Here is a 288,358-nt window from a genome sequence, read left to right on the forward strand (position 1 = left end):
TTGGCCAATTCTGGATTTGTCACCATCTTGTCTATCCTTGATGTAGAACACTAATAAGGTACAAACATCCAATCCACAAGCTCCAAGATAAGATCTGATACCACTTATGAAGTAAGTAAAGGGTGTAATACAATAGGATATCCAAATATCCCTCCTTAGGACCTACTCAAGACTAGGGTGGTGGTGATTGGTTTCCTCAACACACCAACTTCACCTCACAATGCCATCCATATCTTCCAAGCAGCCTCAAGCCTTCAAAAAAGGAAACCAAAACTTCCCCACACCTTACTCCCTTACACCCTCTAAGATTTCAAACTCCAAGACTCCTCTTCATACTCTTTTCCACCATTTCACCAAGTTTCATAAACCTCAAATAGGTTTTGGGCTTCCTTCTAAGCAAAAACTACAAGTTTCTCTAGGAGGCCTAATAGGGGCCCTTTCCTAGTAGCCCTTTCCAACAAAAACAATAAGAAAACTCCAAAAACTTCCAAAGAAATTACCCAACCAATTACATAATCTCTCATCATATATGAAGACCTAACTAATTCCATAAGATGGGTTCTCCGTCAAATCTCTTGACCCCTTAACTATCGAGCCCTAGATTAAGGCTAAATAGGCTTATTGCCATAGTTTGCATTAACGTACCTTCAAAACTAAAATCCACATCAGAACTACCCCTACGAATACTACCACCTACCAAATCTTAAGCACCCATGATCTCCCTTCTTCCTTTTGCAACATTACCCTTGACTATCAACACACTAAGCACATCAGATGCTTAGCTCAAATGTTGATAGAATCCTCCAAATAGGTGGGTAGTGGAAAAACAAGAGCTACAATAGACACCCCCATTCTAATACCCTTGTGTACACCAAGAACTAGGATTTTCCACCATGGGAATTAGGAGGGAGACTTCATTATAGTTAAAACCCTAACTAGGTTTAGGTTAACCAATAGGCACAAATAAAACCAAAAGAGATATAAGCCTATTCTACACGACCAAAAAAAACTAATGCATGCACAAGTAACACAAAACACAACTTTCCTCAATCAGAACATGTACTTACTATGACTCTGCAAGAAGATCTTAAGTTTGTACTCACTATCTATACATGGTTTTCCCACCAAAAAACTTGTTTTTTTATTCAAATCTTGTACAACACATTCCAACTGTTTCCTAGGTTGAAGAAATTTATTTTATAGGCTAAGCCTCTTAACCTTACACATTCATCCTTTCATGATCAATCCAAACAACAATCTCACTATTGACATTCCAATTTTGCAAGAAAAGTTGCATGACAACTTTTTTGACAAATTTTTTGCAACTTTTCCATATTTAAAAAAAAATGACTTCAAATTCCTACCAAACCTTAACAAATCATGCAAGAGTACTAAAAGATATGAAAATGAAGATTTTTTATCAGCTCACAATGTTGATCAATGTTGACTAACCTTTGACTTTCCTATATGGCTTATTACAACATGCAAAAAATTTGTCTAAATGCATTCTAGGGATGCTTGAGATTGCATAATTGTCTTATTTCATCTTGGACACTTAGTAACCTCCTACTCTATTAAACATTAGTGTTTGACCACCTTATTTAGGACCGTGGGTCTCTCTCTCTTTGTATCCCACCCTCTGCTATCCCCTACTCTCTCTCTTTGTATCCCACCCTCTCCCATCCCCCCATCTCTCTCTCTCCCCCCTCCTCTCTCTCTCTCTCCCTATCCCACCCTCTCTCTATTCCACCCTCTCCCATCCCCTAATCTCTCTCTCTCTCTCTCTCTCTCTCTCTCTCTCTCTCTCTCTCTCTCTCTCTCTCTCCCCCTCCTTCCCTCCCTCTCTCCCTCTCTCTCTCCCCCTCCCTATCCCACACTCTCTCTCTATCCCACCCTCTCCCATCCCCTACTCTCTCTCTCTCTCCTTTTCTCCTTTTCTCCCTCTATCTCTCTATCCCACCATCTCCCATCTCTCTCTCTCTCTCTCTCTCTCTCTCCCCCACCCTCTCCCATCCCCTAGTCTCTCTCTCTCTCTCTCTCTCTCTCTCTCTCTCTCTCTCTCTCTCTCCTTTTCTCCTTTTCTCCCTCTATCTCTCTATCCCACCATCACCCATATCTCTCTCTCTCTCTCTCTCTCTCTCTCCTTTTCTCATTTTCTCCCTCTATCTCTCTATCCCACCATCACCCATCTCTCTCTCTCTCTCTCTCTCTCTCTCTCTCTCTCTCTCTCTCTCTCTCTCTCTCTATCCCACCTTCTAGCATCTCTCTCTCTCCATTTCTCCCTCCCTCTCCCTATCCCACCCTCTCCAAGCTTATACTCTCTCCCCATCCTCTACTCTCTCTCTCACTCTCTACACTCTCTCCCTCTCTCCTTCCCTCTCTATTGAAATTTAGGCTTACAAAGTGTGTGTGTGTGTGTGTGTGTGTGTGTACTATAGCACATACTCACTATGTAAGCCTAAATTTAAAAATTCTTAAAATAGCACATGCACGTTATGGCACACACTCACTATTTAAAGTTTTAGATTCTACCAAGCCTAAGGCTTGGATTTTCCTTGGAGATCCAATCGAAAGGTTTGGAGTTTCTAAACTAGTCTGAGACATGTTTTGCAACAAGCATACAAAGAATGATTGATTTTTCTTGTGTGCCCTCCTTCAAGTTTCCTCGTGGTTGAGCATCGATAAAATTAGGTTACATGACATTGTAGATCTTTATGTTAGCTATATAACCATATAATTTATTTCAAATTTGAACTATTTCGAGCATTTCAACTATTTTTTTTTTTTAATGCATGTCCATTTTCTCTCAAAAACCAACATGTACTAATTGGGGTGTAGATTTTAGCTCATTCATAGAATTTCACAACTTAGTTTTTTAGAAACTAGACTCCATTCTACACACTTTGAAAAAAGAAGTTTTGATTTTAGATTAGTTTTCAATCATTTCTAAGGGGAGCACACAAATATTTCACATTTTTGGGATGTGTCCAATTACAAAATTCATAAAAAAAATACACATTATAAAATTACCCAAAAATCTAGGATAAACTAAATGGTGTTAGGTAAATTTTGACTAGAGCAATTAAAAATTTTCAAAAAAAAATGTTAAAATTTTAGGGGGGCACACTTTGCACTATGTTATATTTTTTTGAAAAAAATAGTACCTCTTTCTGTGGCCCCCTAGTTTGAGGACCTAAAACTAAACCATTTTGGAAAAGAATTACTAGTTCATAAACTAGATTCAAAGGACTACTACTTATTTTTTTGTCATATCTTAAATTTTGAGTGTAACTATCTTCAAATTCTTTTTGAAGTTTAAAATTTGTTTATTTCAGGAAAAAAAGTGACCACTTATACCCCCCTTTTGGCACCACAACTTGGTGCACTTACCCCATTATTGAGTTGGATTTTAACATGCTTTCTGTTGAGAAGGCAATGTGTGCTTTTGTACATCAATGGGGGAGAAGAGCTAGGAATAGTCAATATAGGGGCCCTTGATACATTATATAAGGATTAGTTCTCTATTAGATTTTTGAACCCTTCTCAAAAGGCCCATTTATTTTTTTCCTGGGAGTTGCTTGCCAAACTTAATATTATTTAATCAAGCTGACGTGCTTTCATTTATAGATAGGAATGCCTGCTAATTCTCAATCACGTCAAAATGCTTTTTTGGCCATATGTAATCACAAGCTAGTTTTAGTAGAGAAGAGGACATGATGCTTATTATTCATTCTAATATCTTTTCTATATCGCAAAAGAGTCTATATTATTATAATCGATTGACTAGTATATATAGTGAATAAATTTTCTACTGTGGCATAATTTGAGGCTTTATTTGCATCTGGTTCATAATTGCAGAGATGGCAATTTGAAAGTAATTGTCCTAGCATATGTCAATGATGGAAACTTCTGAATTGAATTACCAACTAAAATGCCTTGATTTTGTACACTAGTGGACTTTGACATGCTTTTAAGTTTATCCTTTATTACTTTCATCAATTCCAATATACTTGTTGAACTTTAGATAATTGTTATTGGAAATATCTACTATTAATTTTCCTTACTAAAAAATGATTTGAGACCATTATTGAAAAATTATTGTTGAGCTGGATTTTAACATCATTTTTGTTGAGAAGGCAATATTGTGTTTGCACATCATCGAGGGAAAAGAATTTGGAACAACCAATATAAGGGCCCTTGGTACATCATACAAGGATTAGTTCTCTATTAGACTTATGAGCCATTCCCTAAAGGTTCATTTTTTTTTCTCTAGGATTTCTTGCTGAACTTAATATGATTTAATCAAGCTAACATGCTTTCATTTACAAATAAGAATGCCTGGTAATGGACAATCAAGTGAAAATGCCATTTTGGCTATATGTAATCATAAGTTGGCTTCAGTATAGAAGAGGATAGGATGCTTATTATTCTTTCCAACTTTTCTACATTACAAAAGAGCCTATATTAGATTTATGATCAATTGACTAGTAAATATAGTGAATCGATATGGTAGAGGTTTCAGTAGTAATTTGATTCCCCAATACTTACTTTACCATTTTGCAATCTTTTTAAATATTTTTCAGCTCCCTCATCATTTTACAAACATCCAACATCCTTAAGTTTTGAAACTAGTTTTTCTACTTCCTTTCCTTTAAGATATACATGTATGTATCTTGGAGGAATTATAGGAATACCTTATTGTATTGAAGCCAAATTGTTATTGGAAATATCTACTATTGATTTTCCTTTTCCCTTCCAAGTTTTCTTGTGTAATCTCTACTAAAATTCACTTTATGTGGATGACCCTTCATTCTCTAGTTTTAATATATTTTTTCCTTCCACCCTTGATATATAGAAAAGTGATCATAGGATGAAGTTATAGATGTTTTCATTAATTAAAATATAGATTATTGACATGGTCATTTGGTTAGATAATAACTTTTGAATGGAAGTCATTCATGAAAAATGCCTAAGTATAGAGCAAGAACAAGTATATAGTTAGATAATTTTGGTTAGCAAGCACAAAATACTTTTTTAGAATTGGCTCAAATTTTTTATATATGTAATATTTATAGTGTGAATGATTCAAATATGTTTTTTTGTGTTAGTGTATTAACTAGCACATATTTTTTGTGAATAGAGTAAAAATGATAGACTATAGCAATTGTTTAGGATAATTTTGGAGAGCAGGCAAATTGGCCTATCTAGTTGAATTGTTTAATAAATTAAATTTCTTGGCATAGTAGGGATGATATAGTATATGTTAACCCTTGGGTAGCATTATTTTATATTTCAGTTTAGAGTTTGTGCTAAAAAAATTGTGAAGAGTTTTTGTTAGTCGACTATAAAGACTAGTTTTGTATGTGAGCATACATTATGATCCTATGATCAATGTTATTTTTTATATGTGTGAGCCTTGATGTTGGATTAGATTATATAAAAGCTTCATTTAGACTAATCATACATTGGCATGTTAGTATAGTCTTTTTGGCATCGGTATACTTTCATTGTAATTGGACAATGAGTTCTTTATCAAGCAAGTGCACTTTTATTTTTGTTAAACAATTTCTTAGAGGGTTGAGAACTCTAGCAAGGTTTAGTCTTGTAACAAGGAAACAAATATGAACTGGGTCATAAATCTTCATAATGAACTTTCAAATTAGTGCATAGTTGGATACCAACCCCACTGTAATTTTCACTTAGCTAAGGTTTCCTAGAAAATAAATCATTGTGTTATGAGTTCTTTACTTTTCTATCATTTATTTTTTTATATAATTTTATGTGGATATTTATGGTTAACTTAAAAAATTCTTGATTGGTTTGAAAGTGCTACAACACTTATTCACACCCCCTCATCCCCACCCCCAATGTTTCTTGATCCTAACCTAATCTTTCCAAAACCATCCATACCTTTACTTACATTTGTTGTAGCAACATATTTTGAGTGGAAACATACATAAATTTGAATAATTTTTGTTCAAAATCAATGACAATATTTATATTGTATAATTCATTTAATTTTTTTAGATACCATCCTTACTAAAGAGATAGTAATATTTAATTATTTAATTATTATCGATTATGTACAAGATACTACTAATGCTTGTATGTTTATATTTGATATAATTTTATACCTTGAATATTCTCTTGTGAAGAAAATCCATGTGTAACAATATGAACCCAGAACAAAATAAGGTGGCAATTGCTAGATTGTGGTCTCAGTTCAAAAGAAACTATGATGGAAAATGTTATTGTCCTTTCAAAAAATGAAAGGGCTTAAAGAATGAAAGAATTATAATCACAACAGCTCAAAGACATTGTAGGCAACGTGATCACATTGAGGGGGAAAGGATTTTCGTCCTTTGGTGAATGTGTATTTTGAACTAGTGGAACATGGAGGTGTGAATATTGAACAAGAAGGTAATGCTCCCATGGAAGAAGATAAACCTGAGGTGAAGAACACAATTGAAGATGTTGGTATTGGTGTAGTTGATAATGTGCCAGAGAACAAGATTGAAGAAGATGTTACTAGCGAAATTGATAAAGATGATGATATTCATGCATCTTGTGATGATGATGAAGAACTTGATATACTTGTAATTGAAAAGGCATACGAGCCCTTGTACCAAGGCTCCCAAACAACACTTATCTCTATTGTATTTTTGTTGGTAAACTTCAAGGTTATGAATGGTATATCCAATGTATAAATATCACGTATGCTAAGGTATAGTGTTATTTTTGTCATCTTCTATGTTAGTGTACCATTAATATTCTTTATATTAATAATATTTTTCCATAGGTTGATTAGTGAGTGTTTGTTACCACCATCAAACATTCTACCTCACTCTTACCGAGAATTACCAACCATTATAAAAGATATTGGAGTGTAGTATCAAAAAATACACAAATGTCCCAACGATCATTTTATATATCATTAAAAAAATGAATTTGCAACGCAATGGCTTAATTATCATATTAGTATATATCAATCATATCAAATAACTAAAAAGGTGGCTTGCAAGGTTCTTCAATACATTCCCATTATTCCACGTTTGCAATGACTATTCAAGTGTACTGGCTTGGCACAATTTATGGATTACCATGCACATAATAGAAGTCAAGATGACATTACGCAAATGCCTGTTGATGGTTCTATATTTAAGGATACAAAAGATAGGTGGCCAATATTTAGATAAGAACCTCATAATTTGAAGCTTTCATTGGCAGGAGACAATGTCAATCCATTTGGAGAGATGAGATCTGTTTACTCAGTCTAGCTTGTTTTTATTATTAAGAATAACATTCCTCCTTGGATGTCCATAAAGAGGGAGCATATAATGTTGGAAATGATTGTACCAGGTATTTTTCATTTAATATTCATCTAAATTAATTTATAAACATAGTATCAAAATGGTTGTAATAATTATGTTTTGTTTATGTTCATTCAACTAGGTAAGTACCACATGAAAGATATGAATGTATATATTGAGCACTTCATTAATGATTTGTTGAAGTTATGGAATGGGGTCACTATGTACAACATCTCTAAACTAACTTCAATTTTGTGCAATGTTTGTATGGACAATACATGATGCCCTTGGACTAACACATTTTTATGGTATGTAAAATTGTTAATGTATATTTTTGGTATGCAATAGTGCTAACACATTTGCATTGTATGTTTAAGTTATGTGTGATAATTATAAATATGAATCTTATAGTACACATGTCATCCAATTATACATGATCTTGTAGGTGTTTAGACAAAGGGAAAATTTGAATGTCCAATTTGTGGTCCAAAGATTAAATCTCATCATTGAAAATTTTTAGGAAAGCAGGTGTTCGAGAAGCATACACACTTTCTCCACAAAAAGCATAAGTCTTGAATTGCCAAAAAACATCTTTTTGATGGGAAAGAAGAGACAACATCAAAGCCACAAAGAATGACAATTCACATGTGGAAGTTGGAATACAATATAATGCATCATCAAAGCAATTTCATTCCATCTAATGCAGGTTTCCATATGAAATTTAAACTTGGATACTATCTTTTGTTTAGTGATAATATAATTGATGTTCGTGAAGTTTTTCTAGGTATCGATGAGAAACTTCCAAAAGGACATAAAAGATATTTTAGACAATTTAGTAGGTTATCATACTATGAGCACCTCTCAATCGTGCATTTGTTTGATGCTATGCATATTGGAAAGAATGTAATAGAGACACTATGAAAAATATTGAACAAAAGGCATGACAAAGAAAAATTGGTCAAAATTTATAATGACATTGATGAATCCAATCATGTATTGAAAATTTTCCTTGAATCAAATAGCAATGGAAATTAGATTAATACAACTGTCATTCCTTGGTTATTAACACAACAACAAACTAATGTCATATATAAAGCCATAAAAATAAAAACTAGAAATGTGATTTTGGGTCAGGGTTGAAAATGCATGATTGGCATACCCTCATCAAGATAAGTCATGTTCTTCTCTATTTACAATAAATTTGTAAAACATCATGTACTTTTGATTGTTTTATTTTATAATATATTGAAAAGATCATTTTATTATTATTGCAGTATGTTCTACCTCTATCTCTCCCACACAACTTCAACAACATGAGTGTCAAATACATTATATATGATCTTGGGAACTACATGAGGTTAGAAGTATTATTTGTTAGGTTTTTTGTATAGAAGTGTTATTAGTCTTGTTAATATGTTTTCACATGATGAATATCTTCTAGGTGGTTTTCATCTAAAGAAATTGATAAAAAAAACATAAAGTAATGTAAGAGAAAAATTTCTCAGCTTTTGTGTGAGATGCAAAAGTGTCTACCTTCAACTTTTTTCAATGCACAAGAACACTACCTCATACATCTAGTTGAGGAGATCAAATTGTGTGGACTTGTACCAACTAGGTCAATGTGGATGGTTGAGAGGCACTTGAAATTTTTTAAGGGGAGTACTTGATGGGGAAAAGTAAATTGAGGAAAGTTAGAGGTAATTATAAGATGTTATTGTAGGTACTTAATTCTTATCCATCATCAATATAAGTTGTTTCTAACTGGTCTATTTATTTTATACAATTGCACTTCATTTGTATATTGAAAAAAATCTTGATTGGATGATGGTGTAGATTGAATGATCTCAAAAAAATGGTCACTCATTGACATGGTAAGGTTTTGCTTCATTGGTTAAAGAAGCTCATCATAATGGAGATCCCAATGTTACACCAATGGTAATTGATCTAGTAAATGGTTTATGATGTGGAAAGGTATGCATAAGTTAATCTATCATGAAACATGTGTTTAATATCAACTCACATATGGATGCATAATTTTGACATGTTCGAAAAATAAAATTTTAAGCACCACAAAGCTATGTAATACAATGGCCATAAATTTTGCATAAAATAGGTGGATGGGACTAAGAGAACTTGTGATTCTAGAATAATTGTAGTCTTCAAGGTCACCAATATTTTGTCTAGAAATGACATGCATCCTCAACAATATGAAAATAGATACTATGGCATTTTAGATGATATAATTGAGTGAAACTTTAATTTGTTTAAACTAATTCTAATTGGTGTCAAATGATACAGGCTATGACTAAATCAAAATGATCTTGATAGAACTGTTATTGAATTTGATAATAGATTTAAAATGATTAACACAAAGTCATTTGAGCCAGTTGGAAATGAACCCTATGTTTTTCCAAGCCAATGTGAGAAAGAGTTTTACTTTGTCATTCAATATAAACTGGGTTGGTCATTTTTTGTTAGACATGATCCAATAGGAAGATAGGTAAAGTATAATGTGATTAAAGAAGAAGATACTAAAGAAGTGGAAGATGAAGTAGATGATGATGGTGAAGATGAAGAAGGAGATGATGATGATGATGATGGAGAAGATGTTCATGATGATGGTGATGGCATTGATGATGGTGGTGGTGGTGGTGGTGGCAAAGATGATGATGGTGGTGATGGTGATGGTGATGGTGATGGTGATGGTGATGGCAATGATGATGATGACAAAGATGATGGTCATAGTGATGATTATGATGTTGATGATGGTCATTCTGACAATTTGGATGATGATGGTGATAATGATGATGTTCATTATGATGAGATGGATGAAGAAGATGTTCAATGACATGATCAATGGAAATATATTAGGTGTTGATTAGGTTGAAATATTTGTTATGATGCTCAATTCTTGGTGTTGATTACTTATAATATCTTTTTTTGTATAGGTAACCAATTAAAAAATATCAATGTTTATTTTTTGTGATGTATGCATATTGTTCATGTTATGTTTTGTGTAATTTATAGTAGAAGTATCATGTAATGTGTAACTAACTTAAGACAAATGATTTACATATGCAGGAAACTATACCCCTTTAACTAGGATTGTACAAAGTGACATGGATTGGGAGGTATAATTTTTTTACATACTTTCTTTCTCTTTACCTTCAACATTAACTTTAGGAAAACTTCATCAATATTAGCCTCATTTTATAGAAAAATATCACTCCTTCAACTATATCTTTCATTTGATGGGCTACAGGTGCCACCATATAGGTATCTATTAGATTTGTCTTCCTCAAGTGAGGGAAATGAGGGAATAGAAAAGGATAGTGAGACATGTAGTCGGTCTATGAAAGAGAGACAAACTAAAGGTCAAAAGATTAGAAGAAAAATCAATAAATGCATGCAATTTTTCCTTTCTCAAGGGGGTTCATGTTCTTATGATGATGATACAAAGGGTGACAACAAAGTTTCCTTGAGGTACACACATCTTGAGAAAGAATGGTTACCCAAGGATTTGCCTCCAATTAACATTGATTTTTGGTTAACGAGAGGATATATCACATAGCTCCATCATCATTACATGGTTTGGTCCTACTTTCATGTATGTCAGAAAGGTCAGTTATAATTAAGTTGTTGAATTAATGGAGTATGTAGGACCTTGTTGCAATTACGATAAGTGGATGCAAATAGTTCAATAAAAAAAAAGTATGTGTAGGTATACACTATCAGAAAATTATCTACAATGGAAAGAAAATGATCAAAGTAAAAGACTTTTTGTGTATATTGATGGAAGGCCAAAAGAAACAGGGAACATTATAGGTGTTATAGATAGTATGCATCCTGGGTCAACTAATAAGCAACCCAATTCCATTTTCAAGGCATGTGAGGGAAATCATGTTTTTGTATGTATGATAAAATCAATAAGTTTAGGGGAAGAGTTGCTAATAGATTATAATTTGAATCACATAGATACAAAGAAAGTTACTAGTATGGGACTTGTAAGTACTATATATGTAATATTTAAACTAATTACTTCCAATTTGAACTCCAATATACAATATATCATTTTATTAATAACTTTTCTTGCTAAGTTGACTATTCCCCTTATTATGCTGATGTTTTGCATATATTCTTTGCCATAGGGGACATGGCTGATCCATCGGATGAAAGAGGTAGGGATGTTGCTCCAACCCCTTCTCCAGAGCAGGTAAACTTTCTGTATAAAATTTTATGCAATTTTAATTTGAAAAAAAATTATATTATTATGTTACTTTTGTTAAGGTTTTGGACTTGTTTTGATTGTTTTACTGATGTTTTTATCACAATTTGATTCTTAGGAAAAGGGTAAAGGACATATTACACAACAAAAAATACTTGTTGATATGGTCGCCATAGTATTATGCAATGATGACATTGCATATATAAGTGACCCTATAACCATGTGTAAAAAGACCCTCAAGACCATCAATCTACAAATTCTTGGGCTTGTAATGGATCCAAATCCAATAGAAAAAGAGGTCACAAGAAATGAATTGTGTCATGGAGCACACTAGCTGGAAGTAAGAAACAATGAATCTTTTGCTAGGACAATAGTTCAATAAAGCTTTATGTTTTATACTAATTTATGGATCATGAATCACAATATTTATGTTTTGTTATAGCAATTTTTGAGACCACACTGAGTTGTTCCACCTAACGAGGGTACCAATGTAGCTCTTAGAGGTATCTAATTTCAATTTTGAATCATCAGAAGGGACATTATTTTCTTCATAATAATATTGACAATTTTATATTACTATTGTCATGTTTTTGCAATCTATATTTTAAAAAGATAATACATTGTGTGTGTGTGTATGTGTGTGTGTGTGTGTGTGTGTGTGTGTGTGTGTGTGTGTGTGTTTGATTATTTTCCAGGTGTTGATGATGTGCATACACCTACTACTATGAGGTCGGCTAGCACTCTGAGATTATCGATTGCAAGATCGATAATAAGGAGCTTGCAAATATCCACGCCTGCTGCAACTAGAGTTGGTAAATCCTTTTTTTTCTATATTTTTTTGTGTTAAATATGATTTTATTTGTACTTTCTTATTTATTTGAGTATAGTGTGAAATTGACTAACTTTGTGCAGAGACAGGTACACCTTCTCATGATGATAGAAATGGTACCAATATTGGTGATAATTTACCAGCCTTTCATGAAACAGCCTATGTTGCTTCTACTGGACCATTGGAGGCATCATTTTTGATGGCCGAGAAAGATATGATTCCCTTAGAATTGCCTAAGCTTCTGGGTACTTAAAAATTGTAATTATTTAGAGTGTAAATGTAGTTTACTTATTCATAACTCAGTTTTTACTAACGATCCCATGATGATTTTACAGGAAATGATCTTTTTTATGAATTTTTTTATAATTTAACATTGAAGATATTTGGGCCCTCATTACATAAAAAGTACATAGCTTGATATAATTGGTTGCCATATCTTTCTGTTCATCCATTTGTTGTAATATATTGAAGGTACATAGCTTGATCTAAATTTTTTATCTAAAAATTTATTTTTTTGTTAAAAGGTGGAATGAGCAAGGCCCTAAATTAAAAGATCAGCTCATAAAAACTATGGATGAGCTCTTTGGTCAAAATATTTTGAACAGAGTCCAAATTCTAAAAAAAGCTTGCAAACATCTAAAGATTGTGAAAGACCAATATAGAAGGGCTTTAAAGCTCAACCCAAAGTACAAGCATCCTCCTATGGTTCCACAGTTAGAGTGGAATGAAATCATTGAAGATGCAAAAGAGATGAGACTAAGAGATAAAGGAATTAACCCACACCTAAAAAAAATAGGTATGTGGTAGTATTAATATAATTATGCACAAATTAGTGATCTCTAGTTATTCATTAAAATGCTTGACTTGATTACAATAATTGATGTAGTTTCTTAAAATAACTCAATATATAGATATTCTGAATAAATGTAATAGACTATCTTGGAGTGTTTGTAAAGCCTTGAGTCTTCTAAATCTTTCCCTCAGAATAGTAAATGCCACTGGGTGAAAAACTTACTTATTTTACAACAACTCCATACCAATTCCACTTCGTTCTAAATAAAAAAATGATAGGAAGAATGAAAATCCCCTTGATTGATCACATAAATTTGAATGTAGTCTACCTTGTACATTCTAGACAAAACCATGTCATCAAGTGTTGTTTAGTGTGGAGCCTAATCAGTCCCCAAGTGGGAGATTGTTAGATTATGGTGACTAATCAGGAAAGTACTGTACATACTTCATAAATAGTGGGGTTCGAGGCCGTGGCCAACATGGTAGCTGACATATTATGGCTGACATATGGCTAACATGTTGTAACCCTAAAATGAATAAAATACTTGTATAAAAGGGTTTAGGGTTAGGTATTTTCATTATGTTGTGATGCGAAATTGCTTCTTGCAGCGGTATTGAGCTATAAGGGATTATGGATTGTAATCAGTTGTAATCACTAGATTGTAATAAGATCAGACTTGTTGTTTGGTGGATGTAGCCCAGGGATTGGGTGAACCACGTAAAATCTTGGTGCCTTGTGTTCATTTCTGTGTGTTCTATTTTTTCTGTTATTGGTTATATTTGCATGTAGTTTTTATTTATGTCCGTGGTTTATCCTAACAAGTGGTATCAAAGTGAGGTTGTCTTTCAGTTATCCTCTACAGGAAAGTCTCGCAGTTAAGTGGGAGTCTCACAGTTGAGTGGGAGCAATGGCAGATGAGGGTAAGTTGAGGGTTGATAGGTTTAATGGGCAGAACTTCCAGTTACAGAAGATGCAAATGGAAGACTATCTATATCAAAAGGATTTATGGAAGCCGTTGGATGGCAAAGCCAAGAATTAGGGAACTATGTCAGAGGTTGAATGAGATCTTTTGGACAGAAAGGCACTCGAAAGCATTCAGTTATGTCTGGCACCATTGGTGGCATTCAATATTACAAAAGCAAAGACGATAGAAGATTTGATGAAAACCCTAGCGACACTGTATGAAAAGCCCTCCACTTCAAACAAGGTATTTCTCATGGAGCATTTATTTAATATGAAAATGGCAGAAGGTGGATCTGTTGCAGATCATTTAAATGAGTTTAATACTATTACTAGTCAGTTATCTTCTGTGGGTATCAATTTTGATGAAGAAATTAGGGCTCTGTTGATTTTGTGTTCTTTGCTTGAAAGCTGGAATGGCTTGGTAATGGTTGTGAGTAATTTTGTTCCTAGATCTAGTACCCTCAAATATGATGATGTGATCAGTTTTGTTTTAAGTGAGGAAACTCATAGAAAATCCTCAGGTGGATCTACATCAGGAAGTGCTTTGAATACACAAAGCAAGGGCAGAACAACTGAGAGAGGAAGTAACTTTGGAAATCATGGGAAATCAAGAGGAAATTCAAAGGGGAAGAGGTCTCAATCGAGAGGACCAAACAATTGTTGGTACTATGGGAAACAAGGTCATAAAAAGAAAGATTGTTGGAATCGAAAGAAAAATGAAGGAGATAAATCAGATGGAGACAAGGAGGAAAATGTGGTAAGTAACAAATCCTAAGAGGATGCTTTGCTTCTATCTTTAGAAAGTGTTGATGATTCATGGGTTTTAGATTATGGTGCTTCATTTCATGCTACACCTCATAGAGGTTATTTCATTGATTATGTCCAAGGGGATTTTGGGCTTGTTTATTTGGGGGATAATGAACCCTGTCAAATTTTTGGAAAGGGAAAAATTAAGATGAAGTTGTAGAATGAGAATCATTGGCTACTACATGAGGTAAGACATGTTCCAAGGCTGAGTAGGAATTTAATTTTAGTGGGGCAACTCGGTGATGAGGGTTGTGTAGTTACTTTTAATGATAAAAATTGGAAGGTTTCAAAAGTTTCCCTTGTAGTAACAAAAGGTATGAAAGTAGGAACCTTATATCTTTGTACAAGTCATATTGTTCCTTCTACTTTGATTGTTTCAGAGAAAAATGAATGTTCAGGAACAATTGCTGCAGTTGAGCAGGGAGAACAAATAGCTGTTGTAGATTCTGATACAGCGTTGTGGCACAAAAAACTTGGGCACATGAGTGAGAAAGGTATGAAATTACTTCATTCAAAGAAATTTTTACCAGGTCTGAAATGTGTGAATATGGATTTCTGTGAAAGTTGTGTATGGAAAATAAAAGAGAGTGAGTTTTGTAAAGACTGGGAAGGAAAACAAAAAGGAGAAATTAGAGATTGTGCATACAAATGTATGGGGACCAGCTCAAGTATATTCACTTGGTGGCTCTCATTATTATGTCACATTTATTGATGACGCAACTAGAAAAGTATGATTTTATTTCCTTAGACAGAAATCTAATGTATTTCAAACTTTTAAGAAATGGAAATGCTTGGTTGAAAATGAGACTGGTGAGAAATTAAAATGTCTCAGATCTGATAATGCTGGTGAGTATTGTAGTCATGAATTTGAATATTATTGCTCCACTAATGGTATTCGTAGACAAAAAATTGTTCCAAGGACTCCACAGGAAAATGGAGTGGTTGAACGCATGAACAGGACTATAATGGAGCACGCAAGGAGCATGAGGTTGCATGCTAGGTTGCCCTTACACATGTGGGTGGAGGCCGTCAATACTGCAATATATTTGATTAATAGAAGTCCCTCTACTCCTTTGGGCTGTGGTATTCCAGAGGAGGCATGGACTGGGAAGAAGGTGAGTTATTCTTTTCTCAAGACCTTCAGTTGTGAAGCTTTTTCTCATATAGACTCTGAAAATAGAACCAAGCTAGAAGCTAAGTCAAAGAAATGTGTCTTTGTTGGATATGGCATTAATGAATTTGGTTATAAGCTTTGGGATTTTGAAAATTATAAAATTATAAGAAGCCAAGATGTCATATTCAATGAGAAAGTGTTGTACAAAGATCTGTTGCAGCAACATGAGAAGAAAGAAGATGATTATGTAGTGTTGGATGATACTCCAAAAGCTAATGTTCCAACCATTCCTCATGATGTGTAACAACTGCAACAACAAATACCACACACACCAATGAATGTTAGACGATAAACAAGGAAAATTAGACCTCCACAAAGGTTTTCTCCCTCTTTGTATTCTATTTTACTTACTGATGTTGGTGAACCTGAAAGTTATGATGAAGTTGTGCAGGTGGATACTAAGATTCAATGGGAGTCTGCAATGAAAGATGAAATGGACTCTTTGCTGAAAAATAAGACATGGGATTTGTGCAAGTTGCCTGTAGGTAAAAAGGCTTTATAGAATAAGTGGGTTTATAGGTTGAAAGAAGAGGAAGGAGGTAAGAAGAAATTTAAGGCCAGGTTAGTTGTAAAAGGATTTGCACAGAAAAAGGGAATTGATTTTGATGAGATATTTTCTCCTATTGTTAAAATAACTTCTATTTGTACTATTTCAAGTCTTGTGGCTACTGAAGATATGCATTTAGAGTAGTTGGATGTTAAAACAACCTTTCTTCATAGTGATTTGGATGAAGAAATATATATGGCTCAGCCACAGGGTTTTGAGATCAAAGGTAAGGAGAACTTAGTGTAAAAATTGAAGAAAAGTTTATATGGCTTGAAGCAAGCACCTCAGCAATGGTATCTAAAATTTGACAGTTTTATGCATGAGCATGGATATAACAGGTGTCATTCAGATTACTATATTTATTTTAAGAGGTTGGATGATGATAGCTACATTATTTTATGTTTATATGTTGATGATATTCTTGTCGTTGGGTCTAACATGGATCATATTAAGGGGCTAAAATGCCAGTTAGCACATGCATTTGCTATGAAGGATTTGGGGGCAGCAAAAAAAATCCTTGGTATGAAGATTTGTAGAGATAGGAAGAATAGAACCTTGATGCTATCTCAGGTTGATTATGTTGAGAAGGTGTTGCAACGTTTCTCTATGGAGAATGCTAAAGTTGTCAGCACACCTTTACCTCATCATTTGAAATTGACTAAGGAGATGTGTCCCAAGACACAAGAAGAGGAGGATAAGATTTCCAAGGTACACTATGCTTCAGCTGTAGGAAGCTTGATGTATGCTATGGTATGCACTAGGCTAGATATTGCACATGCAGTGGGAATCGTTAGCAGGTATATGAGTCATCCAGGATTTGAGCATTGGAATGTTGTCAAGTGGATTCTCAGATATTTGAGAGGAACATCCAATAAGTGTTTACACTTTGGGGGCTCTAATACTGATTTACAGGGCTATGTTGACTCAGGTTTGGCTAGGGATATTGATACCTGACAGCGTACTACAGGTTATGTCTTTACTATTGGTGGGGCAGCTGTGAGATGGGTTTCTAGGTTACAGAAGATTAATGCTCTATCCACTATAGTGGCAGAGTATGTTGCTACTACAAAGGCAGCCAAGGAGATGATATGGCTTCAGTTCTTCTTGGAAGAATTGGGACATCCTCAGAAGGATAATTATTTGTTCACCGATAGTCAGAGTGTCATTTATCTTGCAAAGAATTCAGCTCTGGATTCTAAGACCAAACACATACAGTTGTAGTACCATTTCATTCGGTCAATTTTGGAGGATGGACAGTTAAAGCTGGAGAAGATACATACCAATGAAAATCCAGCAGTTATGTTGACAAAGGTTGTAACATGGGAGAACCTGAACTCCTCTTCAACTTCGATTGGTCTTTTAGACTAAACATGAATAAAAGAACAGTAGAGTCTAGGGTGGTTTGATCCAATGGGAGCCCCATGTGGTAGTGGTATTGGTATAGGATCAGTCTCCAAGTGGGAGATTTTTGTTTAGTGTAGAGCCTGATCAGTCCCCAAGTGGGAGATTGTTAGATTATGGTGACTGATCAGGAAAGTACTGTACATACTTCATAAATAGTGGGGTTCGGGGCCATGGCCAACATGGTAGTCGACATATTATGGCCGACATATAGCCAACATGTTGTAACCCTAAAATGAATAAAATACTTGTACAAAAGGGTTTAGGGTTAGGTATTTTCATTATGTTGTGATGCAAAATTGCTTCTTGCAGCGGTATTGAGTTGTAAGGGATTACAGATTGTAATTAGTTGTAATCACTAGATTGTAATAAGATTAGACTTTTTGTTTGGTGGATGAAGCCCAAGGATTGGGTGAACCACGTAAAATCTTGGTGCCTTGTGTTCATTTTTGTGTGTTCTATTTTTTTTCTAGTATTCGTTATATTTGCATGTAGTTTTTATTTCTGTCTGTGGTTTATCCTAACATCAAATATTCAGTTAGAGATACAAAACTAGCTAAGAATCTTGCAAACTAGATTTATCCATAAAAGAAATCTATACTTCTAACTATCATACTTTTCTTTTTCTTTTGTAATAATGATGCTGGTAATTTCACTTTTGGTGTATACATAAAGCTCACTTCTACAAGAGGGGATTGTCAATGGCAGACACAGTGATGACACACCATAATCTTAATTCTCCACATGTATAAGCATAAATAGTTTTCCTCTTCTCCTCAACATTATACAAATGCCTTGGTGTGCCCTTTCAGGCTTCAAAGGTGTGGATTTGTGTTAATCTAAATATTAGGTAGGAGGTAAAATGTAGATAGCCTATTTATATAGACAGTCCATTTATGTTTTTCGATCATGTTGGTCTGAAAAACATGATAACAACTACTACAGAGACTCTAGAAGCACTTTGGGGCATGGAAACTACATCTAAAACAAAAAACAATGTACTCATTAACAAACTCACCAAGTATTAGTCCCATAACCTCCATCAGAACTCCAACTCTACTTGATTTTGTAAAAGAAAGTTCATAACACCCCAACACCCAGTCATGAGCCAATAAAACCTTATAACATAACTTTAAGTAGGAAAAGGTATGTTTGTGTTTCTTCAAATCATTTTATTAATTATCATGTTTCATGACCTCACCATACTAGCTAATAATTACATATTTGTATAACATCTAAATTTCAAGATCTGAATATACATATTAGGGTATGACTAAAGTTGATCTACATACAACTACCATGTTTCCTTGTGGTCATCATGTTCCTATACAAGATTCAAATGCAAAACATGTGGATTATCTTCTTTAGGAATTTGAATCAGATTAAGAGATCACCTACAAGATTGTTTTTCATGCATTTCATATTGTTTGACATATTAGAGTGTCCATCATCAACACTAGTGTTATATTTGATCATCAAAGAAGGGGAAGGCCACACTTTTCCTATGTCTATGTCCTGATTTTGTGTCCAAGTAATGGCTAGAGTGCCTAGATTTAGTGCTAGAGCCCTAATTTGGTGACCATGAATTACAAATTGCCCTCTACTAGTATTGAGACAAATTGTAAATGAATTAAACTTCTATTAGATTGTATGTTTCTTTTACTTTTATTCACAATTTACTAATAAGTTTCCACTCTTATTTGTAGGTATAAGAGGAGATGTACCTTTACCAATGTTGAATAATATGTTCAATCTTTAATACCTCCAGTATGTGTGATTTGCCCTATATCGAAGAGTCCAATCTACAATATGTTAATCTTTGTGTCATGATTTGCAATATGTTAATCTCTATAGACTGTGAATGCAATACAAATAAGATATAATATCAAACAAAATACAAATGATAATGAATAATATGAAATATGTCGATCTGTTATTGAAGGTATTGAGCATTTATTAATTTTGATGTCAATACTACAACCATCGGTGCACATATATAATGACTCCAATGGACGCCTTCTAAGATAGGTCATGATCTTTCAATATCAAGAGTCATGATTTTCCACTATGATTAGTTAGTGTAGACACCTAAAATCCCTTAGAAAATAAAGTATTTTTATTTTCTAAAAAATCCCTGATGACATCATCATTTATTAATTAATTAATTATTTTATTTATTTATTTATTTTTATGGCATTAAATCCCTTTATCTTAATTAAAAATATTTAATTAAGGAATCCCTCCCAAAAATGTTTAAATCTTATTTAAACATTATTTTCCTTATTTATTAATTATTTAATTAATAAATTGACCAAAAATCCCAAAATAAATATTTAATTTATTTTTTTCCCAAAACTTGGCCAATTTCCTTAAGATCACTAATCTCTTCCAAAATCTTCTAATCCTTCTTTAATTTCGATTAAAGGCTAATCCCATCATTTCCTACCCCTAATCCCAACTCAAAATATTTAATTAAGGTTAAATATTAATCCTCATTTTTATTAAAAATGTTTTAATGAATATCTCCTCAACCCAAACCCATGAAATAAATAAAACTTTATTTATTTCTTAAAAAACCTTTATCCTCATCCTAGGAAATTCTAGACTCTTCTAGAAGGCATTCATCCTTTCCCTAAGCCTATCTCTAAACCTCCATTTTAGCCCAATCCACCCCATCCACCCATACTAACCAAGCTTAGCTACTAACTCACCCACCCTCATTGAATGCCATCCACTTGCATATCTCTAATATCCCTAATCTAAATCCTGAATCACCTCTAATCCCCCCCCTAACCTTGTCACATTCCCTAAGCAAGCTTAAGACTTTCCTAAGCCAAGCAAAGTCAAATCCCTACAAAATATCCCAACCACCCAACCATGAATGCTCTTACAAAGCCATAAAAGACTCTTACAAACCCATTCATTGCTCTTACAAGCCAATATGAGGGTCTTTAAGGCCTTGAGCCTCCTTTGTTGACTCATCTTTGCCCTTTCCTCCACCCACTCACCCTGTGACATGTGTCACTCCCAAATTGGTTGTAAGGAAGCACAATCCATGTGCTCTCCTCTCATGCAATCTGAGCCCTCCATAAGATTTTTTCCATCCTTGCATCTTAGCCCTCAAACCCTCAAGCCCTTTGCCTATTTAAAGAATCCTCTCCCAAGCCATTTTATCACAATCCTAAAGCTAAAGTTATAATGCTAGTTTGAGAAACAAAGCCATCAACCATACCCTTATAATGCCAAATTAAGAGCTCACAAGGCTACCAATTTGCCATTTTCCATCTCCACTATTGAAGCAATTTGAAGCTTTGAGCACACATCCTAAAAACTATCAAATAGACTCATCCCTAAAATAAGAAAGGCCTTATTGAGAGAACCTCTTGATGGTTCATATTCTCAATTAAGGGCTTGTCTTTGTCTCTCTTATATGTTATAGTAGTTTAATGTGTAATGCTTTCATTAAATTAGTGTTTTTAGCATATTAGATTAGTGTATACATTTTGGCTCGCCCGGTGGGACCCCACTATGAATCATTCATTCATCCATTTCAATCCATGTTTTGTTATTGTAAACTAACAATCTAACATTTTTTGTTGTTTGAGTGGGTTGTAGGGTGTTTCTCTTATTTTTACAGGTTGAAGGAAACATTTGGGAAGACAACATACCCTCTAAAATCCAAAAATAATAAAAAAAAAAAATTTTGGAAAAAACCGAGCCCATAAGTTTTGTTCACGCGCAGTGTCATCTCTGCAGATTGGTGTCTGTGCTTGGTGAACCGTCGTCTCCGCCAGATCAACTATCGTCTCTGCCTAAAAAATTGTCATCACTGAAGTTTGGCATCTCCACCTTGTCTTCTGTTGGCTATGCTGCCACCAAACTTTCATCTCTGCAACCTCAATTGTCATCTCCGCAGTTCAATGTCTCCACTTGCTTTCCAGTTGTCTAAGCCGCCAACCTCAACTATTGTCTTCGTAGTTCAGCGTCTCTGCTTTCTTTTTGGTTTTTTGCAGTGCCAAACTGAACTGTCATCTCCACCTCTTTCTCTATCATCTCTAAAGATTTGCGTCTCTGCAGTTCAGCGTCTCTACAATTTGGCATCTCTGCCTGGTGAACTGTTGTCTCCGCCTATTATTGTTGCCCATCTGCACCATCATCATTTCTATTTTGGCATTTTTATGATTTTTCTTAGAATGAACTTGCATGGTTAACCATCTTTTTTTTGAATGAATGTTGCTCAAACACAATCTTGAATGCCATGAATTAAAATCAATTTTTCTTGGAATGCATGCTTAAAACAAACAAACACAATCTTGAATGCAAAGGATCAACTAACCATTACAATATCTCACACTTCAATTTTTGGGGCATAAAAAGAATCCACATTTTAGAAACTTTCTAAGTTATAAAAATCAAATAAAGATGCTTTGAGTGAGTTTGTTGTTGGACTCGCCTCCTTTAATCACCCATCATTCTAACAATTGGTTGCAATCTCAGCGCCATATATGGGGATGGGTCTACCTAAGTGGGTGTTAAGTGCTCCACAAAAATTCAAACTCCACTTACTTGTGTTTTTATTAGTTTTTCTAAGTTAGAAAATTCTTTGAATGCACATTAGTCTCACTAACACTTTATTTGGGCATAAAAAAATTTGAACAAATCTTGACATGGAGGGCCTCTGGGCGCGTGCTTGAAATCAAATTTCACACATTTTTGTTTTGGGTTTAAAACAAACTCACACTCAATCTTGAATGCCTTAAAGAAAAATTAATTAATACTTGACGTGGAGGGCCTCCGGGCGCATGAGTTTACTTTTGTTGACCCTAAATCTTCTTGGTGTATTCATTCTTCAATCGATTTTACTTTTGTTAACGCTTCAAGTTGGAATTGAACATTTACATCTTAAACATGTGTGTTTGCAAGGTCTAGATCAGAAAACTTAAGCGTCAGTTGAAAAAAAATTATGTCTTTTAGCCCAAGATCATCCAAGTCTTCTCTCCCCTTGTTGTCTTTCAAGGTCATCTTGGGTGCATAAGATTAGGATCCAAAATCTTGTTTAAGTTTTAGGAGGCCTTCTTGGGGATTTCATCACCCCTTGGGACAACCTCAACTCCAATGTTCTGGTAGAGTATAAAGATCGGGAGGTGAATCCAAAGAAACCTCTCTTGGAATTAAGATTTTGTCACTCAGGCTAAGCCTCAAGGAACTTTATACCCTTGAGAAGTGAAAGAGGAGAAGTGGGTTACCGCTCCTCTTGGCTGTGTGACACTTTTTTGGTTTCATCTATGAATTTGGGCCTCACGTACCTTGGGTATATCGAGGACTCCCTAGCTAAACCATCTGTCAGCCTTGCAGACAACCATCTAGGGTGTTAATGTGTTTGAAGTGACTGATCAAAACATTTGTAAAAAATACACACTCCTTGGTGCAAGTATCACATTTTGAGAATCAAAAACTTCTATCTGGTTGTTCCTATTTATTGCTTGATTTTTTATTTGTTGAATGAATGTTGGCCAAACTTGGTCAATCCTAGCTTAGGGAACACTTAGCGTAGTCACTGGTTGTTTCAGAAGTTGAACAAGTCGAAGCAAAACAATTGAGATCTCTCAAAGCCAAATAGATTCAAGAATTTATGTCAGAACAACCCAAACCCAAAAAAAAGTTTCACAAAGCCAAACTCAAGCCCTCTCAGGCATACCAAGAAATTTCAGCCAAGAGAAAGGAAGTGACACCAAGCCCTCAAATTTCCAAACTCCACAAAGTAGAAGACAAAGCTGCCAACAAAGGCCTTCAAGATGCCTGGTTAGATCGCACTATCAAATTTAACAAACATCTAGGAGTTAACCCTGCTTATGCCTTACCAACTAGGCATGATTTCTATGATTAGATGCCCTTGTTTCTCCACATCTTCTTGCATAAGCTTCACTTTTTCATTAGAGTCATCTTTGTAGGAAAGCCAGCCATTCTAGGTTATCCCTTTAAATCATTTTAGCTCATCCATCTCATCTAGGTCTTTGCCTTAGAATCAAACCAATCCCCTCAAACCTAGCTAGCATCCCAAAAAGCCTAAAAATTCACATCCAAGCCTTCAAAATTGTTGTCACCTTGACAAAGGATTTCCATTCCTACCATCTTGCAAATCCACCAGCCTCACTGAGGTTATCCCTTTGATAAAGCTTTGTCTAGGGTAATCTAGTCTTGTCACTTGTCATCCCTCATCACCTTGAGCTAAAGGTTGGGATCCACAAGTGGTCAATCTCATGTTTTTTCTAAAGGATCATCAATCTATCCTTAAAGTTGACATAATCACCACCAAGCTTGCACATAGGAAAGTAGACCTTTCATGCTTTGGCAACATATCTTTGAAGTTAGAATCCCCAACTCAATCCTCCTTAGGTTTGTCATATAGCTTTGTCTCAACTTAGGAAATCATTTGCATAGAAAAGCCTTCCCCCTTTGCATCCATCAGCATTGTTGCATCTCATCCCTAGGAACATTTTCAGGCCACCCGTCACTCGTTTAGCTAAGAAGAAGAAAGAAACAATGGAACCATATCATTTGGATCAAACAGCATCACTCCCCTTGAGCACTCAACCATCCTTTAGCCTAGAAAAAACTATACCATCACCTACTAACATTGAAGCTTTCATGAACCAACCAAAAAATGCAGTATTGGTGAATGCCATTATAGACAAGAACAAAGAAACAATCATGGCTAACTTTCAAAGGGACAATATAGGAGCCTTCAACTTTGGAAGACCTCCTCCCTTATCAAATACATCTCACCCATTGTTTGGAAAACTCCCACCACCCATAGGCTCTTATGATTTGAATTATCCTCAATATGTGCTAAAAGAAGAGCCTCAAGCCAATCCTTATGATCCAATAGACCCAAACATACCAACCTCCACTCAAGTTGAAATCTCCCTTCCGCACGCCAATCTAGCCACCACCACTCCACCATTGGTTCATACCTCGCCACTCCAAACTATCTTTGCCCAAAATATCTCACCATTAACTCCCTTCACTATTGCTGCCACTGCTCTCCAACCCAACCTTCCAAATTTTCCCATCTCCCAAATCAGTGCTAGCATCTTTGGCCAACCTCAGCAATACACAATAGGGATGCTGCCCATGGGGTAGAGTAATCAACTTTTCATCACCCCCAACTTGTTTACCTCATCTCAAAGCACAATTCCATCATTTCCACTAGGTCCTTGGAGATCAATGCCATCAACCACAAATCCACAAGCTACTACCCTCACTCCACAAAGCTATCAAACCCTACAAGCTACTACCAATGTTCTATCAAGCTCTCAAGTGACCCAAGCTCCTACCACCACTCTACCAAGCTTTCAAATCCAGCCACTAAGCTATCAAACCCCATCAGTTCCATTTCCAAGCTTTCAATCCCCACCACCTCCACCACTAACTAATCCATTACCTGCTATTACTAACTATTTTTCTATGCCACTTCTAGGAGGAAATCCACCACCACCAACCACCAATTACTTGGCCTCTTTTTCCATGCAGATACCTTCCCAAATGGGAGCACAACCAACATATATTGGTCAAACTCCTCAAATCCAAAGTCAAGTTCCACAAGCTCCCCAATCCTTTCCCCAAGCTTCACAACCATCTTATACCTTACCTCCACAAAGCAATCCATTTATCCCACAGCCAGCTTATGTTCCTCAATCCCAACCTTGAATCCAATATCAGCAACAAGCCTCACAACACATGCAGCAATATGTGCCACCTCCACCTCACCAACCCATCATCCACCATTCAGTTGCCCAAGCCATGTACAATCCCTACTAGCCCATACCTCAAAGCCATCCATATTCCATTGCCCCATCTAGCACATACCTACCTCAGGGAATTCCTACATTGGGAACACCCTAGCCATCACCCATTGATTCAGAATGGGAAGCCATGAAGATAGCTTTGAAGAACATCCAGGAGGGAAATGATCCAAAAACCTTCAAGTTTGAGAATGTGTGTCCTTACCCATTTGACAGAGCCATTACCATGACACCATTTCCCAAACACTTTGAGATACCCAAATTTGACAAATTTAGAGGAAAAGGAGACCCTGTCACACATATCAAAGAATTCTATATGCACTGCCCCGATGACGTCTTCCTCTTGCGTCTCTTTCCAAAAAGCTTGGCTGGACCAGCTCTTGAATGGTTTTATAGAATACCATATGGCACAATTGAAAACTTTGCTAAATTGTCTAAGGCATTTGTAGCCCAATATGCCCATCTTGTTGAAACAGAGCTATCAGTAGTTGATCTTGTCCACACTAAGAAGAAAGGTGGAGAAAGCATTAACGAATATCTACAAAGATGGCAAACCCTTACCATCCGCATATCTTGTACCCTGCCAAAATGCAATTTGGTGAAAATGTTTATTGATAATGCCCATTCAAGCTTGGCTCACCACATGACCATGAACTGTTTACAGACCTACAAAGATATCAAAGAGAAAGGAATGATCCTTGAGCAAGGACTCATTAAAGATGGTGTGGTCAAGATTTACAAAGAGACCAACCAAAATCAATCACATTCCAATGACAAGTCTAGGTATTGGAACAAAAACAAGCACGTTGCAATAGATGGGGTCACTGACACGAGACATGTGAATATTGTTGGTCCTTCCCAAAATCAGTTGAACCCACCATATCAACCAAACAATCAACAAGCTATCAACTACCAACAGCAGAATAACCAAAGCTATCAAAACCACAATCCAAGACCCAACTTCCATGGATCTAGCAATCAAGCTAATGCCATCAATGTAGTTGCAAGGCAAAAGCCTAGATTCCAACCTGCACCTAGAAATTATACACCCCTTGGTGATCGATTGGATGTCATTTTTGAGAAATTGACTAAGGAAAACCTCATCAAATTTCCTCCTACCTAGCAAATTGACCTAGGTTAATCCAAAGCTACATGGTACAAAGATAATGAGTACTGCAAGCTTCATAGGGTAAAAGGTCACACCACCCTCAGATGCATGAAACTAAAGGATTATGTGCAAGACCTCATTGACCAAAAAGAAATCATTGTTGGTGCCAAAACCTCTCCCAATGCAGGCTTACAGATCTATCAAAATGCTTTTCCTCCTGACAACAACCAAAATCTTGGAAAAGAATCTATCCAAACCAACAACAACAACACCAACAACTGCCAGCCAAACCAACAGCATGGGAAGAACAATGACCACACTTCATCCTACATAGACTATGGTAGCCTCATTGGTTGTATATCTAAAAAGGAGCCTTCTATCAATGTTATCAATATCCAAGGCCCAAACAATGAGTGTGGAATCACCACCAGAAGAGTGTGATTGAACATCACAGCCCCATCAGCCCCATCAGCACTATCAACCCCAGTAGTATCATTAGCTTCGTCCAAAAGCCAATACAATATCTTGGAGCACCTTGGAAACATGCCAGCCCAAATTTCCATTTTAGACCTTCTCTGCACTAGTCCTGTGTATAAAAACATCCTTGATAGTGCTCTTATAGAATCTCATGTCCCTTTAGATATCAACGCTACTAACTTTCATAATCTCGTTGGACACCTATCCTCCTCATGTGCCCTATCATTCAAACCCACCGACATACCCATGGTCAAGCCAAATCACACCCTTCCACTTTAGATAGCCATCATGGTATCCAATTTTTCCATAAAAAGAGTAATGATAGATAATGGATCAGCCTTCAATATTTGTACCCTAAAAATCATAAAACAAGCTAGGTATACTGAGGTAGATATCATTAGTGAGGTTATCACCATCAAAGCTTATGACAACTTGGAAAGAACAACAAAAGGAACTATTTTGCTACCAATCAAGGTTGGGCCAATCATCTAAGAAACACTCTGCCATGTTATTGATCTAAACCTACCATTTAACATCCTCCTCGATCGCTCATGGATTAATGCCATGAAAGCCATTCCATCTACTTACCATCAGTGCGTCAAATTTTTGCATTAGGGCACTAAGGTAACCATCCATGCCAATTCATAACCCTTTGCTTACTGCAATGCAATTGAAGCTTCGTGTGCAAACCATTGTCCTGGAATTGATATCGACATAGCCATCGCCAGTTCATCCCACACCTGTAATGACCCACAAACCATCCTTGCCTCCACCCTATCTACTGTGAAGATCAATAACAAAGGCTATGGAGAGTATAGTCTGTCAGATGCATTTGCTGTCGAGGCACTCCCACTTGATCCACATGCCCATGGATGACCAACATATCACAAAGCTAAGGAGATTCCACCTCCTTGATACAAAAATTTTGGCCCAACAACCTTTGTATCCTCAAAAATCCCTCTTCATGAGGAGCTCACTCCAGATATCAACAATTGGTTACATAAGGATGCACCTTCAAGAAATCAAGCACGCCTTGATCATTTCAGCCAAAAGTATCCCCAAGAACATAAGTTCATCACTGACAAATGGAACTGTCAAAGTGGTCTAGGACTAGAAGAAAGAGGCATGTAGTGCCCCATCGAAGCACACAAGTGGGAAACAAAGTCAAGTCTTAGCTTTGGCATACCCACAACTAGGGGCACCAATGAGAACAGTCACGCTTTTTTGAAAATTCACTGCGACCTTGTCAAAATTGAAGACATTCCTAAGGAAGTTGAAAAGAGAGCCTACGACAATATCCCAGACCAAATCTTCCTCGGAGACTCTGTTCTCCAAGAACTATCCATCCATTTCATTGACCTAGCACTCACCCTTCCACAACTCATAGATTGGGACCAACCAAGTGGCATACACATTGATGAGTTCACATCAGAGGAAGCACTTCTGAGATTCATGGGAGCTGAAACTCCTCACAAGCAAACAAAGCCAGATTTTGCCTATATCTATAAGCTAGATCCCAAGGGGTATTTTGGAGAAAATCCCCAACCTAGTTCTGATACACCTAAAACTGGAACTAAGGTGAATTTGAGACTAGCTAAGGCAGCGAAGAGAACCCCTCAGCAAGAAAATCCAGAGCCACAAGCAGAATAAGAGGATTTAGCATTACCTCCTTAAGATAATCGACTAGAGGTGTCTTCTATTCTAATTGAGGATACTAGAGAAGTCAACATCGGTTCTTCAGAGATCCCCAGACTTGTTCACATTGTTGCATCCCTATCACAAGACCAAGCTGATCTCCTCTTTGAGGTCTTATGAGAGAACATTGGCCAATTTGCATGGTCATATTAGGACATGCCAGGACTTGATCCAAAGCTTGTAGTTCATCATCTTGCAGTCAATCCAAAGATCAAGCCCATTAGACAAAAGCTTAGAAAAATGCACCCCAAGGTGGCATTACTGCTCAAAGCTGAATTAGAAAGAATGTTAGCTGCTAAGATTATTTGACCTATTGACTAATAAAAGTGGATCTCCAACATGGTCCCCATCACTAAGCCTTCTGGTGACATCAAAATCTGCTCTGATTTCAGAGATCTTAACAAAGCTTGTCCAAAAGATGATTTTCTCTTGCCCAACATAGATATGATTGTAGATCTTACAGCTAGACATGAAATTTTGTCCCTCATGGATGGATTTTCTGGGTACAATAAAATCAAGATTGCAGAAGAGGATCAACATAAGATAGCATTCACTACCCCTTGGGGAACCTTTTGCTACAACATGATGCCTTTTGGCCTAAAGAATGCAGGAGCTACCTATCAAAGAGCTATGACAACCATTTTCCATGATCTTATCCATAGCATTTTGGAGGATTATGTGGATGATATCTTGGTCAAATCTCATACCTTCATGGATCATCTTGCTGACCTGGAGAAAGTCTTTGATAGGTTAGCCAAATATCATCTCATGCTAAATCCCAAGAAATGTGTCTTTGGGGTCACATCTGACAAGCTTCTAGGCTTTATAGTTTCTAAACGAGGTATAGAGATTGACCCCAAGAAGGTCAAGGCTATCTTAGAGATGCCTCCTCCCTAGACACTACGATAGCTTTGCACTCTTCAGGGAAAACTTCAATCTGTCTAGCGCTTCATCTCCCAGCTTGCAGATAAGTGTACGCCATTTGCACATTTACTGAAGAAGGATGAAAACTTCAAGTGGGATCCTTTATGTCAATGCAGCTTTGATCATCTCAAGCAGTATCTCATCAATCCCCCTATCTTGGTTCCACCAGTTCTTGGTCATCCCTTTTTCTTGTACATATCACCAACGCCTACTACTCTAGGGGCACTTCTAGCATAGTTCGATGACTACGACAGAGAAAGAGCCATCTACTACATCAATAGAACCCTAGTTGGTTATGAACTCAATTATACTCCTATGGAAATAGCTTGTTTGGCAGTTGTCTTCTCAACTCAAAAGCTTCGCCACTACATGCTAAGTCATACCATCCAACTAGTCTCCAAGATAGGCCCTCTCAAGTATATGCTCTCTAGAATAGCACTTACAAGCCATTTGGCCAAATGGGTTATGCTCCTTAGCAAATTTGACATCAAGTATGTGGACAGAAAGGCAATCAAAGGGAAAGCTATAGCAGATCACCTAGTTGATGCACCTCTAATAGATACATATCCTTTGATCACAGAATTTCCAAATGAGCATATATGTCTAATTGAAGAACAGCCCCCATTGAAACTTTATTTTGATGGCTCATATACATCTCATGGATCAGGGGCAAGAATATTGTTGGTCACACCTCAAGGAGATTACATTCCAAAAGCCTTCAAGCTACAATTCCCTAGCACCAACAATATAGCTGAATATGAGGCTCTCATAGTAGGATTAAAGATAGCTGCAAAATGGAACATCACTAAGTTACAAATCTTTGGTGGTTCTTAGCTCATCATCAAGCAAACCCTAAATGAATATCAAACCAAAGATGAAAAGCTCTTACCCTACAAAGAGCTAGTTGATCAGCTAACCCAGCATTTTACAAAGCTTCAATTTACACAAGTGCCTCAAATGCAGAACAAAGCAACGGATGCTATGGCTACTATCAGCTCGCTCTTGAAAATTCCCCAAGCGGCTACACAGTATGAGTTTTTAGTCGAGTAGCTCCTCACACCTGCCTATGCGAATGATGACTCAAACCGTGTTTGTATCTTGGTTGGTCCCCAATCCCCTTGGTACCATGAGATTCATGCTTACCTTAAAGATGGTATCATCTCCCCTCACCTCACATGTACCCAATGCCAAAACCTCATCCGAAAATCATCCCTCTATGTTATCATAGCCAATACCCTATATCATCGAGGTTATCACGATACTCTCTCTCAATGTTTAGATGAAAATGAGGCCGCAATGGTGTTAAAAAAAGTACACTCTGAACTTTGTAATGCCCACACGAGTGGTATTGTCCTAGCATGACAAATCCTTAGAGTAGGCTACTATTGGCCTACCATTGAAGAAGACTCTTGTGACTTTGTCAGAAAGTGTCTCCCCTGTCAGCAGAACACAAATCTTGTGCATGCTCTAGCACAGGATCTATAGCCTATTGCACCACCTTGGCCTTTTGCTTGTTGGGGCCTTGATCTAGTTGGAACTATCACACCTCTCTCATCTGATGGACATAAATGGATAATAACAGCTACAAACTATTTCACTAAGTGGGTGGAAGCAGTCCCCCTAGTCTCAGCTACAAGAGTTTAGGTCTCCAAGTTCATCTTGTACCACATTATTTTCCGCTTTGGCATCCCATCCACCATCTTCACCGACCACGGAGGTAAATTTGAAAATCTCAACATGGAAGCATTATGCACTTCCCTCCACATCCATCACTGCTTTTCTATCCCATATTTCCCACAAGGTAACGGCCAGGTAGAGGCAACTAACAAAACCCTCCTCAAAATCCTAAAGAAAGTTGTCAATGATTTCGGCCATGATTGGCACCTACAAATAAATTCAGCCCTATGGGCCTATCGAACTTCTTTCTGTACATCCACAGGAACAACTCCATACTCCTTATTCTATGGTGCCGAAGCGATACTACCCATAGAAGTTGAACTTCCCTCCTTGCGCATATCCTTGTGAGGGCAAATATCAGATGAAGAATATAGAGTTGCCAGACTCACCCAACTAGATTTCTTAGATGAGAAGCGATAGCAAGCATATGATCATCTCATAGTCTATCAAACTTGTCTCAAAAGGAATTTCAACAAGAAGGTGCTTCCACGACACTTTCAGCCGGGCGACATGGTCCTCAAAGAAAACATGAAAGTCCAAGCAGATCGAGAAAAGAAAGGCAAGTTTGAACCTACCTGGCTTGGTCCTTATGTTCTCACTACATCCTTTGGCTCTGAAGCCTATAAGCTATATACACCAGAAGGAGAACTCTTGAATGATCCTACTAACATCATTCATCTCAAGAAGTTCTATGCTTGAAGATCCTTGGTATACCCAGCTTTTGAAAAATACAAAAAAAATAGTAAAGAGAAATAAGTGTCTAATGGTGAAAACTTGGCAATTCAAGCACCTTCGATAGGTACCTTAGTGAAAACTTGATAATTCAGGAGCCTTGTGTACTAAGACTAATCCATTATCTATCACTATCCTATCCCTCATCCATTCACCCACCATCCCATAAAACACCTGCTTGTTCCGTTGGTGTTCCAACCAAATATCCAAAATCTAATGAAGCTTGTAAATACCTCCTGTACAGCTTGTAAATCTTATACCTCAGCTTGTAAATCTTGTATCCCAGCTTTTAAATCTTGTATCATCCCTTGTATCATAGCTCATATATCTAAATCTTGTCCAAATCTTGTACCATATTCCAACTTGTATTATATACAAGCTTGTATCCTAGTTTTTATCCTATCACATGCACACAAAGAACCCCATTTTCATTTAAGCTTTTCGCAAACCATCTACCTATCTGCCTATCAACTATTACAAACATCCCACCCTTCACAAAAATTTCCATCTCACAAAACCAAAACATGAAAAACCTTGTACATTTGTAACATATCTTGGTCTGTTAGCTTGTACATCCTCTTTAGCTTAGTACCATTGTATCTATATAGCTTTCATGTCAGTTCCTCCTTAATCAGCATGTTGCACACATCGCACAACCCTTGGTTAGCTATTCCAATGCATCCTTTAGCTAGATCTCCTATCACCAAAGTTTTACCCTTCTTAGTTCAGCTTGCTAGACGCATCACTCATCTAGATCCATCAGCTTAGGTGCTCTCCGATAGATCCTTGTAAGATATAGCTTTTCTCATGTCTGATCTTGGTCCGTTAGTACCTCGTCCTACCCATCTCGTTGGCAAACGATTCCCTTTTGGATTTTTGCTTACTTTTGATTTGGAATCTTCCCTTTTGGGTCTTGAAATATCTTTTCCAAGCAATCTTTTTGTTCCCTCCTCAAGGTTGCCACAATCTTCCATATCATGGTATACTATGAATGGGGCAATCTGAGCGTAAGGTCTTGATCAGGTCTTTTGTTTGTTTTTCTTTTCTACTTGTGGGTTACCCAGTGTCGGTTCCATGCTGCTTCCTTCGAGACTCATGTGTGATGCTAGGGCAATCCTTGTGTGTTTTTTTTGAGTCAGTTCGTCAGTCCTCTGGATAGTTAGTAAAAAGGCCTTGATGTTCTTGGTAACCTTGGCAATTAACCAGCAGTCCTATAGCAAATCTAGTGCTCAACTACATGGTGGTACTTCTCTTTGAAGTATCCCCTCGCTCAAAAAGCTTCAATGGAATCCCTTCATCTCCATTATCCCCCATCCATATCTAGCATCTATCTCTCCTACCCTAGCTTGTGTAATCGTATCTCTCAGAATCAATCTTCACTTTTAGCTTTAGGGATCCACAATCTTAGTCTTCGGAATCCACCAATCCAATCAATCCACCAAGCCTCATCTTTTGAGATCCACAATCCTAGTCCTAGGGATCTTTGAAACCCATCTACCACCAATCTGACTCTTTGAAATCCTGTTGCATCAGCTTTTATAATCCCCTCATCCTTCTCCCTATCTTGGATTTCTTTTTATAGCGCTCTACTCCTTCATCCTCCATTTCCCCTGAAGTCTTAAGCTTGCTTCCTCTTGTGCCTCTGACCTCCCTTTATCATTCTCCCATAGTGAGAGTTTGAGCTAATTCAGCCCCTTCTTGTTGCCAATCTAAGTCTCCTTGCTCATCCTAGATTCTTGATTTTTTCAAGAAGCCGTTGAGCCTCTCTTTCTCTTCCCACCACCTTCTTGCGAGGGCATCTCGCAGTCCATTCTCTCCTCTTCTGCTTTAGCCTTGGGCATCTTATTTTCTTATCTTTGATGCCATGCCACTTGCGACATCACATCAAAGAGGGGCAAAATGTAGACACCTAAAATCCCTTAGAAAATAAAGTATTTTTATTTTCTAAAAAATCTCTGATGACATCATCATTTATTAATTATTTATTTATTTTATTTATTTATTTATTTTTATGCCATTAAATCTCTTTATCTTAATTTAAAATATTTAATTAAGGAATCCCTCCCAAAAATGTTTAAATCTTATTTAAACATTATTTTCCTTATTTATTAATTATTTAATTAATAAATTGACCAAAAATCTCAAAATAAATATTTAATTTATTTTTTGCCCAAAACTTGGCCAATTTTCTTAAGATCACTAACCTCTTCCAAAATTTTCTAATCCTTCTTTAATTTCGATTAAAGGCTAATCCCATCATTTCCTACCCCTAATCCCAACCCAAAATATTTAATTAAGGTTAAATATTAATCCTCATTTTTATTAAAAATGTTTTAATGAATATCTCCTCAACCCAAACCCATGAAATAAATAAAACTTTATTTATTTCCTAAAAAACTTTTATCCTCATCCTAGAAAATTCTAGACTCTTCTAGAAGGTCTTCATCCTTACCCTGAGCCTATCTCTAAACCTCCATTTTAGCCTAATCCACCCTATCCACCCATACTAACCAAGCTTAGCTACTAACTCACCCACCCTCATTGAATGCCATCCACTTGCATATCTCTAACATCCCTAATCTAAATCTTAAATCACCTCTAATCCCCCCCAACCTTGTCACATTCCCTAAGCAAGCTTAAGACTTTCCTAAGCCAAGAAAATTCAACTCCCTCCAAAATATCTCAACCACGCAACCATGAATGCTCTTGCAAAGCCATAAAAGACTCTTACAAACCCATTCATTGCTCTTACAAGCCATTATGAGGGTCTTTAAGGCATTGAGCCTCCTTTGTTGACTCATCCTTGCCCTTTCCTCCACCCACTCACCCTGTGACATGTGTCACTCCCTGATTGGTTGTAAGGAAGCACAATCCATGTGCTTTCCTCTCATGAAATCTAAGCCCTCCATAAGATTTTCTCCATCCTTGCATCTTATCCCTCAAACCCTCAAGCCCTTTGCCTATTTAAGGAATTCTCTCCCAAGTCATTTTATCACAATCCTAAAGCTAAAGTTATAATGCTAGTTTGAGAAAAAAAGCCATCAACCATACCCTTATAATGCCAAATTGAGAGCTCACAAGGCTACCAATTTGCCATCTTCCATCTCCACCATTGAAGCAATTTGAAGCTTTGAGCACACATCCTAAAAACTATCAAATAGACTCATCCCTAAAACAAGAAATGCCTTATTGAGAGAACCTCTTGATGGTTCGTATTCTCAATTAAGGGCTTGTCTTTGTCTCTCTTATATGTTATAGTAGTTTAATGTCTAAATGCTTTCATTAAATTAGTGTTTTTAGCATATTAGATTAGTGTATACAGTTAGTATTAACTAATTAATCTAATCTTCTACATGATTAGATTAGTTAGTTAGTACTAACTAATTGTGACTAATATGTTATTCATATAAAGAGGCATATTGGATCAATCTATAAGACCATCATGTTTTGGTATCGAATGTATGTATATGTACAGATTTTTATGTTAGTTTGATATGAAGTGGTTGATCATATTTAAGATATAATATCAAATTGATTTATATATGTATGTGAGTGTATGTAAAATATACACACACATACATATACAATTTGCAGTCCTTAGCCGACGCTATTCAATAACACAAATGAATGCTCATGTGATTGTAAAATAAAAAATAATATTATTATTCATTTGGAATACAACAAATATGTCATAAATTGAATTGATTAATAAATGATGGAAACCACGAGATGTTAACAAAACTATTTGGAAGTACATCATTTGTTCAAACACTAAAACTTATGGTAGATTGCATGCCTAGAAAGTTCTATAATTCTATCAATCATCAAAAATCCTTATGAAAATAAAAACATGCTTGAATCATTAAGCACAAATTGGAAGATGCAATTTGCACCATATTTGTACCACCCTAAAATCAACATAGTATGGAAACAATGGTGTGTTTATTTGCATTGTGAATTTTGATAGATATGTTTAGAAGTGTGATTGTGGATTTATATAGTCTAACATATTTCTAAATTTACATATACAGGCTTCAAGACACATCAAAGGCTACACAAGTTAGGAAAGAGAAGGTTCGTCAACACCATCTTGGCTTTGGTGGATATATGAAAATTCACGCGTGCCTTGTAAGTAATAGTAAATGAAATGTTATATCAATTTTTTACATAAAGTTAAAAATAATAAATACATTCAATATTGATGATATTATGCAAAAAATGCACGGCATTGAATTTAGTCTAGCACCCACAGAGGAGGAAAAAAAAATTAGCTTCAAGCAAGGCTATAAAGCAGTGGTTTCCTACCACCACACAGATTCTAGTGGCCAAAGAGATGTAGAAGATTCTGGTGCATCGGTTCACACATAGGTAAATAGGCCTAATGAATAATAATAGAAATTGAGAACTTCATGAGAAATAATCTATTTGATGTTAATTTCAAACAATGATAACAATGTGTGCATAACAATTCATTGCAACCTACTACTCCCAACACAAATCTTACTCATGATGACAAAGTCACGGATCCTACACATGACGAAGGCCTCGATGAGCATCAAAATGATACAGGAACATATTCAATTTTTATTAAAAATTAATTATGTAATTATTAATAAAATTTATCATCTTAAATTGTAATTGGTGTAATGTTTATGTGATAATTTTTGAGTATGTTGAGCGTGATGTTAGTGTTGAGCATGTTGAGCTTGGGGCTGAACAAAATGTGAGAGTAGATGATGTGGCATTATTAGGTAAATAAAAATCCATCTTATGCTCTTTAGATTAATGAAATACTTATAACATTAACAAAAATGTTTAGAATTAAACCCATTTATTTCTTATTGTAGGGGCGCATCAGCCTTGTCCTTGAAAAAAGAAGAGGAAGCCTCATGTCATCAGGCTAAAACTAGAACCACAAGAGCTACATGAGAATTTCAATATAGTCATGATGTTCCTATTAGCCTTTATCTTCAAAAAAGAAAAAAGAAATGAAGAAATGAATGTTAAAGACCTTGTTTGATGATGAATGTGTTGATGAATTTTTATGAATGTTGCCTATTAATGAATTTTATGTCACATTATTGAATATTGTTATGCGTTTGTAATGATTGATGTGTTCATGAATTATTTATGAATTAATGAATTATATTTCGTGTTAATGAATGCTATGTGAATATAATGATCGATATGTTCACAAATTATTGATGGATGTTTATATGTATTAATTGATTATATAAAATGTTAATGAATGTTATGTGATTATAATGATTCAATGATATACTTCTAAAATGAATGAATGAAATATTTACTTAGTTTTTAATGGGAATTTAGAGTTATTATGGGGGGGTGGGGGGAAGAGGCCAAATGAGCTTCCACCTTTGCGTGGTTGTCCTTGTTAAGTACATAATATAAAAGGATTCTCGAAACTAAGGGAAGCTAAAACTAAACCTATCAAAACTAAAAAACAATATATGGTCCCATAAATTCTTCCCAAAAGCCTTACCAACTTGACACTCGAATAAACCTTCACTAATTCTCATCATAACACCTTCTAAATAGGTTCAGATGGATCAAACTCATTTTCTGATTACAAAGGCTTTATGAACAAAATCCCAATGGAAGCTTCACCATTTCCATCACAATCTGATTTGAATGTCATATTGTGACTATGGCATAATAGTGACACATGAAAGGATCCAAACCTTCCCAAGGCACACTTCAAACTAAATAAATAACCATATAGATCTTGAACCATACAGATCTTGAACCAACTCATTTTCAATTTATTCATCCTTTTTCTACTTCAACCCATCTTCCTCTCCATGGAATCAAGCATCATTATCTATCTCTTTCTTGGTAGTGTAGATCTACCTCCTTTCCTCACACAATTTTTTCCTCTTCTCATCTTTCTCTCTTTTCTTCTTTCCATTACTCAACGATCCCTTCAATGCATTGTTATATCAGTCAAAACATATAAATATGCTTTAAATGATGATGATAAGTGTAATTCTAATGGTAACATGCTAATCTTAGTATTCTTAAAGTTGTTGTTATAAATGCTAGTTGATCATGATTTCATTCTATTTGGTTGCAGGATACCAAGCAACAAAATTAAAAAACTTAAGTTGGAGTACCCAAGTTTGACAATGATACTTGACATTTGTTATTGCACTAACAATCCCTTTTATTAATTTATGATCTGGTTAAAATATTAGTAGTTTTAATTTCCCCATTAAAAGCATTTTAGTTATAACTTATTTTTGTATCATGTCATTATTGTCTCTCACATGCATTATTATCATTATTGTAGATGGGGATGCTCAAACTTTGAAGTCTCCAACATGGTACTTACATTTAGTGGGTAAACATAGCAGGTTCCAAGTGAACACCTTAAAATGGCCTTAACATAAGTACTATGAATTACTTATTAAGGTATTGATAACTTAGAAGTTTGAATTTGAAATTTTTGTTAGATTAAAAAATAGATTTAAAAAAAATGTATTTGTGAACAGTGAACTAACATAGTTGCATAAATGCCTTTTGGACTATTATTTTATACAAACAACATTCTTGTTTTGTTGACTACTAATACAAAAATTATAATTACACATATATTAGCCTCTCCTCTAATCTTGATCCCCCTCGCTCACTCTTTATCTTCCTTTATATCTTTCTATAGATCTCTTCCTCTTTATCTATTTATTTTTATTCTAGTCTATATACTTATCTCCCTTCATTTTTGTCTTTCAAAACTCTTTTTGTTTCTCTATGTATTTCTCTATATTTCTATTTATATCTATCTCTCTTTACATTCATATTTCTTCCTTCCTCTTTCACTCTTTCTTTTATTTCATTTTTCAATATTTCTTTATCTATATCTGATCCACAACTTTCTATCTTTATCTTTGCCCCTTTCACTCTATCCCAATCATAGATAAATGACATTTCTTAATTTGGTATATATGGTTTAGTATGGAAATTGAGCTTAGCTAGGTTAGTTAAGGATGATTGCAGTGCATGATGATCAATACCCAACATTGTCTAGAATGAATCATGATTAAAAATTGTCTATATGCAAAAGGTTATTAACTATGTGGAATTAGTTAGCAGTTATTTTATATACTTGATAAGGAAGGTGTTTTCTATCTTCTTCCTTGTCAACTTCTTTAGAGTGTTTGAGATTAGAAAACTATATCTTTGGAAGGAGCTCCTAAAAAATCTTATGGTTTATCATGGTTGACATGTGGAGTTGCAAGCCAACAGGGGAAGAAAAGTGTTGTTTAATGCATGGTGGTTGTACTAAAAATGTGGCTACCATTCATATTCAGAGTAGATTCACACACACACACACACACACACACACACATTCAAAGCCTTACTCCGCCATCTCACCCTGCCTACCATTCCATTGTTTCTCTTACTAGCTATTATGAAATTCATTAGTTGTCATCTAACAATCAAATTTTCAAAACATAATGGAACTAATTCTAGAATCCATGTACTTCCATGAATTCATTGGTTGTTGGTATTACTCTAATCTGCAAAAAATTACTTGCTATATATATCATGGTTTATTTCTGTTCTTAAAAACATATGATTTTCTCACTATGAGTGGAAGGGGCAATTTGTAATGATTTGGATTACACACAATGGGCTTAACCAATGGATTGTGTATCACACTTGTCCACCAAGGAGGAGGAAGTATTTGGTTATCAATATACATATATCATGAGCAACTAACTTCTTTGTGTCATTTGAGAATGAGTCTATTATGTCATGGGTTTACAATTTACAAGGCTTGGGAAGAGATGGGTATAATCAAGCATATTCAGACTTGTTCTTGCATTATCTTTTTGAAATTGCAAAATTTCTTTGATTGACATTATTACTTTTTGGCTGTGTGCAACAAGAGTTATGTAATCCTACATTGAAGTTATATAAGGGAGTTTGGACTGTACATGTTGAGAAGTAAGCCACATTCTATTTAGTATTTTATCTGAAGCTTGTGTGTTATCATGGTATGATATTGTTGTCATGGAGATAAATTGATAAGAATTATAATGGGTATTTTTCTTTACATATGCATTACTTCTTGTTTTTCTTAAGGTCTTATTTTAAGCATAAGACCTTTGTCATGCTTCTAGGAACATAAGTACTCCTTCTTTGCAAGGATGTGCATTTCAGATTTGCAAGTTTATGTGTGTTTAATTGATTACAATGATCAAATGTCATGTTTCTAAGTTTAATGCAAACTATAGTTCCCATGCCCAACAGAGATCCCATATTTTTCTAGAATACTTGGAAATAGCATCTATAGCTTTGGCATTTAAAATTAGAATGTTATTACATTCTGCAATATTCTTAGAAATGGTCCAAACACCTATTTTAATTAATCATACAAATTATATTAGAAAATTGGATCTTCAAATAAACTCCTTAGTTTCATATTTCTCTGTCTAACTCCCACAGATAACATAGTGATTTAAATTGTTGCTCATGAGGAAATGCATCCCTATTATGAACTCTATTACTCCTGAAATGAACTGTTTTCTTGTAGACATTGGAATTTCACTCTCAAATTTGAAAACCCCTCAGAGTCACGTCAAATTTTTCTTTTTGCACTCAGGTCTAGTGTCAAACTTTGAAGGCTTCTCATGTCAATAGGAAGAAGGTGTATCCCCAGCCTTGAAGGGTTTCTATAACAATCTTTCCATCATATATGAGTCTATTTTTACTCATCAATTTCATCAACCAATCTTGGATAACATTCATGGAAACATAATGTTGACACTTGGCATTAAACACTAGCCCCAACCATGCAATCATTTGAGAATTTCGTCCAACACCAATGCAAAGGGATTTGACCTAGATATAAGTCATACACAATTATAAAGTCATTCTTGTAAAAGGACTTGATCCAAATTTTTGACCCATCTAACAAGTCTTCAAACTTTTTGATGTAGTAAGGGTTCATGACTATTATTATCCTAATATACAGTGAAACTATTTCTTTTTTTTTAAATCTAGTTGTCGTCGATATTTTGATGGGGCCTATCATCGATGGTATAACAAACTCACCAAAATAACTCTGATTGTCATCAATATTTTGATGTGGCCTACCATTGCTGGTATGAAAAACCTCTCAAAACAACTCTGGCTATCATCGCTATTTCAACAGGGCCTATCATTGATGGTATAACATACTTGTCTAAACAACTCTGGTTGGCACACAATATTTTGACATTTCATACTAGTTGTCTAATGTCACCCTGTAACATAGATGAGGATGATTTTTGATGGAGTGATCCATTGATAAATTGATAGTTGTGGAGTGCATCAAAATTTCAACAAAATTATAATGACATCATTTTTTACCTTAAAGAGTCAAACTTTTGACCACCTCACATCAAAAATTAGGTCCAAATTTACTAGTGAGTTGTTCCCCTCTCAAGTTGAGAAGAGACACAAGAAAGAGGGAGGTAATGTCTATGGACATGTTGTATCTCTTCTCATTTCTTAGTAATTCATGGCCAAGGACCATGAACAAAGCATAGTGGAAAAAGGGCCTAATGGAGTTTTCCTTGCAAATTATAACAAGCACATCCTCTAATAGCATCCCCAAAAGGAATTTGCAGATCCATTGTATTGCATCTCAACATAATTGGTGTATCCATGACTCTAATCTTTGAACTAGAAATCAAATCTAAACCTAAGAACTTATGAAACTACCAGAACTAAGAACAAAAAATAGAATTGAGAGTTTGATAATGACAGAAGAATCGAAGGGACTCTTTAAATAGTAGTTGCATTTAATTATTTTTTATTTTTCATATCATTAGTTTTTGTTTTCCAATTAATTCAGAAGTGTGGGAAATGTACTTGCATTAATGTTAGAGTGTCTTCCAAGCTTATTGGAATGTACTAATTATATTGCTAATCCTACATTTATGATTTTAACCTTGATATGGCTTTCACTGTATTCCAGTTAATGGTTGTCATGCAAAAATTTCCACATGTCTCCATTTCAGAGAATTTTATGCAGCTCATGGTATTTTTAACTAATTGGCCCCAAAATACATCTTATGTTTTTGATCTTCAATTAATCAACAGTTGATAATAATAATGTATTAATGATACCAAAGTGACGACAAATAATTTGGTGACATTATTAATAGTGGACACTAATCACTATACTTGGAAACCATAAAGACTTAAAGGTTGCTAGCCACTCCACCTAGAAAATTCTCCTTCAAATTAAACAATTTTTTAGTTTACCACCAAAGATTAGCCATGATCATTATTATGTATTTCCCTACTAAATAATCAACTCACCTCTCACATTTCAAAATCATTTTCGGCTAACCCAAAAAATTACCACCATTTATTTATGTACCATAAAGCAGTTTTTTAATTCATTACACTTTTAATGATTTTTGTTAGGGAAAGAAAACATTTCCAACATATAATGTTTTATTTCCCTGCATGGAACTAAAAAATTGCCCTCAAGATGAAAATTTTCTAGCCCATATAATGTTGGATTCTCCATCATTTTACATATTTTTTCTAGGAGAGCTTTATTAAAGTTATCCATGTTCCTTTCACAAAATAGTTAATCATCCCCAATGGTGACTTCCTCATCTAAGTCTTATGCAAGGCTATCTAAGTGTTCTATGAATCCTACGATGAGATGCTCCACTGTCTATAACCCAAGTGTTTAGATTGGTGGATACTTGTCTTGAAAGGGCTAAATAGGACACAAGTCTTTTTAATTCCTTATCTGAGCTTACTCTATTAGCTTTGGTAATGGAAGCTTGAGGTTTCAACCTATTAGGGCATTTCATTGCAAGATGTCCAAATTTGTCACATCTAGAGCAACGTACTTTAGATAGGTCCATCTTTCTCTTAAAGGATCATTTTCCGCTTGTATCTTTTCCTTTCTTCCTCTTGAATTATTTTCTTTCATTTCTTGTGTGCACAAGAGTTTAGAACATTCTTATAATCATTTTGAGAGTTTAATGCAATTCCTCTAGTGATGTTTTTGGACTCCTCTTGTATGTAGTTAATTTTCAAATGATCAAACTTGGGGAGTTTAAATCGTGCACTTATTCTTTGAATGAAATGTTCTCAAGATCTATATCGGAGTCCATTCAAAGCCAACATCGTTAATTATTTGTTGTCAACTATATTACCGATGGTGGATAGTTGATCTCTTAACTTTTTTATCCTCATGAAGCACAATGTAATAATTTCCTCTATTATCATATTGATATGATATAGTTGTTGTTTCAAGGAAGTAGTTATATTAGTATTATTTATTTCATGCATATTCTCTAGAAATAAATCATATGAAGTATTTAATTTTGATATAACTGGAACTATATGATCTTTGACAGCATCTACTAATATTTTTATGGCTTTGTTATTATTTTTCATCCATTGATGATTTTCACTCTTTTTATTAGGAATGGAGGGTTCATTTTCCACAAAGGATTCTAACTCGTGTTCTTTTAGGGAAAATATTATTCTTTATTTTCAAGATACAAAGTTTGATTCTCCTTCAAGTCGATCTTCAAATCTAACACCCTTCACCATTTTGTATATTCGAGAAATTTGATAAATTCTAAATGTAGTTTTACAAGATATTTTAGTAAATCTATTATGGATCATCTTTAACGAGGCTTGCATACCTTGTTAAATTTATATCAAATTTAAGTAGTGGATATTTTTTAATTTATTTTAAGATATTATCTTGATTATAAAGTCTAATGTTTTTATCAATATTCTATTTACAGAACTAGAACAAATGATCAAAACAAATTTGACTAAGTATATTTTCTTTCGTAACATGTATAATATTATTACCAAGTACGTATTGTTTCCTTTGAAACTTATATTCACACTAATATATTTTGATGCTTTTCAAGATTTATATTTTTTAATATTTATATATTGTTCATAGTACATATCTCATGAAGAGGCTTGTCCCTACATGTGTTGTTATCTGATAGACTCAAAGGTTAACTTTTTCCCCACTTTATTTGGCATGAATGCCTCCAAGACAAGGTCAAGGGGCAGTGCCCCTTGCAAGGTCCTAGAGTGTTGGCTTCTATTTTTCTATTGGATGACTTATTCTAGCCCTAATTTTGTAAGCAGAGAAAATCTTATATAAAATGGCTTAGGGTTAGGATTTCATAATGTTATGATGAGATTGTAGCTTCTTGTAGTGGTATTGACTTGTAAGGGATTACATAATGTAATCAGGTTGTAATCACTAGATAATAAGAATATTGGACTCATTGATGGTGAATGTAGCCCAAGGATTGGGTGAACCACATTAAATCTTTGTGTCTTGTGTTTCTCTTTTGTGTGGTTTGTTATTTTCTAATATTGATTATATTTGCATATAATTTTTAATCTATGTCTCTTTAATCCTAACAACATGGATATATTCCATATAGGGACATGCCTCTCCATGATGCATGTTGTTGGCCTTTTTTGGACTGGCCGATAATCAAACCAATAGACTTAGTCGGCCATAAGTTGTCATTCTTGGAAACACTTATGAAGGAAACTAAACCAGTAGTAAGGCACAACCAGTAAGGCATTACAATGTACAATCCTCACTCACACAAGTTGTCTAAGTCTGAGAAGATATGGGACACAAGAAAGGTGAACAAAAAGGTAATCCACTTAGACAATGGATCCTAAGTGGCAAAAATAAATGAACAAATCGACAAGAATATCCATCTTGGACATCATCAAACAAGAAACTCATGACTACCTAATCATGAAGAGGGTAAGAGTGTAGTCTACGTTGCATTTAATGCTGATGGCAATAGAAATCAAGGAATAGCTGGAAGAATTCAACTTTGAATTCTTACAAACTAGAGAAAATCATCAAAGGTACATAGCACCCATGACCCTTGTATGAACACACCACATCTAAAAGGAGTGGTGCACTACTGTAACAGGAAATGAAGCTAAATTAGGGAAAAACTCAAATTTTGAATTCCTAACCTGAAGTTTTTGAATGAAGTTGATAAAGGAATATAAAATGAGCTGGAATGGAAAGAGATAGAGATTGCCAAAGTGATTAACCATAGAGCTAGAGAGATATGAGCTAAGAGGAATCTCAGAGAGGAGAAGAAGAGTGAGAAGGGAGGTCATCTTCAAAGAGTTTTTGTAAGGAAGAGTCTAGGAGAAGCCTCCAAGATATAACAGCATAAGGATGTTGGGTGTAAGAGACTGAAAGAGCCAAGCACACCAATGATCAAAGTTTGAGGATTATAGAGCTAAGAGAATGTAGAGTACAATTGTAGGCAAATCAAGAGAGCCAATCATAGTTCTACTCCAAGCTAAGTTAAGTAGCTAAATGGTTAGATCACCTTACTATTGTTTATCTACCTTTTCAATAGTAAAATCCCAACGAGGGTGGACACTTGCAGGTCCTTTGTATAAATTCCTTAACGGGGTGACATATTAACTTATGTTTGAAATTCCTCTAACCAATCTAATCCCAACAAGGGAAGATCCTAAAAGGTCTTATCTAAATCCCCTAATAGACTGGCACCTTATGGTGTTGTTGTAATTTTCTAACAAGAATAAGCTCTTGATCAGGTGCACCTCAAACAAGTGCAAAATTTGTGAGGATTGACTCGCACACCATGGCTTTTACCCTAGTTGGGTTTCCATGAGATAAATATTGTGGGTTTTTATATTTTTATGTGGTATGCTTTTTTATGTCCAATGAATGGTTGAACTATAACCTGCACTAACTCACTATGAAGTAAAGCATGATTCAAAAGAAAAAGCTATAACCAATAAGTATATTGATTCAATCCTCCTCCCCCTTAGTATACTGACATGTATTTGGGACCAACAATTAGTATTAGAGCCTCATTCCTTAGGAGAAGAGAGTTTAATAGCTTTTGTAAAAAGATCAAGATGTTCAAAAAAGAGGCACCAAATTTTTCTAAGAAAAATTATAACTCATGGTGTAAAAACATGTGTATGTATCTAAAATCTTGGAGATGCTTACTAGACACATGCAGAGGTCAAATATGTCAAACTACAAGGTCATCTCACTCCAAAAGAGCTAAAAGAAAAGGATATACACATGGTCACAATGGATTCCCTAGCAAGCACCCTATCGTAGTCTAAGTACAAAGATGTGGAGGAACTAGAAATAACTTTAAAAATGTGGGAGCAACTAATGGTCTAGAGGAGACAAGCATTTTATGAGGACTAGAGTTGAAAGCCTACAACGAAAATTTGATGACATGAGAATGCAAGAAGGTGAAGAGATTGAAGCCTATGGTAAAAGAGTAAAAGACACCATGCTATCCATCAAAGCATGTGGTGGGGTAATATCAAAAGATGAGTGTGTGAGCAAGATATTGAGAACCCTACTTCCCAAATATGTCATAAGAGTATCAGGCATTCAAGAGTTGAGAACAATAGACAAGATGGATGTATCATTAGATGCATTAATAGGAAAGTTCATTCCATTTGAAATTAGAAACTTCAACAACAACCAACCACCAAGGGTTAAGATAGTATTCAAAGCCTTAGTTGCTTCGTTTTCTATGTTGTGGGAGAAAGGAGAACTAAGCACATGTAGAAACAAGGAGTTTGAAAGTTATATGATAAAGAGACAAAGAAAGAAGCATTGGAGGCTTTGTTCACAAAGAGAATGGTAAGAGGAAAAGGGAAGTACAAAGGTAAGATTCCTTTAAAGTGCTTCACAAAAAGGTAGGACACTATGTTGTTAGAGCCGAGGGATAGTGGATTGAACTCCTTTTTATCCCCCTAAACCTGTCAAAAAAGAGACAAGTGAATGGAGAGAAAACAACAACTAGAAGGCCCCTAGAAACAAATGGTCAAAAAAAAGGAAAATAAATGATGCTACGTTGTTGAAGGAGTGACTAATGAAGAGTCAACCACTGACAAGGAAGTTGATGGGGATGAAGTATCTTTTGTAACCATCACAGAAGAAAGGGTAGGGAGATCTTTGATATCCAACACTAGTATCCACAAGATTTGGATAGTAGATAGTGGTTTCTCACATCACATGAGAGGTGACAGGAGAAATTTCCATAAAGTAAAATCCTATGGTGGAGGAATGGTGAAGTTCAATAATAATTTACCATGCACAGTGATAGGTAAGGACATTATTGCCTTAAATGAATCCACAGCCTGTGAAGATGTATATCTAGTGGAAGGACTAAAGTAAAACCTATTGAATGTAGCCCAAATATTGGAAAAAGGTTATAAGTTTGAGTTTAACAAATCATCATGAAGAATATTTGACAAGATATGCAAGCTACTAGCCATTGAAGAAAAAAGAAGAGGTAACCTCTTGTACCTCAATATTTCTAACAATACTTGCATGAACATAGCTAGGAATGATAATAGTTGGCTATGTAATAGAAGGTTATGTCATATAAATGTTGAAAGAATTGTTTAAGTAGGAAAGAAAAATTGTGTAAGGGGTTTACCCCCCATTATTAAGCCCGACAATGTGACGTGCAAGGATTATCAACTAGGTAAGCTAGAAAGCTCAAGTTTCTCTAGCAAGTCATTTACTTTTAAACATGTACTAGATATGGTCCATACTGACCTATTTGGTCTAATGAGGATGATGAGTGTATCTAGAGACAAATACTTCACATTATTTATTGATGATTTTTTAAAGTCTACAAAGAAAAAGTGGAAAGAGAGACTAGTAGAGCATTGAAGTGCTTAAGATCATATTAGGGAGGTGAGTTCACCTCACAAGAATTTGAAAACTATTGTGAGGAGCATGGAATTAAAGGAAAAATATCATCTCTTAGGACACCTCAACAGAATGGTGTTGCAAAAAGAAGAAACAAAACTATCATAGATTGTGCAAGAATGTTGATGATTCAAAACAATGTGCACAAGTCTACTGGACAAAATTTGTAAGCACAGTTGTGTACACCTTAAATAGTGTATATATAAATAAAGGAACAAACACTAGTAAATTTGGACCTATTTTTTATGACTGTTGGTCAATATTTCAATGGCCAATGGTCAAAAATTGGCATCACTATAATTTCATCTAAACTTCAATGTAATCTAGGGTTGTTGATATATCAATGGAAAACCTTGTCAAAAATGGTCCCAATCTCTATCATGAGGGAACGTCAAACCACTAGTAGGAAACATCAAAAGCTTGACAATTACAAAATTATTATCACTAATCTAGCCATGTCCTTGACGGTAGGCCTTGTCAAAATATTGATGATGAGGAGATTGTTATTGATGATTTTTTCTTGCAATCAATGATAGGCATCATTGAATTAGAGACTAGTAGTCATCAAAATTTTGATGACAGCCAGAGTTTTTTTTTAATCAATGACAAACTTTCAAAGTAGGACCTCTCCCAGTGCCTCTCTTTGAGGATATTCTTATCAAAGTCCACTACAAACCTTGATTTCTTGGGCCTTCATAACAAAGCATGCTCTGGGAGCTTCTTCCAACTCGGCCCTTGTTAAGACTCGTGTGACCATTCCCACAAGGAGAAGACCCTAGAAACTATTGGAGATGCCAACGCACCCCCAATAACTTGAAGGCTTCATTCCATGAAGAGAGATATATCTAATGTAATTCATGAAGTGGGATACTGCGCTAAAAGTTAAGGGGTTGAATCAAGATACAACACATTTGCCACATAAGCCAACCTGGGTTGATTTCCATGGTTCATGTCAGTGCGTAATTTTGTTTACTGAATGCAGTTCAATGTGTTATTTTTTAACTATACTTGATAAATTATACAAAATGGAACTTCAATGTTAGTAAGCGAGTATCTATTCACCTTGTGATTTTTTAAAAATCCTACAAATATTGAAAGCTAATTTATTTTACCAAAGAAAACTAAGATTGCTATGAAAGAGTAAGTGAAACAAATATTCTAAGAAGAAACACATCACTCAACACACATTCTTCAATATATTGATTAAATATAGAATTATGTGCAATGCTGGTGCTCTCAACATTTTTTATGGGAAGAGTGATTGATCCCTGTCATTTTACAAAAGCGATCCAACCATGTTGGAGACTTCAAAGTTAGAGCATCCCCATCTACAATAATGACAATAATGCTGGTGAGAGACAATAATGACATGATACAAAAATAAGTTATAGCTAAAATGCTTTTAATAGGGAAATTAAAACCACTAATGATTTAACTAGATCGTAAATTAAGAAAAGGGGTTGTTAGTGCAATAACAAACCTCAAGTATCAATATTGTCAAACTTGGGCACTCTGACTTAAGTTTATCAATTATGCTACTCAATACCCTGCAACTAAATACAACGAGATCATGATCAATTAGCATTATAATAACAACTTTAAGAAGACTAAGATCAACATGTTACCAATATGGTTGCAATTAGTAGAGATCAATTTTAGAGAATGAAGGCATGACACATTTCAACAAAGGGAAAAAAAATACTTTTAATAACATCAAAATGTAGAATGTAGCAATAGTCAAAAAAAGGATCTTGGCGATAGAATGTAAATAGTGAAGAATCATTGTGTGTAGCCACTTTAGCATCCATATATCTTTGGCTTCTCTCCCTCCCATCCAAAATAAGATGCAACCACTTTGAATTGAGAATGTACATGCTACAACATTCCATATGCATGGACAATAGGCAGAGCTGAAAAATGGAACATGTTTACATTAATGACCTGTATCAAAAATGCAAACATGTTGTATTTTTCAGCTCCACTTGATGTCCTATGCATATCAATTGAGATTGCATATTGAACTAGGGCCTTCTTCTGCATTTCTTGAAACCAAGAAAAATGAAACAAATTAATCCAAAATACATATTTATGGAACAAGTGATATGTAATGATTGCCCAAATTGTAAAACCATTGGCCTGAGTTGCATATATAATCCATCATGGTCAAATTGGTCAAGGGGGTAACGGTAGAATTTTTTGTCCTTAGGTGTTGGGAACATTTTCAAGTCATATTGCACCTATTGTATGAGGTCTAAAATGGTTTGGGTGTAATTCATTGAAAAATACAAAAAGTTTTTAATGTTTCTTGACAACATTGTCAACATCTAAATGCAATCTCCTTAAAAATGCAATTAGGTCTGAGAAGCAACACATGACTCACCACACATTCTTTGATATATTGATTGAAGATAGGATTACATCCAATGATGGTGCTTTCAACATTTTTATGGGGAGAGTGATTGATCCCTGTCATTTTAGAAAAGTGATTCAAAGTAACCATGGCTATTAGAGCCATTTCAGTGAAGTTTGAATAAGCCATTTCAATGAAGTTTGAATAAAAAAATGTATCAAAATGTTCAAGGCTACCAATATGGGCAAATAGGCCTAACAAGGGCTAATAGATGGGTTCAAGGATAGCTTTAGAGTTTAGTTGATGTTTGAGTCTAAAGGGGTAATAAGAGGCTATTTCATGTAATGGAATAAGAAATACATGTTAAAGTTGCAAAAATGGTGTAAGTTGTCAAATTCACAACATAAGGGATTAAGAAACAAAATCAGTCTATTATGTGTATATGGTAGTTACAAAGGTAGAGGTTGGTTTCAATAGATTGTATTTGTCTATAAAAGATGTCAAAGCTTAATGATAAATGTGATGATCAAATGAGTTTTGAGCATTAATTAAGGGTAACTTTCTCCATATTTATATGTTTTTGACTGGTATAACAACGCTTTAAAATGTTTCTTTCATGGTTGATCTATTAGTACCTAAATTATATTTTTTTGTGGATGAAAGCATGGTGAATGCCCCTAAATGATATTTTTTTATAGAGAAACACTTGTCAAGGGTTCTAGAGTCCTAGTTTGTGGAATTAGGACACATTTGAAGGATGAAGTTGTGATAAGAAGAAAGGGATGACAATCAATAAATTATTTTGTGATCAGTACTTAGGTGTGATCAAAGATTGATGGAAAACCAATATGTGGATCATGGTGATTGGACGAAGTTGTTTGTGATGGGCTCTAACCATTAATTGGTCTTAATAAAGTCATTAAATTATTGGTTGATTAGTTAAGGAACTTGGTGTTGGTTCAATCAGTTTAGTGGTTTAAGAGGATATGTTTGATGTGAGAAGTTGTATCTCACTGGAATAATTAAAGAATCTATCCTTGTATATGGGACAAATGTGTTGAACCACTATGCTTTTCATCATGGTGGTATCAGATCAAGGGTTAGATCCTTGCAAGTTGGTGAAGGTTAAGAGGAAGTCTAAGAAAGACAAAGATGGGTTTGATAAAATTAGAAAGAAATATGCTTGAAGCATACAAAGCATTGAAGGGATTGTTGAGTAATGGAAAGAAGAAAAGAGAGAAAGACAAGAAGAGGAAAAATTTGTGTGAAGAAAGGAGGCAAAGCTATACTACCAAGAAAGAGATAGATAATGAGGCTTGATGTCATGGAGAGGAAGATAGATTTGAAGCAAAAAAAGGACAAACAACTTGGTTCAAGATGTTTAAGTAGAGATGGATGGTGAAGAAGATGAAGAACCTAGTGTTGAAGAGGTTCAAGGTGTTGAAGCAGGTGTGGAAGAAAAAGGTGCTAGTGAGGACAAGGAAGCAAGTCCTACGAGGCTTGAGTATGATGAGTTAGTGGTTTTTGGGATAATGACAAGTCCTTTGAGTGAGGAGAAGGGTATGAAGGCTAATGATGTAACCTTCATGGTGAATGAACACTTACAATGCCAAAAGGAATGGCATGAGGTAAGTGACAATTTGGTAGAAGAAATGATCTCAGTGAAAAGGATGCAATGATGTTGGTGATGGGTCATGAGAAGATCATGGAGGTTGTTTATGCTCCAAGAACTTAGATTGGATATGTTGTTGTTACCAAGACAAAAGAGTTTCTTTAGGTGGCATGCTTGGTGAGTTTACAGATGTATACAGTTGGGATGATGAAAATGAATATATCTAACTAGATGAAGAGCAGTGAGTAGGATGAAGTGGTCACAATGCCAAGGAAGAATCTTCCCAAGCCATATTCTCCTTAAAATGCCTTTGCATGTGTATAATCTCATAATAGAATATTATCTTCAGGCAGTGAGATTGGAAATTTTTATAAAGTTGAAAAAAGTGTGTTAGGTGGAGTTTGGTGATGATCAAAGGAGTCAACTAGACATGTCTACATAAACATGGAAGAGATAAAAATCTCCTATTATTCTATTAAGTTTAATGAGATGAACCCTCACATTGGATGGCAATGGTTTTTAAGTTGTTTTGAGTCCTTGTGTAGAAAAGGCATTATCATATTGTCTTGACCATGACAGTCATAGTCATAGTAATATATTGATTCATTAAAGGTCAGATCTATATGGTTGGGAAAAAAACACTATGATTGACCTTGAAGTGCATTGAGGTTATTTATTTGGTTTGAAGTGTGTGTTGGGAAGGTTTGGATCCTTTCATGTGTCACTGTTATGCCATAGTCATAGTATGATATTGAAATCAAATTGTGATGGAAATGGTGAAGCTTCATTGGGAGTTTGTAACCCTTTGTAATCAGCAAATGAGTTTGATCCATCTGATCCTATTTAGAAGGTGTTATGATGATTTAGTGAATGTTTATTCAAGTTTTAAGTTGGTAAGGCATTTGAGAAGAATTGATGGGACCATATATTGTTGTTTAGTTTTGATAGGTTTAGTTTAAGCTTCACTTGGATTTGAGAATGATTGCGTATTCTCTACTTAACAAGGCCAACCACATACTCAAAAATTATCACATAAAGATTACACCAATTGCAATTTAAGATGTTAAATTTTATTAAAAATTACATAATTAATTTTTACTAGAAATTGAATATGTACCTATATCATTGTGATGCACATCAAGGCCTTCATCATGTGTAGGATTTGTGTCAAGAATAGAAGGTTGCAGTGAAATGTCATACACATCGTTATCATTGTTCAAAATTTAACATCAAATAGATTATTTCTCATGAAGTTATCAACTTCTGTAATTATTCATTAGGCTTATTTACCTATGTGTGACCTAGTGCACCAGAAACTTCTACATCTCTTTGGCCACTGGAATTTGTACGATGGCGGGAAACCACTGTTTTATAGCCTTGCTTCAAGCCAATTTTTTTGTCCTCTTCTATGGGTGCTAGATTAAATTCAAGGCTTTGCATTTTTTGCATAATATCATCAATATTGAATGTATTCCTTATTTGTAATTTAATATTTAAAAAAATATATGAAATTTCATTTACTACTACTTACAAGGCGTGAGTGAATTTTCATATATCCACTAGAGCCAAGATGGTGTTGACCAACCTTCTCTTTCCAAGCATGTGTAGCCTTTGATGTGTCCTATAGCCTGTATATGTAAAATTTGAAATATGTTGCACATAAGTTAGATTATATAAATATAAAGATCACCGATTTGTGCATAATTACATTAATACTACCACATACCTATTTTTAATGGGTGGTGGGTTAATTCCTTTATCTCTTAGTCTTATCTCTTTTGCATCATCAATTATTTCATTCCAATCCAACTTTGGAACCATAAGAGGACACTCGTACTTTGGGCTTAGGTTTAGAGCCCTTATATATTGGTCTCTCTCATAGTCTTTAGATGTTTGCATGATTTTTTAAGAATTTGGACTCTGTTCAAAATATTTTGACCAAAGAGTTCCTCCATAGTTTTTATGAGCTGGTCTTTTAATTGATGGCCTTGCTCATTCCACCTTTTAACAAAAAAAAAAATTGTTAGATAAAAAAATTAGTTCAAGCTATGTGCCTTGAATATATTACAACAAATGGATGAATGAAGAAATGTAGCAACCAATTATATTAAGCTACATACATTTTACATAACGTGAGCCCCAATATCTTCATTGTTAAATCATAAAAAGATGTTTCATAAAAAAAAGATTGTGTCCTACAAAATTATCATGGGATCATTAGTCGAAAATGAGTTATGAATAAGTAAACTACAATTACACTCTAAATAATTACAATTTTAAAGTACCTGAAAGCTTAGGCAATTTTAAGGGAATCATATCTTTCTTGGCTATCAATAATGATGCCTCTAACAATCTAGTAGAAGTAACACAGGACGCTCCAGGAAAGGTTGGTAAATTATCACTAGTACTAGTATTTGGTCTATCATCATGAGAAGGTGTACATGTCCCTAAAAAAAGTTAATCAATGTCATACTATGATCAAACAAACATGAAAGTACAAATCATATCATATTTAAGACAACAAAATGTAGCGAAACAAGGATTTACTAGCTCTAGTTGCAATAGGTGTGGATGTTTGCATGCTCCTTGTTGTCAATCCTGCATGTGGCAATCTCAATGTGTTGGCCGGCCTCGTGGAAGGAGGCATATGCACATCATCAACACGTGAAAAATAATCCTACATGTATACAATGTATTGTATTTTTATAATATAAATTGCAAAAACATGAAAATAGTAATCTAAAATTGTCAATAATAGTCATGAAGGAAATAATGTCCCTTATGGTGATTGAAAATTTGAAATCACGTACCTATAGGAGCTACATTGGTACCCTCGTCATGTGGAACAACTCAGTGAGTTCTCAAAAATTGTTGTAATGAAACATACATATTTTGGTTCATGATTCATAAATTAGTATAAAACATAAAGCTTTATTAAATTGTTGTCCTAGCAAAAGATTCATTGTTGCTTACTTCTAGATAGTGTGCTTTATGACACATTTCATTTCTTGTGGCCTCTTTCTCTTCTGTTGGATTTGGATCCATCACAAGCCCAAGAATTTGTAGATTGAGGCATTGTTGCTTACTTCCAGACAGTGTGCTCTACAACACAATTCATTTCTTGTGGCCTCTTTCTCTTCTGTTGGATTTGGATCCATCACAAGCCCAAGAATTTGTAGATTGAGGCTCTTGAGGCTCTTTTTACACATGCCTATAGGTTCACCGGTATATGTGATGTCAATGACATCGCATAATACTATGGCCTCCATATCAACAACTATTTTCTCTCGTGTAATATGTTCTTTTCTCTTTCCCTAACCATCATGTTGTGACAAAAACATCAGTAATACAATCAAAACAAGTCCAAAACCTTAATGAAAATAACATAATAATATGACATTTTTGTAAAATTACAATTGCACAATTTTTTATACCAAAGGTTTACTTGCACCAGAGAAGTTCATCTCACCCTATGACAAAGAATATATATAAAAAATCAGCATAATGAAAGGAATAGTCAACTTGGAAAAAAACTTATTAATAAAATGGTATATTGTAAATTGGAGTTCTAATTGGAAGTAATTAGTTTAAATATTACATATATAGTACTTACAAGTCCCATGATATTAACTTTCTTTATATCTATGTGACTCAAATTGTAATCTATTAGCAGCTCTTCCCTTGAACTTAGTGATTTTATCGCACATACAAAACCATAATTTCCCTCATGTCCCTCAAAAATGCAAGTGGGTCACTTATTAGTTGACCTAGGACGTGTACTATTTATAAAACTTGTAATGTTCTTGATTTCTTTTGGCCTTCCATCAATGTACACAGCAAGTCTTTTACTTTGATCATTTGCTTTCCATTGTAGAAAATTTGTTGACTGTGCATACCTATGCATACTTTTTTATATTGAACTATCTGCATCCCAGAATCACAAGTTATCTTATTGTCGTACACCTTTTTTATACAAAATTTATGACCATTGTAGTACATAGCTTTGTAGTGCTTGACCTATTATTTTTCAAACATGTCAAAATTATGCATCCATTCGTGAATTGATATTAAAAAAATGGGTCATGATAGATTAACTTGTACGTACCTTTCCACCTCTTAAACCATTTTCTAGATCAATTACCATTAGCATAACATTGGGATCTCCATTATGAAGAGCTTCTTTAACCAATGAAGCAACACCTTACCATGTTAATGAGCAACCATTTTGTTGAGATCGTTCAATCCATACCATCATTCAATCAAGATTGTTTGCAATATACAAATGAAATGCATCTCACTCATTAGAAATTGCATAAAAAAAATAGACCAATTAGAAACAACTTATATTGATGATGGATAAGAATTAATTAACTACAATAACATTTTATTATTACCTCTCACTTTCCTCAATCTAACTTTTCCCATTAAGTACTCCCTTTTGAATTTTTTAATGGACTTGGGATCCTAAATGTGATCTACATGGATCTTTGATGCAAACTTGGGAAGATAATCACTAATTTACACCATAGTCTGGTAGACCATATATCCCTCGACCATGGAACCCTTAGGACTTGCTCTTTGTCGAACCAAGCCCTTCAAAAATTTCAAGTGTCTCTCAACCATCCACATTTACCTAGTTGGTACAAGTCCACACAATCCAATCTCCTCAACTAGATGTATGAGGTAGTGTTCTTGATTGAAAAAATTTGAAGGTAGACACTTTTGCATCTCACGTAAAAGTTGAGAAATTTTTCTCTTCTAATGCTTTATGTCTTTTTTCTCAATTTCTTTAGATGACAACCACCTAGAAGATGTTCATCACACAAAAACATATTAACCAGACTCTACAAAAATTTATGCAATGAATTACAGAAAAAGAAGAGCAAGACGTAAAAATAACATTTATACAAAAATATAACAAATAACACTTCTAACCTCATGTGTTTCCCAAGATCATATATAATGTGTTTGACACTCATGCTATTGAAGTTGTGTGGGAGAGATAGAGGTAGAACGTACTCCAATAATAATAATATGATCTTTTCAATATATTATAAAATAAAACAATCAAAAGTACATTTATTTTTAAGGATGGTAGCTCACTTGGAGCGAGGATGGGAAAATATTTTCATACTAGTTTGGCACCTAATGCCAAGTTTTTGCACTCAAGTTTGTGAACTCCAACACCCCCAAATGCCTTAGGTGCACAAACTTTTTCCAAAGCTAAAAGACGAATCTTTTCTTAGGATTGTTTGATCCCATTTCAAAGAAAACTTTTCATTTTTGCTTGAATATATGCCAAAACACCCTAAGGAAGTGAAAGGGGAGACATAATATAGCTAGGAATGCTAGCCAAAACTGATTTTATCATAAGGATTATGCCTACAAGCAATAACCAATTATTTTTCCAAGATGATGCTCTGTTTTGAATTGATTTGAGGATGAAATACCAAAATGATCCATTATTTTTTTCCCATGAATAGCAGAATGCCTAGATATGTACTTGGGAGAGGTTCAATCATAAACCTTAAACACTATAAAATGTTTGATTCAATCAGTAAATGACATTTCATGAAGAAAATTCTAGATTTATCCACATTTATTTTATGTCCCAAACTAAGGAAGACACAATAGAAAGCCCATATATGTACTTGGGAGAGGTTCATTCTTAAACCCTCAACACTTTGAAATGTTTGATTCAATCATAAAAGGACAATTCATGGGGTCAACCCCTTCTTAGGTTGCTTTAATTATCAAAATAATTATTTAAGTGGAGATCATGTTAAAAGCAATGACTTGACTGAAGAATATGATCTAGGATTTGGAAGCTAACTTGATGGAATGTTGATTACTAATATGTTAGAGGACAAGTCAAATGAAACAAAGTCTAACTAATAATAAAAATAGTAATCAAGTTTTTCAGAGAAAATAAAGCCAATTATTATCTTTAAGGCCATCTTTAAAGATAACTAATTTGTATTGAAGATCAACAATTAGTTATTGGAAAGACATGTATTTTATTAGAAATGTCTATTCTAAACGTTGTATCCCTTTAATTGATATGAGGACATAAAAGGGAGATTAACATTGGAATTTAAAAGGAGATGCAAAGATTTATTTTTGTCCAAATTTAGATGGCTCTACATGAGCAGAAGACAGTAAGCCTAGAAGTACATAATCTCAAGATGTAAATCAAGAAAAGCTACTCATTTCTTGAAATTGTGTTGTACGCATCTTTTTTTGCACTGTATAAATACTCCATGTTGACCACCTGGAAAATGCCATTTGTCTTTTGAGATAGTTGTTGCATCCTTGATCTTCTAAAAATGACATTTTCAAGGTACAAATTTTAAAGAAAATGTCATTTGTTTGTTGAAATTAGTTGTTTCATCCTCCATTTTCTAAATATATTATTTTCAAGGTACAACTTTTAACAATTCAATGCAAGTATCTAAGGCAAAATCAAAGGCACACAATTATATTAAATTCTTGAAGACTAACTCAAAACATATTGTATAGCATCTATATTTTTATATCATGTATACAATTTAAGTCTTAATTTAGTTTCATTTAGATCTCAAGGTACTTCCTTCCTAATTTGAAGTACTGATTTTTCGTACCCTATCATGTCTTGTGTTGTCTTGTGAAAAACAAATTAAAACACTTGCTTTAGAAATCATGCAAACCTACCACCAACTAACAATATTAATTAGTAGGTCTTGGTAGTTGTTATAAGTCACATTAATCTACATTAACATGTCAATAAAACCCTCATGATACTCAAATAACAAAAATAAAAGCATTCTTATGAATGTGCAGTATTGCATTGTTTATTGTATGTTTGATTGTGTGCTCAAAATGAAAGAAGAAAATGCTTGTGACAAGAATGTGACAAGAATCAATTGTGATAGCTAAGGATATCCAAAGACAAAAAAAAAACACATAAAACTTCTTTTTTGACAAATTGATCTTACACCTAAAGTGCTCTTGCATCATCTTCCTACAACCACAATTTGAGAGCATTCTTAGCAAAGCTCTCATCAATAACTAGGATAAGATTTTTATCCAACTCAATGATGTTTGGAAGAGTGACAATTACCCTCTTAGCTGTCAAAGAATGCAACTAGTCCTTGATATGACTAGATTGGATGAAAAAGTTGTCCAAATTTATCAAGGGAAATATTCTTGATTTTGTGGGTGTCGCACAAAAAGTTGTGGAACCTAGAGGGCTCCATGCTACAGTGGGTAGCTTATCCAAGCTAATTGATTGTCTTGATTTTTTTTCCATTTTACACCACTCAACTTATAGGTTTGTAGCCTCTCATGTTCTATCTTCGTCAAAATTACCTTGAAGTGTTGTCTCAACAATTGGCAAGGCTCTTTTACTTTTCATAGAAATTGTTTATCAGTCATGCTTTTCTAGTTTCTTTTTAATAAATTGTTGGCAGGATTGTGGTTCCTTCTTCAACGATCATGTTGGGGGATGTATCTCATATTTTTGGTACCTAATTTCTATGACATCATGAAGAGGAGGAATCCCACTAGCTCACAGGACTGCTTAGGTAATCCAATTTTTTCTATTGATTCTTATTCCTATTTATCAAATTACTAATAACTTTACTGTTACCATTTTTGCCATCCCCCTAACCCCCTGGCCAAAATTTGAATTTAAATGCTTGCCCCACCCAATGGTCACCTTCCATTTTTAATATTATTTTAACGCCATGGAAATATCAAAAAAAAAATGATTAAAACCTTATGGTATTTCTTTATTCCCTAAATTTGTTTCCGCAGGTCTGCAACTTCCCACACCATTAGATCTTGCCTAGATCTACGGTGAGCGCTTTCCTCCATTCTCAAGATGCACTACTTTTACATAATGCGGGTAAGTGTCATTGTGACGCGTGGCAAGTGGATCTATTTTCTCTTGTGGGTCGTAGAGGGTAGACAAGGTGGCAGGTGAGCTGACAATTCTATTGGCACCCGCTTTCTCGCATTCTGAGCTTCGTTAGACTTTTTGACAATGTGGGCAAGCGGCCTGATCACACGCTTCCATATGATGTCACAAAGGATATTCATGCAAGTTTAGAGAGCACGTGTTATGAGCGTCGTCAGATCTCCCAGGATCAGTGGCTGGCGCATGCCCGCAATGTGAAGATGCGAGGAGATTAAAGATTGCGAGCAAGCCCCTTCATGACACATAGTTGATAATGACATCATACATCCATTCTTCCCAAAGCGAGATCCACCATCTGATCCAAGCTGATCAAGGGATGGCACTTACCCGCAATATGAAGTTGCAAGAAGATTAAGTAATGTGGGAAAGTGCCCTAGTGACACCTATCCCACGACGTCCCATGTTCCTAGTTGTACCTCCAACCGTCAGATCTTCAAGGATCGATGACTGGCGCATGCCCGTAATAAGGAGTTGTGAGGAAGTTAAACAATGCAGGTATGCGCCCTTACAATGTGTGGTACGGTGTGACATCATGGGCCCGCCTTTCTTAGAAGGTAATGATAGCTCATCTTTTGTGGCCGTTGTCAGGTGAGTCAGAGTACGAAGAGGGCATTTCATTGGTCCATCCAATTGACTAGGCATATAGTCACGTAAGATTTTTTATCGTCGTCAGATTCAAATAGATCGAGGGTTGGCGCTTTCCCGCAAGATGAAGATGCAGGGATGTTAAGAAATGCGGGCAAGCGCCCGGCTTCCGCGTGTCTCTATGGGACCAATTTCTTGTATGGGTCGCCAAGGTAGTGTCAGTTGTGTGCCAGGGTGGCGCTAGATGGGGCCAGGTCAAGCTGAGTTAGATGTTGAGTGTTCTGTGGGCCCAGAATCTTCAAGAGGCAAGCACAGTATTATAGAGATCTTTCGTGATCATTGATCTCGTGAAGATCAACGATCGGCGCTTTCTCACATTATGAAGATACGAGGACTTTAAGCAATGCAGGAAAGCACCTAAGGGACACGTGTCTCAACGGGCCCAGCCAAGGTATTAACAATTAGCATTGACAGTTGGGTTGGTACTTATGTGACTATCACGGTTAGGATTTTTGGGGAGATGGGACAGTTAGTAAAGAAGATGTTGGTCAACCACGTGGAAACCTTGCAGGGTGGCAAAATAAAATGAGACTATTAGCCCACGTGGCTCATCCTGGTGGCAAAGTTAGGTTGACCTGTTAATCTTGCTGATTCATGGGCTAGAAACAAGGGAAATCAAGTTTTCTTGTGCGATCTGATCCCTATGATGAATTCCAACCACCCTCGAATGAATGCTAATCCTCGGAGAACACTCCACGACCCCAGTTGATCTATCTACTTGGTCAAACAATTTAATGGTGTCGTTTCTGTCTTCTCAGGGCCCTGTTTCAACAAAGATAAGATATCATTGCATCTGGATCTATGCTTAGATCATATTTTCTTCAGATCTCCATGATTATTCTCTGTAGGGCTTAATGGTGGTGGTTGTGGAGTAACTTCAGTTAGAGAATATCTCAGTTATGCCTAAACTATAAAGGCAATTTTTGTAGATTTTGTAAAGGTCGACTTTTCTCTAACTTCTCTGATATTGCTCTGCAATTTCATGTGTAAATTCCCTTTGCCTCTGAATCGTATGGCATTCTACCTTATCTCCTTCAGCCATTGATGTAAAGTTTGAGAACTATTTGCCTCTCATTGGTGTATTGTAGAGATTTGCAATCTTGCATGAATGTATCTCTTTCGGCCTATGAATGGCATATAAGTGAATCCTCTCTTTCCTTGTGTCATTCATTTGGATTTTTTAATCTGCATGTGATTGTTAGATTAAAGCAAGTCTAAATGTGTATATATTTTGGTGTCATGATGGTTCAATAGCGCATGTATGGGCAGAGATTGGTTCGAACACTCTATTTTGGTGCATCACCTCCTTAGGTTAGAGTAAGTAGATTTTCTTTCATGCATTCCTTCTCCCTTTTCCTCTCCAAGAGTAGTTAGGTGCACCCTAATAGTAAAAGAAGTCAGCCTTCTCTGGAGACTCAACCTCACAGTTCAAGTCCCACAGCTTGGAGGTTGGTGTCATGTTTCACAAGGTTGTATTTAGGTAAAAACTTTGGACATGGGTGCAAACTTTTGTGACAACATTTACTTTGTTGTTAAATAATGTTGTCCACTCCATGATAGATTAGTTGTATAAATATTACATGGAAACAAAGAACTTAAGATATAAATTCAGTTTCATCATCTTGGTAAAAAATATAGCATTACAAGGATCAGGTGTACCTTCGTATTTTAAATACATTTACATAAGGATTTTAGGTTTCCCCAAGCATATTGTTTGCCACAAAGGTTCCATATTCTACGTAAAAAACTTGTTTTATTGATCTGTAACAACATGAATTTCTATAAATAAAAAATTGCACAATCATGCTTTTTGGTGTAGTTAATATCATGTTTGGATTCCACCCAAGTCCATTGAAGTTGGAGGTAATACTGGTGATCCAATGTTGTAATATTTGGTATCATGTCATTGCAATAATCATGTTATTGCAATAATAATCAAGAAATTTGGGTGATATTTAAGCCACACACCTGAAACATTGTGTATACAAAACCCTTCCTTTTCCTTTGGGTCTTCTTTCTTTTCTTGCATTCACGACAGAGACATGTGGCCAATAACACAAACAATCAGTACTGCATTAACACAAATAATCAATACCACATTAACACAAACAATCAGTACTGTGTTAACACAAACAATCAACATTTGATGACTTTTACTCACCTTCAACGACATTGAGTAGTGTTTTTCCCTTCAACCCTCCCACGTGCCCACACTTTGCCACATGAAAATAAAATGAAGTTTCACTTTTCCTTTTTTTCTTTATATCTCGACAACATTGAAATTTTGACAAAAGTACTTAAGTGTCATTGAAATTTTGAGAAGAAACTTAAGTTTCATCAAAATTTTGACAAGATACTTCAATGTCATTGAAATTTTGACACTTTCGGGATTATATTAAAAAAAATGAATTTGACAAATCAAATTGGCCAGGCATAAAAAATTTAGGTCAATAAAGGGACCCAAATGTACTAGTGAAAGAAGACTCCCTATGAACTATGGTTTCGTCACACGTCATTTGTTAGTTACTTCAAAGTATTTGGAAGCAAGTGCTACATCAAAAGGGTTGAATGCCAAGGGAAGTCTGAGCCCAAAAGTGATGAGTGTATCTTCTCTAGATACTCTAACAAGAGTAAAGCCTATCATTGTATAAATCTCTAGACAAAGAAGATTTTGGAATCTGCCAACATAAAGGTGGATAAATTATCATAAAAAAATGAGGAGGATAGTAAGAAAGAACCAAAATACTATAGACAGTTTGAGTACACTCCACTAAATAATATAGTGGAAGGAGTAATAGTAGAAGAGGAACTTGTACAAGAAGTTATATCAACTTAAGTAGAAGAAGTTCGACCAAAAGAGAATAGAGCTAAGGCACTTGGAGAAGAATTGGTGCTAGAAAAATATGCTAGAAGACATCACTCGTCCAACTAAATCATTGGTGACAAGGATTTGGGAGTGATAACTAGAAGAAAGGCTAGAAAGATAGTATATGTGCTCTCACTCGTAAAACCCAAAGCAGCATGCAAAGCCCAAAAAGACGAAGACTGGAGAAAGGTCATGGAGGAAGAAATAGATCAAATAGTGAAGAAAGATGCATCAACCTTGGTATCCTAACCTGGTGACAAAAATGTCATCATAACTAAATGGTTGTTCATGAATAAGATGAACAAAGAACGAGAGGTAGTAAGAAACAAGGCCAGACTTGTTTGCAAAGGATATGCACAAGAAGAGGGCATAGACTATGGAGAAACATTTGTACCAATAGCAAGACTGGAAGGATTCAAAATACTCCTAAAATTTGCAGCTCACAAGAACTTCAAGGTGTACCAAATGGATGTGAAGTCAGCATTTGTAAATGAAGTTCTGGAGGAAGAATTCTACATAGAACAACCTGAAGTATTTGAAAATGAACAAGGAAAGAATCAAATATGTAGGCTGAGAAAAGATTTCTATGGACTTAAATAGGCATCAAGAGCATGGTATGAGAGACTACACTCATACTTAATAAAGATGGAGTTCATAAGAATCAGTAACAACTGCAACTTGTATATGAAACAGGATAAATAAATAGTCTTGTTGATCGCTGAAATTTGCATGGATGACATCATCATTGGAGGGGATGATAAGTTAAGTGGAGAAATTATAGAAGCCATGAAGAAGGAATTTGAGATCTCTATGATCAGTGAGATAAAATTCTTCATTGGACTTCAAGTGTCTCAGTTGAAAGGATGGATCTTCATTGGATAGACTAAGTATGTGAAGGAGATACTTGAAACCTTTGGCATGGAAGAAGAAAAATGGGTAGGAACCCCAATGGTGACTGGTTGCAAATTGTCAAAGGAAGATGAAAATCCTGAAGTAAATCAGACACTTTTTTGGTCCATGATTGATAGACTATAACATGTGGTGCACAACAAACTAGACATTGCACAAGCGGTTGGAATAGTAGCTAGATTTGCAGCTAATCCAAAGGAAACACACATGGTATTTATGAAGTTAACCTTTTAGATATCTTAAGGGTACTCAAGAATAGGGACTATGGTATCCTCACAAAGGTACCTTTGCACTTAGTATTTTTACTAATGTCGATTGGGTAGTGTTAGAGTGGGGATATCGTTGCACCAAAAGATTGATTTGTTTATGCTCGATACAGCCACTCAACTAATAGTACATAGGAGGCGGTTAAACTCTTGTCACAATTCCCAAGGGGAGAGCTAAACATTTTTCCAACAATTTCCACCTTAGTGTTACGTGAGGGTTTGAGGGTTCGAACCTATGACCAATCTCTAATACCACTTGTTAGAGTGGGGTTATCATTGCACCAAAAGACTGGTCTATCAATGCCTTATACAACCACTCAATTCATATTACACAAGAGGTAGTTAAGCCATTGTTATGAATCCCAAGGAGAGCGCTAAACATTTTTCCAAAAGAAAAGGAATATAGATGATAGAAAGAGCACAATTGGTAGTGCATTCATTCTTGGAGGAAGACTGGTAGCTTGGACCAGCAAAAAGAAGAATTACATATTGCAGTCAACCATTGAAGTAGAATATGTTGTTGCAACAATGAATTCCACACAAGGTGTTTGGATCAAACAACTACTTAAAGAAATTCAAGAGAAAATGGAGGGACCGTAGTTGTCAACTGCGATAACATCAATGCAATCAATATATCCAAAAACCCGATTACGCACTCAAAGACCAAGTGCATATCCATCAACTATCATTTTCTAAGGGAATAGGTGCAAGAAAAAGAGGTCGGGTTGGAGTACAAACAACCAAGGAAAAACTAGAAGATTTCTTCACAAAGCCTTTTCAAAAGGATACATTTGAGTATATGAGAGGCAAGTTAGGGGTCTCACCCCTACCCAACCTAAACTAAGATTCTAATCAGGCGGGCATCTATCCCTATTCAAGAATTGAAGAAATCTAAAGGTGGATTGATGAGAACAAAGGACTACTCCACAAGGGAGCAATCCAATAAAAGGAAATAGTCACCTTTGGCATTGTTGTCAAAGGGGGAGAAGTTTTAGAAAGAAGAAACAAGGAAGAAAGGGAAGATTGAAGAAGTTAAGAAAAGTGGAAAAATTGCAAGTGATCAAATGCATAACAATGCACAACCTCATGGGGAGACAAAGAAAGCATGAAAGAACAACATAAGTATGTCCACTTGACTAAGTGTTTCCATCAATGCAAAGTGGGAGATTGTTGGCTTAAAGTGTTGTAGACTAACCAGTAATCAAACAAGTAGACTTAGTCAACAAGGTGTTGTCATTTTTGGCAACACTTATGAAGGAAGTTGAAATGGTAGTGAGGCACAACTAGTAAGGCATTACAATGTGAAATCCTCGCTCACACCAGTTCCCTGAGTCTAAGAAGATATGGGAGCCCAAGAAAGAAGATAAAGGTGATTCACTTAGATAGTGGATGTAACATGGAAAAAATAAATGAATAGACCGGAAAGAAGATCTAGCCTAAACATCATCAAGTAAGAAACGTGTGACTACCTAGTCATGAAGAGGGTAAGAGTGTAGTCTATGTCACATTTAATGATAATGGGAGTAGAAATTGAGGAACAACTAGAAGAATTCAATTTCAATTCTTAAAAAATCATTGAAAACCAATGAAGGCACATGGAACATGTGACTCATGTATGAACACACCACTTCTGACAAGAGTGGCAGACTACTACAACAAGAAGTGAAGCTAGCAATAGGGAGAAAACTCAAATTTTGAATTTGTAATCTGAAGTTTCTAAATGAAGCTGAAAAAGGACTATAAAAGGAGTTGGAATGAAAGGAGATATAGATTGCCAAAGTGATTAGCCATAGAGCTAGAGAGAGTTGAGCTAAGAGGAAACTCAAAGAGGAGGAGAAGAGTGATAAGGGAGGTCATCTTTAGAGAGTTGTTGTAAGGACTATGGAAGAAGCCTCCAAGATAGATTAGCACAAGGATGTCATGTGAAAGATATTGAACAAGCCAAGCACACCAGTGATCAAAGCCTGAGGATTGCAGAGCCAAGAGAAGGAAGAGCACAGTTGTAGATAGATCAAGAGAGCCAATCAGAGATCTACTCCAAGCTAAGTTAAGTAGCTAAAGTGTTAGATCACCTTCCTATTGTTTACTTACCTTTGCAACAGTACAATCCCGATAAGGGTGGATCCTTGCAAGTTCTTTGTATAAATCCCTAAATAGGGTGATACATAACTTGTGTTCTAAAGTTCTTTAATGAGGTTGCTCCTAATAGGGAAAGATCCTAATAGGTCTTATCTAAATCCCATAATAGGGTGGCACCTTACAGTGTCGTTATAATCTTCTAACAAGGATAAGATCTTGATCGGGCACACTTCAAAAAAGTGCAAAATTTGTGAGGATCGACTCACACACCATGGTTTTTACCCTAGCCAAGTTTCCACGAGATAAATATTGTGTTATGTGTTGATATTTTGATGTGGTGTGCTTTTGTACGTCCAATGATCAATTGAACTATAACTTCCACTAACTCACTAGTTGAAGTAAAGTGTGATTCAAAAGAAAAACCTATAACCAATAAGTATATTGATTCATCCCCCACCCCCTTTCAATATATTGACCTATAGTTGGGACCAACACATGCCTCACCCAGTCCATGGTGATGTTTTACAATATATTTGATTAATTAACAAATGACAATTTAATATGATTCAAATGATGCCATTTCATGGCGATTATTGTTTGTTAATAATGAAACATGAAAAGTATCAACTAAGATGGTCGATAACAAAATAATTAACATGGAAGATTTTATCAAAATGATATATATTATCAATTTGAGTTGATTAATAATTATTTAATAACAATATGTGTGTGTGTGTGTGTGTGTGTGTGTGTGTGTGTGTGCGCGCGCACACATATGCACACGCACACACGTGTGCGCATGCACATACACATAATTACTTGACAACAATACTTGTAATTTTGAGAAGAATGCATGTGGTGGACAATGTATTTCATCAAGGAAGAATTTGTCAAAATGACTAATCCAATTTTTTCAATTTGACTAATCCAATTGATGTTGCCAATCATCAATAGTAAGATGGAAAACATTTTTTAGCTTTAAATTCCTTAATTTGATAGGTAAATGGCATAAGAATAATCTACTATGAAATTTCATTTTATAATTATTTAAAATAATGACTTCCAAATGAATTAATGTGAAATATCTAACTTTCAAATTACTTCTACAACCAAATACGTTGTGTTTTCACAGTATTTACGTCTAATTGTGTGTGTTCATTTTTTGCATGTGAAGTTGCAAATATCATCAATGAACACCAGAAGCCTTGACTTTTATTAATATATTTCTTACCTTAGGGCTTTCACCATATTCAGTTGGTAGGAGTAATGCATTATTATAACTCAAGCAAGTTACCCCATAGAATATTAGGGCACTATGGGCCACATGTCCTTTTGATATGCCTAGCACTCTTTTAGGTGTTTTAGTTCCCTAGAGCTTCTTTCCATTTGTAATGTGCTATTGTATACATAAGAAGTACAATTGCCACATTCAATAAGGGCTTAGAAAGGTAATCCCTCTTGTACATCAAAATTTCTCAACTTGACCATTAAATAAGGGTACAACCTTAATGTCATTTCTACTAAAAAACTAGATTCTGAAATAGTCAGATGCCTCATTCTTTAGAGGACTTTGGAGGGCATGCTCTCCTTTACAATAACCAACACAATTTTAATGTCTTTCAATGAGTTATTTATATAACCTAGCTTTAGTGGCTTCTACCAATATTTTGACTATTCTATTAAAAATGATGTTGTAGCATAGCTCATAATAAATGTAGGTCCCAGAACCTGCATGTATGTTGAGTTGATATCCGTTATCCTACATTAGTGTTAGATTGCAAAGACAAGGTAAGACTCTTGAAGATTCTCAATCCAAAAAAAAGTTTCCAGTAACATTACATAGTGAAGATTGATCGAAGCATGGATAGTAATCATACATTGCTATTGTCTCTATTCTTAACCATAAATATGTGGATGCCAAAATGTAATTATCAAAACCCCTGAAATATGTCAATATTGAAAAAGACTATGTCAAAAACCTATACTTCACCATAACTTATGCAACAGAATAACCACATTAGAACAATAATGTAATAACTAGAATTAACCCTCCACAATTAATAAATTTTAGAACATACACCTTGGAAACTAATTAAAACCATTAATGTGAAGTGGCCTCGAGGACACTTTCCAAAGACAAAAAAGTCACTAATTGCTTAATATTTGAGCACATATGCTACTAATAGATGAGAGTCTCATCTAGCCATATATATTATAAGAATCAACGACAACATAAATTAAAGAAACATGTGAAATGCTTCACTAATTAAGAAGAATTAACATAGATCATGTTATGATTTCCATGATAAAGACTCAGTGCGCACTAATCTCTAATAAAGGCATTCGTACAGTCTCATAAAAAATTGCCCTAATCAGAGTATATTTTAGTGGGTTAAATCCCAAGGCTCGCATAAATAGATTCTAAGGATCAATCAGTAAACGCTCCAAGAGCTTAAACAAAAAATGAACATTAGCCCTGATGGCCAAGCAAGAGGTCACATCACAATATCCTTAATAACATAAAGGAATTCACATGAATAGCATATCAGTATATCAGCCTGAAACTAGAAAGAGGCAGCAGTAGGAAACCCATTATTAATTCCAATTAAAAGACCAAAAAATCTACAAGATTTGGTGAGGTTGAATACCATGATATAGTGAGTCAAACAAACATAACATCACTATTTTAAACTTTCATTTTGGGCAACCATTCTCTAATGGCCATACTACCATCGTAATACATATAACCAAAATGCTCCATATAAGGGAATAACTGAGAAAATTAATTATGATAAGAAGAAACCATCAACATATAACTAAAGGGGAAGAGATAGAAAATTGAAAATTACCATATGTAACACATAATAGAGAGAACACCTGTAAGACAACAATATAACGAAGAATATATTACACTATACCCACACACAAACAAACAAACACACACATACATAAGAGACAAGAAAAAATATAAAAATAAAGCTAGATTATCTATACAATTCAAAGATCTGATTGATGAGAAATAGAAACCAGAAAAGATGATGCCAAAACCAGACCATCATAACTAGAAAAGTCCATATAGATTAATAAAAAGTTCATAAAAAGTTCATAAACTATCAAAAGTTCCAAGAGAACAAAGTTGTGCCATATTTTTGCAAGTCTGTACTAAAATACTGCAGATTCATATGAAGTCCAGTAATGTTTTATTAAGCACGTAAAAAGCAAACAGGAGAACCAATTTAGACTTGATGGCTGAGAATAATGAGGTCTTCCTCTGTCGCTTGTTCCTCATCAAGTCCAACATTACCACCTACAATTTAGACTTTCTCCACTTAAAAAATGTTCGACAGAATGATATGGTAGTGTTCCATGCTTAGTTCTTTAACCTCCTCATGCACCGCATATCCCAATAATGAAACTGGGGACAATAAGAGCTGGAAGTTGCTCCCTGATTTCACTATCCCAATTACTGAAAGAGCCCTCTAAGTGATGAAGGTTCCTTGTTCTCTTAGTATCTAATTCTACAATACTACTCTCTATTTTAGCAATAATGTTTTCCACCTTGCTATTCTTGTCTTAAAAGATCTGTTTATTTCTTTCTTCCCATATTTCCCATGCTACAATGGATGAGGAAATCTCTCATAAAATACCATAAGTGATGTTGTATTTTAACTTAGGCCAAGATTTTAGATGATTAATAAAATTATCAACTAAAGCAGAATGGCAGCCTAATATCCCTTCTAACCATTACCAACACTTTTCAGCAAAGAGACAAGCAAAGAGACAATCCCAAAGGAGATGGGTTACATTTTCTTCATCCTTCATGCATAGTGGACATCTTCAAGGTCCTTCAAACCAGATTTTTTGAAACCAACTTGTTGTTACTATTATCTTGATGATGGATCATAGAGTGCCATGATCCAAAAGATTGATTAAAAAATTCTTTACACAATCAATACTAGAAAAACATTATTATAACCAACTTCTTGTTAAGATCATTTCCTGCATAGTTGCCCTAAGGAACATACCAACTACCGGAAGGCAGTTCTTATTCCAACTAAGATGGAAAGGTAGAACCTAGGATTGAGTTAGCCTGCTTCAATCAACACATTTATAACCTTCTTTGACCGTGTATTCTCTAGAGTTTGATTTTGCCCAAGTTAACCTACTATCTTGTTGATCTTTAGGGTTTACTCTCCCGAAAGTTATGATATCTAACTTTTTATTTTTCCAAGCTATTAATGGGGTATTATCTAAGTTTTTTCATTGTGTAGTTATTTTGTTGTTTTCCTGGTGGGTATGCATAGTCACTCACCTTTGAATCTCAAAGTTCTTTCAATACCTAAATAAACCTTTTGTTTGTGACATTTTTTTCTAAGCTAGCATAGCCCCCCATGAATCTTCCAAGAAGAGAGCATCCTCTCCTCTCTCTATATCCCATGTAAGATTTTCAAAACACACTCTTTGCATTTTATTATGAAATTCCATACTCTGGATCTCTTTGGTGGATTTTTATTTCTGAAGATGCTTGTTTGTCCTTTGGTTCTAGGTATTTATGAAATGAAATTTTTGCCCATTTGTTATTGTTATCCTTATATAGTTTCCAAACTAGTTTAGCTCCTAGAGCTAAGTTCTCACTTTGTAAGTCTAAAATGCATATACCTACCTAATTTAATGGTTCAAATGTTGTTCCATTTTATAAGATTTAGTTCTTTGTCCTCCAACCCTTGCCAAAAAAAATCTATAAAATAAATTCTATCAAAGATTTAGCCTTACTTGATAATGGGAGACATCACATCTGGTAAGAGGGAAGAGTAGAGATGACATATTTAATCATGGTTGTTCTATTTGCCTTTTTTATCCATTTGCCTTTCCAACTATCCATTTTTTTAATCTATTTTGCCTCGAACATGATTCAAAGCATTAGTGACTTTTGTACTTTTCTTTATTGGAATGCCCAAGTACTGACAAAGAAAAGTCCCAACCTTAAATCCCAAAACTTGGTTGATTCTATTAACAATGTCCTCTTGGGTATTTATAAAGATCTTTAAATTGTTTGCATTCACACTTTAACCCGAGGCACATTGATAATCAAGTAGAATATGTCGGTCATTTCTAGCTTCTCTACTATTGCACTTGCTAGGGAGGATTGTGTGTTATTTTGTCAACACCTCAGTAACCTTAATTCCCAAGATCTTACTTTCTGTGCTTGCAACTTTTATACTTCTTCCAAATGCATTTTTCATTATCACAAATAGGAAGGGGGATAGGGAGTCTCCTTGTCTCAAAAAACCTCCACGAGTGTCATTGATAAGAACATAAATCTTAGGGGTGGAAATGCATTTGAAGATGAAATTAATCCAACGTTTGGGAAAGCCAAAGGCCTCCAAACATTTGCAAAGAAACCTCCAATTGGCATTGCCATAGGCTTTTTGTATGTCCAACTTGATTAACATGTTGGGATCTCTTGTTCGTTGAACCAAGTGAATAAGTTCTTAAATAATAGTAATTCCATCAAAGATTGATCTGCCTAGAACAAACCTCATTTATTCTTCTGAGATGAGCTTACCTAGGAGAGGTTTAAGCCTATTTGCAATGGCTTTAGATAATACTTTGTAAATTGTATTGCATAGGGCTGTTGGTCTAAAGTCACTTGGGTCCTCTAGTTTGTTCTTTTTAGGTATTAAAGATAAATAAGTGTTGTTGATCTTAGTTAGGATATGACATTATCTCCTTGCATTCTCAATACCTTCCCATAGATCAAGTCCTAGAAAATGCCAACATCTTTGGAAAAATGTTGCTTGAAACCCATCAAGGCCTGGGGACTTATCCAGATGTGGAGTTCAAATAGAGATTTCTCGACTTCTTCTCGAGTTAAACCTTGATTCTACCTCATTTTCTAAATCAAGATGGGTTGAGGGATGTGCTTGAGCATTTTGTCTTGGGTAGCTAGATACGATCTATCTGCCTAGTTGTAAGCCTTTTTGAAAAAATCACCTTTTTCTTTTCCTTACTACCTTTGGATATTCTAATGTGGTATTGTTGCTCTCTTTGATTTGATTTATTATATTAATGCCTCTGCTAACTTTTGGTACTGTTGTAGATTTTTTTTTAATTTTTCGTCACATTTTGTAAGACATATTTCCCTTGATTTTTGCCTCCAATAGGCCTCTTCTTTTGACAACAATTTTTCATGTTTTTGGAACAGAAGTTTTTCTTTGGAGTGACTCTCATGGTTCATACCTTCCTTCATGATTTTTTCTTCCAATTTTGTTAAATCATTCTCAACGACTTCTTTTTCCAACAGTCTTTGTTTGATATGCTTAAGTTTTATACAAAAAAAAGAATAGTTTGGTTCCTTCAAAATTTCTTTCCTTCATCCACTCTTCGAGAAGAGAATAGATATTGTTATCTAGATGCCACATCTTTTTGAATTTGAAAGGTCGATAAAGAGGTCTAGATACTTCTATTATTTCTAACTCGGTTGGAAGATGATCTACACCGGTCATATTTAGAATTGAATGTTTGAATATGAAATTAAACTTGCTTATATCTCCTTTACATAAAAACCTATCCAATTTCTCTACTATAAATTTGTATCTTACCTTTTATTACTCCGTGTGTGGATGCCATTTTGGAACTAAATATCCATTATATTTCTAACCTACACCCATTGTATGAAATCCTTGAGAGAATGTGGTTCATGTCTGACTCCTACTTTCTTATTTTCATTTTGTAATCTAGCATGGAAATCATCCTTGATGATGAAAATACTATTTTGAATCTCTTAAAAAATGTTCCCTATTTCATGTCAGATTTCTTTTTTACCATTGGTTTGTATTGGACTATATATATTGATAAAGAAGATTCTCATATTGTAGTTTATATTTCTCAATGGGCCTCTCATCCAATTATTGTGTTTAATATTTATTTCAAAATTGACTTTCCTAGGATCCCATAATGTTAATAGCCTTCCCAAAGCACCTCTTGCTTGTATATCCTCACATTGCCATAAATTTATCCTTTTCTTAAATTTGCTAATTTCTTTTGTTGCTAGCATAGATTCTTGAATAATTATTACTTATGATTCCATAAGTTTCAAGTAACGCTTCAATAAATTTTGTTTGTTAAAGAGCATTAAGGCCCCTAACATTCCATGATTTTATCTTCATATTGTTGTGGGACGCCCCATCCCCTTCCCTTTTTCAACCAACCCATCTTTTATTCTTAGTTCTGTCAATGATTTCTTTCCCCTTTTTTTAAACATTTGTCACAGTTAAGAATATATTTTCCTTCATATATTTTGGCGATATTCATCATATTGTAGATTGCTTCTAGCTCCAATGGAATTTCCAAATTGTCCCCAATTTATGGACATTTTGAGCTACTTTCTTTTAAGACTTCCACTTCCTCCAATTGTGGCATCCCCTCATTCCTAAGAGAGTTAATTGGCAGATTTTGCTTAGTTTCCTCATTTCTTAGTGAGTGCTACTTGATAAGATCTTCTCTTAACTTCAATTACTTCTTTAAGTAGATTTGATAAAACTTTCACATTAGATTCTATCCTCTTTGTAAATTTATATTTTATGTTAATATTGTTTGTTTGGGGATCTCTTTGTTGTTATGTTATTCTGCCCAAATTGGATTCCATACTAATATTCTCTCCTACTTTGGTAGGAGTGATATTATCAATCATATCATTGGTATTATCCTGGTGTTGATTATTAACTATGTTATTTATCAGAGCGTTTGTTCAGCTAACCTTATATGTATTTGGGACGACAAAACTCCTAGAATCGAGGATAATAGCAAGAGTAACAAAAGCCTTTATGAACTTGACCCTTTCAAATTTAATTTCTCCCTAATCAATTTTAGGGTTAATTTCATAGTTCCACAAATTGGTAGTAAATTTTATCATTTTATAGTGACAGATTGGGTTTAGAGTAACTAAAATTTTAACCTCCCTTGTATCAAAACATGGATGTTCATAACCTAGGAAAGAACCTATATAATCAACTATATTTTTAAGGGTATTCCATGGGACTAGTTTCGATGGTAAATCACCCAAGTTTAACTAGTAGGGCGCCATGATAGGAGAAATGTGTTTTGCACTAAAATTAGGGAACCATTCAAAAAATGAAAAAGGATAACCTTTAAAAGTAGTTTAGATTTGTACAGAAGAGTTTCTCTTAAACTTGAAGTCTTACAATATAACACAAAAGGAGTGAGATATACTTTTACCTAGTCATGGAAAGAATCTTTCCACCATTTTTCTAACCCAACCATCTATGAATTTGGTCGGTCCCACCTCGCCATCAAACTCTTCTCTTTTAGATTTTGATAATGGAGATCGATATGCTACAAATATTCTCTAGAAAACCTAGCCTCTTTGTTTGTGTCTAATGTGATGTTGACAGAGCCAACAATTATTGATTTTAATCTCAACAACCTTGACTCTGTAATTGGATTTGGGGAATTCATTGAACACCTCGACATGTCTTTGACTTTAGACTTTGAATTCCTTATAATATTACCACTCCAGTAATTTGTTTTCTTTGATTCCGCTCTGAAATTTGCCTTTGCTTTTTGTGGTGCCTTTTGATTATTATGAAGAAATCTCTTTTAGGAATCATATAGAGATTTTTTGCCCTAATCAATGCTAGTCAAAGTTTTGAGAGTCACTTCAAGGAGGCCAAGTTCCATGCAGTTTGCCCCTGTTGCAAAACTAGGGATTGAAGTCGACAGTGGAATAATCCACATTCCACCCAATCGTTTGATTATTGGATACATAGACATCCTATCTTCTTAAATCGGTGGTATTGATTATTTTAAAGAGGAAGAAAGGGAATGTGCTTGCATAACGATTTCCTCTTCTTGGTCGATTCCAGATTTAAAGCTCTGAGAGCATTTTCCTATTCTCTCTTCCTCCATTGTCGTTTATTGAAAACCAAACTCCATCCTCCATCTGCTCGAGTTCAATGGTCAAGGGTGAGCACATTAGGATTTGAAGCAAAAAGCATAGTTCACATATTTCACATTTTTTTTATTCCATTCCATAGTGACAACATTTTATTTTAAATAAGTCTACTTAAAATAATATAATATAGAAATTGTATTTTAAATAGTTAATTGGTTTTTATTGCCCAACCTTCATTACAAATATAAACACAAAAACAAATTCTTTATTACTAATTCCAAGTATTTCAGTCCGAGTTTCAAATTAAGTTGACATAACATTGCTGACAGAATTCCTCTGATGATGAGAATTTGGGTATTCTGCAATTTATCCTTCTGCTGCTATTCAGATCACACATCTATTATGACGATTATTTATTTTCTGATCTACTTTGTTCCTGTTTTCATTTTGGTTATGCAAGGCTATAGTTCAATAATTAAGCTATTTTTCATAAATGTGGCTGCACTTTAGTTCTAAATGTGACTGCACTTCAAATTTTTACTTTTTTGCTATTTGATTTCTCAAGTTCATAAGTTTAGATTGGGTTACTCTCTTTATATGTTGGGGAAAACATTACTTGTCATCAGAATTCATTTTATGTTTGGATCTCTTTTTTGCATGTGATACTATCATTTTAGGTTGAGATGTAACAAACTGAGTTTTCTCAAACTGTCGAGATTGTCAACTTATGGATTGATACTATATTAAAATTTGAAGAGTTCTTTAAAGAAAGCCTATCAGTGTTTTGATTGCACGAAAGAAAACATGACTGCTAGTTTTATTATGTTCTGAATTCTATGGATAAGTATTACATACCTAGTAAACACACACAAGTAGACATTAGAAAACATGAACCAATTTCTTTACTCCCATAAAGTATTAAAATACTATACAAGTAATCAACAATTATTTGGAAGATTTCAGCACATAATCACAACTCAATCCTTTGAATTTTGTATCAAACATGCTTTCATATCACAGCTCTCAAAAGAACTTGATTGCAAAATTTGTAGGTATCTTAGCAACGACAAAATAAGTTTCAGTCATAGCATTCAGCAGACTTGACTTTTGTGGCATCCATTAACAATTCTGTGAAATTGGATTAAAATGTCTAGGTGATCTCACATGTACATATATGTTGTTCTTATCCTTTGTTCACCACAACTTATGAGCCTAAACATGAGATGCATGCTTGTCAATTCAATAATGCTCTCCTAAAATCAATGTATTTTAAAAATTAAATGTGACAATTGTTAGTTGGCATTTGGAACCCCATTTTTAAAACTTGGTAACTTGGTCCCTTGATAACTTTTTCATATTTTGCCCCTCAGTCCCACCTAATCCATGTCGAAAAATACCATATGAAATCTTGTTTCAAGAAAGCAATATTTAGACTGATTGTTATCACAGCAAGACAAGTGACACATGTGCCCAAACTTGAGATCAAGAAAACCAAGTTCAGATGGTACGAAGCATTTCTAAACCACTTCATACCTGTTGAGCTAGGTTTAGTGATTCAATGGTTCAAAGTTTGAGTTTGCAAAGCCCAAGTTCCAGCTTAATTTTCAAATGCACACGTTCAAGACATTCCGTTATAAATTTGGAACTAATTGAACAAGGTTCAAAGGGTACAAAGGTTAAAAAGGTTCAAATGGTTCAAAGGGTACGAAGGTTCAATATGCTTTTTAAATGGATTCATTGATTTGATATGGCTCAACAATTCGAACTTCAAATGCAGATCCAAGTCAGACTTTGATATACTAATTCAGATATTCTAGTTTGAAGTTCAACTTCAAATTCAAAGATCAGCTGAGAGCCATGATTATGGGTGTAATGTAGTGGCTCAAGAGGTTCAGCAGTTCAAAGATTCAGTTTTAGTAACTATAACAGATTTTCTAAAAACTGAAAATTGGATCTCAAAACGGAAGTCATAACTTTCAAACGCACCGTTGGATCGTGCTCAGCTTTGGATATGTGTGAGTAAACATAATTTTATAAATTCAAACAAGAGAAATTTCCAAAATGTGTCCTGATTTATGAAATACATATGGCTGTTCATAGCATTGTCAAATCAGCACCAACAGTCACAGAATAAAAATTACAGAATATCAGTCATATTTTGGGGGCTATATTTCTCAATCCGACCATTGGATCGGGCTGAATTTCAGCTGTCTTGCCAAACCTAATTCTCTAAATCTGATCCAAAGCTTTTTATCCGATTCACTACCGATCAAAAGTTACAGGTTTCTGAGTGCAGCACTGTTGAAATCAGCACTAATAGTCACAATATGCAAATCACAGAATCTCAGTCATACTTCGGGGGTCATAACTTTTATTCTAACCATTGGATTTGTCTGAATTTTGGATATGTTTTGACCGACCTAATTCTCTAAATCCTCCTCAAACGGTTTGGTCAAACCTATTACGGATCAAAAGTTATGATCATTTCTGTGAACTATCAAAACTGTCATGACAATTATGAAAAGATGACAACATTTCATCACCAATAAATACCAAATGTCAAAGTCTTCTAGTAAACATTATAAAATGATATCCATAAAGTCTTAATTATAATGTTTATAAAGACTTTATCTTATAGAAGGAAATGGATAAAGGAAAGCAACTGTGAACAATGATCAAAGGAAAGGAGATTTAATTTATGATAATTTCCAAGAATCAATTGCTCAAACTGAATTGAAACCGACAAGGGAAAAGATAAATATGCCATCTAAAGATAGAATTTGGGTTCTGACTTTCAGATCCTTTCTTTCCCAGACTTTGTGCTAGATAAGAGGAAGCCATTTTTTTTGTTTTTCTGATTTGTTGTGTTCCAGAGTTCCCCTGTTTGGGCACGTTGTGTGCTGCATATTTGGGGAAAATTTAGATTGTGCAAAAGGGGGCAGTTTTAGATTGTTTTCAGAACTATTCATTTTAGTTTCCTTCTTTAGTTTTCTAAAATTATTTGATCAGCAGTAGTATTCAGAAGTAGTATTGTTTTTGAGTTGGATGAGGATTTCATCATTTTGAAGACTGTGCACTTTAGATTGTTCTCACTCTTGGTTTATGTGTGAATCGAGATTGAATAATGGAATCGAGTTCTACTACTGTATTCACTTATTGCAGGGGCTATTTACTATTTGTTTAATCTTTCTTTTTTCTTTCCAAGTGCATATATGGATGAGAAGATTGTATGCTTCTATTGTTGTATGTTGAGTCTTTTATTTCTATTTCAGTTGTAATAATTTGCCCCCTATCCAAGAATAGTGTGGGTAGCCTTCACTTTCAGGTTTAAAGCTTTCTTAAATCTTATTCATTGTAAATCTAATCTAGGAGTTGTACCCGTAAAATTCAGAGGGTGCTTGCATAATTCAATGGCAAAGCGATCCAATTGTTGGTATCTTTTTGCGTCTTCATTTTTGGGTAAATAAGAGTTATTTTGATGGTTTATTGTGTGACAAAAAATCTGTTTACCAACAACAATGAAACAGCTATGTGCAACAACATTTAAAGACAAGACTACAAAATGATAACAACTACCGTAATAGCAAATGAGAGTGAGGGCTTTGGCATTTCTTTATGGATTTGCTCACATTAACTATTTTCCTCAAGATTTATTAAGCTCGACCCCACAATACAATGGAACTCTTTCAGAAGAATACAGATGCTCTTTTTGTTTACCAAACCATTATCATTTTGAGGATTCAGAAGAAGCACCAAACAATAATCATACATACTCCGCATAAATGAAAAACTATCGGTCAGGAGGCAATGGACAAGCCAGAAATATATAGCTATAAAAATTGGCATGTTTTCCTAAAATCACACCTTCATTCTCCTAAAGACCTTGAGGAAGCCTCCTCTAGTCACGCAAAGTTTACATTCCTTACACTTCAAGAGGTGCTTTTACTGTTATAGACAGTGCATGGAACCCACTGTGCAGTTCTGCATGCAAGAGTTCGTATACAATTCTATGACACTTCACCAGACTGAGGCCTTCAAATTTGGCTGAAACAATTTTGACGTTGACATGAGCCTCCTTGGCTTGATCCTACATTACCAACCTGCATGTTGATGTGAAACGTCCTCTATTCCCAACACCATTGGCTCCAATTCTGTTTCTAATTTTTGCCTATTTCTGTGCAATCTAGAAGTAACGATTGACCCAACAAAACCAATCTCGTTTTCCTCAATTCCAACAAGAGGCTCTTGTTTTTCCGCACAACAACATTAACTCCATTCCAAGTCTTTGGACTTAACGTTAACATCCTTTGAATTCCCTTCCCTTTCAGCCTCCAGATAAACCTGAAGTGTTTTCTCTTGCATTAATCTAAGCATATTCAAAAACCCATTGTTGTGAGAAGGTGTCACACTCTGTTTAAGACCCAACCTATCTACAAAATCAGGGATAACATGCAGAATTTGAGCAGGAGAAGACCCAAAAAGCCCCTCTACTAAAAGGGCAGCCAACCCCTTCGTCAAAACAGAATCTGAATCTGCCTCAAAATGAACTTTATTATCATGCAGGATTGCCCTAACCCACACCTGGGAAACACCTCTCAACTTTGTTTTTCTTGTTATGGAATTCTTTCACTAGGGGTTTTAATTTTTTCCCATAGTGCATGAGTTGTTCATATTTTAAACTAGATTCAGAGACCCCCTCAAAAAAATTTACAATGTCATGGAGCTTTGAGGGAAGTTGTTCGACAGCTTGAACACATGTAGTTAAGAGGGCAAGGGAAATTATAGGAACTAAGAATTTTGTACGAGTAGGTTTTCTAAAATATAGATTTGTTTTACGATTGGGGGTCATTGAGGGTAAAGCACACTTTCTAGTCTGTCAAAAGTTAAACATCATGAAAGATAGTGTCGCCCCCCAAAACATTACACATACGTTTTCACAATATTTTACGCAAACTTCTCACTAGAACATGTACAAGTATGAGACATCACATTTACCATCCAATGTCTCTCATATAATAGTCTATCGGCTAAATATACCTTAGAAGCTCGCACTAGGTGAGTATTACAATAATAGATAAGCATCTAATATTAGTTAATGGTAATCTATTGTAAATATTAGAATGTTTCTAATATTTAGTTAGTTGTAGTTATCTATTAGCTTTCTTTAGCTTTCTTCTAGCTAGAATAGAATATTTCTATTCTTTACGATCGTTTCCCAAGGAAACATTGTTTTATTCTTTTGTATATACAGACCTCTCAGGCTCTGTGAATAACAAGCATTTTACCAATTACTTTGTAATATGATATCAAAGCCAATACTTCAAAAAAAGTCGTAAAATTTATAATTTGTTTCGAAATTATTGTTCAAATTTTTCGAATTTAATAGCCCGTATAGAGATTCCATTTTTTGAGAAATTCTTCTATAAGAACCTGAGTTTCATCTAGGTTTATTTTTTCTGCAAAATTGCAATTGATTATGATGGCTCACATCTAGCAAATCTTCTACAAATGCGTGATCTCCTTAAATATGCAATTTCTCTAGTTGATTTTGTCTAAAAAATCATGACATCCATCAAAATCATGAGTTCCCAGAGTCCGTTTTGTCTTCTGCTCACGTTTGCAATTGTTGGGGACTCAATTTTTCTGCTAATTGCAAAGTCATCCAGCACCCGTGCATCCTCAACAAGTGACATTTTTGGGTGCTACAACCCTACAAATACAATGGCATCTCTTCAACCCCTGTGACATCTCAGCCAGCAACAAACTTCTCTGTGAAAAATCGGACGTTTACTACTTGATATCACCATTTTTCTGCAATTTTTTCCTCCATGGCTGTTGACCAAGGTTTTGCTCAAAAGCCTAAATTTTGAGCTCAAATTTTTTTTCTAATGACACATTCTTGATGAGTTTTTCAAGTGCTCAACTGGGTTGTCGTTCAATTTTTCTAGGTGCCTTAACTTTCGTGCCTCGATTTTCGAGCCAACGGATCTAGAAACTGACAATATACTCTTTCTTGGTTTTTCGAGCTCTCTTTTGGGTCATCCTTCAAATTTTTGGATTCTACTTTTTTTGCCTCGAAGTACATGTCTTCACAAATGTTCACACGTTTTCATTGAAAAATGTGCTATGGCATCTTTGACAATTATTTTGCTTGAGGGTACCTCAAAATTCAATGGTTGGCTCATTATAGCACATTGAAGCAGCGAATACTAGAAATCTTTGAATATCCAAATACCAATCAAATTGTTATGGATGTTACAAAGTGTCCGACTACAACTAGTACTAATTAGGATACATGGGATCTCAATAACCAAGATGCAGTAATGCTTCTCAAATTATCCGTCACTAATGATCAACTCCCTCAAATTCCATCCAACAAAATAGTTGCCGAGATATGGGAGCATTTGAAGAAACTTCATGAAAGATCAAACAAAAGCAAAGCCTTCTTTCTCAAGAACACTTTGTTTTCTATTATCATGGATGAGCAAACATCGCTCTAGGGTCACCTGAATAGGATTCAAGAAATCTGTGATCAGTTGCTTGCCATTGGTCGCAAGATGGAGGAAGAGGACATTGTGGTCATAACCCTCAAAAGTTTGCCCAAGTCCTATGAGCATTTTATCGAGACTCTCAACATCACTTCTATTAGTGTTGATCTGAAGTTCACGAATCTTTGCACACCTCTACTTCAACAAGATCAGTGGAAACAACAATTCGGTAGCAATTCCAACTCCACCTCCATAGAGAAAGCCTTTGTTGCTAAATCCTTTAAGAAGAATAAAGGCAAGTCTCAGCAGAAGTCCTCCACTCTAGCTTCAGAAGGCTCCCAGAAGAAGAACATTCAACGCAACTATTGCCACAAGTTTGGTCACATGAAGGTTGAATGTTGGAAATGCTTAGCTGCCCAATTTAAGCAATCAGGTTTACAGCCCAAAGTGAACAATGTAGAACACACTGAGCAGACAAAATTTGCCTTTTACGCCTTCATGGCTAAAAGACATGTAGATCACATGAAGTCATCTACCTGGTACATTAATTCAAGTGCCTCTTGTTACTTCACCCACCACAGAGACTGGTTCAATGACTACCAGCCTTACTCGGATTCTGTTATTTTAGATGGCAGAGAAGACTGCACCATTGTCAGTAAGGCAATATTCAGATTCAGTCTGTTGGGAGATATCTCATTTTCCTCGATGTTTACTATGTTCCAAGGATGGAACTAAATCTACTATCAGTTAGTCTGTTACTACAACATTTTCCACACTTATGTCACCTGCAATTCACATTAGTGTACCATTACTGAAAGGATGACCCAATCAATTGTTGCAGTAGGTCTTGAGGATCATGGTCTTTTTTGACTTACTAATTCTGATGATTCTTAGGACTTAGCTATGGCTGCTCGACAGTCTTCTATTAGCACACTTTGGCATTAGCGATATGGGCACTTAAATGTGCATTATCTCTCTCAACTTGCTTGGGAAGAGCTTGTACCCAATTTGCCAAAGATTCAGCCTCAACAGCTTGGAGTTTGTGATGCATGTCAGGGTGGGAAGCAACATTGCACGACTTTCACCAGTGGTGATTCATGGCAAGCTTCTCAAGTGCTTCAGCTTGTTCGTGTCAATATCTGCAGCCCTATGGCCACTCCTATTCTTGGGTCCAAGTATTTTCTATTGTTTGTTGATGTTTTCAGTAGAAAAATGTGAGCATATTTTCTTAAAAAGAAATTAGATGCATTTCCTATATTTCAGAAGTTTAAACCTTTAGTTGAAAAAGAGTCTACGAAATTTATTATTACTCTTAGGTTAGACAATGAGGGAGAATTTTGTTCTAATGACTTCTCTAGCTTCTTGGATACTCATAGCATCAAACAGCAGTCAACCACACCCCACACACCACAACAAAATAGTGTAGTTAAACGTCGAAACAGAACAATCATCGAGATGGCTCGATCCATGCTCAAACACAGAAATGTTCCGAAGAAGTACTGAGCAGAAGTAGTTAACATTGTAATTTATCTTTTGAACCGGTCACCCACAGTAGCGGTCAAAGGTAAGACTCTGGAAGAAGCTCGATCAGATCGCAAGCCCAGAATCAATCACCTAAAGGTTTTTGGTTCCCTTGTTTTTTGTTTGGATCCCTGATGCATCGTGCACCAAGTTCGATACCAAGAGTTAGAAATGCATGCTTGCTGGATACAATAATCTTCACAAAGCCTACCGCTTGATCGACACTAAGACATCTCATCTCCTATATAGTCGTGATGTAGTCTTTGATGAGTAGCGAGGACCATACATGCTTGTTTCTCTTGTTCCTGATCTAACAGACCAGCCTATGAATACTTGTGATTTGGGAGTTAGGCTTCCATTAGGTCCACCTAATGGGAGGACTTTAGTAGCTCTTGCAACTCCAATTATACATGTGATCCCTATACATACACCTCCAACTTCTCCTATAGGATCACCTCGCTTTGTAGATGCTTCACCAAAATTTGATCTGGATTCTTTTGATGAGGAACTTGATCACCAAGAATCTCTTGATGCTAATGTTGGTCATTCTCCTCTACGGCCTAAGTGGTGGGCTAAGACACTTGGTGATCTTCGTGATGATGAGCTCATTGACGAGAGAACTGCTCAGAAAAAGAGCAAACCTACAGAGTCTATTAACTTTGCTCTCATGGCCAACATTCACAGTGTGTTTGAACCTAAAACATATTCCGAGGCTAAAGGAATTGCAGTGGGAACAGGCCATGACATCTGAACACTAGAGTGTGTTGAATAATAACACCTGGGTCCTTTCAAATCTTTCACCAAGGAAGAAACCCATTGGCTACAAATGGGTTTACAAAATCAAATACAAATCTAATGGTACTTTGGATAAGTACAAAGCTCGTTTAGTTGCAAAGGGCTTTTCTCAACGTCATGGCATTGATTATGAGACCTTTGCTCCTACTTCAAAGATGAGCACCATCAGATTAGTCCTAGCCATGGCAACACAATTTGGTTGGAAGGTCCATCAAATGGACGTCGAGAGTGCTTTCCTGAATGGTGATCTCCACAAAGAGGTGTACATGACACAACCTCCTGGTTTCAAGGTTGTTGGTAAAGAACATCGGGTTATCAGATTAGTGAAAGCTCTCTATTGCTTGAAGCAAGCCCCTAGGGCATGGTACATAAAAATTGATAGGTAACTTGGTGATCAAGGCTTCAAGAGGACTTCTTCAGGCTCAAATTTGTACATCAAGACTACTGACAGTGACATCATCCTTCTGGTTATTTATGTGGATGATTTGATCATCACTGGTAGTTCGGCATCTTTGATTCAAGAAATCAAGCAGAATTTATGCCAGTCTTTTGATATGACTAACCTTGGGCTCATGCATTATTGCCTAGGTGTTGAAGTTTGGCAACAATCTTTTGGTATATTCATCTCTCAGCCCAAATATGTCAAGACTCTGTTAGACAAATTTTGTATGCAGAATTGCAAGCCTGCATCTACACCCATGGAGAAAGGTCTCAAGTTATCAGCCAAGTTTGATTCTCCTCCCGTTGATGATACTACATACAGGCAACTAGTAGGCAGCCTCATATATCTCTTTGCTACTAGGACTAATATCAGCTTTGCAGTCAGCTAAATCTCACACTTTATGATAGCTATCAAGGTTGATCATTGGATGGCAACAAAGCCTGTGCTTCATTATGTGAAGGGCACTTCAGATTATGGAATTCTTACTCTCGAAGTTCTAATCCTAGACTTAGTGGGTTCACAGATTCAAATTGGGTAGGCTCTATTGACGATAAAAAGTCAACTTCTAGATATGTGTTCAGTTTGGGATCAGGTGTCATCGCATGGACCAGTAAGAAGCAGCAAGCAGTTTCTCTCTGTACAAAGGCCGAATATAGAGGGGTAGTCAAGGCAGGTTGTGAAATTGTTTGGCTTCATTGGATGCTTGGGGATTTGCAGATGTCACTAGTAGGACTGACTACTTTGTTGATAACAAAAGCGTTATCAAGTTAGCATGAAATTTAGTCTTCCATGAGCTTACCAAGCATGTGGATGTTCATTGTCACCTTACCTATGATCGCTGGTTGAAGACGAGACAATAGATTTGCAGTATGTTCCTACCACAGATCAAACTGTAGACTTTCTCACCAAGCCTCTTGTTCTTGATAAGTTTGTCAGATTCAGAGAACAACTTGGTGTTGTGGATAGATTAACCATTAAGGGAGGCTATTACGATAATAGATAATCGTCTACTATTAGTTAATGGTAATCTATTTGTAATCTATTGCAAATATTAGAATGTTTCTAATATATAGTGCATTGTAGTTATTTGTTAGCTTTCTTTAGCTTTCTTTTAGCTAGAATAGAATCTTTATATTCTTTATGATCATTTCCTATGGAAACATCGTTTTATTCTTTTGTATATATAGACCTCGCGGTCTATGTTAGTAACAAGCAGGTACAAGCAAGTATTTTACCAATTACTTCATAATAGTGAGTGGAGTCCATGATAAAATTGCATCTAGTACAATCCATATTCATCCACATTGCCTTGTATTCGAAGTTATAAGTAAAGTAGAAATTAAGTCCAAGTTCAGTTGAAGAGCTGAAAACTCTAAAAACTACATTTCCATTGGACATTGTGAAGCCAAATCTTCATAAGCAAGTTAATAAATCCTATAAAACAATGCAAATCCCCTTAGGGATCCCAATAAATCACATCATTTCACTAATAAAGTATCCACAGTTGAAGGGAACCTTTAAGTCATTTCATTATCTTAATTTGCAAACTTAGCATGAGAAGTGATCTTGTCACGTTGAAGCATTGAACGTTCAACTTTGCATATTGTAGTGGAACAAATCTCACATCAATACAACCTCTGGTGGATGCCATGACACCTTGTCAGCTCACTACTTGTGTTGACAATTCACTCAGGGGATTTCCCGCCTTGCTCCCCATCATGATGGTGTTCCTAATGATAGTATTGCCTGAATTGTGGCTTGTCAATGGAACAAAGATCGTTTCTCCTCCTCGTCCCAAACTCTTCCCCAAGTTGTGAAATTGATGTGGGTTACTAGGTGTTCTGCAAGTGTGCTGTAAGTGATCTGGTCTAATGACCAATTGTAAGTGGCCTTTTTGGCATGTCTTGTATAGGGTCAACGCCCTTGTTTTGCTTCTTTTATGATTAAAAACATGCAAAATACAGTCAAACAGCATAATAATTTAATTATTGTATAGCTGAGAAAAAAATTTTAAATTGGTTCAAATTCATTGTTAAGAATATTTGAAAAAAAAAATTATTTTTATTTTTATTTTGTAAGCATGAGAGAGAGAGAGAGAGAGAGAGAGAGACTAAAATCCATTGATGATAAGAAATGGGCCAATGGGATTACAAAGATACAACAGTACAGAAATTTTGAGGAAACGCGGAACTTAAGAATAAGAATAATAGAGTGCATAAACACAAAATAAAGCCCTGTGACTAACAATCAGCAGCAAAGGGCAAACAGCAACCCAAACACAACATACCAGTGAAGACTGAAATGGTAGAAACAAGAGTCAAAATATAGCAATCTCATCAAGTATCTCTATCAGTCTAAAACGTCCATCATCGGGCCATTCTTGGCTACTGCAAAAAAATTGATAATGCTCATCAGTGAGTGTATTCCAAACAGAAAGAGGTCTTATTAGGAGATCCTAGGAAGAAGCAAAGCACTCGACAAAAACTCAGCAAGGAACTCACTGACCACTTTCAGCTAATACATGAGAAGAAAGCAGGATTTTTAAACTATGATTAAGAGACAAGTTGTCTCCAACAACTCTTAAGGAAGCAACAGTATCTATTATATTGAGTTGAGAACTGAAAAGGAAATTTATGGAACATTGCTACATCATGCTTTTATACGACATCAAGACATTCACCAAATTCGTTGAAGAAAGTTTTGAAATCTAAAAACACAAAAATACTTGTGGCCAAAGTTCAAGAAAAAGGTAGACATGGGCCCTCTTCACACAAATGATTGTGACCACTCCGTGTGAATCTGCATGATGAAAATCCCTGTGAGAGGAAACTATGATGTTTAAGCTTCTTCCTTTTTTTCCAGTCAGCAATAAGAAGCTTGTGATTGAAATTCAGAGCCTTGTAATGCAATAAGGCATGCTTATATTTGTAGACCTCTTGACGATCCTTAAGCATCTTCTCTAGTATATTTTGTTCTTGATGCAGGTGCTCCAAACAATGTTTTCAAATTTGTAATATCTTATAAATCTATGGTACTTAATGCAGATAATATTTATTATCTTCTATCTTCGGTATCAATTATTCAATCAATGTCCAACCTCTGGTTGATGTTGTCGGTAAAAACTATACTATAGCCGATGGAATTAGTCAGTGTCCGAAAGGTTGTGTGATGGTTGAGTCACCCCTTCGGGAGATATATGTACATCGTCCGAATGGAATTATGAAGCATCATTGAACTCGTGATTATATACTCTGCATATTTGAATAAAGTCCTATCTCGTTTTGTGTTACATTCTAGTCTCTTAATGCAATAACTATCCCTTTACCCTGTGCAGTAAACAGTTGAGAGTGTACTAATGTGGTGATTGCATCACTCCAGAATTAGCATTGGTCCCTTTCACTGGGAACCTTGAAATTTTATAGATCGTCACAGCTATCACCAACATACATTCTTCCATGGTTACTCGTATTGGAAAACCATATGGCTTAGTTGTTAAAACCAGCAGTAGAAAATGATGAGAGTCTAAATGTGAAAGATATTCCATATCTATCCTTAAATTATTTCAAGTACTCGCCACAACCATTGAATGCAAACCCCTTTGTGAGATATTGGATCACCTTCTTTTCTGCTACAACAGAAAACAACTAAGCGCAATAAACAGAGTCACTTTGTTTCAAACATGTGTCAATCAAGGTGATCATGCTAAAAGATGGTAATAATGATATATTTTTAACAGAATGCCGTGTGAATCCCCATTGCATAATGAAAGCATCTTTGTGAATAGGATGAAGATTCGAGGATTGAAATATGTATGAAGATATTGATGAGTCTTGGGATTGCAAAAAAAAAATGTCTTCAGGGAAATATGTCATGTCAAGCAATGTCCAAGAAGATAGTGTTGTTGGGGCCAACAAGGCTTAGGTGGTAAAACGACCTACCAAGGTGTGTTCAATTCCACATAGGTCAAGGAATGAGCAAGATCAGCCCCATTTAGGAGTGAGGACATGCTATAATACAAGAAAAGGAAGAATGATCTGCCATTTGCCCTTACTCAGTAACTAGGAGATTTTGAAACCCAATCCTTGTACTGAACTACAATCAACCATTTGGATATCATATTTGGCATATTTTCAATTCCTTCAGCCTCTCTTCACCATCTCTCTCCTTGTTGGCAATAATCACTCATCTAGGATACTACCATCTACAGATCCTGATTTCAAGCACACCGTGTATAATTTTATATGCTAAGCCACCCTCTAACTTGAATCTCCTTTGCCTTTATTAGAAAAAATCATGGATTTGTTGGACTGTGTTGCCCTCATGTGTCACAACAGTTCAAGTTCTCACCATCCATACTTCAATTTTTAATCAATTTATCTCCTCCACAAGTTATCTATCAATCACTTTGCATTGCATTCTCACTCCCCTATACCTTTGTCTTTTGCTACTTTTAAATATGCTCCATATTAATCACCACATTTAGACCCAGTTGCATTTACAACAGAAACAGTAGTCTCTCCAGTGTCTGGACACCTCCACATGATCTATCCTTACTGATCTTTTTTATTCAACAGGCTGTACCCCAAAGCATTTGATCCCACAAGTCCTTTCCTCTCTTCTGATGACCACCAAAGGAGATCCAACATCAGTTGGCCATCAAAACTCACATCATATTGGCAAGGGATTATATGATGAAATCTTTAACACTTTAGGAAGAAAATTAAAAACTCCTTAGCTATAAATATTGTATTGCCAATGATCCATATCACCATCTTGATAAACCTCTCCCCTTGCTCCTCTGCCCTGGACCGGGCTGAGTAATAGCATCAAGGGAATCAAGAGGCTGTTATGATCTTCCACACCATCCATCTCTTATTATTGTTGTGTCAACCATGAATCCTCACTCACTGAATGATATAGACCACTCTGCTCCTCTTCACCCAACACAGCCATCCTTTGTGATCGATATTACTATCCATTGATAATCAATCTGTGCAGGTATGCAACCCTCTGTCCCGCTTGCAGTAGAATCAAATCATCAATAATTAGATAACAAATCTCTTTTCTCCTACCAATCTCACTTAGTTCCAGTATTTTACTTTTCTTCAAGATATTTCATCTCTCTTGCCTAATGAATGCCAAGTTTCCACTCCGTGCTAGATAAAACTTGTGTTATCTTTCCAATTTTTAGACCCCATCTATTCCCTTGAAGAATTCTTGAACACACATCAAATAGTCTCACCCAGGTCACCAGAAAATATTAAGTTTCCAACCCCCAACATTTATAGCATTCCCGACAATCCCTCCAAACTATGCAAGAAGACTTGCCTATACTCCCAATCCCTCAAACAAACCCACAGCTTAAGATTATTCAATAAATAAGTGTTTAGTGGCCCAAAAGTTATACATATGTAATCATCTGGACATGTTTCTTAATAAAATCCAACCATATTATATTTGCAAAAGGAGAGATACAACTTGCATGACCCCTAGAAAGGATTAAATCAGAGATCTTGTATTTTCAATTCAGAAAGAGTAAAAACAATCCATTATATGCTCAAAAATCTCCTTCCACTGAAACAATAAAGCATTTTAAAATCATAACTCCCCTGAGATAATTAACCAGTCGTTAATGTGCAAAATTGTAAATCAGTCCAAGTAATAAACTATATTGAAAAGTACATAGTTTGCTATTTGTAAGGCAGGCTGGAAGATCATAAATGAGAAAAATTATACATGAAGGAATGCAGAAACTTTTAAACAATTGCAAATCATACCAGGCAAAGAGATTTTTAAATCTCTCTGCGATTGTTGCAACTTTTGCATGTCTTTCAGAATTTTACAACGCTTGTGAACCAATTGACAGGATATTATTTTCAATGTGGCAACCAATTATGATATCATTTCTGATGTTATGAATAAAAAGTTAAAAACCATTGTGAATGCATAAAAAAAATCCAACTCTTGATTGGAGCAAAGGAACAGAAATTGCCATCAGCATTCATAAAATTAAACAGTGAAATTAAAATTTCAGTCAATAGTGTACCACCATACATTAATACTGGAGAAAAAATTATGCATTTTTATAGACCTTCATGTTCCTCATCTGGTGCAGCTTCTTTAGATTGTAACATTTCTGAAGGCGTTACACAAGATTGTTCAGAATCCAGTGCAGGCATTACAACCCCAACGGTTACCTTCTCTGAGGCTCCAGAATCCAGTGCAGGCATTACATCCCCAACAACTACCTTCTCTGAGGCTTGATCTACTCCGGAACCATCTCCATTCAGATATGTATTGAGTAATTCCATTTCTATTGACCCCGTTGAGTTAGATGCAGCCAGTTCCCCATAAGTATTAGTCAATCTAGGAGAAAGAAGTGGACTGTCATGATGATCTGTTTCTGTACCCAATTGAAGACTTCCTTCATCAATGTTTTTCATTTCCTGTTTTAAATTATCTATTTGTGTTCCTTTATCAGCTTCATTTGTCCCAGACAAATTAGCAGATGACATGACTTGTTGGTTATTTTTCTCTTTGGAGATGTCTAGGTTTACTTCCCTTGATTCTGCATTGCCTTCATATAAACTAAGCATCTTATTTGACAGTGAGCTCTCTACTTCTTTTGAAAGTGAAACATATTTCAGAACGAGCTCTTTGTAAGCATTAAGCAATGGTTCAACTTCTTCAACCCTCAAGTCTCCAGCACGGGCATATAAGAATGGGTACTCTCGGTTGAGTTGACCCATATGTTCTGCCCGCAAAACATGAACAGCTCCTTTATTTTCGAGTTTTGATACAGTCAATGCACTTCCTTCCAAATTATCTTTTACATTTCCTTTGTTGCTTTTATCAGTATTTCCAGTGTGTGCAAGTCCCTTTGCCAATGTTCTCGTAACCAGACCGTCGCCCACTACAGTTACAGGCTCTTCAGTCTTATCTGTTTTCTGTAATTTAGGGGCTTGTGCCTTTGACACACTAGAATCCGATGTTACATTTCCTCCTTCTAGAGAGGAATAACTCACAGGATAGTCAACATTACTTGTAGTACCATTCAAAGTGAAACGGGCTATTGTCATGTTCCTTTCAAATTCACTTTCATCAATAGAAAGGGATTTGGCATCTATATTACTAATGAAGGATTCTGCTGATACTAAATTAGTGAAGAAATATGCTGCTTCTGAGACTAGACGAGATTGCCGCCTGTATCGCTGGATGTACAAAAGATTTGAATGTAACTGAGGAGGATTTGCCTGTAACATAAACAAATCAGTTGCAAAATTGGTTACAACTGACCAATATAATGATACTGCATTCTATGTGCCATGCTACTTATATGAGTTCAAAATACCCCCGCATGGTTTCCTTCAATATCATATCTAAATATGCCACATTTTTATGTAATGAAACAAAAGCACATTGTTTTAAACATTCATGCTATTGGCCAATTAAGGTCCGTGCATTCAGCTTTGCCAACTCTGGGATTCAGTTTTGTGCAATTTATCTGTCTCAGCATCTGCCGGTTTCTTCCAGATTCCTGTAAGCTCTCAATGACATTCATTTATTTCAGTATTTGTCAGTTTGTTCAAGATTCCTCTATGGCCATAATTATTTTCTGAATGCCTGTACAACCAAGGTTGAGAAACAATCTAAGGGAATTTGTTGTTATGAAAGAAAAAACTGTTCTTCATTTCTACTTATGTAACTGGTCACATTTTGTTTACATTATCCTGCTCTTCAACAATGGTTGGAATGTTTTTGGTGAAAAATATTTGGGCTCTTTTCTACATTGTTTGGATCCTCCTTGAGAATATTTTTGTGGAGTTCTTTCACATAGTTTCTGATTTCAGATTCCATGTGAATATGATTGGTGCATGATATTCTGATTTTATGGACAGTATTTTTCAAAGTTGCATTCGAATACAGATACAAATATAGTATTGGTATTGGTATTGGATACCAATACGGCTACTTTTTAAGACCCCTAATATGGACATGGTTGGATACAGCATTCATAAAAAACACATACATACATAACACAATTTTCTAGGTTATAAGAGAAGTTTCATTACTTTTAAAAGCAATATACAGATAATTGCTATGTACACAAGTATAGGTTAATTTAACAATTTACAATATGCGTTAAAAATGTAAAGTTACATTGGAAGATACCAAAAAACATGAGTTGCTGACATAGAAAAACATTTCATTTAGTGTAGGTTTTGTTTGCACTACCAAATAATATTGCATGATTGTAGTTATTTTAGACTAAGTATAGGACAAGTTAGGTCAAATTTAAAAGAAATCAAATGTCACAGCCACACAGTTGGAAAATCAGGTATTTTGGGGCACAAGTGTGTATGGTATCCATTGCAGTATCATATATGTATCAGGTACAGAAATGGGGATACGCGTCCCTGGGAGAGGCAGAGGAGTATGCAGCAACTGTGGACTATTTATTATACTTCTATAACAATTTTAATTTAGGAAACATTTCTGGAAGAAGCCTGTGTTGGGATCCCATAGCATTATCTATGCTTTCTGTGCTCGTTATCTCCAACAATACTTCACCCTCAAATGAATAAGAACCAACTCTTGTATTAGCTGTTGTTCCATGACCGGCAGTTCTGATGAAAGCTTATTTCCCTTCTTTTTAATTTGTACCTACACAAGCTGCACCTGAGCAAGCTAATTCAATGCACTCGCTGACTAGGATAATCTATTACATAAAAGTTAAAACTTAAAAACTATCTGTATTCCTCTTCATATAGAGTTTCAGATGATTAAACCCATGAATTTATACATCACATGGCCCTGTTTGTCATCGACTTCCTTCTAGTATCTGGTCACAATTAAGAAAATTTTACAATGAATTAAACAATACTTCATATCTAAACTGGAGCATTTTTCTGATTTTGAATCTTAGATTTACAGGTAAAAAAGCTAATAATCAAAGATTGCAGTACACTAACCCACACTTGAAATCATCTCTATTTTCTGATATTATTACTCTTTAACTTTTCTGCTATATGGCAGCTTCCCTTACTTTTATTCAACCAAGTAAATAACCCTTTATATCTATAAGAAGCATAGACACCGGTGTATCAGCTGAACCAAGGAGTTAGTCGTTTTGTGGTCGAATTCTCAACTCCCTCTCTTCTCCTTGAGTGTTTAGAAAACATTTACATGTCTCCCAATCAATATAACCTTGTGGGTGCTATTGCTCATAGCCCACACCACTGTCTGGTATATGAAGGCAACTCCATTATTTTTGTGAGGGAAAATGTATCCAATGACCAAGGAATAATATTCATAAAAATCACATAAGTAGTTGTAATAGTTTGGTTTGAATGGTGAACATAGTTGGGTGGTTATTAATTTATTTTTGACTTAGGTAGTGTTATTTAAGTTGACAGCTTTGAACAACTGGACCAATGTTTGTGTCTCAACTGGAAATTGTTGCTCCTATTAATAGGATGTCCAATGTCATGGTAATGATTTTACTTTGTGACAGGTATTCCATGTACTAGAAAAGCATTGTGCTCTGCATTATCTCTCTGTTGATCACTGTTTGCAACTGCAATCAGTAGCTTGGTGGTGCAGAATTAATAGAAAACATTTCTAGTAACCAAACCATTGCCAATTTGCTAGTTGCCTAGGATATCCATGTTTTGGTCTACTCAAGGAGAATGTTCTTGTAATTCTTCAAAAGTATCATGCCTACCTTCCTTGTTCCGACTGTATCTTAGAGAAAAAGGTTATTGTTAGGTATGCCAATACATTGAATATTCAATGAAGAGGATTCACATTGTTTTGACTCAGTGGAATCAGACGTCCCTATCTTGACTATGACTTCAATAATATCATGGTATTGTTCTAGTTGGTTTCAATTCATAAGCTAGCTCTACCATGTCAGTGGGGGATTTTCTTCTGTTTTGACAGCATTTGTAACATTGGGCTCCCAGATTTACCAGCATGATGTTTTTAGAGTGATCTTCTTGCCATTAATAGTTGACTTGAAAGTGCCAACCAGTAATGTAAGTTAATGGGCATTCGGCTTTCATTTCTTCTTTGTTATGCTTGAAAGCTTGAACAAATTTTATCTCTTTGTCCCCTTCAATTGCAGACTTAAAAAGTTTTAGTAAGCTGATTTAGTTAATTGATTTGAGAGAAGTTTTGTCCTTATCTTGGTTCTGCTTTTTGAATTCAATATCATTTTCTAAATCTTCAATTTTATGATTGCTTGTTTCAGGATTCTTCTGTTGTTTACTTAAGGCTCAGCATGAATAAACTGCTTACCTTCCTCCTAGGGCTGCTTTAATAATTTCGATCATTGTTCATAAAACCTTGACTTTGGTATCCTTGAGAAGAGCATATGCTTTCTGAGTACCAAGTTTGTGGTAGATCCAAAATTGAAACGGGATGTTTTCATAATCTCTTGGTGCCCCCATTCTATTCCAACCATTTCCAACAGTAGCCTATCAGGCAGGGACTTGCCAAAGGTTGTGTTAAACACGTGTCCGAATGTAGTTGAGGAACCCTTGGTTTCTGGTAGAATCCTAGGAAAAAAATGTATTTCCCAATTAAAATTTCTATTTTCCTCAGGGAGGATCTTACAAGTATGCATAAATATACCATGTTTTTTCATGAACAATACCCCTAGTTGAAAGGCCTGGACTTTTTTCTGTTTAGGAGAGAAAAGATTCAATAAACGATGTAGTAGCATCTAGTAATGATCTAAACAATTGTTCCTACACCCTTGGCTGAAACCACAGCTCCTCTAACCAATTTATAATCACACTCGTGTAGGTCAGTAATAAACAATTACTATACTTAAAGTTGTTAGCAGGGGAGTTGGGTAATTAGTTGTAGAAAAAGGGTGTGTCCATTGGTTTCCTGAACCAACAGGAATAATTTATAAGAACTGATCCAGACGAAGGAAAGGACGGATTTGTATGGACTACTTTGAATTAATAAAAGATATTATCCCCTTCTCATTGCACGGTATTACGGTATTGTATCGGTTGCATATTGCATTTGAATCTGACAATTGGTTATGGTAGATAGAAGTACTGGTTAAAGCTGTAATACACGTTCTGCATAGAACCATCATGGCAGCATAGGGACAATCTGCATTTTTGGTGCCATTGCCTGTCTTCGAACCTAGAGGTCTTGAGATCATAACTTCATGGCAATGGAGGCAAGGGAGTGATGAGTCCCCCACTCCAACAGCAAGTACTAGTCACAGACAGTGACGTTGAGGAGGACGAAGTAACAAAGGAGGATCACGTGACACAAGATCTAGTGCATGCATGGGAAGTTTTGGTCAATCAGTACGTGCAAAAGGAATCCCGAGAGAGAGTGGTTCCAAATAGCACGCTATGCGACAAACTACTGGTCTCATCAGAAGTGTACAATCTCCTTGGACAAATCCCTCAATTACTGGAAAGGAACCTAGCATAGTTGGAGGAACAACGTGTCGAAGTAAAAGAGAGCAACAGATGCAACCAGTGCTACAAGAATTTGTTGAAACGAACCAACAAGGAACACAAGAGTAAAATATCTCCCGGTGTAGAACACTCAGCCAACAAAACAATCAATTTTCCCAATGCCAAATAAAAACCAAGCAATTGGAAGAAGAGGAAATTGAGGGAAAAGTTGCATTGTGGTCGTCGTTATGCATCAGAGAACAGGAGGAGAGGCACCGCCATCTAAAGGAACTTAGTGATTCAGATAGGATTCAACCAAAAGAACCAACCTACTTTGAACTTGATTCAAACTACCATAAGAGGAATAGCAAACTTGGCTATTTTTGAAGAACCAGAAACGAGAGTTAAGTGCACAAACCCAGAAACACCAGCACAAAGAAAGTATTGGACAAGCAACAAAGAAAGCTCCAATTAGGCTGAAGAAGATGTACAAGGAAAATGAATAACTTTGCCTGCAGTAAACACAAAAGACAATAGTCAACACAATACAATGGCAGGAATAGCAGAGAAACAAAAACTTCCCAAATTCACAGGCGATGGGTCAAATGACCCAGCACGTTAATGCAAGATGTGTATAACCATATGGAAAGCAAATGGAGAGAATAACTAGGATGATTGGTTAAGAGCATTTCCGGCCACCCTAAGGGGGGTTGCCATCGACCAATATACAGAGTTGGACGCTACTAAGAAAACATCACGGAAAGATCTCAAAACAACCTTTGAAGAGGAGTTTAGACTATTACAAGATGATGATGATATAGTCACAAAACTATATAATACTAGACAAGGGAAGAATAAATCCACACGAACCTGCAATTAGAGACTAAAGAAACTCATAGGCAAATTGGAGAATAAACTAGCGAATGGATTAAAAAAATGGTTCATTGAAAGACTAATACCATCCCTACGAAGGAAGATGGAGATGGTACTGCCATCCTCGTACACAAACGTATGGACAAATGCCATGGACATTGAAAGTGAAAGCAAGACCTCAAAAGGAAGTAAGTGGGGGAGTGACAGTGATAGTTCAGAAGGAGATAGTGGAGAAGAATCCAAAGCAATACAAGCATTAAGAAGAGATATGATGCGAATGATGAATGAGATGGCCGCTAAGAAAGAGGGAACAAAAGAAGGCAAGGAACTCTAGTGTACTAACTGCTAGTTGGAGGGCCACACAAAAGCCAATTGTCCAAAGAAGGCATTCTATGACATATGCCAAGTACTAGGACACTCATTTAAAGAGTCCCCTTGTAACCTGAAGGCAAGAAATACTTTGGTATCTTTATCCAAGGTGAACAAGCCACACCACCAAGAAATACAAATACGAAGGCATCGCTAGGAGAGTACCGAAACAACTGATGAGGAACTAATAACAACAATACCAATACCCCCCAAAGCCGCATCCAATACGATGCTTGGGGAAGCCCCATGACTCAATGCAAGAGATGAAATGAAAGGGGTCATTTTACGCATGACTGCCAAAGTGGAGGACAAAGTGGGGGGATGTTGTATAAATGGTGTAGACCTAGTAATCACAAAGATGTAGATTGTCTCACATAGAAAAGTGTAAACATGATTGATATTTCAGAGCCTAGGAGAGAAATTTTGGCGATTACAATGTTACAAGCTAGAAAACTCACATATCCTGATGCAAATAGAGAAAGAGAAACTCAAGGAGACAAGAAAAGACATCTAGGAAGCCATGAAGAAAGAAGGGCAAAGTATTGAAAGCCCACTCTCTGTAAAATCAACATCAAAAGAAAACATTATTCAATAGATGTTGCAAGCCACCATATCGACAGGGTAGCCTGATTTACTAGAAACTCTGCCACAACTAAAGATTGGCATTACAAAAGGAGGAAGTAACTAGGGGGAGAATAAATCCAAGAAGGAAGAAAAGGAGGAACCAAGTGAAGAGAAAGAGATGAATACACTATTTACAATAGAAGTGGGGAGACATAGTAGAAATATTAATAATGGGCTGCAAATTAACAAACAATATCGTGGACGAAGGGTCTGGTGCAAACATTCTTCCTAAAGAAACTTGGAAAGCCTTGGGAAAAGGGAAACCATCCCTCTAGCCACCTATATTCCAACTTGTAGGAGCAGACCAGCATGGGATCAAGCCCATTGGAACAATGATGGGATAAAATGTGGTGACTAGGACACAACAAATTTTGTAGTCATTGCTTTAGAAAAGAAGGGCTATGATGCACTTTTGCGAAGAGGGTGGCTTATCACAACTAAAGCGAATCGCAATTGGAAGAAGAATACTCTCTCCAATGAAGCAAAAGGATGGAAATATGTAATTGACCTTCGAAGCCAGACACTGAATCAAGAGTTAGCCTCGGATTCTGAAGCAGATGGTAGGTATTAGGACAAGGATGAGGGAGTGGAACCAAATAAGGAAGGTGTATTAAGATTGAGAAAGTGCTCCAAAGATGAAACTTGCACCCTCAATAGGCTATTCCACTTGCAGATGGAAAATTAGAAAGTCTTCCACCCAAAATGCAATACTTTACAAATTCATTAGTGCAAATAATGTACAACAAAAATAGATGACACTTCACCTCATCAGTCTGAGAAGGACAAAGCAGTGAAGTACGAGGAACCTAATATAAAAAGAACAAACCTATGGGAGGAGGATGATCCCAAGGTAATCCTCGTAGAAGATGCCTGGGACCCTATATTAAAAGCAGCGACATTAAAATTATTTCTAGAATACAAGGACATATTTGCATGGATGTATAAAGACTTGAAGGAATACAACCTGAGAATACCCCTCATACCAGGAGCAAGGACAGTACGGAAAGATCATATCGGATGAATAGAAACTATGTAACCAATGTAAGAGAAGAGATTGCCAAGATTCTCGATGTCAGTATCATCTTTAAGGTGCAAACTAGTGAATGGGCCTCACCTATTCTCGTCTCATTGAAAAATGAAGGTAATTAGAATCGAATCTGTGTAGATTTTAGATGCCTAAATGTCGTAACTGATTAGGGTCCCTTTTTTATTACTTTTTCAGATAGTATTCTAGAAGAAGTCGTGAGTCATGAAATGTATTCTTTCATCAACAGATTCTCAAGTTATAGCCAGATCAGCATCCTAGAAGAGGACAAGTTTTATACAAAAAAAAAATTGGTGCAAGTACGGTGTATACGTGTACAACTAGATACCCTTTGGTCTCTGTAACACACCTGTCACCTTCTTAAGGATCATACTCCACATTTTTGATAAGATGTCGATTGGCAACTTTAAGGCCTTTTTGGATGACTAGTCGATCTATAGTGAGGAGTGTTATTTCAAGGCCCTCCGGGAGTGCATGGAGCGATGTCAACAAGCCAAGCAGGCACTAAATCCAAAAAAATATCGTTTTGTGGTACCACAAGGCAGACTATTGTGCCACATAGTATGCAAGGAAGGAATAAAAGTAGACCCAGATAAAAACAATGTCATCAGCCACATGGAGAGGCCTGCAGATGTAACAGATATCAAATCATTCCTAGGACGTGGGGTACTATCAAAGGTTCATAGAAGGGTTTACAAAGGTATCATTATCATTGGAAAAGCCAACAAGGAAAGGAGAACCATTCACATGGAATAAAGAACAAGAGGAAGCATTTCAAGAGCTAAAATCAAGGATGGTAGGAGCACCCATCTTGGTATATCCCTATTGGAACAAAGAATTCCATGTCCACGTAGATGCCTCCAACTACGAGATAGGGACCACATTGGCACAAGCTAGGGAAAAAGGACTAGATCATCCGATGTACTTCGCCTATTGATTATTATCAAAAGAAGAGCAGAATTACAACACGACTGAAAGAGAAGTACTAGGTATGGTATATGGTGTTCAAGAATTTAGACACTATCTACTAGCCACACCTTTCACATTCTTTGTTGACCACCAAGCCCTAATCTATCTAGTAAACAAATCTATCATAAAAGTTAGAGTGAGTAGATGGCTAATCCTCCTTTAGTTCACTTTTAGAATTACAGTACGTCTAGGGAAAAGTAGTGTAATTTCAAATCAATTGTCTCGAATACAGTTAGGAGAACCTGCAAAAGGAGGAGTAAAGGAAGACTTCTCGAACGTACACTTATTCCAAATTGCTGCACTAATCGCCTGGTACAAAGAAGTACGTGAGTATTTATGCACTCCAACCTTCCCCAAAGACATGCCAACCAGTGAAAGGAGAATAGCATTGAAGAGTAAAACATTCCAGTTCATCAATGGACTACTATACAAGATGGGCCTAGATGATATGTTGTGAAAATACGTAAAGGAAGAAGAGATTCCAGAGGTGCATAGAGAACCTCACAAAGGATTGGTAGGAGAACATATGAAACCAGATGCCATGGCATGAAAAGTCTTACAGGTCGAACTATGGTGGCCAACTATACATACCAATGCTTGGGAATGGGTACTAACCTGTGACAAAGAGCAGGGCATTGAAGAGGGATTTTATGCATCTTTTTCCATCATAGCCACAAGAATTATTCAAGAGGTGGGGACTAGATTTTGTGGGGTCCTTAAAGATGAGTAACATGCACAAATGTAGATATGTAAGAGTGGCCATTGAGTATCTTCCAAAATGGGCAAAAGCAAGGGCTCTTTCAAATAATACGGCATTGAGTATGGCAAGATTCTTATACAAACAGATAGTACCCGGTTTGGAATACCTCTTTAGATCACTAGTAATAGGGGAGTACATTTTGTAAACCAAGTCATCCAAATAATGACAACAATATTTAAGATCTTTCATACACACTCCAGTCCCTACTATCCACAGGCCAATAGCCAAATGGAAGCCACAAACAAAGTACTAGTATCTGTTATGCATAAGACATGTGGAGTAGAAAAAAGTGGCTAGGAAGAGAGGCTTTTGGTAGTATTGTGGGCTTACCGTACCACTTACAAATCCAGAACAAAGGCAAACTTCATTCTAATTAATGTACAAATAGGAGGCAGTAATGCCAGTGGAATACATAGTTTTAATGTACAAATAGGAGGCAGTAATGCCAGTGGAATACATAGTTCCAAGCCTAAGAATCACAATAGAACATAGACTAGGAGATAATGAAAGCCTAAAAGAGTGACTCAGTACATTACTGAAGCTAGATGAAAGGAGGATGACAACGCAATGGGCTATTGAAGTGGCCCAAAGAAAAAGAAATCTTTAGCATGATAAACACTTATGAAGATTGAAATTCCAACCAGAACAATTGGTACTCAAAAATAATGGTCACAATACTCTAACGAAGAAAGTTTAGAATCTATTGATTGGGGCCTTACAAAATAAGGGAGCTTGGAACTAATCGGGCAATCAAATTGTCTACACTAGATAATGATTCTTTAAAAGACCGTGTAATATCAAAGCTCAAAGTTTATAAAGAAAGAAATCAAATATTTCAAATTTATATGCTACAAGAAAAAACAAAACGTGGAGGCCCACCCTCAAACACACTGAGAGGACAAAAGCAACCAAGTCGAAGAAGTGACATTGAAGTAGATTTAAGGAAAATAAAGAGAGTGAGAAAAAAAAAAGAATACAGTAAAAAGTGAAGGTAATAAAAAAGAGCCTAATAAGGGAATTAGGAGGCCAAAATAAAACCTAACCATGAGAAAGTATTATAAAGCCGCATTTGAGGAAGAGACTACAACCACAAGTGACAGCCACATGAGGGAGTACAGCAACCAACCCAACAAAGCAAACATTGGTCGTACGGAGAACTTAGTATGCCACGAAGTGATAAAGCCCATAGAGAAGAACATGACACATATGGAGAGAAGAGAGATGGGACAAACAAAGGAGACAAGAGGAGGACATACAGAAGGAGCTGAGGGGGGGGGGGGGGGGGGGGGGGGCATATGCCAAGAAAAGGAGGCTAGCCCACGTATAGTAGAAGTTAACTAACTTTCGGCAAAAGAAGAGGGGGCTAGCCAACATACAATCGAAGTCACCTAATGTACGACAACAGAAGGGAACACAACTCATACGTTTCGTACAAGTGAAAACCAATGTGAATCAAGGAAAGGTAAGAGCCCAAAGAGGGACACGTGGCCAAGAATAATTGGATACAGAATAGCATAAGAGCAAAAAGGGCATTTAAAAGACCAATATGGTGAAAATCAACATAGGTAATATCAGCAAGGGCACAATTACAGATTCGCGAAAAGAAAAAGGGAGTAACAAGTTGTAGATGAAACACACAACTTCCACGAAGAAGAGAGGAAAAGTAAGGAGCAGTGAAGAAACAGCCACAACGACTAATATCACATTTGAAAGCAATTATGGCAGAGAGTGTCCTGCATGGTGGGAGAATGCAGAAGATAACCACGTGTTGAAAACTACACTGTGAAAAGCAAAGGTGGACAAGATTATTTTTATGCCTTTTATTTATTTTAAAAAATTTAAGTCTGTGATTAGAACAATAATTGTTGGGTATGATAAGAAAGAGCACAAGTCTATAATTCAATACTTCCAACGAAGTGTTACAGTTTCTTATTCCTCAAAAGAAGTGAACAAAGCATTTGGTGCCCCAAACAGAAGGCAAGACTCAACAAAATCTCCATCCAAAATCTCAACAGAAGAAAAGAAAAAATGTTTCCAACTAATTTGTAGAGATGACCTTACAAAGAAAGCATGAGAAAGAATTTGGAGTAAAAATAACAGTGGGGGTCTAAAAAAAAACCTTCCTAGCCAATGCAAAATGAAGATGCATCGTGGATTTGGTCAAAAGCAAACTCACAAGGGGAAGTCAAACCTCTGCTATAGCCATATGAATGCTACCCTTGGTAAATGGATTCAATATGGGGAGAATTTATAATTGTGCTCAACTCCTCTCAAAAAAATGAAAGAATTTTTGGAAGGCACAAGACCTTCTACATGCCCCACCATGACATAGACATGTTCTTAGAGGCCCTCCACACACAGGAAGCTCCAGAGCACTGGGGACATTTGTTCTGGCAAACATGGTGGAACCCTACCAACCTACAATGAGTTACTGCTTGTACCTTGACACATTTAGCACTGGGAGTGGAGAACCAAGGAAGAAAAGGGTAAGGCAGGAAGCTTCCACCAATAGACAAAGAACAAAGGAAGAAGGAAGCTCAGATGAAGAGGGGACAACAACACAAGTTACAGGTACGGAAAACACATCTTCAAGTTTTGAGGAGAATGAATTTCGAACACATGTTACAAGTGACACCATCAAAGGAACACGTAGAGATTTCACATTCCTCCAAATTGATGAAGGGCCAAGAATCGTGCTAGAATAGGCAATAAAACTTGATCGAGGAAAGGAAGTCCAAGACACGACAAAAACAACATTCACATCAATTAGCACTGAGGGAGGAGTATGGTGTATGGTTGAAGAAGGATGTGATCATATGACCAATAGTACAACATATGGTTGTACAAAGGTAGAGGAAGGGACCGTCTGTACGAAGGACGTCCATACAAAGCCAAATGAAGGAGACATCCCTATGATCCCAATAGGAGACACCCATAAGGAGCACATGACAGAACCATCCATACACTGCCAGTCAAGGAGGCCAATTGTACAATGTATGAAAGCCAATTCACCGTGTCATAGCTTTCATTTGTAGCACAATTAGTCCCCACAGAGCAAATATCACATGTGAAGGTGGTGGATATCAAATCACACAAAAAGGCAGCACATAGCATCAGAATCACCACTCAGCAAGGAATAGAAATGTCTCAACCAATTGCCCTAGTGGTCACACCTACACTTGCTGAAACTACTAGATGATGGCACAATAGGAGCAAATACAAACCAATCATCACAAGAATAGCCCTGGACAAGGAGGGGAAAAGGGTACCATGGATGAAGTGGACAAGCTAATGGAAAATTTTCAGATGGGAGTAAAAGAAGTAACCGCACCCTCACCTACTCTGATGAGGATGGGAGACTTTTTAGGAGCAACAAGGCCACAAACTGAGGGTTAAGATAGAATGGAAGTTGAAAAAAGAGGCAAAGGATAGAGGAGGGATGACAGAAAGTGGAGCACTATCAATTGGAGATACAACAAAGAGATTCCTAGCGGGATTAAATGTCATCAAACTAGCTACCCAGGAGATAATCAAAAGGGCGAAGGATCAGATATGGGAGTGGTAGTAAAAGCAACAAAGTTATTGCTGAAATTTATGCAAAGCAAATGTTATGAGGAATTTAGCACACTCCTTGGATGTGGAGTTGGAAGGGAGGAAGAGATGGGAAAATGGAGGGCATCCCAGGTAGTACAAACATATATGGAACAACCACCCCTTATACCTATATTAGCACAAATGGAGGAAACATTCAGAACCATGTTTACAGAGCTGCAATAGGTAAAAAGGGAGGCAACAAAGATCAAAGGATAATGGTCCCTTTTGGAAACAAAAATAGAAAATTTAGAAACAGAGTGGGAATTGGAGAAAGCTACACAAGCAGAGAAACAAGCCATGACAAAGAAAGATAGAATGGATGCACTAAGGCTACTACAAACACCATGAGCAAAGCAACTTGCCGCACAAAGGGACCTGAAACTTTTTGAAACAACAACAACGAGTCACCATTGTTAGAAATAGATAATTCTGAGAGGGGGAGGTGAATCAATATTCTACAAACTTTTGCGCACAACCAGATATTGTTAATTACTTTATTAATTTCATAAGAAAGTAAACCAACAATGTTGAACAATAAATAAAATCATACACATAAAGAACTCATAACACCATTATTTGTTAACTAGGGAAACCCTGGCCAAGGGAAAACCCCGATGGAGATGATACCCACAAGATGATCCACTAAACAAAAGAATCTTATTAAGCATATTAACCCTGTTAGGAGTCTATCAAGTACATATAGCATCTCGAGCTCTTGTTAGTAAACTAGGCCCTGTTAAAAGCCTCAACCATGTTAGGAGTTGGTAGAACAAATAGAAAGTATGCAAGAAAAGCTCACTGCACTAACATGCAATATACAAATAAGTTTCTTCACAAGTATAGATATAAATAAGATACTGTCTCACTACTACACTTTGTGAATCTTTTGATCATACACCAGATCTTGCATCATACAAAGCTCGCATATCATATAAACTTCCTTCACAATAGTTTGCATCACATATCGCTACCTCATTTGTTGCGTAAGATATGATCTTTACTTATACCTTGCAATTTAACAAAACTCTTGATCAGTCGGCCTTAAAGCTTCCACACGCTTGGCTAAATATAAAATAACTTCGGAGTTAGCATCTAGGATGTCAACTCATCATGGTTAAGCAATTATTTTCTTAACAAAATAATTCCTTAAGCCATACAATCAGTTTTACTGTCGTGCTCTATTTTGTTCTATTAATTACCTGTACTGGTAATTCTTTTGTAATTGTCGCCGTATTGTTCGTACAGATCTGCGCACTGACATACGTCATCATGACACTGTCATCTATCAGTCCTTAACTGCGCATGAGCTAACTCGAACTCTATCATCCATACTTACTGAATCTCTCTCTGTGTTATTGCAAACTGTCCAATACTAAGAAAATTTTCTAACACTGATTTCATAATGAAATACCAAATTATGTATGTTGCCATAAATGACAACACTTACACATCCACTTAGCCATATTACCAACAACCTCCCCACACTTACACATCCACTTAGCCATATTGCCAACAATCTCCCCTTTGACATTGATGGCAACATTTGAGAAAATTGGCTAAGTTCCAAAATGATGTCATACAAAACAACAATAAATACAAAAAAAAATAACTACTGAAAATTGCCTTCAAAACTTCAAAATTTTATTTAAGTTTTGATTGAGCATTAAGTTCCATATCACTCCTTTACAATGATTTCCTATATACATAGCAAAGCTCCCCCTTACATGTATATGCATCTTCTATACAATTTTCCTTTACATTCTTCTCCCCCTTTGACATCAATGACAAGGGTGTCAAAACAATAATACAAAACTGCATTACCTTCCTCTGATCAACTTGAAATTCTTGATATACAGTCTACAGAACCAAGTTTTAACTTTTCAAGATCCTTCTTCTAGTTCTCTTTAACTACATTAGATATACTGATAAGTGTGCAAGTGCATAAGATGCAACTTCAACTGTGCTCAACTCAGTATAGGAAAATCTGTCATAGGATGCCTTAGCTGCAAGACACTTCTCTAATTGCCTCTGCAAAATGATAATTTTAGGAGAAATATTTTCTAAGAATAGAGAATCTCTTTATTACCTTTTCCTTTTCAAATTCAATGCCTCTAATAGCATTGTGAACTAACTCCATTTCAGCTTCAATGCCTTCAATACTTGAGTCAAGTTGTAATATGATTGTGAGTGTTTGAAGCTCACTCGCCTTTGATTTGGATATAAAAATCTGACAAGTAATTGTATTTTTTTGACAATTTGCTTCTGGATTTGATTGTGTTTGCTATTTTTTGGCATCAACGTTTCGGATCACACTCTGTGGTCCATCATCAGGATGAGAGAATGCAAGAATGAAAAAATGTGTAACAATGCGCATTGTCCATACAATTTCTTCCCTTCATCTAAGCTCTTCCTCAGCTCCTTTGTGCAAACATTCAAGGTCTGCAAGTCATTCCTAACATTAGTGTGTACTAAATCAAACAATGATGCTTTATTCTTAGTCTGAGCTTGCACTAAGGCAATATCAGACAAAGTGGTGAATTCTACATCAAAAGATCTCATTATCTCTTTTGCCTTCCTCTAAATATCTGGTTTTGTGACAATGATCTGCATCGTCTTCTGCATTCTTCTAGAACTTTTGCTACTGTTCTCTCTAAAGTCTTCACAAACTTGTTCTTCTTCAGTGACTTTCTTAAAGAGGTCATCAAACCTTTCTGATCATCGTCCTCATCAGATGCTACAAGCAATATAATAACTGTTGTTGCTGCTACTGGGGTAGCTACTGGAATGGGTGTGACTGCTTATAGTTCAGTACTTTTCTTCTCTTCCTCTTGACTCTTCTCCTTCTCTTCTTCTTTCATTCTTTCTTCCCCAACTTTCTTTTTCTCCTCTTCTATTATTTTCTCTTCCTCTTTTCTTTTCTCATCTTCAACTTTCTTCCTTTCTTGCTCTTTCCTTCTTTCTTCTCCTTTTCGCTTGTCTTCCTTCTTTCTTTCCTCTTCCTCTATCTTCTTCTTTTCTATGCTTTCATCCTCTTCATCTAAGCTAGAATAGGCAATAATATTGCCAACAATGTTGGTCCCATAATCTGCAAAAGGATTCTCTTTAGCATCTATAGTTATGTGAGTATTGTCCACTTGCATGGATTCAGTACCAATAACTATATGTGGAGGTGAGTTAATTTGCTGAGATTCCTCAACCTCTTTTTTATCATCAATAGCTGTACTGGCCGCAACGTACATAGGACTTGCACTTTCTGGTTGTGCACTTTCTTTAGTGGCTTTTGGCATAGAAGTCATATAACTGACTATGGCTCCCTCGGTTTCCTTATTTACTTCTTCATAATTTCCTCCCTTAAGAAGAATTGCTCTTCTTTTATTCCTCAACAAAGGCTCAATACTTTTCAAAATCCTTTTTATATCCTCATCAGTGCTAACATCACACAATCTCTTAATCATATTTGTTCTAACTTCATATCTTCCTCTATAACTCTTCTTTTCCTATTAAGTAGTCTATTGTACAAGTCTTCTCGAATTTTATTTTGAATGCTAACAAACCTTTTATTCTTTAGAATCATATTCCTTATTATAGCATTTTCTAACTGCCTTCTATCCATGTTACTGTACAAACTATAATACTTATTTAACGAAACAAAATTATCATTCTCAATAATCTGCATATTCAAATTTTCAACCTTAGGTTTCCAGGCTTTCTTACCAGATGATGTTCTTCCTTCACCAACTACTTGTTCCACGGCTTTTTCTTCAATTTTTTCCTCAGATTCATCAGACTCACTAATCTACAATGTTTTCCTTCTCTTTCCTGTACCACTAGTGATTTGCTTGGTCCTCTTTCTAGGGGATGGTATAGGTTCTTGCTTTACCTTTACCAATCTCTCAGCTTTCCTCTGCGCAAATATTACCATTATCACATCTTCATCAAGTTTCCTCTTCTACTGCCGATGATGCTTCTTGATTGGTTGTACTTGCATAACTACTGCATAGGGTGCAGTAGGTATTTGTGAAGTAGATCTTGCTACTGTCACTTATTCTGAAGGTGTTGCAATGGCAATAGGAGTAGCTACCAATACCTTTGATTGCCCACTAGCCTTCATTTCCAAAGCTATGCCTTTGATCTCATCAAAATTCTTGTCTTGTCATACTTGATTCCTTGAGAATGGATTCTATCCTTTTCTCCACATTCTTCTTGATTTCTTTGCCATGAAGTTCAGAGTGAATTTCCTTCATCTATTCATCATATGTCCCCCATCTAGGACATTCAGTATCTCTCTTTGATTGCAATATTATCTTTGCATAACCTTCAATGAATTCTTCATTCATTTCATAGCCCATAGGTTCTATAAATTTCACTCTTGGTTCTACTGCCTCCATACAAGTTGTATATGTTTCCACCATAAAACATATTTCATCCTTGTACTTTTCTACCATAGGAGGGATTATGTATCTCTTCTTCATTTCCAATTGAAAACTCTTCATCATTCTATCAATGTCTCTATCTCTGACATCATCAAGTCTGATCCTAAAACACTAGATGACCATCTTCATAGTACATTCATTACTATCCCAATTTGTCATTCCGGGAAATTGCTTGGTTGCATAGAAAAACAAATGTTATCAATGATATCCAACAATTGCACTCTGACAATCACACATTTTTACTTTTGTCTTTTCAACAACTATCACATATGTTGCATGTAGAAATCATATTGCAACAAAATTTACCCTTGAACTGCGATTGAGCTTATACCCAATAATCTTTCTTAATGCTCTAACTCCAAAGTTCTCAATTAGGTCAACCTTCATATTTCTTCCATCAAACTTTGTCTTCAAGTTTGTCTCGACAATCTTCTTGACATTTTTGTCATTCATTGGATTACAGCCTTCAATGCTTAGTCTAGTAACATTATGAATTAGGTCATTATCAATTACAACAGGTATATCACTTATCCAAAACATTTCTTCATGTACTTTGCTCAAGATAATCCTACTCCACTCATGATTATCGAATTACGTATAAAACATATACTTGATTAGGTTCAATGCATTCAAGTATGCATCTCGGGTTTAAGGGTTAGGTTTCCATTGCACATAACTCCTAAATCCTTGTGAATGTCTTCATCACCAATACTCTCAAATTTACTGTGAATGTCGATTCTCACATCTTCTATGTCAAGTAAATTAGGCGGGATTTGAGAAAATGCTCCCAAAGGATCATCAATAAGGGAAACAAACATGTGCTTCTTAAACTTGTACCTTGGTCTCACTAACATTGCATACCAACTGGCTTGCCATAATGTTAACTATTTATACTGAAAATTCCAACTAAAAGTTTCCTAAACTACCTTAGTTATCACGTATTAGGGATTCTGCAACTTCGTACTTTCAGATGCTTCAATTCGCTCACAATTCATTGTCAAATCACTCACAAATGCTCCAAACTCTTTACACGAACAAATGGTACTGACAATCTTGTTTGCAATCCTTAAATCATTTAACTTCGCATTAAATGTGTATCTACTTTATCTTCACAATTTGTTTCTGATTACCAGTAAGCTTAATTTCTTCTATACGACTTACTGCGATCACAAAAACACTTGCACACTTTACCATAGCTTCCTCACTATGTCTTCTACCTTTTGCTGACTGTGCAACTTCTAATTCTCTTTCTACCATTAGTTATGATCAACTGACACTCTGTTACCATTGAAATGCTTAATTCAAATAGGATGAGTCACAAACAACTACTGACTTTAATCTTCGATTAGGTGCTTCGAAATACTACTCTTCTAAAACTATATAAGGACTTTCTGGATTATTAGCTTTCACAAATGCTTCCTTGAATTCATCAACATTATCACTGCCATTGTCATTTCTTCTATCATTTCTGTTATTGTTCCTTCTGTAATCAGGATTCCTGTTGAAATTTTTTCTATCCATTCTGCAAAACTTTTTTTGTGTGTCCAAAGTTATTACATAACTGACATACAGGTGCATTCCTTCTCTGATTGGTTCCATTTTGACTATCAAGTGCTCTACAATTCCTTGCAATATATCCAATGTTCTTGCATTTGTAACATACAACCTGGTTCCTTCCTCCATTAGGTCTTTCACCATCATTAGATCTACTTTGTTATCTTCCTCTTTCATTACCTGTAGAGTTAGAGTTCCTAAACACTCTACTATTTCCATTACTACTATCAAACTTAGGATTCTTACAATTTATTGCATTATGACCATAACCATGGCAATTATAACAATAGAAATTAGTGATAGGTTTAAACAACTTACCTATGCAATCTCTCTTCATATGACCAACTTCATTGCATATAAAACATCTACCTCTAAATTCATGTCTAACTTCCTTAGGTGACTGTTATGTTTTCTTAGGTTCATCTTGATTCTCAAATAGATTGATTTGCTATGTTTCCTTAGGTACTTTTGTGGATATGTTTGATTCTATCCTACTCTGATCACTTTCTTTAGGCTTAAGGGTCTCAACAACTGGATATGGTTCTGTCCTAACTTCAGTTTTCTTGGCTGACTTTTCTCCAATAAGATACCCAAGGCCTGTCTTATTAGAAGAAGATTTTTGGTAAAATAAATAATCATCAATTTTCTCACTACTGGAATAAAACTTCTCTAACTGCTATTTAGCTTGTGTCAATTTTCCATTCACAATAGTATTGTACTTTTCTAATTCTTCATGTTATATCTTAATAAAATCTAGTTCAAATGTTACTTAAGACAACTGGGATCTTAGGTCTGCATTCTCAGATTTCAGATCTAGTTCAAACAACTATCATCTTTCTTCAGACTCAACTTAAGTTCAACAATTTTCAACTCATGCTTCAAGATCTCATTTTCTTTCTTGAAAGTTCCTATTTCATCATTGTCACTAATCTGTTCTTTTGATTCCTTCCTAGATCTCAGATCATCAATCTTATTTTTCAATTTGCCAATGTAAACTTTTGCATATTCATATCTATCTTTCAAGTTATTTCTTTCTTCAGTAAGAAGATCAATTTCTCAAGAGCTTCTTCAAGATTTCTCTTCAACTATTCCATATCCATAGGGATCTTACTCAAGTTGTTCAGCCTCTTCTGAATAACTGTGCTCTGATACCAATTGTTAGAAATAGATAATACTGAGGGGGTGAATCAGTATTCTACAAACTTTTTCCCTTAATTGGATATTGTTAATTACTTTATAACTTGCATAAGAGAGTAAACCAGCAATGCTGAACAATAAATAAAACCATACACATAGAGAACTCCTAACACCATTATTTGTTAACTAGGGAAACCCTAACCAAGGGAAAACCCCAGTGGGGATGATACCCACAAGATGATCCACTAAACAAAAAAATCTTGTTAAGGATATTGACCCTGTTATGAGTCTATCAAATACATATAGTGTCTCGAGCTCTTGTTAGAGGACTAAGCGCTGTTAAAAGCCTCAACCCTGTTAGGAGTTGCTTCAACCCTGTTAGAATTTGGTAGATCAAATACAAACTATGCAAGAAGAGCTCAATGCCCTAACATGCAATATACAAATAAGTTTCTTCACAAGTATTGATATACATGCTAAGTCTCATTGCTTCACTTTGTGAATCTTCTAATCATACACCAGATCTCGTATCATACAAAGCTCGCATATCATTTAAGCTTCCTTCACAATAGTTCACATTACATATCACTACCTCATTTGTTGTGCAAGATATGATCTTTACTTATACCTTGCAATTTAACAAAACTCTTGATCAATCGGCCTTAAAGCTTCCACACGCTTGGCTAAATATAAAATAACTTCGAGGTTAACATCTAGGATGTCGACCCATCATGGCTAAGTAATTATTTTGTAACAAAATAATTCCTTAAGTCGTACAATCGATTTTACCGTCATGCTTTGTTGTGTTTTGTTAATTACATGTACTAGTAATTCTTTTGTAACTATCGGCGTACTATCCATACAAATTTGCGCACAGACATACATCATCATGACATTATCAGTCCTTAACTACACATGAACTAAATCAAACTCTGTCATCCGTACTTACCGAATCTCTCTTTCTACTGCTGCAAACTGTCCAATACTTAGACAGTTTTCTAACACTGATTTCATAATGAAATACCAAAATATGTATGTTGCCATAAATGACAACACTTACACATCCACTTAGCCATATTTCCAACAATCCTCACAACCTTCCTCTTGGCAAAAATTGTGATTTGGTTAGCTCATTTTTTGTCTTAGTCCTCTAAAAGAGCAATACTTTTTTTTTTGGGGGGAGGGGGGGATAATGTCCGTTAGTAATAAATATTTATTATACATGAAGTTGTTAGTAGGGGAGTTGGGTAATTAGTTGTAGCGAAGGGGGGTGTCCCTTGGTTTACTTAACCAACAGAAATAATATATAAGAACTGATCCAAGCGAAGGAAAGGACACTTTTGTATGGAGTATTTTGGAATTAATAAAAGATATCATCCCCTTCTCATTGTATGGTATTATGGTATTGCATTGGTTGTGTATTGCATTTTATTGTGACAATTGGTTATGGTAGATAGAAGTACTAGTTAAAGCTGTAATACACATTTTGCATAGAACCATCCTGGCACCATAGAGACAATCTACAATTTGCAAAAAGTAAAATGAACACAGGTATCATTCATTGAACTGAAACAAGATTCTTGACCAACCTAGGAATAAGCTTTGTGATGACTTGTGTTAGGATTGTTCATCATAATTTAAATCTTCCATGAACGTTTCTTTAGTTTTGTGATGATTTGTAACAATTGTGCTGATGTTGTACTCCGGAGTCTGCGGAGTTAAGTTGGTTCCCTTCCTCCCAAGGTTGCTGAAAAAGATTTGGATTGTCACTATTCATAATATCCTAACTTTGTGTTCCTTGAGAAGAGTATATCATGTTACAATGGCCATGATCATGGCAGATCCAACATTGGAAAGGGGCGTTTTCATAGTTCTATCTCAGCCATTTACAATGCTATCCTATGTTCTGGTCTATGTGAACACGTGTCCTAATGGAGTTCAGGAATCCTCAACTATGGTAGACTTCAAGGCAATTGTGTATCCGCAATAAGGCAATTGTGTATTCCGCAATAAAATCTTCTTTTTGCTTCAGAAAAGAATCTTATCAATGTGCACGAATAGACCATATTTTTGATTAACCATGCTACTAGTTGAAATGCCTGATCTTCTCCTGCTCAGGACAGAAAAAATAATTCAAAAATCTTATGAATGTGCATGGATAGACCATAATTTTCACAAACTATGCTGCTAGTTGAAACACAATCTTCTTCCTGTACAGGAAACATTCAAGAATCTTATCAATGTGCATGAACAGGCCATTGTTTTCACGAACCATGCCATGAGTTGAAATGCATGTTCCTCTTCTTGTTCAGGAGAGAAAACATTCAAGAAGTATCCTTTGGGCATAATCAGTATCTTCATGGGATGACATGATCTGTTCTCAATCTATATTCATCAAGTTTTAGGCCCTAGCAAGGCAAAAGTCAGTTTTCTATTTCATCCATGAATAAGAACACCTTTAGAATTCGGGGATGCTGCCATCCAGAGGTAATGGAATCATTTTCATTATAGTTTGTTTTCACCTTCCTACATAGATTTTATATTCAATGAGAACATTTTCCTTTGTAATTTATTTTTAAAAACTATAGTATATATTATATATGATAATCCTCTCCACTATCAAATCACAGTTATGCTCACCTTGTAATAGTAGCCAATTTTTCATTTAAGCAGGAAGAAAATGAGAGGATATGATGTGTAGGTTTTAATCTCCTAATCATAATTTACCCTCGCTCCCAAATACAATTATGCAAGCTGAGAAACAGATCAAAGACATGAAAGAAGGCGAAGATGTGAAAACTGAGCCAGTCATGAGTTTCTACATAGAATAATCCAATCAATCTGTTTATTCCTATACAAAATTTACTGCAAGGTATCCAATGAGATCGTACCTTGATGGTAACATAGATTAGTACAGGAAGAAAATCATCAGCTCCAGGAGGATTGTCATTTGTTGCCATAGAAACATTGAGTAACAAGTTGTTTATGACTCGACAGCAATTGAGAATGCAAACCAACTTATCTCGAGGAGCCTTATATGTGTTAATTTTCTGCAATTCTTTCTGTGCAAGCTGCATCAAAGCATTAATACAAACAATCAGCAAGACATAATACATCACCATCCATGCACATGCATGCAAAACAACCTTTGAAAGAATTTTAAAATGAAAATTACTCATGTTCAACAGAATAAATTTGATGCCATTCTCAACCTGTTTGATTGCAACAACCTAAACAAGTTTTAAATAAAAAAATATTTATGACCTCTTGATCATCAGGGTCCCAAGCCACAAATCATTGATTGGACTAGTCTGACCGAAGCTACAAATGATTAACCAAAACTGTTGTACTTGACATACTACTGGGGATGGCAGTTGAGTTGATTGTAATTCCAAAAGAACTAAACCAAATGCTAACCTTGATGTGTAATGTCCCCACTAGTTGCCAGCATCAGAATTTTGGGGATTAGCCTAATATTGGACCCTCATAGGCTAATGAGGATGGTTAGAGGGTCCTCTGAGGATTGATTCATCTCCAACTTTCAGCAATTTATGGATTTGGCTTTTGTTCGATGTCATTTGGACTCTATTTGCCATACTTACTATGTATAGTAAGTCAGGGGAAATAGAGATGGACCCTTTCTATTTTTATAAAGTGTATTTGGTCACATGGGGAATTATGAGGAGAGATTCCTATTTCAGACGACATGGCAATCATACAAGTATTTCAAGAGATGTTAAAGTTAAAGTTCAAGTGACTTAAGTGATTTATTTAAATATTTTAATGTTATGAGTTATAAAGTTAAGTGACTAAAAGACAAAATTGGCTTTTAATCCCACATTGCCTAGTTGTTTGTGTCTTCCCTCATATCGAGGTTATAAAAGTGTGGAGCTACATTGGGATGCACACCATGAATATATGGTATTAAACAAATCCTAAGAGGTTGCTTATCGTGACTGGATACTTCCTAAGGACGAAACCCCTTGAGGAAAACAATGAGACTAGACGCAAACCTAGTATGTCACATTTGCACATCAGAACTGTGAATCCAAATTGATGTGTTGAAGATTTATAAGAAGTGGGAGTTCAGTGGCAGAGAGAGTACAGGTGTTGAAGTCATTTCAAGTAACTGGTACGTACAGGTCAGTACTGGTATTCTTGTGTTTGGACAGCAGACAGTAAATCCATAACTGAGGGAGTGGTAAGAGTATTTTGCAGAAGCCTATCTTCAGGTGTTAGTGGCTCATATAATGTCAGCAATCTGCCTGGTATCAAATAGACAGCAACACGGATTCACATGAGAGTTGGAGTAGGTTGGACAGCAGAGTGGACAGTCCCCTCAAAATGCCAAAGGGAGGAATGCTTGCGTGAATCTGCAAGGCAGTATCAGGTTATACTGCGGCAGCAGTGTAGACATCCATCCTCCAGCAGTAAAGTAAGTTTGTTCCCCCCCCCCCCCCCGCCCCACATAGTCAGCGTCCACTGTGGTAAGCAGGTATCAGGGGGTTAGCATGCAAGAGAGTATTGGTCTGAAGAGGTATCGATGGGCTGGGTCAGTTCAGGTAGCGAGAATCGGTTTCAAACTGCAGTTCCAGCTCATTTCGGGTCTGCATACATCTTTCAGGTTCCCTCTATTGTATTTCATTCCAGCATATTATGACTGTAATTTTGTGGTAGCTAAAGAAGTATTTTATTTAAGCTCGCATTTCAGTTGATTGTATCTGCCAGTTACCGTATTAGAAATATATAAATATCAACGAAATAGCATTGTCATTCTTGGCCGCCAATGGTATAATTATCTTGGACATCTGTGTATCGATTGTTTTATGTCAGTATACCATCGGTTTTAATAACAGTCCCGGCTAGAGTATCACAGGGATATCAGAACTTTCATGTTTGGGTTTGCATATAAACTGTTCGTAGAAATGCCATTAGAGGAGTTTGGAATTTTCTACAAGTCCTAACGGTCTGGAATATTACATGATGCTTCTAATGAAGAAGAATGAGAGTTTTAAAATCATTTATAGTTGTCATTTTTATTGTGTAATTACATTTTGAGATAAGTATTTTCATTTTTGCAAATTACGAATATAAAGCATTTAGATATTTTGCGCACGCACGCACACACACACGCACACACACACACACACACACACACACATATATTAATATATGTATGTTTGTGTGTGTGTGTTATGTATGTATAGATTCGCATAACCATACCCGAAAGGGTAAAAAATTACATTGTCATACTAGGTTTCAATTCTTGTACTCTAACTAGAATCTTGGATCCAAACTAAAGTTTATCAGGATCAAAACAATGGGGGAAGCCTATCAATATGTGGGAACAACTGAGAAAGAGTTCCAGCAAAATGCTAAATGGGATCACCGCATCAGAGAAGCCACCACCTTTAGACAAGAATAAACCATTGAAGACCTATAAATGACGTGGCAAGCACAAGAGTTGCAATCATTCCAATGAGGAGTCCAATGCACAAGGGTGCTCCCAATCACAGAAGTTCAAGATGTTGATGTCAAATCCTCAAATAGGATCATTGACTCAAAGCCCAGCAACCAGGTCAACACTGCACAAGCAACAACCTTCTTACAAAAGAAGGTAAGGTAAAGTCAATATCAAATCACAAATGTGGATCAAGGGGCAGTCTCTAGACTTCATAATAGATGGAGCACAAGGATAATCTCTTTAGAAATTGTTGAGAGATCAATGCTGCTAACCATGCTTCATTTGCATACCTATAAATTGGAGTGGGTTAGCTCCTATAACAAGCAAGGTGTAAGAGACTTTATTCAGTGCCATTTAACATATTCTCTTCACCCTTTTTATGAAGAAAAAGAAAAAGTTTGTAATGTAGTGACAATGGTGGTCTACAAAATCCTCCTTAGCAAGCTTATTGAACATGCCACCCACTTCCTTGATACTAGTATACTCAATATAAACTTGGATATGATATGGCACAATACCTTGCTTGCCTATATCAAAAATGAGGGCAGAAATTTAGTCACATTAAATACACTTAAACTTGTGTCATATCTTTATAAAACCTCAAAATTTGCGAATGATTGCCTTTGTAGAGATTTATCTTTCACATGCTCTTTCTGTTCATAAGTGAATAGACAAAATACGAGCAACCAAGCACCTTTTCTCAAGGATGTGTTGCATACAAAACAGCAAAGTGAAAAAATTAATTTCATGTTTAGTTCTACATCTATCCTATTCAATCTAGATGTTTAATTAGCTTCCTCTTGTAATATCCCCTGCCTAAACTGACCGATTTTAGCTCAAGGAATATTGTCAAACACTTGTATGCTGCCTTTCTCTTTTCTGTTTTTTTTTTGTGTTTTAGTTTGTTTGATATAGTTTGACTTTGAATCATGCTAAGAAATTTAGAATATTGGCAATTGATATTACAATGCCTCTTACAATGAACTAATATGCAACTACAGTTCTTTTTGGTATTTTTTTAATGCATATACAGGGAAACTAGATATGGAATGCATACCTACAGCCACCTGATATTTTGACAAACAATTGGCATACAACTATTATGCTGATCATATATGCTTTTAGATGGACATTTCGTCAAACAAATGGTATGCAACATATATCTCCTTTATTGAATTCATTCCCATGTACAATGTTGTTATGAGTTTGCCAAGACAAATGGGCTTACAATAATGACTACAGCAATGCTAAAATCTGATTCTGAATTATCACTTACAACAGCAAAATTATATGTCTAAAATTACAACGCTAACTACTAATAGTTGCAAGAGGAACCTGATAATAGTGATGCCCAAGGATGGAGATGAAAGTTGCAATCGGAATCAAGTATAAATACTATAGCGTAGCACTATTCACACGTACTGTAGCAGCCAACAATAAATGTATTCCCCAATTTAAGCACAAATAGAACTCCAGAATGAAACTCTCCTAAATGCCAAATTCAGTGGATATTTCACCACCTCAAATGGTTGCAACACTAAAGAATTGACGCTCTCCAATGGCTAATTGAAATCAAAAACCCTTAGTTTCTTCTCCCAAGCTCATATCAAATGCAATTCACAATAATCGGATCTTAACAATGAAGCTCTCGCCTCTATTTATTCTTTTCCTTCGCCCTTCTAGAAGCTTCCCCTTTCCAATACAATAATTAGTTGTGCTTCTAGAAAATTAAATTAATTAAATATAAAGTCACCTTTCAATTTTAATTTATTTAATGACTTTATAAGAAATTAATTTAATCAATTTCTTCTTATTTTTTGTAATATCCCGAACAGGATATTTATTGGTTTCTCTTGGAGCAATATAATCAGAAATAAAACTTGGCAGATAGTTTCTAGCACAACTGACAACAGTAGAAAAACCAACGGCACTTATCTAGTCTCTTTTAGAAATATAATACTCGAATTCAATTACAAGAAACATGCAATACGAGACAACAATAAAACCAACGGTTCTCCATAAGATAACAGTTCATTGTTTCCAAAATAACATTCAAGATGTCGAACATCTAACTTGAATCACAAATCAATAAGATTAAACCAGCAACTCTTATAACTCCCTAAAGTACGTTATTGTATTATACATCAGCAATACAATAACTAGCAAAACATAATCCAATCTTATATACGGATTTAACAATCAGATTGGAATGCTATGATGAGAACCAGTAAGCGCAAATGAAACACCTAAAATGATGTTTCCTGGGACAATGGGTTTGCGTCCACTGCCTGTTAGCACAAGGGGCTACGTCCTCCCACTAGCTGAAAGCATGAAGCATTCTGAGACTCTCACAAGAGAGAAAACTAAAATGAATAATAATATTAAGCGTATCTAACAATGAGCCTCTTTCTCTATTTAATACACAAACCAAGACTCTTCGGCTCCCCTCTGGTTTCGTCTTATTCCCTTGTGGCTTTTCAACTTCCCTAAAGCATTTCGTCTTGTTCCTCCTTGCCCCTTTGTCCTTAATATAACATTAAATTGACCTTTTTAATATTTTGAGCCTAAGTCTCAGAGTCAATTTAATATTGCATGAAATAAGACTTCAATATTTCTAATGTTCTAAAAGGGAACATTACATTTTTACACTTAGCCTTCGGAGGATGTAAAGGCCAAGAACTCCACTGAGATGCTAAAAAGATGGGGACATTACAACTCTATAACATAGTTTGGGCATCATAATACTCATAAGTGAATAGGAAAAAGATTAAAAAATAACCTGTTGAATGAAATACATTTATGTTTATTTCTATATGTCTATCTCTATTTAATCTATAGCTATTTATTTAGCTCTCACATATACTATAACTTATCCAAATTCACATCTAGGAATTTGTCCACAAAAGGGCAAAGTTTTGTTCAACAATTTTGAATCACCAAAGAAAATTTTTGCATCAAAAGTTTGGATCACTCTAATTGATCCATCATTAGGTTTCGTTTGGAGGTTTGTTCTGCTGTAATTACAGTGATTCAAATCCCTTGGCTTAGGTTGTGTGATTTGTTTCTGCATCAACAATTCAAATTCCTTCAAATTATTGACTGTTGTGAGATTGTCAAAAATTCCATATAATACACGTGGACACGTCCCTTGCCTTTTTGTAGGCATTCCATATTTATCATACAAACATCCCCTCACCATCTCTTAACCCTCGACTTTTCTCAAACTTCAAAAACATTATAAAAATTTGAAGCAAGTTGGCCATTCCTAGGAAGGAAACATCCTCAAACCTTCTTACCATAATGAAATCGTGGATTGATGCAAAGTAGGGTTATCAGGTGAGAGTTTGACCATAAATCAATATATATCTATATTGTCGAATAGTAGTGTCATTGATGACAAAATTTGCAGAAATAATGTTCAGCACACCTGCAGTAAAGAATGATAGCAGCCTATATGATTCTGAATATGAAGCGAACCATAGGATGTCCAATAATGATAAAGTTGGAAACTTTGTTATGGTAGATTTTGTGCTCTCCAGATTGAATAGGGATACCGACAATTTTATATAGAAACAGGGTAATCAAAGCTTATTGGCTTTTGCACAAATAGTATCTTGTATCAGGTCTTATCCTGATATATTATAGATCGACGGTTGCTGGAGTAACCTAAGAGACGTTTTTGAATGTTCCGACAATTACCAAAGAGCACAACAGAACAGAAGATGTCAAAGCAGCAACAGCGGACACATAGGAAGATAATAAAGACAAAACAAAAGATGAAGAGGTAGCGACAGCAGAACATTTTGAAGTATCATATGTGTCTACATTCTTGGGCTGTATGATTCAACAACTTCAAGACCACACTGTCATTATTTGATTGCATATTTATCGCCGTTAAATTCAGATAGAATCTGCATAAACATACTGAACATAAAGTTGTCCATATTTGGTGAACAACGAAGTCTTCAGGATATGGAATTGTTGTTGATAATAAAGCCTTTCTTGTAGGTGAAGTTGGTTGTTGGACGTGCTTAGCACAAACAAGAGATTAGTTAAAAGTGAAACTGTTATAGTAACCAAAAAGTTTTGGTTTACCCTGTTTTTGACTGAATGGCGTTTAACATACATAGTTGAACATTTACAAACGCACATTCTTCCTGAATACAAATGTGTAAAAAAGCCGGTGAAAGCATCACTGAAGAGATGCAATCAGAGAGGTAGATAAATGAGACTTAAAGTGGTAAATTTGAAGGACTATGTTCTGTGTTAGAGTTGAGATAAAACATAGAATGGTCACATTGGAATCAATATTCTGAAGATGTTTCAGGTATAGACTGTTGAAGCTTGATTATGATATCACAGAGATACATTAAAAGTTGAAGACAGCATATTCAGGTCTTCAATTCATAATTGCACTAATGTTGAATAACTGACTAATTGAAATAGTCTTCTTTCCTATGGTTAACCATTATATGCATGAAATTTCAGTTTTCAGAGGAAAGTATTTCAGAACAGAGATTCTATACCAGAATTTTATTACTTCATTTCTTATAAAGTAAAAGCACAGGCGTGCTACCGATAATGCATGCAAACTAAACTGTGTTAAAACATCTGCAACGTGTTCATGAATCTTTTGTAATCTTGGTTGAATAGATACTCAGGCAGTTAAGAATTATTGCTTTACAAATAAAAGTTGGTGCTCTAAATATTGTTGAGTTGATGCTCAGATTATACAGGTGCATGTTTATGTGATGACAGTTGGAGCTTTCAAAAGAGGAGTTGCTGCTCCTTAGGGTTGAAGCCCATAAAGGTGTAACTGAACAGAAGAATTTGAAAATGGATGAGGACAGTAGCTTTGAAAATGGATGAGGACAGTAGCTCCTAGCAGTATTTGTGTTGGTGTTTTTCCCGCATTGGGTTTCCACATCATTACAACTTGTGCATTGTCTCTTATGTGATTTTTCTGTTTACTTTTGTTGTGGATATCACACTAAAATGAGATGCATAGAACAACAGACCAAAAAGTTAAATTAAATTGGATCAAAAGTTTTGTTTTGTACAATCCTAATTCACCCCCTCCCCCTCTTAGGATTGTCATTGTATTCTTTGTATATATCTATAGCTATATCTATATCTATATCTATACATATAGATAGATAGATATCATGACTATCCTTTGATAGAGTTTGATAAAATGAGAAGTATGTGGATTGTCTGCAAAGCGACAAAATGCCCAAATAGGGCCACTAACAGCACTTGATGCATGCACTAAAATTGAGTAAACAATTATAGAAAGTTTGGATTTTTTAAGCACCATGGGTTTCATGAATGAGAGAAAATCCAATCAATAGCCCTTTCCCCAAATCCTTCATAATGCCAAACTTACAAGACTCTCATTGCAATATTAGACAAGGTGCTAGAAAATATTAAGTCATCATGGCTTAAATGTTACAATGCAAGGTTCCTAGGGCTTAATATCCTCAAAAGTACAATGATCTAGGACAATCAGACAAACACATGTCATTACCCTCAAATTTCTCCAGACTTCAAAAACGTTACAGATATTTGATGACAATTGGTCATCCCTAGGAAGAAACATCCTCAAATCTACTCCCCATTTAAATGTGAATGTGTATACAAGCAAGAGTATGTTTGTTTATATTTAACTTCCTCATGCCATTATATGTTCCAATTACTTCTATCAAAAAACTTTTCTGTATAAAGTTATATTGGTGTAATTAAATATTCACTAATTGCACTTTACTTAAGCTTACTTACGATAATGCATTGCATAATAGTTTGCATTTGAGAAATCTAGGAGTTTGCATATATATTAGCACATGGTGTAGGAGAAATTCTACTTTAGGTGGTGATAATTGTTATCACATTCCTTTAGGTGGTGTAGTTTGAGAAGTGTATCATTAATGTAATCTTGTGATATGGAATGCATCCTTCTATATAATAACTTCAATTGAGTAATTATGATTCATGGGCAAAAGGAATCATCACAAATTGTAGATGGCTTAATCTCTTGCCGCATTTTATGGACTCATTCCTAGGCCAAAGACAAAGTGGAGGAAAATAGTTTGGGAAGATAAAGATGGTCGTATTAGAGGATTGCTTGGTATGAGTATCAGCTCAGATTTATGTCATGCATTGTACTCCAAGACCAATGGTATTTATTGCCCATGCAAAGTTTTGACCATTATTTGGGAGCATTTTAGAGATCCACATGTTCCTTCATTCCCAAATGATCCTATTGCAGATTGTCTCCTTCCACTTGATGATACAGATAATATTCCCTATGATGATGATACATTAAATGAGATTGAATATGATGAATATATTGAGAGTAAGGATGATCCATTAACTCCACTTGTAGCTCCTACTGCAAATAAGATCACACATTCATCTCTTGTTTATGATTCTAGTGAGTCACCACGAGAGATATCTATTTGTCTTCATGATTGGGATTCCTATTTGCCATAAATTGGTGCAGTATTTGTGGAATTTCACATTTCAGATTTTGGGAGACATTCTTGAGGGGGTTTCTCTTTTCTTTGATGACATTTTCATCACAGTTGGAGTTGGAGATGGATCTACACCTTCTTTGGAGATTGGTATTCTTGATTCTTTTCCTTCACTCGGTTTGTCACGTTTCATGGTTCAGCTTAATAATGTGATGGATTTATTGAGCTTGGAGATACTAATTCAATCTTCAAAGATGCATATTTGGAGACCTTCCTCCTTTTACTTGGATATGGATTAGTTTGTTGCATCATCATCATACTTCATTTGGATTCTACTTCCTAATTCCAATCTAGAATGGGAAGCATTTCTGCATTTGTACTTGGTCTATCTTCTCTCCAAGGGGAGAAATTTTCTTTAGGCAGTGGAGTATGTTTTGCCTTCATGCACTCACCACTTTTGCAAGAGATTGTTTAGCATGGGGGAGATATTACGTCTCCTACTTTCCCTCCTATAAAGAGATAATTGATTGTATATACATGATGCATGTAGTCCTTGGGGGGTCTTGTGTCCTCCATCCATGCATCTTGTTTGTTTTCACTCTTTTTTCGAAGGGGAGTTTTCTCTGATGAGATCAACTTTTCTCTGCTTTATGAGAGATTGCATCGCATTTGCCTATTGGTAGTCAAGACCCATCTTGCACTATGAGTTTAAGTGTATTCCCCTAAGTTGCACTTAAGAGGGGTGATGGTGTAAGTAAATATTCACTAATTACGCTTTACTTAAGCTTACCTAGGATAATGCATTGCATAGTAGTTTGCATATGAAACACCTAGGAGTTTGCACCTATATTAGCATATGGTGTAGGAGAGATTCCAATTCATGTGATGATAGTTGTTATCGCATTCCATTTTATGTGTGAGATTAATCTTTGGTGCACATATCACATTATCATCCTCCACTTATTGCACATACCATATCATCTTCTCATCAGCATGGTCTCTTATTGCCTTGCCTAAATAAGAAGGCCTATTATGTCCATTATCAAAAATATCATTTTTGCATCTAAAGACAGTTGTCTTGCCATTCTCTTGTGGAAGTTATCTTGGTCTTTCAATTGATCCTAGGGGTGATGTAGAGTTGCCTAAAACTCTAACAAGCTTGACTAGTAAATGGAGAAGCTTTTGTCTTTTTAGTTTATGTAAAAATCATTACATGGTGATTAATCCATCAATGACACACCATCCTTTCACAGTTGATATTTGTCCAGAATTTATAATACAGAAGGATAAACTCATGCATTACCTGGAAAGAATATAGAAGGATAAATATTAAATATGGTAATTGAGGAATAAATATGAGAAGGTAACCTATATATAGGATTCCAATGAATATTTTATTTTAGAGCCACTAGAGAATCAATATTCTTTATGATGAAAAGAGGATTAACTGAGGGCAGTGATAGCTTTTCACTTCTGTAATGCTAAAACACAAAATACCATTTTCTTCTGTCGCATGTTGTATATAATGTTATCTTTGTCTTTCTAAAGATATATCTCCACTAGCTGAGAGCAATTTTGTCACACTTGAGTTGATTTTTTTTATTTTCAATAAGATTTCTTTTGTTAAAGAGTCACACTTTTCTATCCTCTTGGCTGCTTATTCTGTTCCTGTCACACTGACCTTTTTTCACATTTATGGTCATACAACAATTCAAATCTAATCTCTCCAAAAAGGAGCCAAAACAGGCATGAAGTGGCCAATTCTGCAGTTTTGAGTTGTTAGAGTCTCTCCCTTCTCAAATCATAACTTAAAGCATTGCCTTCTGTAAATGTAAGTAGATTTGAATCACCTTGTGTAAATTCAACAGCGCATCATCTTTTCTCACTTTTAGAAAACAACGTAGTATTTTTTTTTATACCCATCATTCTTTTTGAGCAATGAAAATGCAGACCCACAAGAAATTCCATCTTTATATCTTAACATTTGAATTTCATACGCTTTGTCTTTAATAAAGGGAATTTATTTCTTACGCTTTTGAATTCAAATCTAATCCAGGACACATAAGTTTCTATTAAACAAGGGCTTTATTAAACGTATTTTATTTATGAGATGTGCTTTCATGAGTAAATGGTAAATACCAAATTCAGCGTACTTCCTAAACACAAGTTTTGACCAACCATTAGCTTTATTGTAAGTATTTGAAATTTCATTCACATGAAGCAGTCTCCTTAATAAAAAGACAAAATATTTATTCCATTGCCCTTAATATCAATAGTCCCCACCCTATGTTTTGGAAATAATATAGGAGTCAAATGTTTAGGATCGTATACATAGTAGATGTTAACTTGTAGAACCACTAAATGTAGGGAATGAAGACATATTGTATTGATCATTTTCCTACATATTCAACAGTTCACAGTATTCATTGCTCACTGCTACACACTTCCATATAAAATAAATAACATTGCATATATAGCTTATTGGTTTAGTCTACCAGAATTGCTCTGCCTTGAATAACAGCCAAGCTCTCATTCTGTTTCTTATATTTGCACCGTGTACATAATTGCATAATTGTTGTGCACAAGTGGAGTTTGGAGGCTCAAAACTGCCATGCATACTAGACAAAGGTAATTCTGCAAAAACAAGTTGCAGCTATGTTTAATCAAAGCCAAAGTCAGTCATGGTGCACTATTTTATTAGTAATTAATTGAGAGTTGCCCATGAGAAATACTTCAGGATTAAAATTAATGTTCTCCTACAACTGCATTCTGTACGTAGTTGTATGGTTGAGCACAAGTGAAGTGTGAAGACTAACAATTACCATACATATAAAACAAAGGTAAATATGCAAAAAGTTCAACTATGATCAAATCAAAAGTGAGATTAGGTGCACTATTTTTCTTATTAATTGAATCTGAAGCAGCCCAGGAGAAAGGCTGCATGATCAGAATTAAATAGTATAAAACAATGTATGCAGTGCCATGATTAAAGGAAAGAGTGAAATCCTGAATAATCGCCTGAATAAAAAAACTTCAAAATGAAACTAGTTCCGTTCCTACGACTTCTCCAAGACATAACATATACCAGCCAGGATGTTTCATTTTGAAAGTTCGGGAGTATATCCAAATGCTCTGGTCGGATGAACTGTTGCACCAAGCTAATCTTTTCTGAGAGTTCTTGGTCATGCTTTGCATCCTCAGGGACTGACGCGAAAGCACGATTGAATAATTTAGTCATCAGATACTTCTCTAAACCCTGTAAAACAGCATCAAACAACTTGGTCAAAAAAAATACATTACAAAGAAAAGAACATTGCTATAGTTTTTCGTGCATCCAATTTTCAAAAATTGGTTATATTTTTTTGTTTAAAGGGAGAGGAACCAAATTCATCAGCATACCCTGAACATGAGTTATCAATGAAGACCATTTAGATTCCTCAAGACCTAGAAAACAAAGATATGTGTCACAAGCAACATGACCCACATTTTCTACATAGAGTTTTGCATTAGGAAGTAAATTTCATCAAATTAGTAGAAAACTCTGAATTTGAAAAGATGAAAAGGTAAAACACTAACATTATCTTAGACCTGAATGATGTCCTTTTTTCTCTCCCAAAATTGTATTTCTTTCTCAGGTGACCTAATCCGTATCATATCCAAGTAAAGAAAGTTAGATGTGTTACAAATGAAGCGTAGTTTAAGTAGCAACCATCAGTTCCCACATATAGACAACTCATTGAACTCATTATTGATTATAAAAGAGCATCAGAAGAAGTTCCAGAATTCCAATTGAAAAACTACAAAATAAATGTCAGCACACAATCCAAACTAATCCATATCAGGCATTATCCAGAACGTTCATAGACATTAAAAATCCCTGTACAGAGTCAAAGTCCATCTTGTATTTCACTTGCAGCTTCTGGATAAGTCACTGGTTTGCATACAACAGTTCCTGGATAACTTCCTCACAGATAGGACCTATTTGAAAATTTGAAGTTTATATGCCAGGGATCTTTCTCAACTAGAAGTTTTCTACTGGATCAGGTAAAACCAATTACACAATGTGGTCAAATATTTGATGCATTAGCAAATGATAGAAGAGATCATTATACAGAATTTTACATATGTACAAAAAAGAAAGTTTCTAATAAGAAACTTTAGATGATCGAGTAATCGATCTTATCTAATTAAATTACATTATATACAAAAGATGATCATAGAAGTATTAAAATAATAATATTCTTATACCCTCCCTTAATGGTCAATCTATCCACAACACCAAGTTGCCCCCTGAATTTAACATACTTATCTGGACAAAGAGGCCTGGTGAGAATGTATGCAGCTTAATCCGCTGTTGGAACATAATGCAAGTGAACTGTCCTGTCTTCAACCAACTATAGAACATAACGAAAATGAACGTCCACATGTTTGGTGCTTTCAGGGAAGATTGGATTCATGGCAAGTTTGAGCACTCCCTATCGAAGAGCAAGGGGTCAATCCTACATGAGATAAATGCATATATCCGCAAGCATCTGACAAAGCCAAATTTCTTCACAAGATGCCGTAAGAACTCCTCGATACTTTGCTTCTACGGAGGATAGTGAGACTGCATGTTGCTTTTTACTAGTCCAATTGACTACACCGGCTCCCAAATTGAACGCGTATACAAAAGTAGATGTCTTATCATCAACTGAACCTACCCAATCTGAGTCTGAAAACCCACTTAAGTCTACATAATGACTCCTAGTGTAAAGAAGGCTATAATCAGAGGTGCCCTTCACATTATGCAGCACATGTTTCACTGCTACCCAATGATCAGCCTTGGGGGTTGTCATAAAGCATGAAATGTAGCTCACTGCAAAACTGAGATCAGATCTAGTGGCAGTGAGATAGATGAGATTGTCCACTAGTTGCTTGTAAGTGCTTTCATCAATAGGAGGAGAATTAGACTTGGTCGATAACTTTTGTCCTTTCTCCATAGGTGTGGAAGTAGGTTTACAATCTTGCATACGAAACCTATCAAGTGAGTTCCTAGCATATTGCCATCAGTCTGCAAAACCTGTAATGGGCACCCCTGAATGTCCCTAAAAACTAAACCAAATTGCTGAAAGGAATTATGTCAAACAGTTTGCATTCAACCTCTTATTTCTCCGTTTAATGTTTTAAACCCCTTATAACTCCGAAAATCAAACGTTTATTTGTTTGTTGTGTTTTGTGCATGGAATTGGTATCATACAACATAAACAAGAAAGAAACTACAATAATATGAAAAGTGGAAATGAACTGCTGCCAATAAAATGTTATTTTCAGAATTCATAAAACCAATTACATGGCAGAGTTATCAACTCACTAATTACTTCAGCATTATCGACATAATACTCCAGCCCATGCTTTCGAACTTGCTGCTACAGTGCCGCGTGAATAGTGTCGCATGAATAGTGCCACGTGAATAGTGCCGCATGAACAGTGTTGCTACAGTACTTTGTCCTTCAATCAATCCACTACCTTTGTAATATCATTCCCTCAAAGCGGCATAAGCATTGGACAAGTAGTCAAGAAGATATGAGCAAAATACGAAATCTGCCTATAACTGGAAATGCAACTAAACTGCCTGATAATGAAGCCGATAACAAAGAATTCCAAAGGCCAAACCCCAAGGGAATGACGTCTAGAATGTTACAAGAGAGCATAAACATCCTCAAATGCCAAGAACGGAGCTGCAACTCACACACCAATTTCTTCACATATTCAACCTGTCTAATGAAGCCACAAATGCTTCCTTTTATTCTATTTCCAAGGGTCCGCTCAACTCATATGGGCAATGTGGGATAAAAGATGTGTAATATATAAAACATATATTAAAATACCCCTTATGTCTCCCTTGGGTACACATCCCCATAAAATAAATTAGACGTTACTTTAATAAAACTTTAGGCATTAAAATGTACTAGCAATCAGACTCCGAATAATGTGAGTGATAGCTCATCGAAAAGCTCTCACCGAGGAGTATCAAATCCAATCACCAAAATTGACCTGCACTATGTCCTGCTGACTTACTAAAAATGGTTAGTATGCTTGAAACTGAGTAAATCAACTTCGTTTTGGCCCAAACTGGAAATGACTTGCCAAAACACTCCAGGATCCCATTAAACCCTTCGTTAGCCCTCGGGACCATGTAGAACAAGGCTAACGCACACACACTTGGTCAACTGCTAAAATGGGGACATTACAATCCGCCCCCCTTGAAATTGCTTGTCCTCAAGCAATCTCAGTCCAACCTGCTGAATAACGTACTCACTCTCCCATGTAGAATCTTCCTCCGGCAGGTCTTTCCATCTGACCAAATATTCCTTCACTATCCTGTTTCTAAGCTTCCTCTCTCTGGTGTCCAGAATAGCCTCGAGTACTAACACAAGCTTCCCCTCCTCATCCAAAGGGGGTAAATCTACAAAAGGCACTACACTCTGACCAATGGCTTTCCTAAGCCTAGACACATGAAACACATTGTGCACTCGATTGCCCTCTGAAAGCTCAAGCTCATAGGCGACTTTGCCCACTTTGCCAATCACCCTGTAAGGACCATAAAATCTAGGTTTCAACTTTTCAGCTCCACTCTTCTTGAGCGACGACTGTCTATATGGTTGTAGCCTCAAGTAAACCATATCCCCTACCTCGAAGCTATGCTCTATTCGGTGCTGATCAGCATACAATTTCTGTTGATTCTGGGCCTGTCGTATATTCTCTTTGAGCACTTTCAGGATGTCCTGACTATCCTGCAATAAGTTTTTGGCTTTGGGCACACTACTGTCCCCCAAAACTAAATCCATAAAGCTAGGTGCTTCATAACCATAGAGTGCCATGAAAGGAGTCATCTTGATGGACCTATGATAAGTGGTGTTATAACAATACTCTCCCATATGCAACCATCTGATCCAAGCCTTTTGTTGTGCAGTAACATAGTTCCTCAAATATCCTTCCACCCATTTATTCACAATCTCTGTTTGCCCATCTGTTTGCGGATGATAACTAGTGCTAAGTGTAAGATCTGTACCACACAACCTAAACAACTCTTGCCAAAAAACACTCATAAACTTACTATCCCAGTCGCTGACAATGAATCTAGGCAGCCCATGTAACCTGAATATCTCTCTAAAGAAAAGATCTGCCACCTGTGCTGCTGTGTAAGTGGACGGAATAGCAAAGAAGTGAGCAAACTTCGTCAAGCGGTCCACCACCACATAGATGCAATCCCTTCCCTGCACTCGTGGTAAACTAGTGATGAAGTCCATCGAAATACTTTCCCATTTCCTATCAGGAATGGGCAAGGGCTGTAATAAACCTACAGGAAATGTGTGCTCTCCCTTATTCTGTTGGCAAACCACACACTCCCTGACATACCTCTGAACATCATCTTTGAGCCCTTTCCATGAAAACCGCTCTCGGATCTGCCTGTAGGTCTTGAAGACCCCCGGATGTCCAGCTGTGGGTGCATCATGAAATGCCTTCAGTATCGCCTCTCTCCAATGTGATGACGGAATCAAATAAACCCTGTCCTGAACTCTGATCAATCCATCTATCACCTCATAGCGATCATCCTGTATGGTACCTAAAATCAATCCAGAAGCCCAAGCATCTCCGACATACTCTGCTATAATCCGATCTCTCCAATCTCCTGAAATCTCTACCAGAGCACATAAGTGAGGTCTCTGAGATAAGGCATTAGCCACCACATTTTTCTTACCTTTGACAAACTCTATGTCAAAGTCATAAGCCTGCAATTTAGTCACCCATTTTTGTTGCCGGTCATTAAGATCACGCTGGCTCATGAAGTATTTAATACTGTTGTGATCAGTCTTGATCACAAAAAGTCCACCTACCAAATATGATCGAAATTTGGCCAATGCATGCATTATGGCCAACATCTCCCGATCATAGACAGAATAACTCTTCTCGACTCCCCGGAGCTTCCTACTCTCGAATGCAATGGGATGCTTCCCCTATATCAATACTGCTCCAATCCCATCACCTGATGCATCATAATGAAGCTCAAAAGGCTTTGTGAAATCCGATAGAGCTACAACTGGACATGAAGACATTACCTGCTTGAAATGCTCAAAACACCTCTGTGCTGCCCCTGTCCACACGAAGGCTCCTTTCCTGGTAAGATCTGTCAAGGGTGTAGCAATCTGTGAGAATCCCTTAACAAACCTCCTATAAAAACCACATAAACCAAAGAATCCCTTAAGCTGTGTAAGGTTTGTGGGAGTAGGCCACTCTACAATAGCTCTAATCTTTTCAGGATCAACCCGAATGCCATCTGCACTAATGATATGCCCAAGGTAAAGGAGCTCAGTCATGCCAAACTCACATTTAGATTCCTTGGCATACAATGACTCTCTCTCCAGAATAGATAACACCTCCTCCAGATGATGTAAGTGCTCCTCCCAGGTCTTACTGAAGACCAAGATGTCATCAAAGAAGATCAAGACAAATCTCCTCAGCTGCTCCCTGAATACCTGGTTCATACAACTCTGAAATGTAGCTAGTGCATTGCTTAGACCAAATGGCATAACCATGAACTCAAAGTGGCCATAGTGACATCGGAAGGCTATTTTCTCAATGTCCTTTGCTCTCATCCTGATCTGATGGTATCCGGATCGCAAATCAATTTTGGTGAAGAAGCATGCCCCATGCAACTCATCAATCAGCTCATCAATCCTAGGAATAGGATACCTGTTTTTAACTGTTTTCTTATTCAGTGCCCTGTAATCGATGCACATGCCCATCATCCCATCTTTCTTCCTTACCAATACTACTGCTGAAGCAAAGGGGCTTTAACTAGGCCTGATATGCCTCATCTCCAACAAATCCTTAATCGCCTTCTCTATCCCATCCTTGTGTTTCTTAGGATGATGATAGGGAGTAATCATAACTGGTTTGGCTCCCTCCTCGAGCTCAATAACATGTTCCATCCCTCTGTCAAGAGGAACCCCATGAGGAATATCGCTAAATACTTTAGTGTGTCTATCAAGTATCTTCTGGATATCTGGTGGATGACTCTTTTCTTGTGGCTCTAGTGAAGTTGGCATAATGTAGCACTCTGTCGCCCACTCTATGTCATCATGACGAAAAAGCCTCTGCATTCTACTCAAGGACACTACTCTGCAACCTCCATCTGAAAGTCCTCTAAGTACCACAGTTCTGCCCTCATGCTGGAATCTCATCTCCAATTTCACTAGGTTGAGTGTGAACTCAACTAGTGAAGCCATCCATGTCATGCCGAGGATGACATCATAATCTCCCATGTCCACAACATAGAACTCATCCTCCAACTCGTAGCCATCTCCAAACCTGATGCGAAGATTAGATATCTTCCGAGTGCATAATAATTTATCACCGTTAGCCACCATGACTCTAAACCCATCATGCTCCTCTATCTGTAACCCTCTCCTGGCTACCAACTGTGCATCTATGAAGTTATGTGTAGCCCCGGTGTCAATAAGAGATATCACTTTCTGCCCTTGGATAGTACCCCTGACCTTAAATGTGATTGCCTTTTGGGCCCCTGTCAAGCGTGCCAACGATCTATCATCCTTAGGAATGCTGCTCTCCTCTATAGTGTTACCCTCATCTGAATCGGAGTGCTGATCCTCCCCCTCTGACTCTGATTTTTCTGCTGAAAAATACTCCATTTGATTTGCCTTAGCCTTGAGAGTGCATCTATGAAGTTATGTGTAGCCCCGGTGTCAATAAGAGATATCACTTTCTGCCCTTGGATAGTACCCCTGACCTTAAATGTGATTGCCTTTTGGGCCCCTGTCAAGCGTGCCAACGATCTATCATCCTTAGGAATGCTGCTCTCCTCTATAGTGTTACCCTCATCTGAATCGGAGTGCTGATCCTCCCCTTCTGACTCTGATTCTTCTGCTGAAAAATACTCCATTTGATTTTCCTTCGCCTTGAGAGAACATTTATGAGATAAGTCCCAAGGCTCTCTACAATGGAAGCATAGCTTCTTCTTTCGAAGTTCATTCAAGGTTTCATTGTCTAGTCCTTTTGATCCTTCTTTGGATTTGCTATACTCTTTCTGAAACGATTTTTTGTCTTTGTCCTTGCGGTAGGAAGAATCTGTTGAATGGTTTTTTCCTTTGTATACAAAAAGGGCTAAATCTCGTGCCTTTTTAGTTGCTTCAGCTAAGGTGAGTGGATCATGTCCCTTCACCCAACCTCGTAATGGATCAGCAAGACCATCACAAAATAACACCACCAATCTCCTAGGAGAGATATCAGTAACAAGTACAAACAAGCGCTAAAACTCGGCAATGTAAGCATCCACAAAACCTGACTATTTTAACTGTGCTAGCTCCTCGAAATGTAACTCGGGATCCTTAGTGTCAAATCTCTCAATCAATGTTTCGGTGAATTCCTCATAAGATGTAATCTGATTATGCCCCAAAGTCACCATGCCATGATGCCACCATTCATGTGCAACACCATCCAAGTGCATGGCCGCATACTTGATAGCCTCCTCCTCAGGCATAGGATTTAGCTGCAAGTATGTATCTACCTTCTGCACCCAAGCTCGTGCAGTCATCTTCCCTGAAGCATCATAATAAGGTAAAGAAAGTTTTCCAACTTTCTTTCTCAGCTCAAAGTTTTGATTCCTCCCTCCTGCTCTAGGCATGTGTCTCATCCTCAAGTCCATATAATCTCTGAGGGAAATATCCGCCTGAAACTCCGGTCCACTAGCCTCCCAGTCCCTCCTAAACTGATCCTATAACTCGGTAATCTGCGGTTTGTTTACTGGTTGAACCGGATCTCTGGGTGGGAAAGTGGGTAGAAGAGGTCTCGAGCTCGCAGTCCGCGTTGGGCGTGCAACATGTCTAAAGTTATCAGCCTCATTCCCATTGTTGCCGTGTCCATTATTACCATTAATGTTATTCTCAAGACCATTGTTGTTGCCTTGGCCTCCATGGTTATTGTTTCCCCCATTGTTATTGTTTCTGTTGTTGGCATCACCTGGATTAATATTGACACCCATCTGTCTAGCCATGAGCTGCAACATCATGTCCATTCGCCTATTCTGCTCCTGCTGCATACGCTACCCCTGCTCTAATGTATCCAGTAATTGTCTGAACATTACCTCCCCCTGATCTGGACTGGCATTCCCGCCTCTACCTAATCCTGTATTCCTGTCATCTCGATCACCCATATTGTTGTCCTGATCAAAGAATATCTCCTCTGTGTCTGTATGGCTGGATTCAATGTCCACCTGCACGGATGTACTAGACTGTTTGCTTTGCAAGTCTGAAATCCTATTTTGTCTTGCTCTGGTATCGCGGAAATTATAAGGCCCCTGTCGCATGCTCAAACATAAATGCTTGGCCTGCGTTTTTTTTTTTTTTCTGATTTTAGTGTTTTGACATTTCGTCAAACACTTTTCCCTCTATCCGGCTGTTCCAAATTCCCTATAAGACCTCCACAGGATGGCAGGACTTATAGCTCTGATACCACTGTAATGGGCACCCCTAAATGTCCCTAAAAACTAAACCAAATTGCTGAAAGGAATTATGTCAAACAGTTTGCATTCAACCTCTTATTTCTCCGTTTAATGTTTTAAACCCCTTAAACTCCGGAAATTAAACGTTTATTTGTTTGTTGTGTTTTGTGAATGGAATTGGTATCATACAACATAAACAAGAAAGAAACTACAATAATATGCAAAGTGGAAATGAACTGCTGCCAATAAAATATTATTTTCAAAATTCATAAAACCAAATACATGGCAGATTTATCAACTCACTAATTACTTCAGCATTATTGACATAATACTCCAGCCCATGCTTTCGAACTTGCTGCTACAGTGCCGTGTGAATAGTGCCGCATGAATAGTGTCGCGTGAATAGTGCCGCATGAATAGTGTTGCGTGAATAGTGCCGCATGAACAATGTTGCTACAGTACTTTGTCCTTCAATCAGTCTACTACCTTCGTAATGTCATTCCCTTAAAGCAGCATAAGCGTCGGACAAGTAGTGAAGAAGATACGAGCAAAATACCAAATCTGCCTGTAGCTGGAAATGCAACTAAACTGCCTAATAATGAAGCCGATAACAAAGAATTCCAAAGGCCAAACCCCAAGGGAATGACATCTAGAATGTTACAAGAGAGGATAAACGTCCTCAAATGCCAAGAACGGAGCTACAACTCACACACCAATTTCTTCTCATATTCAACCTGTCTAATGAAGCCACAAATGCTTCCTTTTATTCTATTTCCAAGGGTCCACTCAACTCATATGGGCAATGTGGGATAAAAGTTGTGTAATATATAAAACATATATTAAAATACCCCTTATGTCTCCCTTTGGTACACATCCGTAATGTCCCCATTTTAGCAGTTGACCAAGTGTGTGTGCGTTAGCCTTGTTCTACATGGTCCCGAGGGCTAACAAAAGGTTTAATGGGATCCTGGAGTGTTTTGGCCTAGTCATTTCCAGTTTGGGCCAAAACGAAGTTGATTTACTCAGTTTCAGGCATACTTACTATTTTTAGTAAATCGGCAGGACACAGTGCAGGTCAATTTTGGTGATTGGATTTGATACTCCTCGGCGAGAGCTTTTCGATGAGCTATCACTCGCATTATTCGGAGTCCGATTGCTAATACATTTTAATGCCTGAAGTTTTATTAAAGTAACGTCTAATTTAATTGTAAAATATTAAAGGGTTTAATGGGATCCTGGAGTGTTTTGGCCTAGTCATTTCCAGTTTGGTCGATAACTTTTTTCCTTTCTCCATAGGTGTGGAAGTAGGTTTACAATCTTGCATACGGAACCTATCAAGTGAGTTCCTAGCATATGTGGACTAAGAAATAAAGATATTGCCATCAGTCTGCCAAACCTCAATACCTAAATAATAGTGGAGAAGCCCAAAATCTGTCATGTCAAAATCCTTTGCATAGATCTTCTTTGATCTATGCAATCAAAAGTGTTGAAGTGCTATAAGTGTTAAATGGGGACTGTAATGTCCCCATTTTAGCAGATGACCAAGTGTGTGTGCATTAGCCTTGTTCTACATGGTCCCGAGGGCTAAAGAAGGGTTCAATGGGATCCTGCTAACGAAGGGTTTAATGGGATCCTAGAGTGGTTTGGCCTAGTCATTTCCAGTTTGGGCCAAAACATATATTAGCAGGTTGGACTGAGATTGCTTGAGGACAAGCAATTTCAAGGGGGGCGGACTGTAATGTCCCCATTTTAGCAGTTGACCAAGTGTGTGTGCGTTAGCCTTGTTCTACATGGTCCCGAGGGCTAACAAAGCGTTTAATGGGATCCTGGAGTGTTTTGGCCTAGTCATTTCTAGTTTGGTCGATAACTTTTGTCCTTTCTCCATAGCTGTGGAAGTAGATTTACAATCTTGCATATGGAACCTATCAAGTGAGTTCCTAGCATATGTGGACTAAGAAATAAAGATATTGCCATCAGTCTGCCAAACCTCAATACCTAAATAATAGTGGAGAAGCCCAAAATCTGTCATGTCAAAATCCTTTGCATAGATCTTGTTTGATCTATGTAATCAAAAGTGTTGAAGTGCTAGTAATGATCATGTCATCCACATACACAACAAGAAAGAGAATATCATCACCAAAGTGTTCAATATACAGATTAATATCTGAAGGGCAACATTGAAAACCATGACAAACCAAGTACTACTTAATTATGATATACCATGCTCAAGGGGCCCATTTAACTCCATATGGTGCTTTCTTGAGTCTACAAACTTGGTGTTCTTTTCCAACAATCCTTAAACCAAGAGGTTGTGTCATGTAAATTTCTTCCTATAACTAGTCATTGAGAAAGGCCTTTTTAACATCCATCTGATGGACTTTCTATCCAAACTAAGTTGCAATGATGAGAAGAAGATGAATTGTACTCATCTTGGCAGTAGGAACAAAGGTCTCCTCATAGTCAATGCCTTCTTGTTGTATGAATCCCTAAACAACTAATTTGGCCTTATATTTATCTAAGGTACCATCTATATGATACTTGACCTTATAGACCCATTTGCGCTAATAAGTTTCTTCCATGGAGGAAGATCAGACAAAACCCAGATGTGATTCTACAAAAGACTCTGGTATTCTGCATCCATTGCTTGCTTGCGCTAATAGGTTTCTTCCATGGAGGAAGATCAGACAAAACCCAGATGTGATTCTACAAAAGACTCTGGTATTCTGCATCCATTGCTTGCTCCCACTTTGGAATCCTTGTCTCTTTAAAAGCTTGAGGCTCATAAATACTTTCACTGTTGGCCATGAGAGCAAAGCTAACTATATTTTACTGCCTACTCTTATTTCTAGAAGATCTACCCTCAATGAGCTCATTAAGACGAAGATCACTAATCGCTTTAGCCCACCATTTAGGTCAGACAGTGGATGTGCCAACATCAAGAGGAGCAATAGCTGGAGCCAGAGGTAGAATAAGATCTACGATGAATGGAAGATTAGCATCATCCAAAGGAAAGATGAGTATTGCATCATTGAATTCAGATTTTGTATTGTCCTTCCCATCAGGTGAACCTAACGAAAGACAGACACCCAAATCAAAGGGCTTCAAAGAATGATCCTCAGAATTTTGCTCAGACGAGGAATAGAGAAATGGTCCTCATTCTCGACTGAAGTTAAGACAATTAGTATCTACAAGAATTAGTCGGTAAGCCTTCAGGTTGTCACTCTATTCTATAAACATGAGCTTCTAAATCTTAGAATCCAACTTGGAACGTTGGACATCTGGAGTCCAAGCATATGCTAAAGAGCCAAAAACTTTCAGATGCCTAATCCTAGGTTTGCGACCAGTCCAAGTTTCCTCAAGAATCTTCCCCTTAACAGCATGTGTGGGAGACCTATGAAGGAGATGGACCACAATAAACACTACTTTGGCCCAATATTTCTTGGTAGCATTTATGTGTTCCATCATAGACTTGACCATTTCTATAATGATGTGGTTTTGATGCTCTAGAACACCATTTTGTTGAGGTGTATAAGGTGTGATTAACTGACGTTCTATGCCATGCGTATCACAAAAAGTGGAGAAATCAGTAGAACAAAACTCCCCCACACTATCAGACCTAAGAGATATAATAAAACACCTAGCCTCTTTTTCTACTAAGGCCTTAAATTTTTGAAATACATTAAATGCATCTGATTTTTATCTACGAAAGTGCACCCACATTTTCCTACTAATAATCATCAACAAAAAGTAAGAAATGCATGCACCCAATAACATAAGGATTCATTGGACCACATATTGAAGTATTGTAGTACCTTAGAGGCTCGACATGAGTCACCATCCTTGAACGACGTCTTGTGTTGCTTTCCTCCCAAACAAGCTCCACAAACTCACTAATTTTGAGTTTGAATTTCAGATCAGCCAAGTACTCTGTAATGACCTATACCAGCACTGCAATAAACCCAACCAGCATTGTACTGTCCTAAACCGTAGTTTTTTTCATTTTCCCTTTAATGTAAATCTCAGAATACAAACCCACTTAACAAATAACCAACAATATAAATAATAGATGATAACCCAGATAGATATTTGCTCAAACTCCTTAAATAATATATTCAAAAATACATCCACATGCAGATGACAATACAAACAGCAAATTAAACCCGAATTCTCTCCAATTAATCTGCCTTTTTCAAAATGATATTAAAGACTCGAGCATATAAAAACACAAAACAAATCAAAAGCACCAAACCAACAACTCTTCAACAATCCAGAGGCAAGTATTGCATTCTACAACAACAATATAATAACCAGCAACTTCCAGATAACTCCCAAAACGTTATTGTATTATACCACAGCAATACAATAACCAGCTAACCACAATCCAATCTTATACACAAATTTTACAGTGAGATTGGAAAACAAGAGAAGAACTTGTAAGCACAAACAAGGCACCTGAAATGATACCTCCATGAACAATGGGTTTGCGTCCGCTGCCTGCCTGCACGAGGGGCTACGTCCTCACACTGGCTGAAAGCTGAAGCTTTTTGAATGACTCCCACAAGAGAGAACTGAAAATTAGAATAATAAATCAAGCATACCAAAAGGAAGGGGTCTCTTCTCGTTTTATTCTAGCAACAGTGACCCTTCGACTTCCTTTCTGGGTTTTTTTCATCTTATCTCTCCTCGTCCTCTTGTGACCACTTGGAAAATTATTTTGACCTTTAATAATAAATTTCCAGCTCACATAGTCAAACTTAATATTGTAAATATGTCCCTTCTTAATATTTGTAATATCCCCAAAAGAAGGGATATTACATACTCAATCATCTCAAACAAGCTAAGAAAGATAGTGGATTTTCAGGTGACTATATCATTGATGCCAAAGACTGTTGATAAAAGATGATTTTGCTGCAAAGGCATGCTCAAGAGAATCACCAATATCCACAAGTTTGTTTTTACCATGATCCTCAATGCCAATAACTACAATAGTGTGTGTCACACAATCAACAATCAAACAATTGCATTACTAAATACCACATCAAGCTAAGGAAAATGATGCACTCATTGAGAGTAGGTTAAGTTCCAAGCCAAGAACATATATACATTGAGGAAAATGAGATTCCTCCCATTAGACTATATTTGAACGTTGCCCTTGCCGACATCAATATACTCTTCACCTCCTCCAAATATAATTGAATCAATAAAGGGAGAAAAACCTGTAAACCAATCATGCATGTGAGTAAGATGTCGAGGAGCACTAGAATCTATATAACAAGCAGAAGATTTCACATGGTTTGCATGTCTTTTGGCCATGAAGACGTTAAAGGCAAACTCTTTCTACTATGTGTGCTTAACAACATTGGCTTTAGGCTAAGACCCTCCCAACTTCCACTATTTGGAAGCCAACAGACTGCGACAATTGTTGAGCATGGCCATATTTACGACAATAGTTATACTGCACCTTCTTCCTTAAACATCTTGAGACTAACTAGAGCCCTTTTGTTGAGATGACTGAGGGTGTTGAGGTTTTCCTTTATCCTTGTGAGAGGATTTAGCTGAACAGGCTTGCTCTTAAGAGGACAAGGTGGCACTGCTACCAAACTGTTGTTCCCACAATCCTACTGCACAAATTTAGTGCATAACCCGGAAAATTTCACATCAACATTAGCCATAGTAATGTTAAGAGTCTATAAATTGCTCATAAGATTTTGGTAGACTCTTTATGGTGATGACTACCATATCTTCTTTCTCCATTTTTCGACCAATGGCTTCAAGTTGATCTCAAATGTCCTTAATCTTCGTGAGATGCTCCTGTAATGACATGCTTTCATCCATTAGGATGCCTCGTGCAACTCCTTTAGATGCTTCAAAATGTGTGTTGCAGACTTACCAAAAGGAATTTGAGGCAACTAATCATCTCTAACAGAAAGCTTGAGAAGCATGATAGCTTCTCTATTCACATCATCAGACTTGTCCTGATTTGCTTGCACTGTGATAGAATGGGTCTTTGTGCCCAAAATAATTTTACCAAGGCAGCAATATTCAGAGATAGTCAGCATGTGCTGCTGCTAGGTGTTGTAATTTTTGCCATTAAATTTCTGATTGCCCTCCAACATTAATTTGGTCAATAACACCATCTTGCACAATTCCCAATGCACAAAAAACGAGAAATAGAGGAGAGGTGATAGCACAAATTCGAAAACATGAATTCTAATGCAAAAATAACGGAGGCAAATACAGCTATAGACTTCGAAAAAATAATGACGTATGACTGGCATGGATTTCGAGGAAAAAAATCAGGTTACTAAAAATTCGAGGAAGACCCAAAGAGATCTTAGAAAACCTAGAAAAAGTCCAAAATCAAAACAAAATTCTGACTACTGCAGAATTTGAGACATGGAAACTGATGTACCTAGAAAATTTTGATGACGATCCAATTGAGATCACAAATTTCCCACAAAAAATCTACAATCAAAATAATTTCTTGACTTGAAATGGAGGGTCAAAACCCTAGCCGAAATGTACTAAAACCCTATGTGGTTATTAGAGAGCCACAATTTTGTGCAGAAAAATGAGCCACCAGCAGCAAAAAAACAACCAAAATAATGGTCAAGACTCAAAAATCCCCAAGGTAGTACTATGCGTAGCAGCAATAGTCGTCATCAGACCTTAAAATGTCAAATAAAGAGTCAAGTTGTAGAAAAAATGGACTAGTGACACCTAAAGATGGCATATTTTCTCTATTAAATGGCAACGTATGGTCTAAATGATCCTAACGACCCTTAGAAAAATGCAGCACCAAATAATGATGACACACAACAATGTTGCTTGTGATTTTGCAGCGAAAATAGCCCCAAAAAACACAGAAAACATCCAAACCCTAGTTGGGATTTTCTAAGCAAAACAAAATAGCACGAAAAAACCTAAACAATTTTACAAACGAATTTTCAAAAAAAAGTTAGAACAAATAATTTCACAAAGAAACTATATTTTTTTCTCTAAGAAAAACAACTTGGCTCTAATACCACATTACGCAAAGTAATTGGTAAAATATTTGATGTATTAACAAATGATTCAAGAGATCATTATAAAGAATTTCACAAATGTACGAAATAGAAAGTTTTTAATAAGAAACTTAAGAAGATCAAGTAATCGATCTTATCTAACTAAAATAGATTATATACAAAAGACGACCATTAAAGTACTGAAGTAATAATATTCTAATAAAACCTACAAATATCCCCCGCCATCCCACCACTACCTCTACTTGATAAGGAACATCCCTGTGGTGTCCCCTGTGTTTTGGGAACTCAAGAAGACACCAATAATTCCCCAATACTCTCGATGATTTCAATTACATCTCCTAAACACACCAAAAACACCCATCCATCCCTGTGTCATTCAGCTCAAACAGTGCATTTTTTTAAATAAAAATAATTATGTTTGTACCCATAACCCAAACACCAATGATTTATGGAACCCACCCATGCAATCACAAAAAAAATTTGAAAGGATGCAAGAGTGCATCTTATGAAAGAAAAAGTGAATGCAATAGCAAGAGTGAGAGCATTCGTATTGATGTGAGTTTTACAACCACTCCAACATGTAGAATAGAATGCCAAGTATTCTATTGTGTCTTGAACAAGGAAACCTCATATCTAAGCAATATGGCATTTGTGTAATCAAATAAGGTAACCCCAAGGTCGCAGATTGCACTCAAACTGTCACAATAAAATTGTTACTACTTATTTTATTCTAGTATATAAACATGGTCTCTAAAGCCGAATGGCTTCCTTACAAGCATGAGTAGCTACAATGTACTTTGCTTCAATAGGGAACAAAGCAACTACAACCTATTGCTTACTCATCCAAATAACTACACCAAATAATGTAAACACGTAACTTTTGGTCAATATTTTGCTATTAATATCACTTGCCCAATCTGAATCCACATAATGTGTTATGAGCCCTAATTAGTGCACATATCACATATATTCCTAAACATGTAAACTCGATTTAAATATTGGTCTAGAAGCAAATACATAAATTCCTTATGATTCAATGTAATTGTAACAATTATGACCAAGAGATCATTAACATTAATATAATATTAATCCATAATATTAATCAATATAATATTACTCATTGATATTAATAATAATATTGAATATATAACTAATAATATCCTCATTTAATTAAAAAATAAAACTAATAATAGTCTTTAATATCCTTATGTGCTTTGATCTCATAAAATTCACATCAAAGTTTGCATAATACAATGATCATATTATTACAAGATAGATGACACTTATGTCGTAGGTAGATATTGTGTAGCCGATGGGTCCCTTCGAGAAGGTTCTTGTTATGTAGCCGATGGGTCCCTTCAAGAAGGTTCTTGTTATGTAGCCAACAAGTCCCTTCGGAAAGGTTCTTTTTATGTAGCTGGAGGGCCCTTCAGTAATTGACATGTAACCGACGGACCCCTTCAGGAAGGTTCTTCGAAAAGTATTTATACACCCTTTTGGGTCATTGTAAATCATCAATATGCAATGTCTTTGGCATATGCGAATAATACAAGGAGTTTTGTTGTTCTTGTTCACTGCCCATGTGCATTAATTTCTTTACCCCCGTACGGTAAACAATTGCCGTTGTTGCCCGATGGACCTGGTACAAAGGCAGATAGACGAAGACTAAATGCCGAATCAGCTGAACAAGAATAAGAATAAGCTAAAGGAAAAGGACGAATTACACACAACGCAGGAAAATTTAATTTTAACACAACAAGCCGAACGTAGACGGAGGTTTCAGCAAATTACCAACGGACACCGTAGCACTGAAGAATTGTTGGAGGAGACTCGACAGCAGCTGGATTTGGTGGAAGAAGCAAGGGAAGAGTTTCTGAACCTGCATACGCCAAGGGAAGAGAATCCAGACAGAAGGCAATTGACTCGCACGGCTCGGAGTGTTGAGGGAGCACGAGCGTGGAGTGAACTCTTCATCTAAGATATACTTCCAAAACAAACAGCTTCAGTTGACAAAAACCCTTCTTCACCAAATAGCACAACTGTCGGGAGCAGCGCGAGTGTGCAGAACAACACGGGTGTGCAGAATAGCACGGGTGTACAGAACAACCCAGGAGTGAAAAACAACGCAAGAGTCCAAAACAGCGCGGGAGTGCAAAACAACGCACGTACACAACAAACCCCTCAACTTCGAATATGGCAGGACCAAAGGAAAAGTTGCCAAAATTCAATGGTGATGGAGCAATCGATCCGAGCTGACATTGTAAAACATATGAAACGATTTGGAGAGCGAATGGCATAACAGATACAGACGAATGGGTCTGGCATTTTCCAGCCACCTTACGAGGTGTTGCAATTGATTGGTTCGCCGATACAAATCCCTAGAAATTAACAACTTGGGACAACCTTAAGGAGTTTACTACGGAATTTCAACTGTTGCGCGACGACAACGAAATCATAGTGAAGATATACAACACAAAACAGGGGAAGAATGAAACGGTCTGAGTCTATGCCAGGAAGTTGAAGGACTTGATCAATAAAATGGAGAATAAGGCGACTGATGGACTACAGAAAAGATGGTTCATTGAAGGCCTACATTCAAAGTTGGGAAAAAAGATGAAGATTGTACCGCCATCGTCATACACTAAAGCGTACAATTGGGCAATGAACCTAGAAAGTGAACAGAAGACGAAAAAGAAGAAGAAGAGTAGCTCATCTGATTCAGATGACAATGCATCTTCATAAGGGGAGAGCAACTATGACGAAAAAGCCAGCAAGAAGGTTCGCGCCCTCTAGAACGATATGATTCGGATGATGAAAGAATTCAAGAACATGCAAAAGGAGACCAAGTGAAACGAGCTGTGGTGCACTGAGTGCAAGAAAGAAGACCATACGAAGGGATTCTGCTCGAAAGACCAATTTTGCCAGATTTGTCAGATCATGGGACATTCGACAAAGGAATGCCCTTTCAACCTAAAAACAAGAGCACCGCAGCAAGTGTTCCTGACACAAGAGGCGTCCGCATTAGGAGGAAGCGGGAACACTAGTACGTAGGGTGCCATGTCGGGAGGATACAGAAATAACCGGTGAAGTCAAAACAACAACGGCAACAACAATAAGGGCAGCAGGAGTCAAATTCAGTACGATGCGAACAGCCGACCCATAGTTCAATGACGCACATGTAATTTGTGGGGCCACTTTGCCCGTGACTGTACAACGGAAAACACACCAAACTTATTATGCAAATGGTGCAGACCCGACGATCATGAAGATGCCAAGTGCCTGAAGTTGGGAGTAAATTTGATCACCATCGGGACCGACAAAGAGGAGGTTCTAGCCATCACTCGGAAGCAAGCGAAAGTGTACCCTAACCCGATGGAAGAAAAGAAGCGACTGGAGGAAGCGCGAGCAGAGATCCAGAAAGCAACGCAAGCAGAGAAAGCACACCTAATGGACACTATTGGTACCTCCGTACGAAACTGCGCAAAACAGAACATTGTACGAAAAATATTACAAACTAAGGTACCTGTCAAAATAAATGATCTGCTACTCACTATGCCTCAACTCTGTATGGCACTCACGAACATTGCTCCAACTGCTAAGTTGCCAGCAGAACAAGGGAGAAAGAAGTTGGCGCAAGTGCAAAAGATCCGATGCTGTTAACCCTCTCATCGGGACGACATCCGACAATCGTCGAGATGGGAATTCTGGGGACTGTTCTGACAGAGACGATTGTGGACAAAGGGTCCAGTGTCAATGTGTTACCAGAGGACACTTGGAAAAGGTTGGGACAGCCAACGTTGTGGCCACCTACGTTCCAATTATTAACAACAGACCAGCACAGGATCAAACCGTTGGGAGTCCTCACGGCGCAACCAGTGACAATTGGAACAGAGTCATTCCTGCTCGACTTTGTGACTTCGTCATCATCCCGCTGAAGAAGAGAGGATACAATGCTATTCTGGGCCATGGATGGCTCGTGCAAGTGAAGGCCAAGCATGACTCGAAGAAAAATACATTATCACTGGAAAGCAAAGGGGGGAAATTCATTATTGATCTACACACACAAATGGTAGGGAAGAAGCTCTGTCATCAGATTCCGAAGAAGAAGATGAAGGGAAGCAACGTATGGAACCAGATCATGAGGGATTCCTACGGTTGGAATGAGGTTCAACGGATGACAATCTGGATTCGGTGAACGGTCTTTACCACTGGCAGATAGAAGACTACGAACTCTTTCCGAGCTGTAATATGTTAAAAGTGGACGAAGGTGAGAAAGAAAAGGAAAATGAATGTCCGAAGGAATACAAAGAAGCTAAAGAAGGAAAGGCGATTACAGCTGAAGCTAAGGGGAAGAACATACAGTACGAACCCAGAAAAAGGAAAGATCCCACCCTACGACTGCGCAGAAAGAAAATGTTACATCGAACCACGAACATAACAGAAAGGTCTCGGCAACACGAAAGACACATCATATGGTCTGCACAGGAAACAAAGAGGAAGGGTTTAATAAAAGTTGCAGTAGTACGAAGTGGAGGTGTTATTGACGGCAAGAAGGGGCAATTGACGAAGTCCATGGTACTGAACTTCGAGAACAAACTGGGCGATATGGAAAACCGGATGGAAAGATCGTGTACCTTAAATAAACTTGATGAGCGACGATTGCAAGCACAAGGGGCCACGGAGGTGACAGAATAGGCACAAAGAATGGCATGATAGACACCTGAAATTAAACAAGTTTCAACCGGGACAGTTGGTGTTGACATATGACGGACGGAACAAGATCAAATCAAGCAAGTTTCAAGTGAAATGGGTCGGGTCGTACCAAATTCGGGAAGTGGGTGATAACGGAGCAATAAAACTATGGATGCTAGACGGAAAGGAAGTGGCTGACGCAGTGCATAGGTCGAAGTTGAATGTCTACCATGAAAGAGAGAACACACCTCCGTGGACTAACAACTGAGAAAAGAACGACAAGCTTCACCGTACAGCTTCCAAAGTTACTTACAAGACACCGTACGGCTTTTACTTTGCAAAGCACTAAGGATAGATGCAGCGTACGGATTTCAAGCAAAGCTTCTAGTTAGTGATGTTCTCTCACAACGTATGGATTCTGGGAATCAATTGCTTTAAGTCATACGGCTTTTTGAAACTTTCTCTGATGGTATTGTATAGATTCCTACATGAATGAGATTTGGTGTATGGATTTGAGGGGATATTGTCTGTTCCATCGTACGGCCTTAACTTTCTTCTATCTAGCACCGTACGGCTTTTTAAGCTTCATTCACCATACAATGACTATCGTGCACTTGTTATGCACAGTACAAAAGTCTTACCTCCCCTTCACCGTACAAATTTTTTGAAGGGTGAATTCTCTTTTGGATGCCATACGGACTTTGAGATAGTTGCCCTTGAATCACCTTTGGATCACCGTACGAATTTACAGGATTACACTTGGCGTACGGATTTCTTTCCCAGCACTTGGCATACAGATTTCCTTTCTAGAGGCGTGGTGTACGTTTTTTTTTTAAGTTTAAATCATATGCTTCAAACATTAATGGATATTGTTGATGTACGGCTTTGGAAGTTCAATTTGTTCATTGCCGCCATACGGACTTTATAGGCAATTAGAGATTTTTTTTTTGGAAAGCTTCAAGTGCGAGCGTACGGATTTGAGGAGTTCAATGTTTGAGATTTGAAGAACACAGATTGCTATGTGAATGAAAGTTTAATTCAACACACTGTACAGCAATTTCAAATTGTTAAGTCTCCTAGTTGATACCGTACAAATTGTGGAGAGCTTTCAAAAGGGTTTAAAATATATACTAGCAGTACGGCAATTGCAATTTTTTGGGCATCGTATCTTCGAAGCAGTCAGAAGAGAAGGGCAGAAGGAAGCAATTAGAAGAGAGGAGCAAAAAACAAAAACAAAAACGACAAATTGAAACAGTTTGGAATGAGTAACGCATGATGCCAAAGGGAAGAGTAGACATAAGCAGTTGCCAGAAAGAGTGTGGAATCGGAAGAAAATGACAGAAATAGTGTGTTCCATGCAGTTTTGTGCGCTGCCCCTCAACCCCGCTGGGGGCGATGCCCCCTAGACCCCCAGTCGGTGCGGATATCAATCGTGGGAAGTGTGACCAGTTGATGAGACCTGGAGCTGCTACTAGCATGGGGTGTCTGTGTACCAGAGGCACTTGGAGTAGGTGTTTGACGTGAGGCTATCTTGGTGGATGCATAGAGAGCTCGAGAAGAGCTAATCATTCAATTTAAGACAGTAGAGCGACACTTGGCTCAGAGTACCCAAGAGTTGGAAGCAGAGAAAGTAGCACGGGTGGCTATCAAGGTCAACTAAGGATACAGTATTGTGTTAGCAGAGGCTGCAGATGCAACGTGGTTTGGAGACCAGTTTGGTGCAGGCACAAGACAAATGTGGAAGTGATGTGACAAAAGCAGATTTATCTTGTCGTAGTTAGTCAATTAATGTATTTTGTTTGTTAATTGTCTTACATATTTTGTAATTGTTGTCCGGAGACGACTTTTTCTTTTGGGGGGGATGATGTCGTAGGTAGATATTGTGTAGCCGATGGGTCCCTTCGAGAAGGTTCTTGTTATGTAGCCGACAGGTCCCTCCGGGAAGGTTCTTGTTATGTAGCTGATAGTTCCCTTCGGGAAGGTTCTTTTTATGTAGCCGACGGGCCCTTCGGTAATTGTCATGTAGCCAATGGACCCCTTCAGAAAGGTTCTTCGGAAAGTATTTATACACCCTCTTGGGTCATTGTAAATCATCAGTATGCAATGTCTTTGGCATATGCGAATAATACAAGGAATTTTGTTGTTCTTGTTCACTGTCTGTGTGCATTAATTTCTTTACCCCAGTACAGTAAACAACTTACAACCAAAGAAAATATCTTTCCTTTATACCAAGTACTAAAACAACTAATTGAGTTGGCCATGAGGCTTTGCCAATGTACAATGAATAATATAGGACCTTAATAAGATAAAAAATAACATTTTTCATTACAATTACAACTTCCCAAAAGAATATAAACAAAAGTCAGCTTCCAGGGAATAACCTACACATTATCCTTTAGCAATCTTCACAGAATCGTCACTAGCATCTACTACCACATCAACACAAACATGCCTTCAACCGAAACCCAAGCTCACTCAACCAAATTCAACCTTGCTGAATAGATACAACTCAATTACCAGTAAATTGTTTCCTGCAAACTGCTCTATCACCTGTTTCTCACAAATCTGCCATAACTTACATAAACCTTCAAAGGACTTTCCGCAAACACAGATACATCATTAAGACATCCACGAACATGAATATAAGCCTACAAAACATAACTCTACATCCTCTGGCCGCACTTACCAAAACTCTCTCTACAACTCTGACTATCATAACCAGAAAGCATATATGTTGACATCAATGACAAACCAATTCATGGAAGCAACACATAGGCACTCAATTATCTCTCTAAACATGCTAACAGACTGCCCCAAAGGAATACCATCAGCATTCATGCCAACAATCTCCCCTTTGGCATTGATGACAACATATGATAAAAAACCATATGCCAAAAATACCATTGAAAAATACTCCACCATTGACTTCAATAAGCTTTTATTGACATCAATGAGATACAGAATACAATCCCCCAAAGATATTACTCTCCTCCAAATACTCTCCCCCATACAACAATGCTACTCTGACCCATTAGTGTATAAGGTTTTTCATGCATTTCTCTCCCCCATTGAAATCAATGACAAAGGTGTCATTATGCATATTCTCGAAGTTCAATCGTCTCCAAAACAATCTGTAAAATTGTCAAGTGCCAAAAGACAGTGTTATACAACACATTACCAAAGAGTTCTCAGTAACTCTCCTCAAAAAGTGACTACTCCCCCAAAGGAAGCATCACCAAACATGTAGTCCAGATGTAAGAATATGCTCTAAATATATTGAACGGATGCATTCTTGCATCAACTACGTTGAAGAAGGTTGGGGAATAACCCCGAGCATACCTCTAAGATACTCAAAAATATCCTTATCCAAAGGTTTAGTAAATGTGTCTACCATTTGTTCATTTATGCTAACATACTCCAATCTGATTTTCTTCTCTGGTAGCTTCTCTCTCAGAAAGTGATACTTTATTGCAATGTGTTTAGTCTTTGAATGTAACACTGGATTCTTTGAATAGCTAACTATGCTTATGTTAGCACAATGTATAATAATAGGTTTAGGAAACTCAATACCTATGTCTTGCAACATTTGTTTCATCCAAATGATCTAATCACAATTGTTTGTTGTTGCTACATACTCTGCTTCTGTTGTGATTGTGACAGGGAATTTTGTTTCTTGCTTAGCCATGAAACCAATCTTCCTCCCAAGAAAATTGTTCCTCCACTTGTACTCTTCATGTTATCTACTCTCCCTACCAAATCTGCATCAGTGTATGCAGATAAGTTAAAATCATGTGATCTATCATACCATAATCCATACTCTGATGTTCCCTTTAAATATCTGAAAATTCTCATTATTATTGCTAGTTGTGTCTCTTTAGGATCTACTTGTAATCTTTCCACAATCCCAACTACATTAGCTATATCAGGTCTTATATGTGTCAAATATTGCAATCATCCTATCCTTGATCTGTACATTGTTTGTATTGCACCAAGAGACTCATCTTTGCTTGACAGTTTGTATCATGTAACCATAGGTGTTCCAACTGACTTATAGTTTTCAAATCCAAACCTTGTCAACAAATCCTTAAGATATTTAGTTTGTGATATGAAAGTGTCATCCTGATTCTGAGTTATTTGCAATCCCAAGAAATATTTGATTTCATCAATCATACTCATCTCAAATTCATTCTTCATCTCTTTTGAAAATTTCTTACTTGCTTCATCATTTCCTCCAAAGATAATATTATCAACAAATACTACAATAATCAGTAATCCTTCTATATTTTTCCTTAAGTACATGATATTGTCTATATTACCTTTCTCAAATACCAAATTTTGCAAATGTTTGTCCAATCTTGAAAACCAAGCTCTAAGTGCTTGCGTACATTGACATCTGCTTCAGCTATGGGGATATCCTAGCAACTGACAAATTAGATTTCATTTTTGAGGAAGCACAACTTGACAGGACAGCAAATTTAATGATCAATATCCATTGTCGAAGAGCGAAACTAAAGAAGCAGTTTCAAAAGGATTAATGTTCTCTCGCCCTTTTTTGGGGGAGTGTGCTTTTCTAGGCAGTCCCATAGGTTGCTTTGGCCTCTTGGACGTTATTAAAATCACTCACTCACTCCATACAAAGCCTTTCTCAATGTGCAAACCATATCTTTATCTTCAATCAAAGGAAAACCATTAGCTTGTTCAATGTAAACCTCTTCCTCAAATTCATTTAGAAAAGATGATTTGACACCCATTTGATATACCTTGAAATTCTTGTTAGATGCATATGCCAAAAACATTCTTACTGCTTCAAGTCTAGCAACAAGGGCAAAAGTGTCTTCAAATCAATTCCTTATTGTTGTGAATAACCTTTGCATACTAACCTTGCTTTGTTTCTTACCACTTCTCCTTGTTCATTCATCTATTTCCCGAATACCCACTTAGTGCCAATAATGTTCTTGTCTTTAGCTCTAGGGACCAATTCCCATGTCTTGTTCTTTTCAATCTACTCAAGTTCCTCTTTCATAACCTTCATCCAAAATTCATCTTTACATGCTTCATCTGTAGTCTTGGCCTCAACTTGTGATATCAAACATAACTCTTCATTTACCTTGTTCCTTGTTATCAGACCATTGTTTACACTTCCAATGATCTAATCCACGGAATGATTTCTTGCTACATACATTAGTGTTCCTTGTCCTGTTCTGACTTCTTCACTACATTCTTCTCTTGGTTGTTTTGCCTGAAAGTCATTATCAGTCTCATAAAACACTTATTGTTCTACATTCCAGTTGTTAGATCTTTGATTTATATTTGCATCCTCATCTCCTAAATTCTAAACTTCTCATCAACACGTGTGCTTTCAACAATAGTTCTCAATCTCGGATTAAAACATCTATATGCCTTGTTTTTCAATGAATAGCCAAGGAAAATACCTTCATCACTTCTAGGATCAAACTTCTCTATATCATCCTCTCTTTTGATATAACATTTACTTCCAAAGATTCTAGAGTATTTCACAATAGGTGTATGTCTAAACCAAAGTTCATAGGGTGCCTTACCAATACTTTGTCTGATCTATACTATGGTCATTGTATATACTACAATGTTCATTGCCTCTCTCCACTAGATATGTGCTACATTACCTTCATTAATCTTCTTGTCCTCTTCCAGCTTAGTTATCCATTCTCTAGCATAATCTCTGCTTGTACTTGCACTCTTGATTAAGGTTCTCTACTCTGACTGTACACTTGTTCTAAAAGCAATTTCAATTCTAAGTAGGTTGTGTTTTTGCTTCACTCTTTGCTAAAATGCTTGCAACTTTCCAACCAAAATTTCCTTATTGAAGCTAGGTGTAACAGTAATAACTTCTTCAACAGCTATTACCTTGTTCTCATAAGCAAATGACAATGACTTCAAGATCTTTTGTACCGCTTCATATTCTGCAACAGTTCTTGCACAACTCTGTATCCCTACAACAATCTTTGATATCCTCTAAAGATATGACCTTATAGATTCATCTTCCTGCATCTTAGCACTATCAAACATATCTTCCCAATTTTGTTACTTAGATTTCTTTGCATATTAATCACCTTCAAAATGAGCTTCTAATCTAACCTAAATTTCATGAGCAAATTGTGAATTCTTTACCTAGGAAAATTACGATTTAGGCAATGTAGTAATTAGTGCTTCCTTTGAATACATGTTAAACATGAATAGTTCCTTTTGTTCAACATTACTGTTGTGAGGTTTTCACACCATCGCCCCAAAATTTTTGGGGACTCCCTTTTTTCTAATCGCCTTGGCAAATTTTTGGATTGTCCAACAATTTTGAGTTTTGAAAATTTTGAGCCTTGGACACCTTCAAGGCTGGTGGGGAGAAGGTTAGATTTATTTTCACCCGGTTTCAACTTGATTTTCCAGAGCTATCAATTTTCTCCTTAGGCTGAATAATTTTCTAATTTAATTTCAACTTGGCAAGATAAAATTGTAAATTTTGTACTTAGACATTTTTCTTTTGAAAATTTGGCTATAATTGTGTAAATTTGGATAATTTTCAAAAATGAAAATTTTGTTAAATTTGATCTTTTGGAAAATCTTGATTATTTTTTGTGAAAAAGATTAATTTTTGTGATGGTGAAATAAAATTGCAAAAATCGATTTTTGGCTTTAGAAGAAATTTTATTTTATTTTTGTCAAAAAATAAATAAATAAATTTATTGGCATAGCAAAATCAATTTGGGTAAGAAATTGCAAAAAATGGCTTTAATAGATTAAAATTGCCTTGAAAACTTTTTGCCTTTAATGAAATTGGTAATTTAATATTGAAAAAATGGCTTTTGGTTAGCCAAAATCCAAATTTAATGACGTATTAATTACTAAACCCTCATTAAATGGAAATATTTAACACCCTCAAGGCCATTTAATTTCGTTTTGCAATTGGAGCTAATTGGTAAATTTATAAGTGCAATTTTCTTTTGGCAAAATTAATTTTTTTGAGCTAAGTATTTAATTGTGGGCCTTAAATTGAATTTAATTTTTGTTTTTTGTTTTCTCCTAGACCATGTAGGCCAGCTTTATGGAGAAAGAAAATTGGCTATAAAGGGAGTCTCCTCCCCATTTCATTTTCACAAATCATTTCTTCCTCTCCATGTGGGCGAATTTTGTGGAGGGGCAGATTTTTTCCAGACTTGGGTGAATTTTGTGGAGGCGAATTTAGTGGAGGGCAGTTTTTTGCATGCTTGGGCAATTTTTGCTTGCATTTCTCCATTTTTCAAACCTTGGCGATTTTTCTTGTGGGCAGATTCTTGCATATTTTGGTGGTTTTCTCCTCCATTTGTGGGCTGCGATTTGTGCCCTAGGTAGCATTTTGGGCAGATTTCAGACTTCATGCATGGGCGAATTTGAGACAAAGGCAAAATCTTCCATTCTTGGCATTTTATTGAGACAGATCTGATTCTGATTTTTGAGCAATTCATGGTGAAGGTCTGATTTTTTTCTACTTAGGACTGCATTTTTATACCAGATTTTGGCAATTTTGTTGGGAGAAGAGATACATATGAAAGTTTGATTTTTGCATAGAAGGCAAGTGTTGGATAGTTTTAGGAGTGTAAATTTCTATTTGCAAAGGGATTTGAACTACTTGAAAGTCATATCCTAAGTCCCAAACAGTCGCTATAAGTTTATCGGTTAAGGTGAATTTTCATCATCTAGAGTTGCAAGGAGTGCTTAAGCTGACATCCATCTTTCGTTCTAGTCTAAGGATTGCTCCGCTTGGTTCTTCTTGCCTTTTGGTCCACCACTCTACCATCCCATAATAGGGCGACGAGCATGGAGGATGATAGTGCAAGTAAGAATCCCAAGCGGGCAAACACTAAGAAAGTCAAAGAGGATATGATGCCCAATACTTCCTTCTTCTCGAAAATGAAGAGAATAACTAACACCAATATCTGTACGGTGGACATCATACGGATGAGGAACAGACTGAAGGAAGGACAATCCCCCTTGGTAAAAGGGATTTACAAGAGTGGAATTGTACACACGACGGCCTTTCCTCCCACATTGCCTTGTCGAGAATCGATTATGAAATGTGCATCCAGATTTGATCTAAACAATAATTCCATCATTTTTGATGAAGGGAAGAGAGTGTTGGCCAGCATTGGCGAACAAGCAATTGAAGAAACATTTAACATTCCCCAGTACAAGGGCATGACGATTGTAATGATGGATCAAGCAACTAAATCATTTCAATATAACCAAGAGGCCTATTACACGCATCTAAAGCAGAATTGGATACGCGAGGGAAGAAAAGGAGTTAACAGATCATCAAGGCTTACAGTGGCACTTGATTTTGAGGATATTAGAGAAGAGGATGTCAATGAAACAGATTTTGGATCGAGATTGGATGAGTTGGGCAAGGTTGCTATCAAGAAAAAGCATTTGGGCACCCTTTCCTCTCTTAGCGCTTTTATTGGATTTGCAAAGGAATATGAGAAGGATCATGAAAAAATACTACAAGCAGCGAACAACATGGTGAAACCAGCGGAACTCAAGGCGAAGCACACACCTTGTCCTCCTATGGAAGAAGTTAACGAAAGGCTAGCTAAGTTCATTGCCTTAGCTAAGAAGGTGAAAGAAAAGGGAAGATTTATATTAGAAGATCATTTGATGTAAGCCCAAGTGACAATTTCCCTTTCTTCTAGAATAGGACAAGTGTCTATTTCTGATTGGCCACCATTTTGGTGCCTTCTCATTGGTTGCCACTTTTTGCACTTTTTTCATTGGTCCATTGATGAGGTGGCAACTTCTCACTGGCCAATGGGGTGGCAACCCTAATTAGGGTTTTGAGGATCCAATCTGGATCGTTGATCTTGTTTTAATCTCCACCGTCCGTTGTATTTCTGGCCCTATAAAAGGCCATTTGCTCTCATTTGTAAAGGGGGTCGGAGAAATTGTTGCGAAGATAATACCAAAATGCTCTCTTTTTCATTGTTGTGATTGGCATGTTGATCAAGAACATTGGGTGTTATTGCATGTTTTCTACTTCCACTTAATTAGATTTCATTTCAAGTTGTTTAAGTTGTTCAAGTGAAAGTAGAGTAGATGGATAGTTGTGTGGTAGCATTGGTAAATGTTTGATAGGGATCAATACTAGACCACTAGCATCCTAGCGGCTGGTTGGGAAGCCTGGTGTGGTAAACTAGTCTATTATTCCTTTGAATCATTGCACCTATGGAAGTGAGGTCGCTAGTCAGCTCTCATTAGGTTCGATCCCCGTCCATTTGTTAACCTTCCATTCATAGGTAGCAGTAGAATAGTGAGAGTTGGGTAGTCGAAGCTTAGAGGAGTAAGTTAAGCGTTAGAGCACATCCATTCACCTTCCACAACCATCGCTTTCCCATCAACATCATCACTTGCAAACACATCCTCCATCACCACCATCATCAACATTATCTGCGTTTGCATATTTCACAAACCCATCATCATCTCCATCATTCCACCAAAGTTCAAGTCATCCTCGAATGAATAGCGTAAGGCCGCCTACGTGATTACCAGCGAATCACATCGATAATACTGAGCGAGTATCCAACGGTGTAAGGAACATTGGAGTTATGTCTCATGAGCATTAACTTTTTAAGAGAGGAGTTGCATGTTTAATGTCTCGTATTGAATATTCAAATCCTAATATGTTATGTAAGTGGTACAAAACTCGCATCAACGATTACTCTTTTCCAAATCTTCTCCCTTGACCACAGCCTTTCATCTCTTGTAATTAACCTGTAGTCAATGCCCATGCATAGCAAATGTGTCTTCATCTTTTCCTTCTAGTTGTCATAGTTCTCTCCATCAAATTTCAAACTTCCTTCCTAAATGTCATGGATCTCCTTAAGCTATTAAACTTTTTGATCAAGAACTCATATACCAATTGTTAGAAAGTAAACTCTACCAAAACTCTACCAGTTGTAAGGAACATTGGAGTTATGTCTCATGAGCATTAACTTTTCAAGAGAGGAGTTGCATGTTTAATGTCTCGTATTGAATATTCAAATCCTAATATGTTATGTAAGTGGTACAAAACTCGCATCAACAATTACTCTTTTCCAAATCTTCTCCCTTGACCACAGCCTTTCATCTCTTGTAATTAACCTGTAGTCAATGCCCATGCATAGCAAATGTGTCTTCATCTTTTCCTTCTAGTTGTCATAGTTCTCTCCATCAAATTTCAAACTTCCTTCCTAAATGTCATGGATCTCCTTAAGCTATTAAACTTTTTGATCAAGAACTCAGATACCAATTGTTAGAAAGTAAACTCTACCAAAACAACTGGGGGGAAGGTGAATCGATTGTGTGCTTAAACAACTTAAATTAACTTTATCAAATCTGAAATATATAACCAAACAAAAACATAACAACCATGCACAATAACACAAGATTTGTTAACTAGGGAAACCCTTGATCAAAGGGAAAAAGTCAAAGGGAATAATGTCCACAAGATGATGTACTAATATAAATATTCCTTGTGAAAGGATAAGACTCTGTTAGGAGCCAATTACATACAATCAGTGCATGTAGTCCCTGTTAGGAGACTTTGAACCCTGCTAGAAGATTCCAACTATGTTAGGAGTTGTTTCAACCTTGTTAGGAGCTGATAGGAAGTCAACTGAACCCACTGTCCAAATTGCTTTTAGAATACTAATAGTCTTCACAAAATAATTCTCAAGCTAACATATCAAAGGGTGAACTAACTGATGCAACTTCTCTTGCCAATATAGCTCCTTTGAAGTTCTCAACACATCATCAACATCATTCTCTACTCTGATCTCATAAAATCTGCATCCAAGTTTGCATACTACAATGATCATATCATTACAACACATATGACACTTACAACCAAAAAAAACATCTTTCCTTTATATGAAGTGCTAAAACAAATAATTGAGTGAGCCTTGAGGCTTCCCCAATGTACAATGAATAATATAGAACCTCAATAAGATAATACATAGCACACTTCATTACAATTACAACTTCCCAAAAGAATATAAACGAAAGTTGGCTTCCGGGGAATAATCCACACATTATCTTTTAGCAATCTTCATAGAATCATCACTAGTATCTATACCGCGACCACATCACACAAACATGTCTTCAACCAAAATCCAAGCTTGCTCAACCAGATTCAACCTTGCTGAATATATGTAACTCAATTACCAATATCCTACAAACTGCTTTGTGACCTGTCTCTAACAAATCTGCCATAACTCACGCAAAGCTTCAAATTACTTTCCACGAACACAAATCATCATTAAGACATATCCACGAACATGACTATAAACCCACAAAACATAACATTGCATCCTCTAACCGTGCTAACCAAAACTCTCTTTGCAACTCTGGCAGTCATAACCAAAAAGCATATATGTTGAAATCAATGACAAACCATGTCATGAATGCAACGCATAGGCACTCAATCATCTCTCTAAATATGCTAACAGACTCCCCCAAAGGAATACCATCAGCATTCATGCTAATAGTAAAGAGGGGATTACACTCTATATATATTAAGTAGCCGCAGATGATATCATGGAAGGGTGAGTGAAACAATGATAAGCCCATTCTATTAAACACAGTAGATAAAGCGGTGAGATTTGACAAGACTGAAAAATGGTGTTAATGTTTTATAGCTTTAGTCAATAAACCTCTGAATAATTATATATGAGATATAATGCGTTTATTAGTCCCTGCCTTTTAATGTGTTTTTTTTTACCCCCACTATTAATTTATGGCAGACAAACTCATGATATTTTTCAAAGTTTCTGTAAAGTTTGATTTAAAATTTAATTATTAAATACCTATTCTCGTTTTATGATTGGTTATGTGGCAATTTCCTGGGGTTTATTCCGAATTTCACAAGCCAAAAATCAGAAAATTTACAGGCAGCATGTGCAAAAGTTTCTAGATTGAGATCTCGATAAAAGTTTGATGATCATTTGCCATCATTGTCAGTCACTTCAAAGTGCGTCCTTCATCTCTGCACCGCCTCTCAATTTGCCACGCCACTCTCTGCTTTCTTTTCTGGGCTGCTTCGTTTTCTTTACTAAACCGACTTACTCCACAACATTTTATATACATATCCAAAAAAGAGTGAGAATTGAGAGCTTAATGGTCACCATATTATTCGAGCATGCTTTTGATTTCTCTACTCTCCACACTGTCAGATCTCAATGTATCATCTCTCTTATGCGACAATTGCAGGTAAGCTCACGTCTACTGTCATGCTGTGTATTTTCTTTAGCAGGTTCATTTTGGAATGTAAGGGAGGGAAAATGTCAAAATCGATTTTCTGTATATTGGGTTTCATAGTCATATACGGATTTTGATTTTGATCGAGTAAACTAAATTAGAGTTAGATGGCTTTCTCATGATTTCTCGACCATGGCATTACAGACTATTGGCTACCTGCGTAAACTGCTCGCAAAGCGAGATATATTTTTGTTCTAAAACAGGGCAGCTCTGCTCGGCAGTTATAAACGCAGCATCCATCCTTTCCATCATGTGTCCACTTCATTCTGCAGCTCGCAAATAAAACCGTCCGCTTTCTCCACATGCCCCTGCATCGCAACTGAGTACTGATGCATCCAGAATACCATGACAAACCATTGTAACTTTCGACTTCTCTACTTTTGAATCCTGAGTTTAGGAAGCAATTTGTCTCTTTCCTGAGTTTTTGGAGTCATAGCTAAAAGGAAAACCTCATCAGAACTATAAAGATTAAACCATCCATAAGATTTAACAAGGGCACTAAGTGCAAATCTGAGCAACTTATAGCAAACAAAGTAATATATGCTCACACTGACCGTGTACTGTTGTACATTGGCATAGGGCCAGCATAAAAAGTTTATCTCACCTTGAGTAACAAACTTCCAATTGTATTATCTTTGATTTTCTGTTTCTGATGTTTGAAGTTTTGAATAAATCCCAATGAGCCGTCCTGAACTCAGCATGTCAATTTTGAAAAGGACCCTTAAAGAAGAATCTAATACCCAGCTAAGTGTTATTTCAAAGCTTAGTTTTATAGAAAAGATTGTGATTATAGATATGCATGTAATTCTGTCTTATGAAGTGTTATGTTTGTCATCAAGCACATGCCTTTCTTTTCACATAGACGACTGTAATATGCAATTGTCTGATGCATCCAGAATTCCGTAAAAGATGTCACTATGCTTTTTGTTTGCCAAATTCACTGTTTTCCAGCCACGCAAAAGGCAGGGACTCCTGCTCACCAGAGCTCTTATTATATATAAGGTTACATGTGTGTGTGTGTGTTATTATATTAATTATATAATTAATAAAGAGACGTGTCTTGAAGGGACATGTCTCTTCGTAGGCTTATTATCAATATAAATGGAGAGAGATTGTTGTATTTGAAAAATATAGAAATCATAAGCATTATTATTTCATCTGCAAAAATCCTTTAACTTTAACATGGTATCAGAGCAAGTTCTTTACCAGACCTGTAAGGCTGGAGAAGATCAAACCAATAGTTGTATTATTCAAACATTGTTTTGGCTCATTGCATCATACATCACGTTGATAAATATTATATTTAAGTACAATGCAGCTTTGGAAATTGATAATCTCTTACCGTCAGGGGTTCCACATACGCACAATGATACATTTATTGGGCACTACAAATCTTGCATCACCTATTTAATGATCACTAATGAGGAATATATCATGATCTATTGAATTTTAGTCTAAACACAATCTCCTTAGTAAAATGAAACATGTAGACTGAGTGATAAATGTTTGAAACTTCAAGAGTTGTAAAAGATGCTATGAAGAGTCCACAACAACATCGGGAGTGGCATATGCCATATTTCTTTGTCGAAGAAGCAATGCTTGGAGTTTTAAGTGTCGTGTATTTGAAAAAAATGGAAGTCAGGTCGTTCAACATTATTGATCTGTCGACTACATATATACTTAGTGTAGGTGGAAATGGCAACGATAAGGCTCAACTTTTGACTTCTAGGGGCCAGGAATAATGTACCTACGTTTCCATGCATGACCAGTTTCTCTATAAAAATGTTTACCCTCTTTAAAGTCGTCAAGATCTGTCAAAATGTCTTCTTTCAGAACAAGGTTGAGTGGAAGGCAATCGATATTGCATAGATGGTTGAACAAAATCTGGCTAAATATACCACCTTGCCAAACTGAGTATAAACAAGTGCTTCTTTTCAAATTGATCATCATCTATTGTTCGCTTTCATTTGAGTGATCTTGTCCAACACATTTTTTGGATCTTTCAAAGAAGTTGTATCAAGATGATTAGGATGCTATCTAATAGAAAATATAGAGTATGCAATTGAATTTGAACACTAGGCCCAGAATTAATTGGTAGAAGGCCAACATTCCAACACATTTTTGGTCTAGTCTTAAGCATTACTACTCAACAGATAATATCATACAAGATTGGAAGTGTTGAAATCAAACACTGTGGAGAACAATAACCAGCAAATATATATTAGTCTGCATATTTCAAAAATGTATACTATGTATCGGCATTGATATGTGCATACACATAAAAGAACAGTCACCGTGAACACCCTTAGAGTCGTAGATCTACCAAGAAAAAAGGTCACAGAATTCAAGGTCAAGATTCTTCACGCAATGAATATTTGCATGTGAAGTATCCACTAATGAATGCATGGGCACACACAGTGCTATTCCTTTCAAACAAAGGTAAATTACAAATGAAATGATCCACGATGGATGACGTATCACACCCAACACAATTCTATAACCCTGCATACACAATCCCCATGCAATCTTGAACTAATGAAGGAATTGTCTCAAAGAGTATCCATGATGGGGGATAATGTGAAGTGGATATTTACAACAGGTAACAAGAATATAAATAAATAAATAAATAGAATAGTGAATTCCACTAAGTCGTATGCTGCTGACTAGGGAATGAGTCTTATCAAAACCCATGGATAACGTTAAATCCATGGAGAAAGATCTATTTCCTGTCATAAAATACTTAAAGAACCTGAATACAAATGCAGATGATATAAACAAAATAATTACATCGTGTCCTAGACTATGTTGCTATGATGTTGAAAAGAGATGTAACGATCTTGGAAGCTTGGATTGCAAATTAACGATTTGAAAGAATGTTATGTTTGGACATATAACTTCCAATGTCTCAATGTCATTGCAGCTTGGAAAGTAGTACATAGGAGGAATACAGTTATACCTAGAAGGAAATGCCTTATGATAAAGTTGAACGAGCTATAGGACTGTTAAGCATGGTGAGATGGTGATTTATGAATCAATGAGTGGGCTTGAGTCATTAAATGTCTGTGTTGCAAGGCACAGGATGTAAAGGAGCAGATGTTGCTAGAGAATGACAAAGTCGATGCAGCTCGACTCATTATGTGGTAGATTAAGATGGATGCAATGTAAGGTGGGAGATTTTGGGTGCAACGACAAGCGCTAATTGTTGCAAATGATGTGCCAAATTTGGAGTACTTGTCATATCCCTTGCAAATATATGAGAGTGCAACCTTTAATAAATTCTTTAAATTTGGAAGGCTAAATTATTTCATGGTATTGGATGCATTACTCATTGCTGAGAGAAATTAATTTATGTCCGCAAATATTTTGGACCAATTGGCTATTCAAGGTTTGAAGTCATCCGATGGTCGCTTCAAATATAAAGAGGGGAATAATAGCCAATGTGTCATTCCCGATGTTTGACAAATGCTCATATGGAGGCACTTCCTAATTTGTTGCACATGGATCCTCATTGAAGTACCACGTATCAAGGATGCGCATTTAAGTATTCATTATCCTTGAGTATTACATTTATTTATTTGTATTTCTATATCAACTATAAGAGCTATTTGCCTTGATTTTTTTTTCCTTTGTCTTCAAGGGTGTTCTTGCAAGAAAAGAAAAATGATACTTTAAGCATGTTACTAAATATTGTGCAGAACTCAATCTTATGACAGTAGCTCCAATGAAGTTTTGACCTCGAATTCATTAGTCATTTGATGATCATGCTAGAAAATGTAAGGCTCTTGAAGTGAATATCTTTGATGATTAAGACTGTGAAGTATCCTTCTATATTAAGAGGTAGTCTAATAATTCATTAGAGGCAACCTTGGACAAAGAAAATATGCTTCAGTCAAACTTTTGATGATCTTGGTTGTATTGATTCAAAGGGAGTAGAGCATGTCGAGATGGATTCTCCAATGATAAGAAACTATAGCAATTAAAGGACTATGATTCATGGGATAAAGTTTCATGTATGTAAGTTGGAAGACCTTATGCTATCAGGATACCTATTGAACTAGGGAAGCATAACATGACTTGCTTCCAAGAGGTGATAACAGATTCAAAAGGAGTCTGACACTTCATCATAGAGAACCTTATACTAAGTGGTTAGAAAAGTTGGTACTAGACTGAGAGGGAGTTTTGACACTTTATTAGTAACCTTGACTAGAAGATCAAAAGGATATTGTTTCTTTGTGAAGAAGAATCTTCAAGTGGCAATCCCCTGTAATACATTCTTGTCTATGAGAGATTAGTTTGAAGTTAAAACCTTATTCTCTAATATATTTCATGGTGGATGTCATGACAACATCACATGACAATATCTATGGTGACTTCATGAGAACTTCTAATGTCATGTGTATAAGCTTGCCTCCTCTGTACATCATGAGGAAGTGACAACTTCCAAATGATTATCACTTGAACTTGCAGAAGTTATTGGAAGGTGACGACCTTACAATACCTTATATTATGATATACATTTTGAGTGAATGTTGAAATAGATCATGAAAGGCTTTATCTTGTAAAGCAACAACTAAGTGTTAGATGTCATTAAATTGACTGTCTATAAGTTGTTTGTATAGATATATGATAGGTACTTGGTGACTATCTTGCCTTGATATTTTGATAGGCCATTACCGCATTGAGTACTTGGTGAATATCATTTAATTGATGCTCAAATAGGCCATTACTTAGAGTACTTGGTGAATATAATTTGATTGATGTTTTGATAGGCCAATACTCATATTACCTAATATAATATCAAAACAGTATTTGGTGAATACCATGTGTTGATATTCTGATAAGCCAATACCCATATGATATTATATAATGGAAGTCTTTTGATCAAAGATTTCCTTGATGTGATTTCCTAATATTATGAATGGTGTAATATTTATCATATGTTTATCCTTCCAAGCTAAGAGGGAGTGTTAATGTTTTATAGCTTTAGTCGATAGACCTCTAAATAATTATATATGAGATATAATGTGTTTATTTTATATGTGTGTGAGTGTGTGTTGTTATATTAATTATATAATTAATGAAGAGACGTGCCTTGAAGGGACATGTCTCTTCATAGGCTTACTCTCAATATAAATGGAGACAGATTGTTGTATTTGAAAAATATAGATCACAAGCAATATTGTTTCATCTACAGCAATCCTTTAACAAATGGAAATAATATTAGTTTGAAGGAAGACAACGATATCTCCCACAAGACATATTCCACTGCTCGAACATAATCAACTCTCACAATGAGAAGGGGTCTATGATAACCTCTCGACCCTGTTTACGTGAGTGAATGGTATTAAGAAATTTGTATTAAGTTGGTGCAAAGTAATAATAGTTCCTTTATACACACACACATGTTTGTAAAGAATAAATTAAGTATTATGCAATATTTATTAATGATAAATTAATTATCAAACCAAAAAATAACATTTGGATGCATAGTTAAATTTGAAGTTATGTTCATTAAATGAATATAAAGAAATAATAGATCAAACTCCAATAATACCAGTATAGGCATTGTGCTCAATGACTAAGTGCCAGTATAGGGATTGAGATTGTCTCTATATAAATGGTTAAATTGGGATTTATAATACCTGATAGCGCCAGTGCAGGTGGTTAGTACAACCTTCATATAAATGGCTTATCGTGCCAATGCAAAAGGACAATATAACCCCCGTATAAATGGCTAGATAAGAACGATATAATGGCCAAAATATTCCGATGAGTCAACATACATGATAAGACTTTGGATAGAGAATATCTCTTCAAAGACCTTAAGGGGATGCACTCTAGAGAAAAGGTGAAATAACCGAGGATGGCTTTAGAATTGATATTATATCATACAAAATCTTGGAAATCCTCAAGAGGGTTAGGAATCTCAATCTGGAGACATCTTTAAGGTTTAGGGTTAGATTTGGGATAGACTATTATAATTAAACTTGTTATTGTAAGCTACCTACAGTAGCAGGGACATTACATAATTATACCATCTTAAAATGGATGCAACCATTATTTAATTAAAACCTTTTAGCTATTAAGAATATAACCTAGATAAACCTACAGGTATGATGGTACAGACCGTACCTGCTCTTAAAAATAAAAATAAAAATAAAATATATATATATATATATATATATATAATATACATATATATATATATATATATATATATATATATATATATATATATATATATCCCTAATGATTGGCACTTAGTATAAATATATATTGCTCCTAGAGGTGTCGGCGATTTATAGATAATGCCTTGTTTGGTTCTTGATTGAATTAGTTAGTCATAACTAATTATATTTGCTAGATCACCAACTTAGGAATAATAACTATTTTGTTAGTGCCAAGGGCTATGTCCCTTGAGGGGCATACCCTCTAGAAAGGGTATATATTTGGGTTGTGAATGCAGTTTAGAAGACACACAAAAACACAGCAGTCTACTCTTCTAAGTATTCTACTTCTTGCGAATTATAAATCAAAGATATTCTTATTCATTCAAGATCGAATATAGAGGATTGGACTTGCATTGAAGATAAGCGATAACTTATTCAAACAATCTGAATATTCATACAATTTAGAAGACCATTCTCAGCCATTCAAAACTGAACTACAAGTCTAATTCAAAGAATGAAGAATTTGCAGAACTTTACATGGTATCAAAGCCAGGTTATCAAATCTAGGGCTCTGCAAAATTTAGTTATCAGACTTCGTATATATTCAGTAGTTTTCTCCTATCTTCAATGGCATACACAATCAGACCCGAGGACAAGTTCGATGGAAAAGAACACTTTGAAGCCTGGAAATTCAGAATCTTGATGATTCTTGAAGAGAACAATGTTAAACAATTCGTTGATGAAGCATCCAAACAACCCCCAGTTGAACCTCACAAATCCATATGGAGCAATGGAATAGAAAAGCTATTCAAATCATCTTGGATGGAGTTAAAATGATATTGTACCTATGCTTACGAAACATCAAACTGCTTTTGATATGATGAATGCATTACGAAATGCATATGAAGTAAACAATGCAACTAGGGTTCTTGCATTAAAAAGGCAACTGAATCACATTCAGAGAAAGAAAGGAGAATCAATAAACTCTTATTTCCTAAGAGTTGTTGGCATCAGAGATGAACTATCAAGCATAGGAACCATCATTAATGACACAGAATTAACGCTTATGGCTATAGATGGATTGCCAGATTCATGGGAAACATTCACATAAGAAATAAGTGCCAGAGATCAGTTTCCGGACTTTAACAAACTCAGGAATGATTGTCTTCAAAAGGAATCCAGAAAACTAAAGATAGGAGGGAAACCAAAAGTAGAAGATGAAGAGCTTCACGTTCTTAATACAAACTCCTACAAAGGCAAGAAGAAGCATTTCAAGAAGAAAAAGGGAAATCAAACGAATGGAAAGCCCAAGGAAGATCTATCTAAAATAAAGTGTTTCAAATGTGAAAAATTTGGACACTATAGATCTAATTGTCCTGAAAATTCCAAACAACAAGCAAATTGTACAAATGTCATTAGAGAAGAAGATACTTATGATCCTGAGAATCGTGTTTTGTATTCCTCTCTATCAAATGAAATTTCAAACAAAGCATGCGTAATTGATAGTGATCTTCTAGACATATAACAGGATACAAAGAAACTCTAGATTCTTTATCAGAGAAAGTTAACGGTCAAGTTACCATTGGTGATAACTTTGCACACTCCGTTGAAGGAATTGGACGTTGTACTTTGAAACTAAAATCAGAAAATACTCTTCTTCTTAAAGGTGTACTCTATGTACTAGGGATTAAAAGAAACCTAATCTTAATTACAGCACTTGAAGATGATGGACACAATGTTACATTCGTGGATGGCAAAGTATTAACTTGGGCTAAGAACTCTTCCATCAAGAAAGCAAAATTAATTGGTCAAAGAAAGGGATATTTGTATAAATTGAATACAGAATCTAGTCAATCCATTCAAGCCCTAGTTCACGAAGCTGAAGATTCAAACGAAATATGGCACAAAAGATTAGGGCATCTAAATTTTAAAAATTTATCAACTATGGAAAAAATGGTTACTGGATTACCCAAATTAAATAAAGATCACCCTAGTATTTGCAAGGGGTGTGCTCTAGGTAAAAGCACCAGAAGTACCTTTCATGATAGTACTAGGAAAACAAATAATGTACTAGAATTAATTCATTCAGATTTATGTGGCCCTGTCTGTTCCTTCTCTTGGAGGATTCTAGTATTATATCTTGTTCATAGATGACTTCTCTAGGAAAACATGGATTTATTTCTTAAAATGCAAGGAATCAGAAGAAATCCTACAAAGATTTAAAGAATTCAAAGCATTAACTGAAAATTTTTCAAGACATAAAATTAAAACCCTTAGAATAGATAACGGAGGAGAATATACCTCGGACTTATTTAAAAGGTTTTGTAAAGAATCAGGGATCAAGAGGGAGTACATTGTTCTTTATAACCCAGAACAAAACAGGGTAGCAAAGAGAAAAAATAGTACAATTATAGAAGCTGCTAGGGCTATGAATTTTTACCAAAATCTAGAATACTATCTTTGGGCAGAAGCCTCTTGTACTGCTATATATATTCAAAACAGAAACCCTCACTCTTATCTTAAAGATAAAACCCTTGAAGAAGTATTTACTAAAGTAAAACCCAATATAAGTCATCTTAGAATTTTTGGATGTCCTGTATATATTCATGTTCCAAAAGAAAAGAGAATCAAGTTAGAACCCTCTGGGAAGAAAGGTCTCTTTGTAGGGTATAGTGAAACTTCTAAGGCATATAGAATTTTCATACCTAGTCAAAAAACTATTGAACTTAGCAAAGATGTAATCTTTGAGGAAGATCTTGCATTCAAAAGAGCCATAAGTTCTGATGAACCTTCTCCTTTATCGAATTCTGAAAGAAATAGTGAATCCGTATCCCAGAGGGAGAACTTAGAAGAGATTGAAGATGAAATTCAAAATATGAACCTTGAAGAAAATTCAAAGAAAAGACCACTTTGGGCTATAAAAACAGTTGATGCAGCTCAAGACTTTGCTGCACCTTCAGGAACAGTCAAAGAAAGTAAAAGACCTAAAAGATTCTCCGGTTATACAGCAAATATGAGTGATTTATCCAAAACAGAGCCAACCAATCCTTCTGATGCTATTAAACATTCAGCCTGGAAAGAAGCTATGACAAAGGAATATCAATCAATTATGAAAAATGATGTTTGGGAAATTGTTCCAAGACCCAAAGGAAAATCTGTTGTTTCTTCCAAGTGGATATTTCAAATAAAGCATGCTGTTGATGGTAGTATTGAGAAATACCAAATTTGTAGCTAGAGGATTTTTTCAGAAAGAAGGGATTGATTATGAAAAAAACCTTTGCTCCTGTTGCCAGATATACCTTCGTACGAGCAATCTTAGCAATTGTCACATCAAAGGGATGGAAGGTACATCAGATGGATGTAAAACTAGCATTCCTAAATGGAAAGATTTCAAAAGAAGTCTATATGGAGCAATCGGAAGGATTTGAAACCCATAATCCTAACACATTTGTTTGCAGACTCAGGAAAGCACTCTATGGGCTTAAACAGGCTCCCAAGGCCTGGTATGAAAGGATTGATAAATATCTAACCGGCTTAGGATTCTCCAAGAATGAAGCCGATCCAAACTTGTATTATAAAAGAGATCAAGATGATATGCTAATTCTGATATTGTATGTTGATGATTTATTATCACAAATTCACAGGTGATGATCATATTATAGATCAATGCAAGAAAGATCTAACTAGAGAATTCGAGATAAAAGACTTGGGGCTTCTCCATTACTTCCTAGGATTAGAAGTACGACAGAATTCTGACAGTATCATATTTAATCAAGGAAAGTACACATCAGATATCTTGAAGAGATTTGGAATGTGGAATTGCAAGTCTATGTCTTCTCCAATCGAGACTAATTTACATAAACTTAAAGAAGCAACTGCAGAATCACCTCCCATAGATTCTACTCTCTACAGACAGATGACTGAGTCCCTTAGTAAACACAAGACCTTATATTTGCTATGTTGTTAATGCCTTAAGTCAGTTTATGTGTGAACCCAAGGAGATTCACTTAGTTGCTATTAAACACATTATGAGATACTTACAAGGCACTCTTAATTATGGACTCAAATATGAAGAAGTTGCTTTAGATTTGCATGGATTCACTAATTCAAATTGGGGTGGAAGTGTTAACGACAGGAAAAGCACTTGAAGATGTTGTTTCAGTTTAGGATCAGCTATGATATCATGGATATGCAAAAAGCAGTCTTCAGTAGCTCAAAGCTCCACAGAAGCCGAATACATTGCAACAGCGATGGCCTCCCGAGAAGCAATATGGCTGAGGAAGTTACTTGTGGGATAATTTGGACAAGCCATGAATCCTATGATTATTCATTGTGATAATCAGAGTTCCATCAAGCTCTCAGTAAATCCAATTTTCCATGACAAATCCAAGCATATTGAAATTCCTTACCATTATGTAAGAGATATGGGAGATAGGAATTTTGTAAAATTGGAATACATTTGCACTGCAGATCAGACAACAGACACACTCACCAAACCTCTATCTAGAGTAAAGATAGCACATTTCAGGAGGAGACTTGGTATGGTTGAGTTGTAATCCATTTGTACTTTTTTGACTATTAATAAAATTATTTTATTTTTTGTCAGGCTATTGACTGTTATGGGCTCCACCATGTGTAATCATTATTTAAAGAGGTGACGATCTCTGAAATAATGAATACTTGTGTAAAAGGCATTATGAGAGATGACGATCTCTTAGATAATGTACTAAACAGTACATTTTACTGTAAGATCCAGATGAGTTTTAGATCATATTCTGATGTTGACATTTCTATGTTCATGGGTCACAAATTGGATAAAGGAAGAATCTTAGTATTCTTCGAGTTTATCCTGTATTCTGGTAGATCTTAAACTTAGGATCTCGTTGTGATATAGAAATACCAGTTTCTATGAGTCACAACATGTGTCTTATCACTAGTAGCAGTGATTTGTCATATTACAGGTTTAGTAATATGACTTTGTATCATGTGTTCTATGATACCACATACTAAGAAGAGACTGATAGATATAGAGTATTAATTATTGCTTAAACATCTGTATTGGTGTTGCTAGATATGATATCTCTCTGTAGTATTATCAGATTAAGAGGGAGTGTTAAGAATATAACCTAGATAAACCTACAGGTCTGATGGTACAGACCGTACCTGCTCTTATATATATATATATATATATATATATATATATATATATATATATATATATATATATATATATATATATATATATATATATATATCCCTAATGATTGGCATTTAGTATATATATATATTGCTCCTAGAGGTGCCGGCGATTTATAGATAATGCCTTGTTTGGTTCTTGATTAAATTAGTTAGTCATAACTAGTTATATTTGCTAGATCGCCGACTTAGGAATAATAACTATTTTGTTAGTGCCAAGGGTTATGTCCCTTGAGGGACATACCCTCTACAAAGGATATATATTTGGGTTGTGAATGCAGTTTAGAAGACACACAAAAACACAGCAGTCTGCTCTTCTAAGTATTCTACTTCCTGCGAATTATAAATCAGAGATATTCTTATTCATTCAAGATCGAATATAGAGGATTGGACCTGCATTGAAGATAAGTGATAACTTATTCAAACGATTTGAATATTCATACAATTTAGAAGACCATTCTCAGCCATTCAAAACTGAACTACAAGTCTGATTCAAAGAACAAAGAATTTGCAGAACTTTACATTAGCTCCCACCCTTCACTGATTTTATGGTCCATGGTGTTGAAGTTTGTAGCTGCGATAGAGATCTTTATCTCTCAAAATCTAAACGTTATTACCGTTATTGTCATCTTCAGCTGAAAAGGACAATTAGATTTAATTTGTAATATTAAATGTAAATGACATGTGTCATTCACATGCATTGAGACACCTATATGAAGTTATGAAGTTATGCGAGGCACCTGCATTGATCATGAGCTTATGAAGTTATGTAAGGCACCTGTATCCAAGAGACAAAAAGGGGTGTCCTGTGGGATTGCTAGAAAGTGATGCTATGATAGAAGGCTGCCCCTAGGTACCTTCCTTCTTCCTCCCTCTAGGTGGTCGATCCTCGTTCTCCTCCTCATCACTGCCATCAATATCGCTGCCCTCCTGCTGCTCATCCTCCTCTGAGAGCACCTCTACATGATGCATCTTGCCTTTACCAAGGCATCTATGATCCGGTGTCCATGGCTCTCTGTAAGTAAAGCATAGCTTCTTCCTCCTGAGTTCATTTTGTGTCTCAAAGTCCATCCTAAGAGGTGTAGCCTTATGCTAGTTTTTGTTCTTTTGGAAAGATGTGGTCCCCTTATACATCTTCTTAGGAGGTTGTAATATCAAAGAGGGCGACTCTAGATCGTGCGCGATCTTAATAGCATCATCCAAATTGTTTGGTTTAAGTACCTTAACCAAACCTCTATATGTATCCTGTAAACCCTCGGTGGACAACATTACCTTACATTTTTCTATCATGTCAGGAACCATCACCGAGATCCATTGAAACTCGTCAATGAAATCATCTAGAGATCCGCCATGTCAAAGCTGTGCCAAATCCCTGTAATAGACCTCTATATCCTTCCTGTCAAAGCGAGTAATCAGCATAGAGCTAAAAGTCTCATATGATGTAATGAGATCATGATCCTAGGTAAACAACCCACAGTGCCACCAATCATAAGCCACTCCCTCTAAGTGCATCATAGAAAATCTGATGGCTTCCATCTCTGACATAGGTTTAAGTGTTAGGTACGTGTCTAGCTTGTGAATCCAAGCTCTTGCAAATGTCTTACTACAGCCATCAAAAGTAGGGAGAGATAATTTGTTCATAGCATGCTTTAAGTCTTTGTTTGGTGCTCTAGGCCTCCTATCCTGCTACTGTCTATTTGACTTCCTTTTCTGATTTAGATATTGGACAAAGGACATATTTTGTTTAATAGGATCGAGAAACAAATCTTATTCATCATACATTGCCATAACATTGTCCGGTAATAAATTTTGGTGTTGCCTCTTCCTTTCCATTAAAAACTGGCATTAAAGGTCTGTCAGTGTTTCGTGTGGGAGCCCTAACAGCTCAGGGTGATCCAGCTACACTACTACCACCACTATGATGGCTCGGAGCTCTCCTGTTAACAGGGGCTAATTGTTGTATATTGACTGCAAATTGTTGAAGAGCATCATCTATGTTATTCTGCACATCTCTAATAGCCCACAATGTTTCCCTCACTTTCTTGTCTAGTTCAGTTTCATCATGTGCCATTTGAATGTTGTTTACCTGTTCTGCCTGTTCAAACTAATCAACCTGTTTAGTCTGTTCAGCTTGTTCACCTGTTCCAAAAATCAATTCCTCATCCACTGAATAACTATCCTCAATATCAATTTGTTCGAAAGAACCTGCTTGTTCCGGTTGGAGGTGACTAAATTTATAAAGTTTTTTCCTCATACCCCTCTGTCATTTTATTTCCTATTTGATCCACAATATGGCCGGACTTGTATCTCTGATACCATTGTAATAATCCTTGCCTAATCTGAACAAAAAATTTAAACTTATGCTAAGAGAATTTCGTCGAACAATTGGTGTACGATCTCTGTATTAATTATGAAACCAACGAAATAACCCACTCTAATAATGCATACCAAAAGACTAAGAAGATTTGAATAATACTGAACTAAATTATAATAGCAAAGTTTGGAACAATGATATCAAATAAAGGTCGGGTATGAAAACCTATCTGACGTATGACAAGAATAATGGAATGAGTTCAATTTCATTACTTGCAGCAGTTGATTACAGTCCTATAAACATAAAGCAAAAATCATGAACCTAGAATTAACCATTGAAGGTAAACTGTCCACATGATCTGATATGAGATAACTGCCGCAGTCTACACCACCAATGTTAGTTGACAACCCGTGACCCTCCTTCCTTGGCGTGTAAAATAAGATACTGCTGCCGTGTACTGCCAAGACCCCGTGACTCTTGGTACGATTGGTGGAACTACAGCAACTTCGTTAATCTTCAGCCCCCGGACTACACCCCTTTTACCAACGATCTTCACTAGTGAAGGATGAGGTATGTCATGTATGAGTTGAGAATATATCTGACGGCCCAGACTGTGGCTTGAAATTCCGTCGACCTTCTTACTTTGCTGTAGAATACCCTCTGACTGCTGTGAGTTGAGACACGTCCATTGCCCACCAAGTTTTATCCTGGCCGCTAGCTTAATTCCTTAGCTGGCAATAGTTACTGTATAAAGGTAAGGAGACAAATCGATATATCTAGTTTCTATTTCAATGTATATTCCAACAAAGAACTTACTTCCAATTCCTGAAACTGATGTCCCTTTTCCTCCTGTCGGTTTCTGCTTAAAACGGAATGTTAAATCCAAATGAGGGGTTGGGGTGACATCCAACTTCCTCATACAACTCGAGGGGTTTCGTCATCAGGGTTACCAGTCACATTAAAGCAACCGCTTGTAGCAATTTGCTAATATTTATCATATATTTATTATCCTAATCCCAATGTAAAACCTTTTCTTTATCACCTCGGAGTGTGGGAAGAACAAATCTCTTAGCAATGTGGGATAAAGATTGTTTCATCTTCTAGTCACTTAAGCCATTTTGTCCTGAAGTGACTTTAATTAATAAAGTACTTTATACTTCACTTAATAAAATAAAGTGACTTTAACCTTAGGATTTCTCATTTAAAATCTCTTCAACTGAAACCAAACACCTGTGATTGGCTGGCATCCTAAATTACATGTCGTTAGCCTATCTGGATGGGAAGATAGACCAGCTAGGCGCCATTAATGCTAGCGCAGAGAAGGGGACATTACAACAAACAATGGAGTCAATTAATTTATAGTGATTATCAAAGCAATGAGAATTGTACCCCTGCTAAGACAATGCCTCAGCTTCAATGATTCTTATGCATATTGTTAATAAGTTCTCTATGTGAGAGAAGTTCGGTGTACAATGAGTTTCTCTCTGTGAGGGAGAAGCTAAAGGTGCAATCCCTCGTTAACGAGTCTTCTCTATAAGGAAGAAGTTCAAGGTGCAATCACTTGTTGATGCATCTTCTCTACAAGAGAAGTTTGAGATGAAAGCCCTTGTACCACCATCTAGTGGTAGCCATGGTGGATGTCATGTGAGAGATTTCATGACTTAGCTCTAGTGTTAATATACCCTCTAGGAGTAGCCACGATGAACATCATGTTGTGATGATGATATCCTGTTGAGAGAATTCGTGATAAAGTTGTTAGGAACCTGTGTGTTCCTTTTGTTTATTTTGTTAGAGTAGTGTTGTTGGACGCATATGCTTTGTAAGTCGTCCCGTGAGTATATTTTATTATCCCACATGCATAGGTAGTATTACTTTTCTAGATCGTACCCAGTATATAAGAATAGGTTGAGGCCCTTGATGAGCACGGACGAATTTATTGTATTGAGCTTGCTCAAAGGAGGTTACCCCCTCGAAGTGGCCTGCGATCAGTAGATTCATTCTGAGTTCTGCTATCACTTTGTATTCTGTTATTTCGGGCATTCTCACGATATTGCTATAAGGAGGTTCTTCACATCTGGTATCAGAGCACTCTCTTGGGCTCGCTGGGTGGAAATTACATCAAATTTTTTTCTGTCGTGGCCTTCAGGTTCCTCTCACTTCTAATATCTCTTGTTATTGCAATACCTCTTTTCAGTTGTTCTGTCTGTGAGTAAATTTTTCTACGTCGACTGTTCAACAAATAAATTTATATAAAAAAATAAAAAATTTTTAAAAAAAAAAAAAAAGAGTAAAAATTTTTCTGTTTTTTAGTCGTAGCTTCCTTGTTTGCTTTCTGTTTCTGCTCATACTTCCGCAGAACGTCTGCAATATCATTTCGCATACTTCCTTCCTTGGCGACCCAACCCCAAATTTTACATATCAAAGCCCTAAATCCCTCATTTATCTAATTTTAGGGTTTGCCCTATCTTTGCTGGGTTCTGAGGAAGCACTAGCCGACCCTTGTATCGAAGAGAAGCACCATCCCAAGAGTAATGTGGTATAGCAGAAGGATTATTGGCTAGCTGGTGAATGATTTGAGATAAAGAAGAGTCACTGTCATAGCCCTGCTGAACAGACGCTAACCAATTGGGAATGGGCATAGAAATAGCGGAAAGGGAAGCTTGATTACATGGCCGCCACTTCTGTACAGCATGCAAAATAGCCATCATTTCTTTTTCATAAGTAGAGAGGGCTAGATTCTTACCAGAGAGGGCTTTGCTAGTGAACGCAATAGGATGGTCATCTTGCAGGAGAACAGCACCCAATCCATTGCCGCAAGCATCACTCTCAATAGTGAAGGGTTTGGAAAAATCTGGCATCGCGAGAACAGGTGTACTGCACATAGCCTGTTTCAATTGTTCAAATGCAGTCTCAGCAACAGGGGTCCAGGAGAAGGCATCCTTTTTTAACAGAGCTGTCAATGGTGCTGCAATTTTCCCGTAATCTTTGACAAACTTGCGGTAGTAGCCAGTCAACCCCAAAAAACCCCGAAGGCTCTTGAGAGTTTTAGGATGCGGCCAAGTTTTCATGGCATCTATTTTTGTAGGATCCACCCGCACTCCATGGTGTGCAACAATATGCCCGAGATACTCCACTTCCTCCTGGCCAAACACACATTTAGATAGTTTTGCACAGAGTTGATGATCAGAGAGAAGTTGCAAGACAAGCTCCAGATGATGGAGATGCTCAGCCCAAGTTTTGCTATATATGAGGATATCATCAAAGAAGACCAGAATGAATTTCCGGAGGTATGGTCGAAATATGTTATTCATCACTGCCTGAAATGTTGAAGGAGCATTCGTGAGGCCAAAGGGCATGACTAAAAATTCATAGTGACCATCATGTGTGCGAAAGGCAGTTTTAGGTATATCCTCCTCATTAACCCGAATTTGATGATACCCAGAACGAAGATCTAACTTGGAGAAAAAATGAGCCCCATGAAGTTCATCAAGAAGTTCATCAACAACTGGAATGGGAAACTTGTCCTTTATAGTGAGATGATTAAGTGCTCGGAAATCAATGCAGAGTCGCCATGACCCATCTTTTTTGCGAACAAGCAGAACTGGAGAAGAAAAGGAACTGGTACTAGGGCGAATAATACCTTGCTTCAGTAAGTCACGGACAAGTATCTCGATTTCGGTCTTCTGATGAAATGGGTAGCGGTAGGGCCTGATGTTGGGCGGAACACTGCCAGGAAGGAGCTGAATACGGTGGTCCTCTGGACGAGAAGGAGGTAATCCCACAGGTTCAGCAAATATACCAGAATACTTGTCCAAAATGTGTTGGAGATCGGCAGGAGTGCTAGAGACTGCTGATGGCTGCATCTGAATGGAATGGAGCTGAGCGATGACACCATGTGAATTCTTCTTAAGAAGTTTTTCCATACGGTGTGAACTGATGATGCTGAGAGACCCTGGGTGTAAGCCTTTCAAAGTGTGTTGGTGCCCCTCGGCTGAAAACTGCATCCAAAGTTCAGCAAAATCCCAGAGAATGGGGCCAAGAGTGCGTAACCATTGGGCACCCAAAACCACATCACAGCCACCTAAGGGTAAGGCAAACATGTCAGAGCGCATGTTATAATCTCCAATAGAGAGACGCACATTGCGACATTTCCCTTTACAAGGTAAAGTGCCCCCATTGGCAATCATAACTTCAAAGCTAGAGCAGGGATGGATAAAGCAATCAGCCTGTTTGGCTATTCGTGGATCAATGAAGTTATGAGTGCTACCAGAATCAATGAGTATAGTAAGAGGGATCTTCTTGAAGAAACCCTGGACCCGCATGGTTTGTGGAGTAGTGACTCCTGCCAAAGCATGGACAGATATCTCTGGTGGAGCTTCTGGTGAAGGAGGTGCAGGCTGGTGAGGCTCAACCTCATCATCCACTGTTTCCTGAGCATCTACATATTCTTCCAGTTCCGGTGGAGAATCCACATCCAAGAGATAGAGCTTTTGCTGAACACATCTATGGCCCCGAGACCATTTCTCATCACAATTATAACAAAGCCCTTTGTCTCGCCTGACTCGCATCTCTGTTTCAGACAAGTGCTTGATCGGAGTAGTTCTGGGAGCTGGTATGACTGAAGGGTTGTGAGAACCTGTATTTCTGAATGGAACAAAATTAGATCTGGAGCGTTGTAGAGCACTAATCTTGTCTTCCGCTAACTTAGCCAACCCAAGGGCTTCCATCATTGTAGTAGGTCGAAACATTTTGACTTCTGAGCGAAGTGCATCCTTCAGACCACTGACAAAACAACTACGGAAGAATTCATCAGACAAGCCCTCTGTGTAATTAGCTAATTTTTCAAACTCTGTCTGGTATTCTCTTACAGTGCCTGTTTGACGCAGTTTAGTTAGTGCTCCTGTGAAATCATCAAAGGAACTAGGGCCAAAGCGCTCCAAAATGAGGGTGCACAATTCTCTCCACGTTGGGCCTACATTAGCCTTGATGTACCAACGGAACCATTGAAGAGCTTCATGTTCCAAATGAAAAGATGCAAGGGAGACTTTGTGGTTATCCAAAGTATTATGCAAGCTGAAATACTGCTCTGCCCTATAGATCCATCCAGTCGGATCAGAACCATCGAAGCGTGGAAAATCAAGCTTTGGTCCACGGAAATTGCCAGAAGAGGACCCAGTATCTCCTGAATGGTTTCGGCTCATGGCTGACTGCTGAAAGTTAAGACCCAGAATTTTGTCATCCAGATCTTGAAGTTTGGTTTTGAGGGATGCAAGTTCCTCTTCCATGATTTTTGCTCCTGTACGCGTAACAACCATAAAACAAGGTTTTTTTTTTTTTTTTTTTTTTTTTTTTGGAATGGGTAGAAGATGAGAAACAAAAACTTTTTTAGTTACGGCAAACTTGGATTTGGGTAAAACTCATATAGGAAATGGGTGTTCGACGGGTGGTGGGAGACTATCTGGGGACAAGGGAAAAAGAAAAATGAGGGTTTCAAGGGTAGGGAGGCGAAATAAGGCGAACAGTCCAAGAGGGATAAGGGAGCAAAATGAGGAATTGAATCTTGTGGCTCAGTTTGGTGGCGATTGGATGAGAGGTGAAAAAGATAGGGCAAACCCTAAAATTAGATAAATGAGGGATTTAGGGCTTTGATATGCAAAATTTGGGGTTGGGTCGCCAAGGAAGGAAGTATGCGAAATGATATTGCAGACGTTCTGCGGAAGTATGAGCAGAAACAGAAAGCAAACAAGGAAGCTACGACTAAAAAACAGAAAAATTTACGACTAAAAAACAGTCGACGTAGAAAAATTTACTCACAGACAGAACAACTGAAAAGAGGTATTGCAATAACAAGAGATATTAGAAGTGAGAGGAACCTGAAGGCCACGACAGAAAAAAATTTGATGTAATTTCCACCCAGCGAGCCCAAGAGAGTGCTCTGATACCAGATGTGAAGAACCTCCTTATAGCAATATCGTGAGAATGCCCGAAATAACAGAATACAAAGTGATAGCAGAACTCAGAATGAATCTACTGATCGCAGGCCACTTCGAGGGGGTAACCTCCTTTGAGCAAGCTCAACCTTAAGCTTTGAGGACAAAGCTTTTTTCTAAGGGAGAGGGGATGTTAGGAACCTGTGTGTTCCTTTTGTTTATTTTGTCAGAGTAGTGTTGTTGGACGCATATGCTTTGTAAGTCGTCCCGTGAGTATATTTTATTATCCCACATGCATAGGTAGTATTACTTTTCTAGATCGTACCCAGTATATAAGAATAGGTTGAGGCCCTTGATGAGCACGGACGAATTTATTGTATTGAGCTTGCTCAAAGGAGGTTACCCCCTCGAAGTGGCCTGCGATCAGTAGATTCATTCTGAGTTCTGCTATCACTTTGTATTCTGTTATTTCGGGCATTCTCACGATATTGCTATAAGGAGGTTCTTCACAAAAGTTTTGTTGTTGACACATATGGGTGTACCCATTGTGTTTTTCATGCTGAGAAATTCCATGACATGAAATTTGCAAAACAAAATCTCCTTTGCTAAGGGGCAGTCTTAATGTTATTTATAGCTGCAGGAGATATCATGCATACCTGCAGTGACTCCGTAGTAGTCTCTATACTTGTCTTCATGTGTATGTGTGTGGAGCCTGGTTGTCTCATCACTGCTAACGCATATGCTTTGGTGTCCATCTAATATTTGTGGTGGACTTCATATTAGCTGTTTCTGTTGTACAGAAAGTGAATCAACCTTATTCAGTGATTGTCTCATCCAGCAAAGAGAATTCACTGACTTTATTCATCGTGGTTGGGTGTATCTTTATATATATATATATATATATATATATATATAAAATGATGTGTACATCTTTGTTTGCATATGGTGACATGGCACCAAAAATTAGATGACTGGGCATCATGGATTCTATTTATGTCGATTCTCATTAGTTCATGGTCATAAACTATGTTGTTAATTACGTTCAAATTGCCGCCAAGGAAATGAAGAGTGTCATCAATGCTTGTAACAGCTGACCTTTAGCATGCCATAGGGAAGATCATTTTGGTTCAAATAGCATATATTACGTATGAGCCATATAGATGGAAGAAGAGATGCTTGATAAAAAAAATTGTGTGCTTCAGATTTTGTGCAGACGTTATGATATATTGTCTCGCAGATTGTTTTGTATATCGGTTACATATTTTTAACTGTATGGATCTGAAGAGAGAGTGTGTTTTTGTCACCTACTCCATCTGTATTTGATTGAGTTAATTTTTTGCAAGTCATCTTCTGTATTAGATGTCTCTGGGAGTTTAACGCGGTTATTACTTATTTTGTTGATTGATTGTTGAAGACATTGATCTCAAGCAAGAGATTATTGTATTGATTTAAGATCTCGATAAAGAAAAACCCTTTTGGTGTGGCTGGGTTTTTCCCTCGAGGAGGCTTTTCCCAGTGTAAATCTCTGCCTCAGGAGTTTATGTGCTTTGATTTACCTGATATTTGTTTATACTGTTCTAGTTCTCAAAACTTTAACAATTAGCATAGATTTGATTTAAGGTGACAGTCTGCAATTTATGATGCATAACCAGTCCAATATAAATATAATACTGTCATAATATAATACATGACCCATTTGTGTTAATATAACACAGGTTGTGTGCCAAAGGCACTACCCCTAGACCTTATGAAGGACACTAGCCTCGAACCCCTAAAAAACGTGCTGCGCTCAACCTCGTTGGGGAACATCATCCCCAAGCCTCCACCCTAGTTTTTAAAGGCAAAACATAATCATTTTGGTTTAAGCCAGATGAGAAACAATATATTTTATTTGACTTTATCCCAATTAAAGCCTATGTACTTACATTTATACAATTGCTTTGCTAAACCAATCCTATCCTGAGTAATGCTCCTATGGCTGTAGCAACACTCACAAACTTGTCGAAGATACAAGTGTAGGACTCCACGTAGAGCTAGTGATGCTAGGCAGAGTGATGCAAGCTCCTAATAGTTCATGACTGTGTCATGTGACTTTTACTTTTGATACCATGGATATCATAATACATGAGCTTTCTACTCTTAAAAGAAATAAGAATATTTATATATTCCAGAATGTCGTTTCCTTTAACTCAGATTGGCTTTGCTAAACATTTTAATTTAGTGTAAAATTAACCTCTAATTGAAAAGTTAATTATGCCTTTAAATTTAATCTATCGAAGGATGCATTATAAAATCTTAAATCGATGAAAAATTACATATTTTATGGGTTTTTTAATTTGCATGTATACATTTACACAAAGTTGTATCTGTACCCAAGGAGAAAAAATGTCAAAACGGTGAACACAAGTCCCAAACACATAACAGTTCCTATGCCAAAACCAGCAACTTGAGGATTTATTACATCCAATTTCTATAGAATAAATAGAGACTATTTTGCACAATAGATTGGAAGGCTGAAAGTCTAAAATGTTGATCACATGTATGCATACTTCTGTGACATCATATTAATGTAACAGATTATTTAAATGCCGTGCTTGCATAATTAGACCTTGCACATCAAACATTTGTAATGTTTAGATGACATAAACATAAAACAGCATAAAATTGAAACAGGCGACAGTTATTCCTTACCTCACCAGCACTATCAAGTTCATCTTCAGTTGCACCAGCCCACAAAGGATGAGCTTTGAAAGCTGCTTCCATACTAGTAAGGAATTCTTGTACATTCCTACTGTCTTTTTCAGGATCAGGAGCACTGCTTGAAAATGATACAATAAAACTGCCATCCAAAGCAGTTGACATCATGATATTTACAGTGACTTATAGGATGAAACAAAATCCTGATTATCATAACTGAAAATGTACTATGGATTTACAACAATAATACACATCTAAGTTTAAAATTTTAATGAATACAAAAGAATCATGCAAGATTAGAATAAGTGATATAAAGAAATAGAGCATGCAAATGCTTTCCTAAATTCCATGTCCAAAACAGGGAGAAAATAGAAGAGATAACACATAAGATAAATAACCATGCTCCCCCAAGTTCCCTTCTGGTAGTAATGATAAAACATTGGAAACGTCAAAATGTGATGCCCACAAGTATGGCCAAAAATTCTAGGTGATACTTGTCTAGGAAAATAGCATGGGATGAGGAGCAGCTCAAGGATGAAGGAGCAAGGGGTGGGGACATGTCCTATTGAATATAGAAAAATAATCACAGTAGCAACCTGAGAGTCTTGCCAGAAGGTTGGAAGCAGAATATATTTTGCATAGAATCTTGTTCAGAGAAAATGTGTTTATAACAATTTTTAATTTAAATATACTAAATATTCCTAGGCATGCATATGATTTAGAGACATGGCAATATTTACATAAACAAGAGAATCAAACAAGAACTATTTTAGATCTTCTTAAGTTTCTTGATTCATTGATCATCCATGACTTAAATGTCAATTGCCTTTCATATGATAATTTAGAACCTTGAGTTTTTCTTAATCATGCTCATTAAAATAACAAAAATTTGTTTAACCAAGGGAAATCTCAACAAGCATGGTTGTTTTTTTCTTATTAACCTAAACATTGCAACAGTGTTTTAACTTTTAACAGTATAATGATTGAAAAACCAAACCTTAATTGAATGCTCTAAAACAGGAGAGATATAGTAGCTCTTCCTCTGCCAGAGATAGGTTGACTGCACTTGCTTTCTGTGGCAAGATTAAATTCTAATTCAATACCCATGATCAAAGAGGTAAAATATCCAGATTTCCAGTGTATATAAAAACTCAATTCACTATTGAACTTGTATTTTCTTCATGTCTTGAGGCCTATGCAGCTAAATGCCTCACTTTTGGATCCATGGATCGCTCCTGTTTAACCATTTTTTAGGGACAGTGATATGTACACAATTAGAAGAACCTGCTAAGGAAGTGGCCAGATTTCAAACAATATATATGAATGTAATGCCAGCTATATGTCAAGATCTGTTATTTTCTGACGAACCTGCTAAGGAAGTGGCCAGATTTCAAACAATATATATGAATGTAAGGCGAGCTATATGTCAAGATCTGTTCTTTTCTGACTACTTTGAGCTTCAAATAAGTGTGGAATGGAGAAGTAGATATAGGAAGCAGTCCTGCAAGGATAATTTTGAATTAGAACAGGATCCAAAAAAGTACAAATTTGAAGCCATCAAAATCTTGAAGAGTAGTTAGGGCCACCTGATCAAATATAATCTGTATTTGATTTTTATGATTGTTTGAGATATTTTGATCAGCTAAATCCAAGGGAAAGGGAGCTTCATGACAACATACAAGTAAGAATAGAGGAGAACGATTCAATTGCAGCAGAGTGGAACCTGAAATAGAAAAGGATGCAGAAGCTCAAGAAAAGGTCGACAAAGATGTTATGATAGAGAGGCAGATAGAAGTATCAAAAGTTTAAGCTTCCAAATAGAAGGACTCCTCAATAACAAAAGATAATGTCCAGGGATCATCAAACGAAACTTTAGATATGGACATTATTGCTTTTTGTAATGATGGAACCTAGGATATGAGAATGATTGGTCCATGCATTATAGTGCAAAATATTAGTTGTGATGTTATGATGGGTTTGTTTCAGATTAAGAGCCAAGAAGAAGAATTGAAGGTGGATTTAGAAGGTTCCATTATTAAGCACTCCAATTACAAGGAGGTGAGCAAAGAAACATCCACTCCCAGTGATTCTGGGATTTATAGGATTAGAAAGAGTTTAGAAGAGAGATGTTTATCTCAGATTAGTGCAACAAAGTGGTAGAGTAGTGACTAAGGTTGCTATGGAATCCTGGCAATCAGTTTTGGCATACAATTACTGATTGCTTGAGGACAAGCAACCTCTTGGATGGAAGGATTGTACTGTCCCTGATTTCTCTTAGGGCTGGCCCCTAATGATTAAATAATCAATGAAATAAATTTATAATAAATGTTGATAACTTAATCATTAATAAATGCTACATCTCTTGGGCCAACCTGACCCAATCACCCTTACGCGGTTTTATCCATTTGGGGCCAACTTAATGATAACCTTAAAGCAAAAAATATTATTAATTTCATAAGGTTGCCTCTATAGGCCGACCTATACCTTTTATTTACTTTTACTTGATTTTCTTTATGAGACCGACATAAGTTTTTAAGGCACTTCTTATTTTAGCAGACTTGGAGGATATGTATAGAGGTGGTGTGGGCTCTGTCAGGAATGGCAGTATCTCATTTATCAATGCATTAAATGAATGCTGGTTTTCTAAAGCAATACCCTTAGAAGATTCTAGTTGGGTGGGATGACACCTCTACCCACTACCTTTCCTTTTACACTCGGCTTTCGGCCTCTCCTGAGCTGTTATCACAGGTCTGATCACACTAAGGAGGTGGAGAAGAGCAAAGGTAGAAGCAGTTGCCAAATGTTGTGCCTGATTTTATATTCGCTCAAGCTTCAGACTGTAGCAATTATCCAGCAGATACAAAACACTTCCTTTGTTGTTTCTTTGAACATTAAGATTGAATCAGAATTCTATAATGAATGTATCAGATTAATAAGATAATTATTACAGTGCCAATCACTTATAATGCTGGAGAATAATAACTAAGTATAAAGGCATATGTTTAAATGAGGGAATATAGTTTACCCTTTTACTATCTATGTCTGAGTTTTGTGCTGCTATTTGGATATCTCAAGTATGAATAAACTCTGAAAAGTATATGATAAGGTTATTTCTGTTGAAGCTGGAAAAGATTTGTTAAGGATATTTCAAACTGCATGGCCTTCTAGCCAAAAAAAATGTAAAAATGTGTTTAACCAGCATTTTACCCGCATTGATATTTTTATCCATGTTTTCCTATGTACATAAAAACTTGCAAGTTAAACTTGTAGCAATTTGCAGAGCAAAAAAAAAGGCAGAGTATTTAACAACTTGAGGAGTACTTGCAAAGTTTGAAAATTATGTTCACACCACATATGCAAATTGTAAAAATCTTCCCACCAACACCCAAGAGGCCCTGTCTTCTACAAATTTTGTAAGCATAAAGGGTCTAAACAAGGTTAACTCGAATTTTGCCAACCTGCAAACCCCTCTCCCACAATATCACATGATGCACAATTTATTACAAATGTTCCTAGCACAAGTTTAAGCCAATGATTATGAGTAAGCCTTCTATTATACCTAATAGCTATTAGAAACTCATTAAATGTATGCAATCCACAAGTTCAAGCTCAGGCAGGAGGTTGGAGTATTGCAACAACAAATGGCACAATGTACTTTTGAGATCAAATAATGCACAAAAAGCTCCAAATCTATTGCAATGTGCTGCCTATACAATTGAACATTCCTTTTCTCATAACCAACTTGCAAGTCTGAAGCAGTGTATGGGAATCATCATTTATCAAAAGGGCAACCTCAGGCATTCAATTATATACCAGCATCTTCCATGGGCAGTGCTTCTACCATGGCTAATCATTCTACCATCAAATCTCAGCAACATTTTGGTCCTAACAAAGCAGAGAGACCTACCAAGGAATGGAAGCCAAAATCAACAAATCAAATTCGAAGCATAAGGCCTAGAATAATAGAACCATCTGTTATGTCCCCAATTTTCTAGGGTGTAATTAATTAAATTGATTTTTATTAAGTCGTCAAAAATAAATGAAATATTTAAATAGACTTAATATTTATTAATTTAACCAAATATTAAAATAAGATAGTATAAAATGCTAACTTATTTAACAAGGTTCTCCAAAATATAATTAAGTCGGCCAAGTCAGCCTAATGTTCTGGATTTTTCATGGAGTTCATTATAAAGCCAAGTCAGCCAGAGATTTAGATACAAAACCTTGGAGTTCGAAAAGCTTGTCAAGCTGGGAAGAAGCATCGCATTCCATTTTTAGATGGCAACTCTTGGAGAGCTTCTAAGGTATTACAATTGGTCCATGTTGCTATCTATGGACCTATGGCTGCTCCTTTTGTTACTGGGTCAAGGTATTTTTTACTTTTTGTTGGTGATTTAAATCATCAAAGGTGAGTTTCCTTCAATCAAAGGCATTTGTTTTGTTTCAAAAGTTCAAAGCATTTCTAAAAAAAGAGTTTGGTCAACATATTATTACTCGTAGAACTAACAATGGGGTAGAATTTCATTCCATTGCCTTCTCCCATTTTTGTAGACAGTATGGCATAAAGCATCAATTAACACCCTACACCTCTCAAAAAAAGGGTGTCATTGAGCGTAGAAACTGCACGATCACCAAAATGGTTCGGTATGTGCTTGAACAGAAAAGCATTCCGAAGAAGTTTCCAGCTAACACAGTGCACATTGTCATCTATCTTCTTAACCGTTCTCCTAGATAGTCGTCAAGAAGCAGACTCCAGAAGAGGCCTAGTCAAACCGTAAGCCCAAAATCAGTCATCTCAAATTTTTTTGGCTATAGTGGTTTTGTTTGGATTCTTGATGCTAACCACACCAAGTTAGATGCCAAGAGCCAAAAACTTGTGGTCATCGACTATAGTGATAATCATAAAACCTACTGCCCAGTTGACATCAAGACTAATCCGTTAATGCTATACGGCACTGAGAGGGGGAGGGTGAATCAGTGCAACCACAAATCTAAAATCTTTTACAATTATCTTCCACAATATCCAACATGAAACGAAAACTAAAGCATAGAAGTAAAGTAAATAAAGCATCCACACATGCAATAAGAGAACACCAATATTTTTCACATAGAAACCCTTGGTTAAAGGAAAAAACCACTATGGGAATCAGTACCCACAAATCTCACTACTACAATAATAAGTTTGCCATGTCAGGAGCATTGCAATCACCCTGTTAGGGGCGTACTCGATTAAGAGAATCTATAGCATGGTTAAAACTATTACAAAGACCTACTAGGATCTACCTGATAAAGGATTTGAAAACTCTGTCTAAGAGTTGCTTGGTTAGAGGATTTGTTCTTCAGCCCTGTGAGGATTCTGGTCACCCTGTTAGAAGTGACCCAGCTAAAGGATTTCAAGTGAAAGTGATTTGCTTCATTGCATGACAAATCCAATGCACTTTTACTCAATTGCTCTGTTCTAAATTGCTTTCACAACACTTATGAACTTCTATACTAACACCTTCAAGCATCACAACTCATTGCAACATCATTGCAACTCAATCTTACATCTCCATTTATATTTTCATAAGCGAGTGCCAATCCATTGATTTATCTACCTTGATGTCGACCCAAAATAATTCATCGATAAAACAAATCAACCTTTGACTTTGACTCCACCAAATTACCGATTCAATACAACTAACTCTATAGGTTGCTCTATTCTAATTGGTGTCACTAGTTCAACTCATCAAATCTTTTTTGGTACTTTGCTCCAGTAGATGCAATTCAAAACATAGACTGATATGATTTTGATGATGCTTCCATATCAACCGCACACTCTGAAACATCAAACTCCTCAGTACACATTACAAATGCTATGACTGGCTTTCACTTACGGGTACACTAAACACTTAACAATTCTAACTATTTCATCAATTCTTCTGTCCGTATGACTGATCCATCAACTCCAAAATACTTTTTTGTTGACAATGACAACACTACAATGATGATCCAGGTTCTCTGATTCCAACACCTCTACAAACTACATCATTATGCCAAAATAATCGTCTCATCTTCAGTGATTATGTTGTCTTTGACAAGGCACAATGGTCATTTCACCTCTCTCCTCCAATTATGAACTCAAAGGATCAATCTCTCCAAGCTGAAGACTTGGATATTCATCTTCCATTAGGTTTATTTGATGAGGGCTTCAATTGAGAAGGCTTCACTTGTTCCTATTCTTGCCTCTCCACTAGTTCCTTCTCCTACAAGCCACCCAAACATGCACCTACACCACCTGATTTTCCTCAAGATTCATTCAATCTTTTGTTTGACGATGATCTCATTGCACATCCTCCTTTTGATGTTGGCACTCTACTCTATGGCCTAAATGGTGGGTTGGGACGATTGGCGATCTTTATGATGATGAGCTCACAAGGGAAAAAGTACTTGGAAGAAGAGCAAACCTTCTGATTTTGTCAATTTTGCTCTCATGGCCAATATTTGCAGTGTGTATGAGCCTCAAACATACATAGAGGCGAAAGGGATATCCGAGAGGGAAGAAGTTATGAGAATTGAGCATCATAGTCTGTTGAAAAATAGCACTTGGATCTTGCTAGATCTTCCTTCAAGAAAGAAACCCAACACATGCAAATGGGTCTACAAAATGAGATACAAGGCCGATGGTACTTTAGATAACTACAAGGCTCGTCTCATTGCCAAAGGTTTCTCTCAGCATAAAGGGATTGATTATGAAGAGACCTTTTCTCTGATAGCAAAGATGAGCACTATCCTATTACTTCTTGCCATGGCAACTCAATGTTACTAGAAAGTCCATCAAATAAATATCAAAAGTGTCTTCCTCAATGGTGATTTACAAGAGATGCACATGATGCAACCTGTTGATTATTTCAAAAATAATCACCTTGCCTTCAAAATGCCAAAATGGAGACCAAATCAGAAGAGAGACTACTTGCAAACAAAATGAGATGAAAAAAGAATGAATAGCCTCTATGAGGATCATTTTAGGGTTTAAGAGCAAAAAAATGGTAAGAAGTGATATAAAGCACATGTCATAAAGTGCTTTAAAAAAAATTTCAGCAAAAAACATCAAACTTGATCTTTGTCCGTTGGAGGCACCCAAATGCTTTTCGAGGCCCCGTGGATGTGCACAAGAAACACATCCGGAGGCCCTGACTGTTGTTTGCATGCATTGTAATGCATCCAAAGAGCATCTGGGGGCCCTAGCTGCGCTTCCTATGCACGTCCACAAGGCTTCCACTTCCCTAAGCATCTGCATCTGCCTCCATTGCATCAGGGAGCGCATTGGCTACATAGATTAATACATTTGTTGTGCCTTGTACTATGGGGTTTTCTCACAAATGGTATTCATCATGTAAATTTGTATTATGGTATAATGCTTTTATGTTTTATGTTGTGCATCACCTCACTATAACTATCAAAGTATTAAAAATTTACACTATCTTCTCTCCTTAGAGTGTGTATTAAATGTTTCTGCACGCTTGAAAGTGTATCATAACCTTTGTCATTTACAAATTAATACATTGAGTTGTGCTTCGAAGTGTGGGGTTTTCTCCCAAAAAGATATTCCCCATAACACAATGCTCCAATGTTTTATGCAATGTTGCATGGATGTGTACCCAGACCCCTAGTATGTGTATTGGGCACTAGTACGGGTATCCTGTATCAGGTACTTGCCTGAGTACATACCTTTCAGCTAGAAACACCACGTCAGATCACAATTTTTTTTGCCCTTGCAACACGTTAAACAAATTACAATGTAGATTAAGATGTCTAATTTTTGTTTCAGTTTTTCATTTGTATATCAGCTTGCTGTTTATCAAGCTTAATTCAATGTCATCAGTTTGAAACTTTGATACAATATTGATTAATAGTAAACTACTAAACTTTTTCTAATTTTCACTGTTCGAGTTAGAACTAAAAGTTTATCATTTGCACTATGCCATTATATGAATTATGATTTTCTTGTCCATATTCAAAGTTTGCCTTCTTTGTTATGCATCTAAAGATTAAACAATTCAGTATATATATTATGACTAGTGACTCATATTTCCAGATTTCTTGTTTTAAAAGTTCGTTGTCATGACTCAAGACTCAGATTTTCAGATTTTCTATAGCATGTCAACATTATATTGAAACAAGTTAGGCATACCCACATACCCCCGTCCCCTATTTTGAAAAATAGTCATACCCATACCCAAAGTCCTAAGCACCCCTCGTACCCATGCAACCTTGGTTTTATGCTGTGTCTACTCATTGTAACTGTCAAAGAACTAAAACATTTGCAATGTCTTCTCTTCTTGTGCTGTAGGAAATGTTTCTGCATACCTTGATTCCTTTAATGAAATTGTTGCTCATGAATGGGGAAAACAAACCCACACCAAAAGATGAAATCAATGATGCAAATACAGCATAAATGTCCATGCTGCTAGGAATGCAAACTGTCACTAAAACATTCCAAATATGCGATAGACTGCATCGAAGGAGTTAATAGCCACACACATAGGTAAGGGAAATCAGTCATGGCCATCACAAGGAAATAACATGCATCCACTGCCCCGGCCACTTGTCTACAAGCTCTCTATTCAACTTTCATTTTGGACCCTCTTCAAATCCCCTACACTTTCAGTGTTTGTACTCCTTTTGCCCACACTTTCACTTCCAAAGTTTCATATTGTCGTGCCAATGATGAATATTGATTTGCAAACAACCTCCTATTCAACCAACAAGTCTCACACTCACTATTTGATCCTTTTGCACCCAATGATATTCCTCTTGACCAATCAATCAATCTGTAGTATTGTAGTTGGCAATATCACCATCCAATATAAGCAATTCCAACAAAAGAAAGTTTTCTCAGTGGTTTCCCTAGCCAAACCTAAATGAACATTCCTTTGTTGTGTTAGCAGGCATGTTACCAAACCATAGCACAAGGGGGTTTTGCCTAAGGTTGGCAAACTAGTGGGGCAATAAACTCACCATTCACACCAATGGGTGTCATTTATTAGCAATTTGTACTTTTCACATTATGGTCACTTAGCTTGGTATCAAAGTCAAACACTAGAGAGTATGGTGGCCTCATGACGGTCCTAGCTAAACCTTGACAATGATACCTTTGTCGTGCTAAGTGTATACAAACAAAATGGTGGGGCCAAAAACTATGTGTCCACAAGGGGGCTCACTTGCATCAACACTCTAGTGGAACACAAACCTCACCCTTAACACCAATGGAATGGACACCATTCACTAATAGTTGAAGCTTTTGACATAGTTATTACTCAGCATATTATTAGAGTCAAAGTCTTGAGGTTTAGCCCTACAGAGTGTGAAAGACCTACGGTGCCCCTAGCTAAATCTTGACAAGCATTCTTTCTCATGCAAGCGAGCAGATACCCAAACCAAATGGTGGAGCCAACACCCACATGTCCACAAGGGGGGTGGCCTACATTGGCACATAAGTAGGAAAAAAATCTGACCTTAACACTAGCAAACACCATTTACTATCAGCCTAGACTTTTGGCACAGTGGTCGATTAGCTTGGTATAAAAGCAAAGGTCTCAAGATTAAGCCTTGCAGACTATGGTGGGCCTATGATGCCCTCAACAAAACATTCCTCTATCATGCTAGCAATCATGCACCCAAACTAGATAGTGAGGCCAGCAACCACATCTCCACAAGGGGGTTTACTTGTATTGGTACTCTAGAGGAATAAAAACCTTACACTTAATGTCAATGGCCACCATTCAATAATAGTCTAAGATATTGGCATGTAATCACTTAGCTTGGTATTACAGCTGAGGTACCCCCTACCTAAACCCCAATAGATGTATTTGTTCCTCTATCGTACTGCATGTGTGCACCCAAATCAGATGGTGTGATCAACAAACACGTGTTTATGAAGGGTTCACCTCCATTTGCACTCTAGTGGGACGAAAACCCTCAGCCTTAACGCCAATGGGTGTCATTCACAAACAATCCAAGCTTTTTACTCTAATGCCAAGCTAAGCAACAACTAGACCAAAAGCTTGGAGTCTTAGTGAATGGCACCCACCAACATTAAGGGTGGGGTTTTTGTCCCACCAAAGCGCCACCACAAGTGAACCCGCCATCTAGTTTGGGTACATACTAGCACAATAGAAGACCACTAGGGTTTAGCCAAGGGCATCACAAGCCCACCATGCTTTACAAGACTCAACCTTGAGATCTTAGCTCTGACACCAAGTTAAGTGACCACTGCAAAAAGCCCAGACTAATAGTGAAAGGCACCTACAGTTCTTGCCACCAAAGCACCGCTGCAAGTAAACCCCCTTGTGGAACAAGTGGCTGCTGACCCCACCATCTGCTTCAGGGACAGGCCTCCCAACACAACAGAGGGACATCTGCCAGGGTTTACGTAGGGACATCACACTCTCGAGCATTACACCTGTTCTGAACTGATGCTACTGGATTTCCAAAATCACTTGGATCACTTGTCACAATGCTGCAGGTTAACTTGAAACCATCCCGAACACAGACAGCACATCTACCGGTAAGCCTCCAGCCATAGAGAACATCTGTAGCACTGCTGCAGAACAGCTTTTAGCCAAGCAGAACACCTGCAAAAACTCTGCAAGTCAGCAAGCAACCAAAATACATCACCTGCGGCATGCAGCATCAAAATGTCCATTGCACCACTACAGGCCATTTGACAATACTGAGTCCCAAAACACTTATCTGTTCCCTTATAACTCGTCGAATTTATGGATAAACTAGAGCCCTCAAAAAGCATAAAGGAATTGATATTGCAAACTTTGGGTAAGACAACAGTGGACTAGAAACAAGAAACGTTGCTTCAACATTACACATATAAAGAAGCAGTGTAGCTTGTATGAGATGAATATCCATTTCAAGCAAGAATTATCCCAGCTGCTATGGGATAAGGATCTCCAACACAATCATAACAAGTTCAATGGGATGTTTTCAAATTTAGCATCAACAACTACTACCTATCTCCTTAGATTGGCATCCATGCACAGTAAGCACATCACTGTGGAATACCTGCAATTGAGTGGAATACTTTGGGTCATTAAATGTTACTTGGCTTAATTAAGCTCAACAATTGCAAGTAACTGATAACAAAGTTGGATGGAAATCCAACTTGTCAAAAGAATTGTCCTTTCGTCAAGCAAAACCTTTTTCCTTGGTGATATAGGATCAAACTCCAAGGAAACTTGTCATTCAGGAACTGTCAGGTAGAAGATAATAGACACAAGATGGACAAAAAATTGAACATGGAAGCCACTGGAAAATCTAATCGCTGCCAGACCGCAGCCCTACCAATAAATAGACAACTTACAACACAGTATATTAGTTGTTTTCATGGATGGCACACACTCTTCTAAAATAAATGAGCAGTTCCATGTAAAATGCCATGTAGATAAGTCTCCCAATTCTTTCATTTGCCAACATAAATAGATGAGAATGTGGAACAATAATCCCATTAAGTGATATGCCACTATGATGCACTGATATTTTCCTCTAGAAGATTATCTCAGGGCAACGAGACCAAGCGCTCACCAAGGAAAATGACAAATCTAATGAATAGATAGCTGGGTTTATGTTTGATCCCCTACAGAAAACATGCCACTGGGCAAATTTGATCAGCAACTAGCTGGGTCTAGGCTTAATCCCATCTTTACTTAATCCAAACATTAAATTTACTAAAAACTTTAAGATTAAATAAACGACTCTGGCAATTCCATATGTCAAGGATTATTTCCCAGTAATTCATTGATTTTCAATTTTCATAAATTCGAGTTAACTTCAATCAAAACCCTGTGTAATGAAAATGAGCTGAAGTCACAAATCATCCGCTCTTTGATACTAGAGCCTTTATTCAAATCCTACGAGACATTTTAAGCATTGAAACTGTGTAATTTACCAGATACAACTTTGGAGACAGCATACTCTGATGGCCTATGATGGGTGTAAGTCTGATTTTAACACAAGAAATACTGCCTGATGGCATTTAAACCTAAGGTTACTCTGCAGGGGGAATATACCAACAACAAGAAATTCAACTAACATAGGGTATTCCTGCTCAACAAACACCAACAGCCTGCTTGGGCAATCCCAAAATTCAATAGCACATTGATTTCGCCGTACAACATCAGTTCGTGTACTCGGGAAGTCCAATTTTTCGTATATCGAGTGAAGTGTTGATTATTTTCCATCAAAATCATTACAAGCTACAAAATCTTAATATGCTCACCGAACTTGACTATCGAAAATCAAAAACACAAATTAGGTACACACCTTTTAATAGACCGAACAAGATCGGCTGCAGAGGGATGTCTCATACGCTCGAGGAAGTCATGGAAAGTGAGCGGAGCCGTAGCAGCATTAAACATATCTACATTCTCCATCGGTGCCCTTCAATATTAGGGCACCATCCAAAAATTCAAAACCAGATGGAGAAAAACCAGACTGAAATCCAGATTAGACAATCTGAACTTGCGTTTTTGGGTTGTGAGATTCGTAGTGTGAAATTTTGTCAGTACATTTCACTCAATTTCCTTGCAACTCCTTGTCTTCAACGTCCCGGCAACGTTATTAAATATTAATAAATAATTTATTTTTATTTTTTTTTTCGAGAGGAAAACTGGGATTTTGTCTTACTTTGTTTGTTTCCCTTGAAGACAGAATTTGTCCCATATTTTGGATTGCTTACTTTGAGCCCTCTCGATTGCATCGACTTAGAGCTATGGGTTATTAGCAGTTTCAAGGCCTACGTCAATGGATGCATTAAGAATAAGAATATTTCAACACAACTATTATTAGTGAATTGTTTGATAGAGTTACTTCTTTTTTTTAAGTAGTTTTAAAACTCTACAATTGTTATTATTTTTATTTTATATATTAATTATTATTTTTATTATATAATTTTAAATAAATTGATAAATAATTTTAGGTTATAGATATTTTGGTTAAATAAATTTAATTGTTTGTTTTTTTATGTTCAATCATATTGAATCTTTTTTAAGAGTTCATTAATTATTAGAAAGTTCGTATTATTATTGGAAGCATATGAGAGTGTTCTCCTAAGATGTGTTAATTTAGTAAAATATAAAATATTTATCATAGTGAAAGGGGTCTTTATCTTTTGTAATGGCATGTTTTGCTAGTCCTAGTGTTGGCCTAAGAAATGCTCATGCATTCTCATTTGTTTAGAGTTAGGTATTACTAGGTAGACAAAATCAAATGAAATGTTTATGAGAAGTTTGTGAATGTTTTTAAATAGAGTGACCAAAACAAAACAAACAAAAAACATGTTATCATTTGATAGTAAATCACAGCTTCTCTGCAATCTCACTTATTTTACTTTAATGGATCTCACTTGTTCTTTTGAGATATCATATGCAATTCAAGGTCTAAGATTGCACTTGCATCATATGGTTTTTTTCTAATATCGCAGTCTCAATTGGATTTTTGGATGAAAATCAATGAGAGAAACTTTTATGACAGTTTTTGGCTTGGCTCTTGGTGTTATCTCCGACACCAAACAATAAATCTTATTCATATGAGTTTTGGGCTCTTCCTAATCATATTTTTTCTAGATTTGGGATTGATAATGACAAGATTCATTAGTGTTGATAGATACTCTCTCTCTAGATGTAGTCTTTCTTCTTCTACATCCTTTTTGTATTAGGCAATGACTAGATTTTTTTCCTTTCTAGTTCTTTTCTCTGGGAGCCATTTTTGAACTAGTTATTATTAATATAAATATCAAGTTTTGCCAAAAAAAAAATTAGAATTATTATTATTAAAGACATGTCTTTTGCTAACTAACCTAGACACAATTTAAGTTTTGAAGGGGAATTGTTTTGTATCTCATATCTTTGATGCATATTTATGTATGTACTTACTCCATCACCTTTAGGCGATCTTGGATACTGAAAGGCTAATTTGATCTCCTTTCTAAATATTATTTTTGTCCTAAGGAGTCCAATCAATTATAACATCCCCTTAGAGCTCATGTGATCTTGGGTAACAAAATTCTATGATATTAATGTTGGTTGGAAAGTAGTGTACAACTATTGATCTAGAGACACATAATATCTAATCAAATTATAATCTTAGAAATATAGAATGTAGCATGGGGAAAATCATCTAAGGGAAACACCCCCTATCGTAGCTATATGTAGACAATAAGCCAGTAGTTGATATAGAGAAGAGATTATATAATAAGATCTAATTTGCAAGGAGACCTAAGAACTCTAATGAATACATATTTATATCTTCAAATATAGTTAAATAAAATTCTAGTCCATTATGTGTATTGTAAGGAAACTTGGCAAAAATAATAACCATTTCCACATAACCCATAATAGATCTGAAATAAATACGGAATTAAAATCCACATACAAGAGAATAGACAACATACCCACAAAATGTGACACAAGATATACCCTAGGAAACCCTCATTGAGGGAAAAACCCAACCTCCAAAAGCATCCATCACCATGTATTATTCAGCAAAAATACTATTGCCATACAACCATGGAAGCCTTCATGGCCATAGCCACAACCGAGCAAACTATGTGAACAAGCATGAATCCACACATCCCATGCCATGCTTTTAACCTTCACAAATGCTCCCTTGGCTAACCTGTCAAGCCTTGTCCCACTCGACTCTTGTCTTTTGTCTTCTCCTTGTCACTCTCTACAACAACTACCCTTGCGGCTGCTTATATAGTAGCAAGTCCCACAAAACCACCAAGTGGTATTACATAAACCATGTGCTACCTAACCCACTGACCCCACATTTAATATTGGCCATTTAATTATTTTTTTCTCCAATATTAAATAATTAAATAAAATATTTTCACAATGTTACAATACAACTAATCAAGAATATTCCATGGGAATCTTTACATGTTGCACGTCCATCTAGGTACAACATTACATAATAAAAAATAAAATAATAAAATAACAATATTATGCAATGTGTGCAACACCCATTATCTCAACAATCTCCCACTTGTTGTATACATTGCATAGGGTCAATCCGTAGCCACATAAATGAACAAGGGAACAATCCCTCCCAGCACATCCACCATCATGGATCAAAATACACCAAGTGCTCCATCCTGGTACCCGCAACAAAATCAAAGTATCTAGCATCTCGAACATGAATGATCTCACCTCCTATTATGCCACTCCCACTGGACATACATAGAAGCCATCCAAAGAGAAAGCCACCCAACCTGTCGCATTAGAAGATCATAAAATTCTGTACCAACTAAAATTCCAAGCACAAATAACCTGATCCAAAGGTAATCACATGTATCCGTAGTTGTCAAAAAAAATATCCATAGCTGAAATAGCACCCACAACAAAGTGCCAAACCCATCCAACTATCCATACCTCAAAGGTATAACAAGTGAATCTCATATCACTAACATATCCAATCTATAACCTGCAATCACAAGCCTCAAGAGCAATACCTGCCACATATATACCAAGAAGCTCCCACTGCAAAAGATAATGTCAAATCTATAACCAATCCACTCACAACATCTCAAAAAAGTGAATCCATGTAGTATCAAGGACATCCACAATACATAATCCAATATCCTGCAAGAATAACTCTCATAACAAGTCTCCAATGCTCTCCCAAGTTCACCACAACCAACAGAGGAAAGAGATAAAGGAATAACCATGTCATCTCTCACATGACAAACATGAGCACAAACCAGTGATCACAATCTCCAACCAATCTCAAATCCAATGTAAGCAAAACTGAACATCCAGGAAGATAACCAAGACCAGAGAAACCATGCAAATCATAACCTGTATCATGTCCTTCTACACACACCTCTAGATGTAAATTGTGCAAGTATGATCTCCTCCATAAAACCCCAACAAGAAGCCTCAACAACACCCAAACCATACCATATAACTCATCATGGATGTAAGCCTCTCACAAGAAGATCAAACTCAATAAACCCATTCCTAAACCAAGGAATATGCCCAATATAAAACCATCTCCCAAACTCAACCAGCATAACAACATATGCACATGGAGATAACCAATGCTAAACCATCTCTCAAATGAACCCTCCAGAACTAACTCATGTACCATAGCTCAAGATCCATATCCATGAAAGATAAGCATAAATATAATGCAACTAAGAGAAACAATGGGCTATACCTCTCAAGTAGCAAACCGCCGAGTAGACCAAGAGTGGGGAATGAGAATGCTCATCAAGATACCCAAGTCTCCAACCAAGACTCATCTAAGAACAATCTCCTCTCAAGTCTATATCAAGTGACTGCCCCTCAGACTTCCTGTTGAAACCATCAACCATCCCAACAGATACTTCTCTAATCCAAGAGAAATTAGCGTCACCACCATCTCTAAGTATCCATGAGCACCTGTAACCAATCAATCCATGCCAACTCCAAATGCAACATAGCAATATCATGAAGTATCCAGCTTATGATCAGTGTACTCAATACCAAGAAACTAAACCAAGATCAATGTCAAAGTTCCAACCATGGCCTCAAGAACATAAACATGACAACATGATCTTACCATCTCAACTAAAGAGATAACATGCTCCACATGAACACACCATAACATGTCACAACTTTAAACACGTATCAAGAGTATACCATGACATAATAATGAAACCATCCTCATACCAAGGATAACATGCCAAATAAAAAATATAAACCACACCTTTGCCAAGAACCCTGTGAGTCCTCAAGATGCAACCATCTCCACACACCATGAAGAAAACCATCTCTACATACCAGGAAGAACCATCTCCATACACCATGAAGATAACTAAGAACTCCATGAGTCCTCAAGATCTAACCATCTTCACACACCATGAAGATAACAAGTGCACTATGCAAATGTCAAAGACGCTTCTGCAGAAACAGGATCTAAGACAAACCTCCAACATCTACAAACACTCAATAAATATATCAATGCCAACAAAACTCCCACTCAACCATGGTACCAAGTCACCTATGGCATTATAAAATACATCCTCTCCAAACCAAGAAGATGTAAACCAAACCAGGAACTAATCCTGCACTGTCACGCCATCACTGTCACAAGCTCCCACTAAACCATGTATCCAAGCTATCCATGACATCATGATGAAAAACCATCCTCTAACCATGAGAATCAACCAAGGTATCAAACTATCAAAGAACTCAAAGTGCACATCATGAGCTCCTTAAAAGATACTAAATAACTATGATCCTCAATCAAGAAGATATACCACCAAAATTGTATCAGAAAATCCAAGCTAATGAACATCAAGGATGTACCTGTATATCCAATCATGTCATGCCAAAATCCATGACACCATGATTACATCTATGAACTGAGCATCTGGCTCTCAAAGTGTCCAACCTGTCAGCATAAAATAGTCAACCATAATCCTTCACCATGATTGCACCTGGTAACAACATCTCATCCCTTCTACATGAAGAAAATAGTAAATCATGTGACTTAGGGCATAGACAACCCAAATCCAAGCCACGAATCTAAATATGCATCAATAATGAAAGATCAATGGGCAAAGACAACCCATAACCAAGCTATAAATGCAACCTATAAGTATAGACCGCTTACAACATTGCACAACTTGTAAACCCAACAAGTCATCATGCATATCCAAACCAAACACTGATAACCATATCATCATGAGACCAATCTGAAATATGAACTGAGTATACAATGACATCAAAACTTAAATCTCCAATGCCATAAACTCACAATGTTACCATAGTCAAAATATACTTATAAACTATTCAAATCAATATATCAACAAATAAATCATGTTAAACCTACACCAAATCTGAACCAATGTGTAGATCTCTCCAAGAGCTTTCTGTTGACTACTCGAAGTCCAAAATCTGACTCCGTATGCCCAAGTTATGCCCTAATCCGTGCTCAAAATAAACAACATCTAACTTTAGGGCTCTGAAAACCTAACAAAATTTTGAAATTATAGAACCAAACCTACACCATGTTGTAGTGCTCTGAATTAGCTTTCCAACGCTTATAAGAACTCTAAAATTCGATATTCTGAGAGAAAGTTATGGTCGTTTTACTAAGACAGTCTTTTTACCATTTTCAGTACGATTTTTCATTTTATTTTTTTTTTAGTGACGAAAATTCCGACGGGATTAAATTTGACGGCCATTATAGGCTGAAACCAAAAAACTCTTTCATTTCCTCTGAACATGGCCAAACTAGGGCATATTATATATTAAAATTTATGGAAATGTCGACCCGGATCCAATGGTGAGGTCTTTTTTTTTTTACCCAAGAGGTCATTTTTGCAAGCTACCCCCCAAAACCCTCATTTAAATGAAACATCCGAAAAAATCTTTTTGTCCAACAATTTCACATGCCCAAAATATTTTAACATCTCATCATAACAACAAACCCAAAACCCTCCGATCTGCAATAAATCATTCATATATCTTGCCCTTTCTTTTATCCTCTCATGCATTCCCATGGATTCAATCTAGGGTTAGAATAATAAAACCATAGCTCTGATACCACTTGTAAGGAAACTTGGCAACAAAGAATATAACCATTTCCACATAACCCATAATAAATCTGAAATAAATACGAAATTAAAATCCACATGCAAGAGAATAGACAACATACCCACAAAATGTGACACAAGATATACCCTGGGAAACCCTCATTGAGGGAAAAACCCAACCTCCAAAAGCATCCATCACCATGTATTATTCAGCAAAAATACTATTGCCATACAACCATGGAAGCCTTCATGGCCATAGCCACAACCGAGCAAACTATGTGAACAAGCATGAATCCACACATCCCATGCCATGCTTTTAACCTTCACAAATGCTCCCTTGGCTAACCTGTCAAGCCTTGTCCCGCTCGACTCTTGCCTTTTGTCTTCTCCTTGTCACTCTCTACAACAACTACCCTTGTGGCTGCTTATATAGTAGCAAGTCCCACAAAACCACCAAGTGGTATTACATAAACCATGTGCTAAAACCATGTGTTACCTAACCCACTGACCCCACATTTAATATTGGGCATTTAATTCTTTTTTTCTCCAATATTAAATAATTACATGAAATATTTTCACAATGTTACAATACAACTATACATAATAAAAAATAAAATAATAAAATAACAATATTATGCAATGTGTGCAACACCCATTATCTCAACAGTGTATATCATTTTTTATTCTTATTTACTACTAGTATAGGACCCATAACATGTTTCCTTGTTACTTTAGTACGACTAAGTCTAGGGTTAAAGACTACAACAATAAAATCCTTTGGGTACAAAATTTTGGTTTAGATTTCTAAAATTTCTCACTGATACTCATCATTCAAGGGGATATCTAATGATAAAGTATAAAAGTACGAGGTGGATAAAGGGATACACCTTTTAGAACTATAATATTTTAAATAAAGATAAAACATAGGAAATAGTACCTTGGAAAAGTGAATAATTATAGGATAGATGTCCTCTTTTATCAAGTTTTTGACGTATTTTCCTTCTATGTATAAAATTTAAATTTTTTTACCTTTGCAATATATAGAGCATGCACCTATGAATAATCATTCAATCCTATTCCAAGATGGTTTAGTCATCCTTTCTTGTGCTTTCAAGGTCTTCACTCCCTAAAATATATCACAAAATAAAATAAATGCTCAAGTTTGCATTGGTGTGGTACAAAAAACTTAACACGAACATAAAATGTTAAATTGCATCTCAAGTGTGATAGTTCTTGATCTAGATATTAACACATGAAATTGATAATCAATAGTGCAACTTAAGCTCTCATGCTAGAAAAATAAGAAATGGTAAAGGAAATATAGTTAATTTTAGTCTCTAAACACCACTAAGTCAACAATCATAAGCAAGCCAAAGAAACAAATAAGTGGCTCAAAGTCTTTTTTGTCTAAGCATAGAGCTCGCGATTCCTCATTATCCTCAATGATACAAGTAATACTTGGCCCTTGATGAATTGACTAGTAACCTTTAAATAAGAGCATGGAAGGAACTCTAGTTTATCTAGATGTATTTACATGCATTTCTACCATGAACATGCAATGTTCCACTATCAAGATCTAACTGAGAAACACATTGGAATAATGTTTCTAGGATACATTCATCTAATTCAATGAAAACATGAAAAAATGTTGAAAATATCCAATAGATACTAAAAAGAGGATAAACCTTCTCTATTATCCCATCCTCAACACCCATCACATGCAAGGAAAATTATCTACTTTCTTTAATACAAGACATAATAATCACTGATGATTATGCTCTTTAAATTAAACTCTATTTTTTGAGGAAAATGATAATATCATGATAATAAATGCATTAAATTCCAACTCATGAAAGCATGCAATGATTATGTCATTACATTTTATCTTTCTATACATAATGAAATCTAGGTGGCTCTATGTATATTATAATCTTTGTTATGAATATTTGTCCATTGTCATTTTCAAATGTATACATAGTCTAAATTTTGTAGCTGCCTAACCATAATCACATTGATTTGCAACATGAAAAAAAGGAAATAAAACAATTTTAGTTACAGAGTGAAAAAAATGAGTAACTGCATCACATATATGATTTGTATATACGCGCGCGCGTGTGTATGTGTGTGTGTGTGTTTGTGTGTGTGTGTGTGTGTGTGTGTGTGTGTGTGTGTGTGTGTGTGTGTGTGTGTGTGTGTGTGTGTGTGTGTGTGTGTGTGTGTGTGTGTGTGTGTGTGTGTGTGTGTGCGTGCGTGCGTATGTATGTATACATATATATACGTACGTATGCATATACAAACACATATATACATATATGTGTTTGTTTGTTTGTTTGTTTGTTTGTATGTATTTACATTCTAAAATTTCAAAACAAAGACCAGTTTAATGTTGGTATGTTCACTAGGAATCTAATTTGATAAGTAGAACTTATTTTATAAATAAAATTTCTTGGTAAACAAATATGATTTCATATTGTAAACATGATATGATCTGTGGCTCTATGTGCATTATAATCTTTGTTATGAATATTTGTGCTTTGTCATATTGAAATATATACATAATCTAAATTTTGTAGTTATCCAACCATAATCATGTTGATTTGCAACATGAAATAATGGAAAAAAAACAACTTTAGTTATAGAGTGAAAAAACAAGCAACTGCATCACATATATGTTTTGTATATACATGTGTATACATATACAAGTATATATGCATACATATGTATGAATACATGTATACATGTAAGTATATATGTATGCATATAAGTATGTATGTATGTACACATATATATACTTGCATATGGATATACAAACACATATATACAATGTCTTTGTTTGTTTGTATGTATGTATTGTTGACATTAAGGTCAATTTGTCTATTAGTAACTTAACACTTAGTCTGTTACATTGCTACCGAGCTCTACAGTTGCTACTGAGCTTATCATTCATCGAGCAATGTTAACCAAGTGTTTTAGTTGCTACTGAGCTAAGTCGTTAGAATGTAGTTCATGTTGAGCATTTGAGACAGTTTACAGTATAGCCCGAACATAGTAGTGAATATTGGGCTACCCAATAGAAGTGATGAAGATCTTAGTGTTAACCAAGCTCTGCAGTGTTATCCAAGTTCTACAATGTCTACTGAGCTTGCAATGTTAACGAAGTGAATCTAGTGTTGATTGAGTCATGTAGTGTCAACTAAGTGATTCAACATCTACCAAGTTTTTTAGTGTTCACTAAGTCATACAGAGTTGACAGAGTTCATGCTACTCAAAGTGATCAGTATGGACTGAGCTTCAACTTCAACCAAAGCCTAAAGTATGTCAAGTGTTGACAATGTTTGTCGAGTGTTAGAACATCACCAAGTTTGTCTTATGAACTCGAGTTATAACAATGGTCCAACTTTGTGAATTATGATAAATTTGGTATTGTAGTCGACTCCAGTAAGTAGTTAATTGAATTGATGTATATGTAATCTATTGTATCATATCCAAGTATGTAATTAATTGAGTATGTGAAGAAGTATAAGCATAAGAGTGTGAGTTGAAGGTTGTAAGTGTACACTCGAAAGTGTCCCACTCTAAACCCTTCTATCCAAACAATTCCATGAGATTGGAATGTTCGAATGCCGGCTTAGAGCTCCCTATCCACGGAGTGCAAGAGAGTATATTTTAAGAATAAGAAGGCTCTCAGATGAGCCTTAGAGATACTCTTCTTGCTAGTAAACCATGCAATGGGAGGTTCCAAAGACAAGATGCAAGAATGCAAATGTCCCAAGGAGTTCCTCAAGAACGCAATGCAACTAAAGATTAAACTAGAATGAATATGAAAAATGCAGCTATTCTAAGCATGGATGAGAGTGTTACAATACCATTAATAAGCTATGTGAGATAGATTATTGCAAAATAGAAGCTAAACTAACATGCAACATGAATCTAAGCTAAAATGCTATGGTATGAGAGAATGTAGACAAGAAATAGAAGTTCTCCACAAAGCTCCAAAGAAACCTGTTAGAAAACCTGCAGCATAACAATATTCAAAAGATGAGGATTTGATGGGGAAAGCTCTCTCCCTTTTAAAGATGTATGGACGGTAGAGATTAAGATGAAGATGGTGGATGATCAACGGTGGAATTCGAAAATAGGAGTGATCCATGTGCACACACAAATCAACCAATAGAATATAAGTTGACTTGTCATATAAGACAAAAGTCACAAAGCCTTTTCTTTTAATTGCAAAATAGAAAAAAGACTTTATGTGTGCACTTTAAGTGGGTTAGAAGAATGGGGTCTTTTATTTAATTAAAAGGGGACATGTTCTTTTAATCAAATAATGAACTTAGGATAGCATAGTCAAACTATAGGTTATAATCAAATAAATTGATTATTAGCAATTTGGTCTAGGTAAATGATTAAATTAATTTAGCCAAAATGTTGAGAAGGGGGCTAATAGTCTAGATGACCATTTTTAGGTGATTACATTTGCCCCTCTTTGACTAATGTGTGATCGATCTGGGAACACATTATGTCAAAGAAAATAGAAAGCCAAGTAGGCGGTGATAGATATAGACGTCTGATTCCAAACAATGAAATGCAGAAATAGATAGCAAGTCCTAAATGCACAGCCTGATAGCGGTAGTACTGAACATTAGGAAGATGATGTTAGGATCAAAAAAGAATTTTAACACCTAGCAAAGCGAATAGATCAAGAGCAAGTGATAAGGTCAAACAAATGCTCCTAAGAAATAGATAGCTGCAACAATCAACAATAGAGTATTTCTGCCCCCTCGGGATCGAAATTGAAATGAGGTAAGGGGATGCAGAAACTGGCTAGACATGAGAAAAGTAGAATATAGCAATGTCCAAAATGATAGATAAATGATTAGAACCCAAGAATGACTATAAGAAATGATAAAATGCCCCAGTGATGATTCAGAGATTAGACCTCAAAAGGTCAGCTAACTGCTCAGAAGAAAGTAGAATTTTAAAAGACAATTTTGACCATCAAGATGAACTCGAATTTGGATTTCGATCCCGAAAATGAATCCAGGATGTTGAAATTATTTAAGAGGTCAAAACTTTATATAATGTGATGATAAGATAGAAAAGAGATGAAGTGAAAGATTAAGAAGGTGAAAAGACATGAACAAGAAGAAAATAAAGAAATATATGAAAGGAGTTAGTTGATATGTCCATAAAAAGATGAAGAAAGAGAGCTCTCCCCATATGCAAGAATGCAAGACTAAGCTAGAAAATGAACCTAAAATGCAAGCTAATATGCAAAGTGGTTTACCAGCAAGAAGTGCATAACATTTAGACTCTTAATTTCATCATTGAGCATTTATTAGGGACATCATGAGATCATACAACCATCACTAGTATAACTATGAGGATATGAATATGATCGATATTAGATAGGTATGTGGAAATCCAATCTAAGCATCAGAGACATGTAAGTCAAGATAACTACACGATTAGATTCCCTGAGTTTAATTTAGCAAGATTACACCTGTATCAAGGCATAAGCGCCAGGATAAACCCTGAGTGCGGTCTTGCAAAACAGTCAAGGATGATACATTTGTAAGTCAATGTGTTGAATAGGACCAGCATGAATGCTTACAACACTATAGACAAACAAAAGTATACCCACAAGCAGAAATCAAGAAGACATGCCCCATGCCCCCAGTCTTCTAGTCAATGACATCCTCGAAAGACTATTAGGGAGGGAACACATGGCAAAGAAATCATCATAGATAGCACACAAAGTAGATAAATGTCAGCATAGCTCAGTCGTTTAAGTGTTAAAATGCGTGTGTGTAAGTCACTTGGCCATTTCTTCCAGACTTGATTCTGATAGTGAGAAATATCGTGACATCGGAGACTGTAGGTAAACTATCTGAAAAGTGTTGAAAAACACTTGATGTCAAGGTGGGGGAAGTGTTGAGAAACACTATTTTGTGAGTTGTCCAAGAAACCCTAATGCACAAGAATACCTCAATAGGCTAAGTAGCTATGCCCCCAAGATGAGGACAAGAAACAATTCCAAGCTAGGAAATGTGTAGCAAAGTGGATGATTGAGATTGATAGACATAGGTGCGAGGGTCTCAAGTAGCACCTGTTTTCAGGTTTTCACCACTTGACAGATTTTTTCAGGAATTTTCCAATTTTTTTGTATTTTTTTATTTTTGATTTTTTTTTGGTGATACATCAAAGCACCTATTGCTAGGTTTTCACTAAGATGATCATTTTTTCAAGACATTTTCTAGTTTTTTAGGATTTTTTCAGCATCATATATGATTTTTTTTTTTGGAATTTTTTAGAATAATTTAGAGATCACTAGTTCTTAAGCAAGATCACATCATTTTCTCCCAATGTCTAGCAAGGTATAGGACACGATGGAGGAGAAAGTTGGTAGATAGACAAAGATGGATAAGAAAGGAGTATGAAGCAAGTGAAAGTGATCCTCAAGGACGCACTCCTCAAGAGTACCCAAGCTAGGGAAAGATAGCCATATAAAGTAGGTTTTGGATAAGCAATGGAAGAAATGAGCAAGATAGTGTGTAGGATAAGTGGTGAAGCCAACAAGTGTAATAGCATATAAGATAAGCGATGGAAGCCAATAAATAAGATAACATGTAGGATAAGCAGTGGAAGCCAATGAGAGAGATAGCATGAAAGCGTGCAATCCAAGAGAGTAGACATGTCAAGAGGCCTATGAGAACCATGTTTGATTTATTATGATCAAGACCAAGGGGTCAACTAGATAGGATAGTAATGGGATAGAGCAATAAAAATAAAGCTCAAGATGGAGGCTATGAGGGAATGAGAAAGCACAAATATAGAATCTCATGGATAAGATAGCCAATATGCAAAGATAGCTCAACATTGTCAAGATCAAAGAGAGAAGAAGGGATAGATGGATGATGGAAGAATTACGCATGATGCCTGTTTGCTAGGTTTTCATCACGGTACTTATCCAAGGTGCCACAAGAAGTAGTTTTCACCATAGGATAAATTTATTTCTCTTTACTTTTGCTACCAAGGTGCCACAAGAAGTGGTTTTCACCAAGGCACATTTTCATTTTTTTTTTTTTTCTTTTTTTTTTTGAATTTTTAGAAAGAGCTGAAGTTGTTTGAATGTAGATAATGCTCCTATAGAAAAGATAAGCATGATAAGCCAAGACCATAGAAAGGTATGCTCAAAGATGTTGATAGGGTGATGAAAGAGAAATGGTAGTAGGAAGAGTATATGGAGGATAATAGTTCATGTATAGAAAGTTAGTGTAAGCTTTAGAGGATTTCATGAGGGTAGTTGAAATATTGGACAAGATCAACGTTGACACACACCTTGAAAGGTATTGGAATGATGGAGGAATCATGGATGAAGTAGCTTGAGATTTAGATGTATGAGGTGGTAGAAAAGATTTGGAAAAAAGTGGAGTGGAAGGCTTTGGGATATTTTTAGGAAGATTTTTGGAAGAAGATGGAATGGAAGCCTTTGGAAGCTTGAATGTCAACTTTGAAGTATTTTCAATATTCCAGTCTTTTAAAAGAGACTTGGGAATCCATATAGCTTTAGATTTTCCTTCGGATACTTCAAAACACATTTCTTCAATAATGGGTTTAGGAACCCATATTTTCTTTGATTTAGCTTTTTTAATAGTGGACCTTTGTGGTCTCTTTTGCGCATTCTCCTTCTTAGCATTCACATGTCGATTAGATGGGACATAGTGATCTTTCTTTTTCAATGGATTCTTATGTTTATTCTCACTTCCAAAGGACTTGGGATTTGTGGATGAATAAAGATGATATGATTGGTTTAGATGTATAGATGGGTGAAAAGTCATCAAGGATGAGTGTCTTTGTTGATCTTGAGGTAATATAGGAGAGCTAGGGAATGAGCTATGAGTGAATGTAGGAGATGGAGGAACATAAGGCCCCAATATGGATGGAAGGTTTGAATGCTTTAGTTTAGATGGATAAGGACCAAGGATAGTTTTAGAAGATGCAAATGGATAGTGGGAAGGGATATCAACATCTTTAGAGTGAGCAACATAGTCAAAGCCATCAATAGACTCATGAGTAGCTTTGATAGGAACAACAATTTTAATAGGAGCACTTGAATCTTGAGCACAATTTTGAAGTGGATATGGAGAAGTAGAACATAAGGGGATGCTTTGATCTTGACAAGTAGCTTTGGATAGCATATGAAGAGAACTTTTCTCATAATTTTCAGTAAGCTCAAGGGAGATAATGGAAGTGACATCTTCATCATACTTAGGAGGTGGACAAGATATAGGATATGGAATGGAAAAATCTTGAAAGAGATGAACGGGTGCTTGATCTTGATCTTTCTTGACATTTATAGCTTTTTCTTTTTTAGAGTCCTCTTGACATGGAGCCACTTCGAAGGACAAGGGAGAATGAAGAGTGAATGGAGTAGTGCATGGATTAGGCATAGTAGTGCATGAAGGTTGATGATGTTTAGGATTAGTAGCATGGAAAAGGTTTGCAACCAAGTGAAGGTTAGCTTGAGTTTCTTTTAGAGGTAGCCCTTTAGGATACATGTAGTCAATGTGGAAAGCATTAGGTTCTTTATTTGATGGAGGCATGTTGGAAAGCTTTGAGGTTTTGGGAGATGCACGAGTGTTGGAAGAAGTGGAAGATGTAATGGAGCCACTACTAGACATAGGTTCATCAATGTAATCTTGCTCAAGAGAAGTATCTTCACCACATGAGTCACTAGAGGTTCCAAGATCAACAATCTCATCATCAATGAGATCTTGAATTTTATATTTCAGCTCTATACAATTAGAAGTAGCATGGTCATTAGATTGATGATAGGCACAATAGGTATCTAAGAATGGATTTCCATAGGAGCTAGACTTAGGCAACATGATGAGCTTGGTGCCAAGAAGTGTTCTCAAAATGTCATCATAAGAATTCCCCAAGGGAGTAATATTTCTCTCAAAAGTATGTCTAGAGTCCTTTGGTTGTTTCTCAAGTGAATAGAATGCATCCATGTCTTCATTATTATCTTGGTCAAAGATAGGTCCATCATAAAATTTTGGCATAGGCTCAAAGGAGGTATCACTTGCTTGTTCTCTAAAGAGGTCTTTAGATCTAGAAGATGAAGACATTTGATGTCTTGAAGTAGAGTATGTAGACCTAGAAGAAGAGGATGACCTCAAAGAAGGTGACTCACATGCATGTAAAGACATTAAGGAAGATTCATGTAATGATGCAATCTTCTCCTCCAACCTTTTCTCAAGTTTAGACTTCATTTCTATCATGCGCTTAGAGAGATGAAGGTAAGAAAGATCATTTGTCTCTTCTAGTTCTTTGTATTGTGCATATAGATCTTGAAACTCTTTAGTGACATAGAGGATATCATGATCATCTAGATTCAGTTGAAGTTTGGTAGCACAAGGTTTAGATCCCATAGTTTTAGATGCAAAGCCAAGCATAAAATAGTCTAGAAGATAACTTGATGTTGAAACTATAGGAGGTAGAGTGTTCACTTGTCAAGATAGTAGAGAGAGATTAAAGTGACTTGTCAAACAATATGTCCAAGAAACTTACGACATGAATGACTCAAGTCAATAGCTAGGCAAGATGCCCAAATAGCCAAATAGATAGAGCAAGCAGGGTGACAAGTGAACAACTCTCCAACCCAAGAGTGTAGTCAAGAAATCAAGGAAACCATTTCAGCAAAAGGATAACTAGCAAGCAAACATAGACCATGAAGACAAAAAGACCAAGAGCACTAAGACCAAAGAGCCACTTTAAGCATGTTCAAAAACTAGAGACATAGCAAATCAAAGTCAAATGATGAGACTCCCCTTAGCAAGCAACACAAGAAAATGTTTGCATTTGATGTTTTGACTTGGTTGAAAAAGTTTGACAATAGTTGATAGCATAACAAGTTTGATGTTCAAAATTAATTTCTTTCCAAGCAAGATAGTGACACATGGAGTAGTCTTCAAACAATCAAGCAAGGGACAAAGCAACCTTGCATGATACAAGCATATGTGACGTCTCAAAAGAATTCCCTAGAATTATCGTCATGTGTATCTTCAAAAGATTTTCACAAGTATACCACATTCGAGAACACATCAAGCAATATCTACCTAGAAGTCATGGTTCATTACTCAACAACTTGGCCCACGCTTGATGCTCCTTTGCCTCACACCAAGTGGTTGCCCACAAGAGATATTGGCTTTGTCATGGAAATGCCATAAGCATAACCAAGGGAACACATATGGTGAGTGTAAATCTTGGGGTGATCCGGGTAGTCCACTAGGATCAATCCTTGCACCAAGAAGTTGAGCGGCTAAAAAGGGTAGTTACTAACTTAGGGTGTTTAGATAGGGCTTCCGTTCATAGTGTTCCTCTTGCTCCCAATTACGGGACACCTCACCTTGCGATGAGTAACCGATCTCGCGATCACAAGAGTACCTTAAGCATTCTTGCCTAGTGATCTCCCTATGGTCGAAATCCCATAAGAAATCACACTAGGCGAAGACAAACACTATGTCTACCAAAGTTTTGTGTCCTTGGTAGCCTTGAGTTTATAGTGGGTTGAAAGAGCCAGGTAATCGGCTTGTCCCCACTTGGGTCGTTCCTCTCAGGTTGTCCGAGAGCAGGCCCTCTAAAGGATTATAACTACACAAAGTGGATCAACTTTCGAAAGTCAAGATTTCTGATTCACCACAAGGGTGAAGAGCATACTCTCCTATTCCAATTATTTTCTCCCAAACATGCCAAGAAGATTCAGTTACCCCTTGCTTTTGAAACCAAATGGCAAGTCAAGATTTCTGATTCACCACAAGGGTGAAGAGCATACTCTCCTATTACCAAAAGACTCCAATCACAAGTTTTATGTGCCTATGAAAAATGAAAAATTATTCAATGCCACACATGAAAACAAAAAAGCAAGAAATTTAGGTTTTTATGCTTTGGGCAGCCCTGCAAACAATCGTTAGTAGCCCTTGTGCATTTGAAGCTTTGACATGCGTTCTTTTTATGCAATGTTTCAATTTTTTTCACAAGGATGGCAACCTGAAATCACAACTTGTTAGCAACAAAAGTTAGTGTGAAATAACATAAAAATCTGCAATAAAAAGTGGTGAGTTGCTTCAAAAATCTAATTTATCCTCCAACCAAGTACATGCAAAGAAAGTGCAAGTTAATCACAAATGCTTTCATTTTTACTCTTCGGTTTTGACCTAGTCAACAAGATTGGACTTTTTTGCTATGATTTCGTATCCAAAAATGAAAATGAAAAAAAGAGACCCCTGTTAAAAATTAGAGAGCTTTCCAAAAATGCAAGAAATTTTAAAAAATCTCTTCATTTGCTCCCTAGAGATTGATTTTGTCAAAACAGGCCAAATTTATCAAATCGAGTTTTTGATCCTTAATACGATCTCAAAATTTAAAACATAAAGAAAGAACCCCCATTAGAATTGAAAAACCTTTCTAAAAATGTAAGTTTTTTTTAAAAAATCGCTGATTTGCGATCAGAAACAACTTTTTATGAAAAACAAAGAAAAACTCATAACTCCCGAAAATCACATCAAAATTATCTGAAAATCGGACTGAAACATTTTGAGCATATATCCAACCTACAAAAAAAATTTCAGAACCAAACTCCAAGCGGTTTAAAAGATATGATCAAATCTTTAAACCAACTAAGTTTTTGGCCTTCAAACCAATTTACTTATGGTTTGGCCTTAAAACCAAAGTGATAATTCTACAAAAGCATTTGATTAGACCCAATATGATGCTGTAAAAAACCAGAGATAAGAAATGAAAGCAAATGGAGCTAAAAATTTGATTCAAGCCCCACGGTGGGCGCCAAAAATGTGCACTCGAAAGTGTCACACTCTAAACCCTTCTATCCAAACGATTCCATGAGTTTGGAATGTTCGAATGCTGGCTTAGAGCTCCCTATCCACGGAGTGCAAGAGAGTATATTTTAAGAATAAGAAGGCTCTCAGATGAGCCTTAGAGATACTCTTCTTGCTAGTAAACCATGCAATGGGAGGTTCCAAAGACAAGATGCAAGAATGCAAATGTCCCAAGGAGTTCCTCAAGAACGCAATGCAACTAAAGATTAAACTAGAATGAATATGAAAAATGCAGCTATTCTAAGCATGGATGAGAGTGTTACAATACCATTAATAAGCTATGTGAGATAGATTATTGCAAAATAGAAGCTAAACTAACATGCAACATGAATCTAAGCTAAAATGCTATGGTATGAGAGAATGTAGACAAGAAATAGAAGTTCTCCACAAAGCTCCAAAGAAACCTGTTAGAAAACCTGCAGCATAACAATATTCAAAAGATGAGGATTTGATGGGGAAAGCTCTCTCCCTTTTAAAGATGTATGGACGGTAGAGATTAAGATGAAGATGGTGGATGATCAACGGTGGAATTCGAAAATAGGAGTGATCCATGTGCACACACAAATCAACCAATAGAATATAAGTTGACTTGTCATATAAGACAAAAGTCACAAAGCCTTTTCTTTTAATTGCAAAATAGAAAAAAGACTTTATGTGTGCACTTTAAGTGGGTTAGAAGAATGGGGTCTTTTATTTAATTAAAAGGGGACATGTTCTTTTAATCAAATAATGAACTTAGGATAGCATAGTCAAACTATAGGTTATAATCAAATAAATTGATTATTAGCAATTTGGTCTAGGTAAATGATTAAATTAATTTAGCCAAAATGTTGAGAAGGGGGCTAATAGTCTAGATGACCATTTTTAGGTGATTACAGTAAGCAGTATATGGTACAACAAAGACTTATCTATCACAATCAGGTGATTATTGCAATTCAAGGAATCTCATTCAGCAAGCCATAGTTGTAGATCAGACATCAGCCACTAATTCATTTTGATAGGTGCATTAGTCAAATCCTATAACTAAGTGGACTTAATAGTCTTTTTCTAAATCTCCTAACAGAGTGCACACTTCACTATATGTTTGTAAATCCTTTAACAAGGTGGACCTAACAATCCTTATTGTTCCTAACAGGGTAGAGCACCAGAGTGGTCAATAATAAGCCTTAATAGGCTAACTTTATACTGCAATATTAAAGCTTGTGGGTATCATCCCCACCCCAGTTTTACTTTCTAATTGGAAGGTTTCTGGGTCACCATATCTTGTGTCAAAGTGTTAGGAATGTTTTATTGCTTCCATTCTTTCATGCATACAATTATATCAAAATAATATATGAAGGATTAATTGGTGAAGTAAGTTAAAGTTTTATTGGTTCCTGATTCACCCCTCCCCTCTCAATAACTTAGCCTACCTTATTTCCAACAATTGGTATCAAAGCAACTAGTTCTCACATCAAAATTTTAATAGCTTGAGAAAAGATCAAAGGAAATGTAGGTATACAAGCTAGATAAGGCTATTGAGAATGAAAAGATGGATCTTGAATTAACTATTGAACAACTCAAGATAACAAAGGATTAACTCTCTCAATCATTACAAAGAAGGAAAGATCTTGCAACACAAATGGATGACGATCTCTACATTGAAGAAAGAATTAAAGACTTATGTCCAAAAAGAAATTCAGATGAAGTTGATGCAACAATAAAAGACCTACTTGAGAAAAATTCCAATCTTCAAGAACAAGTCAAAAAGTTGAAAAGAGAGCAAGAAATCCAATCATTCAAATTATGTGAAGTCATGGAAGAGAAAGACAAAGCCAAAGAAGAGATAGAAGTAAAGGACAATGAAATTCAATAACTATCCCTTCAATGAGAAAACTTTATTAATCAACTCAATGATGCAAATCAAGGGTTTATCAATCTAAGAACAAAGAATGAAAGACTACATAATGATCTCAGTATTGAAAACCAAACCAATGAGAAAATGATGAAATATTAAGAAAGCATGAATCAGTTGAATGAGAAAATTCAACATAGACACAAAGGAAAAGCTAGATTAGGACATACAGAAGAAGGTAAATCATCTCAAAAAGCACCTCAACAGAACAAAAGACCTGCTTACAATCATTGTGGTAAGATATGTCATACATCAAATAAGTGTTGGAGCAATGGTAAAGAAAAAATTCAAATGGAAAGTGTTACAATTTCAATAAGCATAATCATAGAGCAAGTGAATGCACAAAGAAACCTAAGTTTGAAGGAAAGTGTCACAATCGCAAAAAATAAGGACACAAATCTTCATAGTGCAAGACCAAGAAGTGGAACCCAATAGAGAAAATTGTGAAAGGAATATTTGGTTAGGACTACAACACATGGTGTAGATGTCACTACTGTGGTGAGTTTGGGCACATTGGAGTAAATTATGTGAAACATCACATGAGGAAAAGAGACACTACAGAGAGATGTTTTGTTTGTACAAAACTTGGACATCTTGCCAAGAATTGTATGAACATAGGTAGAATTGAAGATTAAAAGAAAGATAGAGCTGACAGTATCATAAAACAAATGAGGAAACAATGGATACAAAAATCTCCAGAGAATGCAAGCCAAAGTCCTAAAGTTGTTGACACCCAAGTCAATGAGTTGGGTGACACAATCTCTTTGACTTAGTTCCCTATGGAGATCACTGGAACTATGATTCATAAGAGATCATCAAACATCAGTTCCAGCTAGCAAGCAAAAAGATGACATCTTCAAGCAGCAAGGTTAAGAGAGGTTCTAAAATGTTGGTTCGTGGAGTTGATTGCAAGGCTCCCGCATTCAAATTGAGTCTGATAATTGTAGAGGCACTTAACTCAACTGGAGCACAATCTCAAATTCCACCTAAGGTACTTCTTTTCCATGAAATCCATTCATTTTATCACTATTCTATTTAGGAGCTTGGAACCCTAAAGGTGAATGAAGCATATAATGAACTATGTGTGGATGGTAGTTCGAAACTTGAGCACAAACATTTGGAGGCAAAGGGTTTGACACATATTTTACATATGCTGAGGAATTTTCAAGTAAAGTGGATCAGACTCATTCTAAGCCATGTTTGTAAAATGTAGATATGGATATATCATTTTATTTTGATAACCAAAAAGATGATACACAAGATTACTCGATGGTCCATGTTGAACAAAGTGAAGACCACTAAAACCCTAGGTCGGGTTGAACTTACCAAGCAGACTCTTGTCGAATGGGATGGAAGAGGCATGAATCTTAGTGGTGTGACTAACATGGAATTGAAGTTTGGCATTCATGTGATAGCTCACAAAATCTATAGCTCAAGTCAGTTGAACAATGTGTCATGTGAATCGATTGACCTGGCGTATAAGGTGGTAAAGAACAATTTGTCCTTCAACCTTGTCGAGTTGCTGCTAAATTAATTGAGCAAGAATATGGAGAGTATCTGAGTCTCCAAGAATAATCCATGAAATTTTGGTTCTCTCTTGACATGTTTATTTTTCTATGTTCAAAAGTTTTTCCCTTCTAAAGGCACTATAGTATGGAAGAAAGATACTACAATGCTTTGTCAAATCAATGAATGCATAGAAGAGATGGGAGAAAACTTTGATAGCATTATGGACAAATATTTCAAGACATTTAGGGAGAAAATGCAGAGAAAATTTAGGATACATAGGAAACTTCTAGAATATTATGAGTAGGACATATGTTTCGTGGTTGACTGTGACAAGGTTTACATTCAGGCAGTCAGACCTAGAGTGGTATGGGTTAAGCCTCTGGAATATGAGGTTAACATTGATGACACTAAAGATATTGTTGAAGCTCTACTAAATGAGCATGTGGATCCTAAGACAACTTATTTTGGTACTTATAAAGAGGCTACGGGTAGAATTGAGTTTGAGATCAAATTACCCCAAGTAGTATATCAAAGATGAAGATGAAGATGAAGCAAAGGAAGCATAACCTGAGGAAGAGAAGCCTTCAAAGAAGAAAGGATATTATAACCAAACTTGCCAAGTCTTCCCCTACCATGTTTACAAGAAGATCTACCAAATCTAAGAGGAAACTAATGTTGGACAAAGAGGATGAAGCTGAACAAATTATCTTTCAGAGGTCTACCCCTATCCTTTAGGAAAGATTAAAGAAGATGGAACAAGGAACATGTATGACATGTTTTAAGTCTCTTAAGTATGAGACCAATAACAAAGAGAAGAAAAAGTAAATTGAGGATAACCTTTTGAAAAAATTGGGTAAGTGGAAGTATTCACCTAATGAGCTTACACAACAAGTTCTTGATATGCTTCTGAAAGTAATAAAACCTCAATGGGATAGTGCAATGAAAGTTTCCAAAGACATCAGTGAACATACTTTGAGACAGCTTATGTCGAGTCTCAGTGAGAAAGAGGTGAAGGAATCATTAAAAGAAAATGAGAAGAAGCTCACACTCAAATTCAATACATGTCTAATGTTGTTAAAAGATATTGAATTTATGGTGAAGTCTAGCACTACTACATGGAAGAACATCTATGGGTTGCATAAGCCTGGTGACTTTGTTGTGCATATTGATGACAAAGATGGTGAAGATGATGCTAAAGAAGAAGTAGAAATCTGAGGTGATGATATAGACAATGTCAATCTTGATAATGAGGAAGAAGAGCAAGAAGCCACTTGAGGAAGTCTTTCAGAAATACAAAGTATTGAAGAATCTGATGTAGAAAATATTACAGCATTACTTATGACTTCCTTTCCTCACTCTCTAAGCAAAGCCTTTGTGCAATCAGGCTCAGAGAAGGCGTCTGCTAAGTTGGTTGAGGTCAAATCTGCTACACCAAGCACATCACCAATCTTTGGAATTGCTTAGATGAGTATTTCAATGACTGGAGTGCCTAGCACTTCATCTGTCAAGTAGCAAGTCTTCACAACATCAGGGTTGACCGAGAAACAAGAGATATTCTTGTTGTTAATGTTGTTTCTACTATTAGTATTGTTGTTGTTGTTCCTACTTTTTCAACTATTATTTCCACCATGGCTAGTGTAATGGCAAATGAGAATCAATCTCAACCGAGCACTAAAGTTATGAATAAGGGAAAAGAAATTGTTCATTATGTCATTCCTTCATAAAAGGGTAAAGAAGAGGAAAGTGATCTGGATGAGGACATTGTTATTCCAAATTGGGATACCTCTAACCTCACTCTGAAAGAGATGGATACCATTGGAGAACTTTGGAAGAAAAGGGCTAAGCAAAAGAAGCTTAGAGAAGAGAGGAAAAATATTAATCAGGTCCTTGAGGACATCAAGAGCATATTAATCGATGCTTTGAATATTGAGGTCGATGGGAAACAACCTATTCTAGATTAGTTTGTTGAAATTGTCCACAAGTACGGTGAAGAATAAAATGGACAAGAAAAAATGTTGCAGAGAGTTGAGAAAAAAATTGAATATGGATTCAAGCATCTTTCTCGTCATTTCACATTTTTGGGCATGGATGAGGATTTGGTTAATGACTCTGTGTTTAGCAGAAAAGAGAAGAGGAAATAAGTCTTGTTATATTTTTTTTTGAATAATGGACATGTGTCACTATGGGAATGTATTTCCTCCTTACAACAGACACATGATGTGACTAGTTGTCTCTTATAGGATACCCAAGTAGATCGAGATCAATTGGGAGTGGAGAGAGACAAATTTCATACTGAGCAAATAAATTTATAGGGAAAATTTGATTGGCTACAACTAGAGAGGGACGGGCTCCAAACACAGAGAGACAAACTATAGGGGAGGTTTTAAGTGTTGTAGGCTAAGAGAGACAAGTTGTGAGTTGGGAGAGATAGGCTACTAGTAGAGGTGGCAACACTACGAACTTAAGCAGAAATGGGCGGAGGGAGACCTCAAGTAAATATCAATGAGATCTGAAACCTACAATATGAGGGATTAGATTTTTAAGAGAGGGTTGGTTTCTACCTAGGCCAATATCATGCAGTCGTGCCCATAGATCAAATAAAGCATTATCGATGCTCTTCTCAATCAAGTACAATTGAGACAACCATGGGGATGGAGGCTATGAGAAATAATAATTTTGGGGTGAGGGGGGCATAAAGGGTAGACCAAAGATAGAGGAGAGGGGAGGGAAAGTGTAGATGGAGGAGACACAAAGCTTAGGGCTAGAGGGGGAGAAGCAGAGGTTTCACACAGAAGCAGAGATCAAAGGGGAGGGATCCAGGTGGGGAATAAATGACATTCATAGGACCAGGGGGTCAGACGGTAGTTCAAGACAAGCCATTAGAGAGGGTCATTAGGGTATAGATGAGGCTACCACTACCATCGAGTCCCATATAGGTTGCCTTGGGGTTGGACCCAATCACAAATCCAACATACTAGCCTGTGGGAGAGGAGACAGATGGGCAATGGTATATTGAATTTTGTTGATTTTGTACTATATGTATTATGTACTTTACATGATTTATTTTTAATACTTTTTTAGGGCATACACCCTGATGTACTATATGATAGACATGATGGAAAATTTATGGACTTTTATTCTTTCATGGGCGGGATGTGTTATTTGATTCATTGTGAGATGAGATATATATGATGAGCTTTTAATGGGTGGGATTTATGTGCATTGGAGATCATTTTCCCTTTTATTTTTATGATATTATTATGATTTTTAATGCGATGCATATATGATGGGGTATTGATGTGTGTGACTACATGATATGATGATTTCAATATACTTTATGAGATATATGATGTTACAAATATGTGGTTGCAGGATGTGATGCATGATGACCTATGTGATTGATGCAGTTGTATGTGGTGTATATGCAAATCTATGTGATGTGTATTTGTGATCTTATTTATATGTACTTCTACATGATATAAATGTGATGCCTATGATGAGTTGTGTTTATGTGTATATTTTATTTCTACATGTACGAGATGCATTTGTTTTATGTGTATATGATTACATGAAATATATAATGATGCAAATGAGATGAAATGATCTATATACAACTAAGTGTAATAAATAATGGATCTAATGAAAGATGCAATGAGACGAATTTTTATGCAATCAATTGATAATGTTAATGTAAGTTAAATGATAATGAATAAATATAATTGTTGGATAGTAAAAATTAATGCTAATGAGACTAATACAATGAAATGATAATGATGACCACTGCATTTAAATGAAATGCATCTAATGCTAATGAGACTGATGTAATGAAATTAAAATAAGAATTAATGCATTAAAATGATAAGTCAACTAACGAGGATAAGGATAGTCCAATGAAATTACAATTCAAACAGAGAATGATAATGAAAACAACAAACAAATGCTACTAAATGCATATTTAAATGGTAAGTCATTTAAATGTAATGAATAATGAATGATAATGATAATGAAATGTGTCATAAACTAAATGAGGAACGTAATTAAATGCGATTGAATGAATGTGAAGGAAAGTGAAATGCATCCTAAAATGGGTGACGAGATAATTAAATGTAACTAAATGGACGATGAGTGAATTTAAGATGCAATGTGAATGCAATTAAAGCATATTTAAGAAGAAGAATGAAAAGTGAATGTGGAGTGCAATGACTGACAAAGTGGGAAAATGTAATATATCACAAACCTATTATTCCTCAACTAGGGTGTGAGAGGAATCACTTGCACAAATTTTAAATGTAGATTAAGAAATCAAGGGTGGTGGTGGGGTTAGCTTTTGGAAATTGAACCTTTAGGGTAGTGAGTACGGGATGAATGGGAATTGGAAGCTTTGGATTTTCTTAGACTGTTGGACTTAGTGGGGTCATGGTTGTAGGGATGATTTTGATATGATTTTTTGATAGGATGATTGGGATCAATAGACTTTTTCAAATCTTTTGGGATTTAGGGTAAAAAATTACTCTTTTTTGTGTTTCCTTTTGAATGGGGTCCAGAATGGAATCCTTTGAATCTTGAGCGTGGAATACCCCATGAAGGAGTACCACCATGTAGTTGAGCACTTAATTTTGAAATAGAAATGTCAGGGACCTGTCAAGACTATCAAGAACATCAATGCCCTATCATCATTATTGCATAGGACTAACTTGAAATAGAAATGTAAGGATTATCCCAACATTGCACATGAATGCCAAAAGGAATCAACATGGAAAATGTTGGGTAACCCACAAACAAGAAATATTTCCCAAGTGTGCTATGCAACCACAAGTGATCACATGTTTGGATATGTAAGGGTTACATCTAACTAACTCACATACATAACAAGAAACAATAAAAAAGTTGATCTAGACCATGCGCTTGGATTGACTTATTTACAACACACCATGATATGAAATATCATGGTGACCTTGAGGAGAGAGAAACCAAATTACTTGGAAAATATGATCAAGATCCAAAATTGAAATCCAATATTGAAAGAAAGAGTAAATCCATGAAAATAGCCTTTTGCTAAAGAGATCAGGAGGACTAGATACTGATGGACCAAGGTTGGACATGAGGAATGACACATCTTGTAAGGGCTCTTCAGTAACATCTAGAACCATGATTGAATATCAAAGTGAAACTTTAGGGAAACATTATTTAGGACAAAGGATATCACATAAGGACCTTGATCAGACACTCACTGACACAAAAAGTGGGATATGTATAGGGAAACCAATTAAATATTGACTTGGAAGGTGACATGTACAATGAAAAACTAAGATATTTATAGGGGTGACTGTATAGGAACTCACAATGAAAAGATAATGAGACTAATTATTATAAAACAACTGAAAAGCTTAAGACAAGGTAATAGTGAACTAACTGATATAATACACAAGATATGTTGCATATGAAACTCTTTATGGTACATGTTGAAAACTTTTCATGGTATAGTACACTGTTAAGATTATCTTTCTATTATTAGTGTTTTTGTCACAGATACTACAACACCATGGGAATATGAGTAAGGATATGAGAGAGTATTTGTGGTGATTGGGGATGGGATTCTAATAGATAATGGATAGGTATGAGTATACTTGGTACCTATTGCTAGGATTTAACCAAGGTACCTATCCAAGGCACTTGAATTGTCAATATTTTATAGTTGGACACTTTTCTTTTTGTTATCACTAGGTGCTTGAATTACCAATATTTCACCATGATGATCATTTTTTCAAGATATTTTATGATGTTTTGTGTTTTTTTTGAGGACTAGAAAGGCACATTGAGTGACTTAGGCATAAAACTTCTTAAGGTGAATGATATTGGTGGGATCATTGATAAATTTTCCTTCTAAAGTGGATAACTGATATAATTTTGAGAAAAAGGATGTTGTAACAACATAGAGACCTACCCAGGTGGGCTCAAATTTACCCTTCTTTTCTCAATCTAGTCGAACCTTCATGTTTTCTTTTAGTACCATGTCTCCCACTTGAAAGTGGAAAGGTTGAACCTTTTTGTTGAAATCTGTCTTGAGTAAGTTTTGATATACCACTAGGTGGTCACAAGTTTGTTGCCTTCTTTCATCAAGTACATCAAGTTGGGTGAGTCTAGCAACTTGAAAGTCGTCATTAGATATTTCATCCTGAAAAGAAATATGCAAGGAAATGAGTTCAACCTCTATTGGTAGGACAACTTTGACACCATAAACTAGTAATTATAGTGTTTTCTTGTGAATGTGCATAATGAGGTGTGATATGCCCAAAGGGCGGGGTTGATTTGTAAATGCGAATCATTATTAGAATCATTGGAAACCTTTTTGAGGATTTTGAGGAGAGTTTTGTTGGTTGCCTCAACCTAACTATTACCTTCTAGTAAGTATGGGATGAAAAAGCGATGGTGGATGTGAAGGTAGGAGCATAATTCTTCCATATTAAGATTCTTGAAATTGCCTCCATGATTTGTGGAGATGGTGGCAAGGATACCAAAGCGACAAACAATATGGTAGATGCTAAATTTGGAAATTGAAAAGAAGAATTGCTTCAACCCACTTGGTGAAATAAACCATCATTGTAATGATCCACTTATGTCCATTAGAAGATGAGGGTGTGATCACCACGACAAGGTCAATTGTTAGCATGCAAATGGCCATGGTGGAGCAATAAGTTGTAGATCTTTTGTGAGAGAACGTATTGAATTGGCATGTTGCTAACATGGTAAACACATCTTTACAAACTCACATGCATCATGCTCTAATGTGGTCCAATAATACTCATCTCTTAAGATCTACCTAACTAAGACCATACCATTCATGTAGGTACCTAAAAGTCCAACATGTACCTTCCTCAGAGCCATAGTTTTTCTTGTTTGAGTCTAAAAACCTAGAAAGGGTATTGTGATAACCTTAGCAATATAGGGTGGTTGCTACAATAGTGTAGTAGGAAGATCTATGAATAAGGTTTAAGTGTTGGTGTAGGGAATATAATTCCATCTCTTAGGCAAGTGTGAATCTCATGATACCATGGGGATTAGGGACCAACTATAATGCACACCATCGTTGATTCACTATTGTCATATGTGAATGTATGTAATTGCTCGACTAAGAATTCATATTGTGAAGCTTCCTGGAGGATTTCCAGGAGTGAGTCAATAGTAGCCATTGTGTCCATGGCCTTGTTTTGAATTTTTGGCACTTGCATACTCCTTCATTTTATTTTCCATCTCCTTATATGGTAGCAACTTGTCATCTTTTATATGATACTCATCAAGGACCTCCTTGATTATCAATTCTAAATCACCAAATACATGGAGCTCTAGGATATTCTATTCTATTATTGTTTTGAGTCTGATGATGAGATCCTCATACTCTGATATATTGTTGGTGCATTGGAATCTTAACTTGAACGGTTTCGAGATGTAATAACCTTGAGGGGTAACTAATAGTATCCATTCTTTGGATCCACGTGATGTGTAGGAACCATCAAAGTAAAGTTTCCTTGGGGGTTACTCCTCTATCATGAAAAGATACTCATTGGGAAATTCCATGACAAATGCATATGCATCCTCTAAAGGTGCATTAACCAACTAATATGTGATGACTTACCCTTTTATTACTTTTTGTTCTACATACTGGATATCAAACTCACTAAGAAGTATGTCCCATTTTTCTAGGCATCCTATGAGAGAATGTATTTCAATGGACCAAGTTTTGAGATTAGCTTTACAGTGTGACTAAGCATGTAACAATGAAGTTTTTTAGTGGAAAAAATCATTGCCAAGCACTCTTTTTCCATTGGGGTATAATTGAGGTCATGGCTGACAAGGGCACAACTAATGTAGTACATTGCTCATTTTTTCACATCTTCATCCAGTTGAGCTAAGAGTGCCCCTAGTACTATCAAAGTAGCTCATATGTACAATATTAAGGGCCTTCTTATGATTGGTGACACTAGAATAGATAGATTATCTAGGTATTATTTAATATTTTTGAAGTTGTATTGACATAAAAGATCTCATTTAAAGCTTTGATCTTTCTTTAAAAAATGTGTGAATGGTTGGCACTTGTCGGCAAGTTGTGAAATAATTTTTTTGACTGATTACAACTTGTCCTAGAGGTTATGGAGTTGTCTCAATATCATAGGAGGAGGCATGTCCATAATAGATTTGACCTTTTTGGGATCAATCTCTATACCTCTTTATGATACAATAAATTCTAGAATCTTACCTGATGTGATGTCAAAGACACTTATTTGAGTTTAACATGAAGTGATACCTTTTGAGGTTGTTGAAGATATCCTCCAAGTCCCAAATATGATCCAAACCATCAATTAATTTTGTCAAGGTACAATCTACACAATCCTTAAGAGTTTTGTGAATTGGATCATGGAAGATAGTAGTCATGGCTCTCTAATAGGCCACCCCAATATTCTTTAATCCAAAGGGCATCATGTTGTAGCAGAAGGTGTTGAGATAATGTGTATTGCACACATTGAATAATATTGTTATCTTGTATTATTGTATTTTATTATGTAATGTTGTACCCAGGAGTACCTAAATGGATGTGCAACATTTAGAGATTCCTATGGGATATCCTTGATGAGTTGTATTGTAACATTGTGATAATATTTGATGTAATTATTTAATATTGGAGAAAATATTAAATATGGGCCAATAGGGGTTTGATAGCACATGGTTTATGTAATACCTCTTGGTGATTTTGTGGGAGCTTGGTACTATAAAAGCCACCACAAGGGTATTTGAAGGGAAAAAAGACAAAAACACAACAATGAAAGTTGAGCAAGACAAGGCTTGACAGGTTAGCCAAGGGAACATTTGTGAAGGTTAGATGCATGGCATGAGATGTTGTCAGTGTAGTCTTTTATTTTTCCTATTTGCCTACGTTTTTCCTACACTTTTAGTAATCTCGCTTAGGTTAATAAAGCATGTCTTATTAGGTGAATGGTTGTGAGGTGTCACTTTCCTACATGTGAGCATCCATTAGCTATCTTGGGAAGATACTTTTCTATCTTTAGTCCGATAAATGGTTGCTCCTCATTGGTTGGTGTTGCCACCTCCTCCCTCTTCTTTGCCTATATAAGCATGCAACCTGGCTTGTATTTGCATCCTCTTAATGTTATTTTGCTTCCAGCATTTGCATTACTCTCTTGGAGACTAACTCTGTGTTGCTATTTTGATTTTGTATCATCTGCATTCATAGTTTAGATATTTACTCTTTGCACTAGTTTTCTGGGTTATTAATCTTATCAGATTCTAACATGGTATCAAAGCTTTTCTATATGCAAGAGTAGATTTTAGTTTCCTTATTTGAGAGATTCGTGGGGGGCCAACAAAATTTATTGTAGTTTTTTGAAAAACGAAGTATGCTCTTCTCTTGCATCTTTGGATGATCTTGAGAATCAGAAAAGTTTTGACAAAAACGATTTTTCTCTGGGGTTTCAATCTCAAATCTAACAACCAACTTGCATATTTGGAGTTTTCAATCAGTTTTATAGGTTCCAACATGACATGGATGGACTTAAGAAGCTGATTCAGCATTTGCATGTCATATTTTGGTTGCTGGGGTCAGTTTTTGATTTTTGGAGCCGTTTTTTACTGTTAAAGGCGTTTAATTTACACTACAGCAACATCTTTTGTACATCAACAAAAAAAATGCTTTCTGGGTTTTGTTTGCAGCCCCGAAAAACCATCTGGGTATCTTTTAGATATTGCATGCAAGCTATATATTTTGCATAATTGAGCATGAAAGGCTATAGCCATACCCCTCTCCGTTGGCAGTCGCAGATTTGAACGCAGTTTTCAAATGTCTCATTCTTGCTCATACAGACTCTGATTTTGATGATTCTTTTTATGAACTTGGCTATTTTTTTGTGCTCTATCCACTAGTGGAGTTGTTTTTGATTTTCATGCATGAATTCTTCAGAAATTGTAGATTCTCAGCCTTGACTGTGCACAGTTCTCGTTGTGGAAACTTCAGAGGATCATAACTTTCTCATACGACCTCATATCGAGGCGATTCTTTTTTTTAAAGTGCATGATTTTTTGAGTAGATCGCAATGGTGCTATTTGTTTCCTTGATTATTGTGCCCAAGTTTCACTTTTAGCACATGCTCTTCATGAGGAGCCCTTATCGGTTTTTCTTCCGTAACTTGAGCATACGGACGTATTTTTTCAATCTAAAAAATGCGTCAAAAAGCTGGTTCTGAGACAGAGATGATGGTACAAGTTTTTTTTATTTTTGCTATAATTTGGTTGCCTGTTTTGGCAGTCAAAGCTAGATGTTCTATTTTGCCTTCCGAGAGCCATATCTCACTCATTCGGACTATTTTCTGGGCTTGCCAGATATTGTTGGAAAGATGATTCTGTGAGTTATTCAGTTGCAGAGGTCTTTTATCCAGATTTTGCTCTAAGTTCTTTCTCCTTCGAGTTTTGCACTTTCGCACTCTGGCAGATTATTTGGATTCTACAGGTCCTGGAATCTCTTCTTCTGTTCTTTTGGCTCACTCTTCTTTCTGACTTCTGAGCATTGTATGCTTCTATTCTGTTGCATTCCTTTTTCTGTAAATTCACTAAGATAAAGTGCCTGCTTTTGCATATCTGGGATCTTGTACACCTTGTGTTTGTTTGTACTCGCAATCAGTTATAAAGTGCCATGGGGGGTCATGATGTTTTGCCATTTTGTGCTCATCCACCTTTGTCGAGTGAATTTTTCTTCCACGACATTAGCCCATGCAGTGTGTCGGTGACATCGCCCTTTATCCTGTGCTTGTACTTTTATTGCACTGTTGGTGTTCCTGATTCTTCTTCTTGCAAATGTTTTTGGCATTGCATTTTAGTGTTCCTGTCACCCCTCTCCCTGTTCAGCATTATGGGGGGGTTCACCTATTGGCTCTATTGCTTCCTTGGTTCGGTTGAGTGATCTACGTATTCAATTTTTGTTCCTATGTACTGGACAGATGCAGTGGCTAGGTACCTATGCATTTCGGTGAGATGGTTCATCTACTATATAGAGACTCATTCATTCCTACCTTTGGAGGTCACCTCTTTGATTGATCAGCTCTTCAGACTTTGTCTTCTCTTCCTGGTCATGCACTATTTCAGTGGGGGTTCCAGCAGTTTCTTCTAATTGTGTTTGCAGCTTCATGCTTCGGAGATGCTTCATGCTCTCTTTTGTTCCTCTCTTTGGGACATTTCCTAGATTGGAGGCTTAGTTTCCTTCATCTAGTTCTTTTTCTTGTATTGGGTACCCGATCAGGCCTTGTTGTCGGGACCCATTTCTACATCCACCTAAGCTTCGCTTATGGGGGGGTGTTAGTGTAATTTTTTATTTTTCCTGTTTTGCTAGGTTTTTCCTACACTTTTAGTAATCTCGCTTAGGTTAATAAAGCATGTCTTATTAGGTGAATGGTTGTGAGGTGTCACCTTCCTACATGTGAGCATCCATTAGCTATCTTGGGAATATACTTTTCTATCTTTAGTCTGATAAATGGTTGCTCCTCATTGGTTGGTGTTGCCACCTCCTCCCTCTTCCTAGCCTATATAAGCATGCTACCTGGCTTGTATTTGCATCTCTTATTTTTGCATCCTCTTAATGTTATTTTGCTTCCAGCATTTGCATTACTCTCTTGGAGACTAACTATGTGTTGCTATTTTGATTTTGTATCATCTGCATTCACAGTTTAGATATTTACTCTTTGCACTAGTTTTCTGAGTTATTAATCTTATCAGATTCTAATAGATGTGTGGATTCATGATTGTTCACATGGATTTCTTGATTGTGGTTATGGATTACCTGATTGTGCTTATGGATTTGAAAGATTATATGGTTGTAATGCAATGGTTTTTTTGTTGAGTAATACATGGTGATGGATGCTTTGCCCTCAATGAGGGTTTCCCAGGGTATATCTTGTTTCACATTCTTGTGAGTATGTTGTTTATTCTCTTGCACATGGATTTTAAATACATATTTATTTCAGATATATTATAGATTATGTGGAAATGGCAATAAATTTTGCTTACAATTTTTCTTACGAGTGGTATCAGAGCTATGGTTTTCTTGTTGTGACCCTAGATTGAATCCACGAGAATGCATAAAAGGATAAAATAAAGGGCAAGATATATGAGTTTTGTAGGTTGTTTATTGCAAATCAGAGGGTTTTAGGTTTGTTGTTATAATGGGATGTTGACATGTTTTGGGCATGCGAAATTGTTGGCTAAAAGGGTTTTTTGGATGTTTCATTTAAATGAAGGTTTTAGGGGAAGCTTATAGAAATGATATCTTGGGCAAAAATAGACCTCACCATTTGATTCGAGTTAGCTTTTCCATAAATTTTGATATAATATGACCTAATTTGGCCATGTTAATAGAAAATTCAAAAGGTTTTTAGTTTGAACCCATGATGACTGTCAAATTTAATCCTCTCAAAATTTTCATCACAAAAAAAATCGAAGTGAAAATGGTAAAAAGATTGTCTTGGTAAAATGACCATAACTTTCACTTAAGATATCATATTATAGAATTTTTATAGTCGTTGAAAGATAATTCAGAGAACTACAACTTGGTATAGGTTTGATTTTATGATTTTGACATTTTGTTAGGTTGTAAGAACCCAAAATTTAGATTTTGTTTATTTTAAGCATAGATTTGGGCATAACATGGACATACAAAGTCAGGTTTTGGACTTCAAATAGTCAACGAAAAGATCTTGGAGAGATGTACACATTCATTTAGATTTGGTGTAGGTTTTGCATGATTTATTTAGTGATATATCGATATGAATAAACTATGATTCGAAGACACAAACCCTAGTTTGTTTGTGATTTTTTTTTCAATCGGGAGGAAGTACATTTTTGTTTGGGGCACTTTCGGGTCTTGCATTTAGCTTGTACATCCATCTTTAGCTTTTGCATTCGACTCTTGTGTTCAGCTCCTGCAATTGAGTGCTTTGGCTTTTGTGTCTAGCTCCCACATCTAGCTTTGGATCCCATGTATGGCTTCTATGTCTAGCTTCAACTCCTGCATTTGGCTCCGGCTCGTGTGTCCAATTTCGACTCTTGTGTCTAGTTTCTGAGTCACTCCATGACAACTAACCTCATTTTTTGGTAGCTGAATTTTTTTTTTTGATGACGTCTAGTTGACGGTCGTATGACCGTCAATTGTTTTAGTGACTATGTTTTTTCAACAAGGTTGTCTTTTGGAGCAGTAGTTGGTTTTTTGGCCATAACTTGAGCATACGAAGGGACTTTTCCAATCTAAAAGAAGCATCAGAAAGCTAACTTAGAGAAAAATACAATGGTGTTAGTTTTATCACATTCTAAGTTCGTTTGAGCTCCCATTTTTGGCATCAAAATAGAGGCTTATGTTTCCTCCTTCTCTACATCTGGAATCTAGGTTCTTTTTCAATTTTTCTTGCTGTCCATAGTTTTTTTTGTGGTATTTGAGGGATATAATTATCAATTGTGGGGGGGGGGGGGGGGGGGGCATTTTCTTTTCTATAATTTAATTTAGAATAAGACCATTCTACTTTCATTTTTTTTGTCTCAATGACAAATCCATCTTTGACCCGTCTCACACCACACAACTATCACACCTAGAAGGCACAAATGACTAGCCTTCTCATGTCAAGGGGCTTATGGTCATGTCTAGATGAGAATCAACCTATTCTTACATGCCATTTTAAGGTTCTTCAGCATAGGAATAAAATGGATGAGGCCATGGGATTGATTGCACTAAATATTTTAGATAGTTTCACTTGGATGGTTTGACCACTCCACAAGCTCATTGGCTCAAATTTTAGACTTTTTTTGGCACAATGAATGAGTTATGGACACTTCATCTTGATGTAGAGTTTACTTATTTGTCACCAACCAACTTTCCCACCATTGAAGACTTCTTGATGAAGTTAAAATCTCCGTGTACACTTTTACAGGGATGTAGGAAAACCAAGACAAATGATGAGTGTATCTTTTTGATACTCTCCAAGTTGCGAGGCCCATATCAAATATTCTCTTCCACTTTCTATTCCACTATGGATGCCTTGGGTGATAGACACATGATGCCTTCATTTGAGATATTTTGTGATCGGTTAACTCATGAATAGTCCACGATCACTCAGATGGATACACTTTTAGGTTCACAGTCGCAAGCATTGCTTGCCAAGGATACACAAGAGCAGAAGCCGAAGCAGATATCAAATTCCCCTTCTACTAGTTCATCATCTTCTTCTAAAAAGAAGGAGAAAAAGAAGATTGAGACTCCTACTTGTTCTTATTGTCAGAAAGGATCTCATAATGAGGCACATTATTTTCAAAAGAGATTTGATGGCTATGAGAAATAGATTGCAGATTTACAAGCTCTTCTTCATAAGAGAATTATTTCTTCTCCATCCTCTTCTACCTCATAGGGGTCTTCCTTTCATTCTTCTTCCATATCTTTGTCCTCTACATCAGATTTTGGACAAGGTCATGCATTATGGGCATCCATTGCATCCCCTTCCCAGGTCCTTTGGATATTGGATTCAGGTGCTTCTTATCATATGACATCTTCTCAAGGTGTCTTCTCCGCTATTGAGGCTTCTCCCATTCCTCATATTCTCATGGGGGATAACATCACCCTACTAGTCTACAGGAAAGGTTCAGTTCACATCCAAGATGGTATATTCAATGATGTATTGTATGTTCCATCTTTGTCTGCCAACCTTCTCTCAATTTCTTAGATTACACACAGTGGATCAGGGAAGACAATTGAGTTCACTGTAGATTTAGTCTTCATTCAGGATCGTACTATAGGAGACCTTATTGCTACAGGGATAGTTGATTCTTCCACCTGTCTCTACACCTTCTTGCACTTTTGCCAACCATCTCCATTTTTGGAGCACGCTACTTCTCTTTCATAGGAGCATCATGTGGTGTAGTCGAGATATTTGAACCTTTGTATTGCTCCTAAGATCCCTTTTTCAACTACCACACCACATCCAATTGAGGTCTTTTCTCTTCAGTAGGATTCTTCTTCTGCTCTGCTTGATGCTCCAGCTCCATTCATCGAGCCTCTAGGTGCACCTATTACGAATTCTACAGTGGACATTCATGATAGTATCATCACACCTACCTTGGGGATTCCCTTTTAGGATCTTCATATTTTCTCCTTTGAGCATCAGCTAGGCCTTTCAGTTTTCCCTCTCATTCAGGGGTTCCCTTGTTTTGTTTTCTTGTTTACTCCACATTGGAGTTTCATTGGTTCGATTATTTCTTCAAGGGCTCCATTATTGTGGGGGGGCTTTGGCATCTTTTCTATCTCCTATTGGGTGGGGCTGGTTGTACTTATGGTTTTGGGAGAGTCTCTTGAAACATTTATAGTGGAAGTTGTCCTTGGGGGATCTTGTTGAGGCCTTCCTTCCTTCATTTTTTCAGCATGTTTGTTTTTACCTCTTTTTGGGGGAGGGTTTTTCCCATGAGGTTTTCCCTCTTTTCCCATTTTCAAAGGTTGCATTTCTTTGCATTGTACATGGGTAACTAACATGGCCTTGTTGTTGGGACCCATTATGCATTTTCTCTTAGTTTTTGTGAGCTTAAGGCACTCCCCTAAGTTGCACTTAAGGGGGGGTGTTAGAGTAAATAATTATTTATTCTTTTACTTAAGTTTATTTAGGTTAATGCATTTAGTTGATAGTTGTAGTTGATGAGTTGTTGACAACATAGGAGTTTGTTCTCTTCTAGGATATTCCACATTTTTATGGATGTATGCTTAGTTGTCAACCTTATCTTCTACCACTTTCTAGCTTGTTCTACAAGCTTCCTTGAGGCCTTTATATTCAATCTCTCTCTCATTGTAAATTCATTCACATAGCAATTTCATTTTCCTATTGTAAAATATTTTCTCTTGCATTGTTTTCTTCAAGCTCTTGCTCCTTCGGTTTCTCTTCAGCAAGCTATTTGCATGCAGGTGATCTTGGTGCACTATGGAGTTTATTAATTATTTATTCTATTACTTAAGTTTACTTAGGTTAATGCATTTAGTTAATAGTTTTAGTTGATGAGTTGTTGACAACATGGGAGTTTGTTCCCTTCTAGTGTATTCCACCTTTTTGTGGAAGTATGCTTAGTTGTCAACCTTATCTTCTTGCACTTTCCAGCTTGTTCTAAAAGCTTCTTTGAGGCTTTTTTATTTGGTCTCTCTCTCATTGTAAATTCATTCACATAGAAATTTCATTTTTCCTATTGTGAAATATTTTCTCTTGCATTGTTTTCTTCAAGCTCTTGCTCCTTCGGTTTTTCTTCAACAAGTTATTTGCATGCAAGTGATCTTGGCACACTGTGGAGTTGGATTTCATCAACTCCTACATGGTACAATCTACTATTTCACTTGGATGGTTTGACCACTCCACGGGCTTATTGGCTCAAATTTTAGACTTTGTTTGGCACTGTGAATGAGTTATGGGCACTTCAGCTTGATGTAGAGTTGACTTCTTTAACACCTGATAGCTTTCTCACCATTGAGGACTTCTTGATGAAGTTCAAATCTCTACATACACTTTTGTAGGGATGTGGAAAACCAAGATAGATGATGAGTGTATCTTTTTGATACTCTCAAAGTTGAGGGGACAATATCAAATCTCCTCTTCCACTTTCTACTCCACTATGGACGCCTTGGGTGACAAACACAAGATGCCTTCATTTGAGATATTTTGTGATCAGTAAACTTGTGAATAGTCCAAGATCACTCAGATGGACTCACTTTCAGGTTCACAGTCGCAGGCATTACTTGCCAAGGATACATAGGAGCATAAGCCAAAGTAGATATCAGATTCTCCTTCTACTAGTTCATCATCTTCTTCTAAGAAGAAGGAGAAAAAGAAGACTCAAACTCCTACCCGTTCTTATTGTCATAAAGGATCTCATGATGAGGCACATTATTTTCAGAAGAGATTTGATGGTTAAGAGAAATAAATTACAGATTTGCAAGCTCTTCTTCAGAAGAGCATTGTTTCCTCTCCATCCTCTTCTACCTCACAGGGGTTTGGCTTTCAGTCTTCTTCCACATATTTGACATCTACGCTAGACCTTGGAAAAGGGTCATGCATTATAGGCATCCATTACAACCTCTTCACAGGTCCCTTGGATACTGGATTCAGGTGCTTCTCACCATATGACATCTTCTCAAGGTGTCTTCTCTACTCTTAAGGCTTCTCTCATTCCTCGTATTCTCATGGAGAATAACACTGCCCTACCAGTCTAAGGGAAAGGTTCAGTTCACATTGTAGAAGTTGATGAAAACCAACTTCACAACTCGCCAAGATCACCTGCATGCAAATAACCTACTGAAAGGAAACCAAAGAAGGAAGAGGTGGAGCTTGGAAAAACACTAAACAGACTTGAGAGAGAAGATATTGCAAACAAGAAAAATGTATTTTCAATGAGTTGTGAGTTTACAATGAGAGAGAGACCCAATATAAAGGCCTCAAAGAAGCTTGTAGAACAAGCTGGAAAGTGCTAGAAGATAAGGTTGACAACTAAGCATACATCCACGAAAAGGTGGAATATCCTAGAAGGGAACAAACTCTCGTGCTGTCAACAACTCATCAACTACAACTATTAAGTAAATGCATTAACCTAAGTAAGCTTAAGTAATAGAATAAATAATTAATAAATAATAATTTACTCTAACACCCCCCCTTAAGCGCAACTTAGGGGAATGCCTTAAGCTCGCAAAACTAAGATGAATATGCAGAATGGGTCCCAGCAACAAGGCCATGTTAGGTACCCATGTAAAATGCAAAGAAATACAACCTTTGAAAATGGAGAAAGAGAGAAAATCACATGGGTAAAAACTTCTCTGTAAAAGAGGTAAGAACCTAGTGAAGGATTGAAGAAGCCTCCAACTAGAGGAATGTCCCATAAAATAGGAACAAAAGTGATCATGAAGAGCATCACTAAAGCATGAAGAAGCTGCAAATTCTGTCATTAGAAAGAAACTACTGATCTGAAGAACCTCCATGGAAGAAGAAGGCATGAACCAAGCGTGTCTATATGGTAGATGATCCATCTCACCAAAATGCATAGGTAGCCAGCCACTGTAATCGCCTAGTATATAGGATCAAGTGTTGAATACATAGCTCACACTATTGAACCATCAAACCAAGGAAGCATTAGAACAATGGAACAACCCCCCTTAATGCAGATGGGGTGAGATGACAAGAAACTAAAAAGGTGAGCCAAAATCCTCTATAGAAGGAACCAAGAACAACAAGAGAATTGAAGAGGTACAAACACTTATAAAGACAGTCACACTGACTCTGCATGGGGCAAAAAAGGAAGAGGGTAAAAAAATGGCAAACAACTATCCTCCATGGTGCTTTATAAAATAGTGCAAGTACAACCATCTCAAAACAATGTTCATGAACTCAAAATGCAAGAGTGACACTTTATCTCAGTGCGTGTACATAAAGATGCTTACAGATGATAGCTATAATGATCAAAAAAGGAAAAAAGCTTATACAAAAGATCCAATGCCATGAAAATGATCCTCAAACCTGGAACACCCAAGATATCCACCATAGAGCAAAAATGCCAAAAGCATGATAGAAAGAGCATGGGGTAGAATCTAAAGAAAATGACAGCATTTCTAAAAAGATGACAAAACCAACTTTCCAAAAATATAACATTTTCAAAAAATAAACATGGGCTACAAAAGATATGCTTATCAGAGTGAAAAAAAAAATCTAGCAAGGGTGCTAGCTGTAGAAGTGATAAAAATGGTGCTAGGGCTTTTGGCAATGGTGTGGTGGATGATAAATCTAGCAATGGTATGGTTGTAACTAGTTATGGTGGTGTGATGGATTCTGAATCTAGCAAGAGTGCTAGCTGTGGAAGTGGGGAAAATGGTGTTGAGGCTTCTAGCAATGGTACAGTGATGGTTTTTGAATCTGGCAAGGGTGATGGTTGTGAAAGTGGTAAGAATGGTGCTAGGGCTTTTAGCAATGGTGTAGTGGTTAATAGATCTACCAATGGTGTGGTCATAATTAGTTCTACTAGTGTCAGGGTTTTTGGTATTGGTAAGGTGGCTTTCGACACTAATTCTGGTGTGGTGGTTGTCAATTATGGTTCAGAATCTGGCAAGGATACTTGTGCTGGTGCTAGGATTTCTAGCATTCATGTGATGGTTGTTGGTTTTGGTAGTGATGCTGGTGCTGGTGCCAAGGTTTTTGGTAAGGGTGTGTTGGGCACTGGTTTTGGTTCTATGGCTTCTAAATCTGGCAAGGGTGCTGGTGTTAATGCTAAGGTTTTTGGGAATGATGTGGTGGTTGCCCATGCAGTAGATGTTAAGAAAGGGTTTTCATATGTTGAGTCTTTATGCAAGGGCAGGGGTTTGGAAAAGGCTACTAAACCTTTTGTATCTCCTTTTATCCCCACATGTAAGCCATTTTTGCTTAATCTAGGGGATGAGTCACTTTTAGAAATTGAAGAATGTTATAGGGATCTATCCAAGGATTCTATAATTTTTTGCTTTAAAGGTTTTTGGCAAACTCTCTTGGAGCTCCATGCTTGGATTTTGAAGCATTGGGATCCATATATTATGGCTATTGTCGAGATTTTCCCTTTGGTCAAAGGTTTCTTCATTGTTACTTTTGTCAATCCTAAGGATAGGAAAGCTATTCTCTGCTATCAGGTCTTTTATTGGGAGAACCACTTTCCTTTAATGGTTAAACCATGGCATCCAGGTTTTTAACCCTCAAACAAAGTCTTTCAAAATCCCAACTTGGGTAAGGCTTCCTAATCTTCCTCTTCATTTTTGGGTGAATTCTTATTTTATGGAAATTGGCAAGGCTTTAGGGGATTTCTATATGGTTGATTCCCAATCTTTTGAGCATTTCTATTCTACTTATGGTAGGATTATAGTGGATATTAATGTTTCTAAGGGTCTCTTAACTGAGATTATTTTAAGTTATTCAAAGGGCTCTTGGACTCATTCGCTTGATTATGAGGGCCTCCCTTTTAGGTGTAAAAAATGTTTCAATACTGGACATATGGCTGCTAAGTGTGAGATTGGAAAAATTAGAAATAAACGACCCTCCTCCTAGTGGAAGGGTGTATTGGAGCAACATTATTCAGTAGTCAAATCTTATATTCCAATGGATGAGGTTTTTGGATTTGAGATGGTGAATGCTTCTGATTCTAAGATGGATGCCCAAGTTTCTTATGGGGTTGGTCCTTTGTCTTCTAGTAATCTTAGTACCTTTCAAAAGGAGGTTGAGACTATTTCTGGTCAAGGTGTTAAATCTGGTATTCTTGGTGCAGAATTTGGTCGAGATAATTCTAGTGGTTTTGGCGTTGAGACTGCTAATTCTGGACAAGGTAAGTTGTATTGTGCTACAACCATTGGAGCTAGTCGTTGTATATCTATTAGCTTTGGTAATATTTCTTCTGGTTTTGCTCTTGCTACTATTGGAATTGGTAATCAATATGTTGGTATTAGTTCCAATTTGATGGAAGAAGTGATGACAGATAGTCCTTCTCAAAAGGATGAGTTTTATATTGTTGGTATTAGTTCCAATCTGATGGAAGAAGTGATGACAGATAGTCCTTGTCAAAAGGATGAGTTTCTCTTTATTGTTGCTATTAGAATTGGTAATTAGACTATTGGTATTAGTTCTAGTTTGTTGGAAGAAGTTATGACAAATGGTCCTTGTCAAAATTTGGATGAGTTTCCCTCTATTTTGGATTCTCAAAATTGACAGTCTAAGGTTGTGATGGTTGAGGAGGGGTGGACATCTGTGACTAGGAAAAGATCTAAAAAGGCCCTTCCTCAATTTGATATGAATTTACACTCTCACAAAATGGGAGTGAAATGGAATTCTTAGTGCCCTTGGCTAGTTAAGAAGTTCCTATTGGTTTTTATTTTTATTTTTTATTGGTGTTGCTAGTAATTATTATTTTTTCTAGTGTAGCATGCTTCTAGTTTGGATCCCTTTGGGATGTTTGAGCTTTCTTTGAATATCTTTTGGGTCTATGATGTAAAGGGGTTTCGGGTCCCCTCAAAACCTATTTTTACCTTAATCTAAAACATTGTGAGTTTATGACATTGTATATTTTTGAGATTTGAGATTTCATGTTATTGTATACATAGTTTGTATTTTAGATTGGTTTCATGATGATATAGTTATCAATGTTTGGTTTGGATATGTATGATGACTTGTTGGGCCTACAAGTTGTGCAGTGTTGTAAGCAGACTATACTTAGAGGTTGTATTTATGGCTTGGATATGGGTTGTCTTTGCTCATTGATCTTTCATTATTGATGCATATTTATATTGTTGGCTTGAAATTTGGATTGTATATGCCCTAAGTGACATGATTTATTGATTTGTTTTCATGTAGAAGGGATGAGATGTTGCTACCAGTTATAGTCATGCTGGAGAATCGTGGTTGACTATTTTATGCTAACAAGTTGGACACTTTGAGACTTAGATGCTTGGTTCATGGATGTGGTCACGGTGCCATAGATTTTGGCATGACATGATTGGATATACAGGTACATCCTTGATATTCATTGGTTTGGATTAATGATTTGGTTATGATGGTATACCAACTTGGTTAAGGATCATAGTTATTTGATTTATTTTGAGGAGTTCATGATGTGCACTTTGAGTTCTTTGATGATGTCTTGCTTGATTCTCATGGTTAGAGGATGGGTTTTCATCATAATGTCATTGATAAATTAGATATATAGTTTAGTGAGAGCTTGTGATAGTGCATGATTGGTTCTTGATTTGGTTTGTATCTTCTTGGATTGGAGATCTTGGTTTCACTTGGTGTTGACACTTTGGTTGTGTGTGTAGACTTGAAGGATCTTCATGTAAGAGATGAATATCATGAATCCATGGGTGACTTGGTACCATGCTTGAGTGAGAGTTGTTAGCAATGATATATTTATTAAGTGCCTACAGATGTTGGAGGATGTCTTAGATCTTGTTGTTGCAGAAGCATATTTGACATTTGCATGGTGCACTTGGTTCTTCATGGTGTATGGATATGGTTTTTCGTGGTGTGTGGAGATGGTTCTCCATGGTGTGTGAAGATGGTTGCATCTTGAGGACTCATGGGGTTCTTGGTAGAGGTGTTATTTATGCTTTCATTTGACATGTTATCCTTGGTATTAGGATGGTTTCATAATTATTATGTCATGGTATACACTTAAAACATGTTTAGAATTTTGACATGTTATGGTATGTCCATATGGAGCAAGTTATCTCTTTGGTTGAGATGGTTTAGATCATGTTATTAGATTTATGTTCCTTGGGCCATGGTTGGAACTTTGACATTGATCTTGGTTTAGTTTCTTCGTATTGAGTACATTGATCATTTGTTGTATACTTCGTGATATTTCTATGTTACATTTGGATTTGGCATGTATTGATTGGGTATAGGTTCTCATGGATAAATAAAGAGAATGTCGATGCTAATTTATATTGTGATTATAGATGTATTTATTAGGATAACTATTTGGTTTCAAAAAGAAGTCCAAGGAGACTTCACCTGATATGGACTTGAGAGGAAATTGTTCTTAGATTAGTCTTGGTTGGAGAATTAGATATCTTGATCAGAACTCTCATTCCCCACTCACTGTCTACTCAATGGTTTACTACTTGAGAGGTATAGCCCATTATTTATCTCAGGTGCATTATTTTATGCTTATATTTCATTGATATGGACCTTGAGCTATGGTACATGAGTTAGTTATGGAGGGTTTATTTGAGAGGTGGTTTAACATTGGTTATCTCCTTGTGCATATGTTGTTATGTTGGTTGAGTTTGGGAGATGGTTTTATATTGGACGTATTCCTTAGATTGGGAATCGGTATTCCTTGGTTTAGGAATGGTTTATGGGTTTAATTTTCTTGTGAGAGGCTTACATCCATGTTTAGTTATATGATATGGTTTGGGTGTTATCATGGCTTCTTATTCAGGGTTTTGTGGAGGAGATCATACTTGCACAATTTACATCTAGAGGTGTGTGTAGAAGGACATGATAAAGGTTATGAATTGTATGGATTTTCTTTGTTCTTGGTTATCTTCCTGGATGTTTAATTTCACTTGTATTGGATTTGAGATTGGTTTGAGATTGTGAGCATTGATTTGTGTTCGTGTATGTCAAATGAGAGATGACATAGTTATTCCTTTATCTCTTTCCTTTGTTGGTTGTGGAGAACTTGGGAGAGCACTAGAGACTTGTTATGAGAGTTGTTCTTGCAGGTTATTGGTTTATGTATTGTAGATGTCCTTTATACTACATTGATTCACTTCTTTGAGACGTTGTGAGTGGATTGGTTACAAATTTGACATTATCTTTTGCAATGGGAGCTTCTTGGTGTATATGTGGTAGGTATTTCTCTTGAGGCTTATGATTGCAGGTCTCAAATTGATGATTTCAGATTCACTTGGTATACCTTTAAAGGTATGAATAGTTGGATGGGTTTGGCACTTGTTGTGGCTGCTATTTCAATTATGGATTTTAACAATTACAAATAGTTATTACTTTTGGATTAGGTGTTTGTGCTTGGAATTTTAGTTGGTACAAGATTTATGATCCTTATTTGACATGTTGGGTGGTTTTCTATTTAGATGGCTTCTATGTATGTCCAGTGGTAGCGGTTTAATAGCAGGTGGATCATTCATATTTGAGATGTTGGATACTTTGATTTTTTTGTAGGTACCAAGATGGATCATATGGTGTACTTTGATCCATAATGGTGATGTGTTAGGAGGGATTGATTCCTTATTCATTTATGTGGCTATAGATTGACCCTATGCAATGTATACAAGTTGAAGATTGTTGAGATTATGGGTGTTGTGCGCATTGCATAATATTTTTATATTGCATTATTTTATTTTACTATGTAATGTTGTACCTTAGAGCACCTAGATGGACTTACAACATGTAGATATTCTCATAGGATATCTTTTAATGAGTTGTATTGTAACATTATGATAATATTTGATGTAATTATTTAATATTAGGGAAAATATTAAATGTGGGTCAATAGGGCTTTGGTAGCACATGGTTTTAGCACATGATTTATGTAATACCACTTGGTGATTTTGTGGGAGCTTGGTATTGTTAAAGAAACCACAAGGGTAGTTGTAGAGAAAAAAGACAGAGAGGCAAAAAGGAAAGCTGAGCAAGACAAGGCTTGACAAGTTAGCCAAGGGAGCATTTGTGAAGGTTAGAAGCATGTCATGGGATGTGTGGATACATCCTTGTTCACATGGATTTCTTGATTGCAGCTATGGATTTGAAGACTTCCATGGTTTTATTGCAATAGTTTTTTGTTGAATAATACATGGTAATGGATGCTTTTGGAGGCTGGGTTTTTTTCACTCAATGAGGGTTTCCCAGGATATATCTTGTGTCACATTTTTTGTGGGTACATTGTCTATTCTCTTGCATGTGTACTTCAATTACATATTTATTTCATATCTATTATGTGTTATGTGGAAATAGTAATAAATTTTGCTTGCAAGTTTCCTGACAAAAGGTTCCCCACAAAGTTGTAAATGTTGTCTTATGTTGATATTCTTTTGTAATGTCAATCTTATTATATCCTAAAAATCCATCCATGAGAGACAACATCTCATGTTTGAATGCGAGATCCATAATCATGTCTATATGTTGTAATGGAAAGTCATCCCTAGGACATGCCTTGTTGAGTTCTCTAAAATTAGTGCAAATTCTAATATCACCAAATGGTTTGGTAATTGGTACCATGTCCTAGATCCAATTTGAATAGTCAATAGGTTTAATGAATTTGGTTTGGAGCATTTTCTCCAGTTCTTCTTTGACCAATAATGGTACCTTGGGATGCATCTTTCTCAATTTTTGTTTGACTAGTTTTGCATTTAGATTCACTATTAGATGATGTACAACTAGTTTTGAGTCTAGTCCTAGCATGTCATGGTATGCCCATGTGAATCTAGAAATGTTCTCTTGAATCACATCAACAAGGGCTTCTTCCTATGGCTTCGGTAAGGATGTGGAGATATGAGTGATTCTAGGATTATCTACTATACCAATGTTGATCGACTTTATTTCTTTGATCAATATGGATGACACCTCTATTCTACGATCCTATAGAAGAGGGAAAACATATCCATCCTCAGGCGCCTCAAAGAGGTTTTGACCATCGGATACATCCTTTATTTTATTTTATTTTTTGATTGGATATGATAGTGCTCTTAAGGAGTTATCACCAAAAGACCTTTTTATTTTCTTTTTTCGATTTTTATTTTTATTTTTACTTTCAATTTTGCAACTGGAAACTTATTCCTTCCCAAAATAACCCTTTAGGTCGAACTTGTAGACATAGGGAGATTGTGGTTTTTATTTCTTGTGTGGTACTTTGACTTCTATGTATCTCAAGAGCACGTCCTTACTAGAAAAATCGTCAATATGAAGTATGCTTGGTTGACCCCAATCAATAAGTTTAGGATGTACAAGGGGAAGATCAATGAGGTTTATGTCCAACTTGTGAAGCATGAAGGTCATAGGAAGAGGTTTTTATCAAGGATATTGATGTAGGATCTCTTTTCAACCTCTTCAAAGATGCCTTCAACTTTTATAAGTTCATTCTTAATGTTTAGGGACGTGTGGCCATTCTCAATGTGTCCCAAGTTGTGGTGAGTTTGAAATCAAGGCCTTTGTGCTTGGTTTGAATATATGCCTCTAGGGATTTTGATTCTTATTTCTTCACAACCTAAGTTGTCTCCTTGATAATCCCATTACTCTGTAGAAATTCAATGTGAGTTGGGATATTTTCTTTGAAATAATCAAGCAATCATTTGTCCTTATGAAGTGGAACTTTGTATAACTAGGTGTTAATATCTAGGGCCATCACCTTTCTGTTCAAGATTCCTTCGGAGACAAATGTGGATGGCTTGATCTACTTAAGCTACATTGTGGTATAATTCTTTGGGCCCTGGTGTGATGGTTTCCCTTGTGTATGTGGATCAAGGGGTAAGACACCAATTGAAAATGTATTTGATAGGCCATATCCACTATAATCTTAGTGGTTGATCGTAATAGTGGATAGTGTGGAGGCGAGGATGTTATGTGGCTTGTGATATTTTCCAAAAGAGATGGCAACAAAAGTGTCAATCTCAATCCTAGGGAAATGATTATTGTAGAGGTGTGGTGCTTCCAACACATGACACTATGTGAAAGGTTCAAGATCAATGTTAATGGTTATTTTAGTGCCTTGATGGAGAAATTTAATGCACTAATGATATGTGGATGGAACGACCTTCATTGAATGAATCTAAGGTCAACCGAGGAGGATGTTATATGGTAGGTTAATATCAACCACATGGAATATTGTTTCTTGAGTGGTTGGGTTGACTTTGATAGCTAACAAAATAATGTCTTTTGATCTTCTTTCAAGGTTATCATATGCCTTGATTGTGATGACTTCATCCATAATGCTTGTCTTGGTGTACCCAACTTGTTTGATGAATGTCAAAGTACATAAGTTCAGGGCTGAACCATTATCTATCATGGCCCATTTTAAAACAAAGTTGGAGACCATAATAGCCATATGGAGTGGAAGGTTGTGATCTAGTTCAACTTTAAGGATCTCAAATGGTTTAAATGATAGGGCACATGATGCGAATAGGTATCCTATGAGGTTCCAAAATTTGGTTGCCTTGATATATGTGGGGACACAAGATTTGTGGAGAGTTTTGTTGAGGATGTCTTGATAGAGTGGGATAGTGTGGAGGAGATCTAAGATGGAAATCTAGTTTGTTGTATTCTCAAGGTGTTCCAGAATGTTATAGTGTGATCCTCAAGGAGAAATTGCAGGTGAACCTATGATAGATATTTGGGTTCATCGGGATGTAATAACATAGTGATGTTCTTTTCCCTTGACATGTATGACATTAACCGAGGGCTTGACTTGAGATATACATTTGATTAAATTGTTATGGTTGATATAGGATATAATGTGATCTTTTTTATCATGAAATCCACCTTTCTTATGTTTGTCATTGTTATTGTTATTGTTATTGTTCACGGTGTTGTCGTTGTTGGTGTTCTATATGGGTACCTTACCCAAATTATTGTTATACAGTGGGAATGTATTTTGATAGATCAATAATCCTACATTTGGAGAAGTTTGTGCAGTTTCCCCCATTGCAATTTCCTTGTGATCTATAAGATCATGCACATAACCATTAATCTTCATAAACTTGACTATGACATGTCCCTTGACTTGATAATAGACACAAAACCCATTATCTTTGTACCATGTGGGTTTAGGTTAACTTTTTTCAAGTGGCTATATTTGTGGGAAATCTATGTGGTTTCCCCAGTGTAATTTCCCAGTGATCTATAAGATCATGCATATAACCTTTGAGCTTCATACACTTGATTGTGGTATGTCCCTTGACTTGATGATAGATGGAAAACTCATTTTCTTTGTACCACATGGGTTTAGATTATCTTTTTTCATGTGGCTATTTTTGTGGGAAGTCCATGAGGTTTTTTATCACTATTTTGTAAGAGATAACATCCAATGACTCAGCAAGAGGACTAAAAACTTGTTTGAGATCACTTTGGATGTGTGGATTCTGTCCAATTGTGATGGATATGACATTTGTTTGATTTACTAGTGCCTATTGAGAAATGTGTATTATTGATATGCATGTTGTTAGTGTGGTTGCTATTGATAGGATGTTTGTTGTTGATATTGTGGTGGTTGTTGGAATTGTTATCGGTAACATGGGTTTGGTGGGTTTTGCACAGTGCCCACCACATGGACATGCTTTGTGTCAGTAGCACCATTAGTCATTGTGCTTTTATTCTCATTCCACTATCATGATATGTCATTAGAGTGATTCTTCTCTTAGGCATTTTCTATGTATAGTTTTATGACTCCATCTTCAATGAGTCATTGTTCTAGGTTCATACCTTTTCTCTGATATCCTTATATGTTTTCCAGTAGTTTATGTGCATGTGATATACAAGCTTTGGGTGTGTATTGTTGATAAACATTTTGACAAGGTCTCATTCTGATAAGTTCAACAACACTCATATTTTAAGGATTTTCCACATTTTTAGGAAGTTATCAAGGCTTTTGCCCCCCTTCTATTTTGTGTGAACTAGGTCAACCATTGATAGTAGGATTTCAAACAAGTGAGCATATTATGCAATGAAAGTTTTAGAGAGTTTTGCAAATGTGTTGACAATTCCATAGGGTATTCAATTAAACCATACAAGAGTCCCCCACCTGCCCCCCACACCAAAAAAATCACTATAAAACACTTCTTGACAATGCATATAATTTTTTTTATGTGTCAGTAGATCTCCTTTCCCTCTTAATTAGTCAAGTATCAATATCTTGAAGTGTTTTGGGAAGGGTGTTGTTTGGATAGATCTGCTAAAGGGATATGAGCATATGTTTTTAAACTTGAATGGCTTAGTCTCATTGTTAGATTTAAGTTCCTTTGTTGCATTTCACATTTCTTCTCATTCTGGATTAACAAGTGATGTAGGAAGTGGCCTGAACTGAAGTACCCTTAGTGTAAGATATGTATCAAATGGAGCTAGTGAATATGAAGAGTTTTGATACATGAACTGAGGTGGTTGGAATGATGCAATCCTACCGCTTAAAGAGGATTTTGTGGTTATTGTAGTGGTGGTTGGATGTAATGCTCTGCCAGTGAACCCAAAAGAAAATAACCTAAAGTTTCACTAAGTTTGCCAAACTTTTTTTTTGGAAAGATAATAATTTAACAACAACATATATAATATAACAAAATCAATTAACATACACACATACATAAGCAACACATAAACAGATTACATCTCTTAAGGGTACCATGACATTAAATCACATTTAAATTTAATTAATACTAAAATCAATATATAACAAATCCACATTAAAGAATAACTACAAGCATGGATCCATTTAAATAATATACAATTATCTCGAATGCCACTTGGAAATAATCATAATGCACAATCATCCACTATACAAGTCATAGGGTTTGAAAGGCTGAAAGAACATACATCATAAAATAGATTACATCATCTCAAAAGATATATGAAATCAAATATAATATAATAGAGTATAACCATCCATCATAGTACACAAGAATAGAATGCAAGGTAATACATAACAAGGAACTCTAGCAATGACACCGAATTGTCAGATCTCAATGGCAAAAGTAAAAAGCACTACCACCCGACCTCATGTAACCTAAATGGTCCACTCCCACCATGTTGAGGAGATAGTCTCAAGTCCTGAATAGGATAACAATCCCTAAAGTCAAATCTAATATCTAGGTCAAGGAAAACTTGAAAGCAATCTAACTCAAGGTACCAAGACACAAATGACATCTAAACCTAGAAGCAACAATGACACGTAGGAAATATACTATGTAAGTGAGCAAGTGTCATCTCAAGAGTCAACTCTAAGATTACCCTAGCAGCCTCATTGGACTCCAGCTCCCTAGTGACTCTATGCAACACTAGTATCATTTCGAATTGACAAGGCATACTAATGAAGTAAGGTCACAACCAAGCATCCTCTCTACTCCCATCCTAGCTTATACTAGTACTTGAGGCATAAGTGAGGAAAAATAATGACTCATTAATTCATTTTACTCTCATTTAATTAAATGTTATCACTTATTAAAATAACCTACAATGGGTTACTCTAACAACCACTTTAGGGCTCTGACCTCCATTGCAAGCCACTTCTATAGTGCCTCTTGCATTTATAATATGTACCTTGTTTATTTTGATTTGAGAGATACTTGATACTCTTATTATTTGTACTTTGAGATGACCTAAGGGTCGAATGTTATACTTTAATTTCAGTATCATAGATGTTATACTCCTATGTTGTTCAGTTTATCATATTTGCATGTTGATGCCATTTTGAGATGACAGTAGGTTCATGATGATATTTGGTTACCTGGTATTTGGACATATTTTTTGATTCTATTATGTGATGGATTTTATGCTATGATGATTTACTTCATTCTCTTTTTTTATGCATTATGCGAACATGAGTGATGTAAATGGATTATTTTAGTATAATTGAATAAATGGTTAAATTAGTCATTTAACGCATTTATTGCTTCGGCTATGATATTATATGCAATTGCACTTGATCATGTGCTTTAGTGTGTAGGATTTATATCCCTACCAGTGGCACATGGAGTTAGTGATTCAACTATTCAAATTTTACCAATTTTGTCCCTGCATGGTCGACGTATCTTTTAAATGTTAAATTAAACCTTCTGGTGATTGGTTTAAATCCAGACTCATTTGCATTATGTGATTAGACCAATGAGTGTGTCTATGCATTTAGAGTTTCACATTGTTGCAAAGTTGTTAATGCCTTCTGTGATTTTGGTTTCAGGGTTTTTGGGATTTATGTAATTGATTTTTAATTTCTGGCAGCTTTGCCTTAGGTGAATTCCTATTACGAGGGATAACTTATTTTTGTTTGGGTTGATTCAAAGTCTAGCTAGTCTAACTGGCTATTTTCTCTAATCAAATATTCACTAAAAAAGTAATTATTTTCTCACTTCTTACTTTTGCAAAACACAAATTTGAGAGCTTTTTTGAAAATCCTCTTCTGGAGGATCATGTTTTTGTTCATTGTGAGAACTTCGAGCATGGGATCTTTGTGAGGTCACTCTCATTGGGTTCGGCTCGGGTAGACCTTGCTTTGTCAAGATTTATGGTAGTTTCAGCGAACGATTTATTTTATTGTGTTGTTTCCTATTTCAACCCCTTTTGTTATCAAGTAGGGCTCTCTTGTTTTCTTGTTTCAGCTCAGTTTCTAGTAGCTATTTGCTAGGAGGTTGAGAACTAGTGTTCCCCTCTAATTTTGTTTGTTGGTTCTACCTAGTTGATCGAGTATGAACATTTTCCCTATTTTTAGGATGGGGGTTTGGGGTTTTGTGCTGTTATGCTGGTCAGTTTTGCATACAGTGTCTGAACCCAAATCTTATTGGATTTTCAAGGCTTTTGTACCCAAAGACCAAATGGGTTTTAATTTCAAATTTTTCCAGTTTTGGGGTTTTTTACCTCATTTTGTGTGCTGCCCTATTTTCTCAAGTTTTTTTGGCATGATATTGGTTGTGGACCTAGATCATTCGTTTGGATGTCAGTCAAACTATTGTTAAACTTTTATGTTGCATTCGGATGTGTGTTGCATCCATCCTCCCAAGTTTGTTAGTGATTGAGTGTATTTCTACTTTGTGTTCTCATCTTTTCCTTGTGTTATGATCTTTGTGACTAGTGGTGCACTACACATGAGTATGTGTGCATGCATTTATCAGGTGACTTGCGAGGCTCGATCTTCCATGGTACTTCTAGGAGTTATGATCATTTGGGGTTGGGTTGGGGTTGTCGATGCTAAGTGACTCTCCATGATGTTAGCCCCTACTTAGTAGCCCATTATCTAACCAGGACAAGACCTATAGTTAATGCATTGTCTCTGATCTTGGTTTTAGTCATCATTACTATCTGGTGTATGTGTTAGCCATGGACATTTTCTTTATGTGTGTTTGTGGTTGGATCATTATCTCCATCAGTATAGTGGGAGTGGACCTATGAGTTTCACATGGTTGGGAGGCGTAACTACCTAGACCAATGCTAGGGACTAGTGTACAGAGATGGTCTTTTACCTTAGTGCAATCATTGCTGGATGTTTTCACTTGGTACTTTGGGTTCTGAAATATGCATTCTTGTGATTTATGTTTTCATTGGAATGCTTGTATATCGTGTTAGTTATTTAACACATTCTCTTATTTGTGGTGTTTAACATATGATTAGATGATGTTAATTGATTAGTTGAAGTATCCATTGCTTGTTGTTCTAACATGATTAGTTGTCCAGTTCTTATGATGTTATTACACTTTAGTAGTGACATCTTGATAAGACAACTCTGACTATCTAGTTTTCAGTTTGGGATGTTATGTGTGGGGGATGGCTAGGACCTTCGAGGTCTCGTGATGCTATTATGGTTGGGAGGAACCACGCATTTAGTTTATTATCTTGGTACATTGTGATGTTGTTTATGTACACTATGATGTTGCTTTCGGTTATTTCCCTTCACTGTTATGTTAAGTGTTTAGATTCATATTTTGTTTTTCCATCTTTTGCATATTCGTTCGAGTGTATTTCATTGATATGTAGATCTAGTACTCCCCATTGTGGAGGATTTCATTTTCTAGGTTTTTAACCTTCTTAGTTTCTGGTGTGTTGTTTTGGATTCTTGCATGAGAACTCAAAAGCTCATGTAGTGTATTGGGTTTTCTTGTGCGGCTTCTGGAACTTTCTCACGTGAAACCCAATACCAATTTTAGGTGCCTTGGTCATTGGGCCAAGTACTTCCTTGCATCATTTAGTGCATTTCCTCACATGGAGGGTAGTTTCTCCTATGGCATGCTACAGTTCCTCATGTGAAAAATAGGGGGTATCTACCCTAGTTTCTGGGGAATGCAATTTGATGTTTCTAGTACCCTTTGGTTTGCTAGTTTTTCCTTATCTCTATAGTTCAAAGATTTTAGGTTCTGTAGTCATCTTGGTTTTCTTCATTCTTTAGCTGGTCATGTGAATTCAGTAGTGGCGATTGGAGATCCATTAGATCTGGATAATTGGTTACTTTTTCATTACGATCGTCATGATCCCTGTATGATGTTGTCTTCTACTTTCATACTTGTAAATTTATTTTTTATCTTGTCTTATATTTATCCTTGTTACAAGGATCTCCAAGTGGGGCATTACATTTGGTATCAGAGCCCATTTTGCAACATTGGGATCTCTATGTTATGCTTCCACTTAGTTTTGTTTTTGTTTGTGTATTGTTATATTATGGTTGTTATTTTGATATTTTGTCGGTTCATAGTTTTGACTCTTATGCTTATGATCCGTATGTTCTAACATTATTTGGTTGTTCCCATAGTGATGCCTCCTACATATGGACGTAGTGGTCGGGGTGGTACCCGTAGCAATAACCATGAAGAACACCAGGAAGAGGAACATCAGGAGGGAGAGGGAGAACAACATAACAATGAACATAATGACATTGGGGTATTGATGCCAGTGCTTCAGGAGATTCTTGCTTAGTTGGGCCCTCATGTAGAGGAATGTTGATAGGATCATGATCAAGAAGAGGGATCCTATCACGAGGATTCCCATCAGTCAGAGCATAGAGAGGAGGAGTGTGAACATGAATGTTCCCATACTCCACGAGGTGGCCGAGGGCACCATCAAGGTGGTAAGGACTGCAATAGTGAAGATTCCATCTAGTTGGATATCATGAAGTCTCTTCAACAATCCAAACCACCATTGTATGATGGTAAGGGAGGTGGCCTCTAAGCAAAAACTTGGTTATTGGACATGGAGCATTGCTTCACCATGTACCCATATGCAACCAATATGAAGGCTTGTTGTGAGATTATGTAGTTGAGGGACCACACATCCATATGATGGAATATTGAGGGGCATAAGCTCCAGATTAGCATTGCAAATCTCACTTGGGTGATCTTTAAGGAGAGGTTCCAAGAGAGATTCTTATCTCCTCAGTTCAGAGAGGCCCATGCTGATGAGTTCCACAAGACCAGGCAAGGTAACATGACAATGGACTAGTGCAAAATTTGGTTCTTTGAGCTTAGGCACTATTTGTGCTACAACCATGATGATTTTCTCCTGACTCGTGATTTCATTTTAGGCCTTTACGATGCCATTATTGGAGAAGTTTGTATGCATCAGCCTAGGACTATTGTTCTCATTGTTGAGAAGACACATATTGTAGAGGAAAATTTGGCTAGAGGTTTCAATGGTAAATCTAGTTCTCAAAACCAAAGTGCATGGAATTCAGGACAGGATGCACCGTGTACCCCATCCTCAGGGAAGGGCCAGGCCCAGTCAACACTGTCTTAGGGTGGTTATCATCATAAGAATAAGAAGATTTTTTGGAACAAGGGTGGGTAGTCTTCAAGTACTACCAAAAAGAAAGGGGATAACCAAAGTTGCGGGCAGAAATCTTAGTAGGATTTCCCTCCTCAAGGTAGTCAACAAAACTCTAGCAGGGGTAGTGCACCTTATCCTAGCACTACTTAGGGTGGCTGTGAAACAAGTTCCAGCTTCGAGGGAAACTATTATTCTTGTGGTCAACCCAGCCATAAATCTTTTGAGTGTTCTATCAACCCATCTATAGGACCTAGTAAGGGTGCAACCAGATTTGAGCCTATAATGGGAGATGCTGCTAGGAATCATCAAGTCTTTGCGATAGTTGATAACTGTCAAGCTAAGCATCAAGGTACGGTAGTCGAGGCTATAGGTATATTGCATGGCATTTCATCTTCAGTTTTGATTGACTCTAATGCTTTGAATTCTTTCATTTCACCATCTCTTGTTCAACGATGTGGGCTAGTGGTAGTAAGTTAGGTCGATAGATGGCAAGTCGAGTTAACCAGGGTTCCAAGGCGGTTGTAGAATCGATGGTCAGAGGTTGTAGTTTGAATTTGGGAACCTTCACCAGCATAGTGGACCTTCGTAGCCTACCCCTAAGATCATACGACATTATGTTGGGCATGGATTGGTTAGCCACCCATCAAGCGAATATAAATTGCTGCCACAAGTTGGTATAGTGTGTTAATAACACAAGTGGATCGATGGAACTTTTGGGAGTCCAAAGACCAATCTCACTTTAGATGATCTCAACTAATCAGTTAAAGCAGAGTGTGTAGAAGGGTTATTAGTTGTTTCTTGTTTCTTTTAGTGATCTTGGGGAAGTTGAGATTCATACAATGACCCTTGGATCACCCACACCTTCATAAGTATGTAGATGTTTTTCCTAATGAGATCCCAGGTATGCCACCACAACGTGACATTGACTTTTGGATAGATCTTGTATCAAAAGCAGAGCTAATTTCACGAGCTCCTTACCGCATGACTACTCAGGAGTTGAGTGAGCTCAGATTGCAATTAGAGGAATTATTGGCCAAGGGCCATAATCATCATAGTGTATCGCCATGGGGTGCACCAGTCATCTTTGTGAAGAAGAAAGATGGATCATTGCATTTTTGCATTGATTACCAACAGCTGAATAAGGTGATAGTGAAGAGCCGATATCTTTTGTTGAGGATAGATGACTTGTTCGATCACATAAAGGGAGCACTAATGTTCTCAAATATTGATCTAAAGTTAGGATAACATTAGCTTCGTATCCAAGAGGGTGGCATTCATCAAACAACTTTTCGTAGATGGTATGGCCATTATGAATTCACGGTTGTACCCTTTGGGTTAACCAATGTGCCATCGGTGTTTATGAGTTTGATGAATGAAGTATTTCACACTTACATTGATTAGTGGGTCATTGTATTCCTGGATGACATATTGATCTATTTGAAGACTGTAGAGGAGCATGAAGTCCATTTATGTCAGGTGTTGCAGTGCTTGAGAGACCATTAGTTGTATAACAACTTGAGTAAATGTGGGTTCTTCCAGTCAGAGGTGAAGTATTTGGGACACATCATCATTGGTGATGGTATTGCAGTGGATTCAAAGAAAATTTGAGCTATGATGGATTGACCAGTACCCACTAATCTTTTATAAGTTCACAATTTCATGGGATTGTTGAGTTATTACCATTGCTTCGTAAAGGATTTCTCATGAGTAGCTCATCTTATCACTTCTTTGTAGCAAAAAGGGAAGAAGTATTTTTGGTTAGATCAATGTGAAGCAAAATTCAATGCTCTTAAGGAGTGTTTGACTAGTGCACCAATCCTTACAATGCCTAATCCTGTAGGTGATTTCATGGTTTGCACATATGCTTTGTTGGAAGGTGTGGGTGCAGTGTTGATGCACGATGGTCAAGTAATTGCATATGATTCTAGAAAACTCAAGGACCATGAACTCAACTACCCCACTAATGATTTGGAACTTGCGGCCATAGTGCATGGTCTCGTTCATTAAAGACATTTCCTTTTGGCACACAGGTTTTAGTTGCACAGTGATCATTAGAGCTTGCAATATATCTTTACTCAGCCAAACCTAAATGCATGATAGTGTCACTAGATGGAGTTCCTGTGCGAACATGACTTTGATGTTCATTACATTAAAGGGAAGGAGAATGTCATTGCAGATGTCTTGAGTAGGAGGCGACATAAGGTATCAGTGTTATCATTAGGAGTAGATTTGCGAGGCCATATCTTGGAGGCTTTTCCTAGTGACACTTGGTATCAGGAGGTGAGAGTGGAGGCATACCCTTTAGGGGAGGTTTTCTGGATACTTGCTTGAATCTGATGGACTACTGTGACACTTGGGGCGTATCTATGTACCTGTGTCTAGTGATCTTTGTACCTTGGTTTTGTCAGAAGTGCATCGTGCACTATATTCCACACATCCTGGTGTCAAGAAGATGCATGTTGATCTTAGAAAGCTATACTTTGGGTAGGGATGAAGCATAATGTTGCTAATTTTGTGGCTCGATGTCTCAAGTGCTAGAGAGTGAAGGCAGAGCATCAACATTCGACGGATCTTTTGTAGTCGCATGCCATTCTAGAGTGGAAATGGGATATGATATCTATTGACTTTATCATAGGTTTGTCTATGTCATTACAACAACATGATTATATCATGGTGACAATGGACAAGTTGTCTAAGGTTGCACATTTTTCACACATGAGAGCATCCTAGACAACTTCTTCAGTAGCACATGTTTTCTTGAAGGATATTGTTCATTTACATGGGATTCCTCATTGGATTATTTTAGATAGAGATCTAGTTCTTACCTCAGCAATGTGGATGTCTCTTTAGCATGCGTTGGGCACGCAACTCAATTTCAATTTGGCTTATCACCCAGAGACCGATGGTCAAATAGAGAGAGTGAGCCAGGTTCTAGATGATATGCTTCACATGTATGTGATGGATAGGTAGGTGAAGTGGGAGGATTATTTACACCTTGTTGAGTTTGCATACAACAACGGGTATCATAGTTCTCTTGGCATGTCACCTTTTCAGGACTTGTACGGTAGATCATGTTGTACCCCTTTGAATTGGGATCGTTTAGAGGGCCAAGTTCTTTTGGGTCCAAAGATTCTTTGGGATATGGAGCAGCAGGTTGTTCGGAATAAGGAGCATTTGGTTACTGCTCAAGATAGGCACAAGAAGTATGCAGATACCCATAGGTTGGATTGTTGCTTTTCTGTTGGTGACAGGATGTTTTTGAGAGTGTGACCGAGGAAGAGCCCCATCCATTATGGGAAAGGCTCTAAGTTAGTGCCACATTTTTTTGAACCATTTGAGATCCTCAAGAGGATTGGTCTTGTTGCTTATTGACTAGCATTTCCAACTAGCCTATCGTGCATCCATGATGTTTTTTATGTTTATGTTTTGAGACAATATATTCTTTGATGTGATCCATGTTCTTGATTGGGATGCTTTGTAGGTAGTAGACAAGCAACTTACTTTGGAGCACATTTGTATCCTTCAACATCGGAGGCTGACCTTGCGAGGTCAGGACATAGAGCAAGTAAGGGTCCAATGGGACTTGAGTGATGAGACCTCTACTACTTGGGAAGATACAACACAGTTAAGAGAATTGTACCCCTATCTATTTGCAGGCTTCCAGGAGTAAACCTATGTTAGTGGGGGAGGATGTAGTGCCTCTCGTGTTTGCAGTTTATACCTTGTTTATTTTTTATTTGAGAGATACTTGATATTCTTATTATTTGTACTTTGAGATGACCTAAGGGTCAGATGTTATACTTTGATTTTAGTATCATGGATGTTATACTACTATGTTGTTCAATTTATCATATTTGCATATTGATGCCATTTTGAGATGACAATAGATTCAAGATGATATCTAGTTATATGGTATTTGGACATATTTATGTTTCTATTATGTGATGGATTTTATGCTATGATTATTTACTCCATTCTTGTTTCTTTATGCTTTATGCCAACGTGAGTGATGTAAATGGATTATTTTAGTATAACTGAATAAATGGTTAAATTAGTCATTTAATGCATTTATTGCTTCAGCTATGATATTATATGCAATTGCACTTGATCATGTGTTTAAGTGTGCACGATTTATATCCTTGGCAGTGGCACATGGAGTTAGTGATTCAACTATTCATATTTCACCAATGTCATCCCTGTATGATCGACGTATCATTTAAATGTTAAATTAAACTTTCTGGTGATTGGTTAAATCCAGACTCATTTGCATTATGTGATTAGACCAGTGATCATGTCTGTACATTTAGAGTTTCACATTGTTGCAAAGTTGTTAAGGATGTGATTTTGGTTTCAAGGTTTTTAGGCTTTATTTAATTGATTTTTAATTTTTGGCAGCTTTGCCTTAGGTGAATTCCTATTTCAATGGATAACTTGTTTTTGTTTGGGTTGATTCAGAGTCTACCTAGTTTAACTGGTTGTTTTCCCTAATCGAATATTTAGTCAAAAAGTGAATAAGTATTGAAAAAGGTAATTGCTTTCTCACTTCTCACTTTTGCAAAACACAGATTTGACAACTTTTTTGAGAATCCTCTTCTAGAGGATCGCGTTTTGGTTGAGAGCTTCAAGCATGGGATCTTTGAGAGGTCAGTCTCATTGAATTCGGCTTGGGTAGACCTTGCTTTGTTGAGATTTCTGATAGTTTCAGTGGGCAAGTTATTTTATTGTGTTGTTTCTTGTTTCAGCCCCTTTTGTTGTTAGGTAGGGCTCTCTTGTTTTCTTGTTTCAGCTCAATTTTTGGTAGTTGTTTGTTAGGAGGTTGAAAACTAGTGTTCCCCTCTATTTCTATTTGCTAGTTCTACTTGGTTGGTCAGGTATGAATATTTTCCCTATTTTCAAGATGGGGGTTTGGGGTTTCACATCATTATGCTGGTCATTTTTTCATACAGTGTCTAAAACCAAATTTTATTGGATTTTTGAGGCTTTTGTACCCAAATACCAAATGGGTTTTAATTTCAAAGTTTTCCAATTTTTGGGGTTTTACCTCATTTGGTGTATTGCCCTATTTTCTGAAGATTTCTTGGCATGATATTGGTCATGGACCTAGATCATCTGTTTGGATGTCAGCTAGACCATTGTTGCACTTTTCTATTTCATTAGGATGCATGCCACATCTATCCTCCTCAGTTTGTTATCAATTGAGTGTACTTCTACTTTGTGTTCTCATCCTATCCTTTTGTTATGATCTTCGTGACTGGTGGTGTGCCACACACGAGTATGTGTGCATACATTTGTTGGGTGACTTGCAAGGCCCTATCTTCCATGGTACTTCTAGGAGTTATGATCATTTGGGGTTGGGTTTGGAATATGCATGCCTACAGGCACTCATTGTTGGATGAGCATGGATAGGTAGGGTAGCATATGGAGGGGGCTTCTATCGCGTAGCTTGGTGATCATTGTGCCTAGAGGGTTGGTAGAGGAAGTTTTAATTAAGTGATAACTAAATAAAACACTAGGTGGTAATAAAATTTAAGATAATAATCTATGCTAGAGCCTTCCATTGAGCGAGTTAAATCTGCATGGTCCAAGCTTGGGCTTGTCGATGCCAAGTGACTCTCCATGATGTCAACCCCTAATTAGTAGCCCATTGAGTGTCTAACCAGGACCTATAGTTTATGCATTGTCTCTGATCTTGCTTTCAATCATCATTACTATCTAGCGTGTGTGTTAGCCATGGATGTTTGCTTTATGTGTGTTTATGGTTGGATCATTATCTCCACTAGCACGACAAGAGTGGACCTACAAGTTTCACGTGGTTGGGAGGCATAGCTACCTAGACCACTACTAGGGATCGGTGTACAATGATGATCTTTTACCCTGGTGCAACCATTGTTGGATGTTTTCACTTGGTACTTCGGGTTCCAAAGTATGCTTTATTGTGATTTATACTTTCATTGGAATGCTTGTATATCATGTTAGTTAATTGACACATTTCCTTATTTGTGAGGTTTAGCATATGATTAGATAATGTTAATTGATTAGTTGGAGTATCTATTGCTTGTTGTTTTAGCATGATTAGTTTTCTAGTTCTTATGATGTTATTATGCTTTAGTAGTGATGTCCTTATAAGATAGCTCCAACTATCCAGTTGGAAGTTTGGGATGTTATGCACGGGGGATGGCTAGGTCCTTTGAGGTCTCATGATGCTATTATGGTTGGGAGGAACCGCACATTTAGTTCGATATCTTGGTACCTTGCGATGTTGTTTATGTACACTGCAATGTTGCTTTCAGTTATTTCCCTTCACTACTTTGTTAAGTGTTTAGATTCAAATTTTGCCTTTCTGCCTTTTGGATATTTGTTCAAGTGTCTTTCCTCGATATGTGGATCCGGTACTCCCTGGTGTGGAGGATTTTATTTTCTAATTTTTTAACCATCTTGGTTTCTAGCGTGCTATTTTAGATTCTTGTGCGAAATCCAATACTAGTTTTAGGTGTCTTGGCTGCTAGGCCAAGAATTTCCTCATGTTGTTTAGTGCATTTTCTCATATATACTATATAGAGACATTGACCATTAAGCTTATCAATAAAATAAATTGGTGTTACATGGAATTTACCTTGTCAGTTGCCTACAACTACATGAATTTGAAGTTTTAGTGCCCTTTGTTGATTCCTTTATTTTCACTCTATTGAACACCAAGGACAATTAGTGGTGTAATTATCTCCTTCACATATAAAGTAGATCTATCTTGGGGATCACTTGATCCTTTGACCCTGGCCATACTATTATTATCATTGAAGATGTCTCCTTTATTGCTTCCATTGTGATTTGTTTTACTTTCTTTATATTCTAAAATTGATGAATATTGTCTTCCTACTAGTTGTCACCTTGAAATTTATTTTTCCTAAATCCTCAATTTTTATGTTACTCTACTATATACTATACAAAGACAGATTAACCATTGAGCTTATCAATAAAATAAATTGGTGTTACATGGAATTTACCTTGTCAGTTGCCTACAACTACATGAATTTGAAGTTGTAGTGCCCTTTGTTGATTCCTTTATTTTCACTCTATTGAACACCAAGGACAATTAGTGGCATAATTATCTCCTTCACACATCAAGTAGATCTATCTCGAGGTTCACTTGATCCTTTGACCCTTCCCACACTATTATTATCATTGAAGATGTCTCTTTTATTGCTTCCATTGTGATTCTCTTCCACCTTATCTTGATGTTTTTTTAACTCTCTTTATATTCTAAAATTGATGAATTTTGTCTTTCTACTAGTTGTCACCTTGAAATTTATTTTTCCTAAATCCTCAATTTTTATGTTTGAAATAGGCAACCACATTTTGAAGCTTATGCTCCTGCTTGATAGCTTTATTGAACTATTTGTCCCTAATAAAAGTAATATGAATGTTTACGTTTGCTCTAACCCAAGGCCTAAATTCCAAGATATATTTCTAGATTAAAAATTATTTATCCATCTAATATTGTTGGTACTTACTTAAGAAATTTGGTGACCTTTTTCCTACAATGAGTCACCATTAAGTTGCCTTGGGTTAAGTTCTAAAACTTTGCAACCTTCTTATCAAATAATAGTGAAGGTAACCACATCTTTCTAAAAATTTAAAGAGTTCACATGTTTTATCCCTTGGCAGTAGCTTCATATTATCTTTTTTGCCATCCCTCTAAGTACCTTCTCTACCAATGAGTTGATACACAACCCTTATAGCCTTTGTAATATTTAATAGATTTTGGATTTTGAAATGATTATACATCTCAATGATCTAAGATCTTATCCCATCTTCATCTATTATCTTCATACTCTTGATTTTACTCCTCATTCTGTTGGTCCTCATTTATATGTTGACCCCATATATTGCCTCTAACCTCTTTTTCTAATTTGACCATTGCATTCCTCTATTTGGGAAGAAGATTGATAAACCAACCCAATCTATCATTTTTCCCATTGCTAAATTTATACTATTTATTTTTTCTAGTGTCCACCATGATTAGATAGAAAAATGATCCAATTTAAGGTGTATATTTTATGTAGTAGAAAAATACCCTAGTGTTAAGCCTAAGTCCATAATACCAATTGTAAGGTTCTCAACCCTCAATTGTCTCATTAAATCAAATAAATAATTACTTTTACATAAATATAGAAGATAAATGTAATATATTCAATATACAAAAATAAAAATTACATGTCACATGTAAATTTGATTTATTAACCATCCTAGTTAAAACTAAATTAGATCAATTCACCTTGCCAACTAAAACAACATAAAAATTATAGGGTTCAATTAGCCAACTAATTAATCTGATGTGAAGAATTGATTGATGCTCATTAACCCATTGGATAATATTTACAAAATTTCTCAATAAAATAGAATAGAAATGAAATCTCTAATCTATTGCAAGCTAAAATTGAAAACTTATCAAAACATTTGAAGAAAGTTAGATGATCAAACAATCAGAACAATTGTATTTAAGTTCCTAGAAATGCATTCAAAATTAGATTAATTGTGCTTTAAAAGATTAGAAGTGCATTAAAAGAGAGTACAATTGTAGCCCTGTTATTTTCCTAAAATCATCGCACGCTAGTTTGTTTTCATTGTTTTTTCAACTTCTTGTTGCATTTAAGGTATTTTTTCCCTCTCCCTTGTTCCCATTGCATGTAGGTTTTTCATCTAATTTACTTTAATGTCTATTGCATGTTGTTAATATTAAACATACATAAATAATAATTACACGCAAATATAACCAATATCAGAAACTAATAAATTGCACAGAAGAGAACATGAGACACAAAGATTTAACATGGTTCACCCAATCCTTGGGCTATGTCCACCAAACAACGAGTCCAATATTCTTATTATCAATGATTACAATCTAATTGCAATATGTAATCCCTTACAACTCAATATTATTGCAAGAAGCTACAACCTCATCATGCATTATGAAATCCATAACCCTAAGGCATTTTATAGAAGCTTTTGTGGCTTCCAAAAATAGGGCTAGAACAAGTCGTCCAAAATAAAAATAGCAATCGATGCCTTTTACAATAATAAAGCTGGTTGAGCTTTTAGGGGCTCTACCCCCAAAATCCTTGTAAGGGTGTTGTCCTCCGACCCCACCCTATACTACGATAAAGAGAACACCTGGGGCTCTACCCAAAGACCTCTTAAGAGGCACTGTGTCCAAATCTCGACAGTAAAATTTGGGGAGAAATTATGTCGAATAAATGGGGATAAATTAACCTCTGAGTCTGATTAGACTCCACATCACATCACATGTAAGATTTTGCATTGTGCACTATAAGAAAGAGGGAAGAAAGACACAAGAGATATGTGTCCACCTTTTCCTAATGTACAATTTGAAGGAAGACAAACCAATAAGCTCAAGTATGACTTAAATGATAAGTGAGTGCAATGCTACTTTGTGATAAACATCATAATGGATTGGACTTGAGGGGAAATGGTATGATGGTGTGCGATAGAAGACTAAATAAGAAAATATGACAAGTTACATAAAATATAAACAAACAACTATAAAGACTTAAAATAGAAACAATAAGGCTATATTGAGCTACAATTTGAATCCATAGCTAATTTGGCAAGTAAAGAATGCTCTAGACATTATATTCCAAGAATAAATATATTGGGATATTATATACCCAACAAATTTTCCTAAAACTTACCTGGATGCCAAATCTTGTATAACACAAACTTTCTCTAGTAGCTTTTCTACCTATCCCCAGACATAGAAATATAGGGAAGAAGGTTGGGTAGAATGGTTTGCCTCAATGAAATCCCTATTTAGAATAAACCTTGAAATGAAATAGATTGAATGAAAGCACATTATCATAGAGAAGATGCTAGATCTAATAAATGAATATAATCAAGTATGTTGATGTAATTGCTTTGACTTAACACAAAAACCTAAGATAAAATCGTGAAAGATAAAAGCTTGTATAATGGATGTTGTAGTTTACCACAATGATTCATTGACGAAAAGAAATAAGACTTGGGTCAATCTTAAATATGTATGCATATTTCACTCCTTGATATAAAAATCCCTTTCATGGCCTTTAATGAGGAAAATAAGGTTGCTAAATAATTGAGAAGAATTCTATATCTTGAATGCTTTTGTGCTTTCCTTGAAACCTTGAACTTGATAAAATGCCAAATGATAATAACAATTACCAAAATGAGGAGAGACAGGGTCTTTGTATATGTCTCACAACATATCAGGGATTAAAAATCACAAGAATCGACTATAAACCCAAATACCCCTCTAAATTACCAAGACATGGCCTTAGTTCCATCTTTAGCTCAATCCTCAAAGAACATAATGACCTAGGTATTTTCTTAGCAATAATACAATGCCTTGGAAATGTGTACCATCCAATCAAAGCTCAAGTTAGGACCACAGGTTCCAAGTAATTTGGATATGTCAAATTAGGGACATAACTAATTTCAAGGCATCCAAGAGATAACAAAGACCACTAATGGTAGAATATGACCCATGCAGGACAATAAATGGTGGAATATGAGAAATATAAAAGTGGGACCCTAAGGAATAAGGGTTCACATCGACATTTGGTGAATTTCTCTCAGTCAACTCGGCTTAGGAACTTCTTCTTTAGATGTTGTTACTTTAGGTATTTCTTCTTCTAGTTGTACTTGGCTATTTGAAGGATGAAATCTTCCATGAATATCTCTCGTTTGATGCATACAATAATGAATATCATAGAATTCCTATTTTATGCATAATTTTAGTAAAATGGGGTACACCAGAATATTACTCCTAAAACTATTTTACTGAATAACACAGTTGTGCTTATCAGAAATACATCCAATGAAAACTAAATGATGATTTAGCACCATCCTTGAAAATGGTGTTAACAATGTAGAGTTTCATTAACCATTCATGGTTAAATAGTTGGCTATATTGTCATCTCAAAGTAAATTTAATACTTGATTAACCTCTTCTAGTACTATTTTACAATAGACTTATCAATCTGGGGTTACTTCAAATGGGTGTATATAGTGTATGCACCATCATAAAAATCAAATTTATAGCTAACTATTAAAATAGAGAGCACATCAAAGTAACTATTCACAAACCTTCAAACTCATTATTAATTTCATTGAATAACATGAAGTCCTATAATAACTTTTTCACTATCCCAATAACAAGTACAATTAAAACACCATATGATAATCCAACAATAATGATCAAAGCTTTAAGGACATAATTGCATAAATCAAACAATAATATTTAACATATTCTAGCAAAATGTTTATCAAATTACTAGACTATAATGAATAGAGATTATAGGGAGGAGATATACCTCAAATGAGCCCCCTTAGGTAACTTTGATTACACTCAACATAAGAAAATAAGATGATTAACACTCATTGTGTTCATGTACTCGTCTTAACAAATATAAATTCTCAAAATTGATTGCATTAATGATATATTATCCAAACAACCTTATTACATTCACGTGAAGGCTACAATATATAAAGCTAAAACATGTTGAAAGATTCAATCACAAATACATGCATTATCTCTTCATTTACCAAAATATTTACCATTGACAAAGACAACATACTTAGAAGAAATGGTCCTACAATAATTACAATTCTTTGATTAGTTAAGAGCATATTAACTAGTTATAAATTTTCCATTTAGAAGTAACTGTATTTGCTACTTTAGTATGTTAGAAACACTAAATTAAAACAATCAAAAGAATTTGCATACTAATTTAACATAACTTCATGAGAGACAAAGTGAAGTTCTCAAATGAGAATATGAGCCATGGATAGGCTCTATTAATGAGGATGATCACTTGATGTAGAGGTGTGTCTAATAGTTAAGATGGCTTGATTATGTATGTATGCTCAAATGCTCAAATAGGCTTCAATGGAGGATTTTTGATAGATTTTGGTGAATGGATTTGATGTAAAAAATGGCTTCTCAAAATGGCATTATGGCTTTACTTTCTAGATTGTGTTAAAATGGCTTGGGAGATGATTCCTTAAATAGGCAAAGGGCTTGAGGGATCAAGGGCTAGGATGCAAGGATGGGAGAAAGCTTATGGAAGGTTTAGATTGAATGAGAGGAGATCACATGGATTGTGCTTCTTTACAGCCAATCAGGGAGTGACACATGTCACAAGGTCATTAGTTAGAGCAAGAGGGGTTGAGGGGTCAACAAAGGAGGTTCAAAGCTCATAAAGACCTTCATAATGACTTGTAAGAGAAATGAATGGGCTTGTAAGAGTCATTTATGGCTTTGTGGGCTTCATAAAGTTTTATGGTTGGGATATTTGTGAGAGAGTTAAGATATTTTGACTTGGGTTGGATTAAGAAAGTCTTAAGCTTATTTAGAGAATGTGACAAGGTTAGGGGGGGGATTAGAGATGGTTTAGGATTAGATTAGGCTTGTTAGAGATATGCAAGTGGATAACATTTAATGAGGGTGGGTGAAGGAAGAGATATTTGTTGGCTTTGGCTTGGGTTAGCAAGTATTAACCCATGTTTAGGGAATGTGACAAGGTTAGGGGGGAGATTAGGATTAGGGTCAAAGATAAGGATTGACATCTTCTAGAAGAGTTTAGGCTTTGGATAAGGATGAAGACTTTCTAGAAGAGTCTAGAACTTCCTAGGATGAGGATAAATAAGATTTTTAGGAAATAAATAAAGTTTTATTTATTTCAAGGAATTGGGTTGAGGAGATATTTATTAAAATATTTTTAATAAACATGAGGATTAATATTTAATCTTAATTAAATATTTTGAGTTGGGATTAGGGGTAGGAAATTATGGGATTAGCCTTTAATCGAAATTAAAGAAGGATTAGAAGATTTTGGAAGAGGTTAGTGGTCTTAAGGAAATTGGCCAAGTTTTGGGCAAAAAATAAAATAAAATTTATTTTGGGATTTTTGGTCAATTTATTAATTAAATAATTAATAAACAAGGAAATAATGTTTAAATAAGATTTAAACATTTTTGGAAGGGATTCCTTAATTAAATATTTTTATTAAGATAAAAGGATTTAATGGCATAAAAATAAATAGATAAATTAAATAAATAATTAATTAATAAATGATGATGTCATCAGGGACTTTTTTTCAAAAAATAAAAATATTATTTTCTAAGGGATTTTTAGATGTCTACATTTTGCCCCTCTTTGATGTGATGCCGCAAGTGGCATGGCATCAAAGATAAAAAAATAAGATACCCAAGGCTAGAGCAGAAGAGGAGAGAATGGACTGCAAGATGCCCCCTCAAGAAGGCGACGGGGAGAGAAAGTGAGGCTGGATGGCTTCTTGAAAAGTACAAGAATCTTGGAGGGTGGGAGGATGAAGAGTGGCTTAAGAGAAGAGGTTTAGTTAGCTCAAACTCTCACTATGGGAGAATGATAAAGGAGAATCAGATGCACAAGAGGAAGCAAGCTTAAGACTTTAGGGAAGGTGGAGGATGAAGGAGCAAAGCGCTATAAAAAAGAATCTAGGATATGGAGAAGGATGAGGGGATTATAAAGCTAATGCAACAGGATTTCAAAGAGTCAGATTGGCGGAAGATGGGTTTCAAAGATCTCTAGGACTAGGATTGTGGATCTCAAAATATGAGACTTGGTGGATTGAATGGATTGGTGGATCCCTATGACTAGGATTGTGGATCCCTAAAGCTAAGAGTGAAGATTGATTCAAAGAGATACTGATGCATAAGCTGGGGTAGGAGATATAGATGCCGGATATGGATGGGGGATAATGGAGATGAAGGGAATCCATTGAAGCTTATTGAGTGGGGGATACTTCAAAGAGAAGTACCACCATGTAGTTGAGCACTAGTTTTACTATAGGACTGTTGGTTAATTGACAAGGTTACCAAGAACATCAAGGCCTTTTCACCAACCGTCTAGAGGACTGACGAACTGACTCAAAACAAACACGCGAGGATTGCCCCAGCATCACACATGAGTCCTAGAGGAAGCAGCATGGAACCGACACTAGGTAACCCACAAGCAAAAAAAAAAAAAAAACAAAAGACCTGATCAAGACCTTATGCTCAGATTGCCCCATTCGTAGTATACCATGATATGGAAGATCATGGTAACCTTGAGGAGGGAACAAAAAAATTGCTTGAAAAAGATATTTCAAGACCCAAAAGGGAAGATTCCAAATCAAAAGAAAGCGAAAATCCAAAAGAGAATCGTTTGCCAACAAGATGGGTAGGACAAGGTACTAACGGACCAAGATCAGACATGAGGAAAGCTATATCCTGCAAGGATCTATCGAAGAGCACCTAAGCTAGTGGATTTGGATGAGTGATGCGTCTGGCAAGCTGAACTAAGAAGGATAACACTTTGGGGACAGGAGATCTAGGTAAAGGATGCATTGGAATAACTAACCAAGGGTTGTGCAATGTGTGCAAGATGCTGATCAAGGAGGAACTAACACGAAAGCTAGATAGATACAATGGTACTAAGCTAAAGAGGATGTACAAGCTGACAGACCAAGATATTTTACAAATGTGCAAGGTTTTTCATGGACAAGATTAGATATACAAGCTATGATACAAGCGTTGGATACAAGATTATTTACAAGCTGTACAGGAGCTTCAGATGATAAGATAGCGGGATGGCTTAAGTTGGTGCAAGATGCAAAAGCTAAGGATGAGGTGATAGCAGAAGATATGGATTTGGGAGGATGCATCCAATGATGATAGATGTGTGACCAAGGATGCTAAGGTTGGTGGTAGCTGAGCTGATAGATGGTGCTAGAGTGAATGGCTAATGAAAGGATGACATTGGATTTGCATGAGGATAGCCTAGAGTGAGATACCAATGACAAGGGAGGATGGACAAGACAAGATCTCCAAGGAATACAGTGCCCCCAGTCAAAAGATGACATGCAGAAGGAGGTCTTACGATGGATGCAATAGGATTGAAGCTAGGATGGAGAAGCTGAAGGCGCTAGGGAGATGGATGATAGCTGGGATGATGGGGTGAGGTTGTAGAAGATAAGTGGATAGTGATAGATAAAAGATGGAGGATGAAAGATAGGTGGATAAATTGGAAGGTGGAGCTAGATGGCAAGATGTGACCAAAAGCATGAGGATGATAGGCTAAGCTGGGGATGGCTGGATTACGCATGACGCTTGTTTGCCAAGTTTTCATCATGGTACTTTTCCAAGGCGCTTGAATTGCCAAGTTTTCACTAGTGGACGCTTTATTTATCTTTTCTTTTTTGACTTTTTGACTTTGGACTTAACTGGAATGATTTTGGCTTTCTTCAGCTATTTTTGGCCTTGTTTTTTTTTTTTTTTTTGAATTTTTCATTGGCGGTTGGAATGTTCAATTTTGTTGCTAGCTATTGGTACACCGGATGTGTGATTTATGCAATAGATTGGATTAGATGGGATTAATGGTAGGAGATGGAGGGATGAAAAGGATGGAAAGGAGCATGAGATGGGAATGCTTGCAGGATCAACATTGGCACATGTTGGGACAGGTGTGAAAAGAGCATATGGGGGATAGATGGTAGATGCGAGCTTGATGGTGGATTTGTGGAAGCGTGCTTGGGGATATAGGTACCCAAGATGGAATTAGGAGATGGGGGACACGAGTCACTGGATGGGGGATTAGCAATGGTGGATGCCATTATGCATTGGGTTTCAACTTTTTTCTTTGGGATCCACATGGTTTTGGATTTTCTTTTCATAGGCTTTTGCATTGTTTTGCATTCTTTGATTGGATTTTTCCTTTTTGGAGTATGTCTTGTAGAATAGACTAATGATTGCCTAGGATGTGGATTTTTAGCTTTATGCATTTTGAAGTTGGCATTCACATTGCTGTGGTAAGCTTTGGGAAGATGGTTAGGAGAAGCTTTGTGAGATGGAGAGGATATGCAAGAGCGTGTAGGGGGATGATGATGGATGATGTGCCCTGATATGTGCCTTTGTTGATCTTGCATAGGAATGGATGGAATAGGATTTTTACGATGGCTGATAGGAGGATGGAGGATGGTAGATTTTGGGACATAGGGACCCAAAATAGATTTAGCGGATGAAGGGGGGATATTGTAGGTTTTTTTGGGTTGCAAAGATGGTGGAGGGGGGATGACAAAAGATTTCTTGAAGGAGTGATGGGAGGCTGGCATGGTGGGCTTGGAGATAGGCTTGGTTTGGGGATGGCGCGTACCAACACTTTTAGATGGTGAGCCTTTGGATACATATCCAAGACCATGAAATCCTGGATTCTTTTGTGCAATAATAGGCTTTCTGATTCCTTTCTCTTGTGGCCCTAAACCTTGACCTTGATAATGCCATCGATTGGGAATTTTAACGAGCTGAGGAAACTTTTTCCTTGTAGAAAATGGTAGAATTTCTTTATCAGATGTATTGCAACGGGGAGATAGTGTTCTTAATTCTTCTGCTGAGAGGAGGCCGCCATGGATGAATGTAAGTGAACCAAGAGGGTAGATTATAGATGGTGGAATAGCTTGGATAGGTGGTAAGATGGAAGCATGGAGTGGGGGAAATGGTAGGATAGGATCTTGATTTAGCTGATGGGATGAAAAGATATCTTGCAGTAGAGGAGGTATGACTTGAGGTTTTGGAGATGGAGGGATGGTGACTGCACTATGGATGGAAGACATGGTACGATGATATCTTCGTTTATGCTTTGGGGGATGTCAAGATGCTTTTGGGTAGGATCTTGATAGGATTGGATTGGAGTGGATGGTGCAATAGGAGGTGAAGGGATGGATTCTTCAAAGGCAGCGAATGGATAGATGGGAGATTCGGTAGTGGAGATGGGTGAGTAGAAGATGGATGCATAAGGGTCATTACGGGAGATTTGGGAAATGCTTGGAGGTGATGTGGATACTATTTGGAGGGATTTGACAAATGGTGGGATTTAGATGCTTGCGGGAAGTGGAAGGATTTTAAGCAATTTGATGGATGGTATGGGGATGATAGCTATGGGAGATGGAGGTAATATTATAGATGGGGAAGCTTCATCACTAACTACTTCACATGGTTGGATTAGATGACATGGCTTATCGACTGTTGGAGGCAGCTTTTCTTGTATTTCCTCTGGGAGATTCCTGGGAGACTTGTGTGTCGGAGGTGGAGGTGGTGGATTGACAGGAATAGCTGGTGTGATGGGGGTGGAAGATTGGAAGCTTGGTTGATTGGGTGATGGAGGAGAAGCTGGGATATGAGATGACATGACTAGATAGTTTGGAGGAATGCTTGCATTTTGGGGGATGGTTGGCAGAAGGCATCTAAGGCTCTCAAGATACCTGTCATAGTGAACAAGATTTTCATCATCATTGGAATAGGATGTAGCGGGAGAAAGAACAATACGACCAAATACATCATGATAGGTTTGGGATTTCATGTTTTGATGATGAGTTGGAGGGGGATGGGGTCTTGCATATGGATGAACACGGAAGCTCATGGTTGGATTTGGATTAAGCATAGATTTTGGACTTGTTGATGAAAGATTTCCTAGGGAGAGTCAAAGTTGTATGACAGACCTAAGGAGGATTGGCTAGAGAATTTTTGGCTTTCCTGTGGATGGAAGACTTCAAGGGTATGCTGTCAAAAAGTGAGAGTTTTGCTTTCCTATGCGTTGGATTTGGTGGTGGCTGTGTCAACTTGAGGATAGACTAATGATCCTATGGGCATGACACGAGATTGACCACTTGTGGGTCCCAACCTTTAGCTCAAGGTGACGAGGGATACAAGTGACAAAGCTAGATTACCCTAGACAAAGCTCTGTCAGAGGGATAACCTTGGTGAGATTGGTTGATTGGTAGGATTGATTGGATAGCAAATTCTGGCAGAGTGACAACAACTCTTTAAAGGCTTGGGTGTGATTTTGGATTGGGTTGCTAGCTGGCTAGGGGGGGGATGATTTGGATGGACTTTGGATTTGAGATTGTTCTAAAGCAAAGAACTAGATAAATTCGGTTGCGGCGGGGGAGGTTGGATGATTTTTTGATGGGGCAATGACTACGCTAAGTATGCCTTGAGCTGGGAGATTTTTGCTTTTTTGAAATTTTGACCAAAGTTGGCAAACATTCTTTTAAAAGCTATGAACAAACAAGTAGACAAAAGTTTGGAGCAAGCATGTCAAACACACCAACATCCTAGGAAGCTTTTTACAAGGATGAAATTTGGTTTGGCTAGGGAGTCCTCGATATACCCAAGGTACGTGAGGTCCAAATCTGTAGATGAAATCAAAACAATGTCACACAGCCGAGAGGAGCGGTAACCCACTTCTCCTCTTTCACTTCTCAAGGGTATAAAGTTCCTTGAGGCTTAGCTCGAATAACAAAATCTTGATTGCAAGAGAGGTGTCTTTGGATTCACCTCCCGATCTTTATACTCCGTTAAAATGCTGGAGTTGAGGTCATCTAAGGGGTGATGAAATCCCCAAGAAGGCCTCCTAAAAAGTGTAAAACAAGACCACATACATGATCTTGGGTTTTAAAAGACACGCGTTCATTCCAATTGATGATTTAGATTTTGTAAGTTATGATTGAAGACACTTGTGATTATGGCATACAATGTTCATTCCAACTTGACAACGTCATCAACATAATGGAAATCGAGAGATCGTCAATATAAGAAATGCGAGCATTATTGAAATGTGTCAAAACCATGCGATGTTCATTGATTGTTAGGCATTCAAGATTGAGTGAACTCTTTTTAAAGCCCAAAGTGTTTAGCGAGACTAATGTGCATTCAAGAAATTTTCTAACTTAGAAAAACTAATAAAAACACAAGTAAGTAGAGTTTGATTTTTGTGGAGCACTTAACACCCTCTTAGGTGGACCCATCCCCATAGATGGCACTGAGATTGCAACCAATGGTTAAATTGATGGGTGATTAAAGAGGGTGAGCCCAACTACAAACTCACTTAGAGAATCTTTATTTGGTTTTTATAATTTAGGAAGTTTCTAGAATATAGATTCTTTTTATGCGCCAAAAGATGATTATTTGATCTATGGCATTCAAGATTGGATTTGTTGTTTTAATCATGCATTCCAAAAAACTTTTGATTTTAATCCATGGCACTCAAGAGTGATTTTAGCAACATGCATTCAAAGACAAGTGATTAAACATTCAAGTTTTTTTCTTTGAGCATTCAAGATTAATATTTTGTGTGTTGTTTTAATAACTTTGAAGTGCTTTGTTTTAACTTTAGATCATTCAAGATTGTTTTGGACTCAAAAGTGAAAATGACTCTTTGGACTTTGGTTTTCATTCAAGATTTTGTATTCTAGTTTGCATGTTTTAAGCCCAAAAATGATATTCTTATATTGTTTTGATGAATGAAAAACTTAAGAAACATTCAAAATTTTGCAACAAGACATTTGTTTGGAACAAATAACAAAGCTTTTAGGACAATTTTGGCAACCATTTAGGACTCTTAGTTTTCATGAGATTTTTTAAAAGAACTTTAAAATATTTGCAAATGAGGTTGATTTTATCCTTGATTGATACTTTGAGTTTGATTTAGATTTTAGTGTGCACTTAGTGTTGATTTTGAACCTTTTGAAATGGAAACTTGAAGTTCTTTTTAAATTCCCAAAAATGAAGTGTTCCTAACTTTGCATGAATGCATCTAAAACCTTGATGTTGCAAGGATGCAAATGATTGGATTGGCTTAGTTTCACTTGTTAAAAGATTTTTTTTTTTTTTTTGCAAATTTTTAGTTTTTAATGGATTTAAGTATGATTTGGGGGTTCATTTTAAGCACTAAAAAGAAGTGTGTATGATTTTGCTTCTTTAAAAAAAAAATGGCCAAGATCTCTGACAAGAAGAAGAAGAAGAAGTAGATGGAATAAGAAGAATATAGACAAGAAGGGGAAGAAGAAATCCAAGTGCTTTGTCCACCTATAAGCTTAAAAAATCTGCAAACACTATGAGATAGACTATGAGTTCCTTTGTCTTCTTTATGCTCATGTGGACCTACAAAACCAATTTATACAATCCTACCAATCACAAAAACAAGCAAAATTAGCCAAAATTAGCAAACGACACACAAAATTTGACTAAAAAAAGCTAATGAAGATGAACCATGCGGGGTCCCACTGGGTGTGCCAAAATGTATATGCTACTTTAGTATGTTAGAAACACTAAATTAAAACAATCAAAAGCATTTGCATACTAATTTAGCATAACTTCATGAGAGACAAAGTGAAGTCCTCAAATGAGAATATGAGCCATGGATAGGCTCTATCAATGAGGATGATCACTTGATGTAGAGGTGTGTCTAATAGCTAAGATGGCTTGATTATGTATGTATGCTCAAATGCTCAAATGGGCTTCAATGGAGGATTTTTGATAGATTTTGGTGAATGGATTTGATGTAAAAAATGGCTTCTCAAAATGGCATTATGGCTTTACTTTCTAGATTGTGTTAAAATGGCTTGGGAGAGGATTCCTTAAATAGGCAGATGGCTTGAGGGATCAAGGGCTAGGATGCAAGGATGGGAGAAAGCTTATGGAAGGTTTAGATTGAATGAGAGGAGAGCACATGGATTGTGCTTCCTTACAGCCAATCAGGGAGTGACACATGTCACAAGGTCATTAGTTAGAGCAAGAGGGGTTGAGGGGTCAACAAAGGAGGTTCAAAGCTCATAAAGACCTTCATAATTACTTGTAAGAGCAATGAATGGGCTTGTAAGAGTCATTTATGGCTTTGTGGGCTTCATAAAGTTTTATGGTTGGGATATTTGTGAGAGAGTTGAGATATTTTGACTTGGGTTGGATTAAGAAAGTCTTAAGCTTACTCAGGGAATGTGACAAGGTTAGGGGGGGATTAGAGATGGTTTAGGATTAGATTAGGCTTGTTAGAGATATGCAAGTGGATGGTATTTAATGAGGGTGGGTGAAGGAAGAGATATTTGTTGGCTTTGGCTTGGGTTAGCAAGTATTAACCCATGTTTAGGGAATGTGACAAGGTTAGGGGGGAATTAGGATTAGGGTCAAAGATAAAGATTGACATCTTCTAGAAGAGTTTAGGCTTTGGATAAGGATGAAGACTTTCTAGAAGAGTTTAGAACTTCCTAGGATGAGGATAAATAAGGTTTTATTTATTTCAAGGGTTTGGGTTGAGGAGATATTTATTAAAATATTTTTAATAAACATGAGGATTAATATTTAATCTTAATTAAATATTTTGAGTTGGGATTAGGGGTAGGAAATTATGGGATTAGCCTTTAATTGAAATTAAAAAAGGATTAGAAGATTTTGGAAGAGGTTAGTGGTCTTAAGGAAATTGGCCAAGTTTTGGGCAAAATAAAATAAAATAATTTATTTTGGAATTTTTGGTCAATTTATTAATTAAATAATTAATAAATAAGGAAATAATATTTAAATAAGATTTAAACATTTTTGGGAGGGATTCCTTAATTAAATATTTTTAATTAAGATGAAGGGATTTAATGACATAAAAATAAATAAATTAATTAAATAATTAATTAATTAATAAATGATGATGTCATCAGGGACTTTTTTTCAAAAAATAAAAATATTATTTTCTAAAAGATTTTTAGGTGTCTACAGTAACAAGTTATTATCTTCTACTAACAAAATTTAGAATAAGTCTTCAAGGTTCATAGAGGGATAGGTTAAAAAATATATTTTGGGAGTACAAGACAATTTCAATATTTGACAATCATCAACTGTAAGGCTACATGAACTACAGTAATCCACTCCATCATATGCTACGAAACCTAGTTAGGAAGAAAATAACCATACATATTACACTTAATCTTAATTTCATTATATTTTAATGCATAATTTTCCATATAACTCTCTCTCTCTCTCTCTCTCTCTCTCTCTCTCTCTCTCTCTCTCTCTCTCTCTCTCTCTCTCTCTCTCTCTCTATATATATATATATATATATATATATATATAATTATAATACATACATACATGTACATATACATATTGTTGTGATGTGGAGCCTAATCAGACTTAAAGCTTAATTTTCCCCACTTAATTCGACATAATTTACCCCCAAATTTTACTACAAGAGTTTGGGGGCAATGCCCCTTGTGCGGTCCTAGGGAAGAGTCCCAGATGCGCTCCTTTTCATAGTACATGATTTGGTCAAGGGGCAATACCCCCACAAGGGGGTTTTGGGGGCAAGACCCCTGAAAGCTCAACTAACTTTATTATTGTAAAAGGCATCGACCATTATTTTTTCTATTGGGAAATTTATTCTAGCCCTAATTTTGTAAGCGACAAAAAACTTGTATAAAATGGTTTAGGGTCGGGATTTAATAATGTATGACAAGGTTGTAGCTTCTTGTGGTGGCATTGAGTTGGAAGGGATTGCAGATTGTAATCAAGTTTTAATCACTAGATAATACGAATATTGGACTCGTTGTTGGTGGACGTAACCTAGGGATTGAGTGAATCACGTTAAATCTTTGTGTCTTGTGTTCTCTTCTGTGCAATTTATTATTTTCTAATATTGGTTATATTTGTATGTAATTATTATTTTTGTCTCATTAATCCTAACACACACACACACATATGAAATGCTAAGTCTTGAGCATTAAAGACATAACTATTTTGACCAAAAAATCTAAGACAAAACTATAAATTTATACAAAGAATACCATAAAACCCATTCATCAATGACTATAAATGTTGTCACATAATGGGATTTGATTGTTGGAAACATAGACCACCCTCATATTTGACATTCATACTTAAGAAGATCCAGGACATGGGCAAAAAGGATAAGGTGAAGGCAGTGGTTGAAAATATGCACATCCTTGCGGACCAGGCGCTGGACTTAATCAAGTCTCCTTAGCTGGCTTTTTCCTATTTTTTTTTTAGCAGTTCTCTCAATGACCTCTTCAGTGCTCTTTTTGGAGGTTTGTTTTATGTATGCTCTATGTTGCTCTTTATGTTGCTTTATTCTCAGTTTCTTTCTAAACTTTTTGTACAAAGGTTTTGGGTCCTTTAAAACCCGCTTTTACTTAATCAAAACATTCATACTAATTGTGATGCTTCTTATAAGTTTCCATTTTGAGAAGATGAGTACAAACATCATTTTAGTTGCTTCTATATGCCCATCGATTTGAGGATAAAATGGTAGACTTGATTAAATTTAAGTTTTTTATTGATCTAATTTTTTTAGGGATTGCTTAAGAACTTGTATATGTAATTAGATACAATGAAAGGTGTTAGTACATAGTTACATACAAAGTTAAACTGAATAAAGTACATTATAATTGATTCCCAAGTTTTGTATTATGGTAGATGAGTATGCATAATTGATTTGCTCAGGCACTTAATTGAGTTGTATTTTTATTAAAACATGCTATTAATTAGCTTGTACAACAAGTCTTTCTTACATTTAAGTCTTGCTATTATGACTTACAAATTTCTTATTGGAAATCAATGGGAACACCTCCAATTATTGGTATATATTTTTCCAAAATCTTTGGCAACATCTTATCCTAAATAGGGTGCATGTGGACAATCTCCATCATATTCTGTTATAGATAGATCCACCTAGTGGGGTGTGGAAGCCAACTGCAAACCTATGTCTTTAATCCAAAGTCGATCTGCTAAGAATTGACATAAATAAGGTATTTCTCTAATTAAATATATTATGGTTGACAATAGGTCTCATAAATGCTCTTAATTTTCTCTACTTCAAATCACTCCTAGTTTTCTAATAGCACGCTATAAGGTTTTCACACATATTGCTCTTAATTATCTCTACTTTGCTCTGCCTTGAAATATTGAATGTAAGGTGTTCGAAATGATCAACAAAATTCATTATAAGGGTCAAAATTTCAATTTTAGGGCCTCTTTAATGCTTTGTACATAAAGTGGGTGTATGATATTTGTCTTAGCCTTCACCACAAAACTCGATGTTCACACTTCCTTCGGTCTTCAACTTAGCTCACATACTAGCTTAGTCAATACTACCAGTCTTACTCGACCGCATTATTCATTCATCGTTCAATATTGACACTCGACCATATGTAGCTTATTATCCCAGTCTCCACACATTACTCGGTACAAACATCAAATTTGTCCTAATGCATCTTAACTTTTGTTGATTTGGACTTTTGCACTTTCAATATTAGGAGCTGATGTATGATTTAGCAATTTAAAATATAGTTCCATACATACCTCTTTATCTAGTTCAAGGTGGGGGAATCACCTAATCTATTGAATTGGGTGATTACATCACCATTTGAGTTGTTGCCATCATCAATTTTCTTCTTCTAGGTTTAATTCATCTAGTTTCTCACTTGTTCAACATTGACCTTTGTCTTTCCATTATTTTCTTCATTATTGGATATTGATGCTTGGTTGATGCAATCCATGCTTAGGTAACCAACCTTCTGACAGTTGAAACATACTAAACCATAATTTCTCCAGTTTCCCAATCTTCCTCTAAGATGTATCCATACTTTCCACAAAATTGGTAATTGACTCAAGTATTGTAATCCCAATTTATAGTATTACCTTAACTAGTTGCATTGCTTTGACCTTTAGGTGTCTAATTGATCTTTGCATTTAATCTGCAATCTTGTGCCTTGGGACCATACTTATGACATATGTGACAATAACCTTTAAATCTAGATGTAGCTTGTGTCTTGCTGGTCTTTGATCTACATTCATGTGCTTGATGTCCATGCTTGTTACAATGGAAACAATTACCATTTAATGTTGGCTTAGGATTCGAGTTACTAGTTTTGCTCCTACAAATGTTTGTGATGTGACCTAGTTTTCCATAGTGATAGCATATATAGGCTTCATGTTCTTAGCATTCTTTTGTTCTCCATGCTTTGATGTCCATGCTCGTTACAATGGAAACAATTACCATTTAATTTTGGCTTAGGATTTGAGTTACTAGTTTTGCTCCTACAAATGTTTGTGGTGTGACCTAGTTTTCCATGGTGATAGCATATATAGGCTTCTTGTTCTTAACATTTATTTGTTCTCCATGCTTTGATGATTCTCCTTGCTCGGTAGATGTAATTAACTCAGTATAGCCTAATCCAATAGTGTCATGAGGTCATCTTTGTGCTTTTAACTGCTCATCAAGTTGTCTCATAACCTCTCTTGATTTATTCATCCTTTCAATGATCTCCTTTTCATCTCTCAACACAACTTTCAATTGATTGTTCTCAGATCTTAGATTTGCAATCTCTTCCACCTTCCTAGTAATCTCATGATTAACACTTAGTAACTGATTGACCATGTCAAATTGATTGTGAGTTAGCCTTTCTACCTCATTGATCCTCTCAACAAGACTTGTAACCATCTACATTTTGTCTTCTTCAAACATTACCTTGTCTTCTTTAACTTTTTTCTTTTGTTCAATAGCTTTACATAGCCTTACTAATTGTATTTCATGTTCTCTTTTTAGTTCTCTTACTTCTTCATTCAAAATGTTGTTCTTCTCTAATAAATATGGTATTGTTGCATCAGTTTCATTGGATCTATCTTTGTCACATATATCTTCAATGCTTTAGTCGTTGTATTTTGTGTTGTTTTGTAGGAATTGCCATCTTCTTCCTTCTATTTAAGGATTCCTTCAGCTCCTCCTTTGCAACCTTTACTTGTTCATATGCAATTTTCAAATCAAGCTTTTGGTTCTCAATCACCTTTCCCAACTTGCAGGCTTCCATCTCTAAGATATTTGACTCTCAAGTGGTTAGACTTCTTCCTTAGAGAACTAGGCTTTGATGCCAAATTTTGGAAATCTAATAGGGAAAGTGAGATGTTGAGTGTGTGGGGGGTGGGGGGGGGGGGGGGGGGGGGTTGGGTGTGGGTGGTGGGGGGTGAATCAAGTTCTATAAAACTTCTATTACTTCAAACACGAAGCTCATTCATACTTAATTCATCACACACATCTATTCCTTAACCTTAACATGCAACTTCATATAAGAAGATGATGTAACATCAAATCCAACATCTAATAACATAATAAAACATATAAGCAATAATCAAATGACACAAAATATGGTAACCCAGAGACCCTCTGAGGTGGAGGTAAAACTGTAGTGAGGATGACACCCACAAAATCTTCACTACTCTAGTAATAAAGTGTGCCTGTTAAGGCTACAAAGTTTGATCACTTCTCATGATAGACCCCACGAGGGGTCTACCCTACTAAGAGCTTACAAGATAATTAAGTCTACCTTTATTAAAAGATTTTACATCACACTAATAGAGAAGTTTACTTTCAGGGTCAACATAATCTTACCTAACCAACCCACAACCTACCATTTGCCTTTAACAGTAGCAAGTTCTATCCTGTACGAAATAAGAATTTTCCAAGGTGCATCTCCTTTAATAGCTCTAAGAATCCACTTAGTTGCTAAGCAAACCCATTGAATCTTTGGATCAATTAACCCCAAACCACCTTTACGTTTAGGTTGTATGTAATGATACCAAGAGGTGGATATAAACCCTTGACTACCATCCCATTTAGACCATATGAAATGTCTAACAATTTTAATTTAATCCTCAAAACCTTTGCTAGAGGGCATCCAACTAGACGAATAGTAAACATGCATGGCTAGAATTTCTTTAGTAGCAACTTGAATTCCTCCAGCTAAGGATATAAATTTATTGCCCCAATTAAAGAGTTTATCTTTAACCCTGCTAAGATACTAGTTCTACATGCCAAGAGAGAAACTCCAAGACCAAAGGGTATCCCCTAGACACCTCATAATTTCCCCATGCTTAATCTGCCTCCATTCTTGTGGTATCCAATAAGGAACATGCCCATCACAAATCATTAGAAATTTCATTTTCTCATGAGCAAGTTTAGAACTAGAAACAACACAGTATAATTCCAAAACATCCATTGTGTTAGAAATTTATTTTTCTGCATTTTGCAAGAATAATAAACTATCATCAACATAGTGTGAATTAATAACAACAGTATCTTGCAAAATGGATATGCCAAAAATGAGTTTCATGTTGTGATCACCCTGTAACATATATCCCAAGGCATCAACTATAAGCACATTTAGAGAAGGGGCCAAAGGACATCCTTGATGGATAGATAGTTGAAGAGGAAATAAATTTGTCATCATATTGTTAATAATGATCCTTGAATTACCATCTTGAAATAACATTCAAACATGAGCTACAAGTTTAGGACCAAACCCCAACCATTTAAGCATGTTCAAAATAAAGATCCACTAAATCCTATAATATGCTTTATGAGTGTTCAATTTTATTGTCAGTTATAATTGGTAAGGGCATTTCTTCAAGTAACTTCTCTATATGTATGCTAAATGCAGGAAGAGGCTACAAAGTCTAGGATAGGACACATTTTCACTAAAAAGTTAGTAGTTTTTTAAGTTTTGGATTCTTTTTCTCGATTGCATTTATAAGGATCATGTTGTCATTTTATATTTGAATGGAATTCAAACATTTTTTCTTGTACATGTAGAAATCCAATAATAAAGTTTGGATTTCTACCTTATTATTAGTTTTTTTTTGAATTTTGAATCTTTATTTCATTATTAATTTCTTGCATTCTTTTGAAACAATCATCATCAAAGACTAGGCAAAAGCCTACAACGCAACGGTAACTTACGAGCCTCTCATATGGGAGGTCTTGGGTTCGAATCTACTTTCGTTTAATATATAATAATAATTAATTCCAACAAATAATAATAATTACTCTAGGCTTCGGTCATTTGCCATAAAAAAAAAAAAAAATTATCATCAAAGACTCATTATAATCTCCAATAATATTGAACTTAAATATCTCATAAGAATTGTACTTCATCACTATTTTATATAATTATGATTAAAAAAACAACTTTTTTGACTTGAATAAAAAGACATTGTAAATATTTAAATATATTTAATTTGTCCGAGAAATCTTCTTCCCATTATAACAAGGGGCGCAAGCGCCAAAGTTCTTGCCTTCATGATTTTATGGTTGATTGAAGTAGGTTTTGGTTAAAATATAATGTATTTAGTTTAATAAAGTAACAAATAAATAGTAATGACAAATAGAATATTATAGTGGTAAGCTAAATTAAATTACAGAGTATAGTCAGTATATTATTAAATTATATAACTGCAATGATATATATTAATTAAAATAGTAAAAAAATATATAAATAAATATTATAGTATCATGGTAAATTAAAATTAGATGACATCGCAAAGAACATTTATGAGACCAAAGATATTTATGAACTAATTATATATAAGATATAGATAAAATTATATAATTTTTAAAAAAGAGAGTTAAATTGATTAATTTTAATGATGAAATTGTTTGATATATCTTGTTTAAGCGATAAATTCTCTAATTGAAGAAGGTGGACAATATTCTTAAGCTTAAATCTAATGCATAAAAATAAATAAACATAAATTAATTTAAAAATAACATTTATGCTTTAAAAAAATCAAACACACTTATCATAAATAAAGTTGATAATATACAAAGCTAAACAATTTGAACTTTATTAAAATTAATACAAAATTAGTATTATGCATTTTAAAGTATAAATTAAAAATATCAATATAATAAAAATTATATATAAAAATAAAAAACAAACAAAAAATCTATTAAAAGCATTGGTTTAGATATGTCAAAATAAAAGAAACTAAATTCTAATTTAAACTTATATATAAATTAAAATTAAAATAAATATGAAATTAAGCTATATAAAAAATAATTTTTGAAAATTGACAATTTAAAAGAGTTAAAATGTCTATATTTGATTAAAATACCTATACTTGATTAAAATATCTATATTTAATAGTATTTTACAAATTACAAAAATAAACATTAATTAAAAGTGATTGTCTTTTTAAAAAAAAGTTTGTCCGCTAGTCACAAATGTGGAAAAGGTAAAATTGAAATTAATGCATTCATGAGGTGTTAGGAAAATGATTATTTTTTAATAAAATTTATCCACTTGTCACAAGAAAAGAAAATATAAAATATAAAGTTGCAATTAATGCTTGCATTAATAGAGGTGTTCGAAAAAATAGTTGTATTTTTGTTGAAAAAAATTAAAATTTTTCATTGCCTTTTTCGTCATGAGCCAATAAGGTTTTCAAAAAATTGTATTTTTCAATTCCAAAAAATCATGCAATTACAAAACTTTGTGCAAACATTACTATATAAATGAAATCTAAAATCTGATTGGTGCAGTTATTAATACAATGGACTAAGCGAAAGCATAAGTTACCTGCCATAAGCAGGAACTAATAATTACTCCTCCATTTTCTTATTTACCATCTAATAAGCCTGTCTAGGCTTAGTGTCTACTCACCTCCTTAAACATACCTAGGATGGCAGGACTCATTTGTTCCCTTGGAATATGCTCCCATTTTTCTGTTAATTAAAGACTTTGATGTTCCCTTGACTCTCTTCAGAAAAAAATTGCACATTCAAATTTTGACCCGCGGTAGGCTACTGACCTTTTGAGAAAAGGGCAAAAATCTCTTCGAAGCCACAAAAAAACGTTTTGACACACACAGTTTACCTTCCTCAATCCCTGTGCAAGAAGCGCGTGGGTTAACAGCCTCAGGAATTACGCTGCCCATTCACAACGTCTCTTCTGCTTCAATAACACTGCAACTTCCAGATCTCCAACTCAAAAACACCCATGGAATTCTGTACTCTACTGACATTCCCCTGCTGACCCATTTGACATAACATCACCTTTGATGGCCTTCCCCTGCACAACCACATAACGAAATCCCATATTTCCTTACAGATCAGGAGACAACGATGGCTCTATCCTCGAAGGTCTTCACTCTATGCCTTGTGGGCGCATGGTACAGTTCCAACATAGGAGTCCTGCTGCTAAACAAATACTTGCTCAGCAACTATGGCTTCAGGTTCCCAATTTTCTTAACCATGTGCCATATGACTGCTTGTGCGCTGCTCAGCTATGTCGGGATCACCTGGTTCAAGATGGTTCCCATGCAGACAATTCGATCTCGGCAGCAACTATTGAAGATCGCCGCCCTCAGTATTATTTTCTGTGGCTCTGTTGTTGGGGGTAACATTTCATTGCGTTACCTGCCAGTTTCATTTAATCAAGCTGTTGGTGCTACTACTCCCTTTTTCACCGCAGTATTTGCATATATCATCACTGTCAAGAGGGAGGCGTGGCTGACTTATGCTACTCTGGTTCCGGTTGTCACGGGGGTCATCATTGCCAGTGGGGTAATACTGCTCATTTTTCTGATTTGCATTATGAGTTTTTCATATTTGTGTACAGCTTCAGTTCTGATTGATCTCCTTTTCCTCGTGTTGATCTGTGATTTGTGATTGTAATTGGCTCTCTGCTTTTGTTTTTGAGGATATATTTCGTGTTTAATTCATTGAATCTGTTGTCAAAGTTTAATATCAGGGGTTCCGATGTAGAAGCTTTGCCAAAATTAGGCGAAATGTCAGATTTATATTATTGCAGGGCAATGTTATTTGAGATTCAAAGTTATGAATTCATCGTCTCTTCAGTATCTCAAATATTGCAGCTAAAGTTGCTCAGCGGTGTTCATCATTATAGCCGATCTGATGCGGCACCAAGATTTGACACAGAATTCACAAGCGTAGTATCTAGAATCACTTGGTGAATAGTTTTATTTGATTAATAGTAGCCAAACGCACTCTGGTCAAGAATCGACATAAAATTCACAATCATAGTTGTTAGAAATTAGAATCACTTGGAGAGTATTTAGACCCTATTAAAATAATCCAAACTGGTTGGGTCTCAGATTGCAGAAGGCAGCAAGATTTGGGCAGAAGGTATACAAATTGAAACTTCGTTAAGTAGGCGGGATCTTTCAAGACTTGAGTTGCAACCTTGTTCGTTGGTGGAAATTTAAAATCCCTTTAAAACTGAAATTGGCAACTGAAGAATCTTCCGAACAGTATATTTTGTCAATATTTATGGTGGAAAATCAGTTTTTTGACTTGGAACCAAGATTTCCGAATACAGAAAGTGAAAAATTATATATGAAAATTTTAGAAAATTAAATTTTATAATATTTTGTTTTAAACATATTAAAACACTGAAATGTGATGAAGATAATTCTTTCCCGCCGGTACAATTTGCTCACAAGTTTGTTGCTGATAAAAAATTCAGTTGCCTGGTTGCGAGGGGAAGAATTAGACAAATCTGTATTTTGGGCCTTGGGTGGCTTTTTAGGGTGATTGAGGCACACAAAGTCTAGGTAAGTGATCTATGTGGACTCACTGGGGAGTAAGAGTTTCATGTAAAAGCAAGAGATTGGGAATACACCTGCTAAGAGCACTTTGGAGTACTGTAATTGTTTTAATTATCAAGAGACAGTCCACGTTAGTGTTTAAGAGTGATTCTGGGTAAAACTGTGTCATAGATTTTGTTGTGGAGGGCACCCTTTTTAATTTGGGTATCAGTAATTTTATAATACATCATGCTTTGCTGATCTGTTATAGTCTTCTGCGTTGATGTATTGTCTTGCCAAATCATTGAATCATTATTTTATCTCTTGGCATTGTTGTGGCTCAGCAGATTGCCGTGCTTATAATTTTGAGATGACATTTGTAGTCATATTATAGTTTGTTGAATATACTTGTCTGTCTACAAAACAATGGGTGGAAATTTTTATTCAAACTCTAAGTCAATGGGTTAAATCTTTGATGCAAAATCTAAATGTTCGTTGATAAGAAGTGTGGGAAATACAAATTATTGCTTAGTTGGACAAGAGTTGAGAATATTAATCTTAGTGTTCATCTGTGATTCCTCAAATGAAATTTTTAATAAGAAAGCCTCTTTTTGAAGTGCTGATGGAAGGGAAAACATTAGTTTGAAACGAAAATAACATTTGTATATTGCAGAAGAGGATCCTTAATAGAGAGATGCTTGTTATTTTGGAGCAGAATGATGTGTTGCTGGTACCTCGTAGCATTGGCATACAGTTGTATGTCAGTGGCACTTTTTGTTATATGATCATTTTCTTGTAGGAATATTAAGAAATTAACACTGCCAATGGATACTTTTCTGAATAGTGTCATGCACATTGCATCTACATTAAGGACACCAAATTGATAATATAGACATCTTAGTAGAATATTCTTGAACCCAAGATCTGTCTTCTTGGTTTGATCCCGTCTGTTTGTAAACCCAGCGAAGTCAGCTAACAGTATTGGACACTTCTGCCATTCAGTAGATTATGACTTTGTCCATGTGAGCTTTTTGCCTTCATAATACATATTCAATTATGCAAGAGGTGATGCTACTTTACATGCTTCCATCCCTTGAATTCTTTGGAGAATCAGGCGATCAATGAAGAAAGTAAAAGTTGTTGGTTAGATGAGCAGAATATGGAGTGTGAATACATGTACTTGTCTGCAAAGAATTAGTGATGTGGGGCTGAGAAATGAGCAATGTAAAATGTGTGATCTATGTTCCCCAGAAATTTCATTCTGATGATTTTTGTGATGACTGAAAGTTACAGAAAGGAAATAAATCTGAAAAAATCCTAAACCTGAAGCATTTTTCTTCTTCTCTGGTAATTTGTAAATTGTTTCTCCAATCTTGCCTGTTTCTGGGTTTCAGATAAGCTATTCTGGACTAAAGCATTGGAAAAAAAGCCTCTACTGGCGAAAGAACCTCATGCTGTGTAATAGTCCGTGGTTTGATTCATATTACAGAAGTGCAAGTGGCCGTGTTTGGATGAACTTTGTTCATCCAAAATGATTTCCAAGTTCAAAATGATTCTTTATAGCAACATATTTATTTCTATTTTATGTCGCTTTTTATGCATGCTGATGGTTATGTTATGGTCTTATTAAACTGTTCAAATTGAGCGGCTTTTGAATTTTCTTATCCTCTCCTTCAGTAGCATTCTATCTGCAATTTTAGTCATATAATGTAGGCTTTGAATAAGGCCCTACAGCTTGCTTTCCCTTGATATTTAGCCACCATTTAAGAATATGCATATCACTATTTTTTCAATTCCAAAAGGTTTTGTTGCAATGTCTTTCTCGGTTTTGCAATAATATTTGCTTGCTATTAACCCCTAAGAAGTGGTTTGAGAATACTTGCTCCTTTGCACTATGGTGATATCTTGACAGTTAAATCTTCACTACTGCTTTACTAGAGAATGCTTTCTTTCTTTTTAGGTTTGATATGTAAAAATGTGTTAAGATCAACTCTGTGCATATTGAAACTAATAAGCAGCCCGAAGTGATCCTTTATCTAATATATTTGCTTCATGTGTGATATTTTCTTAATCAATGTGGCCTGTTGTTTGGTTTCTATAGGGAGAACCCAGTTTCCATCTCTATGGTTTCATAATGTGCATTCTAGCCACTGCTGCAAGGGCTCTTAAGACTGTTCTGCAAGGGATCTTGCTTTCTTCAGAAGGGTATTCATTAATCTTTATTTTGCCATACAACATGGATGATTTCTATTTCTATTTTGTAGTTGTTGAGATCAAAGACAAATGATTTGACACATTTGGATTAAGTTGGTATATCTTTCTTGAATGACAGGGAGAAGCTAAACTCTATGAATCTTCTTTTATACATGGCCCCAATTGCAGTTGTGGTACTGCTTCCAGCAACTTTGATTTTAGAACCTAATGTTCTCGGCATAACTGTAGCACTTGCTAGGCAGGACATGAGGATTGTGTATTATCTTCTTTTCAATTCAGGGCTGGCATATTGTGTAAATTTAACCAACTTTTTGGTCACTAAGCACACCAGTGCCTTGACTCTCCAGGTATGCAGATAGTTTTCTATCTTTCTGTCAGAGGCTTTTTTGTAAAGTGCTTAGTTACCTGTGAAATTTTGTTTGTTTTGATATAGTACACCGCTTCTTTATTGTTTATAAGTTTGGGGATAAATAAACATTCCCTCAAAGGAAGCTTTCTTCACACACATGGAAATAAACTTCCTTATCATCTGTCATAGTTCTTGATCTTTCTTTCAGTCCTTGCTGTCTTTCAGTAATTGAAAAGTGCCGTGACACACTCACTAGTTATGTTTTTGGTCCTATATTTGAGAAATCAAGAAAGCATAAATGGCATGCAAGTATCCGCTTATTGTTTAGGTCCATGCTAGTTGAAAACTGAAAACCTCTTGTCTAATGTGGAAGTACTGTTTCACATTGTGACTAAGCCACGAGAAGAAAAGGCCAGGTTTGCTTTTAGTTAGTATTTTAAATCTTCACTAGTTGTAGGTCTCATACGTTCAATTTTTTTGACTAAGAAAATATGATTTCCTTCACTCTGCATAATAGGTAGCTTCTGTTTTCAATTTGAAGAGAGGTTAATCCTTACACGCTGTTTCCTTTTGTGTGGCACTGAAATTTGCAATTCAATATGCTCAGAGATCTCTTCCAAATACATAAAAAAATGGCAATAGGGAATGGCCCTATGCCACACATTAGTTAATAATAAATATAAGCATTACACATCAAAAGTAGACAGCAGTAGATGAGAAAGTTATTTTAGTGTTCCTTTCAATAATCCATCAATATATCCTGGATTATTATCAATTTCACTGAAAGAATTCTGCAAGGAAGAATGCAAGATAGGTTGTACCCTAATTGACATTAAGACTGATCAGAGAAGAATGTCCTAAACTTTTGAGAAAGAAAATCATTTAAAGATAAAATTTTCTTGTATCATACAGCTTAAAAAGTTACCACGGAGAAATCGTACTCCTAACATGCAAACCCCTAATAGATAAACCCTGTTGGTGCATCATTTACCATAGAAGAAAAATGAACAAACAATTTGCATCATTTAAAATGCCTAACCAGATTACAATAGGAACAAGCAACGGTTTCAACTGGCTTGAAGGATGAGCTTTCTATGATGGCATGGTTTAGGTTATGTTTTGGAAATGACAAATAATTGGGAATGCTGATGCACATGTACTATGATTGCAAATATAGTGTATAACATGCAATGATGTATACTTTTTCAAAGAACAGGAAGTATCATAATAGATTATAGTCATTAGATGACACATTTCCTCTTGGGTATTCTCCAACTTGAACTTCTTTATAACATTTTACATTCTGATTGCATTCTGTTTTCTTCCCCTTAACATGTAGTACTCAAAACTTTTAACTCATTCTGTAACCATTTTTAGCAACCTTTTATGTCCATTTCCTAATATAAGCGTTAATTAAATTAGTTTGGCAGAGTCTCATACTGTCCACCAGGGTTCACCACTAAGTCGAGCAGACTTCCATGCTTTCTGCCAATATTCCATTCGGTGTATTCCGAACCTGATTGTTATGTGAATGAAAGGGACGAGGTCAGGTGGAAATCCTAGGTGACTTTGGTATTATGAGCATCTCACACTGGCCATCTAAGCTGAAAAGAAGTCCATGATCCATTCTTTAACCTCTCAGGGACACATTTCAGGAAGTTTCTGAACACTAGAATGCTTTTCATTTGCTATCAACTCTTTCCTGCAAAATAAGAACATAACTATTAGTCTATTTCTTCTTTGCTTTATAAAAAAATATCCTGGAAAAACAACTGATATTTTAACTGTATCCCCTTTTTATTTTCTTGTTTCCAAATCAAAGGATGGGAAACATGAATGCACTAACACCATATGCAAGATTGAAAAGGTTAAATAATAAAACAGAAATATCAATAAAAGATAATAAGTTAATAACATTAATTTAATCTTGGACTCCTTTTTGGATTAAAGACAATGGGGCTAAGGGTCTACTCACCCAAAAAATGCTCAATATTGGGTCACTGCATGGAAAAATTCATCTGAGCAATAGATCTTAACTGCATTCCTTCATCTTATGACTAGCCATAGCTATTGCTTGGTCTATTATAGGGAAACATTAGATGTGGAATTTGATGGATCAAAAGAGTGAGGGTCCTAACCATGCTACTATCAATGCTTGGCTGAAGCACAAAGGGCTAGGGCTCGACTTTGGTGGTTGTTATATAATGATTATACATTACAAAATCATACCATAATATCATTTTGCTATATACATTCATATCCAACATGCATATGCTTAAATGTATGTCCCTCCATGCATTTGGAAAAAGTGAGTGGCTAATGTTTGTGAGATGATTACTTTTTAATGTTTTAATGAAGAATATTTGTCAATTGCAAATCAAAGCTTATTTTCAATATCTACTAAACATCATTCTAACTTACAAGATTGCCAACATTTTTATGAAACTTATATATCATGAGAAAATCAGAAAACATTTTCAACATAAAAAAGTTACGAATTTACTAAGATTCACCAAGATTTTTAAACCTTTAGAAATGAATGGCTCTGTAAAATTGCCTATGAAATTGCGAAAAAAGTGGAAATCTAGTGGGAATGTATACTGCTATTATAGACAAGAGATGGCTTGAAATACAGGCTAATAGATTTTTGACTGCAGTTCAAGCCAAGAACTTTGGTTGACTGAGAGAAAATGGTAGACTGCTTACAAACGCGAGTTTCAATGTTAGTATGAGAGATTTGTTTTCAATGGTAAAGAAATTGGCGTAGGAGAGGAGTTACTAACTTGGAATGATATCCCACTCTGAGAACTATGTCATTCAAGGGGCTAGACAGCTACAAGATGAAGGGTCCCACAAAGCACAATAGCACCTCTGTGCAATGTTACTACTTGAGGAGAGGGGGTTCCATATTGATTTTCCAACTTGTGAATGTGGATCTATGTATGGAAAATTCCTATGGAACATAACAATCTGGTGACCTGCATTTGGAAGCTTTCTTTTTGAGTGCGGCAAAGCATTTGATGGATGGAACACCTTACAAACCTTCTGCCTTAGAATTGCTGTCAATGAGGCACATATTTACACAATAAGATAGGGGATTCCATAGGGATTTTCCATACATAGATCCACATTCAAAACTTGCAATGAGGAAAGCTTTAGAGTAATAACACTGGGCATGGAAATCAATAGACTACGATTGTCATCATTATTTAGTGTCTGTACTGAAGAACTAGATGTCACTGACATAGCAACCTAGGGACTTGAATGATTTGTGAAGCATATACAGGCAATGGTGCATTTTGCAACACAAGCACCTGCAAGATTAAATAATAAACGAAGAATACCTTTCACAAGAAAAGCAGCAAGACATGCTACATTCCTCAAAAGCAAAGATAACAGAATGAAGATAAAATGCACAATGAATTGCTTCTATAGAAAACAAGAGTTCTAAAAATATGCAAAAGCTAAAAAAAAAACTTAAGTTCGACTAGACTAAATTACGCTCAACTAAATTTCTACTAAGTGATAAGCTAAGCAATGCGTTTGGAAGCATGTGTTCAAATATGCATGAGCATGTGCATAAATATGTAATGCAACATTATACAAACATGCATGCTGTAACACCCCCCATTGAGAGGAACTTAGGAAGAAGTAAAAACCTTTAAGTGCATGAAATGCAAGAATGGTTCTGGACAACAAAAGGCTTGATTAGGTACCCATGTACAAAAGGGAAAAATATCTTACAAGCGTAGAAAAAGAGAAAAACCCAGTCAGAGAACTCTTCTCCAAATGAGAGAAAAGAGAATGAAGGACTAAGAATCCTCCAAGTAAATGTCCCAGAAGAATAGGAACATGAAGAACATCCTCAACGCAAAAAGAGCTGCAGACAACTGTTGAATGAATAACCTCCACTGAAATGAAGATGATGATCAAAATCAAGAAGGCAAGAATCTGCATAAGTGCTCCCCAGTGACACTACTCAAACAATTAGCAAATGGAAAACAAAAGGCAAACATCTAGTAGTCAAAGATACAGATGGCACATGAAGTTGCACAAGTGACCCCAATGACACTACTCAACTGTGCAAATTGTAAACTGTTAGTCGAAAACACTAGTGCCAATAATCTAAAGAACTGATCAAATGAGAGTAAGTTGCCTCCACAAAACTGGAACCCAAGAGTGTCTATATGGTAAAATCTCATCTGAATTCAACCATTGTATTTGACTAATACATAGGAACAAATACTGAAGACATAGTTCACACCAAAGCAAAACCAAAGAAGCATGAGCAGTTTAGCACTAAAAGAGTAGAAACCCCCATAAAGAGGAAATGATAGGTCCACTAAAAATGTGTCACCAAGTAGTGTATGAAGGAGAATTCAAATGTGCACACAAAAGTACCTGCAACTGAAAAAGGGTATGCAACCAATGCACAGATGCACGAGACAAGAATAACTAGGATTAAATGTCGCCGTGTAGGGACACTTATCGAACAAAGGAGTGGAGGTAAAACAAAAGGCACTCTACAACCTCTTATGGCTCTTTATAATACAGTGCATGTGTAAAATAAGACAAACAGAATGTGCAAAATCCCCAAAAACCCAACACAAGAGTGACACTATCACAGTGCGTCTATAAATAGAGAAGTGCATGTAAAAGATGTTCAAAATGCTCAAGTAGGGCAAAGTTCTGGAGATACTTGTGAAGTCATCTAACACAAATTAAAAGTTTCCAAGAGCCAAAATAACCAGGTAATCATCTAGATTGTGAAAACACTGAAAACTGAATAAACCATACCGAGGGAAAAATTTGGAAAATGTGCATCGATAAATGTGAAGAGCTCGAAGAGACCTTCTCAATGCTGCTGGAAATGGCAAAAACATACCAACATAGGAGCCAAAATACCACATCTACTTCAATGTGGTTTAGAAAACTCCAGGAGAAAAATCTTAAAAAATCACTAGCAACATTGGCCAGTTTTTAGAGTCACCTTTCCAACAATCTTTCATTTTCAAAAAATGGATGCTGT

At 36.2% G+C, this 288,358-nt stretch overlaps 2 protein-coding genes, 2 long non-coding RNA genes and 1 pseudogene across 9 annotated transcripts in view; 1 reads left to right on the forward strand and 4 right to left on the reverse strand.

The window, feature by feature from the left end:
* Window positions 1-49,415: 49,415 nt before the first annotated feature.
* LOC149533140 (uncharacterized) lies at window positions 49,416-53,821 on the reverse strand. The gene is made up of 3 exons (XR_016357077.1): window positions 53,736-53,821; window positions 49,723-49,795; window positions 49,416-49,570 (listed from the first exon to the last, which is right to left on the reverse strand). It is a non-coding gene; the product is annotated as an uncharacterized LOC149533140 (long non-coding RNA).
* Window positions 53,822-53,940: 119 nt separating this feature from the next.
* Window positions 53,941-54,538, reverse strand: LOC149533141 (uncharacterized). The gene is made up of 3 exons (XR_016356653.1): window positions 54,490-54,538; window positions 54,325-54,399; window positions 53,941-54,205 (listed from the first exon to the last, which is right to left on the reverse strand). It is a non-coding gene; the product is annotated as an uncharacterized LOC149533141 (long non-coding RNA).
* Window positions 54,539-68,384: 13,846 nt separating this feature from the next.
* Window positions 68,385-194,219, reverse strand: LOC149533142 (vacuolar protein sorting-associated protein 9A-like). 5 transcript variants are annotated; one of them, XR_016358037.1, is made up of 7 exons: window positions 193,947-194,219; window positions 181,623-181,770; window positions 126,893-127,063; window positions 114,765-114,944; window positions 91,178-92,339; window positions 87,374-87,473; window positions 68,385-68,685 (listed from the first exon to the last, which is right to left on the reverse strand). XR_016358037.1 is itself a non-coding variant. In XM_089807345.1 (6 exons), the coding sequence occupies exons 1-6, from the start codon at window positions 194,054-194,056 to the stop codon at window positions 87,436-87,438; spliced, it is 1,809 nt and encodes a 602-aa protein (XP_089663471.1). In that variant the 5' UTR covers window positions 194,057-194,219; the 3' UTR covers window positions 87,211-87,435. The 5 variants fall into 5 exon arrangements, 3 of the variants coding, with proteins under 3 accessions (XP_089663471.1, XP_089663473.1, XP_089663472.1); XR_016358036.1 differs by lacking the exon at window positions 68,385-68,685 and adding an exon at window positions 86,973-87,020; XM_089807345.1 differs by lacking the exon at window positions 68,385-68,685 and having other exon boundaries at window positions 87,211-87,473.
* Window positions 79,047-81,533, reverse strand: LOC149533143 (sufE-like protein 1, chloroplastic/mitochondrial pseudogene; annotated as a pseudogene). Its single transcript, XR_016357436.1, has 2 exons — window positions 81,456-81,533; window positions 79,047-80,713 (listed from the first exon to the last, which is right to left on the reverse strand). The product of XR_016357436.1 is annotated as a sufE-like protein 1, chloroplastic/mitochondrial pseudogene (transcript).
* An 84,698-nt stretch (window positions 194,220-278,917) lies between the features above and the next one.
* LOC149533144 (putative sugar phosphate/phosphate translocator At3g11320) overlaps window positions 278,918-288,358 on the forward strand; it is a 12,645-nt gene continuing 3,204 nt past the window's right edge. The window contains exons 1-3 of the mRNA XM_089807712.1: window positions 278,918-279,783; window positions 282,868-282,971; window positions 283,099-283,327. Of these exons, the coding sequence (XP_089663838.1) occupies window positions 279,343-279,783; window positions 282,868-282,971; window positions 283,099-283,327 (774 nt within the window). The 5' untranslated portion in view covers window positions 278,918-279,342. The remainder of the gene's footprint in view (window positions 279,784-282,867; window positions 282,972-283,098; window positions 283,328-288,358) is intronic.

This window comes from Cupressus sempervirens, chromosome 10 (genome assembly GCF_028749045.1).
Source record: "Cupressus sempervirens isolate cs-2001-9-10 chromosome 10, ASM2874904v1, whole genome shotgun sequence".
Classification (NCBI taxonomy): Eukaryota; Viridiplantae; Streptophyta; class Pinopsida; order Cupressales; family Cupressaceae; genus Cupressus; species Cupressus sempervirens.

Bases quoted from the DNA above. Each gene is read 5' to 3' on its own strand.
- LOC149533142 (XM_089807345.1), bottom strand. From the start codon at position 194,056: ATGGAGAATGTAGATATGTTTAATGCTGCTACGGCTCCGCTCACTTTC. The intron at 127,064-181,622 runs GTAAGGAATAAC...GCTGTTTTACAG, and splicing joins AACTTGATAGTGCTGGTGAG to GGTTTAGAGAAGTATCTGAT. The intron at 92,340-114,764 runs GTACGATCTCAT...TTTATGTTACAG, and splicing joins TAATCTATGTTACCATCAAG to GCAAATCCTCCTCAGTTACA.